Source organism: Phyllostomus hastatus, unplaced genomic scaffold, assembly GCF_019186645.2.
Source record: "Phyllostomus hastatus isolate PE091 unplaced genomic scaffold, TTU_PhHast_1.1 phas_contig_150, whole genome shotgun sequence".
Classification (NCBI taxonomy): Eukaryota; Metazoa; Chordata; class Mammalia; order Chiroptera; family Phyllostomidae; genus Phyllostomus; species Phyllostomus hastatus.
Window position 1 is genome coordinate 30,909,685 of NW_025333611.1, and position 288,358 is coordinate 31,198,042.

General features: G+C 45.2%; 3 protein-coding genes across 4 annotated transcripts; 2 read left to right on the forward strand and 1 right to left on the reverse strand.

The window, feature by feature from the left end:
- Positions 1–51,695: 51,695 nt before the first annotated feature.
- TRPC7 (transient receptor potential cation channel subfamily C member 7) lies at positions 51,696–183,716 on the forward strand. The gene is made up of 14 exons (XM_045829742.1): positions 51,696–51,810; positions 57,591–57,719; positions 63,684–63,828; positions 65,565–66,342; positions 96,723–96,905; positions 127,501–127,665; positions 135,957–136,173; positions 148,244–148,477; positions 151,994–152,258; positions 168,024–168,219; positions 173,691–173,912; positions 174,536–174,616; positions 181,555–181,630; positions 183,547–183,716. Exons 1-14 carry the CDS (start codon positions 51,696–51,698, stop codon positions 183,714–183,716), a joined length of 2,976 nt encoding a protein of 991 aa, XP_045685698.1.
- A 17,577-nt stretch (positions 183,717–201,293) lies between these two features.
- SMIM32 (small integral membrane protein 32) lies at positions 201,294–202,050 on the forward strand. The gene has a single exon (XM_045826355.1). It carries the CDS (start codon positions 201,296–201,298, stop codon positions 201,605–201,607), a length of 312 nt encoding a protein of 103 aa, XP_045682311.1. The 5' UTR covers positions 201,294–201,295; the 3' UTR covers positions 201,608–202,050.
- A 10,103-nt stretch (positions 202,051–212,153) lies between these two features.
- On the reverse strand, positions 212,154–269,788 carry SMAD5 (SMAD family member 5). Of its 2 annotated transcripts, none has more exons than XM_045820628.1 (8): positions 269,674–269,788; positions 242,698–242,865; positions 241,367–241,939; positions 235,365–235,616; positions 233,742–233,861; positions 220,164–220,385; positions 218,588–218,844; positions 212,154–217,163 (listed from the first exon to the last, which is right to left on the reverse strand). In XM_045820628.1, exons 3-8 carry the CDS (start codon positions 241,767–241,769, stop codon positions 217,020–217,022), a joined length of 1,398 nt encoding a protein of 465 aa, XP_045676584.1. In that variant the 5' UTR covers positions 241,770–241,939; positions 242,698–242,865; positions 269,674–269,788; the 3' UTR covers positions 212,154–217,019. The 2 variants fall into 2 exon arrangements, with proteins under 2 accessions (XP_045676584.1, XP_045676575.1); XM_045820619.1 differs by lacking the exon at positions 269,674–269,788 and adding an exon at positions 269,519–269,667.
- Positions 269,789–288,358: the final 18,570 nt, after the last annotated feature.

Genomic DNA, 288,358 nt, shown 5'->3' on the forward strand with positions numbered 1-288,358 from the left:
GATTTTTAGAAACATGGGGTTAAGCGAACTACGACCACAGTGATAGACAGCTGCACACCTGATTGAATGACTACAGTTAAGAAGACTGATAGTACCAAGTGTTGACAATGTGAGGAACAATTAGAATTCTTGTATATTACTGGTGAAAATGTAAACCAAAAAATGAGTTTAAGTAAGTATTTTGGTACTTCTTAGAAAATTAAACATACACTTACCCTATGACTCAGCAATTCTGTTCCTCAGTATGTTACCTACGACATTTGAAAACATACATCCACAAAGAGACTTGTACAACAACATTTGTGGCAGTTTTATTGGTGATAGCTCCAAACTGGAATCACCCCAAATACCTATCAATGGATGAATGATGGACAAACAAACTGTAGTGCATCTGCTGATAGAACAACACCCCGCAGTGAAAAGGAACAAAGTACTGACCGTCGCCCCACAAATGAATCACACGAACACTATGCTGGATGTAAAAACACAGACTCAAAAGAACACATACAGGGTGGTTTCATTTACGTGAAGTTCTAGAACCATCAACATCCTATACTACAGATAAAAAATCAGTATTTGACCAATAATGGGGGAGGCAGGTTGTTTGCAAAGGGAGCTGAGGAAACTTTCAGAAGAATTTAAGTGTTTTACACCACAGTTGGGGTGGTTGTCACACTGATGTATATAATTAACTAAATTCGTACACTAAAGTTATATATATTTTACTGTATGCAATCCAACCTAAAGCATCGATAAATAAATGTTTACAACTCCACATTGGTGGCAGGAGAGGGCTGGTGGTAGTAGACTGGTGAGTGGCAGGATATGGGCACAGACAGCTGGACTCAATGTCCTGCTACATCCCATGTACTCTGCTCCTGGTCTGAGGACCCTGTGATGGGCAGTCACTGTCCCTGCCCTCACTGCCACCACTGGGTAATGAAGGGAACAAATAATCAAACACGAGGAGAAAAACACTCTGGCAGAATTTGTCATGTGTTATGGACACACTGGAGGGGTGACTGTGCCAGCAGGAGGGTTCCACAGGGGAGGTGACAACTGGAGTTTTGAAGGAAAAATCAGATATGCTCAAGGGAGGGTACACGGTGGGACAAAGAGAATTACTTGCAGAGGCAAAGGAGCAAAAAACAATATGGCTTGGCTGGAACACAGAGGGAAAGTCAAGAGAGATGAAGAAAGAGGGAGCGACAGAAGGGGGAGCAGACAAGAGCTGTGGGCCAGGCTCCCCCCAGCAAGGAGTTCTGAGTCTGCTCTCCAGTGATTGGTGACTGGAAGATGGTCACCTGACAGGAACACAGTCTCCTTTGATCTTGGAAAGTCGGGCGTGCGTCAGGAGGAGGAATAAGGAGAGAGACTAGAGGCCGTGGAAGACTGGGATAATGACTGTGGCAAGGGTAATAAATGACCTGGGGTTCGGGTCAGCAGGAGGTGGTTCATGAAGCAGGGGCAGAGACCAGCACCTCCCAAAATGCTGGAGGCTGGTCCCAGCTGCAAGCACACTATGTCTCACAAAATGAAATTACTTCTAACATCTCAACCTTTTTCAGTTATTTAAAAACAAATTAGTGTATCAAGTTATATAGAGCCATAAGTAGCATCAGAGCTCATTCTAATTCCCCTTTCCTCTCAACACACCTGGCAGGACTCTCAGAATAGTAATGGTCCCCATGTTCTACAACACTCTGGATTGGAATCTCTGTTTTTGACTATGCCACTCAGTCTTTCTTCAGTTAACTGCACTTCCTGTGCACTTAATCTTGCCATTCGTCTGTCTCCCACATTCCCAGGACCAGACCACTCTGTATCCTAATGAGATCTAACTGCAGAGCAGGCCACTCTGTTTAGTGTCTGGTGGCAGTTTGGACAGCAGGCTACACACTCATGTCAGGGCATGTTTAACCACTCAGGAAATCAGCTGCGGCAAACTGAGCATACACTGCCTGAACATTTAGTGGGGATGGAAATGTTCCAAACTGCCTCTCCGCTAGGTGACTCATCCTTTACTCATCCAACATACCCATTTTGAGAGGTCTTGTGGGCTACTGGCCCCAATGGGGAACAATCCAGGTACTTGAACCTGGAGGATCTCCAATGAGCCACAGCCATGACAGAAATGAACTCCAGGGGGATGGAGAGGAGTACTAAAAGGAAAAAAGGATAGAGGACACCTGACTAAACCTCAAAGGGCAAGTGGAAGTGAGTCAGGTAAGCAGGGTCCAAAACATTCCTGAAAGAGAGGAAGCAGCATATGCAACCATGTGGGATGTGAATGGTTCATACTGCTAACCACGAGTCACTCTGCTTGGCTACAACAGTGGGGGCTTCAGGAATGCAAGGGACAAAGTGGCCTGATGCTACCTGGTAATCACTATGTTTAACCTACACAAGGAGAAACCAACAACTCACTGTGGAGTCTTTCTGTGTGAGCCTAGGCAAGTTATGTTGCCTGTTTGAGCCCCAATTTCCTCATCTGTAAATGGGGATAACAGCACCCCCAGCTCCAAGAGTTGTGACTGCCATCATCACTACACTTGCAGCCCTACCCTCACTTTACATCCTAGTAAATAACACATTCGACATGACATGCTTGGCCCAGTGACTACCACAGCACACATCAGTCCTCGAAATACTGCTCTTTTTAAAAACCTTGTATCACCATCATCATTATTATTACTCTTTGGCTTTTCTCAAGAGACAATGTTCTTATTATCAAACTGCATTTTGGAAGCACTTAATAACCATGTGTAAAAGCCAATCAGATTATTCTAGCTCTCCTAACACACGGCCCAGTGTGAAGTTATTGCCTTATGTGACTACTCAGTGACCATTAGAAAGCACACATATTTCCCTTTAATTAGTAAATTAAAGATGTCACATGGGAAGAGACATGAACATAGAGAGTAAAAGTATTTGTACAACAAATCCCCTTTATTCAACAGGAAAATTAAATACACTTAGCAATTATAAAAAAATTCCTATGTTCCCTGAGTCTTAAGGAAATAGTCTGTCCATCTGACACTAACCAAAAACATAAATAACATATTAGCAAACTGAATCTAGCACTAAGTTTAAAGAATGAAAACTGATGTCAGGGCCAGAATGGTTCCGTATTAGATAATGTATTAATATACTTAATCACATCCATACACGGAGAGATAAGAGGAAATGACTATTTTGATAGTACGTGAACAGTGTCCACGGAGCAGTTGAGACAGCAGCTCTAACTGCAGTAGGTCTGAGCATAAATTACATGAGGAAGTGGAGATGGCAGTTATTCGAGAATCTTTCAAGGCCTGGTATGACTGGGAAAAGAAGGATGAGGTGGTGCCTTGATACGAGGGCACAAGGACAAAGGAGTGTGTGTGTGCGCGTGTGTGTGTGTGTTTGTGTATGTGGTGTATCTTTTAAGGTGTCCAGTATTAGACAAGTTGATAGCCTACAAGAAAGGAGGTAATGCATGGGAATATGTAAAAATTAGGAAAGGAAGGGAAAACAGATGAACTGTCTAACAATTAATGAGTTGCATGAGTGGTAAGAGTTCAGACTCGAGCCAGACTGATGGATCTGAATCTCGTCTCCATCATTTATGGGCTGCATGATGCTGTGCAAGTTACCTAAGATCTCTCTACCTTATATCCTCCCTCACCTGAGAAATGAAAGTAATAATGATGCCTTCTTCACAGAGTTGCCATAAGGATTATATAAATTAATACTTATAAAATACTTACATGTATTAAATAAGAAATAAAATCAATGTCTCTTAGATATAGAACACTTGGTACTACTAAGTGTAAAATAGATATTCTTTCTTTCTGACGGTACGGACAGAAGCATGGACACAAAGAACTAAGAAGATGTCAGAGAATCAGGGGAAGTGCTGAGATCGAGAGGTGCTGATGTTACCTGCAATTGTCATAAAAAAGGGGGTTCCATGCTGTATGGAAGATATGAGTCAGCCAGGATCCCAAAATTCCATTTTGCCCAAGGATGACCTTGACCATTACAACAAGATTCGGAAGAAGTATAAGGGAGGAAGGAGTAACAATCTAGAGTAGGACTCAGATGAGAAGAGAGGCACAGAGAACAGGATTCAAAAGGGACCATCATGCTTTGTTCTATATATTTCAGAATTATTTGTACCTATGACAATGAAAATGTATCAATGCATGTTTAGGTACTCAGAAAATAATTAAGTGCAAAATGCTACCATCAGAGGAAACTGAGTAAAGGGTACATGGGGTATCCCTGCATTATTTCTTACAACTGCATGTGAATACATATGTACTTCAACAGAAATTTCCATTTAAAGAAAGAATACTAGAGAAGAGTACACCTGAAAGAAAAACCTTCATTGTCATCTTCACTCAGATTCCAGCCACCGCTGCAGAGAAGGGAGACTGAGCCTGTGCTTTACACAGAGAAGTTAAAAGGATGGCAAACGGCACCTTTCCCTCTTGCACACGTGGTGCCGCACGAAGGAGAGGCTGGTGGGCGATTCCTCAAGGGCCTATCACAGTAGCCCTTGCTTTGCCATGGTCCATGGTCTTTCCTCAGTCTCATAGCTCAGAACCTGGTGTTGTCAGGGTTCCAAGAACCAGCCCAGGGCTCAGTGGTGGACACCAAGAAGCCAAGCCCATGACATCTGCAAAAGAACCCATGATCAGGACAGCCAGTAGCTAAGAGCCTGGGTTTTGTTCAAAGCCAGGCTTGGGTTCAAATCTCTCTGCTGTCACTCATTAACTGTGTGGCTCTGGGCAATTTTCTTAACCTCTCTGGGCCTCCATTTCTTCTTCTGTAATAATTAGGTTATAACTGTACCACCTTATTTGGAATATGAAATGTCATGGAGACTTCAAAATAAACATAGTAGACTGAGTAGGTACACTAATGGCTACCTTGACCGAAAACTTTACTAAAATAACACTTAAGGAATGAAAGAAATATGATATACCATGATGCCAAAGAGAATAGAGAGTAAACAAAGGGGGGAGAGAGAGACATCAACAATATTTTTTGTATACAGAATGTTGTGGAAGGAGCACAACAAATCAGATTGGACAAAGGAAGTTAAAACCTACAAGCTTCTAGCAAGCCTTCCTTGTAAAATCAAACTATGAAAGAACTAGAAGAAAGTTTACCAATTTAAAGTTTTCTTTTCAAAATGTGGAACTAAGACCTGAAGAAGGGCAGCAACTTGTCCGAGGAGACATAGCACTCAATGTCAGAGCCGGGACAGGAGCCACTTCCCTATGTAAACCCTAATGCTTTGCCCTCAGGCATTACTTCTTCCTTGTGGTGACGCCTAAGCAGGAGTGTCCAATGTGCTGACCAAGGCCAGGGTGTTCTGTTTTTCTGCGTTTGTGGCTTTAGGAGCCTGAAGGAGGAAGTGGGGGTCACTGAGATGAGAAAGAAGGAAGAAGTCTTAGGAACCAGAAGGAGCACCAAGTACCTCTGTGGCCAAACAGAATTTTACCAGAAAGTATGTGCAAAAGCCGAGAAGCACTGCAGAAGACAGCCACATGAAGGGGGCCACTCTTGACATTCTGAAACGAGTGGAGGTTCAGAATTAGTTTGCTGCTTCTCTGGCCACAGGTGACAGTGCTGCTGGAAGGCTGAATGGAGTTCAGCAAGTTAATCTTGCATATCTTATGGGTGCTGGTGCTGTACACACAGCATTCCTGGTGTTGATTACTGTCTCAGCCAGTGCGGGGGGGTTATGATGATCTCAATTACAGATAACTGCTATGCCCAGAACCTCACACCAGCTGCTTGTAAACCAGAATGTTATATGAACACTGGCTGCCGAAAGCCAAGGGCTGCCTAGAACATGCTTTTAATTTAAAGCTGATGATAAAATAGCTGTATTTCTAGAGAAAGAAGTTCCTCCCATGTTTTGTGAGCTTTCCTGCTTTGGATTTAGAATCCTGCAGATATGACAGCACTTGTTGTTGCATGCACCTTTCTGATTTTCTATTGGGAATAACCATCATTTACATATTGCTATTTGGTATGCAAAGTCAGGCATAGGGAAATGGCCTAGCAATCCTGACACCCTCAAGATGAATTTCTGGCATTATAAAACTGGTTCCTGACTACCTAGAAGTGACTTGGGAGGATGCATAAGTGTGATACCCACAAACACCAGGGGGCACTGTGGGGAGACAAAGGGCCATCAGGTATCCAGGCTGCCTTCTCACTTGGTCACACACAACACCTGAAAGCCAGTCTTCCTCTCCTTAAGCCATTAGTGTGTGTACGGCTGAGGGCAGCACTTGAAGCACCTCAATTTCAGAGAGACCAGGTGTCCAGCAAGTTGTAACTCCACTGTGGAGGCCCAGAGTATCACCACTAGAAAGGAACAGGGGCAAGCTAAGCCTGACCTTCCCATCCAGTGGGGGAAACTGAGGTACAGAGCGGTCCCCTCCTCCGAGTCCCAGAAAACTGGAGTCTCATCCCAGACTAAAATCAGACTCAGCACTCTAACTTCAGTGATTCAGTTTAGAAATCCACTATTTCTATTTTCTTATTGGTTCCTCACATCGAAGTCTCTGAAAAGATAAAATGCTTAGGACCTCGTTCCTACAATCACTCCTCCCAGCTCTTGGACTTCCCACAAAATCCCATTTGAAGAATGCCACACTGAAGGGTTCTCTTTTCTGTTTCAAGAGCCAGGTGGTCAGCACTGCAGCTATCCCACCCTGATCAATGGTCAGTAGGAAAGTGGAGAAACGGAGGGCCAGCACTCCTCCCACCCTCCAGAACGTGGGGGTTTACAGAACGACTCTATTTCCCTCACCTACTTGCACTGGTCTCACCCTGCGCACACTGGTCCCAATGTCTCTCAGCCTTTGCTTTCTGGTCCAGAGTACTCCCTGTGCTCTCCATTGCAGAGCCCTGGCGTGACTCTCATATACTAATTTAATTTTAATTTTGATTTTTATAAAGAAAAATGATGTATTGTTGATATTTGTGGGGATCCCCATAGAAGCCGCCAAGTCCACATTCTTACCAGCCTGTAACTGCAAAACAAAGTTACCATTTTTTAAATATTCAAATTTTTACTGCATAAGCCCCACTTACATGAATCCTTCTAGCAAATCACCAGCAATTTCTCCAGGCTCTTCTGCTAGAACCTGCTGGCCTGGCCTTTTCCTCCTGGCCTGTCCCAGTGGCCACCACACCATCCTGACTTCAGAGATAGGGCACTGTGATCTCTAACTCCCCAGACCACTAAGGCTGTGATGTGAACAGGACAGTGCCAGTTCAGAGAAGCGTGACTGCTTCCTGGAAGGTAACTACATGCTCCTAGAGCTGGCCTTTCTAAAGGTCATGGGCTCCATCTCACTCAGCGTGCCTGTGGCAGCCGGTTCTTGCCTGTCTCCTAGCCTGTCCCAGAGGGCCGGCCCAGCTCATGGCTTTCAGATGGATGTTCCAGGCATCTTTATGCCACCGACCTTCCTAACACCCTCTTCAATCTTGGCTCCAAATTAAAGAATAAATCCTTCCACACCCCCATCCAACACGAGCATCCTTCCTACTCTAGAATTAATTTCTCAGGTGACAATGGAAACCTCAATTTCCTCAGAAGTAAACAAACAACCACATCATGGAAAAGAAGGTCATAATAGTCAACAGGAAATTGAGCAACATCTGGCCTCTCGCTGGATTAATTGACAGCATCGGACATGCCGGTGGTCCATCCACCCTGCCCCAGCCCAATCCCAGTCTTCTACATCACCTTTCTTCACCAGAAAGACTAACTGCCCTCTCTGCTTCAAGCTGCCCTTCTGTGAGCAGAGGCTGGAATGAGAAGACACCTGGGTTTTCTCGGAACAGGCACAGGCAGGCCGGCCAATCCAGAAGTGGGAGCAAAACAAATGGAAGAAAACAGCTTCTGCCTCTGTGGGGACAGGACCCACTCCCTGCGTGACCAGCTGCCTTTTCAAGCTGCGACCCTTCCACTTTATTTTGTGGTACGTGTAGGGCTTCCCAAAGAAAAATGAGGGCATTACTAATTGCTCCACATCTGCGTGACTGAAAGGGCCACAAAGACGGTCCTCCAAGAAATTCAGAAGATTCTCTTCCAAAGACAAATTCTAACATCTATCCAGAAATGTTGAAATAGCCTCCAACTCTGCAAATGGAAGAATTTCTAGTTTCTAAGAAACGTTTAATGCCTCCCAGACTTCCTGCTGCCTTCAGATGACACTCTCGACGCTGCCACATAGAGATCCCAACAGGTATGTTTCTAGGCTCTTCAATCCACATGGGGTTGCTGAAAATGCAGCTATGCGTTAAAAAAAAAAAAAAAGAGGTCAGAAGACAACAGGGACACAGCAGGAGCAGTTACTAAGGTGCAGTTTGGGTAAATGAAGCCGTTAAGGGAAAACAGAACAATAAACACGATGACCCAATTTGGCACTTAAGTTCCTTGAAAATGTTTGATTTTTTCCCCAAATAAAGAAGTAAACTCCCAGAACTAAATTAGTAGGTGATGAGGACCTAGTACTTTACATTTCCATGTGCAATCAAAAAAGAGAAAGACCAGGATTCAATGATGCTACGAATGCTAGGAAGACACTCAGTTTCAAGACCACATAACCCTGTGATTTGGGCCAAGAACCACCTATGAGCTCCACCCCTGCTCCTCCTGGTACCACTGCACCCCCTAGGCAGTGCCACATACTTAAACACAGCTGTGGCCTGCAAGGGCCCCACGGCTGCGCCCAGGCCCTGCTGCCATCTCTAAGTGCACACTGCCCCCTGAGAGGGCCCCGGGCTCAAAATAGCACAGGGACTTTGAAGTCAGCAGGGCTTCCCGTGCTCTCAAGAGGGGACCAGAAACAACACTCCTTGGTCACCTCCAGCTCCTGCTTGCCATAGAACTTAGTCATACATAAAACGGAGGCGAAGAGGTAAACAAGGGAGAAAGTCTTTCACGGTACTACTCCACATATTTCAAGTTTGCCCTGCCTGGCTCCTTCTACCTTTAGGATGAGTTCTCTCCGAGAGGCTCCTTAGCCCCTTAAGAAGAGAGAATCTTGGCTGACTCAGCTACTGATCAGGCAGACATGCCAACACAGGCCGAAAGCCCAGTGGACATTACGTCTCACGCCCCACAGACACATCTTATTTACGGTACACCAGTGTGGAGTGTAAAGCAGCTGTGTTTGCCCTTTGCAGTCACCCAAAATGTGTCCATGCTCGCTGACCTCCCCCTTCTGGCGTTGGTGTCCACCTCTATCCCACAACATGACTGTGTTCACGAAGTGCACTGTTCATTAATCAAGAAATTCAGAACCAGACACCCAGGACCATTGGAAGAGGGATGGCTGGCTACTGGGAAGTCTCTGTGCCCACAGTTCAGATTGCTTTCTTCAGCAGTGGTGGGGGGAGGAAAGACAGATCATTCTTCCCTTCCTCTATTCCACAGACACTCTGTGGGCCACTACTTACACTGAGGGCTGTCTCAGGAGTAGCGGAGTGAGCCCCTACGTACAGTGAACTCAGCACAGTCAGTTTGGCAAGCCCTGCCCCTACCATGCCCACGCTGCACATGTCCATTCACTGACAGATCTCTTGTAGTCCCAGCATCAGGGAAATGAGAATATAAGAAACACCATAGAAGAAACTTCCCAAACGTATACAAACATCAGGAAGATATCTTTAAGAGAGGCAGCCTCCAGTGCAGCCAGAATGTTCTCCTTCACACTAGCGGTGCCCACTGTCCTAGGCATGCAGTTCCCAGCCCAGCTTCACCCATCTCTCTGATGAATGTAACTTGCCCCTTTGGTTTGCGGGTCTAGGTGCCCTTCACTTCCCGCCTGGGTTGACCAGGAAATGAGTTGATGAGGTATATAATCTTCCTGTAATGAAAGTACATATGGGAACACATGTTGGCTCCATAAATCAACAATCTCTAGCACGACCGTTAAGACTTATTTCCGATTTTTCCTCAAATACCCCATGAGGAAGCTGCCAAAAGGAGTGATACCCTGTGTGTGTGGAAGTCAGACCTGAAGCAAAGCAAGCACTCTCTGCCGCTGCCTCTCTTGCCAGTGTCACCAAATTTATTGAGGGGGTAATTGAAAAGTCTGGCTTTGGGCCAAGTGCTGCCTTCTGAATGAGGGACAGGGGACGGAAGAGCCATAAAATGCTAAGTGCTCCACATGCACGCCCAGGGCCACCTGCCCTGTGCTCCCGTGTCACATCAATCTTTACAGCCTCTAGTTCAACCAAGCAAGGAGGGTTCCTTCACAGACTCCCAGGAGAGGCATAATCAGCGTGACTTCCCCTCGGCCCGCAGCACCTGACTGCATAATTAACATTTATAACATGGGCCTAAAGTCATTGCCCAGCCTCTGGAAACTGTTTCCCAGACTGAGAAACCAAGTACAGGATGAAGCAGTGGCCACAACTGCTAAGCCAACAGTCCCACAAGGCCAGAGAGCCCCGTCTGTTGCTGCTGAATCCCTAGACCTCTGCTCAGTCCCTATCAGTCCCCAGCACTGAGCAGAAGCACAATAAATACTTGTGGTCTCTCCCCTTCTACACACACAGACACAAGCAGGGAAACACAGCTACACAGAAAGGCTCAGCCAGGCACTCAATAACACGCATACACACATAAACAGATAGAGATGAACATGCACTTGTCCACACACACACACCTTTACCTTAGTAACAAGGTCTGGAGCTAGAATTACAATTTTTCTTTCACCCACTTGGCACTCCACTTTGCTGGTGAAAACAGACCAATTTACACCTTGGTGGGGTCTTGTTTTGTTTCATTTTCTCAGTTGCAGTGGATGAGTCAGAGTTTTTCTAGGCCAATCTTCCCATTTTAAAGGTGAGAAAACTGAGGCTAAGGTAGGGAAGGGAACTGCTCAAGTGAATGAGCAATGCACAGGAATGAATCTCGTCCTCAATTTCCTAAGTTAGATGGGCCTAAGTTCCTTCCAGTGATGGCTTTCCAGCTATCGCCCACTAAGGTTGAGCTGATAATGAAAGAGGCTGCCATTTACTGAGAGTGTCCCACTTGCCAGGCCTTTAACACACAGAATATCCAATCTCAGAAACATCACTGCAAGGTTCTGCATCTCAGAACTGAAGAAATCAAAATTCAGGGAAGTAAAATATTCCACTGAACCACATGAAATTGACAATATTTGATCATTCTTGTCTGATAAAAAAGGCAAATCAATCATTTCCCTCCCGCCTCAGAGCAGGTAAGTGTCCAAGCCAAGCTGTGTCTCCAGAGCCCCCCTCCCCCACACTGTAGCCTCCCTGCCCCTCACACGTGCCTGTGAGCAGAGCCTGCACCCCCACCCCCACCACCGCACTGTGGATGATCCTGGAGGCCTCCTTCATGCTTACACTAAGCCTGGACATGCTGCCCTCCATGCTATGCACTAACCTCCATCGCAGCTGCCCTTTGTCTTTTCTGATCTCAGCCCTCTCTGCTTTGGAACGTTTCCTCTCCAATCAGACTAACCATCCTTTGACCCTTCTTTACCCATGAGGATGCCCACTGGGGGGCTTGCCTGTCCACACTGGTCCAGACAGCTTGTCTCTTCTCTTGGCCTGTCATTTTCATCATTTGGAGCCTTTTAAGCATTCACTCCTCACATTTTTGCCGTCTACTTTAAGCATAGGCACTGTGTTAATCTTAAGAAAATGTTCACAAATATTTTGATACTCCTGCTTTCAAGAGGTGAAGGTTACCTCCCCTCCTCCTAAGTGCAGGCTGGACTTAGTGACTGGACCCTAAGAGATAAGTGATGGTGTGCCACTTCCAAGATTTGGTTATAAAAAGACTGCAGCTTCCAACTGAACGTTCTATTTCTCATTTGTTCTCCCTCCTGTTCCTCCTCTAATTCCTCCCCCTTCTATCACTGGCTCTGCAGAAGCCATTTCATGCACAGCCAGTCCACATGGTCGATTCTTGCCAAGTGCCACATGAATGAGCTTAGAAACAAAACCTCCAGCCCCAGCTACACCTCAGAGACCACAGCCCTGGCCTACAACTTGACTTGAGAGATCCCAAGTGAGAACTACCCATATAAATTTCTCCTGGGTTTCTTACCCACAAAAGCTATGATATAACCAACATTTGTTGCTTTAAGCTGCTAAATTTGGGATAATTGAGTAATTAATACAGGCAACTTTAGTCTCAAAAGACAGAAAGAGGTTGTCCCCGTATTAACAATATCATATGGCAGATGGGCTTCCTTGTTCATTTCCCTAATTATTGTCCACACTGCCTTCTTAATTGCAAGCTGGCCTACACTTACTCCCTTCCCATCATCTACCTTGCCAGGTGCCCATTGCTTCCAAGACCTAAGCTAATGGGCAATTCCAGACTAACCTTTGTTTTGATTTCATTTAGCCAAAATAAACAAATAAACTAGTAAAGAGTGAAACAACAATAAAATCTCCAAGGATATGATGTGGCTGTCCAACAGGAGTATGTGCTGCTGCAGCACCATGCAAATTAAAATACCCCACTGCCTCGTTCATGGTCTCTGACTTTGAGGTCCCAAGTCAGAGAATTTTCCAGTCCACTGAAATGGATGCTGACATTGAAAACATGTCAGAGCAGTGACAGAGACAACAGACTCGAGTGTCTGAAAATTGAGTCCAACCCTCAGGAGTGTATACCTCGCCCTGTGCGGGCAAGTCATTTGAGACATTTATGCAGGGATAAAATCCAACTACAAACATGAAGGGCCACTCTGGGTTATTTGGTGGCCATGGAATTCTACTAGATAGAAGTTGGTTTCATGTAAGTGGACTCAGAAAGCCTGCTGGGAATTCAGAGGTTCAGACCATGAGAGCGTTAGTGTGCTAAGACAGCGTGTGCTTTCTTTAGACCCCCGGGCCGCACAGGGCTTCCTCCCTCACTCTCTCTGCTTCCTCCCCTTGTCCCATGCTGCCTCACACTCCTGCATCTGCGTGTTAGGCTCTGCAGTCTTCTCGGGAGAGTAGGAACAGGTTTTATTTATTACTTGTGGCAGGTCTGTCACCATGGAACCAAAGCATTATCTTTGTTTATGGTATGCTAACTAGGTCTCTAACTTTAAACAATATCATTTCTAACCTTTGGAAAACAAACAAAAAAAAAAATCAAGTTGAGTTTTCTAGCTAGTTCACACATAGCCCACAGCAACTAGCTTTGTTGTAGGCACCACTACTCCTCATTCCTGCTCCATCTCATTCCCCAGCTCCGCCTGTCCCCAAGTGAATGGTTAATAGTTATACATGCCTTCAGGAATCCAGGACACTGGAAAGGAGCTGACATTAAAGATCTGCCTATCCTCAAAACCACCAGGCCTAAACCTCTCTCATAATGAAGACGTACTAAAAACACCACTGACTCCAAAGTTAAACCTCTCCAATTTGATAGCAACCAGGTCCTTGGCTACCAAGACGGAAAGTTGCCCTATAAAGAGGTGACATCATCTAGGTAAGACGTGGCCAGAGCAGGTCATGTGATGTGGATAAAGGCAAACCTTAATTAGAGATAGAAGTAAGCCTGTGGGATTTGCTTTTGAAATTACAGATAACGGAACTTCAAAATAGAGCCTATATGGGCTTCTTCCACCCACCAATTCCACAGATTAAATGGGTTTCTGAAGCAGCCAACTGGAAATGTAATCAGTATTTCAAGAAAGCAAAATCAGCTCTCATCACTCAAATTTGGTGATTTTGCATTTCTACACATGCTAAAACATGAAAAAGTAAAATAATTTGAGATCAAAACCTGAAAACACACCAGAGGAGAAAAGAAAAAGCAACAGGGTCCATATCAGGGACACTTTCTATTGTCCCAACTGTGCACGCTGAACTCTGAGATCTAGCTGTGGGACTTCATTCTGTTACATAACCTCTCTGTGGCTCAGTTTCATCACCTATAAAATGGCCATTTTAGTAGAATCTTCCTCACTGGATTATTGTAAGAGTTAAATGAAACCCACAGAATAACTGCTGGCACCTAGGAAGTATTCAGTGAATACTAGCTATTGTTGTTGATGTTACTTTTATCATCATCATTCTCCTTCTGTAGGCAGACCCTCGTGGGAAGCCACATCACAAGCACAGTGTTCTTGGTGAGCATGGGGTCTGTCTGCACACCAGATGAATCTAGTATCTAGCAGCATCAGCAGAGAGGCCTGGTGTCCCTGCCCTATTACATTCAGAAGGTTTTATCAGTGGGTTCAGAACAGCCCCAGTGCGTCATTGGAAGCATCTCCATTCTGGTCAGCACTGCTTATGCACCATTTTACAGATCTCCACTGCCTTTCTCTGTCATGTTTTTTTAATTATTTAATTATTAATTAATTGAATTTATTGGAATGAACTTTGGTTGCAAAACCATACAGGTCTCAAGTGTATGACTCAACAAAACATCATCTGCACCCTGTGTTGTATGCCTACACAGTCTCTTTCCATCCCCATCCCTCCCACCCCTGCTTTGTCCTCCTCCACCGAGCCCCCACCCCCTTTCCCTCTAATATCACACTGTTGTCTCTGAGTTATGTATAAAGTTTTGTGGCTAACCCCTTACCCTCTTTCATCTAATCTCCCCACCCCGCCTCCTCTGACAGCTGTCAGTCTGTTCCATGTGTCCATGCCTCTGTTTCTGTTTTATTAGTTTATTTTGTTCATTAGGTTCCATATATAAGTGAGATCATATGGTACTTGTCTTTCTCTGACTGGTCTATTTCACTTTGCATGATGCTCTCCAGGTCCATCCACGCTGTTGCAAAAGGTAAGATTTCCTTCTTTAACGTCAAGCAGCATTCCATTGTGTGAACATACCACAGCTCTTTTATCCACTCATCTATGATGGGCACTGGGCTGTTTCCATATCTTGGCTATTCTAAATAACGCTGCAGTGAACATAGGGGTGCATATATTCTTCCAAATTGGTGTTTCAGGATTCTTAGGCTATATCCCCAGAAGTAGGATTTCTGGGTCAAAAGGCAGTTCTATTTTTAATTTTTTGAGTAAATTTCACCCTGTTTTCCACAGTGGCTGCACCAGCCTGCATTCCCACCAACAGTGCATGAAGCTTCCCTTTTCTCCGCATCCTTTCCAACACTTGCTGTTCGTTGATTTATTGATGGCAGCCATTCTGGCCGGTGTGAGGTGAGATCTCACTGTGGTTTAAATTGCATTTCTCTGATAACTAGTGACATTGAGCATTTTCTCATATGTCTGTTGGCCATCTGTATATATATATATCCTCTTTGGAAAAGTGTCTATTCAGGTTCTTTGGCCCATTTTTTAATTGGGTTGTCTGTCTTCCTAGTGTTGAACTGTATAAATTTTCTACATATTCTGAGGACTAACCTCTTATCAGATGTGTCACTGACAGGGATGTTCTCCCATTCAGCAGACAACCTTTGCGAATGGAGATCACTGCTCCTCCTTCATATGTCTTCATTGCTCTCTGTACGACCAGTCTGCATTAACTGTAACTTCCACCTCTCCAGTGGCCCTCTCTTGCTTCACTTCCTAGTTCCTGTTGGGCACTCTAGCCCCCAAGAATTTACTATCTTTCTTCCTGACAAACCTTTTGTAGGTAAAATATTTTTGGAAATCTGTAGATTATCCAAAGAATTCAGTGTAGAAACTTCATGGTTTCTAGTAGTCTGATAAAATATTCTTTTCTGAGTTTGGTGAAGGAAATTCGACCTGTTTATTTCTACTTAAAATGAAATGAGGAGATCATCAACAGGTCTAAGATGACTGAGATTACAGTCATGATCACATACGATCCTGCTAGAGTTCAGTTTGCCTGGGCTAATCATGGGGCAGGACAGCATGAACTGCCCAAGGGCCACACTTCAGAGGAGCAAATGTAACTAACACCAGTGATAATAGTTTTCATTATTTTTCCTAATGATATTTTCACTAATTTTTTAAATTGTACTTATAAACAAACAGACAATCCTACTTAATTAAGTCCAAGGAATAGATACTCCAAGCCAGGTCAGATCTTCACATCAATGATAAGCAATGATTAGTTCAAAGGTTCCTAGCTAATACTGGAAGAGATCTTTCCATGTGCAAGATGCTTTGTATATACTGCACCATTAGGTTTTCACAACAAACCTTTCAACTAGGTGTTATGCTGATGAGGCGCAGATAGGTCCATTAACTTACTGAAGGAACAGAACAGGTAAGGGACAGAATTGGATCTTTTTTTTAAAATTACAGTCCTACCTAAAAAGCAGAAGCTACTCTAGATATTTCAAGTACAGAGGGATGTAATACTGAGAATTAAGTTTCCTAATGTAGGGAGGGCCAGACTAGGAAAAGGGGTCATGGTGTGACCCAAAGATAAACTGCAGGAATCACTGCCCCACCCCTAGAGCTGGCGCTTTTCTAATCCAGGCCCACAAGCCCTGAGCTGTGGCATCGCTACCGCTGACCCCACTGCCACCAGGGCTAAATAAAGCAGTCTGTTTCCTCCTTCCTGCACGTAAGTGCCCAAGGATTCGCTCATTGGAAGAACCAGAAGGGGGTCCCTCTGAAAAGAAAGATGAATGTAGTTCTCAGACTTTCAGCTCCTATGGAGAGAATTCAGAAGCTCATGAACTTGGATGAGAAAAAATAATTATGTCATAATTTTCAATAATTTATTACTGAAATTTAGCATATCTTTCAACATATGAGCATAGGTAGCTATCCACAGAAGAATTAATAGTACTGTGACATTTTACCAACAGAAGGCACAGGTATCTTCGTATTACATTATAATTGATATTATTTCAGGGACGCATCCCTATCTTAAAATTAGTGGTTATTAGATCCATCACTAGATCTCATTAAAAGCTTTAAGTTTATTATTTTACATATTTTCACAACTAATATAATTGGTTTCTTATGAAGTCTTACACTTTTATTTCAGTCATTTAAAATCACTTTTGTAAAGGGTCTGTGGTCACACACAGACTCCAAAATCTGAACCCCTTCCTATCAGACTCCATCACCTGTACTTCAATCACCACTCGCTGCTGGGCTTGGAGAGGAGGGCAACGCTCTTAAGAATTCTGAGTACCATCAAAAACCCAAGCGCTCCCAGCTTGTTCAGCACTGCTGAAGCCCTGGGAACCCCCCATGAACACTGGAGGAGTTTCTTCATCCAAAAGATCAGTCCCTTTGGGGGTGGGAACAGGGGGTGTCACCTTACACCACCTCTGAAGTATTTCACTGGACCTCCCCACACACTGCCTTTTCATTTGCAAGGTGCCTCTTCCAGTGACTTTATTAGGACATGTCAGACTGCATGGCTGACTCTATTTTCATTGAGTAGAGTGATGACACATGCGAAGATTAAATGTTGGATGTGCTCAGAGGAAGAAATAAAGGTGTTACCATAAGCTTTTTTTCCATGAAACATCCTACTAAAAGGCATGTGTGTGTATTTTCTTTTTGACAGGCTTCTATCTGTGAGTGTGGCTAAAAATATGAATGACCTGTTTGTCCTCATGCATCTGAGAATGACAGAACAAGAAGAGGCCTCATTTAAGAGGTAAAGAGACCAGGAGAAACACAACACCATGATAATGGGCTTAGCCAAAGAAGCAAATGGACTTGGATTTGAACCCCAACTTCTCATACTACTGGTGTGCAATGGGTACAAAACCTGGTTGGGGAGTTACTGAATCACAGGTTCATAATCTATAAAGTGGGGAGAATTACTATTCAAAACATTTTTATACATATATTAATGAAATAAACATGTGAGATGACTAGAACATACAATGAATGTTATTAGCACGAAGAGAGACAAGACTACCCAAGGTCATAAGATGGGATGGTACAGAGACAGTTCTAAGACCCGGGCTTCTGACTTTTCCTGCAGTTTTCTTTCATGCATAGACCTACGTGACAGTCCCTCCTTCCCCCACCACCCAGGACTTGGCTAGGCAGCTTGTAGACTGCCTAACCCCTTTCTAGCTTATGCCTTGAAAAGTATAAAAACAGCATGTTTATATAGCAAGAGACACCAAAAGCAAGACTTCCTTCTTCCAGCACCATAAAAATGAAAGAATGATAGTGGACCAGCTAAAGACAAGATACCAAGGGAGCTTTTAGTCCTGTACCTGCTGGTAATCAGATTTCTGGGGCTCTAAGCTCCCTCTGACAAATCGGCTATTCTCTTTCACATCTCTGTGATCCATTTGCAGCACGTGCTCAGCCAAGGCTTCTGTTCGAATCATAACCATCTTTGGCACACTCATTTCCAGATGACTCAACAGACTTTTCTGAGAGATGACAGGCTCCAAAGTATGTGCTGACACTCACATGGGGCTCCTTTTACTGCCCACTTGGCTGAACAGACTCGTAGCAAAGCCAAGTCCTCGGGGACTCACAGCACAGGGTGAGCACGTGTGGGCAGGCTGTGACCTTTAAACCCAGAATTCTAGGGGAGCACATGGCAGGAGGTGTGGTCTTAATGGAAGAGGCAGTTAAGGAGAGCTGCCTGGAGGGAGTCAGTTAAGCAAAGGAGCAGTTCAGCAGGTGAAGAAAAGGGTAAAGAAATGCCGGGCAAAGGAAACAGTGTATTCCAAGGCCCAGAAGTGACAGCCACGGAGTGGGTTTACAAAGCTTAAAAAAAAAATTCTCTGAAGTTCTGGGAATTGTTGGACATTCAATAAAACCTTTCATGTTAAATTAAGAAAGCTTCTTTTTCCTTAATACCCTGATACCAAAAATAAGTTGTTTGTGCTACTCTGAGATGAATGAGGTTCCCCTCCACCCTGGAATGAGAGGATTATTCTTGGAGACCACTGGCTCATAGTTGAGAAAGCAGTGATGAGCACCCAGCAGCGGCTGGGCTTTGTGTGACACACAGCAAGGGCCTTAAAAGAGACCCATGAGGCTGGGCCAGGCAGCTGGGCTGTACCTTTACACCCAATGTGAATAAGTCATGTGGGAAAAAGACAGCATTCTCCCTGCTGCAGCCACCAAGAGACTCTGGACTGGAGGGTCTGACAAGAGGGGGGCTGGGTTTCCACTGGGCATTCCACTTTGTCAAGTTCTTGATAGCTAAGGGCAAGACAGCAATCAGTCCTAGAGTTCGGTTTTTGTTGATTCCATCTGGGGCATCAACTGCTGCAGTGCACCTGGAATTCAGGGCTTCCAGGAACATGGGACTTTCTGTACTAATTCAGGAAAGTGCAAATGAAACAGGATGAGCTGGTAGCCCTCGCTCAGCTCACTACAAGTGTACCTGCCTGGTGCTGGGCCCCAGGCTGAGTACCAAGAGCATGGAGATGGGTAAGACACAATTCCTGCCCTCAAGTTCACAATGTAATGGAAAAGACAAGCATGTGATGACAATAAAGTCCACGGATCCCCATGAATCCCTTTCCTGATTAAGTGGTTAATTGAAAGAAATCAGTCCAAAAACTAAAAGTAACTGAAATGCAATTCTTATTTCTATTTCTTTTTCTCAAAGAATATCCAAGGAGATCTAGTTCACCACATTGTGTTTTTTTTTAATCTCCTTTTTTTCTTATCTCATTTCCAAATCTCTCTGAACCTCAATGTGCCTGAGCCTCTGGGGCCACCTTCCCACTCAGCTCCCTCCGCAAGGCTTCCCTGCTCCCCACCTACAAGATATCATCTTCCTTCACTCATCCCTGAACAGGTGACACTGTTTCTCCACCGAAAGTGGCTGCTGGAAGGAAGCCTCCTCTGGGGCCAGTTAAGGAAGGCTGGTGGGGGCAGGGTGGGGTGGTCCAGTCCTCCCTAGCCCTGTCTTCCTCTCGGCCCACAGAGGAGCAGAGCAGTTGTTTCCTCATGCGATAGTTTTTTTGCAAGAATTTCTCCACTTCATTTCACTCACATAAGCAGATAATTCCAAACCGCTCTGCTAAGGGCCATGATGAGGATAATGCATGTACAGGGAGGTGTGCAGCCACAGAGATAGGTACTTAGCTCAAGAACAAAGCAGACACTTGGTCACTGGAACCAAAGCAGGGTTTGTCCGGCAAACTGGGGATTTCTCAAGGTTCCAGAACTGGAGGAACTCTAACTGTAGGTAAGGGAGGGGAGCCTCTAAGGCTGCATCCATCCAACCTACCAGCAAATAAGCTTAAAAACAAAGTGAAATGCACAAACCAAGACCATGGTGATCTACTTTCTGAACTACTAAAGAAAAATTAGCTTCTTTGTTCATCTAAAAAGGCTTTTATTTATTTTTACAATTATTGTACAGTAAAACTGACTGCTTGGCTGGGGATGGTAATATTCTACACATTTTAACTCATTTCTCATGTAGCCACCACCACAATCAGAAACATAAATATTCCATCACTCAAAAAGCTCCCTTTATGAAAGAAGGAGCTCCTACCCTTTGTCACAGCATGGATGGAACTGGAGAGCATTACGCTAAGTGAAATAAGCAAGGTGGTAAGGGACAAATACCATATGATCTCACCATTAACAGGAACCTAATCAACAAAACAAACAAGCAAGCAAAGTATAGCCAAAGACACTGAAATTGAGAACAGGCTGACAGTGACCAGAGGGGAAAGGGGAGGGGATAACAGGTGAAAAGGGTAAAGGATTTGCAGGAACAATTATAAAGGACATATGGACAAGGGGGGAGTGTGGAACCAGGGGAGGGAGGCGGGGAGGGCTGGGGTGGTGAGGGATGGGGGGAAAGGCAGAAAACTGCATTTGAACAACAATTTTAAAAAGAAAAGCTCCCTTTATAATTACACTCGCCCCTTAACCTCTTTCAACCACTGATCTGTTCTCCATTCCTATAGTTTCTTTTTAAAACATCAGATAAATGGAATCATATACAGCTTTTCAGTCTGACTCTTTTCAACCAATTTAAAACCTCCCTGTGTTTAATTTTTCATTTTTCAGAAAATTCCCTCTCTCCCATACACCTGAATCAAGCAGTAACACCTTTCAGATGATCATATAATCAGGATAAGCTTCCTACTTTTAGGGAAGTTGGTAAAGTATCTTGAAGGGGTTTTCCCAGGAGTGAAAAAGGCCCCAGGCAAGCTGGCCCTGGTTTAATAGATCTGGGTCCTGCTCCTCCAGGACCTACATACGCATGCTCTGAATGGTGGAGGAGATATGGGAGATGACACACCGCCAAAAAGGAGGCCTCACACCTTCCCTGCAGAATGGCATCACTGAAATCTTACTATCATCAGTTCCTTCACCAGCAGGTTTTTGAGTTCTTCCATTCCTTTCTCCAATTCTGTGCATCTTGATATAACTTTCTGTATTAGCATCATCTGCTTCTTGGTAAACTTGGTAACATCTTCCTGGGACAATGTTTCAGCCTTCCAGCTCTTCGGGGAGCCTGCTAGTCAAGTATTCTCTCCACCTTAGATTCCCCAGTTCCAGAGGTGGTTACAGAAGCTGGCCCATCTTAAACAGGATCGTCCACAGTTGCCTGTCCACCATGGCCCTGTGTCCAAAGCCTGGCAGCCCAGCAGCCCGGCAGCCCAGCAGCCAGTGCAACCATGCAGCTTCACAGCCGGCTGTTGCTGCCTCAACACCTCCAATGGAAAATTTTGCTTCTTAAAGGGAAATCAGGGGAGAGTAGGGGTAGTTAGGTCTGCAAGGGACCACTTTTCTGATTACTAAAAATGTAGGTTAATTCTGTCCCTAAAGGAACACAGAACCTCACTACAGTAAGTGCTAGCAAAATATTGGTTGAGGTGGGACAGGACCATCTGCACTATAGTTCATATTTATACCTTCACAGCCCTTATCACTGTCCTTTAGGGAATATTATCACTATGATGAGGTTGCAGAGACATACAATCCCTGGGATTGAATCCACTGACTAGCAAATCATTTCACCTCTCTGTGCCTCAGTGAGAATCTTCTGCTGGAAAACAAAGACAACAATATTACCTACCTGATAAGGTTGTTCAGAATATTAAACAAGAGAATACCTGCAAAGTACTTAGAATAGTGCCTGGTACACAGTAAGCATCACATAAATACTTGGTAAATTACTGTATCATTGTCACTACCATTTAATTTGTACTTACTTTGTGCCAAATTCTATTCTCACAATACTTCTAGAAGGCAGGAAATTTATGCCCTGGCTGCTGTAGCTCAATGTATTGAGCACTGACCTGCAAACTAGTAGGTCACAGGTTCAATTCCCAGTCAGAGCACATGCATGGGTTGTGGACTAGGTCCCCAGTTTGGTGGCATATGATAGGCAACCAATCAATGTTTCTCTTGCACTTGTTTCTTTTTTTGTTTCCATTAAACTAATTCAAGGGATTTATTGTTTCCTTGTTAAAATATTTTTCTCCTTTTTTTAAAAATTGTTGTTCAAGTATAATTGTCTCCATTTTCTCCCCAATGCTACCTCCAACTCCAGCCATCCCCACCTCCCACCCTCAATCCTACCCCCCTTCAAACTCATGGAGTCTTGCATATGTTTCTCTCCCACTCTTTCTCCTTCCCTTCCCCTTGCTCTAAAAATAAATAAATAAAATCTTTTAAAAAAAGGAAATCAGGCAATTTAAAATTATCACTGGTGTACAGCCAGAGGAATTGAGGCTCAGAAAGATAGTTAACCCACCTGAATCACATGGCCAACAGACAGCAACGTCTGTCTGGTTCCAAAGCCCACGCTCTGCTCTCTCTTGCCATCCTCACTCCCCAAACCAAGTGTTGGATAACTATCCCTCCAAGAGTTTGCCTAAGATCCACCTGCCTACCAAAGTTCCTGGGACATCTGGGGCCAGTCTTGGAAGAACTTCTGGGAGCTGCAGTTTGTTGGGGGAGAGGCATCGCTATGGGGTGGCCAGGCTCAATCTGGTCTGAGAGGTGGGGTCTGGGGCCAGACTCTACTACCTGCTCATCAGCAGAAGCCCCCAGTGCCCACACAGGAGTCAGCCACTGAAATCATCTGCTCCCTTCCAGTCTCCCTACTAATTACTCAGAGAGTGCCTCCCTGGGAAAGCACCCCTATCTTCATTGCCAAATGACCCAAAGAAAACCTTAGGTCCCCAGAACCTGTTTGCCTCTGGCCCATCCTCCTTCCCCAAGGAAGAAGCACTACTGGTGACTCTGGGAACAACTCAGACAAGAGGCTCAGGCAGGAGAAAGGTCAAGGTGATTCTCCAACCTAACAACACAGCCATGTCTGCAGGTCAACAATAAGAATAGCATGTGTGACAATGAATGTGGTAGTTATTACATATGAAAATGGGAACTAACATGAATTAAAGGGGTGACACTGTGCAGGGAGCTACTCTGAGCAATTTCCACACATCTCATATGCTCTCCACAGCAACCCTAAAACATTATTAATAAACCCATCTTACAAATGTGAAACTCAGACCCAAAAATGAGAAGTGACTTGCCCAAGGCCCCTCAGCTAGTGAGTGACAGAGCAGGAGAGAGGGCCCAGGTCTGATTCCAGAGACTCTTTCCCCACTCCATGAGACCTGGACTGAGGTATGCACGAAGCCATTTCCTCCTTAGCTCTGCTGATCCAACTTCTACCGGGAGTATCTAACCTGCAGCCCGCAGACTGCACGCAGCTCAGGATGTCTATGAATGTGTCCCATCACAAAATCATAAATTTACTTAAAACATGGTGAGATTTTTTTGTGATTACATGTTGCAATGTATTTAATGTATGGCCCAGGTAAACTCTTCATCTTCCAGCATGGCTCAGAGATGCCAAAAGGTTGGACACTCCTGGAAGCAACTTATTTTTTCTCTACCGCACCCTGACCCCTGCATAATGTCTTCCTGGCCAAGTTTGAACTGCCCAAGAATTCTTTGGAGAACATTTGACCAAAGCATGGAGTGTCAAATGCAAATAATGTTTTGGAGATAATTTACATAAATAAATGAGTCTGGTCCAAGGTGAGAAACTATATCAAAGCTTCTCCTGGAGAACATTAGCGGCTTTGCAAGCTCAGCAATCAGCTAAGATCCTGCTGCTCTGTAATGAGCCTGCCTTTCTTCCTAAGTGGTTTTGCCTGTCACCTAAATGGCCTCCTCAGGGCACAGGCACTTTGCTGTGGACTTGGGCTGAGAAGTGTGTCCCTGGGACACCTCATACACTCTGCTTTGTAAGGCACACCCCTGGCCTATGCTGTAGCCTTTTCTGCTCTTCTTTAAGCTGCTCCACACTGAGAGTTTCTGCCTAGGGCTTTCCTGGGGCTTTTATGGAGCAAGAAAAACAAAGAATCCCAAAGCCTGACTGGTCTAGTATTTCCTAGACTCTGAGTCTCTTCAAGATAAAGATTTTTGGAACCCAGAATTCCTAAGTTTTTGGAAGCAAAAAATCTTTTCTTTCAAATTATTGCTTGTGTCTTGACATATTTTGAAACTCCAAAACCAAGACCTGACTCCTACTTTGTGTGTTCTGCTGTAAAATCCCTTCCCTGAGGCCAAGAACACCTCAAGGTTTAGTTCGAATAGGGAAAGTGCCACAGAACAAAACAAAACAAAACAAAACAAACAAGTAGTAAATACCTCAAACAGTATCACTACCTCTTAAAACATGTCTGACTCTCCCCCAGACTGAGCTCTATGAAAGCGATTATTGTATTTCTTTTACTCACACCATGTGCATAATGAATTTTAGCTGAATGATCAAATAAGTCATTGATTTCTGTTCATTGTGTTTGGAATTTCAAGAAATAAACAATATACTGGACAATTAAGCAGAGTAGAAATAAGCAACACAAAGGGAGCAGAGCTCCCTGTATTATAATGGCAAAGCCAGCAGAATGGATGATCTTGAATCTTCTGCATGCCTTTTTTCCCAGCACTTACTAAGCAGTTGCTATGAGTCAGACACCGTTAGACATTTTACATACAGTATCTTGCTTAATTTCATCTTAGAAATGAGAATGTGGAATCTTTTAGGGAGCAAGACTCCCAGAGCCTGGAGCTCAATGTTTTTGCTGGAAAATAGGAGGACTCTCTTTCCCCACAGAATATCCAGCAATCTCAAGGGCTTATCAGTCCAGGCATAGAAACATAGGAGGTTAGAGAAAATGAGCATCTTTCCTGACCTCATTAGACCTGCAAGTGAAAAACTGGGAAATATATGATTTCATTTCATGTTTTGTATTATCAACTCTTGTGCTGAGATATATTCATGGAAGTTCATATGGGGAGACTGGTAATAATTTCAGGAAGGCTCTTGGAAATCTCATACTGCATTTTCCCTGAGGCTCATAATTTGACTTTCAATCAACACAGTTAAAATACATGGCATGAAATTTTATAGCAAAAGAAAAATGAGTGCCAGGAGGTAACCTCCTTTATGAGTTAATCATTTACTTTTAAAGGGAAAATATTTGCAACATAAATCACAGGTGCATTGTTCATCAGATTGTGACTCGAGTATAATGTTGACTGTGCTAATATCAAATGTAGTCATTTATTCAGGTTCATCCTAAAGCTACTGCTGTACGTCTGTATTGCCAAATTGGAAACTAGGGAGGTGGCAATTTGGTGCAGGGGAATGACTGCTGGATTTAGACAAAAGCCTTGAACTCAAGCCAGAACTCTCTCCTTCCTTCACCTGCTCTGTCACTTATGACCCTGACCCTGTTTCCTCATCTCTCTCCTGGGAATAATAATATCAACTCTGCCTACCGCACACGGTTGCTCTGAGTACCAAATCAACTGACACCTGTGAAAGGGCTTCGTGCACTGTAAAATGTCATGCACAAAGGAGAATGTCACTTGGATAGGAGGCATCTGCTTCCTGTCCCTCTTGTAGAAGAAAGAAAATAACAGCTAGGACTCCTACAGTGCTCACCAAGTACAAACCCTGTTTACGTGATTACAAATATTAACTCGTGTAATCCTCAAACAATCCATTGCGGTAGGTTCTCTTATTATTCCCATTTGCAGAGAAGGAAATGGAGTTAGGGAGAGGCTAAATCACTTGTTAACACAACAGTAAGCTGCAAAGCTGGGATCCCAACCCAGGCCATCTGGCTCCAGAATCTCTGCTCTTAATGCCTTTGGTAAGAGTGTCTCCCAGCCCCCTCAGACATCTTTATCCTTTGATCCTACTGTAAAGCCATAGTCCTTTGGGCCATAATACAGTTAAAAGGAAGTGCATCTCTCCAAACCACCGTCTACCAGGGAATCTGACCCTCTCTTGCTTCCCCACTTACTGCTCCATTTATGTACCCTCTAGAGATATGACTTCTGCTTGCTGGTCCTCCCCCTGCCCTCTGAGGTCAGGCAGGTCAAGGTGGATCCCTTCCACATGGAAGCAGCTCGAATGCTGAAGATAATCCTCAAATCTACCATGAGCATTTTTTAAAAAACTAAACATTCCAGTCTCTTCAAACCTTTTATACCATAGGACATCCCTGGAAATCTTCCAGAAGCTCACCATCACTTCTGTGTCCTTCTGATTTTGTCCTCCTAGAAATGGGGTTTGAATGAACACACAACCACAACATAGTCTGTCCAGGACAGAAGCTGGGACTGCATACCACACACTAGAGCACAGCTCAAAGCTGTGCTTCATTTTCACACTGCTATATCCATCTGAGCTCAGCCTCCCTCCAGCCTAATGTCTGAAGGCCCTAAGCTATGGAAGCTCTTCCTGGTAGGGACCAACTTTGCTGGCTAAGGAAGCCTCAGCCAACTCCCACCACCTGGAGGCTGATTATTAGATGACTCTACTCCCACCTCCTATAGCCTCTTGGATTCTTCTCATTCCCCTTCCTTTAGGCCCCCTTTGTTCAGCTTCTCTAATTGTTTATTAATTCACTGATTCAACAAGCATTTATGGACACTCTACTAAATAACTGGTACTCCAGAGTTGAGGTCAGAGAACTTTAGAACTGTTTATTAGTTTTGAAGAAGGTAAAGATTCAATATATATTTTTTGAAGTCTTTTGGGAATTTGCATAGATCTGATTTACTAAGACTCTCTGCTTACACAGATATAATTCTACCTTTACTTATAGTAGATGCTCAGTAAGTGCTTGTTGACTGTCAAGGTGATATATGCATGATGCACATATGTGATTATCTAAGATATGTCCAAATGCCTGTGCACAGAAGGCAGTGGAGAGGGGTCTAATACTTATGTTTTCATCCTGAAACTTCATTAAAAGAGTTACAAATCGGGTGATTTTCAAGAATACATGTAAATAAATAAAATCATGTGTATTTTCTCAAGGGCATCTTTTATTCTGGCTTAGCTGTTGACTTTGGGGAGATGTTGGTTTCGAATGTTTTGTTTTAATAATAATTTCCTTAGAAGAAGGGTTTCCTTTGTGCTTATTAAAATTTCTCTGTGTTACACATTATTTAACTCTCAGCCAAGAACAAAGAGGGAAGTTGTTAAGTCAGTCTATATTTATAAGGAGTTATTAACAATTATGAATCACTTTAGGTCTTGCTTCAAACAGAATTTTCCTCTCCTTTTATATACTGTGTCCCTTATCTACCGCTTCATCACACACTGCTCCAAGACTCAGTGGCTTAAAACAGCTGCCACTTTATCACTCACAAAGTGGCTTGGCTGGGCTCAGTGTGGATGGCTTGTGTTTGTTCCATGTGCACAACTCAGCTGGCAACAGAAGTCCAAGACAGCCTCACCCACACATCTGGGAGCTTGGTGCTGGCAGTGGGCGGGGCTGCCTCCATTCTCCTCCAGGGGACCTCCCTCTCCTAGTGGCCTCTTTGGAGCAAAATGGATTGGATTTCTTTACATGGTAGCTGGGTTTTGAAAGCAAAAGCAGAAACTACAAGGCCTCTTAAGGCCTGAGCTAAAAAAATTCCAGAATGCCATTCTCTTAGTCAAAACAAGTCATCAAGTCAGTCCAGATTCAAGGATGGGGAACAGACCCCACACGGCAAAGAGTTATATAGACACAAGGAGGCATAATTCACTGGGTGCCCTTTTAGAGAATTCACAACACGTAGGATCTCCAAATGGATGGAATGATGTGACTCAGACAAGAGTGAGGGGGATCTCTCCACCAAACCCTGGTAAGCAGTGGCAGGAATGTTTTCACTAAGCCCAAGTGTGCCCCCCAGAACCCAGCAGCCCTGTGTACTGTGACTGAAGGTCTTCTCTGAGGCGCACCTTGCATCCAGCAGACAGGGGTTGGCTGAAATGGGAACTATGTTCAAAGCCTATGTGCTTGGCAGCTTGCAAACCTGGGTCCAAATCCCAGTTTTGCCACATGCCAATCCTGGCAAGTTCTCAACCTGTATGAGCCTTTTTTTTTTCTCAAGCACAAAATGGGCATAATACCATTAGGGCCTGACACAGGCTTTGGTGAAAATTAAAGTGTTTCAGGTAAAGTACGCAGTACAGGACCTGGTAAAGAGTGAGTGCTTAATAAACAACAGCTCCCATTTTTCCTGAAATAGAAGTTTTTTCCTCTAATACAAATAATCCTACTTCATCCACGAGACTGGTGTTAGAAGGTAGGCTGGGCCTTCCTTGTCCAGGAAGCAGGAGTGAGATTCGAGGAACTGAACAGCATGTGTGGCCCAGGCAGAACCACAGCCAGTCTGAAAGCCCTCCTGTCCTGAGCATTAATCCTTCAATTCTGGTTGGGGGGGGGGGGCGCTAGGAGATCCCAGGTTACAGGCCAGGGCAAGCAGGGTGGCAAGGGAGCCCACCAAGGGCTGTGTTTATGGGAATTGACCAATAAACACAGAAATATTTCAATGTTGTAATGCCAAGTATGGTCAGACAGGCGTGGACCCCCTAAACAATAGCCTCATCTAGTACAAGAGGTGGCAAGGCCTCTGTTCTGCAGGTGATTTGATTAGTGGAGCCAGCCTGGAAGAGAGGAACCAATCTCATCCCTCCTGTCTCAATGAGCGGAACATAAAAAGCAACCGATAACCAGCAATGATTCAAACCAGGCTACAAAAGCACAGTTCTGCAGTTTTGTCGGAGTCCCATTGATGGCCAGGCAGCCAGCATCGGGAGAAAAACAGCAGCCAAGAAGCAACACACGAAGACAAGCATGAGCAAGAGCAGGTGAGGAGGATCCAAAGGCACTGATACTGATGGACGCGAGTAGAGCAGGAACACAGGGTGCTGCTATGCACACTGGAAGCCAGGTCAGTAAAACTGCTGAGCTCTTTAAACTGAGTGAAGGAAAGCAGAAGGGGGCTTCCTGGGGGAACATCCATACAACTGCTGCTGCTGCATCCGAAGGTCTGTTTAGTGCCGTGGGTGGGGCCGGCACACTGAGCCTACCCTTGCCTTTGAGGAGCTCTTATGCTCAGTGACCAGAGAGGTCCCTGCCTGAAGTGGGTGTGCCAGTGAGACCAGTGACTGTGATGAAGAGATGTGGGGGATTGGAGGGTAGACTCCAGAGACAAGGTGCAGGGTGGAGGGCAGAACATGCTCTCAGAGAAAATATGGTATGTGTGGGAGGGAGCCTGTCCTGGCTAGGTTTTGGTGGCCTAGGCAACTGGGACAGCTTTGCCAGGCATTCACAGAGCATCTAGGATAAAAATCTCCAAATTCTACCAAACAAGGTGAAGCCCCTCCATGATTTCATTCTTTACCAGCATCTTCCCCCGCAAAGTGGAATCACAGAGAATGGGGAGATGAACAGCTCTTATCACGGGGCGGTTACAAGGAATAAGAAAGCTCATGCATGTGTAAAGCACAACATAGAACCCGGTCCATGGCCCACATTTTGTGAGTGCTGTGGCGGGACCACTACGTACAGTTCCAAGTGGCACACCACACAGGCGTCCAGCAGCTCCGGGCCATGTTCCCATAGCTGTGTCTGCCGAGGGGGCACTGCTTTGTTGTTCCCCAGAACTGCTGTACAGGATAGCAGAGGCCTCATTTGCCTCATAAGTTTTGTGAGGATTCACTGACATTATGATTATTATGTGCTTAGCTCAGTGTTTGGCAAAATGATACATTCAATCAATGTTCACTGTCATTGTTCTATTTTTATTGTTGATGATATTTATTTTCCAACCTCCCCCAAATTTTCCTTCCCGCTGCACCTGGTGGGTACACTGCCCTCCGCACATCTCCTTGGCCTGCCAGTGCACAAAGCCCCCCGTGTCCCAGCCCCTCGTCAGCTCCCGTCCTCTGTAACCATCCCCTGACAATTGCTGCCTTCCTCTTCTGAACCCCTGGAGCACCGGCTGTCACCATAACTCACTCAGCAATTAATCATTCGGTGCCTGGTCACAGATCCCCACTGCCATTAAACCAGCCATGCTGAACTGTCTCTGCACCCTCCTCCATGCCTGTGTCCCCACCCCTCCACTCCTGGCTGGCCGGCAGCACCTAGCCCGGTACCCAGCACCTAGGAGGAGCTGGATGTAGTCATTTGGTAATGATGTCAACAGTTAAGAGCAAAATGTCTATGGAAGGTTCTAGAATGATTATGAGGAAACCTACAAAAAAAGAGAATCAGCACATCAATTGATCAACATGTGCCCCTCAGGGTGCCTATGTGGACAGTCTAAGCAGATGGTCCATGCCTATGTGTTTGCTGATCATTTTTCAGACTGCTCACAAAAGTTTCAAAAAGACCGCTTCCTATTATTCATCTGCTAATTAACCCTTAATGTCCTGATGACTCTCAGGCTTGTTGTCTTATATTTTCAATATGCGATGACCATATATTCATTATTAATTGTGGTGGGGGTTTTTAATGTTCTAGAAATTGAGTTTAATTCCACTGTACAAGCAGCAAGGAGCGAAAGCTGGATGCTAGCATTCTGAGAAAGGAGCTCAGGCCCTCCTAGCCTTTCTCCATTTGAGGAACCAGGCCTGCTTACTTCGAGGATGCGCACAGAAGACAGCAGTGGTGTCGGTGTCATTTCCTACACTTCACAGAGAGGACACCCATCTGCTCCACTCCCTGACCCTACCCTAACTCTGATAAAACCAGTAATCCCACAGGGCTGCTGCTGTTTCACCTCCCTGGCTGTGATAGCTTTTCTTCATCAAACCTGTGTTTCAGATTTCATCCTCCTAAGAAGCCAGCAGTATGGTACTGGGTTTGCAGGATCCCATTTGGGGGTTTTTTGGGGCTGTGGGCCTGCCAAGTCCCTCCAGTGGTAGGGATCAAGCACCATGGGCTGTCATGATCTACTGTCAGATAGGTTTCAAATCATTTAACACCAGAACTAATTTAGGTGAGAGTTAAAATACTAAAGGACAATTTAGTACAGATGATAAGCACATTCTGGAATGTGACTTATTTTTATTCCTGGCTTTTCCACTGATTTGCTGCATGACCTTGGAAAGTGACAATCACTTTGAGCTTCAGTTTCCTCATTTTTTTTTCAGAAAGGTAATGTTGATCCTTGCTTCTTAAGCATTTAGAGGGTTAAATAGAACAGTATATGTAAAGTGCTCAGAGAGTGTCTGATACTCAATAAATAAATGCTGGCTATTATTAATTAGTAAAGTTTATAAATTAATTGCTTTTACGAAGTTAAATTAACACGGCCTCACTCTTACTGACCCATATTCTAAAATGCTCTACTGAATGACAGGGGAAGGCTGGAAGTGTTTGAGGCTGTGGGGAATGTCTCACAATCTCAGGTATACCAAATGAGAGTGCCCTGCACACATAGCATCATTCATTGCATACTATGAATGCTATGAGAGTGCCCTGCATACATAGCATCATTCATAGCATGCAATGAGCATACCCTCATTGTGTTGAGGGTATTCAGATGTGCTCCTCTGGGCAAAGCCAGAGGTACTTTTTCAGGAGGGCAAGTCTCAAGGCCTACTGGTGTTTTTTCTTTCTTGTTAAAGTATATGAACTAACAGATCATATCCATCACCCAAACACATCAAGATGCTCAGCAGTAAGGTGGCACATGCTTTGGAAGCAGAGAGACACAAGTCCAGAGTCCAGCTTCACCACAGACTATGTGACCACAGGCAAGTAACTTATATTCCATCCATCTCATTTTTCTCTTTTGTAAAGGAGACAAAGTAAAAGATGTCTGTGTTAACTTTTATAAGGATTAAGCCAAAATACATAAAGCAAATAAGCCAGATTTTTTTCCCTGTGTGACATGAAATACAATAACATCTGAATATCGATTCCCTCACATGGACAATCAGGATGAACATCATCATCTCTCAGGGGTTTCTCTACACATTTACTGACTCATGACTGACATCTGATAAACCATATATATATCAAGTGTACAATTTCATAAATTTTGATGTAAGTATACATCCATGAAACCACCATCATAATCAAGATAATGAATACGTATCCATCACACTCAAATGTTGCCTCGCACATCTTTGTCATCCTTCTCTCCTGCCCCTCCCTGTTATACCCCCTCGTGTGAATTCAGGCAAACAAACACTGATTTGATTTCTATCATTATACACTAGATTTAATTTCCTAAAACTTCAGATAAATGGAATTATACAGTGTGTACTCTATTTTGTGCGACTCTTTTCATTCAGTAGAATTATTCTGGGAGTCATCGTAGTGTATATCCATAGTTCATTATTTTTATTGCTGAGTAATATTCCATTGAATGAATACAGCATAGTATATTTACCCTTTGGCCTGTTGAGAGACACCTGAGTTGTTTCCAGTTTGAGGCTATTCCAAATAAAGCTGCACTGAACATTTGTACACAAGTCTCTGAATGGACATATGATTCATTCCCCTCAGGTATAGAAACCTGAGATTGATAATATTTTTCTTTCAGAACTTTAAAGATACTGTTCCATGCTCTTCTCACTAAGTGTTTTCCCTGATGAGAGATTTTCTTGTATTTCCATCTCCACTTTTCTGTACATGATGCCTCATCCTCTTCTGACTGCTCTTACGTTTGTCTTTTTATTGCTGATCTGGAGAAAATTTATTATGTGCCTTGTTGTAACTTTATTTATATTTCTTTAGCTTATAGTTCATTTAGCTTTATGAATTTGTGAGTATCAGATGAGGAATATCTAATCTGGAGTTTAAAATGAAGTAATAGTTTGCACAACTCAAAAGTATTAAAGATAAGGCAACTTATAACTTGCTAACAGCCAATCTGATAAACTTTCCTTTTTAGCCCTCCTAGACCAAAGGCTGGAACCAGGCAAACAGACCCAAAGGAAAGTGTCTCAAATTTCTGGGTCATGCAAGTACCATAAGAATTTCTACTAATGGGAAACAATTCAAGCAGAGTTTTGTGTTCCGTGAAAAAAGATAGGTTTGAGAAAAAAGAAGAGATAGGGTGTAGGAAAATGAGGGCATTTTGGCAATCTGGCACACCAAATGCAACCTATCCTATCAAAGATGTCACACAAAAAAAAATGCTTCCCCAGACTGGCTAAATGTGTATTATTCTCAGGTAACTGTATTCTATGGTCTAGCCTTTTCTAAGAATGTTAGAGTACACTAAAAATATTAATGCAAAAAGCAGAACAAGAAGGGGGATGGAGGAGGAAGGTGGAAGAGGATGTGGAGAGGCTGTGGGGTGGGATGCGGGAAGGAAAGGGCAGGGCAAGTGTTCAAGCTCATGATGGCACTCTCAGACCTTGGCTTTGCACCTGTGACTTAAGAATACCTCTGTTGTCATGCCTGTTCTCCTCTCACAAGTCTACACTCAGCCCTTTAGAAGAGCTGAAAATGATTCTTTAGATGCCCCAGGTTAGCTGATATAAGAAAAGAATTTTTAAAATGCTTTTATCATGGCAAGTCATCATACAGACTGGTGTGGAAATAACAGAGGTAGATCTGTAAGAGAGAAGAAATAATGTTCTTTCTGAGTAAGAGGAACAAACATAAATAAAAGAGAACTGTAAAAAGATTTCATGAAGAACATATTTCTGTCTCCTAAAGACACAACAGCTGAACTTGGGCAAGGCAACATGGTTTGGGTATGAAGCACTGAATCCCAAAACAAGCAGAATCAATACAGAGGAGAGGCAGTGGCTTCTTGTGACACTGTTGATGCAGAAAGGTCTCTTCTTGCTATATATTCTATCATAAAAATACTTGATAAAACATTCTTCACAAAATGTAAAATCCAAAGCTCAATGTGAAAGAAAGAAAAGGAAATTCCTACATGTCAAGAATAAACAGGCAAGGCAATACAAAGGGGCGTTATTGTCATGGTGGATCAAATAAGTAGGGGACCAGATATAGCCTCTAGGGGGCTGGCAATTGGGGTTTAAGGCACACTCAGGAACACAGGGTCACATGGGACAGAGCCCCATACTACAGGGACACTGTAACCCCTGGGACATACTGGTCCCAGGGATGTAGAATCTCTGTGTTCTGGTACACCACTGTATAATTACACCAAAATGTGTCAGTTCTCCAGTTACAGATATGGGTTATCTCTGGTCTTCATGAATATAGACATTGCTGCTCTGAAAAGTCTACTGCAAGGCTTGGTGCCCCAAAACAAGCATTTCTTCCCAGTTATGCCTAGAAATTGCTGGGTCTTTTAGGTATTGTAAGTTGTTTACAAAATATGTTTTCAGATGTTTTAATTTTTACTGACTGATGGTAATTCATCAGTCAGTAAATAAAATGGTAATTCATCGTGGTGGCTTTTCATTTGCAGCTGTTTGATTACTAATGAGGCTGACCACGTTCACACTCCTAGGCCATTTGTGGTTCCTCTTCTGTGATGTATCAGTTTACCTATTGAGTTTTTACAAAGAATTATTTCTATGTTCTAGATACTAATTATTTGTGAAGAACATGTGTTGCAAATATATCCTCTCATTTTTCTGGTTGTTTTTTTACTTTGTGGCAGTTTTTAATGAACAACAGTTTTTAATTTTGCTGTCAAATGTAATAATCTTTCCTTTGTAGTTAGAATTTTTCCCACCATTTTAAGAAATCATTTCCTACCCTGAAGTGATAATAATATACAGGGGTGAGCACAAGTGGGTTTACATGAAACACAGACTTTATTCCTATATTTTATTTATTTATGTATTTATTTATTATTGTATTGCTTATTTGTATTATTTGTCTTATTATTGTTGTTATTATTTCATATCCTTACTTATGATTTCTCTTTTAGGTAATGATGGCTGGTAATTTAACCTACTTTTGCCTACTCCTGTATTCTCTGATACTGTCTCATAAACATATATGAACTTTTATCTTAACTTTTTGTCATTTTAGAAAAAATCCAATTATATATTTTTAAAATGTTTTATTGATTTGAGAGAGAGAGAGAGAGAGAGAAAAAAGATGAAAGGGAGGGAGGGGGAAGGGAGAGAAAGAGACAGAGAGAGAGAAATCAATTTATTGTTCCACTTACTCATGCCTTTATTAGTTGATTCTTTTTTTTTTTAAAGGTTGTCTTTTTTTTTTTAATATTTTTTATTTATTTATTTTTAGGGAGGGAAGGGAGGGAGTGGGAGAGAGAAAGAGAGAGAGAGAGAGAGATCAATGTGCGGTTGCTGGGGGTTATGGCCTGCAACCCAGGAATGTACCCTGGCTGGGAATCGAACCTGGGACACTTATTAGTTGATTCTTGTATCTGCTGTAACCGGGGATCAAAGCTGCAACCTTGGCATATCAGGATGATGCTCTAACAAACTGAGCTACCTGGCCAGGGGCCAGTTATTTATTTTTAATGTGTAAATGGTCCTAGCATCATTGATAACCCCTTCCTTTCCTCCACTGATTTGCAGTTCCAAGTTTGTCTGAAATCCAGCTTCCACGTATATGAAGTCTATTTATGGGTTTTCGATTCACATCCATTGGCCTAGTTTTCTACCCATATACTAATACTTCACTTAACTACTTCTACAGCTTTAAAATAAACCTTGGTATGTGCTAGGCTACCCTCTCTACCACACTTCTTACTTCCAGGAGTTATGGCTGTCCTTGTCCTGCATAACTTTCAGAATTAATTCACAGAACCAAAACCAAACATGTCCCAACAACACACACACACACAAACCTGTTTTTATACTATTTTTTAAGTTTAGTAAAGAAAGATAAAGCAAGAAAATATTAACAGAAACATGACATAGTAGTATTAATATTAAATTAAACTAGGGCAAAATGCATCTTTAAAAATAAAATAGGGTCTTGCTTAATGATGGAAAGAAAAAATTCACCAGGAAGACATAGCCATCCTGATCCAGAATAAATGCAAGTGCACAGGCCCAAATTGTGTAAGAAAAATACATAGAACTGAGGGGAGAGACTGACCAGTCACCACAGGACATTGTAACACATCTTTCCCAGAAACTAATAGGTCAAGCAGGCAATGAAAGAGTTGAATAAGAAAGTAAACAATACTGATCCAGCAGACATATCCCACAAACAGAATAAACACATTCTTTTTAAGCACAAACGAATAACTCACAAAAATTGACCACATTCTGGACCATTAAAGAAGTTTGAATCAATCCATCGGTCCCAAACACTGAATTCTCTAACTATAAGGCAGTAACAATAGAAATCAATTGTAAAATAACACCCTTCAACGTCTGTATGTACAGCTCTCATGGAGTTTTTCACAGGTTGCCAAGCTCTTGGGAAGAGACCCAGTAAATGGCCTCTCCCATGAGAGTAAAACAAAACAAAACAAAAAAAAACCCTCAGCAATGTAGACTGAGGAGTCAAGCAGACCCAGATGGGGACCCCAGCTCCATTACTTACCAGCCTTGTGACCTAAGGCAAGTGACACAGCCTTTCTGTGCCACTGTTTCCTCCCACCTAGAATGGAAGGGGCTGTGTGAGGATTCAAATGGATAATGTAGTAAACTTGGCATAAAGAAAGACCACAAAGAAGCATCCAATGTTTGGGGTTTTAGTTTTTATTTAATTCTGTTTAGCTGTCATTACTACCGCTGTTACCGGGTCAACATCAGGTTCTCAACATCACAACATGTGTTGCTCTCAGGCCCTCCCTCCTGGCACAAGGCGCCCTTTTCACATCTGAACTCTGGCTCGGATTGAAACCCAGCAGTGCAGTAGAAGAGGCCAAGCAAAGCAACTAGCTTCTGGTTTCTCACACTGGTTTCTCTGGGTGTTAATGGCTCCCAAGGAAAATCCTTTTCCAATTTCCCTATTTAGAACATCCAAAGAGGTCATTCAGATTTGACTGCCTTCTACCAAACATATAACCGAATGATCACTTTTTTCTATTGCCACTGTCATTTCTTCTTTGAACTCCTTTAAGATGAGTGTGGAGCTGTGGATGGCTGAAGTGCAGATGAACCAGCAGCAAAGTGACTTGGATTAGAAATCCAGTCACATCTCAGTCTCCTGTGACTGTAAACAAGTCTGTCTAACAGGGAAAGTGTGTTTTTGCCAGTGAAATGGTGGGCACTGCTGGAGAGCGAACGGAACCTTAAAAGGCCATTTTCCTACACTGGCTGAGGCCATCAGCTCCTACTTTCCCCCTCTGTTTCTCACAGCCACCTGCCCCCAATGGTGTGCACTTGTGGTCTTTTCATATGATGTCATAAAAATGCAAAGGGACAGAGGGAAGGAGGTGCTTGCTTTATTGGAGCAAGGTTCAAGATGTGGAAAGTGTTACATAACATCAAATTGGCAGGAGTCGTGGAAAAGACAGAGGGCCCAGGAACTTGAAAAATGGCACAATCAAGATAATGAACATTTCATCACCCCCAAAAGTTCCCTCCTGGTAACCCTTTACCAGGTCTTGAGATGAGTCTGTGTGCGAGTTTGTCTGGAGTACTCTCGGGAACCACACCTGGGCGGGGCTGAGGGCAGCAGGCCTGGGGAGGGAAGAGCTGGGATTGAACTGTGATGCAGAGAGGATGCAGGCCCCAGTCCCGATGACCCCACTGGGAGCTCTGCAGAATTGCCCTACGCTGAAACAAAGGAGTGCGCCTTCTGTATCCCATCCACCAGTCACTGGATTAGCTGACCAATGGTGGTTCCCCTTGGCCCCAGGCAATTCCTGGAGAGGAACTCAGCTGTCAGCCTAGCCCAGCAGGGGTGGGAATAAGCACCTGAATTCTGAAGGGGAATCTGGGTGGAACACCACAACACACACCTTAAATGGATCAAGTGAAGGGTTGGAGTGTAGATAGACCTGGTCCCTGCCCTCACGGAGTGGAGAAATTAATAGTTTCTACTTTATAAGGGAGAATCCAGTCCAACCAAGTGAAAGCTTCTGCCTACGTACCTTGTGCCACACACGCCCCTAGGCATGGCCCATTTATTGCCTCAGTACTACACAGTCCTATTATTCCCCAGTACAGATGAGACAGATGAGGCAACTGAGGCAGAGAGAGGCAGGTAATCACCCAGCATCACACAACTAGTGAGTTCTGAGCTCATCTAAACTCCAGACAGCGGTCCTATTCTACACTTTGTACCTCCCATAATCCTACTGTCTCTCTGTGCTTGTATTTCTATTCACATTCTTTTATTATAATTTATATTGCATATCTTATCTTTCTAAAGTTACTATTTTTGTGTGTTATGTTTAAAATGTGAAAATTGGCAGTTTGGCACACACTGATTGTATAAATTATTCAATACCTGTATTAGAAATTACCAAAGTAACATTTGCAAAGTTATGTGATATTTTGTCACCACATTAGGAAAGGCTATCATTACAGCTTGTAATCACTGATGGAGTGAAAACACCATCCTAGAATTAGTCTAACTAGAAATAGGAAAAAATTATATATGCTCCACAAGGGAGGAGAATGTGAAGACCAAGACCCAGATCTTCACTTCTCATCCCCCAGGAAAGGGTCATCTCCTACTGAATTATCCCAGGAACTGAGAGATGCCAAGCTTCAGCTATGCAGCTACTCTCATCAAACTCAATACCTGTCGTATATGACAAGGTTCAGTCAAATAAGCAAAACCACCACAAGAGATTCAATGTATTAAAAGGTGAGTCAGAGAAAGCTGACTTACACAATTGGTGGAGCAGGTTAAATCATCTATGTGAAGCTGTTCCACCTGCTCTGGTACTGGAGCCTGAACCCACAGGCAGGCCATCAGAAAGAGAAGACCGGTGTAAAGTGGGGGAAGCAAAGAAAAACAGGAACCTATGAGGGTGGGTAGAAAAGACTAGTACCCACTGCAGACTGTCACTGCCTCCAAGCCCCTTTGACAATGGAGGTGTCCTAGAGGGAAGGCTGGCGCCCCTCGTCACAGAGTTAAGCAGGTGTCTGGCCCAAGAGTCAGAGAAGCTGAAGGCAGAGATGCAGCAGCAGCTGGAGGTAGGCACTGATCGAGCACAGTGCATGACAACCCACCAAGGGCTGCAGCAGTGCCTCAAGCCCTGTGCCGACCTAGGCATCAACAGCATGGCTGCTGCTACACTTCTACCTGTCTCCTCCCCTGCTAAATGTCTCCTGTGGCCCAAGTGACTTAGAATTATGCAGGGAAAGGAACGCTGGGAAGTATAGTTTTTTCACTAACCTACCACACCTGTTTTTGAGGGAAAATCTAGCACAAGATGAAAAGGATCAGAGGCTCTCTACCTGAGAAAAATGTCATCTCAGAACTTCTCAAAGCAGCTCTTGAGTAGGCAAAGATTTAGTTGTGTTTTTATTTTTTCAAAGAAACAGTGATCTCAATACTTGACACTATAAATTTACATCCATTACCTTACTTAATTCTCATCGTTAGTTCTATGTTACTCCTATTGTGTAAACACTGAGAAGTTAACAGGCTTACTCAAAGCTACACAGTAAGTTGCAAATCTGGGACCCAGGTCTCTGATTCCCTGTCTCCCACCCATCACCAGTTCGTTCTGTTACTCCTGTAGCATTAGTTAGAAAAAAGCTTTTCAGTCATCACCTCTGATGAAAACCTGAGAGGAACCAGACTCTTCGATATTACATGGGTGCAGCCCTACTCTTTCCTGGGGGGACACTGGGAGTCAAAGGCCCGTAAAGAATTAGACCTGCAAGGGAACCAAGAGCTGGCCTGCTCCCCCAAACAAGGAGAGAGGCAGACAGATTAACCGTTCAGAAAGAAAGGGAGAGAGGAGAATCACCATGCAGCAGAACTATGGTGGGGAAAAGAGGCACATGAGCACAGGAGAAGAGGGCTCCTTCAAAAGGAAAAGGACTTATCTAGTCACGAGCGGCTCAGGGTCGAGTCAGGAACTTCAGTGTGGGCTAGGGGAGAGACACAAGTCCCACACCTCCCAGTCCAACCTCTGCAAACCCTCATTTTTAGGACCTAAATGGCCTTCACATTCCCCCAGCATGACTGAACTTCAGACAGATCTCCCTTTCTTAGAGCACTTACTAAAACAGAAGAAAAAAAATGACATTGTAAATCCTTTCTCTGCTTGAGATGTGAATCTCTAAAAGGCTTCTTACTAAAGGTATAGGACAAGTACACCTTGGAGGTCGGGGGAGGAAGCTTCTCAGCAGTTGTACAACTGAGTACCATCTTTCTCAAGGACCTGAGTGCCCCTAGTGCCCTTGAAATATAAATATCAAGAACACTAGCACCCCTATTTCCTAGTTTTTATGAGAGGATGGGAGCCTACATTCCCATGGACACCCTAATTCAAGGTATAAAACTACCTCCTGTCCTGAAGAAACACAAGATTTACTTTCCCTTTGGGTAAGGCCAATAAGCAAACACAGGTGACCTATGATCCTCCCACTCAGCATCCTAGCTCTGTAAACATTTCAGCCCTTCAACACTGGGAAAAATAGAAACAGCAGGAAAGGGGAAGAGCAAATATGATATAGATGGATCCATGGTCATGAGTCTCAGGAATGAGCAGGGCTGTTGAGGACACGACACGGCAGAAGGACATCACTCATTCATGGAGTCGCCAAGAGTCTCCAGGAGTCAGAGGCAACTCAGTGGCATGTAACACAGCAGAGCAGGGTTCTGGTGCACGTGTGTCTGTCTCTGTCTGTCTGTCTCTCTCTCTGTCTCTCGGCAGTAACCATGAATAAATTCATTCTTGCCTGTTTAACTTTGTTTGGTACAATTTTGGCTTTGATAATCATAAACCCAATATGGAAGGGGGAGACATTTAACTTTGGTCTGCCTATGGGGAACATCACTTCAGGAAGCAGATAATTGTTAGATTATCCCACTTTCAAATTTGATTACTTGGTTAAGGTGTTGAACAACAGATTTGCCCATAAAAGTACACTTTTCCTTCTATCCCAAATAATCTTTGGGGTGATACTTTGATGCCACATAAATATCCTGTTCCCCAACAATTTTTCATCCAATGGTTTTAGTATTCACTAATCCTCCTAGTTTGCATCAATTATTGTTGGAGTGAAAATGATGATTTTCTAATTGTGTTATTCCATCTACATTTATTATCTAACTTTTTTAAATTTTAGTTATTTATTTTTAGAGAGAGGGGAAGAGAGGGAGAGAAACATCAATGTGCAGTTGCCTCTCATGAGCCCCCCCGACTGGGGACCTGGCCTGCAACCTAAGCATGTGCCCTGACTGGAAATCAAACCTGTGACCCTTTGGTTCACAGGTTGGTGCTCAGTCCACTGAGCAACACCAGCCAGGACTATTATGTAATGTTCTTTTATTAAAAAAAAAAAAACTTTTCTTCTCTCCATATCTCCTTCTCTTCCCCTCCTTCTCATCACTATGAACTTATGAATTCAGTTTCCACTCATCAATTATTCTCATTGTTTATGATTTGTGACTTGTTCCAAGTCAGCTTTTGTATTTTTCTTTTTAATGAACCCATTCACCTTTGTTCACTTAATTGCTTTTTGACACAAGACTGTTCAGGCTTACCTTGTAGATTCCCTGCTCTGGGCTTGGAAATAGCCATTTCTCTAAGAAGCACTTTAGTGGTGAATGGTATTTAGAAATCAAGATCTAGGGGCCAACTGTACTCACTGCTACTGACATGGATTTGCTTAAAGCCTTTCAGTAAAAAGAGCTAGGATGTGTGCATGTGGGTCCGAGTTATCTACCTGGCAACCCACCTATTTATCTGTATGTATATATGTGCATATGTATACACATGTGTATATATCATAACTATGATGAACTCATGTTCATACCTCTCACTGAAATCAACCCTATATTGTTTGACTTCATTTATGAAAAACACCCTGCTTACTCAAACATAAATATAATTTATTTGCTTTTATCTTATTATACACACAAAACAGTTTCAGAATTATGAACCAAGACCACCAACACCACCACCAAGAACAAAGTGGTTAGAAATATTTTGACTTGAGCCCTGGCTGGTGTAGCTCAGTGGATTGAGCGCGGGCTGTGAACCAAAATGTCGCAGGTTCAATTCCCAGTCAGGGTACATGCCTGGGTTGCAGGCCATGACCCCCAGCAACCGCACATTGATGTTTCTCTCTCTCTCTCTCTATCTCCCTCCCTTCCCTCTCTAAAAATAAATAAATAAAATCTTAAAAAAAAAGAAATATTTTGACTTTATATTTTATTTAGGGTGCACAAAGCCCTATATTCAAAAGTTACTCTACAATTCTTTTTCTCTGTGTAATATTTATCGATTTGACATATAGTGGGTAATTTTTCCCTGCTTGTATTCAAATTTAATGTTTACCTTTGTGTTTTTGCCATATTTTTAAACATTTAAAATATTTTTAAAAATTAAACTATATAAAATGGTCTACTAAGAGAATTCTCATATTCATCCCTATACCCTCCAAACCTGCCCTCTATAACCTGTAAATAAATATTTTAACTAATTTCTGGTTGATATATCCTGTTTCATTTTGTAAGAATAGCAATTTCCCCTCTTTCTTACATAATAGGTAGTCTATTGTATGCACTCCATTATAACCAGGATTCACAGACAGCTTCCTTATTCTTCCTCCTTGGTGCCATTGTACTCCAGTGTATGCAGTACTATATTTAATTCAGTCACTCTCCTTTGAGTGATCATGTAGAGCGACTGCAATGTTTTGTTATTACAACTTATTCCTGAACTAAAACCTTGCACATATGCTTTTATACATTTGTGGAGGTATGTCTGTGGGGCCAATTTCTAGAAGTGGAATTTGTGGGTCAAAAGGTAAATACATATGTAATTTTGTTTGCTATCATCAAATCCCTTCCAAGGGCCTGTTATCATATAGCATTTCCACCAGAATGTATGAAAGTATCTGAATTTCCACAGCCTTGACAAATGTGTTATCTAGATTTTGAACTTTCTACTAATCTGAGAGATGAGAAATGTCTTCTGAGTAAAGTTTTAATTTACACTTTATTATAAGTAAAGTTGAATACCTTTTCTTGTACTTAAGGGCCATTTTAAAATTTTATTTTTATAAATTGTGTTTTTGTCCATCTATATCATATTTTGTGGGGGGGTTTTCTTGATTATTAAGAATGATTTATTAAAGAATTTAGCCCTTTGACCATAATGTAAGTCTCTGATTTTTTTTTTTTGGTCTTTTGACTTTGCGTGTGATATTTTGCCATTTAAAAAATAAATATCTTATTTTTTTATGTAGTTGAAATTATCTATCCTTTCTTTGGTTGCTTCTAGATTTTAGATTATAGTTTGAACATTTCTTCATACCCACATCAAGAAATAAATCATCCGTGTTTTCTTCTATTATTACAAGGGTTCATTTTTTTACACTTAGATCTCTGATCCATCTTGAATTTGTTCTGGCAACTGGTATGAGATGTAAAACTATTTTTTTCCAAATGACAATCTAGTTGTTCCATAACCATTTATTTTAAAATCCAAAGACTATATTTTCGAGGATCATTTCCATAGTTTGTTAAAAGTCCATATTTTCCAAACCAGAGGAAATTTGAGGCACAGGATGGATCAGCTAAGAAGCAAAACAGGGCAATGAGACAGCTCAGAGACTGGTAACCACAAGAAACCACCATCAGTCTTAGGCTAAAGCATCAAAGAGAGAAGGGCATGCTCCAGAAGCCCAGGGTTTAAGGCCACCACGCAAGTGCAGAAATCATGGCAGTCTGTACAAAGAGATCAAAAACCCTCCAGCAGCTGCACCTGCTGCCTAGGAATGGAGAGAGGTATAAAAATACCTCCTTTCTCCCTGTCCTCCAATCTTCCACCAGAGGTTCCCATTAGCCAAACTCAGATGAAAGCCAGCTAATGAGGAGCCTAAGAATGCAACCTGCCAAGTTTAGCCCCATCGCAAAATAGAACGAATACAGGAGAGGCGGAAGGATTGTTCAGAGGGCAAAGGGCTGGCACAGCACACAGAAAAAAAATCTAAGAAGAAATCTTTATCTTCTCATTAAAATAAATTCTTAGAGCCCTGGCTGGAGTAGCTCAGTGGATTGAGTGTGGGCTGTAAACCAAAGTGTCGCCAGTTCGATTCCCAGTCAGGGCACATGCCTGGGTTGTGGACCAGGTCCCCAGTGGGGGCCATGTGAGAGGCAACCACACATTGATACTTCTCTCCCTCTCTTTCTCCCTCCCTTCCCCTCTCTAAAACTAAATAAATAAAATCTTTAAAAATAAGTAAAAATAAATTCTTAGACTACATCATTTAATTTATTAACACTCCAGTGGCCAAATTTCTGCAAGTAAATTTAAAAGGTATATATAGATTTAAAGACAGATTTAATACAATCTTATCAGTTTAAACCTGAAAATAATCTGATCAGTGTGATTTTTATTCTGTACATTTTAGATAAAGAACTATTGGTGAAATCAAGAGTGTAGGAATGGCACTAGCAAATTTTAAAAATAAAATTATCCCTGCAGAAGTCAGAAGCACTAAGAGACTTAGAGAGCAAAAGGTAATAACTGAAAACAACTGAATAAAAAAGATTTAAATATCAAGCAATTAAACTGTTTAAAAAAAATTATGATCCATACATAATGAATGCAGGAGTTTAGATACTCAAAGGAAGCAAAACTTGATTTCTTTATCCTTTATAATTTCTCTAGGCACTGCATTTTAGTGTTTTTAAAAATATGAATTTTAATAAATCTAACATTCTGTTTTATATCTTAAGAACTCTGTTACACTAATTATTTACACACCCTACTTTAGCAGAATCTAAACATAACCACAAAATCTAAACAAACAAAGGTTTGTTTCCATAAAACAAGTACTTTGATTTTTGGAAGGAATGTATTATTCTCAGAATAAGTCCAATGAAATAAGATAACTTTCTTAGAAGGAAGCCAATGGCTCAAAATCAGACACTAGCTGACTCGCAATTCAGGAACTCAAGAAAAAATTCTCCCCTTGGGCGGTCCCCTGGGCCCTTCAGCGTTTCGCTTACTTCCCCTCTTCATCCCTCCCTTCTCCCACTTGCCAGTGTCCTCCTCTGCCCTGTGTCGCCTTGACACTTTGGGGAAAGAGAATCAAAAGGGAAAATAAATCAGCTCAAACAAAAACATCATGGTGCACAGAAGGATAAAATAAGTAATAGTGTGCAAGACACCATAAGTCATCGTGGTTCTTTGTACTCCATCTCCAGTAAAACCATCTTAACCAAACACACCACTTGGATAACTGGTTCCAATGACTAATGCATGCCCACCAAACCAGAGCATGAGTGTGACTGACAGGACACCTGTGACTGATGGAAATTCCACTGGTATTAAATGTAACAGCTGATGATGCACTATTCAACCATGCAAAATCTTAATTGTTAAGGTTGTTTGTTTCATTACACAGTGTTCTTTCTCAGAAAGAAAATTTTCTGCTCTTAGGATGAGGAATTGTTGTCCTTCATCTGATTACATGGTTTCTACCGGTTACTTGGCTCAGTTTCCAGAAAACCTAGAGTCTGCCTGTAGCCTGTGGATAGGACTAAAGGAAACATCTGCATGTTAATTTAAATCAAAAAATGTATGTCCCTATCCTTATTATTACCTTATTCTTTTTTATTTATTGAGATAACACTGGTTAATAACAATATCAATTTCAGATTATAACATTGTAATTCAATATAATGTTGCATGCTCACCACCCAAAGTCTTATTTCCTCCCTTTACCATGTATTTGAACTGTTTTACCCAGTTCACCCTCTCCTCACCCCATGTCCTCACTGGTAACCACCATTTTTTGTCTGTATCTATCACTTGTCTGGTTTTATTACTTATTTCATTGGCTACTTTTTTTGTTTTACATTTCACATGAGTGAAATCATAGTTTTGTCCTTTTCCATCTGACTTATTTCACTTAGCATCATACCCTCAATGACAATATTTCATTTTTTATAGCTGAGTAGTATTTCATTATTTGTGTATATACATGACATCTTCTTTATTCACTCAGCCATCAATGGACACTTAATTTGTTTCCACATCTTGGCTATCGTAAATAATGCTACAATTAACACAGAAGTACATATATCTCTTCAAATTAGTGTTTTCATATTCTTTGGATAAACATCCAGAAGAGGAATTGCTAGATCATATGATAATTCTACCCTTAATTTTTTAAGGAACTTCCATGAGTTTCCCTTAGTGGTTGCACCGACTTCAATCCCACCAACAGTACAAGAAGGTTCTCTCCATATCCTGCCCAATACTGGTTATTGCTTGTCATTTTGATAAAAGCCATTCTAACAGGTGTGAGATGATATCTCACTGTGGCTTTTAATTTGCATTTCCCTAATAATTAGTGATGTTAAGCATCTTTTCATATGCCCATTGGCCATCTGCATGTACATTATTGTGATACTAAAACCAGGCAAGGACATCAAGGAAGGAAGGAAGGAAAGAAGGGAGGGAGGAAGGGAAGGAGGGAGGGAGAAAATTACAGGCCAATATCTCTGATGAACGTAGATGCAGAATTCCTAAACAAAATACTAGAAAATTTAATACAACAATATATTAAAAGGATCATATACCACAAAGAAATGGGATTCATTCCAGAGATGCAACAAGGATGATTCAACCTCAGCAAATCAATCAATGTGATATATCACATTAGCAAAATAAAAGATAATGTCATACGATCACCTCGATAGATGTAGAGAAAGCATACAACATCTATTTATGAACAAGACAAAGATGCTCACTCTCATTACTTTTGTTCAACATAATACTGGAAGTCCTAGCCAGAGAAATTAGGCAAGAAAAAGAAATAAAAGGCATGCCAATTGGAAAGGAAGAGGTAAAACTGTTTTGTATTTTATATATCCCAGTAAGCCATCTGTTGCAGGCTAAGTTCTCTAGAAACAGATCAGGGACAGGGTTTGGGGTGCAATATGTTTGTTTGTAATCTACACTGTTGAAGAGAGGCAGAAGGAAATAGGATTGGGCAGAGGGAAAATACAGGCTTGATCAAACCCGTGCCAAACTGGCAAGGTGCTCTGAAGCAAGTACTGTCCTGTGTTTGCTGGTATATCCCCCCTTCCCCCACCCTAAATTAGTCACCAGACACAGGCTCCCCAGCAAGGATGTAAGTTCAGACAAGGCGGGTCTCTAGAGCTGAGGTAGGTTCTGCAGCAGGTGAAATATGGATGTTGTCTGCTGATTCTGATACTCTAAGCTGGGCAGCAAGTTCTCCCTTGAGAGGAAAGCTGGGTGACATTTCTACCTCCTTCTCTACTTTGATCCCCTTCTGCCTAAGATTGGAAGGGAAGCTCTTACAGGTATCTGATATGTCTCCCTTTTTAAAAGAATCTTAGAAGGGAGCTACCGTGCTTAAGGTAGAAGTGGGTCTCAGAGTCCCAACTGATGTCCATTACCTTCTTCTTGTACTGTCCTTTGGAGATTCCATTAACCATCATCAAACACCTCTGCTGGCCCTACTTGTTAGGCCCTACTTGAACCCCAAGCTTCCTACTTGTTAGTCTGACCCAGACCTTCAGTCTTGAGGACCTGAGCCTGTGGTCACCAAGCCATTTGGCTGGGGTCACTGCACCAGCCCATTTATAGTCACAACTGTGCCAGAGAATACTAAGATAGGCCCAAGTAAATCAACTGAGTCCCACCCAAATTCCTCCCTGCCTCCACTATACAATAGCAGCCCTACATCCTCCAAATGACCAGAGTCAACCATCCTGCCAAGACAGTAACGCTTCTTTTTGTTTTTGGTCCCTGAATATAAGGAGGTTGAAGTTTCCAAGTGACAACTGAAGCTCACAATTCAAAGGACTCCTCTATGTCCCCTTGAGAAAGTGTACTCCTTTGGGGAAGCAGGCCCTCTAACTGAGCAGCACACAGAACTATTATGGGGAAGAAAATACAATGAAACACAGTGAACCCCTGAGAGGGATGGTGAGTGGGGTCATTGCTCTTTCCACCCCTTGGTTCCTGTGTCCATGCATTCTCCCACCTAAAGGTCACTGATTCCATGTATACACTGCATTCTAGAAAATGGCACCCTATCTATATAGAGTATTACCTCTGAGTAATACTGATCTATCCACTGATCTATCCGACTAGCAGTTTCTGAGGGCAACAAAATAATATATGACCAGAGAATCTTGTGGTTGTAGACCCACTCATGAACCTCCTTTGCTATAAAGCAGGTCCCTTGGTCTGAAGTAATGTTACTCAGGACCCCATACCAATAAATCAAATACTCCACAAACTCTGCAACATTCATGCTAGCCAAGACCATATGGACAAAAAAGGCAAACCCATACCCAGAATACATGTCCATTTCTGTGAGACATGTGAGAATAAACAACTAACCCTTCCAGCATGAAATGAACCCAATGTAGTCAACCTGCCACCTAGAGGCTAGCTTCTCTTCTTGAGCAATATTATTATATTGGTATTATTCTCTGTTATTGGCATACTATATTTTTAGCAAGAACCACAGTAGACAAGCCTTAGTAACTGGGATTTGAGACTTCTGGGGTGTGTAAATCCTTTCTCTTTGCTACCATCATTTATATGCCCCTTGTGCCAGCACTGAGGAGGCTGATAATAAAGGCTAGCTAATGTCAGCTGGATATGTCACTGTGTCTACTTGATGGTTTAATAACAAGTCCATGGTAGATGCTATATGGTTGACATTGAAATGTGGTACAAAGATCTTTACAATTCATATCCACTCCCCTATGTCCATCTAAATGCCTCTAATCCAGACTTTCTTATCACCCATCTTCCATTCTTTATCCTTCCAAGGCCCTGACCAGCCAGCCAAGCCATTCATTGCTACCCACGAATTTATAAACATGTAACTTCAGGTTAGTCCTCTTCCTTTACAAAAAGGATAACCAAATCCACCAATCTTCTTTTCATTGAGATGATTTCTTGTATCTTTCAAGGCCATCTCATCTGTATGCCACAGTGAGGCTTTTTCCTCCTCCCTCACCAGGTATAGTGACTTCTCCATACATCCACAGCTGTGAGCTCAGGAAGGAATGCTGGTGCCACAGTGGCGGGTGCCATCAGAAGACCTGAGCTACCTGCTCATGCCCATGCAGTTCCCCTGTGCTCTCCGGCCACACTATTACTCAGTCCTAGATACACTGCTTCTGTTTCATGACAAACTGTTCCTGGGCCCATCTGGCCTATGACATAGAGATTTGGTAGACTCCAGCTCATGATGAAAGTCCTGGTAGAGTCACTTAGTTTCTCATGACTGAATGATCCATCTTTTCCCAGGCCCAGTAGCATGCCAGAAGTTGTTTTGCCAAAGGTATATAAATTTCCACTATAAATGGCAAGGCCATGCTCCAGAACCTCAAAGACCCATATTATATACTTCTCTCACTGGGATTTTAACAGAAGCTACACATATCTTTTCCCACTAGTGATCAACTCTAGTACTCTCATATCTGCCAGACTGTATGGTCCAAAAGTGGGACTGCTTACACTAAAACCTGGTCCTGCTGGAAAGTCTTTTCCTGGTCTGGGCTCCACTTAAAAATGGCAACTTGTCATGCTTCCTGGGATACAGGCTGGAGCAGAATCCTTGGGTGCAGAAGTTGCTGCCTCCAGAGCCCAGAGGAGCCTACCAGGCATGATGCTTCTTTCTTTGGGAAGGAGATTGCAAGACACAATAATTTATCTCATACTTTTGAGATGTACCAACATGCTCTTGATTCCTGGACACCTAAAAATTGCATAGATACAAAAAAACTGTAAATCTTTATAGGTTTCATCTTCTGCCTTCTGCAGTACATGTGTCTTACCAGGAACTACAGCACACTGACCATCTCTTGTTCATCCCGCCTGGTCAACATAATATCATCAATGTAATGAATCAATGTGATGTTCTGCAATATATTCAGGCAGTCCTGATCTCTTTGTCCTGTATTATGGCAAAGAGTAGGACTGCTAATGTAAGTCTTTGAGCAAAACTTTAAGTATATACTGCTGTCTATTCGATATGATTGATATCTGATCCTTTTTCTATGCTTTAGGATAGAAAATAAAGTGTTTTCTAAAACAATGGCAATACACCTTAGGCCTATTAATGTACCCTGAAAAAGATACATCTTTTTGTGGCTATAATTGGGGCTAGCAGTTGCTTGAGCTCACACTACTCTACAGTTATCACCCTGGGTCTGTTAAATCCACCAGGTGCTAGACTGACCAATTAAATGGAAGTACCTTGGGAACTATCACCTCTATGTCCTTTAAATCCTGAAGGGTGATATTAATCTCCACTATTTTCCTTCTCTAGGATGCTATATAGCTTTTTATTTTACCATCTTGTCTGTGTGGGGTGTAGGGGATAGTTTCAAGAAACTTCCACTTGGTTTTCCTTGCTGTGATAGTTCTTATCCTACATGACCAGGATCCAATGTAGGGATTGCATCAGCTGCCAAGTATGTCCAACTCATTTAACATCCTGGGACCAGGGAAATGGTCATCAGGTGGATTCATGGAGTCAGTGGAGAGCTCCATTTATTATATTTACACACACACACACACACACACATCACTGTATACCACCTCTCTGACAAGGGGCCCAGGATGAGGTTTTGAGTCTATGTATATTAATGCCAACTCAGATCCTGGAGCAACTTAACCCCAGTTATGGGTCTTGAGGGCAATAGGGAAAGTGGTGTGGGTCCTGGGAAAAGCATATGGTACCTCATGGGTAAGAGGCCTATATAATGCCTTCCAGTGCAAGATGGTGTCATGAGTGAGCCTTGTCTGTAGGTTCAGAGGGTTCAGGTGTGTATTGGTAGTCAAAACCCTCACAGACATTCATGAAGATATCTTCATCCTATCAGAGTCATAGATTTTCCCAATCAAGGTGCTGAACTTGGCATGCCAAACCTATTTTGGTTGGGCATTTAGTCATCTCCAAAATTCCTAAGCCTAGAAATATTAATTCCTAGGCTTAGACTTCAACTTTCTTTATCTACCCACTTGAGTAAATAAGAGCTTCTTTGTATACAAACCAACAGGTTCTCTGGTTTTTACTACTGGATTTCAATGGCCTATTACATATCCTCAGGTACTCTTTACCTTTCTGGCATCAGTGGCATTTAACAATAGCCATCCAATACCATTGTGCTTATCATTATTATTTCTCCTTAAGTTATAAATGCACGATATACACAACCTGATAAAGCATTCTCTTCCATTAGTAAAACCTCCCAATTCAGCACAAGTAAACATTTAGGAATTGGACCTTCACCTTGGTTCAGGAGCTGTTTTTGTTCCACCTATGACCAGTGACGAGGTCCTCGCTGCCAGCTGGATGGTGGTGATCCATCTTCTCTGGAAGCACTCTAAGAGGGGGGTTGATGTGAAAGATACTTATTAGGGGCCAACATTTATGGAAAAAAGACAGATGAAGTAAAACTGGGAAAAGGCAGAAATCAAACTATGAGGATTTGGCCAATATGGCAGTGAGCTCTGGAACAAGTATGGCTCATAAGAGTGTCCCCAAAATGGCCTGTACACTCCCACCTTACTCAGTCACTGGATACAAGCTATCCAAGAAAAGGGTGGCCTCAGGTAAAGTGGATCTCTGCAGCTGAGGCAGACCCTAAAGAACATGGCTGCAGAGCCTATCAGCTGGCTGTTATCCCTGTGCAAGTCCTTCCTTGAAAGGGGATCTCGATGTATAAATAATTATTAATTGCTGTTTGCTTTTTAAAGAAAACTTGAATAGGTTACTAGCCTATTACAGCTGATATAACTCTTATAAAGCTATAATCATTGAAATCCACAAAGCTACAGTCCAAACTGGAAAATCAATGAATTTCCATAAAACAAGAAGAATAGGATTAAATTAGTATCTTATCATCACTTTGAAACACAGTGCCATTTCTAGTCACTTCTCACCTGATAGCGACTGAAGACACAATTTTTCATGACTTGAGAATAGTCTAGAGCACAGGATTTTTACCAGATCTTCGACTTGCTCTGGAGAAGTTTTGCAGTGATAATGCCATCAACCAAAATGAGAGTGATTCTCTACTCTTTTTTAATATGAGTTTAACACAGCAGAGATTCTAGACATTTCAAGCAGTATATTTTTCCTATGGAACAGATTTGCATCACTTTCTTAAATCAAAAATGGAAGGGTGGACTTATGGCCAAGATGAAGGCATAGGCAGACACACTGCACCTCTTTGCACAACCAAAAGAAGGACAATGACAATTCAAAAACAAAAAAAAACAACCAGACCTGACAGAAAATCAAACTGTAAGGAAGTCTGACAACCAAGGAGCTAAAGAAGACACATTCATCCAGACCTGTAGGAGGGGCCAAGACAGGCAGCCGGGAGGAAAGGACTTGCAGAAAGGCAGTGGCTAGAGGACCAGGGTGGGCAAGATCGCAGCTGGGCAGCAAGGTGGTGACTGGTGGAACAGGCAGTCCCACATTCACATGCAGATAAACCAGGAGGAACAACTGGGGAGCAGGACAGTCTATACAACCCAGGGCCCCAGGTCTGGGAAATAAAGCCTCAAACAACTGACTGAAAACACCTGTGGGGGTTGAGGCAGCAGTGGGAGAAACTCCCAGACTCATAGGCAAGTTTTTTGGAGAGACCCACAGGGTTCTAGAACATACACAAACCCACCCAACTGGGAATCAGCACCAGAAGGGCCCAATTTGCTTGTGGGAAGCGGGGGGGAGTGACTAAAATCCGGCAGAGAGCAGAGCAAGCGCCATTGTTCCCTCTGGGACCCCTTCCCCACATACAGTGTCACAACACAGCGATGTGGGTTGCTCCACCCTGGTGAACACCTAAGGCTTCACCCCTCACTAGTAATAGGCTCATCAAGACAAAAAAAAATGGCCTAAAGGAAAGAACAGATCAAAACTCCAGAAAAAATACAACTAAGTGACGAAGAGATAGCCAGCCTATCAGATGCACAGTTCAAAACACTGGTAATAGGGTTGCTCACAGAATTGGTTGAATTTGGTCACAAATTAGATAAAACAATGAAGGCTAAGTGAAATAAAGGAAAATGTACAGGGAACCAATAATGATGGGAAGGAAGCTGGGACTCAAATCAATGGAGTGGAACAGAAAGAAAAAAGAAACATCCAACCAGAAAAAAAATTAAGAAACAAGAATTCAAAAAATAAGGAGAGGCTTAGGAACCTCCAGGACATCTTTAAATGTTCCAACATCCAAATTATAGTGGTACCAGAAGGAGAAAAGGAAGAGCAAGAAATTGAGAACTTATTTGAACAAATAATAAAGGAGAACTTCCCCAATCTGGCAAAGGAAATAGACTTCCAGGAAGTCCAGGAAGCTCAGAGAATCCCAAAGAGGTTGGACCCAAGGAGGAGCACACCAAGGCACATCATAATTACATTACCCAAGATTAAAATGAAGGAGAGAATCCTAGAAGCAGCAAGAGAAAAGGGGACAGTTACCTACAAAGGAGTTCCCATCAGACTGTCAGCTGATTTCTCAAAAGAGACCTTACAGGCAAGAAAGGGCTGGAAAGAAGTATTCCAAGTCATGAAAGGCAAGGTCCTATATCCAAGATTGCTCTATCCAGCAAAGATTTCATTTAGAATGGAAGGGCAGATAAAGTGCTTCTCAGATAAGGTCAAGTTAAAGGATTTCATCATCACCAAGCCTTATTACATGAAATGTTAAAGGGAGTTATCTAAGAACAAGAAGATAAAAATATAAACAGTAAAATGACAGCAAAATCACAATTATTAACAACCACACCTGAAACAAAAACAAAAGCAAACTAAGCAAACAACTAGAACAGGAAAAGAACCACAGAAATGGAGATCACATGGAAGGTTATCAACAGGGGATTGGGAGGGGGAGAGAGGGAGGAAAGGTACAGAGAATAAGTAGCATAGATGGTAGGTAGAAAATAGATGGAGGTGTTAGAATAGTATAGGAAATGTAGAAGCCAAAGAACTTATATGTATGACACACGGACATGAACTAAAGGGGGGGAATGTGGGTGGGAGGGGGTGTTCAGGGTGGAGGGGAGTGAAGGGGGGGGAAATGGGACAACTGTAATAGCATAATCAATAAAATATATTTTTAAAAATGGAAGAAGTCTGCTTAGTATATTGCTGTTTCTATTTAGGAGAAATAGCCAGGCCTGTCCAGTAAGCAAACAAAGTAGCACAGACTATTAAAAAACATTCTGAGTGCGGAAAAAAGAGAATAAGCATCCCAAAGAATTCAGTCGTTTGAAACGGACTTTCATACTCACAGCAGCAGCTTCTAAAACAATAGTCTTCCAATAGACAAGAGCAGTATGTTCCTCAAAGTGTGATTTGTGAATCACCTGCATCAGAATCACCAGAAGTTCTCAGGGGGAGAATGCAAATTCTCTGGGGAGGGAGCACCAGAAATATGTATTTTTATATTTTTAACAGGCTGTTTGGGTGGTGATGGAGCCCACAAAATCTAAGAACCACAGATCAATAGCATGCTCACTGTTCAAGTTACAGAGTAAGCTGTTAAGCAATAATGAAAACTGACATATGCTGAGCTCCGACTATGTGCCAGGCACTGCTGCAAACACTTCATGTGAGCTGTCTCATTTTATCCTCACTATAACTCTACCAGTGAGGGACTATCATTACTTCATTTTACAGGTGAGAGACACACTTGGAGAATGGAATATTTGGAATCAAATCACAAGAAGTTTGACTAGAGGTGGTATACACTCTACTGTGAGCCTATGAGGTAACAAAGCTCAAGACCTTACACATGAACTTTAGACATCTTCTAGTCTAAGAGCTAATGGTCTTCTGGACTTTAACTGTTGATAGTAAGGACATCACTTCTATACCTTATGTATTAAAGATATTTTTTGTGTGTAACATTTTTCGGACTACAAGTATTTACCCAAACATCATGTACGGCATCCTCTAGAAGTGATAACGTTCTCTAACACTGTAGACACTGAATGTGTCTATACCTTCACTAAACATCATGTCATCCCACCATGGCTAAGGAACTGTCTGGCCTGAGTCTGACCTGTCTTCAGGTGATATACCTGTAAAGTAATATGCTCACTTCCTCCACACATTTAACTGTACCATCACTGACACACTTTTTAAAACTAATGATTTGATTTTTTTAATGAGCTTATCATGAGAGGAAATAACGTAGTTCATGTCAGAATTTTATGAAAATATTCTCTTGGTTATTACTAAAAACAGAATATAAGAAGACTTTATTTCCATTGTTATCAACTAAAAGCTACAACACAGTATTTTTAAGACAGCATTTTATAATTAAGAGCACCTTTTCTATACTACTTCACTAGTTATGATGATAAGACTCCTAATCGAAACTATACTATCAGTGTCATAGCTACTCTTCTAACTCTGTGGTTGTGTAAGACACTTTTGTTGACTTCATACACTTTGTTCTACACTTCAGTGTAATACTAAAGAGCTTTAATTAACATTTTTCAAATAAGTTAATGTATTTGTTGCTGATTCTAGTTTTTTAAAATTCCCTTGTCCTTCAATACTGTAAAAAAATTTTCAAGAAAAAGCATTAATTTTAAGAAAATTTATTTCTGAAAAGGCATTTTATCCAATAAAGCATAATCATTAGCCCTGGCTAGTGTGGCTCATTGGATTGAGAGCTAGCTTGCAAAGAGAAAAGTCACCAGTTCAAATCCCAATCAGAGCACATGCCTGGTTGCTAGCCAGATCCCCAGCTGGGGGCATGCAAGAGACAATCGATGTTTCTTTCACTCTCTTTCTCCCTCCCTTCCACTATCTCTAAAAAGTAAATAAATAATTTTTAAAAAACACAATCATTAACGTTGAAAAGCTTGTGTAGAGGTTTAGAGAAATAAAACTAGTCTGCTGTCAAGCTTCCTAAAGAGTTTTAACTAGAGAACCTCTCTTGAGCAAGGATGAGAGGAAGAATACCCAAATTTATTATGCATCTCTTAAATGCTTCTGGGTGCTTTGTATAAGTTATTTCAATTAATTATAACCACAAATTTGGAAAAAGGCATTATTACCTACTTACATAGAAGAATGAGATTCAAAGGTTACACAGTTAAGCAGACCAAAATTCCAGGGTCTTTCCCCACACACCAGACTGTTTCCAGAGAAAATGTTAGTGGCATATTAATGCAATCTGATTTGCATATAAATCTACAATGGAGTTGTGCAATATACATTATAAGCCAATGTTTTCATCCTAAATAGTGCATTTGCATACAGAAACAGCCCTTCTAGACTGTTAGTTGTTAATCCATGAGTTGATTTCAAAGAATAAGCACTGTGATTTACTATTCAGTGACCCAGGTAGATCCTGGGAGTAATCCTGGTTTTTCTCACACAGGCAATACGGGGTAGAGCAAAAGTAGGTTTACAGTTGTTCATGGAATAATACATTAATTAAACAATAAGACATGAATAAACTGTGTTTCACATACTCATAACTGTAAACCTACTTTTACCCCACCTTGTACTTCAATTAATGAGGCTTCTCTCCAATGAGGCCATCACAGTACCTCAGTGTTTAAAAATAGTAGACCATTTGTTAACATGGCAGTTGGTGAGAGTGAGGACTGTAGGGGAAAAGGGAGTTTATATTAGGAATTTCCTTTCAAAAAAATGGAAAGTTACAGAAGAAAACTAATCCTGTTCAAGGTTTTTACTAACATCAGCCTTGAGTTACACCACTGACCTCTTCCTGACCCTAGACAATGCAAAAGGATATGCAACAAAAGGTAAAGTTAGAAGATACATCACTCACAGAAGACAAGATAGAGTGTGACCTTAAAGCTTATTAAAGGGAACTGCTGTTGTCATTCTTTAGGTTCCTCTGGTTTTAGTTTTTTTAACTCCCTCCCTCTGTAAATTTACATACAGATACAACAGTTAAAAAATCTGTTCACTCCTCATTTTTCATTTATTTGAAAAGATAAATACTCTGCCTAAGGTGGCAGAACCCACTGCCTTACATAACTGATGTGTGTGCATGTGTGTGTATTATATGCACTGTTCTGGGGTGAGAGAGGGGGCAGGCAGAAATCCTGAGGAGCTAGGCAGAGTTGCTATCTCCCTTAGAAAGCTACTGTCTGGAAGAAGGGGTGGGGACTATAACCAACCCATCACCACACCGCATGCCATTTTCACACACGGATCCTTCTCCGTCACGTTCCCTGGGAAATTTTCCCCAGATTCGGGGTAGGAGCGGGAGGAGGAAGAAAACAGTAAGGCAGTAAGACGGGTCTGCTTCAGAAGGCAAGTTTTTATCGCTACAGCACAAAGGACAGAAGAGCGCGCTTTCACATCTGCCTAACTCCGCTCACTGGACCAGCTCAACACTTCAGCACCACGGAGAGCGGCACCTCCTCGGCTACCGCCCATGGGGAGTCACATCCCCGCGACTCAACGCCGGATTCCGGTCATCTAGAGGAGGGACAAGCCTGCATATTTCACCCTCAATGTAAGCAGCTATGATGATTATCTCATACTGATTTTTCCAGCAGATGTTGTTTCTCACTGAAATGTGGAATTAAACTTTTATTTATTAGCCCTCTCCCTCTTGCGTATTGCTTAGGTTTTAGATGTAAATCTGAATCTGAAATCTTTATTTGTTGGATTGGTAAAAGAATTTACTTCTCATTGAAAGTCTAAGTTTACAAAGCCATTTAGAACTAGACAACTCATCTTGGTAGCCCCATTCTTTTGTGCTGGAGTGTAGTTAAATGGAGAAGAGAGTATTGCGTTGTCTCTTCTCCTGCTTCACTATAGGCAGCTTCTTAATTTGATTTTTTATTTTGTGGTTGCATTTATCTTAATATAAATTTGAGGGTAGTATAAGGAAGAAGGCTATATTCTAGTAAATAGACACCATTAAATAACAGGTGAGAAGAAAGAGATTGTTCTTTTTCTTTCCTTTGTTGTAAATATGTCCTTTAGACACCCATTTCAATATAACGAATATGCTCTTAATAAAAGATCTAATCTGGGTAGGGTTTTTGACACAGGTTTTCAAACTCTGGAATACAGAATCTCCCTCTTCAAATTTGAATTTGTAAATTCACTTAAGTATGATTGAGTGGGCATAGCCAAAAGGCTCCTGCCATTAATTGTAATTTAAAGACTTAATAGATTCAGGGTAGATTTTAAAGAGGCAATAATGATTGACCCTGTCTGGTGTCACTCCATGAATTTCTGCCTCAGAATGCCACCTGCTGGTGGGTCCTATCTTTGGAGCACTGAACACACATCATATTTATGAATGAATTGACATTAAATTCAGAATATTCACTATACATATGACTCAAACTCAATCTCTAAGATATTTTAAACAAGGATATTGTTCAATTATTTAACAACTTACAAAGGTTCTATGTCACAATTATAATTTCATAAAAATTTCTTTCCAAAAACACTTTCTCCTGAGCTTAGGGGCATGTACACTAGCTAACTCCTTTAGGCAGCAATTAACCCAGAAAAAATCAGAACTATGTGGAGCATCATTGAGACTAACTGTAGATGCATGTGGCATCCTGCAGGAGAGCTGCCAGGATCTCTTGCTTAGGAAAAGCAATCAACGTTTCTCCCCAGATAAATATTCAGCATGTTACTTTTTTCAGTATTGTTCTGTAAGAGCCTCTCTTACACTTTTGGTTAGTAGGTATTCGTTTCAGACTCTTCTGTACCAGACATCAATGAAGGAGTCAAACGGTTACACATATCTATTTTATTACCAGACAACTCCTGGGGGAACAAAACATAACTATTAGAACTCATTTCAGCTCTATCTGGAGCTACACACAATGAGATATAAACATCCAGTTTATATGGAGTTTAACATCCAGTTTATGAGAAACATCCTGCTTCTCATAATTCCCCAGTTCCAAATAGACCTATAAGGATTAACAAAGAAAGAAGAAAGAAAAGAAGCACATAGAATGCACTAGTTATACTTGGATGGCTAACACATAAGGTGTTTTGAAAATACTGAAAAAAACCTCTTCTGTAAATGATTAGAGAAATTATAATTTGGTGAAAAATAAATTGCTGATAAAATCATTTAACATTCACAAACACTCAATAATATTTTCAATCTAAGATGCAATGAAAAAACCCAAAGTAGCAAAATTGTTTGAAAAGTATATCTCAATATGATGCATTGTAATGAGAAGCAGAATACTCTGCTTGTTTCCTACAGGAGCTGACTGGTGAGGTATATGAACTTCTGTATATTTGTGGTGTAAACAGGTGGATGTCTTTTTTCTTTTATTCAAAATACGTGTGTGTACAAGCAAATTACTGTCTCTAGCTTAGATGGCAACTTGAATGCTTTAGATCTACAATTGTTATAATTGTAGTAAACTAGTATACTTAATATTACCTGATGTCACCAGGGCACTTACTGGGCACTGTGACTTATATGCACTATCTTATCTCAACTTCAAAAGAGTAAGAAAGATTATACTTAGAAATAAGTTGAACATTCAGAAATAAGTCTGGAAATACAGAAAACAATTAGGAGTATTATCAGAAGTGGGAATGCCTCAGTTTTCTGCCCCAGTCACCCAAGGGATTTAATACACCCTCTGATATTAGGTGTCTCATCTAGCAACTTATGGGTCATTAGTTATAGTGGAGCTAACTGGAAACTAATTTTGCATTGAAAGTCAGTTACAAATAGGAAAGAGAAATTAAAGGATTATGTCACTCCTGTATTTGTAAGAAGGAAGCCATTTGTTAACATTAACATCTCTATTTTACTGGTATTCTCTAATGACCAATCCAAAGTCAAGTATTTAAGAATTTTTAAGTTATATGACCATGCACCATAGACCAGTATCAGGGGTACTGAGTACCAAGTACAGATACCACATAAGCAAGTTGTATTCTCCTGCCCTTGAGGATCCTACACTCTAGTGGAAAATTTTACAATCTAAAGCACAAAAAATGCAGGAGGAAGATGAATGGTAGTAGTATACCAGCCAAAAGCATGGGCTTTGAAATCAGATAGGTTTGATTCCTAATAGTGCATCTAGCACTCTGTACATCTACCAAGTGGTGTAGCCTGGGCACAGCAGTTTAATTTAGCAGTTAATTTAGCTAAGCCTCATTTCATTATCTATTACATAGGAACAATAGCACCTATGTCATGTAATTTATGATAATTTAAAATGATAATGCATGTAAAGTACTCAGTATGGGGCCTGCAGTGTGGTTTAGTGGGTCATAAATGTTAATTGTCATGATTGGTCACTGAGGAAAATAGCCAAGCTTATCACATGATTTGTATGAATTTAAAATAATAATTTATATAAAGCATTCAGCACAGTGTCTGGCAAATGGCAAATGTGTAATATGTGTTGACAATCACTATTATATAGTTATTTAGAAAAAGAGCCTGAAAACTATCAGTGCAGAGTACAGCCAAGTTATAATCATTTACTTAAGTGTATTGATATGTAAGGTTTTAATCATTGGTGTCACGGACATTTATATAAGGCTTTCTAGTATTCAAGGCATTTGATATACATTATTTCATCCTCACTCTGGTCTTGAAGCACATGGAATATAGATTTTATGATTCTCTTTCCATTAGTAAGAGAGTTGAGGTTTAGGAGAAGATTCCAAATCACCTGACTATTTTGCCACTGTTGCTGTGGGCTAAAATTCAGTCTGCACACTTGCACAGACCAGAGCTGGGTTATCCTGGGAGACTGACCTGACTCATGGATTTTCTTTGCTTCTATATTCACTTGTGGAATGTTACAGACTGAATTGGTTTCAGACTTGAAGAATTTCCACAGAGACCTATGGTGCATATACCAGTTTACCAAAAAGACAACAAATATCTCTAAAAGGACATTTTGATGAAGTGGCCTTTTCTTCATCAGTAATTAACAACAATCCTGTCTCTAAATGGCTTTATGGTCATGCTCCTCTGCAGCTGGACTTAGAGTGCAGAATTCATACTTTTCATGGATCACTGATGTCTGGCTTCCTTCAGACAGGCTGATACCTCTGTAAGAGCATCTTGGTAAAAATAGAAGCCAAGGGATTAAAAGGAAGTTTAAAAATCAGTCTTCCTCTCCAATACAGTTTTGTTTCCACTGGAATCCTTCTCAATGACATCAAATGTCAATGTATGCATTTATAGAAAATAAACAATACTGTATCTTAATTGAAGTGTTTGATGAGTTTGATCACTCATTATCTCAGTAATATATGCAAATAAAGATACATTTACATTCAAAGTTCATTTTTCAGAAAAATATTAATGTATGGGCAATCAAATGCTAATTACACTTTAGGGAGAATCATTTTGCTCCTTACTGCCCCTAAACCTGTGACAAAACTCCCAGAGTCTAGCAAAGAAACACATCTGATTCATGAGTGTGAGTTCTGGACACCAGCCACTGTGGACTAAATAACTTCCTCTTTCTGACATGTTTTTTGTGGATTCTTTCCAATCCATGTGGAACATATGGCTGAAGGCTGACTAAAGTCAAGATTAAATAGCAAGTACATGGAGACCTAATATAGTCATAGGTGTATAAATATTTAAACAGGGAAAATAGGAAGAGGCTGGTAAAAGTGTGCAAACTTTCAGCTGTAAGATGAATAAGGCCTGAAGATCTAATGTAAAACTTGGTGGTTATGGCTGATAACACTGTTTCATAATTGAAATTTGCTGAGAGAGTAAAACTTCAATGTTCTCTCTATATATATACATAAATATACACACATATACATACACACACATAATATATATATACACATACATATTCATTCATACATATGTACATACATGGTCATGAATGTTTATTAACTAGATGGTGGGATTCCTTTCATGATGTAGACATATATTAAATCACCACAATGCATACTTTAAATACTTTATTTACTGTATTTTATTCAATGCCTTTTACTGTATTTTATTCAACAGTTATACCTTAAGAAAGCTGAAAAATGTTTAAAAAACATCATTAGAGGGATATCAGGGTAAAAGGCCTCCATCAATACATGGATCAACTCAGGCAGCCCTGGGGTCTGCTGTGAAGCCCCTCATGCTGGAAGCAACCTCACTGCATAGCATGTCCCATTATATGTCTGTTTGCATACACAACTTGAAGGCCCACAAGGTTTCATCAATACCAAATTCTGCCAGGAAAGGAGTAGAAGGGACAGTTCTATGAGCATCCAAATGTATGTCAAAGCCGAGGTTTTAAAGGCTGGGAAAAAGAGGCTTGTTTACTTACTACACCTGGGTGTCTGCTTTCAAGGTCATTCGAAAAAACACATGTCAACTGGTGAAGGCATTTTAACTTCTCACAAATATAACCATTCATGTTTTTTCTTTGATAAGACATAATTACTACAGAAAGATCAAGATATATATGATGCTCTATTCTTGTGCAGAAATTATTTGCCCTAAGATTTCATCTTTTCATATCACCTACCTCAGATTCTCCACCTAAAAAATGAGAATGCTAATACCTTGCTTTTTATGTTTGTTTGTTTAATGAAAGAAATTAACAAGTAATGCTCTACCATCCTTTAAATTTGTAGGTTGTAGTATCTATGATATATGATATTCATGTGGACTCTGAATTTAGATTGGGTACTTATGTGTTCCTCATGAAACGTTTCTCTACTCTGACTTGGTTCAGTATTTATTATATTTCCTTTGAATTAATCTCCCCATGGCTTGTTGCTGTATAATAGTTGTATACCCTTGACCTTGGAGTCTGACCTATTCTCCCTCTTGGGTAAATTTCTAAAGGAAACGTAATGTTGAATCAGACTCAAGCTCCTCCCAGGACAGCTGCCATTCCATCTCTGACACACTGCTCAGATGCTCTTGGGTAGAAATTGCCTTTTCTTGAGTAGAGTTATGATCTAGGTCCAGGAAGGTGGTCCTGAGTGGGATATAAGCATCATTATAAGAGAGGCTGAGTGATTCTATGACAAGGATTATGAGTTTTTTGTGGGCCCATTCCCACTTGAGTCTATGTATCCAGCTGACAGACCTTAAAACTGAATTCATAACATCCTCTGAAACAAGTCTCCTTGGGAATGAAAACGAGGTGAGTGCTGAACTCAGTTACCTCCTCTCCTTTTGAAAAACCTATAATAATAAATGCCTGCACCCTATTTGTGAGCCCCTCCTCTGTTGGGCTCCCAATCTATGGTCTACTTTGGCCTTCCTCCCTGGAATGATGAAATTGTTGAGAGTAATGGGCTCAGAAGGAGCTCATGAACTTGAATCCTAAGAATCTTTTCTCCTGCAATCTTCTATCCAAATGCACTTTAGGAAAGTGGATGGCAGTTCAGATGCTCTTCCTAAAGGAGCACAGGGCTCTCTATTGGGATTTATCACCCACAACTGCCTTTTATGGAGTTGTCCATAATTATTCTTTGTTTTTTGCAGCTAAAGAAGTTGCTCCACTGAATCATTTCACAGGTTCTCCCATGAAGGGTGACTCAGGCCCAGACAGAATGAGAGTGCGAACTCTGACCTCCCAGTCTTTGCTTCATGCCAGACAGGGCCCCCTAAAGGAGCTAAGACCAAAAGGGTATGAAGCCCCAATTTTTAAAACATCACAAGACTGGGACACACTACTTTTTTTTTTAATCTCAAAACACTAGTATTAATTTAAAAGCCTTTTTCTGTGGTTACCTTATTATTTACAAATGGCTTCAGTGAAATACTGAGAATCCTTAAATGCATAGAAACATGACCAATAATGCAGACAGTTAGGAACATGGAAAACAATTCAAAACGAATCCCCAAGTACATATTCTTTGGAACAGATACACTCTTTTTGAAACGTATGCCATTCTAGAATTACTTGAGTAATATGAGTTGGGGCAGACTACAAAAGAAGAAGAGAAAACACAGGTAGGACCAACTGGAGAACCGAAAAGTTGAAAATGTTCAAGTTCATAGAGAGTTAGGAAACATCTGTTCCACACTCTCTAGTTAAAGCACCTTGAGCTGAGGACCTGCTCAAAATCTGAAGGCTAGCTAGAGAGGAAGTATCTAGTTCAAGCTCAAAATACACTATAACTGTTATTCTCTCTAGTCTGCCACTTTAAAACCTTGGCAAACTAAACATTATATAACTTGTCCAAACTCACAAGGCTGGCAAAAGTGGGGCCAGGATTCTGATTCTAGACGTTCTGACCTCCAAGCCTTTCTCTCAGCCCCACCTGTCTCAGGATCTTCATCTGAGACAAAAGACAGTAATACTATCTACCTCATAGATTGATGCAAGAATTACACAAGCAATACATGTAAGGTATATCAGCATCTTAATATAGCTCCTGACATGCAATAGGTGCTTAATAGCTGTTAACTGCTATTACTATCAGTATTAGTATTAACCTCTACACTGTGCCACAATGGGAAAGAACACATTAGAAATGAACCTAGCATACAACTTGACCTGTCCTCCATCCATGTAAAAACCCAGGTTTGATCCTAAGAAGTCATGGCTAAGTCTTTTCAGGAGGGCTGCTGTGTGGCCATGGGTAAGTAGAATGATCCTCCCTGCCACCAGCTGCCTCCTTTCCCTTCAGAATGTGCTCAGGCTTCATGGGGACCAGAAAACAAGCACAGTCCCCACACAGGACAGCACTGAATGCAGAGACAGTGGGTGTGGCAGGCTCGCACGTTGCTATGGTTTTGTCACTGAGAACAGCACAACTGAACCAAAGGCAGCAGTGTCCATGGCAGCCATGTCCACAGCACAGCCCTTGGAGAGCTCGGTTTACCAACAGGCAGGAGGAGGTAGAATAAACTGGCATTGACTAGTACTTTCTACATGCACACTGCCTCATTTAATGCTCCTATGGGCCCTATGGCACACAAAAATTAATCACATTGTACAGGTAAAAGTGCAGAGAAGCACTGTACTAAAAGCTCAGAGAAGCAAAGTGACGTGGTCAACTTTGCACAAATGGAAATAAAACTGACGGACCTTGGCCTATCAGCAACATCAGTACCCCACACCCACCACCCTCATCTCCCATAACACCCCCCTAAACCCCCACTTCCGTTCTGCCACCCTCCTCCCCACAAGTGGTGTAGATGCTGGCTAACTAGTACTTCCACTTGAATAAGAATAGTTCAAGTTACCCAATTTGTCTTAACCTCAGTGATCAGATAATTTCTAATAAGATTTCATAATTTCTCCTAAGATTCCAATCATGACATTCTTCTTTATCTTAACAATGCTTGTTTGCTCTGCCCCCGGGGAACCCACAGGCCTGTGGGAGAGTAACCGAGCATCTCTGTGTCACCCCACAGGCTGGGAAGCAGCACTTTTAAAAACATGCAGCGCCGGCACACGACACTGAGAGAGAAGGGCCGTCGCCAGGCCATCCGGGGTCCTGCCTACATGTTCAATGAGAAGGGCACCAGCCTGACACCTGAGGAGGAGCGCTTCCTGGACTCGGCTGAGTATGGTAACATCCCGGTGGTCAGAAAAATGCTGGAGGAGTCCAAAACCCTCAACTTCAACTGTGTGGACTACATGGGGCAGAATGCACTGCAGCTGGCTGTGGGCAACGAGCACCTGGAGGTCACAGAGCTGCTGCTCAAGAAGGAGAACCTGGCACGGGTTGGGGACGCACTGCTGCTGGCCATCAGCAAGGGCTATGTGCGCATCGTCGAGGCCATCCTCAACCACCCGGCCTTTGCGCAGGGCCAGCGCCTGACGCTCAGCCCGCTGGAACAGGAGCTCCGGGACGATGACTTCTATGCCTACGACGAGGACGGCACGCGCTTCTCCCATGATATCACACCCATCATCCTCGCAGCCCACTGCCAGGAGTATGAAATCGTGCACATCCTCCTGCTCAAGGGCGCCCGCATTGAGCGGCCCCATGACTACTTCTGCAAGTGCAGCGAGTGCACTGAGAAGCAGCGGAAGGACTCCTTCAGCCACTCACGCTCCCGCATGAATGCCTACAAGGGACTGGCGAGTGCTGCCTACTTGTCCCTGTCCAGCGAAGACCCTGTCCTCACCGCACTGGAGCTAAGCAATGAGTTAGCAAGACTAGCCAACATTGAGACTGAATTCAAGGTAATTCACCACTCACCACCCTGCAGGCAGCTTGCGCAGTGGGCTCTTACAGGTGTGTCCAGTAGCCAATCAGGTTGTCTTCCGGTATAACCCAGTGTGAAGGCCTCAGGTTCTTATCTTTTGGGCTCACAGAGAGGAAGAGCACTTCCTCAACCTGTGTCAGATATAGGTCTGAAAAAGAAAGGCCACACATTAGGTGGAATATTTGAAACCACATAAATGTGGTGTAGAGATGACTCCCACAAATCCATGCAGTAAAAGGCCAGCTGCATGCAGGCAGGATTACATTGTGGTTCTGGTGTAAATGCCTCAGCTCTCCACCCCGAGGGCTCATAGGTGTCTAGAAATCCTGCGGTGGCTTCCTAGTGCAGATCTTGGTCTTGTTGTCTCACTGCATGGCTTTGATTTGTCTGGTTCACACCTCTATCCCATCCTGGACTGTGTTGATCCTAGATTCAGTGTCATATCTAATGCTAAAAAGCCTTGGTGATAGCCTCTCCCAATTTAGCCAGCAACTGCTGTTGTCCTGTCAAATGGGCTGAGAAGGTACATGAAAATGAAAATAAAACTGTCTGCAGAGTTGGGCTTTTCTGCCTATGGTAGATAGGCATGGGGCAAAGCTCTATAATTCAGCCACCCTGATAACACCTGGACCTACCAGTACCAGGTTAGCCCAGGGAATGGAGACCCGTCTCCAGAGTCCATTATTCAATAGTGGGCCTGTGTTTTTCTTGTCAACTGAATCCCCTCTGAAAGAGAACACTGGGACCTAATTATTTTGACAGTGCTCAATAACAATGAAAAGCAAACATTCAATGAATACTTACTGTGTGCTAAAGACTAACTACCTTAATATGATGTTGTTTATCCCCTCAACAACCACTGATATGGATGCCATTATTATCCTCATTCTATAGGAGGACACAGAGGTAGAGAGATACATACAGCCAGCAGTAGTAAAACCATCATCCTAATCTAGGCACTGGGACATCAGAAAGAGCTCTTAGCCATTATGGGAAATTGCAAGTCAGAGGCCTTTTTCATGCACTGGGCTTCTCAGAGTCTCATTTGTCTTTATCTGAATGATAAAGGAATACTCCAATGCAGAAGCTGTGGCTGGAAGAGTAGAAACTACAACTAGGCTTATAATTTCTCATCCTGCCTTTCAATCAGAGCCTATGATACTATGGAGCATATTAAAAAGGGGTCACAGACGGGGCTGACACAGAGCTGGGAAGAAAGTCACCTGTAGGAGAAAAGTTCATTGTCCAAATAAGACATCAGTGCAGGAGCTGCCCCTGCACAGGACACAAGTAGGTGGCTGAAGGATGGGTACCAACCCACAGCAAGGGACCATATCACTAAGGGAGTTCTCAAAGAGGGAAATGGAATTAGGCTGGGCATTGCTAAGCAGGAAGAACTGGATCAGTGAGAGGAGAGGTAGGCATTCAGAAGAGGCAGGTGAAGGTGAGGTCTAGTATGGCCCCCAGCAGGAAGGGGGTTGCTGAGAAGCTTTATGTGACTAGATTCCTGAAGAGGCACACTGGAGAAATGCTGAAGAGATGCGCTGGAGGCAGACATCAGAGGGCCCTGCATGTCACACTGAGTGCCTGGGATGCTCTCCCATAGGAAATGGAGAGCTGTGGAAAGTCTGTGACTAGGGGACTAAGAGGATGACAGCTGGAGTTTAGAGAATGTCCCCAACTGGTAGGTAAGATGGCTTAGAGGATTTAGAGTGTGAGGCACTGCAACAAAAGAGGGGGACAGTTTAGCTGTGCATGCATGCAGCCCCGGAAGCCTCTCTGTAGGAACAGGATCACCCAAGAGCCAGGGTCAGGAAAGCCAGGCCTACAGGAAGCCACAGGGCACCAAACACTGTGACTAGAAAAAGAATACTATTAACTAAGTTTGTTCTGTCTGTGCCCCCATCTTGGGCCCATCTACTGGACTGGAGACACTTCCCTAAATCCTGTCTTGTTCGTAGCCTCTCCTAGAGAAGCTGGTGGGAACAGATGTAGAGATTACCCAAAGAAACTCCCAAGACATGTAGCTACTATTGCCTCTGTGTCCTTGTTCCTATCCACTAAACTCCACCTACCAGCAATAAGGCTGGTGATGTCCCAAGGGAACTCGGTGGAATTTTGCTGTAACTTGGGCTTCAAACTGAATCTGGATATAGGTCATAGAGGAAAAAAATCGCTAAGCCAGTTAATTTAGATATTTCTGGCCGAGGAAAAACAATTCAAGGAAAAAAATGTTTTTTGAATCAGATTATCTGGATAATGACACAATTCTCTACTTGTCTGAAATCTGGGAGCATGCCACCCTTACTGGATGAAATGATGCTAGACTAACATTTGGAATTACATCTAGGCCATTTGTTTCCTTTTACTAAAACCCAAAGTCTGGCATATTTTAGCTTATATAATATCTAAAACTGGAAATTGCTAAAAGCATTTACTATGATATTTTGATTTAAGAATTATGAAAATCATGGGCAATTAAGAACACTACTAACACAATGGCAAACCCTTTCTACAATGCAATAATTTAAGCAGTTAAGAGTTCACACAAATACACATTCACTGACCATTAACATCCCCATAGTTACCTTTGTTCGAAATAATGTCTTTCGGATTGTCAACAAAGGGTGCATTATAAATTAACACAAGCATTCCATCAGAACTTTACTACTTATCCAATTGTGCTTGCATGTGCATTCTTGACGCTATAAACCTTCTCAGAGAATAGAGCACCTTAGCAAGAAGGGAGTCAAATGGTAATAGAAGAATAAAGAGTAAATGTCTGTGTTCTGAAATGCACCCTTTAGGAGTCTGGCCTGCTTTAAAGGAACTACACACTACTGACTATAGCCATGTACTATAGAGATGAGGCAGTGCCATCAACCGTATTAAAAAGCTAGCAGGTTCTCGATGCAGATATCATGTGTCATCCTCCAGATCCTCTAAGACACTCATTCTGGGAGTGACTCTTCCTGATGAGCATTATGCATGAAAACCTGGATTCAGTCACCGAGGCTACTGTTTTTAGAGTCTGTTTAAATTACCATCAGAATAGCGTCTAGTTATTAGCAAGAAGTACAGTTAATGTCAATGTCACCAGTAAATTGTGGCAGGAGTCAGAGGCTGGCTGGAAAACCATTATTTTAGTATGGAAATTATACAGCTCTGTTCAAGAATTTTCTACTCTTCTTTGGTTTAGAGAACTGTTAATGCTCGACTTGTCCACTGAGGACTTTCTAGTATCTTGAATTATGCCCAGGAATCTAGTAAGAATTCCATAAATACTTAATGAAGGAAATGAAGAAAATCCTAAAAGGATAATCATTTCAACAGATGAAGCAAGTGATTACTTTTATTGATGGGTTAAACTCTTCCTGTGTGTATGATTTAATAGAGGTATTTGATGGACTTGGTGAGATAGGAAAACGCTAAAGGTTACAGGGATGAAACAACCCATATTAGCTAAGGACCAGTCGTTTGCTGCACTGTATGGTGCAGTGACCACTGACTCCTAAGAGCAGAGTATGTCTTCTTGATCTTGCCCACAATGCCTACCAGGTGGGGTCTGAGAGCACTGCCCACAGATGACAGCTTGGCTGACTGGTCTATCTCTGCAGTAGGAGACCAAGAAGGGGCTGGACTACTCAGAGGTGTTTCACTGAGGGAACAGGCTCTCCCAGTGTAGTGGCACCTGGAGTAGCATGGTGAAAAATGAGGAATTTGTCTATTTCAGCTGAGTTGCAGCTTCCACCACCAAGAACATAATAAGATCTGTACATTTCTCTTGAGAGAGCCTGCTTAATATTTCTTTTAAACTGGTCATCTTTCTGATAAAATTGCGCAGGGTCCCCTCTATTTTGCCAGTGTCTTCCCATTCAAATGCCTGGCATTCTGCCTATGTGTGTTGTTTATCCGTGTAGCTGTTGTTTCAAATGACCATAGGAATTACAGCCTTCTTCCAATTTAGAATTATGCCAACAGCCATGCCTAGCACGAGTGGGAGGGGATGGGGAAGGAAAGGACTAGAGAATACTGTAGAGTATGGTTTGGGCTTTGAAAGGAAGGACAGAGCAGGATGGAGATTGGAGGTACCCCTCTTGCTCTCTCATTTTTTGCTTAAATTGAGAAGTACCATGTTCCCAAGTCAGGGAACTGTAGAAGCCCTTTACCTTAGTTAAGATTTGGTCACTCTGAATAATGACAAAGCTGCAACTAAGAAAGCATTTCCTGTTGACAAAATATCAGCATGCAGGCTGCTGATTGTGCTCGGTCAGGAGCAGTTTATTCGTATAGAGCACAGAGGGGAAGGGGAGGAGCAAGGAAGCTAGAGCTGCACCTTCATCTTGCTGAAAATGTTGACGAATTTTCTGTTTGTCAATGAGTTGCTAACCACATGTATTATGAAAAATAGATAATGAATTATGTATTGATGTTTGTGTTTCCATTTTAACACCCATTAAAAAACTCTGTGGGCCTAAAATAGCACAAATTAAAAATGCAAATAATCATAAATCAGATCAATTTGCCACCTGCTATGATCTCTAGCAAGATGTCTTTGTGGAAGGTAAAGATGTTGAGATGACAGTTTGTAATCTGCTTGCAAACTTATCAAAATGGGGAAGGGAAGAGGAGGCGAGGCTGAGAAGGAGGGACTCAGCATTGTGGTAGGGAGCTCAGAGGGGACTTGAACTCTGGCCTGCTGGTGCCAGGAGCCAGGAAGCCTGAGGACAGGCCCACCCTGGGCCTGAGACAGTGCCACAGGCTGAATAAGCCCACTGCCTCCAGTGGAATCTGTGTTTGCTCCTGTTCCTCACTTGCTTTGAATATTTTTAGGATTTTTAAAGCTTATTGCCCAGCATCCTGGGAAAACACATTTCATTGAAGTTTGTAAGTTTGGCTGGTAGTATAAACAAATGCCTGCTTAACATGAATGAGATGACTTAAAAATTGTTTCCTTTTCCATTGGGGAAAAAATGTTAAACTGTAAAGGCTGCACATCCTAAAAGCAAGTCATTTTTTAAGAGACTGTGTCAGAAAACCCCTCAAAGTCCTCACTTGTATATCCTCCCCCATACCCTCAGGGCTCTGACTGGGTCACCCATGATCCCTGCACGAGTGCCTGGCAATGCAAATGGGAGCAGAAAAGAGAAAGACCCCAGAGGTCAGGAGAGGGGGATGGTAGGGTGGCCCCCAGTAAGCATGCACAGGGAAGGGATGGTCAGAGCATGCAGCCTGGTCAACAGGTCCACTCAGGGCCAGAGTCATCCACTTCATATCTGACAGTAAGATTGAGGACTGGCTTATCTCAGGAGAAGGGACAGGGTTGACTTCGGCCCATGTTAGCTTTGTCTTTTTGTAGTTTTCTACCTAAGTGTCTGGAGGACTTTTATTAATGAATCATAACAGAAAAAACTAATTAACACGTCCTTTAATGACAATTTATCACTGGGTCACAACTAATGCCTAAAGTTAAATGATTTTCCACTTCTGTGGTTTATGCCAGGAGTATCAGCCTCTAAAACACACGGAAACAGCGTACACTGTGTGACAGGTATTTAGATGGCATAAAGGGGACCACTGTGCCAGGAGAGGACAAGGGCAGTGGACAGGCTCTGATGAACACCCAGGGCAGCCATGCTTCTTTTCCTCAAGGCTTTGAGTAGAGAGCAAAAATCCTGGCTCTGGAATCAGACTGACCTGGATTCCAGTCCCAGAGCCATCTCCTGGCAACCAAATCTTGGGCATCTAGTGGAAATTAGTTTCCTGACCTGAAAAAGGAGTATAATTCTAATATCCCTAGGATTAGAATTATATTAGAATTGTAAGATGTCCAAAACAGAATGCTTGTTTCCCCCACCCAAACTCTGCCCTTGCCCTCATCTCTGTAAATGACATCACTATTCACCCAGTTGTCAAGATTTTCTATGTCTCATCCCATTTGTCCTCAAGGAAAGTCCTGGCACACAGAAGGTACTCACTACCTAATATTAGTTCAGTAAATAAATGAGTTGGTGAGTGAATTAATGAGTAATGACCTCCCAGGGTACTGGTGAGGATTAAATGAGAGGAAGAACATAAAACTCTATGCAGAAAATCTGACCCTCCCCACACCGAGCTCAGTGGAAACCCTTTTTGTTCCCCAAAGTCCATGGGATTTTCAGTACCACAACTCTTCCTCCCTATAAACACAAATTAAGTTTCAGCATTTTCTCTATTCCAAGGGTCTTCCTGATTTTGCTAAGCTTCCCTCCCTTTCAAGAGATCTTGCCAGAAGAAGAGACAGTAGGGGCTGTACGTGTGAGCTCCATGGTTAAAAACAAGCCAAAGGATATTTTCCACCTGGAAAAATGCAGACCACTGACATCGAGGGAGCCTGGGGCACTGCAAAAACACTGCTGTGAAAGGAAGCAGCACAGTCGGGAAAGACTGGGGCGCAGGGGGAAGGAGGAGATGGGCAGGCACAGCTCCTGCTATGTACAGGCAGATTACCTTTTAAAAAAGATCTCCATGGAAAAGATTCATCACTATGCACACAAAAAAATGAGAAAAAATAATTTCCTATTCAAGTGTAACTATCAGGCTGAAATATCAGAGACAGAAAAAACGGAGACAGTTCTTAGAAAATATTAGTCAATGAGTAGTAGCACAAATTAAATCAAATGGAAATTATGAAAATGCAGAATTTTTTGCTGAAGTTACAACACTGTAGAAATTACTCATAATAGGGTGACATTAATCAAGGATGCTGCACACACCATCAACATAGACACATGTGTTTTACTAGCAAATTCACATTCAGATTAAATGTAAAAAATATCAGGAGGGTGGAACGGGAGTAGGTGGTCTGTTGACTCAAAGAATATCAGAACTGGATAGTTCCAGAGTGACCCGAAGATAATCCAGCCTTCAGCTTTATTAAACCAATAGTATGAGCCAGGCTCTGGGTTGGGAGCTGGGATGAAATAATAAAAAAAATCAAGTTCGTACCCTCAGGACCTTCTAGTCTAGTGGAGAAGACAGGCACTCTTCACAGAATCACACAAATGAACATAGCTTTACAAATCGTGCTAAGTGGTAAAAGGGCAATTTTGAAAGAGCTGCCTTAGTGGGACAGCTGAGTGTAGGTGGGTACCCACGTGCACACATGCTCACACACACACACATCCATGTGTTGAGAGATGTCCCGGAGGAGAGAGTGTTTAAAGAAAACCTGGGAGTATGGGAGAGACAGACAGACAGCATGGAATAGGAAAGATGGTTCCAGGCATAGAAACTACACATGAAACAGCTCAGTGCAGAAAGGCAAAGGGAGCCCTATTAGAGAATCCTGAGTTCCTCCCTATGGCAGGGAATAAAAGGGAGAGGTGGCAGGTGACAGAACATCCCAGCCATGAACTTACCATTGGCAGCTATGGTAACAAGCTGGACTTCATTTTAGGGTGAATGGGAGGCAATGGAAGGTTTCAACAGGTGAGGGAATGACTCAACTCTGCAATTAGGCAAGATCCACTCTACCCATTGTAGAAAATGGATTGGGGGGCCAACTGAAAGGAGCTGGATGACTAGCAAAGGGGAGGTCCGCCCAGGAAGGGGATGAGGGCACATGGGTGAGGAGGACCAGCACATCTCAACCAGTGGGTGATCCCTCACCACCACAGTGACAGCACAGTCAGAAAGGTCCCTTAGAGGAGAAGCAGCTCACACCCCAGGTCTGGGTGAACTGTTCATGGCAATGCTCTGCCTGCACAGAGGTACTGCAAAGGGCTTCACAAGTGGTAACTCAGAATAAAAAGGGCTCCATTGGATTCTGATCTTTCTACACTTTCTGAGGACAGATTCTGAGGACATCTTTCTCCCTCTGTTAGCTGCATGAACCAAGTTAAATTTTTCATTAGAGGAAAACAGCTAAATTTCATCTCTAATTTTTGTTCAACTGGAGCTGGTTTTAGCATAAATAAGGGCATGGAGTAGGCCTCTCCCTCTTCCTCCAAAGCTTTGGAATAGAAACATATTCCCTCACAGTTCTGGAGGCCAGAGGTCCGAAACCGAGGTGTTCTCTGGGCCATGCTCTCCCCAAAGGCTCTGGGGAAGGATCCTTCCTGGCCTACATGGTGATCTCTGACTTGTGGACACATCACTCTGATCTCTGCCTCTGCTGTGACACAGTGACTTCCCTGTGTGTTTCTGTGTCCCTTATTCTCCTCTTATAAGGACATTGTTATAAAGACCAGTCACTTTGGATTAAGGCCCACTGTAATCCAGTAGAACTTCGTCTTAACTAATTACACTGGCAATACACTGTTTCCATGTAAGATCCCATACTGAAGTTCCAGGAGAGATGTGAATTCTGAGGATCCACTATTCAACCCAATATAAAGGAACAGCACCAAGTTCAGATGAACTGGGGAAGGATGAGACCAGCAATCCAGGCCGACCTCACAGCAGGGCAGGGCAGAAGGCCAAAAGTCAGGTATTCTGGGAAGCCAAAGGCAGTCCTAAAACTAAGAGTCAGTCCAGGAGAAAACAGGCAGATTGTTGATGGTTTCTACTGACCAAGGCATTAGTGGAGACAGAGGCACTGGAATTTGGTGTGAGCGTGTACACACGGTGGCTGAGAGAGCAGGGCAGTAAGAGGTGGGAGGTAGTTGACAGAAGGAATGGGGGAGACTTGGTATTGGGGAACTGCCCTCCCAAGTATGAGAAAAACATTTTCAAGTGTTAGGTTTGGGGATAATGAAAATAAAACACACTGATTATAGAACCTTTAGAAAATACAACAAAGGAGAGGAGATAGAAAGTTCAGCATTAATCTCACCATCTAAGAACAATTCACACACGCATGTTCCCTCCTACTGCTCCCCCTACTCCAAGGTGCAAAATTTGGAATTAATTCTGTGACCCAGTTGATGGAACATGATCATATTTGTTTCCCTTCATACTTTATCCTCATTTTCATTCTCCCTGCTCCAAAAATACATACACATATAAATAGGTGTGTATATATGTGTGTATGTCTGCATAAATTATTTACTCAAGAAATGTCCTTTGCACCTATGAAAAACTCCAGAGGTTACGAACATGCAGGGACCTCAAAACCCTGTACTTTCTGCCTCATAGAGCTTATATACTAATGGAGACTATGGGAAAGTATATTGTTGGTTTGTGTGTTTATAAATTACATAAAAGGGATATGATAAAATTATTCCCTTTCTTATAGTCTCTCCTCATTGCTGTGTGTAAACCTAGTGCACTGCTCTGCCAGCTGCCTAGTTAGTACTCCATCATTTGGACCCGCAGCCTTTCACTTTTGCATTCCTGCAGCGACAGACAGCTAGGCTGACGCTAGTCTCTTGTCACCACATGCAAAGCTGCGAAGAACGTCCTGTACCCACTCACTATCCTCCTTTAGCACTCTTGTGTGACAGACCTAGAGAGGTCTGCCCACACTCAGCACCCAACTGCTCCCCAGAAGGCCCGCCCTTGAGGCTGTGGTTTGCTTCGTGCTGCCAGCTCTGGGTATTACTCTGCTTTCTAATGTTTGCCAGTATGAGGGATGTGAAATTGGTTTCATTTGCATTGCTTTAGTTGCTAATGAAGCTGAGTGCTTCACACATTGTTCAGCCACATGGGTTTTTCTTTTCTGTGCCTTGCCTCTTCCTATCATCCCTTTAAGGCACTTTTTAACAAGCTTGCTGTTTGGGGGTATTTTTACATTTTCATTCAGGAGTTCCTCTTATACTCTAAATACTAGTTCCTGTCTACTTTAGGTATTGCAGATACCTTCTCCCAATTATGGCTCCTCTGTGAAATTTGCCTGTGTCACCCTTTATTGAACAAAAACCTTTATTTTTTGAAAGATTTGTGAATTAGGTCTTATTAATAAATCCTTCCTCCCACCCAAGGTCACAAAGACATTCTCCCATATTACACCTATTATTTTCTTCCATTGCCTTTACAGATCTATCATGTGCTTTTTTATTTTATTAAATGCATTGGGGTAACATTAATAAGATTATATTAAGTTCCAGGTGTACAGTTCTATGATACATCATCTGCAGACTCTCCTGTGTGCTCTCCATCCAAAGTCAAGTCTCCCATCACCATACACTTGACCCCCTTTCTCTCTTCAGCCTCGCCTTGCCACACTTTCCCTCCATTGTCTGTGCCCATGAGTTCCTTTGTTTTGTTTGCTGCTGTTTTCTGTCCCACATATGAGTGAAATCATATAGTTCTTGTTTCAGTTTGTGTCACATTGTCGCTCTTCTCTGAGACTTGGTTTCCCAGCACTGTTATTAGAGAACCTAACTTTCCCTCACTAATCTGTGATGCCATTTCTATCACGCCAATCCCCAAACACACGTTTCGGCTTCTGGGCTTGTATTCTACCCTGGTGTCCTACATATGGCTGTTCCTCTACCCGTCCCCACAGTTCCACTCCTCAGACTTTGTTGTATGACCTACTACCAGGTACAGAGGTGCACTACTTTTTTTCCTGCGCACAGATTTGTTTGTTCTGTGCAATGGTGACAATGCTGTATGAACAACTTGGAATCCTGGTTTTCTCATTAAATATTGTACCTCTGGCATTCCCCCCATGTGATGTCAACACTTCCTGGAATTTTCAGTGGCACATGCTGGGAGGTGAAAACTGTTCTTCTACCATCTTCAGTTGCAGTGGTTGCAGGTCTGTGATTAACCCAAGAGAAAGAGTTTATTCATATGCATATAGAAGTACCTAAAAGAAGTAGCTACCTGAACAGTAAAGACAGGGGTTTATGTACCAAGAGAGGAGAGGAAGGAGTTGTTAAGGAAAAAGAGGACTTTTAGGAAGCACGCAGGCTTTTAGGGAAACAAATGGAAGGCATGGCGTTTGTGATATTTGTTCTCATCTGGGTGTGAGTGGCCTGTCTCCTGTCTGAACATAATGTCCACCCTTGCCCCCAGCACATTTACAGTGGCTATATTTTTAAGAGGCTCTGCTAAGTTTAAAAAGAAGTAAAAGAAGTTCAGCTGCTGTTTGTTCAGATGTTTTTAGTTTAAAATAATCTAATGTAATCTTTACGCCATTCTGACAAGTCAAGAGACCCTAAACATATAAATAAATCAATAAAACTAAATCTCTGACAATTTGCTGAGTCCCAAACAACCCCTGTGGCCCAGTGGAGAGGGAGGGTGGGCCCCAGGGACTGAGGAGGGCCATGTGAAGAAGGATGTCTGAGCCCTCAGCCAGGGAAATACGGATGGGCTCGTGTGGGGAAGGAAAATGATTTTCCCTCCACCTTTCCAAGTTCATGGCTTTGGATTACTTTAGTGTTTGATTTTTAGGCTGTTACAATGGCAGAAAGTCATGGTTCTTTTTTTCCCTCTATTAGGCTGTAGAGAAGGGAAAAAATCTTTTTCCTTCTATCCTCCTAGGTTCTCTGACTACAGCCCTGTAAACTAGACAGACAAAAGACAGAGTAACAAAAAAAAAGAAAAAAACCCAGAAGTTTATTAACATGTTTATAGCACAACAGATGGGAGAACTCAGAAATGAGTAGCTCAAAGGGGTGGTGAGGACTTGGGCTCATACAGCATCTTAAAAGGACAATCAAATTTTAGAGAAGTGACAAGACAAACGAAAGGGACTTTGAGCTTCTAAGGACATCAAGTTGTGGGGCAGTAAACACATGGAGGAACCAGTGGTGGGTGAGAACCAGTTTCAGTCAGGACTGTTATGCAGATTCCTCTAGTGCCATCTCTGGGACTGTAGGGGTCCAGAGCTGTCTCTGGTGATTAATTTCTGTCCTTGGTAGTGAGGGGAGGAGGACACCCTTACAAATTTATGTCCTGCTTTTAGCCAAATAAGGGGAGGGAAGAGAGCTTTTCCTGTACCTACTCTTCTCAATTGCCTTCATCTCAAAATAATCCTTACACCAAACTAGCACATTTGGGGGTGGCATATTCTGCTACCCTTCGAGGCCATGAATTATAAGGAGCCAGCAAATGCCACTGCAGTTTCTGGATCCAAGGCAGAGTTCCAATCAACTCTACCAATTGATTTAACACCAATCAAGAAAACTGAAAGAACTGTACTTGATTGCCAAGTGAAAAAAATCTCCATCATTCAGAAATCTCACTTGTTATAGTTGAAGTGCCTCTCTCTTTCTTTTCCATTTCTAAAATATGTAATCAGTACACTCAAACACAGTGTAGGGATAAGAAGCTGCAATGAACACTCTGAATATCCTGGCACCTGTATTGCCTGAGCATACACCACCTGAACAACAGGAGGCCATGAACTTATCAACTCTCAATAAAATAGATCCAGTGGTAGAGTACAATCTGCACTCTTTTGTTGGCCCCAAGAGGCCTGGAGGAGTTGGGGAATATAGACTCTGGTCACAGGAGGGGCAGTATGATGTAAGTCTCAGGAAAACTAAAATTGTATACCTAGTCCTAAAATTACAATGACATAAGAATAATCAGGGCTAAATCCTTCTAAATACTATCACTTCTCAAACAGGAAAGAGCTTTCCAACTGCTTGGTAGCATGATTATCTTTCATATTATTATGATCTCTCTGCCTCTCATACCTACAGTGTGAAATTAATAATAATGACTTGTTATTCTGGGCTCCAGAGCAGACTTGCTAATTACTGATGGTTAAATGTTTTGAAAATTAAGAGGGGCCACACTGAAATGCTAAGGACCTCTCTCTCTCTCTCTCTCTCTCTCTCTCTCTCTCTCTCTCTCTCTCTCTCTCTCTCATACACACACACACACATATCCTGGAAATACAACACACTTCACATTTACTAACAATACAGTTGCTTGGAGGCAGGGGGTGCAAGGGTATGGGCAGTGCTCATGTCTCTTCATCCTTGGGAACACAGCCTGCAGTCACTGACCTACCAGGTGATGAAGACCAGGTTGTTGCCTATATAGCTAATAGTTCTCTCCAGTTTCTCCTACATATTCTTTGAAAACAGTGACCCAAGAATCTTTCTGATGACAGTCTCCTGGTGATTATTAATTTTGCTTAAGTTTTTTACTCCAAAGAATTCACCCAATACCTTCCCCATAGCACATTAGAAACTTAATGTTTTATGTACTTAAAACTGATATTTTAACAAAAACATGGAGATGAGCTCCAGGAAATGTGCAGGAAAAGGAAAAAATGTTTTAATTCAGTTGAAAAAATCAGGAGCCAGAGCTTTTTTGCCTAAATGATCTCTCTTCTCAAATTACAAATTTGGACACCAGACTTTTGGATCTTTTCTTCACCTGAAGGAAACAGTTGATGAGTGCTCTGCTGGTAATCAGATTGTAGCGATTACTTGAGGAAACCAAATAGCTTGGAGCCCTATGGTCACCCTCTCTGCAGGAAAGGGCCTATGTCGCAGGTGACATGGCATCACATAGAACCTGTCGGGCAATGCTAGGAAGGGGCCTTGACAGATGAGGCTCCCCCAGCTGAAGGGAGGGCACCAAGTGAGGAGACCAGGCTCTCTCATGAACCACCATGCAACCTTGGCTCAGTCATTCTCTCTCTGCTCTGCAGCTCATCCTCATTCACACAGCCAGCTGACTGGACTAGTAACCCCTTACTGAGTCCCTACTTTTCTAGCCCTTTCTGCTCCTCATTTCTATTAAGTATTCTGATAAACATTTAACATCTAAGCGGTTTATGATAAGCTTATCATTTTCATTTTGCAGATGAGGAAACAGGCTTAGAGCAGTGAACTGATCTATCAGCAAAAGGCAATCTTTCTTCTGCACTCAGGACTTACTAGTGTATGTGACCACTTGGCAATGGAATATCTGAACCAGTTCCTTAGGATACAGGATGAGGCTGGAGGAAAAACCTGGGAATCACCAGCATATAGATAACACTGGAGGCTGCGGAGATAAATGAAATCATATCAAAGCCTCAGTCTTCTTTTCTCATATTTAAAAAATAGGTATATGTCCTACTTCCAAGTGTTATTCAGTCATGCACTGGATAAATCAGTTTAAGGCAAAAAAAAAAAAAAAACCTGGAATCTGATTTTCCTGATTAAACTTATTTAAATGCAATCACTCACTCATCTTTTACTCATGTCTTCTGGGTCTTTTGGAAAGTTACTGCAGTTGTCTGTGCACAATGGAGTGAGCCTCAGAACAGGTGACTGGCAGAGCCAGCTCGAGACAGACATCTCTTAGAGGCAAACATGCCCCACTGCTGTTCCTGACTCGATTCCCTGTAGCCACACACCAGCACTTACTTGCTCCTCAGCTTCCTACAAATAAAATTCTTAAATCATAGTATATGTATGCAAATTTGTTAAGTTCTGTAGTGTGGCAGGTCCGGGGCTGGAATATACAAATGAATGAAGTTGATTAGTTAAGTATGAAAAATGTCAAAAACACAGAGAGCACTTTGACAGGGTTATTGGTCCCTATAAATAAAATGCCATGGGGGTGCAGAGCTTGAAACAGAGGATTTCCCCCGGGATATAAGGAAAGTCCTCCTGGAGTTACCTTCCAGCTGATCTGGAGGAAAGGTAGGGTTTCTTGGAGGAAGCAGAGAAGAGCATCAGTCCAGGCTTGGGAACACATGGACGGGGCACTCAAGTGAAAAGGGAGCATGCTCCTTCGATCCAAGAAATCACAAGTACAGGAGTCCCCCCTAATCCACAGGTTCACTTTCTGCAGTTACCCACAGTCAACCATGGTCCAAAAATATTCCATGGAAATTTCCAGAAATATTTCATAAGTTTTAAATTGAGCACTGTTGAGTAGCATGATGAAATTCTGAACCATCCTCTCTGCCGGGACATGAGTCATCCCGTTGCCCAGTGTATCCACACTGTATACACCACCAGCCCACTGGTCACAGGTGCGTGCTCATGTAACCCTTCTTTCACTTAACAATGGCCCCAAGCACACTAGTGATGCAGCAGTCAGGTTGGCCAAAGAGAAGCTGTGAAGCTCCTCCTGTAAATGAAAAGGTCAATACAAGATATTTTGAGAGAGAAAGAGACCACATTTACATAACTTTTATTATACTATATTGTTATAACTGTTATACTGAATTATTAGTTATTTTTGTTACTCTCTTACTGTGTCTAATTTACAAATTAAACTTTATCACAGGTACGGATATATAGGAAAAACAGTACATACAGGGTTCAGTCCTACCCGGAGTTTCAGGTATTCACTTGGGGTCTTGGAAATCATCCCCCACATAAAGGGGCACAACTGCACTGATTTGCCTAACTCTGGTCTTTGTTTTATAATTAGCAGGGCTCTACATTTTTCTAATTGCTACTCTGCCATCTAGTTATTAGCCTCTTTATCATCAGCATTTTCAGCAATCACAAGCAAATTTGAAAAAATTACTTCTATACATTTGTTGCACTATAATTACTCTTCAAAACTAGTCTCATGAACATTTACTATTCTGAATCCATAATGAGGTGAGTCATGACAGAATCCTCTGGAAGCATATGTTATCCAGTGATGCCAATTCTAAATTACTGTTTCTCTGAAATGTTTTCACAATATACAGTTAGTGCAAATAAGATGCATAGGTCACATTTGCTCTGCACCCTTCTGAATCTTCTTTTAATTTGGTATTTTAAAAAACCTCAAAGCTATCAGATATCAAGCAGAGAAGACTTCAGGCTTGGCCATGGCAGCACGAGGGGCCTCTCCAAAACTCAGACTTAAGAAGAAACAATGAAGAGCAAGGCAGGTTCCACAAACTCGGTCCAAAGGCAAACAGACAGGCTTAAACATCATTACACACTCAAACTGTTTTATGATTACATTGATAATGTCAAAAGTGAATTTATGTATAAGAAAAATCATCTGTAACTTGTGCGATGTTAGCATGTCAGGGAATTTCCTCCCAGTGTTTGACATCCCAAGCACGCCACATACTGAGCTCTCAATTTCTCTGTCCCTGCCTTCCTGTCGGTATTAAAATGAAAATGTTTCCCCAACCCATTCCTATCCTTGCACCCTTAGCACCACTGCACCTGATCAGACGATGATAATGGCCCACACCCTGATCCTACAACACTCAGGCCACTCAGGCCCCTGTCCACCACAGTACAAAGCAGACCATGCCATTCTCCCCCTTTAAAAGGCCTCATAGCTCCCTCTTTCACCAGCTTCAACTCCCTGTCAAAACTCATGTCCTCAGGAAGTCCCTCCCTAACCATCTAAGTATATAAAACAATCTGCAGTCCCCGCACTCAGAGTAAACTGTAAGCTTCACAAAGGCAAGGACTGTTTTGCTTATGCCTGTACCACAAAGATTTAGAACAGTGCCTGGCACAGTGGGCACACAATAACTATTTTTTTGCTGAATGAATGACTAGCTCTACCACATAACATTCGCACAACTGGGTTATATGTTCTTTTCCCCCTTCCATGAGTGGGTAGTGACCACCTCTCACTCCTCCAGGGCTGGGCACAGCTTCTAGAACACAGAAGGTTCAATTGGCTCATGTAGAACTGAGGAGAACATCTATTTAAGGATGGACTACTGGAAAGCACTCAAGCTTTCAAGCTAATAGGCTCATACCAACAGGGCTCACCTGAAAGAAAATGCTTTCCCAGGAATTACTATGAGACTGGATGTAAGGAAACTCAGATCTAATGTGCACAACAAGGAGAGACCCTCATCACACTCTGCCATAGGACCTTCACTGTCTCCCACTGCCACTGGCCTGTCACCTAAAGGAGAGCAGGGACCATGCCTGCCTCGCTCTTCACAGTTTTCCCAGGGCCCTGGCACAGTGCTCCGCATGTGGCAGATCTCTGTTTTTGTGGATTAATGAAGTAATGATTAATGAACACACAAGTTCTTCCATGAGCCAATCCATGGACCAAAGTGGCTTGGGTATGCTTGTGGATGAAAGCTTTGGAAGGATCCAGGAATAAAGCGGTGTCAACTCAGCCCTCCTCCGCAGCTATACTGTGTGCTTCAGCTCCAACAGCACAAACAGACCCCAAGGTGCCTGCTAAAAGCCAGTGTACTGTGAACAGCAGTCACCATGCTGTCCCCCTTGGAATTCCACTGATACAAGCAATGCCACCCCCTCCTGCCACAGTTAGTTTCTATGTGTCTGTGAAATGAGCTGCAAGGTCCCCCAGCCACCTTAGAAAGGAAACTGCAAAACGTGGGGGCTCCCCTCGCACTTCCATAACTTCTTACGTTGAAGAAAGTGATCCTGGACGAAACAGGGGGAGCTGTTCTGCAATAGAGAAGGGTGACCCCTGCCCTGGTGGGAGCCCTAAGACCAAAAAGGATGTGGGAGAGTAGATAGACTGGCATTTTGGAAAGAGGCTGAAGGCCTTGGGAGGAATAGGAATGGCCCATCCTACTAGGGATGGCATCCACTCTGACTGTAACTGCCAACACACCTGCTCGTAACTTAGAGTAGGTCAAACTCAAGTTGTCTGGGCTCAGCCAGCCTCGCCTCCCTGGCCTTGCCCTGGGTGTGCACACACGGCATACTTACTGCCTCACTCAGTGTCAGCACCTCTGCCTCTTACCAACAGGGCCTCCTCTCCCTCTTCCTCTTCGCCAGGAAGGACTCTCAACCTGCCCTTTCAGGGTGGTGCTCAAGGTTTTAGAGCACTTGCGAGGGAAGTTGGTACTTTCATCAGATGAGTACTTGCCAGTGTTAAGATTATAAAATTTGGAGTCAGCCATACCCAAGTTCAAATCCCAGCTGCCCCTGAAGTCTCCAGGCCTCAGTCCCCATCTATACAAAAGGAACGGTGGTGATGTCTCCTTCCTAGTTCTGCCATGAGCACAGTGAGCTAAACATGTAAAGGATCTAGCCAGGGGCCTGGCACACAGTCCACACTCAATAAAAGATAACTAATAGTAATACTGGTAGTCTATTTTTTTAATTTTTCATTGTTATTCTATTATAGTTGTCCTAATTTTTCCCCCTTTGCCCTCCTCTACTTTGCCCATCCCACACTCCTGCAGTCAATCCCCACACTGCTGTCCACGTCCATGGGTCATTCATATATGTTTTTTGACTAGCCCCTTTCCTTTCTTCCCACCATTATCCCCCTCTACCCTCCCCTCTGGTCATTGTCACTCTGTTCCATGTTTCCATGCCTCTGGTTCTATTTTGCTCATCTGTTTTTAGTTCATTAGGTTCTTGTTATAGGTGAGATCATATGGTATTTGTCTTTCACCACCTGACTTATTTCACTTAGTATAATATTCTCCAGTTCCATTCATGCTGTCACAAAGCATAGGAGCTCCTTTCTGCTGAGTAGTATTCCATTGTGTAAGCATACCAGTTTTCTGATCCACTCATTTACTGATGGGCACTTAGGCTGTTTCCAGCACTTGGCTATAGTAAATAATGCTTATGAACATAGGGGCGCATAAATTCTTTTGAATTAGTGATTCAGGATTCTTTGGGTATATTCCCAGTAGAGGAAGTGGTGGGTTAAAAAGCAGTTCCATTTTTAGTTTTTTGAGGAAATTCCATACTGTTTTCCACAGTGGCTACACCAGTCTGCATTCTCACCAACGATGCACTAGGGTTCCCTTTTCTCCACATCCTCGACAGCACATGTTGTTTATTGATTTATTACATGATGGCCATTCTGTCCAGTGTAAGGTGGCATCTCATTGTGGTTTTAATTTGCATCTCTCTGATGGCTAGTGATGTTGGGCATCTTTTCATATGTCTATGGGTCAGCTGTATGTCCTCCTTGGAGAAGTGTCTACTCAGGTCCTTTGTCCATTTTTTAACTGGATTGTTTATTTTCCTGGCGTTGTGTTGGATGAGTTCTTTACATATTTTGGAGCTCAAACCCTTGTCTGATATATCATTAGCAAATATGTTCTCCCATAAAGTTGGTTCCTTTTTCATTTTCATGATGTTTTCTTTAGCTGTGCAGAAGCTTTTTAATTTGATGTAGTTCCATTTGTTTATTTTTTCCTTTATTTCCCTTGCCATAAGAAATATATCAGCAAAAATATTGCTACATGGAATATCTGAAATTTTACTACCTATGTTCTCCTCTAAGACTTTTATGGTGTCATGAGTTATATTTAAGTCTTTTATATCCATTTTGAGTTTATTCTGGTTATGGTATAAGTTTCGTTCTTTTGCCTGTACCAGTCCAGTTCTCCCAACACCATTTATTGAAGAGGCTATTTTTACTCCATTGTATGCTCATGCTCCCCTTTGTTGAATATTAATTGACCATGGAGACATGGGTTTATTCTCCTGGGCACTCTAGTCTGTCCATTAATCTATATATCTGTTCTTATGCCAGTACCAGACTGTTTGGATTTACAGTGCCTTGTAGTACAGTTTGATATCAGGTACTATAATCCCTCCCACTTTGTCCTTCTTTCTCAAGATTGCTAAGGCTATTTGGGGTCTTTTTTGGTTCCATATAAAATTTTTAAATAATTTGTTCTAGATTTGTGAAATATGCCATTGGTATTTTAATAGGGATTGCATTGAATCTATAGATTGGTTAGTATGGACATTTTAATGATGATAATTATTCTGATCCATGAACACAGTGTATGCTTCCACTTATTTGTATTTCCCTGATTTCTTTTTTCAGTGTTATATAGTTTTTCCAAGTACAGGTTGTCTCACATGCTAATGGGTACAGAAACCAACCAACCATGCTTAGACTAACTTCATGTGGGGGCAGGGCAGGAAGGCAAGGGAAGGTGGGCCTGCTTCCATGTAAGTGAACCACGGGGCTGCCTCACACAGCCTGATGGCTTGCAAGAGTCAGGGCCTGAAGCCCTCACCCCACCACGGAGCTGTGGGACCTTCACTGTCCACCATTCCCTCTGGTCTCAGCTCCGGGAGGGCAGTACCAGGCCTGCCTTGTTCTTCATTGACTCTCACTGACCTATGGCTGACAGTGTAGTGTATGTGAAAGAGAGGAGCAGAGGCAGAGACAGATAAACAGAGCGGGTAGAAAGGAAGGACAGCAGAACAGGGAGCACTCCGAGAAAAGGGAGAGAGCCCTGAAGCCTCCCCGGGGGAGGGGGCAAGGCTCACTCGGGCAGACCTGCCTTCCAGTCTTGGCTCCCTCTGTTTCCAGGAGAAAAAGCAAAAAGCTGAGGAGAGGCTCTTTTGGGAGCTCAGCAAGAGAAAACCAAGCAGCATCTTTAATCTGGAAAAGGATGTGCAGAGAGTGTACATGAATTCCTCTCTGGATACAGGAAAACATTCATGTTTATTTAATAGTGAGAATTATGTAAAACACTGGATAATACGCATAACCTATGCATATAACCATGCTGTCATTAAGGTAGTCAGTAACTACATCAGCCCACACACCAGTGACTATTCCCTCCCCACTGGGCCCTTGCATTTGCCAGTTCCTCCTCCTGGAACTTCCATTCCCTGCTACCTCTCCTCCCCACACCTGTCTCACCCCTGCTAGCTTTATTCATCCTCAGGTCTCAATTTACAGGGGGTCTCTGCCTCCTCTTGCAAGTCCCCCATTATCTGTAGCAGTGTGGCATGCTCCAAGGCACTATGTCAACTTATTGGCCTCACCTACTTACTGGTCATTCTGTCTAGAAGGACCCTGAGTTCCCCAAGGACACAAACTGTTTTATTTAGGTTTGTATCCCCGCACAGGGCCTGGAGGCCTGGCACACAGCGGGTGCTCAAATACACTCGCTGAGCTAGTGAATAAAATACTGGAATTGCTCTTCTGTTTCCTTGAAAGACAGCCTCTATCCTCTTTAGCCATGCCTCCAAATCCATGAGAGAGGACGTGTTACAAAATCAACAAGCAGAGCAATGCATTACTTCTGGGCTTCACAATGTCATAGTGATGGATTAAGGAGCCCCTTACGATGTTAGCAGCTGCCAATGAGGTAAACCATAAAGCAGGGTGAAAACGGAAGTATCAGCAGAGCACTGCTGACCCTGCCTGGCCCGGAAAGGTAGAGCAGCCACCTGCAGATGCAGGCTCGGCTCCTGGGATGGGGAGGGGTGGGGGAGGGGGCTGCACCTGCGCTGTGAATGAGCGAGGCCTCTGCACCAGCCCCACACTCCAGCTTCTGCCCTGCTGTGCAGCCTGCACCTTTGAGGACCAACTCAGGCTGAAGCTGTGGAATTGAATCCAACAAGGGCTGAGTCAGCTTTGTTAAAAAGGCACTCAAAGACTCACACCCCAAAACAGGGAAATCCTTCATGTGTACGCCCTCTGCTAACCTATAAGCCATAGGTTTCATAACATTGGTTAACACTTGTCACACTGTGTCAAGTGACTGAAATGGGTTTACTCATTTAGTTTACTCCTTGCAACAACCCTATAAAGTAGTGTTATCATCCTCATTATACAGATGAGAACACACAGAGAGATTAAGCTATACACTCAAAATCACACAGCCAGTGTGAAGCAGAGCTGCGATTTGAACCCAGACACTCAGATTCTAGAGCCCAAGCACCAACTGCCCAGTCATCCTTCCCATGCAAAGCCTGATCAGGCCAGCGCCAAACACTTCTAAGATCACTAATGGCTTGCATACAATCATCCTTCCCAAATCCTGAAACACTTAAGACAGAAACCCCGCTGGGAAATGTAGGAAGTTTAGGAAGAAAAAACAAAGGCCTCCTATAGGGAGCAAGTAACAAACTCAGTGAGGTGGTGGGTGACCGTGGCAGAATTAGAGAGTTGGGCCTTTGAGAGGTTGCTAGAACAGGGAGCCAGCCCTATCCCACCCCACCTTTGGGGCAGAACCCAGGATTCTCAGGAGCTAAGCTGTCTAAACCCCCCAGGAAAGCCAAGGTAGGAAATGCTGGCTATCTGACACATGCACTGAACCCGAATCCCCTTCCTTGGATCTGAGTTCCTAAGTGGAGACTGAATGCTGAGGGATATTAAATGCCCTTTATGATACTTTGGGGTATGAGCTTACTGATATGGTCAAGGTTAATGAAACAACGAAGTGTAGGCATGAAAGTTAAAATGTGGATTGAAGCTTTTCAATTTTCATCTGCAGTAATGAGCACCCAGCTAAGGTTCCTACCCAGCAGCTGACACCCACTAATTATTTCAGTGATTCCAGTTATAATTAATAAGGACTCAGCCATGTGTGTTAAATTTTATCATTCTGTTTTGTCATCCACCAACTGAGTGGGGGACGTGCAGAAGGGAGTGCTGGAAAGCAGGGTGTGGCTTTAAATTCCTTTCTTACCAAAAGGTGCTGAGCATGACCTATGTCCCCAGCACTGTGCTGTGCACTTCACCTGTTTTGCCTGACTCCTCACAATGTAACTCAAGTGTTTTAATCCCTCTTTATGTCATCGCCACCTGTCTCCCAAGTCCCCCTCAGCACCTACAATTGATTCTCCATGAGTCTCCTCATATCCCTGCTCCATCCTCACGCCTCCTTTCTTCATCTCCAGATGACATCACCACTTCACTGACTGTATGTCAGACTTCCTCCTCAACAAAATCCCACGGTTGCCCCTCCTCTTAGGCATGCATCCCCTTCTCACTCTTCATGAAGACTGGCTCCCCACAGGCCACCCTTCCCAGGCAGCCCTCTCAAGGGGGCAGGTTTGCTCCCAAAGTCCTCCCAGCGCTGGGCCCGGAAGTGGGGGCTATACCTCTCCTGCAGTTCTTTACCTTCTCTCTTGGACCTTTCTCTTTCTCACCTCACAAGAGTACTCAGCTCGAATCCTATTTCATCAGGCTATGGTACCCGTTAACCCTCATCATTGCAGTCTGCAACAGTGGTCATTGTCATTTCTCCATGGGTTCGGTCTCTGCTGTTTGAATCCTTGGCACACTAATGTACACACAGGTCATCCTTTGAACACTCTGGCCCCGCTTTAATGAAGCCCTCTCCACTGGTCTTACTTCAGTCACCGCAAGCCCACTTGACCCTAACTGTTGTGCTCAAGGAGAACGCTCCACGACCCCATACCTCATACTACTCCCTGACGACTTGCTGGAGTTTTCCACCTCCCTCTAATATCTGAACTCTCAGTATTTTGCCTCTCCCCAGGGTCTACCCTCCAAATCAATATTTAACCATCTTCTTTTAAAAGTAAACTTTATCTGTAGACTGTTTTAGGTTCACACCAATATTGAGCAGAAGGTACAGAGTTACCATATACCCCCTACCCACACATGTGCATGGCCTCCCCCATGACCAACAGCTCCCACCCCACAGAGTGGCACCTTTGTTACAACTGATGAACCAACACTGACACATCATCATCACCCAAAGTCCATTACTTATATGGACTTATTACTTATATTCAGGTTCACTCTTGGCAGTGTATCTGGGTTTGGACAAACGTATAAACGACACATATCTACCACTATAGTATCACACAGAGCAGTTCCATTGCCCTAGGAATCCCCGGTGCCCCACCTATTCCTTCCTCCCTCCCCACTTAACTCCTGGCAACCTCGGATCTTTTTACTGTCTCCACATAGTTTGTCTTCTCCAGAGTGTCATATATTTGGAATCATACAGCATGTAGCCTTTTCGGTTGGCTTCTTCCACTTAGTAATATGCATGTAAGTCTCCCCCATGTCTTTTCATGGCTCGGTAGCTCGTTTCTTTTTAGCACTGAATAATATTCCACTGTCTGGGTTGACCACAGTTTACATATCCAGTCATCTACCAAAGGACACATTGCTTACCTGGAAATTTTGGCAATTATGAATACAGCTGCTACGAACATCCATGTGCAGGTTTTTGTGTGAACACAGTTTTTTAATCCTTTTGGGTTAATACCAAGGACCATGACTGCTGGATCATATAGTGAGAGTATGTTTAGTTTTGGAAGAAATTGTCAATTTTACATTTAAAGTGGGTTTCTTATAGACAACATATAGTTGGCTCTTGTTTTCCACCCATCTTTCCACTCTCCTTCTCCCCTGGAAGTCCCGTCTCCCTCCATACCAGCTTCAATCCCACGGACTAGCATTACAGTCTCCATCGCATACATCTTAGTTCCTCAGCCCTTCTCTTGATTTGCTGTATTCTTTGGCAAAAACGCAATCTTGGTAAAATCTTGTTCTCTCCCTCCTCCATGCCAGCCCCCAGGAAGGTGAATGTGGTTAGAAAACATCAACCGTATCACCTAGTCCCATTTTAAATTTCTGACTGTGAACCTTAAACAGACCCTTATTGTTTCCAGTGATCATAGCCTGTCTTCCCAATCTATTCACTCTTAAAATTCTCCTAAAAACAATTTTGGACCTTCTTTCCTCAAATTTCTATCACCTCCTCCCCAGTTCTGACTCTCAGCTGATAATTTTTCTTCCTATTTCACTAAAAAAAAATTGAAGCAACAGAAAAAAAATGTCTATAGAGTCCTGCCACCAATGCTAGCATCCTCAGCCACAGAGCTGACCTTCCTGCTATTATGGGTAAACCATATGTTATTCTATCTGTGTTCATTCCTATATGTACAAACTAATCCAACTGTCTGTCACATGCTACTGAACTACTGAGTTAATATAATAATCTACTGACATCATATACAAGGACCAACATATCTACTAAAAAATTCCCATCAACATATAAAATATGGTTTTGACATCAGGAGAAAGAAGGGAGGGCGGGAAGGAAGAAGGATGATAAGGAAAAAAGAAAGCTTTTCCTGACTCTACTCCTCCAATCAGCTTCTGATCCATTTCTCTGCCTTTCTTTGCAATAAAACTCCTCAAAACTGCCATCTATATAACAGGCTCCAATTCTCTCTCTTCCCAAACTCTAATCCTCACCAGCCCTGCCCCTACTCTCCCAAATACATTCCCAACAAGGTGACCAATGGCCTCCAAGTTGCTAAATCCAATGGTCAATTCTCAGTCCCCCTATTATTTAGGAATAACGACACTATGAGCTTTATAGGGTAATTGTGACCATTTAATGAAATACTAAAATGCTTGGAACACTTTTACTGTGAACTGTTGCTGTAATCATTTCTGAAACAAACTCAGCCTAAATGTCAGATGCAGACCACCTCCCAGCTTACAGCATGCATACACGGTAATCTAGCTCCATCCGTACTTCAGTGGGAGCTTTAATCACACACGCCTCCTCCACAACTGGGTCTCTGAAGGGAGGTGAGGGGGTTGGCTCCGAGGCCCACACTCTTTGTGCATCTAATATCTAAGGTGTCCGATGAGGAATGAGTGCTAATTATCCTGTATTGCATGGGTGTCTCCACAGCGTCAGTCTGAGAAATTAACTAAACTTTTGACCAATGAGAGTAATAAGCTTCTTTCTCTTTTCTAAGTTTGACAGTAGCTTTGAAAATGTTTGAGAGTTGGGGTTTTCAACCAAAGTCAAGCAAACTAATAATTCCCTGAAACTAGTGTCAAAACAATAGCTTCAGCACCAAAAATTCAAAAGTATCAATACTAAATGTTAAGTATCAGTGTTAAATGACTTTGGTTTATCCTCTGTGTTGAAGCCAGAGATTCATTTCAATAATAAATGAGTTTGTGAAATTTATGGACCAAAGGGAAAGGGAAGAAATTCTGAACCAGGTGAAAATCAAAGAATCTCTGTTAATATCTGTGGTGAGCAGAGCACAAGAAATAGATGGTAGAAGAGTATCAAAAACTGTTCAATACATTCAAAGTGACATGTGAGCAAAGATCTGAAGGAGCTGAGAGCATTGTTCACGTAGATACCCGGGAAACAGCACTCCAAGCACACAGAATAACCAGTGCACAGACATGGTCCATGCCAAGTGTGTCTGAAGAATCAGAGGGTCAGAGTGGCTGGAGCAGACAGAGAAGAAGAGGACAATCGGAAATAAAATCAGAGACAGAATGGAGAGGCTAGATAATGTGTATCCATAGAGGACAGTACGACTCTGCACTTTGAGTACATGGGGAGCCACGGGAGAGTTGGAGCAGAGCAGTGCCATAATCTAACTACCTCGTAAAGGATCTCTTTAACTGCTGTATGGAGAACACACTATAGAGGATCAGGACAGAATCAGGGAGACCAGTTAGGAGTCTCTGGGGCTAGGCCAAGTACGAGATGACAGTGGTTTGGACCAAGGTAAAAAGTAGAACTGGTGAAAGTATATATATATATATATATATATATATATATATATATATATATATATATATATGTGTGTGTGTGTGTATGTGTGTGTGTGTGTGTGTGTGTGTGTGTGTACACTTCACCATTTTTCTTTTTTATCTCCTGCATTGTCAGATTCATAACCTGACAATGCGGAAGAGAAAAAAGAAGATTGCTGAAGCCACACCCTCAGGTAGGCACAGTGATACCCAGCACATGAGTGGAGGAGCTGACCTTGGACAGAAGCAGAGCCAATTCATCCACAGTGAGAAAGGGGCAGAGAGTCCATGAACACAGATGCATGATGGGAGAATATGTGATGGTGTGAGCATATAGCACTTCTCTTCTGCTGACTTCTATTTTCCAAGTAGAACAAGAAACAAGGTCTTTATCTGAGAGTTAGGAGAGAGAGGAGGTATTAGAAGACTGAGGAAAGGGAGAGATATAACATGTTGTTTAGGAGAAAGGGAGTACATTGCTCAGGGGCACTGAAGCCCACCTGAGGTCGCAGTCAGTGAGTGTGCCATGTGCCTGGGGAGCGCAGTGATGTGTTCTCCTGCCACGTTCCCTGTGCAGAGGCAGGAGCAGAGCAGGGGAAAGTTAGACTCAACCGAGGCCAGGCTTTTACCCAGGAGGAGGATGAAATAAGAGGAGGGAGAGAGAGTCATAATATGTGCAGGGATGACTGTAACGATTCCCCATAAAGCAAAAACTCTGCAAGGAAGAGAGCAGGGGCCTAAGGAATGAAAACCAGAGTAAAGGTAGTATGGCCAATGGCCTGTAGGCCTGGCAGATCAAAGGATTGCTCAAATTCAGATCTCAGAGGCAGTGAGCTGGACATAAAGGAGGTGGTGATCAGAGAGGAAGACTTGAAGTTGGGATCCTGGATCTGTTAGAAATACCTAAGAGAATGAGCGGTAGAGTTGGAGTTGAGGATGGGTCATTAGAAAAGATTTTATCAAGGAAAAGAGGAAGCAGGGCAATGAGAAGGTCATCTTTCTAGATACTGAAAGCACCATAAATAAGAGCAGCAGTAATTCTGGGAGAGTGGCAGTGAGGCGGGAGCTAAACTCTTCAGGGAACGCGAGAGACAAGTGAGTGACTGATGTGGTAGTACCCTCTTACCTGGGATTTCAGTTGCCATGGTTTCAGTTACCCACAATCAACTATGGTTCAAAAATACTAAATGAAAACTCCAGAAATAAACAGTAAGTTTTAAATTGCATGCTGTGCTGAGTAGTGTGTTGAAATCTCCTACTATGCCATGCATTCCCATCTAGAATCTGACTCATCCCTTTGCCCAGCGTATCCACACTGTATATACTACCCACCATTAGTCACTCAGCAGTCATCGCGGTTATCAGATTGACTGTCATAGTATCTCAGGGCTTGTGTTCACGTCACCATTATTGTATTTAATAATGCCACATTCACATATTACAGTATACTGTAATTGATCTATTTCATTATTATTGTTTTTAATCTCTCACTGTGCTTAACTTAAAAAATTTATCATAGGTATGGGTATATAGGAAAAAACACAGTATATATAGGATTTGGTAAGATCCATGGTTTCAGGCATCCCCTGGGCGGCATCCACTTGGAACATATCCCCCATCAATAATGGGGACAGCTGCATAAGGAAAAGTGGATTCAGCCTGTCAGTTTGTCCCTGAGTCTCAGTTTCCTCATTTGTGAACTGGAAATGCTGACAGTCCTTCTTTCGTTAAGGTTTTTACAAGGATTGAGTGAGATGATACAGGTAGAACATCTGTCACCCACTGGGAGTAGATGTAGGTAGATGTTCAACCTGACCAAGTTCAGGTTGCAGAAATATTCTTTTTAAGAGGGCACTTGTAACACCTTGGGTGTATGTCTTAACTAAAGTTGAAGAGTATGGCTTGGAAGGCTCACTGAGCTGAGAGATAACCCACAAATCATAACCATCATAATCCCCCCAGGATGTTCCGATAAGCCTATCAGGTTCTCTCTGTCAATTCCAGCCATAGGCGGACACCAGGCTTGTTGCCTTTCAGCCTGAGTGTCTAATACAGTAGGCAGAAATTTAGCTACTTACTCTGGTGTGTCTCCCCACGCTCTGGCCAACTAGCTGAAAGAGCCCAGGGAAGTGAAAGTCCCTAATGAAATGGAGCCCCAGATTCTAAACTTCGCTAAACCCAGAAATGTGTCGAGGCTCTGGGGCAGTACAGCCTGACTTGCTCCTAGCATAGGGAGCTTGAACCAAGGCCTGGGTCAAGTCCTTTCCACTTCTTTTCTATATCCATCCATGAATTCAGCTGTAGGTAGGAGTTTCCACCAAGAGATGAGGTCTTGTCTAGTTAATAGGGAAATTTGTGTTTTACCAGGAACAGGCAGTAATATTCAGAGACCCCTTGTTATTGAGAAAGCGACAACAAAGTTGATGGGGTTGGGGCTGGATATCCAGAGAAACTGAGTTGCAGCAGCAGGAATGCTAGAGCTGAATGGGTCCATGTGATGAAGCAACCATTCTTGTCCATTTCCTGAGCTTCCCACCTCTGGCTCATCTGCTCTCTCAGACTATCTTAGCTGGGACAAGCTCTGAGCAAGCTTTACTTAGTACTACTCTTGTGTGATCCTGAGAGTGGATCCCTAGACTCCTGTACTACCCAGGTACTACCCCACACTACCCAGTGACTGAATTTGCCTTGTTCATTGTCAATTTTTCATTGCCTAGTACAAACAGGCTGTCAGGGAGGGAGGGAGGAGGAGTGTTAGAAATGAAAGAACACAGAACACAGAACATAGCTCTTCATGTCACCAGCCAGCTCTCTGGACTATGTGCCAAAACCCAGAACACTCCAAGTATCTTCCCTGAATTTTTCTCCATGACAAACAATCTGCCTGAGCTGAGCAGTCATCTTTCTATCCAGTATTCCCCTTCCTCTCCCTATGGTATGTATATATATTTACACACACACACACACACACACACACACACGGAGAGAGTGCCACTCTTGTCTGAAAACAATTTCTTGATCCTTTTCCTTCCCCTAGCTAACAAACCTTTCTCTAATGTAAAGTGACATTTTAATGCAGCAGTGCTAGAAGGAGACAAGAGTCGTTAACTCAGAAAATGGCTGAGCTTCTGCCGTTTGCCCAGTTCCCTCTTATTTACTGAGGAATCCAGGTTCTGGAAAAACAAAACTGCACTCCTGTTGATCAGCTATCATTTACCAGTCGAGGGCTGCTGACATTGATTAGCACTGAAAGTGACTTTTGTCTGTTGAGTCCTTTCTGAATAGACTCTGAATAGACTCGTTTCAATTAAGAAACCAACAAGGAAGCCTCTAGGGAAAATATGTGGGGGGAATGGTGGTATGAGGGTGACATGAAACATTCTTTTGTCCATCGTATTGTACATCATTATCTGGAACTGAAGCAGTCTACCTGGGGGAGAGAGAAGTTGGCATGTCACTAGGAAAGGAAGTCAGCCTCTCAAAGACAATTTCAAAATGTCTAGGGAAGAGAAGAGAGCATGCTAGAGGCAACTTATTAAAGAAACAAAACAAAATAAGCTCAAGGTCTAAAAATGTTTACCCAACAGGCAAGTAATTTAAGGAGCCATGACTTGCCCTACAAAAGCCTACAAAAGGATTTGTGGTAAAAAAGAATCCTGATAGGTTTAAATTACATTTGGTTTTTAAATTCATAATTTACAAGCAGACTTTCCAGCATATGAAAAGAAAGCACACCTGTGTGCTTCCAACTTAGCATATTAGCCATATCATTTCAGTAAACTTCCTGTGAACAGCAGCTACCGATATAGACTGATGGTGAATGAGGGAAGTCTTGGTTCCAGTGGCCTTAGAAGTTCACTTCCTTGTTATTCCTCTCTGAGTTGGGCACGGAAAGCTGCTGCTTTGAAAGAGCCCAGAATGGGCCTTGGCAGGCATCCAAATTGCTCACAGAACAAGGTTAAAAGACAGATCCCTGGGCCTCATTGCCAGGAATTCTGACTTGGTAAGTCTGCAACAGGGCCTGGTGGCTGCAGTTTTAGCAGGCCTAGGGTGACTCTGATGCCGGTGGCCCAATGGAGCACACCTTGACAAATCCTGACCTAGAAAAGATGCCCTCTAGGCTGTTGTGTCAAGAGAAACTGCCCTGCCTTCTGGATCCAGCACATTCCCTGATTCTAATGCTCCCCATCAGCTCACCCGTGGTGCACAGCTGCTGATTGACACTGCTGTGCTGGGCAAGCTGATCTGTGGGGCTCAGTGTGACACACCCCTGATTTCTCTTTATTCTGTTAGAACGATTACAGGAAGTTATCTATGCAATGCAAGGATTTTGTGGTGGGCGTGCTGGACCTATGCCGAGACACAGAAGAGGTGGAAGCGATTTTAAATGGTGATGTGAACTTCCAAGTCTGGTCCGACCACCACCGTCCAAGTCTGAGCCGGATCAAACTCGCCATTAAATACGAAGTCAAGAAGGTAAGCTTCCCCACCTCTTCTGGGCTTCTCACCTTGCAGGGCTGCTGGCTTAGCTTTTTGCTCCTGCATATTTGATGTTCCCACAAGGTAACAGTAACAATACCAACTTAACTGCTCAGAGCCCTCTCACTAACCCCCTTGCCTGGACCCCCCAGCCAACCAGGAGAGATATCATGACAGTCCTTCCATGAATAGGCTTTGAGCCTCGAGAACCAAAGAGGGGATTTCAGCCTCCAAATCACTGACAGGGCCAATGTCATAGTTAGTGTTCCCATCAGTGAATAGGTCAGTTTGCAAGTTTGCATGAGAATCACATATTACTCAGGATTTTCAATAGCATGTATTGTGCTTCCTCCATGTGCCTGGGGACTCACTGTGCAGAAAATGTTTCAGTGTACTAGAGGCTTTGTGGATTATGGTTCCTGGAGGCTTAGAGGAATTTCACTCCCCAGGTTATGAGGGTCTATAGGAGAAAGCTCCAGTTGACTCTCACAAGAGCAAGCTCGTCTCACCACCTTAATCAACTTCAAAATGTGTTAATGGCCACTGGCACCCAGTAGCCCTCAGGCCCACAGAAGCTAGTCAGACTGAAGTCCTAAGAAGCAAAACTCAGTTATAGTTCCAATTCAGATGTACTGAGGAGTCGTTAGAATCTGCCCTCAGATTAGGTGACATCATTCATCCGGATGAAAACTGCAGAGTTCCAAAGACATGCTTAAATATCAATGTGCTTTCCACACGAGCAAGATGACCCATCAGTCATTCAGCGTTCCCCTGCTCAGCTATCCCACAGGGCCAGTAATGGGGATATTTCCAATGCCCCAAAACAACCTCTGGGTATTTCCCTCTTGTCCAACTGTCCTAATTGGTGTGGAGCGAACCGTATGTGGGTTGTTGAACGGTTGAGCAAACCATTCAATAACCCATATACATCTGTACAGCTCATCTAGAGATAGCTTCTAAGTTTGATAAAATCTTCCTGCCCTGATTTTTAATAATAATCAAAAAGTCTAAGAAAAACAGCTTTTTAAAGACTCTGAGTCCCAGATATAAAATTGATAAAGCATTGGAAAAGCAGCCTTGGATAAACACTCAGAAGTATACGGTGACAAGAGAGGAAGAGTCAGGCTCCAGTCTGAAGTACAGGAACTCATTTTTTAGCCAATCCCAAGAGCTTAGCAAGGCTTTTCATCAAAGCACCACAACCCCTTCCTGAAGCTGCTGACATATTCATGGCCTTGAAATTCAAACCCAGCTACTGGGATAAGGATGGGGACAGGCAATGGTAAAGATGAGCTTGAGCTTCCAGAACCACAAGCATGTCCTCCCTCCACCAAGCCAGAGCATGCCCCTGCCTCCCAGCACAGGGTAAAAGGCGAAATGTCTTTGAAAACCCAAAGAGTAGGAGATGCGCAGAACCTGCAGACTCACGTCCACAGTGCTGGCTATTCAGGAGCAATCCAACGGACCCTGACATGCAAACATTCACCGTTTTTCTGAAACATGAATCCAAATCTCTCAGCAAAACCATCCCTGAAGGGAGATCAGTCAGCTGGTCCAGAAGTCTGGCCACCACCTCACAGCTGCACACTCCCTCTCACTGTCAACTACCAAGTACAAGATGGCCACGGTGATGAACGAGAAGAGAAAGCAAAACATTCCATGATTGTGACGGTTCCGGTCAGAATTAAAAGATTTTATGAGGGAAATCATTTACTCTAGTGGAATTTGCCAATTAGGGGAGTCATAAAGGTCTCCGGAAGTATCCATCATGAATGTCAAGTGTCTGCTGCAACCCAGGAGTAGTACGATAATAAACGACCTGCACAAAATGTCACCCCCACTCACTCCCAGGCCTCTGGTGGGTCCCTCCTCCCAAGCCATGTGTGTGATCAGGTGACACTGGACAGACTCACAGTCTTCCTTGACATTTATTCTACTATGATTTACCAGTGAAAACACCCAATATTAAAAAGACATTAATATTATAATGAGATTTCAGTTTTAATTTATGAACTTTAGCACGCTTGCCTTGACACAATCTTATCCTAGGTCTCTGAGTTATGAAGTGACTAGCACCAGAGCCTATTTACAAAGACACTGCCTCTTACACCTGCTATGTGAAACTTCAGGCTGAAATATAAAACCACAAAAAACTCCTAATGACCTGCCCACATGGTATCAAAGCAAACCATTAATTTAGTGATTAAAGCAAACGAGTTGTTCCTGGCAGTTTCATGGGCTGCTAATAAGCGTGACTCTTAAGAAAAGGTTTTGTGTTCAAATAAGTCAAATATATCTCTTTGTTTAAAGACATTCTAGAGTCTTTAATATGCCTTGCTACTCTAAAAGAAGGGGACAGTATGTATTACTTAACCACAGAACTCTGTTTCTCATGGAGCATCTGGCAAAGCTAGCTGCCCATGCTAACAACCTGGGAAACTCGGTCGGAGAATTGGCCTACGTACCTGTGCAGTGCGCAGGTCTGAACAACGTGGGTGCAGCCCCAGGGCTGGCACTGCACTCTGCATCCTGTCCCTCACTTGCATGTTTGCCTCTCTTCAGGCGCCACCCTCACATCTGGTCCCCTGGCTGGCTCAGTCACAGCATCAACCTCCGTCAGGTGAAACATAGTCATTCCACCATGGCACAGGGACCACCTGGGAAACAGGAAGGAATCATGAAGGGTGTGTCAGGAGACTTCCAGCTGATTCTGACACTTCCTAGCCAGGAGTCTTCAGCAAGTCTTTGAAGCTCTCTGGGCCTCATTCCCCATCTGCAGGATGGGCATATAAGATTTTGCCTCACAGTCTTCTGTGAACTTTCAAATTAATTAATACAAAAGGAAATGCTCTGGAAACTGTTGAGTGCCCTGCGGCTCCACAGGAAAGCATCACTGCAGTCATTCAGTGAGGTCCCCCTTCCTTGGGACTACAGGGGTCCTTCTACTCCAGAGGCATTCCCCAGCTTATCCTTGGGTATCTCCCCAGAGAATGCTAGAAATGTCCCCCTGTGTAAGGACATCACTTTTATAGCCTAAAATTCCTCCAGAAAAGACCATAGGCCTTAAGAGGATACGGTTGTTGCCCATGACTTCTATTTTAAGAGGGTACCTCAGCCTCCTCAATAACCCCAGTGGGGGTGTCATCTGTGTTTGGAAGACAATGTTGGAGAAGTGGCTAACAGGGTGTTCTTGAGATCACTACTTATTAACAGGGTAACTTAAGCAAGTCACTAGCCTTTACTCATCTATAAAATTTGGTTAATAATGCTTGCTTCATCGGGTTATAAGAATCAAGTGGGATAAAGTATGTGTGCCTCAAACAGAAGCAGGCCTCACCAGCCTGTGGGTGTAAATGAGGAATGTTCGTAAACACTGCACTGGCTTAGGGTGAATTCTGTTACTCATTTCAGTCCACCCCAGCCTTCAAAGGCACAGCCCCTTCAGAACCCAAACTTGCCTCATAAAGAAGCAAGGATGCTCCTCTCCCCATACTGGGTCAAACTTAAGGTCAGAAGTGACACCACTTATGTCTCAGGGATAAAGGAAACAATTTCTCCAGCTGTGGCCTGTAGCCTACACACACACATACACACATACACATATACCCACACAGGCATGTACACAGACCTTAGTCTTCTCCTCCAGGGCCAATGTGAGTAACAGACTTCTTGCTATCTTCTCCATTTCTATCCATCTCTGTCCTCAGGGAACCATGCCCAAATATCCTTCTTAAAGGTCCTCCTCTCACCCTGCAAATCAGCTCCGAATAAATGCTGAGGGGACTTCCAGCCTCACCAAGTGGGAAGGCCCAAGAGTCTCTGAATCTATTCAGGTTCAGCTGGGTCCAGGCTACACCTGTAAAGGGGGCCCAGTGTCTGGCACGTGACCACTGCTGAGTGAGCAGTCACAGAGACCCAGACATAATCCTTGGTGCCCTCTTCAACTTGTCTAACTGAGGACACGCATCTGGTCCTTCACGTTCATCCCTCGTGCTCTCTCCTCTTTATTGCTTCTTTGCCTCCAGGCTTACAGGGTCCCCCCCACCCCTGCATCATTTCTCCCTTCTTCCAAACTCCAAGTCTGTCTTAATGAGGATCAGGTGAATCTCCTATTCACTGAAAGAACTCTGTAGACATGGGTCCTTCAGGGTCAACTGCCAAAGGAGAGTAGGACAAAGACCCAGAAGGTCCTATTTTGCACAATAAAGGCCTTAACTCCACCTTTAAAGGAGATGCAGTACCCTTTGGACATAACTAAGCAAAGGTCTGACACAAAAACAAAAAGAAAACATAAATATCTTGTCCAAAATTATATTATTCCCACTGTAGAAAGCACATCTCTTATCAGGCAATAGTATCACCAGTAAGGGTGGTTAGCTCAACCTGTCAGGTTCTTTTAGCCACTACCTTCTGAGCTCTGCAGACACTGATCATCCCACTGAGGACCCTGGGCAGAGTAAGATGCAGTCTTGCCCTCCAAGTTCCATAAGTGCAGGTGAGGTGAAGGCAGGTGTGCTATGACTGCAGCGACAGTCACCTCTGCACTTCACTAACCAAGTACAGCCAAGTTCATAGTTCACAACAGTTAGCGCTTTCAGACTCCCAGGCAGCCACAGTTCTAGCACCTTGGCATATGGCTTGATTTGGGGAATCTTATCATGGTGCCAGCCACCTTTCCTTCCAAATGATGAGACTCCCCACTTCCCTCAAGAAGTAGCTCCACTCTGCCCAGCCTTCCAGTCTCTAGAATTTCAGAGGTGCCCTGTCCTGACTCTGCCAAGCTCCTGGTGATTCCTGGCTCCGAAAGCTTGTCTCATATGAAATAAAAGACTGGGGACAGGACCAGGAGAGGGGAGAGGCTTGCAGGGAGAACCCCCTCACTAGCCCTACTCAGTAACACAGTTCCCTTTCTTCACACTGTTGTGCTAGGAAAGAAACACTTGTGAGTTTCATTCATCTACTCATCATTTAACAAACCTTCATTATGTCCACAACACCACCAGCTCTGTGCGGTGCACTGGGGAGACTGAGCAGACCAGGACCCAGGCCTTGACCTTGACGGGGGCACACAGCAACGGAGAGGGATGTCTGAGCAGACGGCTGCAGTACCATCTGAGCGAGGTAGACAGGAATGGAAAGGAGGCAGCTTGGAGGCCAGAGGAAGAAGCACTGACCAGCTCAGTCTAGACTCAGCAAATGTTTCCCAAAAGGGGACATCCTTGGAGTGGGGCTTAAGGAATGACAGGTGCTGGGTGGTATGGCAATTCAGGCACAGAGAGGTGAGGGAGGACAACTCAGGCAGAGAGAGGTGGAGGCTGAAAAGTCGCAGACCCCTGACGAAGAGTGGCATATGCACAGACCATGTTTAGAGGGGTGTCTGCCTGTGGCTGCATCACTGAGGATATGAAGAGACTGGAAAGCCTGACAGAACAAGATCCCAGGGGGCACTGCAGGCTGCGCAGAGACAGACTTCATCCTGCCAGTAGGATCCCACAGTTTTCTGTCATGATGGAAATCTTCTGGTTTCTACTTTCTAATATGGCATCCACTAACCTCATACAGCTAATTAGCACTTGAGATAGGCTAGTGTAATTATGGAACTGAATTCTTAGTATTTTTAAATTAATTTCAATTTTAATAGTCACACGTGGCCAGTGGTTACCAAAGTGGACAGCATGGCTACATACATTCACTCCTGCACTCAGCGAGCTTTCACTGAGTGACTGCTGCAGAGTGTGCTGCGCCAACCACTGGGGGCATGGTGGTGAATAAAAATGACATGTCATCAGCCGTAATAGAAATCAAAACATCACACCAATAAATTATAATGCTGCAATTGAAGTAAGCACTATAAAATGGGAAAACACGGTATTATAACTTCTAAAGGCGCTTGTGACATAATCAGGGAGGTCGATGAAGCTGTCTCTGAGGAATTCATACTAGCTCTAAGAAAAGTCAACCAGAGGTGAGGACATTTCTGGCCGGAAAAAAAGAGTTCAAAGCATGTTCAAAGGCCATGTGGTGAGAGGAAACACCACATATAAGAGGAAGTGAGAGGTTAATGTGGCTGAATTAGAAGACCTGAGGAAGATCGGAGTGTGGGATGAGTCTTAAGAGGCAGATAGGGACCAGACCCTGTGGAGGCTTGTAGACCATGACAAAGGATTTTGTTTTGTTCTTCCTTTAAGATTCAGAAGCCACTGGAGGACTTTAATCAGAAGTAGTTGTAAAGATTAGGAGAAATGGAGAGATAGCTTTTCCTCTGATAAAGGCTGGAAGGCAAAGGGTGGGTGTGGCTGCAGCCTATCTGTTAGGCACGGGGACAGGATATTAATCCAGTTACATCTTGTTGACAAGCAAAACCAAAGCTGCAGTGGCTTTTAACAAAAGGAGGTTTGTGTGCAGCTCATCCTGTCTCCACCTAGGAACAGAGTTCAGCTCTGGGGAGACTCATACCAGTAATTCAATGTCACCCGGAAGTGATACACATTTTTTCTGCTTACAACTCATTGTCGACAATTAGTCATAGCATTCACCCCACCAAAAGAAGGGCCAGAACGTATAAGCCTGCCATACATTTGAAGGGAGAAAAAAATGGAGCCATTTGGCAAATAGCACTAATGGCTATCAAAAGGAGAAAACTTGAGGGAATTCATACTAATAGCCTTAACTTCTCTGCAAATCCAAAGCAGAATCACGCTCTGAGACAGGAGGCAGGACTGAGAAGTTCAAGAAAAATTTTGTGGGAAATGAGAGGAGAGAGAGCTGAACAGACCCAACAGCCCAGCTGAGACTATAAATTCTTTGGCAATAGCCTGTGTACTTAATAAAAATGGAAAATCTCTACCAAACAAAATCGCTAACACACCAAGTCAATGTCCTCCAAGAACCTCAATTCTCAGCTGTCAACATCAAGATTCTTTTATAGACATTAGACCCAGAAGTGCGCAAAATGTGCCCATGGGGCCCAGCATCCGGAAGATTCCCCTCAGAGAAGCAAGCCAGGGAGGGAAGGTCAAGCTTAGAGGGGAGGAGGTGGGGGCCAAGGCCACTCACACCACCACTCTGTCTAAAGTTGGGCCAGGACCTCTGATCCCAGCATTATATTCCCTTGGCTTCTTTCTTCCAAAAATCACCATCTTGTGCACATTTTATATTCACGCTGTAAATGGATCCATTTTTCTAACCCAGGAGAAGATGTTGGGTAGTAATGTAGCATCATAGCCGGGAACCTGCCATACTAAAATGTGGCTTTAGATTAAGTTATGTAATCGGCTGGCCTGCAGAGGCCTCCCAGATAAGGCACTGCTCCAACCCCAGAATGCCTCCTGGCCTAAGTCAGAGACAGTGAGGCCCAGCAGTAGACACACAACTGGCTGAAAGCCCTCACCCCAGTGCAGAGACACTAGAGAGAGTGCAGATGACCTCTGCTGAGGATCTCTTTCATTTCCTCCATCTGCACAGGGCCAGTGAGCAAGGAGACGTGGGGACACCAGGGCCTTCTAGAGGACATCTGAGAGGTCAATCAGAAGCTCACATGCCCTAAGCAGACATTCTCCCACTGAGTTTTCCTGCTGAGGTATCGTTGTAACAGATGCTCAGAGTTAAGATCAGAGTTGTCAGAAACACAGCCGGCCAGTCAGGCACTCCCCCAAACCGCAACACAAGATGTCTGCCAGCTGCCAAGTGCTGTGGGAATCCATTGGCGTCGAAAGCACCCATCAGCGTCATCTTTGGGATTCCTCTCAGCACTTCCATGACCCTAGCCTGGCCACATGGCACAAAAATGACCAAAGTCCATTAATCTCCCGGCTCAGAGGGGCTATCTTTTGCAGAGCAAAAGAAGTTTTGCTTTTTCAAGCAACAAATCTTCAGAAGGACTAATCTAAGTATGTACATATCCTTTTTCTGCTTGGAAACTCTCGGAGAAGAAAAATAGAGCCTGTTGGGCAAGAGTACAGAGTACAATATTGTGGCCCGAAGTCTGACTCATGCGTTCAAATCCCAAGTCCTTCACTTGCTCTACTAGGTACATAGCTATAGATAAGTTATTTCTCTCTGAGCCTCAATTTTCTTATTTGTCTAATGGGAACAAACAACAGTACCTAATAAATAATAATCAACATTTGGTAACATATACAATGGAACTAGAACATGGTTAAGTGCATGACGAATGTTACCTAATGGAAGCTGTTTGCCATGTTGGCTTTATAATCAGAACCACCCTTAAGACAACACCAGGGTTTCTCAACCTCAGCACAAGTGACATCAGGGGTCAGCTAGTTTTTTGGATGTGGGCACTGTCCTGTGCATTATAGGGTATTTAGCAACATCCTTGGCCTCTACCCACTAGATATCAGTAGCACCCTCCCCACAAGTGTGTCAATCAAAAATGCCTCCATTCACCTCTCCAATGCCCTTGGGGGGAGGGGGAGGGACAGTATTATCCCCACTGTGAATCTCTAGGGTGGTTCTCAGGATCTGGGCCATAACCCCTTAACTGTAAACCCCTGAGAACAAAGACTGTAGTTCTCCAAGGATGCTCTGCATCTCTCTAGACCAAATGAAAGGTCAGATCAAACTCAAACTCAAACTCATTTTTATCTCTAGAACAAATTAAATTCTCAAACTTGGCTACAAACAGTACCACCTGGGAACTTTCTCAAAATCACCAATGTCAGTGGCCCACCTATACAGCTTCTAATCCAGTTCTGGGTGGGAGCCTGGAACTGTGGTTTGTAAAGGCTCTCTGGTGAATCTAATTTTTGTAAAGATTAAGCTCCTAGAAGGTGGGATCTCTCCTCATTCATCTTGGTCTTTGAAGACAGAGTGGGGTGGGTAGTCAGTAAATTAATAGATGGGTGTAAAGTGTGAAGCCACAGGCTTTAATGCTCCTCCAAATATCTGTAATTTCCCTGTGATTAAAAATCCATATAACAGAATTCAGATGATGTTCTGGGCTGGCTTCAGAGCGTGGTGCCAGCAGCTCCATTCCCTCCATTGCTAAGCCATGTCCCTTTTGGATTTGTAACTCTGAAAAAAGAGCTCTTACTACCCAGAGAAGCACTCACACTGGTTGTGACCCAAAAGTCTTAGGGACGAAGCAGAGAGGTGAGTGGCTCTGAGGGTGGCCCTGCACTATCAGAGCACAACTGTGGGGCCTTTGTCCTCCAGCAAGGAGCTCAGATCCCTGAGTGCTCCACAGTCGACCTCAGGAGCCTCCCTCCACTCACCAGCCTGAGTTGCCGGCCCACCCCCACACCCTGCCTGGCTCAGCTTTAAGAGAAAAAAGCAGAGCAGGGCACCTAATGCCTCCTCTCTGCCTCTCCTCAGGCCTGCTGCTGTGAACTATCTGACACAGTTCCTGCAAAGAGCAGATACTACTGCACATTTACAAAAACGATTTCACATCCTTAATGTATGGGCTGTCACAACAGAGCAGAAAACGATCACCTTTTTGGTTATTGTACTACCTTTGTTCAGCTCTTTCAATAGATAAATATTTGCATGAGTGGATAATGCTTTAAAACATTTTTCTTCCTCTTGGTTATCATGTTCCCTAAGCCCTGTCGCCTTAGCTTGTGTGACTATCATTATATTTATCATGTGCTGCATTTGTTAAAGCAGTCGGAGCCAGATTGTTATTACATCCTGATTTGAGAGTTAACAAGAAGAGAGAAATCTGAAGAGCATTCAAGGAAGGAACATAAATCCCCAATGCCCCCAAGAAATAGATACAAATCAGATGTATTTAATAGCCAAAAGTGGAAAGCACAAGAGCCATTTTTAAATTGTCACTTTCATCCCAGAGTCAAACAGATCTTAGAAATTACAGTTCCCCCACCCCAAGGACCTGTGCCTAGCTCCAGTAATTAAGCTAAAGACCAACCACCCATTTCTGTCTCACTATTTCTGTACAGAATGCTTTATATGGATTGAGTCTTAATGCGCATTTGCTCTTTTACATATTTCTCCCATTATAAATATAGTGCATTATTCTTTTATCAACATCCATATGCCCAAGGTCACTTGCTAATTTTTTGATGGCAGGGGAGTTTTGTAAGTATAATTGTGGTGAAAAATCTTTGCCTAGTAGAGATGCTTTCATTTATATGATCCAGCCATGGTCATATCTTGCCTGGATGGCTGCAGTAGCCCCAAGCAGTCCACCTCTCTCTGTCCCACTGCCCAGCCACCACACACACACAAACACACACTACACAAGCAAGAATCAGAGAAATTTTTAAGTAATCGAATCATGTAATACCCCTGCTTAAATCTTTCACCTAAAAGTGAACAAGACAGGCACAGTCCCTGCCCTCAGGGAGCATCACAGTCTGATCATCTTCACTGCTACAAGCAGAGCCTGAAACAAGGGGCCTTGTGCAAGCAAGTGATTTCGGGGAAAACCTGCTGTGAAGGGGCAGAAGCAGGATGGGGCAGGAGAAGCAGCTAAGCCAAGATGCGGTTTTAGGGAAGCCTAGTAACTCCAGTCTGATCTCGTGGGGCATCTCTGGAGCGGTAAGCAGGGGGACTGGTTGGCCTTTTGTATTCCTATATGACTCAGTCATTAGTTGTAGGCTGTCCCCAAGGAAAGGGCAAAATAGCTCCCAGTGTCTGAGGGGGTTTTCTGGGTAACAGTATACCTGCAAGCCTGCCTCTCTGTTCCTTAAACACTCAGCACTAGCTCCCATTCCAGAGAAGTTACTGATCCCTTTCCTTCTGCGGGCTGGAGCCTTCTCATGATTCACAGCTCAGACCCTCTGTCTCCTTCGCAGAGAGACCCTCCTGACCACCTTATCTGAGCGTGGCCACCATGTTGCTGCGCCCCCGCCCCCCCATCAGCCACTCTCTACCTAGTGTCCTCTTGTGTGTAAATACCATTTGTTTCATTTGTTTACTTATTTATTGTCTATTCCCCCTGACACAGTACACTTTGGGGCAGCAGTTCACCACTGTGTCCCTGGCCTGGAGCAGACCCAGGCAAGTAGAAGATTCTTAAAAATATTTACTAAATTTGATAACTGAATGAATGAATGCACCATACTTGAGTTTTCTCCAGTTGTTATTTTTCTGAAATAAACAAAATCCCATATTCGAGGTGAGATGATTCCTAAAAGCTATTGAGGAAACTCTCAGGGTTCTCTTGGGAATCAAAATGAGATACACAGTCCAACAGCCCATGACAAGGTACTAGATATTAGGCATTATTTGTCTCATTCTTGAACTCCTACAACTATTGGCATCAAGTTCATGGAAACGCAGATAATGACTGATGGGCTTATTTTGTTTAAAAGAAAAAAGGCAGGGAGGGAGAAAGGAAAAGTCATTTAAATATGAAATACCACTGTTTGATCAATAAAATTAATATCAATTTGATCACAAATTGCACCCTGAAAAAATCACAAATAGAGTGAGTAGTCTGCACACTAATCACTCTATGATAAACCATCGGACGTGTGATCCTCTGACCACTCTGCTTCCCCCCACTGAACAGGCAGACGTGCAAACTCTAAGGAGGGAACACTCACATGAGACCAATTAGCAGCTAAATCTGTGGAAAACAGCTAAACCTTAGAAAGATAAGTGGGACCCAGCCCTTGTGATCAGCAGCTTACATCCCAAGTGCTGCACAGACTGAATCCAGCCTTTTATCCAACAAGGAAAGGACTAAGTCATTCGGGCAAAATGATATGGGAAACCTTCAAGGAGGAAGAAAAGGTAGCTACTGAATTAGTCTAAAGGTGGGTCAGACTCAGAAGAACAATGGAATATAGACTTTCCAGATGGAGAAAATAGTGGGGAAAGCACAAAGGCGTGATAATGTTCGGAAAATTACAAATGGTGGGGTGAGCGTGCTCAGGAAGTCAGGAGGCTGGGGAGAAGCAGACAAAGTGAGGTGGGGACCAGGAGCCTACTGGGGAAGGAGGAGGCAGCGAGGGCTGCGGTGGGCTGTGAAGACATGCTGAAGCTGGGCCTTCCTTCCGGAACTTCCCTAACACAGAGAGCGCCCTCGAGGTTGTCTTTACATTGGCCTTATAAATTTATTTACTGTATTACACAAACAACATTGTAACAAGAAAAATATTTAAAAGGCAAAGAATCATCTACAATCATATGCCCCATGTCAGTTTTCATTTGTTTACATTCTTGCAAGTCTTACTCATATGCAGACACGTACTTACACACTTACAAATATGGATTACACAAGTTTGTGATTTGGTTCACCTAGCAACAGAAGATAAACATTTTCTATTTTTTTCCTATAACTATTATTTTTCTGCCAGCATAAGGTTGATGTACCATTGTTTATACATCTTCTCTATTGGCGAACATTTACTTTTATATATATTTATATTTTATTATTATCACCACACAGAACTTTCTTAACTTCTGTTTGCTAACTGAATTTCTGTGAGGCCACTAAGTCAAAGAACACAAACATTTGTGAAACACACTGCAAAATTATTTTCTCAAATGTCTCCACTATTTTTTTAAATCAACAGTTTATTATATACAACTGAACTGGTTTCATCAGTTCTTTGCGAGCATCAGGTATTATTAGGAATTTTCCCTCTAATTCAGTAGATGTAAAATAGAATCTCATGCATATTTTTAAATGCACTCCTGTGGTCACAAGGGAGAGAAGCATTTCCTGTGAACTCAGCCTGCCCAGCGCCACTCACTACACCACACCCCCAACGTCCTTGGCATTTCCCACCTGGAGCCTTGACCTTTTCCATGTTGATTTGCACAGCACTTGTGCAATGCAGAACTTTCTACCCATTAGCGTCCAGGTCAGCACTATGTCATAACTGTAGGCAGCCTGGCTCCCATAAGACAGTTCCAGCAGCAAGATCTGATGGTGTATATGAGAGCAGGGACCAGCTAAGGCGCTATTTGGAAAAGTCCAGTGGGAAGTGATGAGGGCATAAAGTGAGGCAGTGGCTGTGCTCATAAAAGGAATCTCTAATGGTCATTCTGGAGCTGAAAACAGGACTTTGCAATCTAAGGCAAAAGTTCAACCTAGAAGCTCCCGTGAGGGTCTGGCCTACCAATACAGGATAACTGGCTTTACTCATATCCCTAAATTGTCCTCACAGAGATTTCACTCAGATGAGGAAAGGAACTGCAGGCCACCTAGGAGCCTGGAGGACTCTGTGGTAGGATAGGGCAGTGCAGAGCCCTGGGCCCACATGGATGAGGACAGGGGTTGGGGGGGCGGGTGCGGGGGACAAGAAGAGAAGAACCAGGACTTGAGAGAGATGCTCAGAAAGGAGCTGTGTAGAGTAACCCTCTCCCACTGAGTGACAGCCTGCCCCTACTCTTCTCCTACAGGCCACACCCTTATAGCAGACTCAGGCATTTCATTGACAAAGGAGGGAGAGCAAACCACAGAAAGTTAAGCAGCTGGTAAGAAGCAGGGCAGAGAATTCAACTGACACCCCTCATCCCAAAGCCTCTGTTCTTAACTACTGCATTGTGCTGGGACCAGAGGGCCAAGACCAGCTCTCCCTGCCTAGCAGGCTGCAGAGGAATTCCCAAAGTGGGGAGGTAGAGAGGACAGAGGAGGGGGCTCATGCTCAAGTCCACAGGTCTTGTGCATAAAGGAAGAACAGTGTCAGAAACTTGGGATTGGGTGGGGAGGTGCTGGCTGTACAAACTAATGCAGTGCAGATCCTCAGAGATACTCAACATCTCACCAGATCCTCCACTATCTGTTCTTACCCAGTTTCCCCAGATTATTTTTAGTGGGTGCAAAACAACACTTGACTTTCTAATGAGGACCCTCACTCAATGGACAAAAAGGAGAAGCTGCTTTCAGTAACCATTAGGCTGAAGTTTAATGAAATTAAGACCCATTAGGGAGGATTTATAAAGACAAAGTTCCAGCAACCAAATCCATTAGCACCAGTTACAGATCCTTTGCAGGTAGCAGACCATTTCCCAGAGAAAACTGACAGTGTACTATGAGGGTGGGGGACATATAGATGTATATGATGTTCTTTTACAATTGATTGTAATTGGTTGTATTTATAAACAGGGCACACTAATCCTGAAGGTTCTTTACATGGTTCTTAGAGACTTCTTCCTGAAATAACTGACTCCTTTCCAGATAATCAAACAATGCACATTTCTGATGAAATACAGAACTTTCAACATGTAGAAAAAGCTGTGTGTGGATTAGAGGTTAGAATCACGCACTCTGGAGGGACATAGCCTGGAGTCACCTTAGGCAAATCACTTCCCCTCGCTCTCCTTCATCTCTAAAGTGGGGGTAATACTACTTGCCTCACAAAGCTCTGGTACATAGTAAGTACTGAATGAGTGGGGGCTACTGGTAAATTACAAACATTATCCTTCCCTCAGGAATTACTGTATTCTGCAGTGTATAACAAGCACCTTTTTGCCCAAATTTCTGAAGGAAAGGTACAGATGTGCATTACACATGGGTAAAATGATCACATGCCATGGGTGGAATAATCCCACATATACTGCACACAGAAACATGAGTGCACACCAGACACGGCAAAGACGGTGTTCTGATCCACGGCAGGTACTGGTTAGGACACGGGCTGCGTTTGACCTATATCACAGGCAAGACACAGCCCGCCCCGAGTGGTTATACTCTGTTACTAGACAAAAGATTCTCTACTTCTCACCTTAATCTTTCTGTGGGAATTATTTTATATTAAATTTTTACATAAAATATTACACATTCTGTTCATATATTAAAAACATAACTAGCGAAGAACGGGTATAACCAGTATGACTTTACTTCATGACTCCAGGGGTAAGAAATGTTACATCTTAACTGCTCCCTGGAACAGACAACACTCTACAGTGATGGGCCTGCAGTTCACAGCCTGATTGTATGAGCTTACACAGGTATTAGCCTCTCCAGACGAAATACTTTCGTCATTTGTTTAAAATACTGAGAGGATTAAATTAATACAGAAAAATCACAGAACAATATGACACCCAGCGCATCATAAATGCTCTTCTCATTTTTTAATTTTTCTACATCATGTGGAACCTGGCCCAGTTTTTCCAGGAAAGTCTGTCTCAGTCATTCTGGGGTATCCTCCTTCATGCCACACCAAGTCCTGAGGCTCGTGGCCTGTGCCCTTCCCCCTGTGAGCATGTGATGCCCACAATGTGCCCTAATCAGCACCATCTGTCCCAAGCTATGGCTCCATCTTATTCATTCAACAGTTGGGTTTTATTTTGAGCATCACTATGACCTAGATACTATGGTAGGTGCTGAGAATACAATTAATAAAAATAAAACAGACAAGACTCCCTTCCCTCATGGAACTTCCAATGAAGCAAGATCTCTGTGCCAAATTGATGCTGGAACCCTCCCCTTCCACAAAGCAGCCACATGGGATTGGTCCGTACCCCCAGCACTCTGGAATGACCCCATTTGGGGGTCCTTATACCTCCTGGGCAAAGAGTTCAAGTGGAATCTGATGTCTGCACCCCACTGGGAACTTCCCAAAGCCCATTCCCCTCTTCCAATCTCAGAAAGTCTCTCTCCAACAGCAGGATCCCTTCTCCAACCTCTCCCCTTCACTGGACCAGCTCCCCCAAAAAGGCCAGCATGCGGTCTTCAGAAGCATCCCTAAAACCCCAGAAACTGCAGACTTCCTCCTGGACCAGGACCACTTGGTTCACAGAGCCGTCCTGGCCATCTCCTGAGGAGGTAGAAGGCAAAATGCTGCTCATTCTCCCACGATGAGATGTCAGCCAAGAAAACAAGACAGACTCATCTCCCCGGCAGATTATTCAGATGCCCAGTGATGCACAGGGGTCAAAGCCAGAGGCATTGATGGCTCAGCAGGCGGCAGGAGGCCTCTGGGCTTCACAACTGCCAGAGGGAAGGAAGACCCAGAGCCAAGTGTGGGTTTGACAACCAGAGGAAACTGACATGATGTTGGGTGCCACTGCAGCAGAGCTCAGGAGCCTGATTTCAGAGGGTCTGAAGGCCACAGGGAAGATCAAGAACACAAATGAGCGCCGTGATCAGAAGGAATTCTTCCGCTGGGAAAGGGGAGGAGCAGAGGCAAGGACTGCGGAGGGAGCTCCTGCCCAACAGCCCCACAGAGAAAAAATGAGATGGAGTGCTGCGGACTGGAAACTGAAGAGAGGTGTTCGACTTACCTTTTGGTGCATAAAACTTAGCGGCTTTAAAAAACAATCATTTGGTTACAATTCTGTGGGTCAGGAAATCAGGCAGGACTCAAGTATGAAGTTCTTTTGTGCTACATTGTCTGGAGTCATTAGTTCAGCTGGTGGTTCATTTGGTGGTGGGACTGGAATGGAACATGCCAGGGTTCACTTACATGTCTGGCACCTTGATGTTCCTTCATATGGTCTCTCTCTCCACTTGGCTATGCTGGGCTTCCTAACAGCACAGTGATCTCCAGGAGCTGCTCTCTCACACAGCGGTTGCCTTCTAAGAGGGCAACTTCGCCAAGAATGAAGGTAGATACTAAATATCGCTAAGGCCCACACTTGGAAAGTCTTGCATCACCTCTTCCACTTTCCATCATTAATATAGCTCACTGCGAGCCAGCCCAGCTTCAAAGGCAGCAGGAATGGGCCCCATGACTGGATGGGCAAGAGACACAGTCACACTCTGGAGCACATGAAATGGGAGATACCATTGCCACCCTCTACCCTGGGAGGAAAGAAGGGCTAGAGCTCCCATTTGGGGGGGTGCATTGTAGAGTTAAGGAGATGAGCTGCAAGATTCATTCATTCCACATCTATTTATTAAGAGTCTACCATGGACACTGTCCTGGATGCTAAGAAATAAAAATAGTCCTTACCCTTATGGAGCTTACATTCTAGTACAGTGACAGACAATAAATGCATAACATGAAGCCTGGTGGTTGCTACGTGATATAAGGATACACAAAGCAGGTAGGCAGAAGGGAGACTTCTATTTTGGTCAAGTGGTTGAGGAAGTCCTTGGTGTATTTCAGGAACAGTGAGGAGGTCAGCAGGGCTGATTCATAGTCAGTAGAGAGGAGAGTAGAAGGATGTGAAGTAGGCAAGAACCAGATTACCCAAAGTCTTACAGACACAGGAAGAAATGTGATTTTTTTTCTAAACATAGTAGGCAGCCATTGGTCTGGCCTCTTGTTCAGCTGAAGGAGGCCTAGTTCTTAGCAGAAACCCACCCTCACTACCCTGCTCCTGGGCAGGTAAGGGAGGGGCGATCACAGAACCCACCGTGACCCTTGAGCCCTCAGGCTTCCCTCTGGATTCTAAGAGCTGGAGAGTAGTATCTTTGTTATATGTTTGACATTATAGTGACTAGAAGCTATACAAATTTGGTCTGGAAAAAAAATGTAAAAAAATTCTGCAAAGCTCCAGATGGCTTTGTAAATTAAGTTAAACTGACAACTGGCCCAGGAACTTTCCCCATCATAATTACACTATTGATCATTAACATTTAAAAAGACTGCAAACAGAATCCTGGGCATTGCCATAAATTATCATTGTCCACTGGGCAGGTACCATAAATCAGGTGCCCCTGGGGCCTTTTGAGACTGTCTGATGCTGCTATTTAAATAATGTTGTTCTGCCCTTTGCTAAGTGGGAGAATACTGAGAGCAGAAGTGGGGGCAAGAGTGTGTGCACATATAGTCTACACTATGACCCACACACCTAAAACTGAAAGTCTGTTACAACTCCCTCCAGCTCCCACGGCACCTGCCTTTCGAAGTCATGTTTAGTCTCCATCACAGCACGATGCAAGACTCCTGAAGGGCTCCCATCTCCCATCATTCCCCAATGGGCCATCCGCCCTGAGCTACCTGCACCTCTCCTAACAGACCAGGCACTCAAGCATCACTAACAACAATTTATAAAGTGCTTAATCAATGTGCCCTTCACTGTGCCAAGTTCTGTGAATGTACCATCACCCAGTGCACCATCAATACTGTCAACCCCACTTTACAGATGAAATAGGCCTGGCTCAGAGGCAGAGTTGGGATTTACATCCAGACCTAGCTGACTCTCCAGCCCAAGCTCTCTGCAGGTCCTTCTTATCAGCATGCCCTTCCTGGCTGTCTCAGTGGCCTGATTACAGCCTTTATAACTCAACTCAAGAATCCATTCTCTAGGAAGCCTTTCGTCCCTGTCCTTCCACATCCCCTCTTGGGCTGGATGCTATTCCATGGCATTCTGAGCCAAGCCCTGTTATGGCACTGACTGAGCTTCACTGAATTTGCCTGTTTACCTATCTGTCTCTCTGACAAGATTTGAGGACCACAAGAGCCAAGACATTATTTTCAATCTTTGTGTTCCTAATGTTTGGCTCAGTGGGTATTTTCTGGATGGATGGATGGATATAAATTTATGAATACATAGATGTAAACTTAATATGTCACCATAACATATGGGACTCAGTTTCTACTGAAGAATATGATCATGCTGAGAGAAAGAGAGAGATTTTATTTGCCAGTGGTGGGTAAATACTTTTGGTAAATACTTTTGGTGTTGGGAAATGCTGGGTAAAAACCAGCATTCAAAGTATGGAGCAAAATTAACTCAACCCATTAAGAAATATTCTATTTTTAAAAAAGAGACATTTTCCATGTGCATGATAGCTTGGGGTTGGCCCCCTGAATAACAAAAGGACCTACTGCCTCTTCAAATACCAAACACAAGCATTGATGGATCTTCACCCTGGTTGCTGAATATCCACTCTCCTCATACAACATCTAAGAACAGGGAGCCCGCAGTCGGCTGCATGACCAGAATCAGCCTTCACCAGGAATAAATGTTGCATGTTTCTCAATGTTTGGGGGGTGATGAACTTCCGTATTTCCAAGAGAAGTGAAAAGAGCAACGGAGGGTGTCCAGGCTGGAAGCCATGGGTCACAGAGCAGGCACAGCTACCACCAAGAGAAAAGTAGCCGACATGTATGAAGTATCTGGCTACGGTACGAGGCGAGTTCTTTGTCTAAGCAGCAGTGTCTCTAAAGTTCCAGAGGGTAGAAACGGACAGTCTCTGTGTGCTCTAGATGTGAAGAATTGTGGTGGTTGTTGGGGAGAGGGGCTATTTACCTTAGACACTCCATACTGTGTACATAGGGTACAGACCACACGAAAAGTATTTGAACACTGTCTACACTGGGTTTAACCATGTTGGTCAGGTGCTGGCAAGTGAAAGAACGAGAAATAAGGTAAATTTTCAGATGGGCAAGTCTCAGAGAAAAATTCCCAGAAGTGAGAAGTCTGGCCAAGACCTGAGTGTACAGGATGAGCAAGGATTCTGAATTCAGTCTAAGCTGGTCTTCAGATCCCCCTACAAGTCAAGATGAGCTGTATGTGAGAAGCTAAGAGTACTGGTTCAGGATTTAACACCTCTCTCCACCTAGCTTTTAGGAAGCTAACTCATGTAGTTGAATGGAGGTAAAATGGAGTAAAGCAAGCAATCCTCCACTTGGCATCATTAAAAGCAAAACCATGCAGGCCTGAACCCTTAGCAGAAGAAACTGGGAAACAGTGACAGGCATTATTTCACCCTGGGCATCACTTCCAGAGACCCTTTGGGTACTGCCCTCTAGAAAAGATGGACATGAGAAGAGACAGGCATTTCTGGGGAAAACAGATGGAGATCTGAAGATAGGCATGATGGAGAGCAGATGAGTATCTCTAAGACAGTAGATGCCCTACATGCCAAGGACACATTCAAGACCCTGAGGAAGTCAGCACCTATTACCACATGGAAACCCACCAGCCAAGCAGCAGAACTGAAGAAGAACAGCCCCTGAAAGCAGAACAGAGGGCAGAGAGCTAGACACAACTCACCAAAGCATGGACCGGTCCAGGAGGCTCCAATTCAGGCAGACAATAGGCCAGAGAGTTGGTGGTGGGCAGCCAGTGCAGGGCCACAGAGACACAATAGCAATTGTGTCTGTGAAGCAGGCCTGAGAAAGCTGAGAACACTTAGTGACAGGTAAGGTGAATTACAAAGGGTACCTGATCAAGTAGAAATGCATAGGCCATCACACACACACACACACACACACACACACACACACACAAAATCCTTGTCATCCAGCCTGAACTGGCTCTGAACCACCAAGATGTGGGAATTAATAAGGTTCCCAAAAGCAGAGGCCTTAACCATCTTACTCACTGCTGTGTCCTCCATGAATAAAGGTGCTCAGTGCATTCTATCAATCAGCATTTACTCTGTGTCCAGTGGATGCATGGATGCATGTCTACCAATGGGGTTAGGTTTACACTCAGCAGCTACCAAGATGTGGGGCATGTATGTCACATATATGCTATTACTAATCCTTAAACCAATGGCTATGCCATTATTTCAACATTTATGTCTCATATTATCAAAATGCTGGTAATAGTAACATTTTATAAGTGTTGAAAATTCAGAACTTTAAATTTTAAAAAGTGACACTAAATCTTCCGTATGCTTTAAATATAAAACTGTATATACAGCCCTGGCTGGTGCAGTTCAGTGGATTGAGTGTCAGCCTGCAATCCAAGGAGTCACCAGTTCCATTCCCAGTCAGGGCACATGCCTGGGTTGCAACCCAAGCCCTCAGTTGGGGGCTTGAAACAGGCAACCACACATTGATGTTTCTCTCCCACTCTTTCTCTCTTTTCCCCTCTCTCTAAAAATAAGTAAATAAAATCTTGTTTTAAAAAATTTTATATGCAAATAAACCATCAAATGAAAATAAAATGTTACACATACATAATAAAATTGCATTATAATATAAATTTGTAGAAGAGAAAATCAATTTTAAAATTATTTTTAAAAATTACATAAAAGTAAAATGTAAAGCATCATTTTAAATAGTAAAGTGTATCAAATACATTATTGTTGAGTTACTATATGCACATTTTTCTCTGCAGAAAAACTTGGAGAATTTGGAATCAGAAAGAGAAAGTTATATATAAACTCCAAATATTTCCCTCTGATTCCTTCATCTGCCACTGACCTAATATTTTATTCAATAATTAGAGAAATCTCTTTGAAAAATGTATGACCCCCCCTACCCTATTGCTTACCACTAGCTCCATCAACCTAGGACTACAATTGTTGTGCTGGTTGGAAGCTGTGTTTTATGTTTCAAAGAAGCATTCCCAGCCTCTCTTTGCCTTCTTTTGTTCAATTAAACGTAGATGCAGGCTTCCACTATCAACATCAATACCTCTGGATCCACATTCTCCCAGGCAATAAAGTCTTTGACCTAGAGTAAAAGCTAGTCTTGCAAGAAAAACTTTGCTCTTATTGATAAATTTCTTTCTCTACTTAAGAATCATGAAAAATATAGATGACTACTCTAAGTGAGCACACCTCTGATTGATTAAAAATTTTAATATACAACTCCTTGGACAGGGCTTAAGATATAAATGATTTATAAATCTAACTTTTATTACAGATATAAAATATTATATCAAAAAAAAACAGCATTTTGGCACTTAAAAATTGAACCACAAGCCCCAAACTGGAACTGCATTTTCTGAACCCCTGAAACCTTAAGTGACCATGAATCACTTAGTCATGATTAAGATCATTTCATAGATGGAGAAACTGAGGCCTGAGAAGCTAAGTGCTACTCTGCCCCTCGCTAGTCAGTGGTAGAGCCAAGGCTGGCATCTAGGCAGGCTGACCCTGGAGCCTGTGCATGAATCTTTGCATCCAAACAACAGTACCACCCCATGGCAAAGTCTGCAGAGGGTTATGGATCCAACTTGGGAACATTATCGAATCAGACCTCGGGCTCGGATAATTACCTGAAACTACAGCTCTCCCTAGTAAGATGTCTGTCAGGAGGAAGCTGGCAAGAGGCCTGGGATCCTAATAGGTTCTTCAGTAGAGCATTCTTCTGGCTGGAGCCTGTACTTTTCGAAGCCGTAAATCTGGGTGTAATTGACCTCCACATTAACCAGGTTCCTGGCAAAGTGGTGACCAGGAAGTTGAGCCATTGCTGAGTCAGTGGCTGCTATTCCTGTCTTTATGCAGGAGGGAGAGCCCAGGTTTCACCTTTAGAGTGATGACTCACTCCTTCAGGAAGACGAAGTGGTCGAGGAAACTGGCTTTGAGCCCTTCCCCTTGTGTATTCCTGATTTTCATCTCCACCGGAACTTGGCTGGCCCACCAGCATTTCTTACGGCATTTTAAAATGCGAGGTGTTCTGGCCTCTGTGGGCTTGGAGAAGTCACTGTGGTCTCTAATCCTTTGGTATGTCTGCCTGATTTTAAACCTGCTTTGTGGAAATACAGAATAACAGTTCAAAACATTGTCCTTAAAGTCAGACTGGCCTGGATTTCAGCCCAGACTTTGTCACAATCACCTCTGCGATTGTAGGCAAGTTATTTAATTTCTCTCTCATGCTTCCATATTTAAAATAGGGATATAACAATCCCATCCGATAAACTGATGTGAGGGTTAAACAACACAGTGACTATTAAGCATGAAGCCCAGCACAGAAGAGATACTCAATAAACATTAGCTATTCATTGTAATGATGATAATAATAATTATAACGATAAAAATATTTTCTGGAATTATGTCAGTTTGCAGTGGTAATTATATACATAGATATTAAACAATCTTCATTAATCTAAAAGATAACCCTCAAAGCCTATTGTAACCTCACATTTTTCTTCTCCATAAGAAGACAAGAGCCTGGTATAGTTTCATTGCTTCTCTGTCTTCCCTCTAGTAAAGATACGAAGACCCTGAATAATAGAGGATTTGTTTTATTTAAAAATTATTCTGGCGAAATGAGTCACAGAGAAAATCATGAAGCAAATCTTAGGGGCTTTAGAAGAGCATGCAATTTATCACTCAACAGGTGTTTCCTGAGCACCTGTTATGTGCAAAACATAAGGCTGCAGACTCTTGGGGATGCAAAGACAGTTGAAACTTAAAAATAGCAAAAGAGATCAAATGTAAACACAGTAGTACAGCTATTTACAACTTGACCATGAGCCATGGTTGCCAAGTAAGTGGGCCACAGAATAGGACCCAAAGGAGTCCAAGACCTTTTGGGGCACTAAGGGACACAGTAGGACTTGATGACAGAGAGGAAGTTAAGTCTTAAAGTCTGTCCATGATTGAGCCAGAAAGAAGCAGGATGAGTCAGCCTTGAACACAAGCCGGGCTGGGGCCACATTGGCCTTGTTTGGGAACAGCACATGGAACAGTTTGGCTGGAGGGGAAGGCTCAGAAATGTGAGTGGTTGAAGATAATCCAAAAAGGTCTACTAGAAGCCACTTCCACTTCCTCTTCAGTTTCAAGCTAGGGCAGAGCCCCACACGGGGCACTGAGAGTCACTGCCTGGGTGCCAGAGCAGAGGCAACATCTGGAGCCAGCTAGCAGCTCACTCTGAGCCCACAGTGGGACTGTGGTCATACTAACATAGCCAGACTGGAAAATTAGCCACCTGGTCAGTACCTGCTGGGTTCAGTATGCTACAGCAGAGCTCCTGGTAGGCACTGGAAAACCACACACTTAGCACTGGCCTCCAGGAGGGCCAACCAAGGCCCCTGCCATTCCACCTGCTTTCTGGAAATGGCTCACCCACAGCTCTAGAAGTCCAGCACCATTTGTTTGGATACCTGCACTCTAAAGACTGAAGCGTATGTTGGTTCACGAACAACTGTCTTCATCATAAAATCACTCTCTCTCTGGCAAGAGAGAAGCTGCTGAGTCCTCAAAGCAACTTACCAATTGGAGGTTTGCTTAATTTGAGGTGGGACAGAGTTTTCATGTCCTGCTGTCCCTGAGAAACAGGAAGAGAGCTGTCTTTGAGAATGGAACGAGCAACTCAACTGAATACATGCCATCAAGTCTCTGTGGGAGTGGAGAACCTTCTGAAGTGCCCACCTCCTTTGCTGCCCAGTAGATGTCCAGAATGGCTCTGTGAGCAGCTGCCTGGTGGGTCCTCCAGCTGTGGCAATGACTAAGAAGCACACCAGGGTTGGTCAGGCTTCTGGGTGCACAAAGGGAAGAGAAGGTAGGAAAGGCTGGAATCAACTGAGAAACATCTGCACAGGCATCCAAATGGAATCTCCTAGCAAGAAAGGGAGAGTCTGAAAGACATTCGGGTGGTCAGAAAATGAAGAACTTTGAAGGTGTGCTGCGAGTAGGTGAGGAAAGGGAAGCAGTGTGCCAAGGCAATGTATATAAAACAAAGAAGCCAAAATCCCCTCGAGCTGAGCACCGATGCCTGTCCCCTCCTTGGCCCAGTTTTTAAGCAGCCCCTTCAGATAATGGTGTGATTTTTCTTCTGATAAGATCCTTCAACTCCTAGGTTAATTGTCTGTGGGAATGAAGTTGTTATTGTTTTCCAATCCAGCACTGCTATAGTAAAAATAAATTCAGTGCAGACAGGAACTTAGCCATTTACATATTTATCATGTCTCCAAGAAAGCAAGCAACTTTCAGCCTCTTGTACCTATGTGCCTCTTCCAGATGTGGTGGCATGGCCAGAGTGTGGCCACACCATGGGATGATGAGTAAGGAGCCACTCTGGTCCTACAGATGGCCCCAGGTTTGCAGTCAGAACACACAGAACTTCTAGATGCACCACCTCCTCATTCAGACAGTACTGCCTGAGAACCCACTAACTGCACACCGTAGGAGGGCTACAGAGACCTCCAGGAGTTTTCCCTCTGGTAGAGGATCATACAGGCATGTAACTTGAAAAAAGGGAGACACTAAGAATTGCATGAGATGAGAGAGGGTAGAGTAAGCTTTCATGGAAGGGATAGTTATTGAGCTGGACAAAACTTGGATATATGGAGATAAGAAAGGAAGCATCACAGGTAGCAAGAGATACCTTGAGCAGAGGCTCAGAGACAGTCAGGCTCCAGGCAGGTTCTGAGAACAGCTTTAGTGGAGTTTGGCCAGAGATTAGGGATGGGAAGGAAAAGAGCAGGAGTCAAGCTGGAGTAGCAACTGGAAGTCAGGTTTGAAACTCTATCGCCTTTGCTCTCTTCTTCTTTCACTTTCCTTCATTCCCTTTCACTTGCTTCCTTTCTCCCCAACTGAAATCCCCTGCTCCATCCACCCCAAACAGTGCAAAGGGAGTGAACATGGGGTTAGCACAGAACTTGCACTGCTGTGGAGAAGGAAGGCAGAGATCAACTGTCCTCCCCAATAGCACACTGCCCACTGCCACCGAGTGAAAGGAGACACCCAGAACTCTGGCCAGAAACCGTAGTAGGAGCGCCCCTGTGGCACATCTAAAATCTGCAGGCTCACAGAGATGCCCTCCTGCTTGGCAAAGAGAATGAGATGGAGATGACACGGAAAAGATGCAGGAAACTTCAGCTGGAAGAGGCAGTATAAGGACGGGGTGAAAATGTCCACTCTGGAGACAGATCTGAACAGTCGCAGCACCACCAGCTTCAAAACAGACATAATCATTCCCACCTTACTGTGTAATGTGGGTTAAATGAGAAATAATGTGCTCAGCACAGGGCCTGATCCGTATGAGTGCTCAATAAATGTTTGTTTTTTATTGTTTGCTTTACAACAAAGAACTAAGACCAGGAAGGGCTGAAGTCCAAGCCAACAAAATCAAGAGAATTCCAGAGGGAGCTCACCGGAATGGGAAGCACCACTGAACCCAATCTTACAAGGTGCTCCGAAGAGGAAATTCGCACAGACCATCCACACTAAGTAAAGCCACTTGATGATTGGCACAGTGCTTGTTTCCCTAAAACATAAATGTACACATTTCCATAAGCAAGTGCTAGTGATGAGCCAAGTGGACAATTTTAACCACAGTCACATCAGAGATCAGGCCTTTGATGGTTTATCTGTATAAAAGAAAGTCATTTTCCCTATCAGCACTGGATTTTATAAATTTTACTCTGGCTAAGTTCAACTTACCAAATCATGCACTGCCATGTTACTCTGTAAAAGAGGCCAGGAGTGTCAGAAAAATCTGTACTTAAGGACTGTGAAAATCATACAGCCTCAAAGCCTCTCAGCTCAAATGTAGCCCTGCCCCACCCCCCAAAAAAATGGCAAAATGAAGGGGGGAGGGGCATCCAAGAGGGAGGAGAAGTGCCTTGGCAGGTCCAGTAACCTGAGCTGCTCTCACTGATGGAGGATTCCATAACCAGGGGACAGCTAACAGACTTCGCAGCAGCCAGGACAGCCCCAGCTGAGACCAGCCCACTCTGGGCTGACTGCCTGGGAAAATCAAGCTGCACCTTCGGTGGAGGATAAAGAAGGAGCTATTGGCTAGAGTGGCCTAACCCACCTGGTTAAGCTACACGAACCTTTACAAAGGCACTAACACTTCAAGAAACTGTGTGCTAAAGCCACATGGAGGTCAGAACAAAGAATACAGCTGTAGGGAGTGAAAAGAAGAAAAAAGAGGAAGAGAGGAAAAAATGGGAAAGGAAAGTTATGGGCTCATTTTTATTCATCATATACTAATACAGTGCGTTCTATTTGCCAGGTTCTAGTCTAAGCACTTTACAAATACTCAGTTAATCCCCATTTTTTACCTCATTTTACAGAAGAGGGGAGCTCAGAACAGAAGAGTCAATGACCTAAGAGCACATGGCCAGCACGTGGCAGGGCCGGGACTGGAACCTAGGCAGCCTTGCACCAATCCGTGCACTTAATGAACCCCTATCAGGAAAGTCTTAGACCCTGTTGTAATGTGAGTATTTGGCCCCAGGATGTTAACACCCCATCAAACAGCCCTAAAAATACTCAACAGTTACTCATGGAATGTTTATAGCTCTTCCACAATGATCTATTCTTAAAATATCACATATTTCCTTGTGAATAAATATAAAGCAGAGAAAGAGTGAAGGAAATGGTTTTCCTTTGGCCCATCAATAAATTAAAAACAAAGTTAACAGCCAATATTTGGCCAGTATGCCCAAGAGTTCCCATAGGCCAGCACAAGAGTCTCACTATGTCACCAGGGGCTGGCTGGAACAAGAAATTTAGGTAAGATGTTACCAAAAAACTAGCTTTGGGTAGAAATGTTGTCATAGTAACCATGAAGGCTGGTCAAACATACCACCAGGATAACGGGCTTGGGATGGATTCAAGAACTAGCAGCCACATAAATTCTGGCCCCTCTGACTCCCAGGACATGTTTTCTGGTCTGGCTCTCCCACCAGAGTCCTTTTCCATTGTGGGCACTTCTGCCTCTGAGCTCCCTCCTGTCTCTCTTTGCAATTTAACCTCTCTTGGCTCTGCCCTACCCTCTGCCCCCTGCCCCTGCCCACTGTCCAGTTCTCTGGACAGTCCATCCCAGTGATGGATGTGGCTGGATTTATATTCCCTTAAGACAGGTGGCAAACACAAAGCCCGCAGGCCCAATCCAACCCTCCACCTTGTTTTTTCCGGCCCAGCACCATTTCTACCCAGCAGTAGCCCTGAGCTCCTTGCCCCTAGTTAAGGAGTAGTTACATTTAGGCTGTCCTAAAATTACATTCAGCCCTTTGAAGGCAACCGCGAGGCGGATGTGGCCCCTGGTGAAAATGAGTTTGACACCTGTGCCCTAAAAGGCTGCTCAGCACTGTGTAAGCCACCCATCTTAACAGGCTCTCAGCTCCAGGCCACCACACACACCCTGCTATAAAGAACATGAATCATGTCATTGGGAAAACTGAGGGGGTTACATCAGTTCTTCCCTAGAATAACTTTCATGAAAGTGTATCATTACCTCAGTCCAGGTGTTTCAGGGGCAGGAATGGCCTGGGCAAGGCTCTTCATGTCACCCAGCCTTTGATCATCCCATCCTTTTGTGAGCTAGCAGGCCCAAGACAATCACAATTTTCTGAGTTCCCATTTTATGCTAGCTGTGTGCTTTTCTTCCATCAGAGCCTCTCTGACCCTGCTTTTGAAGATCCTCCCGCTATCCCTGCCCCCAAGAGTCCTTCCTGCCTCTGTTCCCTGGCTGAGTGCCCTTTGGTTAGGGTGTTCTTTGTGTCCTGATGGTGTGTCTCCTGTTGCTGTCACTTCCCCGGTTCAGGGATGATATTTCTCTGTGCTTCGGAAGCACAGTAGAAAAAAACCCTTTGATATACACTGAACCATATGTCACGAAACAGTCTTCGAAGGCCTGCCACAGATACAGAAAAGTGCCCATATGAAAATAAACAATAATTGAGCCTCAGCTATTAGAAAAGCTGCTGCCAGCTTTCTGGGAGCATTATGTTATAAAGTCTGGCTACAAATAAATAACCTGCTTGGGGCTAGGCTGTTCTGTTATGGAGGGAAAAATGCAGCTATGGAAATTAACAAAGATCTGACCGGGGGAGGGCAGAGCCCTAGAGGTCCCTTGTGTTAGTGGGGACCACTGTCTTCCTCCAAGGCAAGTAAGGGCGAGTGGGAATGGTTCCCACATATTGTCTCAGAACCCCCTCCTTTCCAGCTCCACTGCCTAGTCAATTGTGCTGCCGAGTCTGCAGGAGGCGGCAGAAGCAGCACGGATGGACTCTCCCAGATGCACGGAGGCCAATGGAGGGAATGAGGACTGGAGTCCTGCCATAGTGCCTACAGTGCAGGGAGCCCCAGGGTGAGCCAAGTGGCCAGCCACATGGTCTTTTGCCATTTCGTGGGCATATGTCCCACCTTCTAGTTGGACTGTGATTTCTCCACAGCAAGGCCACTGCAGCACCCAGCAAAGACTGACTATTGAAAAGCAAAACTGACTGCTTCCCACACCCACCCGCCACCGGTCTATGGGTCCTGTCTTGTGACCAGGCTCTCAGAATTACAGAAACATCCACATGCCTGTCTTGCATGCTCCTCCTTGCTATGAGCCAGGAAGGATCCAGGACACAGGAAAGCATATTGCCTGCTGGTCCAGAGTCCCTATCTGGTCCAGGAGAATCCATTGCTCTCATCCTTAGAGGTTGCTATGAATTATGCTAGCCAAAAAGCCTCATTTGCAGCTGATATTTGAATTATAGAGTTATTGGGTGCTACTGCAGGGCCAAATAAACCTTTGAAAGTGACCTTATATGTCACTTGGCTGCTGCCATGAGTTCCCCAAAACTGGAAACAAGAATGTGCTGCCATCTGCACTGAGAGTTTTTTAAATAGCTTCAGTTAAACAGTTCTTAAAATTAAGAAGGGATGTTTCACATTTCCCAGGAACCATTGTTCATGCAAACGAGATGAAAACTAGCATGCTATGCTCCAGAGTGGTCAGATGGAAAGTCAGTCCCTTTGAAGAAGGCCAGTCTATCTGCTCTCACCCATGTGTCCCAGCTCCTATGGCATGTGGCTATCCTGAGCAGGGCCAAAAAGCAGGGTGACCAAAGCAAATAATGGCTTTCTCCTGTCCCAGGGAGAAAATAAGCAAATCAGTGTGATTTTCTCAAAAGTAAACTGTATTCCCATAATTCTTACTTAAATATTTGCCTATTACCAGTTTGTACTGGCCAGGACTCGGAATCAACTAACAATTGGTCAAGTAGCACCAAATATTTGCAGAAAAAAAGAATGTGTGCTTGCAACTCAATTTGCTGGATCCAGGAGAAACAGGTGAATCCAGGGGTGTCTCATGGACCATGTGGGCAGAATGGAGCTGGGCTCCAGAGAGGGTCAGACACCAGCTGAGCCTTTTCTATACAACTGCGTTCTTCTTTTTCTCCTTTTAACTGGTGTGTTTTGCTACTTAGTGCACATAGTGGATGATGTCTGCCCAGATCTCCCAAGGTTACATGTTAACACCCTGGAGAGAAAACCTGATGGGCCAGTGTAAGTCAGGGCTCCACCCCTACCTAGTCCAATAAGCTTTATCCAGAGAGCTGAGGTCAACGATACAAAGTGGCCGCCACATAACCTGGGCATCAGGGCAGGGCAGTCCCAAGTGTGGGAGGAGGTGGTGAGAAGGTACTGCATGAGGAACACAATATGTCAGTGCTCCAGCATGCCTCAGAGGGCCCCCCAGACCCAAGGCCAACACCACCGAAATCCAGTGGGGAAACACTGAGCAGTTTTAACGTGTCCTCCAGAAACACCGCGAGCACTTTTTCTTGCACTACATAGGAATAGAGAGAGGACACCTTCTACAACATCTCATGTAATCCTGTGGGACAATGTGATAGACTGTTCTGCAGATGACAACACTGAGGCTCACAGAGGTGAAGCAGCTGGCCCAAGGTCACGTGATTAGTACATGGTAAAACAAAATTCAAATCGATGTGGGACTCCAAAGCCCCACTTGTGCTCCATTCATTCTTCCACAGTGACCCCCAAATGAACTCTTTCAGGGATAAGTCTCCTTCATTGGAAACGAGCACTCACCTAGAAGCTGGCTGTCATTTTCCATGGCTGAGAGTTCTCCAAGACCCTCAGTTTGCCAAGCACTGATGCAGCCAGTTCTGTGAGGACTCTGGCCACAGCACAGAAACCGCCAGCATCCCCAAGTCAGAAGGGCCCAGCAGGTATCTGACCCAGGTGCTCCTTTTCTGACACAAGACCATGCCCCCAGGTGGAACATTTCAGCCCCAAGCTACTCATAAGTCATATACTGTTCAAGTGCTACTGATGCCACTTCCTGTTCGCATTTTGTGTTTTGTTTTTGTTTTGTTTTTACAGTTCGTTGCTCATCCTAACTGTCAGCAGCAATTGCTTACCATGTGGTATGAAAATCTCTCAGGCTTACGTCAACAGTCTATCGCTGTGAAATTCCTGGCTGTCTTTGGAGTCTCCCTAGGCCTCCCTTTTCTCGCCATAGCCTATTGGATTGCTCCATGCAGCAAGGTACAGACTGCTTAAGGTGCATGTCTTTGTGGTTCTTTTCTCTTACTTAGCATGATCAAAGTCCATTTTGTTCAAATAAGCAGTAATCATTTCCCACATTTAAAGAAAAGAGCTCTGAGATATATAGCACAAGTAGAAAACCACATTAGAGAGAAAAATGATAAGATCTACTTTCTTTTAACCATCATTTCTAGAAAAGCGAGAGAGAAAGAGGAATGATAAAATGGGAAGTTTTAAACATGGGAGACAATCTGATCAATAACAGATCAGAGAGGGGATAAAGGCACTTTTCCTCTTCTAATTATGCAATATTTCACACATGTCCTCCAAACCCACAGCAATAGTAATCATAATAATAGTAAGAGGAATGCCCAACACTCATTAAGTACTTCCCTTTTGCCAAGGAATGCATTCCTCATTCCACTCCCTCAATTACTCAATGCCACACACCCTTACTGAGGCAGGTTCAGAAAGAAGGGAAAAACAGCAGACTGAGAGGGAGACACAGCTCATATGGGGGCACTGCAGACACAAGTCAGCATCTTCCCAGTGTCCTCGGCTTTCCTCATTGGGGTCTGGCCCACAGACAGCTAATTAGGTCACAAAAAGGAAAAAGACAAAGGACAGAGAAGAGCTTAAAAGTTACGAAGCTGGGTTCTTTTCTCACGAGAAAGGGAAAGTATCTGGTATCCACTGGTAACAAAAGCAGTGGAACCAGCAGGTCCCAAGCTGCCACACCCATGCTGCCATCCCTACTGCCCAGCCACCTGATCCAAAGTCACAAAAAGCACCAGCAGGCATTCTATCTGTAGGCAAGCATTAGCGCCTATAAGATCAAACCATGCAAAAATGTTGAAATATGTTTCATGAATTAAGAAGGTCACTAAAGGTTCCAAAGCTGCATTTACCTAGCGATATATTTAAAAAGGAATTTAGCTTAAGTAATCAACATTCAGTAGAGGAAATATGACTACAGGGAGATTAGTTCCACAAAAATGTGATCAGCTAATGCAGTTAATAAAAGTTTCATCAGTGAATGTATCCTCTTGTCAACTGTGCCAAGAGAGAACTCGTGCCAGGCTGGTGAGCGCTGGATTTCAGGGCTGCTGCTGAGGTCACCTAACCAGGCAGGCAATTAACTGACTGCCTTGGAGTAGGACAGGTGTCACAGGGGAGTGTTAGGACTCGAACGCCTTCTTCTGCAGAATGCTATTAAAAGTAAAAGTCCTCACACTGAGTGTCTGTGGTGCTCAACCTTATCGATACTGAGGATTTTGTTTCTGTGTCAGTCTACCATGACATGGATTTCCCAAACGATATGTGTGTAGACAAGGTGATTCTTCCTGTCCCTCACTATGAGGTGAAAAAAAGTAGAGGGAGTGAAAACAAAACTAACAAGATTTAAAGCTGGATTAGAGCTGGTCATTGGTTTTAGGCACAAGCTGTCACACTGGAATTACCTAGACTGTGCTATAAATTAGGCCACTGCCTTCACCCAAAGCCTACACGGATGGGGGCACTTGCCTCTATACTCTCTGAGCCCCAAACTAATTCTACATGCAATCATTAAAATAACCACCAGTTGGTGGAGAAAACACTGCCAATCCTCACTTCTGTAAAACTAAATGTGACAGCTTCCAGGAAATGGGGACTAGCCAGCACCAGCAAACTGGTTTGCCTCTGCCTGCCTGAGGAAATATTCACAAAGAAGTGATATTCCAGGGCCAACTTTTTAGTAGGTCTGAAAAAAAGAATCTTAGCCAAAATCATGTAGATGTGATGGGGGGAAAGTATGTGTATAAGGGGGAGGGGATTTTGGACTTTCTTGGGGCTAAGGAAATCCAGGAGACTGACGCCACTGTGGAAATAGGGGTCAGAGGTATAGCAGTTTTCTGGAACATTCTAGAAGAAATGTCTGCAGGAAAGTTTAGCCCCGTGGTTGGGACTTCCTCTCCTCTGTTCAGGTGTATGTCTGATTGATATTTGTTGCTCCTTGAACCTCCAGTAAGACTAAAAAACAGAGCACCCAAGATAAACTACCTGGTCCTTAAGCCAGTTGTGGTTTCTGTGCCTTCTGGGCTCCAGGTCTGAGCTCAGTGCAGTGGAGGATATGTCCAGAGCTGAGTGGCGAGTCTTGGTCTATGGCATGAGATAATTTTTGGAAACAATGCTCAATCTGAGGAAAGATTCTCTTATTAAAAAGCTTGTCAAGCCCTGGCTCGTGTGGCTCCATGGACTGAGTGCCAGCCTGTGAACCAAAACGTCACTAGTTCAATTCTGGGTCACAGCATACACCTAGGTTGCAGGCCAGGTCTCCCAACTGGGGGCATGAGAGAGGCAAATGATCAATGTTTCTCTCATACATCCATGCTTCTCTCCCTCTTTCTCCTTCCCTTCCCCTCTCTCTGAAAAAATAAATAAAATCTGTAAAAGTTTGTCAAACTTGCTCTGAGGTAACCAAAAGACAGATAAAATTATAAAGATATGTTTAGTCTTGCCCTTCACCATTTAAAAAGACATCTTTTCAAGTTTAGCAGAGATTATATTCCTAGAGATTACAAAGGGGTCACACTTTCCATGTGAAGGAACCAGCCCTCTCCAGAGGCCCCTGGTGCCCGAACACAATGTCCCCCCCCCAACAAGGAGCAGCGCTGTGGGGAGCTCTGCTAGTGCACCAGCAACCCTCCTCCCAGGGGGTCACTGCCTCTGTATCTGTCTCATAATTCTATGGAAAGGACAATGTCATTCCAGGAAGTCCATGTTCTAATGACCTTACCCCACTTTCCTCAAAGAAATTAGGCCCTGACATTCTGTGATAAATGCATTCACAAAATCTCACTGCTGAACCTCATCAGCCAGCCACTGTCTGTCAATGTCTAACAAATGCTGAGATCTCTGCTTCCGACCTAATGGTGCATTCACTGCTCACAGTTGCTGTCACCACCAAGGGATACCAAAATAACCTGATCAGCCTGACAAAACTGCCTCATCGTTTATTTCCTGTTGAGTTTCCCAGGCTGTCGATCCTACTTTTACACAAGTTTTGGAGGGTCTCCAGGAAAGACAAATAAGAGTATAAGGTTAAGGGTGTCCACACAAGTTCGGCTCACTAACACAGTGGTTGAAGAGGACAGACAAGTCACAGACGTGTACGTGTGGTGCTACTGCCAGTTGCCAGCATAGACAGGTTTGCCAGCATCTGTAAACAGAACAGCCAATTTTTAAAATCACTTCCATTGTAAATACTAACATGGGTGGGGTCAGGCAGGCCCTGAGGGGCCAGTGGGCTCTTAACCACATGGACGCCCTCAGATAGGTATTTTCCTAGACAGCTCTCAACAAGGGCCCCATTGCCAAATGACTTTGTGATGGGTTAGGCTGCTTTCCATCCTCTGCTGCTCCACTCTGATTCACAGTTCAGGCTGTTCGCCTGTTCGGATCTGACAGCTGAAAGGATAGCAGTCATCTTCAAGGGCTCAGTGTCTCTACAGCAGGTAGACTGGGACAGAAGTCAGCATCATGAGCATGCTGAGGAACCACCCAAGTCCTAATTATAAAAGTACGAGAGGGGAAGCCGACTTCCTTTATTACCTGTTACCCTGCGCTGTTCCATTGTCCTTATAAATTAATCCCAGGACTCAGGAAGGGAGAACTGTCAACAACTTTAGATGCCTATCTGATGTCTTTGTAACATGCAGTCTATCAGTTCTTACCACCACCTAACTCTCGCTTGCAGAAATATCAGTGTTAGTCACTGCCCCAACCCTCAGCCCCATCCCAAATAGAAACATCTAGTCAGGAGGGCAAGGGTGATTCTACAGTTTTTGAAGAGCTCTGCTTTGCCTTTCCAAAGCTAAAATAGTTTGACGCACGCAGTCCAGGGCCAGCTGGGAGAGAAAAGAGCCTCCAAAGGCCTCTGTGTCTCCCTCATTTGTCTCTACCAGAGAGCTACACTGGGTTTAAAGAAAATCATGATGCAATTTTTGAAGCATTGCCATAGAGGGGAAATTTGTGCCAGGAAATAGAGCATTTTTACTTTTTTGTTACAAAAGCTCCCGCCTCAAATCCAAACGGAGAGTCCATCCCGTTACCCTCCTAGCACAGGATTTAAGAGTGCCAGGAGGCTGATCACTTTCACACCTAGCCCAGCCTGAGACCAGCAACACTCTCCCCATCTCTGCATCTATTTCCTACCACAAGGTTCAGCCTGTCTCTCCCCACTGGAAAACTAACTGTGAGGGGAAGGACTCATACAGCCTGTTTCATCTCCATCACCTCCAGCACCCAGAATCATGTTGCACACAGACAGTGCCCTAAGAGGGCATGTGACATAAATACTAAGGACTCTGTGCGGGTCTCCCTCTGTGACCATTGCATATGAGCTTTTCAAGAGTGAGCCAAACTCCTTTTAAGTTTCCCCTTAGAGGAACTGCCTGAGGCCCTTCAGTGCGGCACACCGGCACACCGAGTGCTTCCTCTGTGCCAGGCACTGCTCTGCTTTGCGCATATTAAATAAGTCATTCCTTATGTCAACTCTGTGCGCTAAGTGCTATTTTACCCCCATTTTTACAGGTGAAGAAACTGAGACACAAAGGGATTAAGTAACCTGCCAAAAACTATGGTGCTGTGATTTAAACCAAGACTCTCTGGCTTCAGAGACCTGACTTTAACCACTTCACACATGTACACACACATGCACACACCCACACCCGCCTTCCCACCCAGGTACATCAGCGGAGGCGTTACAACCTGAATGTAAACATCTTAGCTGCTGACTAATTGACTTTCAAATGAACCTGATTAAGATCTTTAGAATCCACAAGACTTTCTAGAGGGAAGAATAAAATCACCATATGACAAATACCACTCCTTTTCTTTCCCTGCTGCCCCCAGATGACAGGTGGATTCACATGGTAATGTAAGGAGACCCTGATGAGAAACTCCTAGAAGACACGCCCCACCTGTAAAGAAAGGAAGATTCCCATGCCCTAGGTTAGATATTTTTAATAACATTTTTGGAGAGCATTCTGAGGCAACTACCACTAATTTCACTAGATTGCTCTAAAATTTGATAACTACTCCAGCCTTGAAGATGTTTCTTGTTGGAATACTTGATCCAAAGTTTGTCCCATTCAGCTTTCCAATTTGCACACCTAGCCCTTGCTTGAGGCCACTGGCACCTGGCAACGAGTAAGGGCGGCATTTGGAGAGAGGGACTCTGGTGTCACAGACTGGGGAGAAACTCGGGAGGGGCTGCCTGTGGGCTCCACTGCAGCCCCAGCCTATTGTGCGGGCACCGGATCATTAGGCACTCATACCTAGGATCAGGGCAAAGAGCCCGGTACCATGGAACATGGAGGTGTGCCAACCATAAAGCAGGCGCCCCACCCTGTGGGTTCAGAAATGCAGCTCATCTGGAGCTAATTCGGGAGTGCTACTCAGTTATTCTCATATATTGCCCAAAGTAAAAGAACAATGCCTAGCAAAGTTTGGGATGAGGCAGACTTAGCTACTACAAGCTTGGATTTCCTGGTATGTTCTTAGCTCGGATGGCCCAAGTAATGACAGAGCTGCTGACTGATGATGGTTCTGCACCCCAGGCAGAGCAGGCCACTACACCTCCCCAAGTTCTGCCTTCTCTCTTTACACCTACGCCGTTACCTGACACAGCTCTAATGAGTCCCCAACTCAGAGCTGCTGGCAAACATTGGTTGACTTTTGTCCTTTCTTTTGGCTCACCTGGTGGCCTTGTGAAAGGACGTTTTCCCAAGTGTAATTTGCTTCAAAAATTACCTTTGTGAAACGAATAAGGAACATCACAGAAAAGGAAAAGTAAAGAAACCATTGAAATAATTTGATCTCATCTGACCTGGATCACAATTTTACCAGTTAAAAAGATGCATCCAAGCCCAAAAGAAAAATAGGAAAGAGCATCAATTCCTAACCTCACTTTTCCTCCCTATGGCCTAGATCAAGTCAGAACTCAGCCCAAGATAAACTTCCAAACCATAACAGGGCTTTATCAGCCTTTTTTCTTATGGGTTGCTGTAAATACAGTAATTATAACAGATGCATCTTCTGCCAGAAAATCACAACTTGAAAGAATGAATGCAGAGAACATTAAATTCTTCAAACCAGCTTTTCCAGGGAATTCCCAAGGCCAGTTTGGGTACAGGTGCATGCAGATTCCTACAATCAGCTGCCACACCCAGGTGAGAAGATGGAGAGGTATCCCCACATCCTTATCCAGGTAATTACTGGAAGATGCAATGCTCCAGTGCTACATAGAAACCACTGATAAAGGATGGCGGAGACTTAGCCATCATCCCTTAAGAGCTATGTCTATCACTGTGTTCCCCATCTTTGTTGTGATATTTCTGTGGCCCTGCTGGGACATACCAGAGCTAGTATTCCTTTCCCTCTCCTCAACTTAGCCTCTCCCTGTGACCCACTTCCCACTCTGCAGTCACTCTCCCTCTTCCCTCAGCTCTTACCACTACCCCAGCAGGCACACTGTGATGACAAACAATGTGACAACTACTCAAGGGTACCTCCTGGATACACCAAAGTATCCCAGCATCCTGAATGGAACACAGGGCACCAAGATACCAGCACAGTAACTAAAATATGGAAAAATTCAAACTTGCTACTTGAAAGCATATAAATCCAAATGAGACATAATTTAATTCCATTTTTGCTGAATTTATGTGAAATATTTTATTTGCCCTTACATTAATCTCTGCATTCTGAATTTAGCTAATCTACTTATGGCCAAAAAAAATCGAACATCCCTATTTTGTAAATAATAAAGTTAAACATTACAAAGGAAAGTCATTTCTAAAATGTCTGTGGGCCCCACAGTTTCCAGTAAACATCTTTTTCCATTCCTGAAGTTACTCTAATGCTGTATGACAGTCTGATAATGCAAATGAATCCCAACAAGTGTTTTCCAGCACAAGCAGGATTCCCAATGTTTGGACTTGAAATGCGGTTTTTCAAAAAGATAAAAACTATCTTTTAAAAATTTTCAGTAGGTGGGTTCTATGACATGAGCATCATAATAAATCATGTTACACTAATAACTGGGATAATTAATGTAGATGATTACCATACAGAAGCACATTATCAAGCATCTGACTGACAGCTGCTGGGAGGTCAGTTCCACCTGGAGAAGCCCCACAGCAGCAGTGCCCTACTTCCCAGGCGGTGTTTCACAGCAGGGCTCCGGAACGAGGCCGGATGCAGACAGCAATTAACCAGTCCCCGGCTATGGTGAACATCTGCCCTGGAGAAGGAACTGAGCTGCAGAAAACGCTGCCTTCTTTGCCCTTGTCTTCTCAGGGCATCTGGGGGAGGGGTGCGACTTGGTGCTTAGACAAGGGTAACGGCAGCAACCTGGAGGAGTCAAGTGAGTTCACTAGTAGGGCTCAGCAAAGACTCGATGTGTGGCCCCCCTTTAGTCCTCAAAGATCTGAGTGGCGTCGGGATGGCACGCCAGGGATAGAGAAGAGGTGGCCAATAGGTGTCCCCACCCAGGGCATCTCCTGGGTCATCTCGGGCTCACACAGAACAACCACACAGGGAAAGCCTAGGCGTGTTCTGTGTGTTACCACAGCAGCTACAGTCTGCACACATGCTGCCATGAGATTAGAATTTTTAGAAGAAAAAAGTCCTTATGTCTTACAACTAAATAACCTCAGAATTAAAAATGAAATAAAAAGCAAAATTATAAAATATTTAATAACTAAACATCAATGAAAAATACATGTCAAAATTTATGGAAACACAGGTGTAAAGCAGTACCTAGCAGGAAATGTACATTTACCCAATGTAAGAAACACTGAAAACAAATCATGTAGGCATAAAACTCAAGAAAATGAACAAAAGAGCAAAAGGGTATACACTGGAGGGACCAAGTTTTTTTCCCTAAATCCTGAGTGCTGTTGAGACACACTACTTTCCCCCCATATTTGAAGGGCATGAAGTTCACATCCACATGGTAGGGGGAACTTGTGCCATCAAAGTACACAATGATGGTACGTCAGTGTGTTCTACTGCTTCCTACTTCCACACTCTCTCCTGTACACAGGAAAAAGTGAAGTCCCCAGGAAACAGGCTTGGTCAAGTGGCACCTCACATAAAAATGCAAGAGAAAATGTTACCTGGGTTCAGTCAGCAGCTCCTGTCCAAAACATGACAGGACTTTTGGCAAAAGCAATGTTTAGAGAGAGAGAGATGTGTGCCCACCTAAGTATCCAGTTTAACATGTCTGGTACATATTTTGTCTCCAGCTAGGACGCACCCTGAGGAGCCCTTTCATGAAATTTGTAGCCCATGCAGTTTCTTTTACGATCTTCTTGGGATTATTAGTTGTAAACGCATCAGACCGCTTCGAAGGCATCAAAACCCTGCCCAATGAAACTTTCACAGACTACCCAAAGCAAATCTTCAGAGTGAAAACCACGCAGTTCTCCTGGACAGAAATGCTCATCATGAAGTGGGTATTGGGTAAGTAAGTTCTCTATCTTTTATTCTCTCCTTCCCTCTTTATAAAAGGACACTGCTAAATTCTGACCTCTGAACTCCTCCCTGTCCTCTCAAGGGCACTCTTAACAGACAAAACAGCGAGTGGGTGGCAAACAGGGGAGTTGAAGCCAGCTTCTGCAAGAGCTGGTGGGTGGGACACAGACCTGTAGAAATCCTGACTCTGAAAGGAAGCATTGGGAGAAATTCGTTACGTACTTGTCATTACACATGTACTGAAAGTGACTGTAAAGTGACTTTGCATGGGAGAACATACTCTTTTGCTCATTTAAATATAGCCTCCTGGAAGCTCAGGAAACCAAGCTGTGCTTCTGAAAGGGTATAAAATTGCACAGCTCAAAGATACCGTACTTTGGTTATCACTGAATACTGTTATGTGTAGAATCTTGATCATTAATGTGAATCTGAAAAGTCAGAACATTTTCATACCGTCTGTGTAATGAATGTACTGGGGCAGTCAAACCCGTGTCTGTGGTGACATTCTGTGCTGCCAGGTCGTCCCTGGAATTGCCAAGGAAACTGTCCCCATTCCCTGCTGACTAGCTAAGAGAGGCCGCCTCATTTCTGCCCAACTCAAAAAACTATTACTAGTAGAATATAAGCAAGACAAAATATAACTGGCAATGGCTAAAACTGTGCATGACAAAGTGTGTTCTGGATTTTTCTAACATTGAAAACTTCAAAATTAGTTCAAAAAACCAGACCTGGTAGGAAAAAAATGAAAATTTGCAAAAGCTATAGCGATGTTGTACACAATCAACACCTGACCAATAAATAATAAGATTTAGCTGTCATCAAAAAGACAACAAAAAACAAGTGCTGGCAAGGATGTGGAGAAAAGGCAACCTTTACACACTGTTGGTGGGACTGTACATTGGTGCAGTCACTGTGGAAAATAGTACAGAGGTTCTTCAAAAAAAAAAAAACTAAAAAGAGAACTACCATATGACCCAGCAATCCCACTTCTGGGTATTCATATAAAGAAATCCAAAACACCCCTAATTTCAAAAGATATATGTACCCCTATATTCATGGTAGCATTTTTTAAAGTAACCAAGATAGGAAAACAATATAAGTTTCCATGAAAAGACAGATGGATAAAGATGATGTGGCATGTTTGTGTGTATACAGTGAAATGTCACTCAGCCACTAAAAAAAGAATGAAATCTTGCATCTTGACAACATGGATAGATATAAAGGGTATTATGCTAAGTGAAAGAAGACAGAGAAAGACAAATACCATGACTTTACTCATATGTGCAATCTAAAAAAAATAAAACTAAACAGAAACAGACTCACAGATACAAGGAACAAACTGATGGTTGTCCGATGGGAGGAGGGTGGGGAATGATGGGCAATAAGGGTGAGGGACTAAGAAGTACAAACTGCCAGTTATAAAGCAGTCATGGGATGTGATGCACAGCCCAGAGAACACAGCCAGTAACATCATAATAACTATGTATGGTGCCAGGCGGCCATTAGAATCAATCATGGAGATCACTTCACAAGGTACATAAATACCTAATCATGATGTTGTACACCTGAAACTAACACAGTATTATGTGTTAATTATAATTAAAAATAAATTTTAAAATAAGTGAAGGGTTATATCAGAAAGATCTGAATTTTATGAGAATGTTTTAAGCAAAACAAAATTAAAGGTAGAAAAGACTGGAAAAATTTCACCTTGCAGTAAATTTGATCAATTGATGAAACTACACTTCTGGTACTGACCCCAGCCCATTTTGCTGACAAAACTTCAATATTGTTATAACTTTCATTACATTTATATTCACAAACATTGAGTCGAAATGTATTCAGGGTCAGTGTGCCATCAACTACAAAATCACAAAAGAACAAACACATGAAAGAGTCTAACACCTGGCCTGTGCTAATTAAGTGACATGGCCTGAGAGAGCCGCAAGAGCTGAACCACTGGAGTACCCTACAGAACAGGGGCCCTTACCCTCCAGGCTGCAGACAGGCCCCAGGCCACCCTCCTGTCTCCTCCAGCCCCAGCCACAGCGGGCTAGCGAGTGAAGCTTGCCTGAACTCAGCCTCCTGTCCCCCTACACCACCCTGTCTTCCACGAAACTTTCCCAGGTTTGTAATCACTGGCAAGTCCGTAACCAGAGGCTCATTTAGTGGAGTCACTGGCATTCAAGTTGGAAAGGGACATTAAAGCCTGTTGCAGATTGAGTTCAGTGTCCTCATTTTCACAGTCCTGTCTATCCCAATTCTCACTTGGCACTTTGCATGGACTGAATGGTTATGTCCCTAAAAATTCATATTAAAATTCTAATCCCAGGGTGATGGTATCAGAAGGTAGTAGGGCCTCTGGGTCACAAGAGTGGAGCCCTTGTGAATGGGGTGAGTACCCTTCCAAAAGAGACCCCAGAGAGCTCTCACCCTTGCTTTGCTGTATGAGGGAACAAGCTGTATGCCACTGGACAGAGGGTCCTCGTCAGAACCCAAAGATGATGGCACCCTGATTTTGGACTTCTAACCTCCAGAACTGAAACAAATAAACTCCGCTGTTTATAAGCCACTCAGTCTGAGTTATCTCTTGCAGCAACCAAAACTAAGGCACAGCCTTAGCAAAAAACAAAACCTCACATGTTGCATTTATGGATAAAACCTAAAGTAATGATGGCACCGATCAGTCACCCACCCATTTCCCAATGCTCCCAGAGGTCAATGACTCCTGCTGAACTTTGGCATCCTCCTAACCTGCACAGGTCTCTTCCTGCGTGGTAGAGCATCACCCCAATAAAAGGGATGCATCTGCAGTGGCAGGAGTTCGCACTTTTATAGCTTGGTCCCAGCTTCTTCCCATCAAAGCACAGCTGAGTTTTTAAGACTATTACGTAAGAAGTATTGTGAAACAGAGGACTTACTTCTCATTACCTACTTCCTATTAATGTTTCAGACAGGAGAAAGAGTTTAACTACTTTTTCTTACACAGATAATTTTTTCAAACTTTTAATTATAAATAATTTAAGGATATCAAGAGGAGAGAACAATGAGTCCCATGGATGGTCTCTCTTCTTCAACAACGAGCCAGTCCCAGCCGACTTTTGTTCCACTGAAACCACCCCCACTCCCTTCTCCCAACCCTGCAGTTTTTGAAGCAAATCCCAGGTATCATAAAATTTTACCTATAAACATTTACTGTGTATCACTAAAAGAAAAGGTCTCTTTCTTTTTTTTTTTCAATCTTTCTGTTTCCAGTTCACTGACATTTTTTCTGCATTATCCATAATTTTAATCTCCAATCAGTAATTTTTTCTCTTCAAATATATTTTTCAATCCTGTAATTCTATCTTGTTCTCTTTTATAACTTTCATTTCCTTCCTCGTGATATTTTCATTTTCCTTTAGTCCTTGAAAATATTGTGCACATTTACAGTAACAGTTATAAAGTCCTTGCCTCCTAATTCCATCATCTCTGTTATTTCTTAGCTTATTTCTACTAACTAATCTTTCTCCTGATGAGGATCACACTGTCCTGTGTCGGTAGTTTTCGATTGAATAATGGGCACTTCCCATGTTATGGTACTAAGCATCTAGATTTTACTGTCTTCCTGTAAAGAGTGTTTGGCTTTATTCTGACAGGCTGTTGAATTACTTGCAGATGAGCTGGGTCTTTTTTGAGCTTTCTTAGAGCAGATCGGAGAAGCTTTCCCATAAGAGTTGCTTGTCCTTACACTGCAGAGATGTGCGCCTGGGGCGGTCGGAGTGCTAACACCTCCCCATGCCGGGTCAGCTCTGCAAACCCTCCAGCTCTCGGCACCCTGGCTGTGTTAGAACTCTACTCTGTGTATTCATGACCTAGTGGTCAGGAAACATTCAAAAGGATGCTTTGTAAACTTCTGGACTTTTTTTGTGGGGGGTTTTTTGGGGGGGAGTTATGTTTTGTTATTTTGCATAGTAGCCTTCTCTCTGGAACTCTACCATAAAACATCTAGTCGCCTCAGCCCTCCTGAACTCTAATCTCTCTCTTCAACTCACTGGGACCCCTTCTATGCTTCTGCAGTCCCTCTGCACGTGCTGCAGACTAGAATGTGCCTCCAAAAAGAAAAACGGGGGGAACGTGTGGCTTACCTCATTTGCTTCCCTTTACTCAAGGATCACAGGGCTGTGGTGTTTCCAATGTCTTAAAACAGCTTCTTGTTTCAGTTTGTGACTCCACAGTGGCTGGTAATAGAAATCAGGACTTTTTCTAAAACAGAAACACAACATAAAAGAAAATGAATAAGAATTTCTATGCATCTTCAACACCCATCGAGTCAGCATTCCAATTTTTCTGACTGAAGAGACAAGGTGAATTAATACCTGCACAGCTTGCTTTCTCTCTTCCTTCAGAGCAGCTGGGCAGTAAGAGCACGCCCATCTCCCTACTGTGTAGGTGAAATGTGAACAGACAGAAACCTGAAGGAAGAGAGGAGGCAAACTTTGCAGATGCCAGGCTGAAAGCACTCCAGGGTCAGTATGTGTTAAAGGCCTGGATTCCGGAGCGAGCTGCGCACACTTGAAGAACAGCAAAGAAACTAGTATGGGAAGAGCACAGTGAGGTGAGGGGCAGAGAGCAGAGACGAGGCTGAGAGATGGGCAGGGTCAGAGCACACAGGCATTGTAGGTGATGGCAAGGAGTTTAGATTTCATTCTAAGCCACTGGCAAAGTCCAGGCACAGAAGTGACATCATCTGACTTAAGTTTCCAATGGACCACTGGCTGCTCTGTAAAGCAGAGATAATTCTAGGACAAAAACAGAAACAGGGAGACAGATACAAGGCCACTGCATTAATTCAAACACAAAATGGTTGGTTTTGATGATTGGTGGTGGAATGGTTGGTGGTTTGAATGGTTGGTGGAAGATGATTACATTTTGTAGTTAAAATTGGTAATTTTTACTATTGAATTATCTGTAGGGTATGAGAGAAAAAAAGCAGTCCAGGAAAATTCCAAGTGTTTTACCTCAAGTAATGGTATAATAGAGTCACTTACTGAGACAGAAAAACCAGGAAAGGGAGTAGAGATGGAAATCAAGAGTTCAGTGTGATATATCTATTGGACATTTGAGTGCAAATGTCAATTAGCAATTGAATCTACATGCCTAAAGTTCAGAGGAGAGGCTGGGGCTGGAGACATAAATTTGGGGATGTCGGTGTCCTTAGAGGAAATTATACAAGGTTGCCTCAACTGTGAATGTGGGCAGATGAACTGAGGACCAGGCCCTCGGGCACAACAATATTTCAAGTCTGGGAAGATGAGAAGTGCCCAGCAAGAGAGACTGAGCCAAGAGAGTGATGTCCCAGACGCCAATCAAAGAACCGTATCAGGAACCAGGAAGTACTTATGCCCACTGATGCTGGCAGGTCAAGGAACATTAGGCCTGATACCTGACCACTGACCTTGGAAGCAAAGCTCCTGAGCAGCAGAAGGGGATGGGACCCTGCATGCACCTGGAGGGCCTGGCCTTACAGCACCGTGGACTTCTCACCCACTAGATCAAGAGGGAAGGCAGGGGCACAGGGCAGGTGGCCTGGCAGACATAGCAGTGGGAACAATGTGAAAGTTTGTTGACACGGTTTCTATTTTCTCAATTTTTTCAGTAAATATTCTCTAGTTATTAACTCTTATATATCGGGCACTGTGGGGAAGCAGCTATAAAGACTAACATTAATGTATCGCTGGAGTATTGTAGCTGTTACAAAAAATAAATAATAATAACCTTTGAAAGCAAGATTTTGAACACTGTGTTCTTTGTGCCAGCACACCCTAAGGTCCACAATAATGGGATCCTCTCTCTGCTCAGACATGGACAGGCTTGAAATGGCTCAGCCTGCCGCTGATGGAACCCTTGCCTTCTACTCAGTCACTGCCAGGAACAGCTTGGACCAGCTAGAAACACAGCAGCACAGCTCATTTCTCCCATGATGGATCCCACTCATAAATACAGTATCTTGGACAGACCACTTACAAAAACACCCAAACCATTACTCCCCTCTCTACCAGAAGCAGCGCTGGAGCTAAAGAGAACCTTAGGATCCTAACAAGTCCGACCTGCTCCTTTAAGGGATAGCCAGGGTGACCACAAAGAAGTGATATTCTCAGCACAGAAGCCAGAGTGATCCATCGTAAATGCAATCACGTCTGTCACTTTTTGCCTCAAAACTCTTCAGTGGTTTCCTATCTTATCTTCCTAAAATCAACAATGTCATTATAATGGCCTGCCTACTAAACCCTCCACCTCTTCGCCCCACCTCTATGATCTCGTCTCTCACCACTTTCCACCACACTCACCATTTATTTCTGCCTCAGAACCTCTGCTCGGGCGGTCCCCTCTGCCTAAGACTCTCTCCCACGGGCAGCTGCCTGGCTCACTCCCTCACCTCCATAGGTCTTTGCTCAAAAACCTCCTTCTCAAAGTGAGGCCTTTGTAAACCAACCCATGTAAAATAGAAGTCCTCTACCCCCAGTGTCTTCCTGGTCACCCTGCTCTTTGTCATCCTAGCAGTTCACAGCTCTGACAATACTGCAGGTTTTCCTTTGTTTCCTGCCTGTCTCAAATTAGTATTTCTGTAATCATACACGTTTGCAGTGGACTCTTCTCATCTTCTGCCAGCCCTCCCTGTACATGGCCACGTGGTTTCCCAGTGACCTTTCAGTGGCCACACAGCGTAAGGACCTCTTACTTCCATGGGACACATAGGCTGTTCCTCTCCTGCTGCACAGCTCTGCAGAAGGCTCAAACCCAATCAGAAATATGTTCTTCCTTCACTCCAGATGCTTACTTGATTACCAGCAGAACTTGGATACAATTCTAGACTGTCAATCCAGGAGAGTCAAGGCATGTGCAGAGGAGGGGAGACCCCAGGGAAACTAAGATGACATCACAGAGCTGGGAGAAAAACCGGAACTCAGTATCGAGGGAGCCAATAGTGGAGCCTGCCTGAGGAGAGAGCGGTGAAGTTGCTGGTACACGTATGTTCTGAGGAGCTGTCCCGTGAGCTGCTTTGGGGCACACTAAGTGAACCGGAGGCCGTCACTGCTGTAGCCTGCAGGATCTCCAACATGAGGCCATGCCACAAGAACCCCTCTCTCCTGCCTGTACCATAGGCAGCTATGCTGGGGTCGCTGAATGAGCTTATAATACAGCTTTTCGACTGGAGACTGGCTCAGTGACATTCTTCAGAGGACTAAATGACAGAAGCTCCCAGAGCGCCATTGGATGTGAAGGGCAGGAAGCCTCTCCACAGTGCATGCCATTTCCCCACCTAGGAGTCGAGTCACACTGTGAAGACTCTTTCCACACCACTCCAATGTAAAGAGAACTGCTCCAGTGTTTTCTTAAACATATGCTTCAGTACCGAAAGTTCACCTGATAGAACGAGATGGATATGCCAGCATAGAGGGAAAATGCACTTAGAGGCCTGGGGAAGAGGGGAGAGCTTGGGACTGAGTGCAAGGCAACCCAGTCCAGCTGTGTCCCTTCCTCCTTAGTGGCTGTCTCTCTAGATTTGTTTTCACACGTGTACAACTCAAGGATGAAGCTGCTCCCTCACCCACTCATCCAGGATTACAACTGTTTGAGAGCAGTGCCGACTTACCTCCAAAATCACACATCTAGGCTGGCCCAAGAGTAAAACTGTAAAATCACGTGGACTGGGTTCCTCACCTCATTCATTCTTTTGATGGTTTCAGTTATTTAGATAGGATTTCCAAGCAGGCCATTCGAACAATTTGCCACATTTCCTCCCAGCAAGTCAGACCACGTTTCTGCCCTGTCTCTCACCTACAGGGGCTATCTAGCTGCCTAGGGTGAAAACCAGTCTCCTCCTCAGGGCATGAAGAAATGCCTTCACAGTCTCCTGGGCCTGCACTAACCTTTCCAATCTCCAGTCCCATGCCCTGACCCTTGGCCACACTGAGCCTCTTGTGTGGTTGCCTCACTTCCATGGCCATGACCTGGAACACCTTGCCAGCTGCTCCCCCTACACCTAGCTAACACCTGGTTCCTTATACCACGTGTCACCTCCTCCATGAATCCACTTCTTCATCTAGTCAACAGATACATACTGTACCACTCTACTGAGTCAAATCACTATAATGCAGGTGGCTCTTACACTTGTGTCTCCACAGACAGTCCCCTGGACACTTTTCTTACATCATCTGTCTCCTGTGGCACTAGTGTTTACAGAAACATCTATCCTTAGCCCTGAACTTGCTAGGGCAGGGATGTCACCTTCCTGGTGGCTGTAGCCCCAGAATGGTGTCTGGCACTGAGGCAGTGCTCGGCAATGCCTAGCAAGTGGGTGAACAAGTTCCTGACCGTAGAGTAAGCTGTGCCTGGTCGAGGGCATGGTAGGTGACAGAACAGTGGATAGCAAGGGTCCTCGGCTGCCGGTGTAACTTTGGATGACATACTCACCATCTTTGTACATGAGTTCTTTCATCTGCAACTTGGAGATAATTACAGTAGCTACCTATCGGGCTATTAGGGATATGTGGTGTTAGCAAGGTACTTGGCACGGGGCCTGGCACCTAGCAGGTGCTCAATAATTATTAGCTACTAAAATCAGAGAAGGTGGAGGAGCTGTGTTAAGAAATTTTTGAGTCTATTAATACCATCTTCCTGCCAGGAAAACGAATGAATCCTGAATGTGTCTGAGGCTGAGATCTGTTGCAAAGGACCTGCCGCTGAGACGTTGTTGGCTATTAGGGCTGAGGGCTGAAAGCTTCTAGGCACATTCTCCCTCCTGAGTTCATAGAACACCCACATCCTGGCCCAAGGGTGAGAAGCTGACCTGAAAGAACAGACAGGCCTTCCCAAAGGTGGTAGGGAAGAAGTGTGCTCTCCTGGGGCCCTGGGACAGTGCAGAGGGAGTCCTGGGACTGTGCCATTCAGGGAATGGCATATTTCAGTCTCACCCACCCAGAATTTGGAAGGGCAGATTCCTTCTGAGCAGCATCTGAGGCAGGGATGGGAGTGAATACCTTCTGCACTGTGATGCTCCATCTCAGCAGCCTGCAGCCGCTGCTCCAAGCCTGTCCAAGTTACTGATGAGTTTCTGAAGTTACTCATTGCCCAGAAGGCTTCCCAGCATTTCCCAGCCTGTTTCCCTGCCAGCCACCCCCATTAATTATCAGTGACCTTGATCTCTGGGCTCCCCTGAGTGAAGGGGATTTTGCCTGAAGGAGGCTCCAGTATCCTTACACCCAGAGCCCTGGGCTCTAAACACTCCTCTGATTGACATGCTGGAGGCAAAAGACCATAAGGCTCAGCTTGGATATAAAATGCTGAACTACCCTCAGCACCTTGGAAGCAGAGGGCCTAATTTCACTCACTAAAGTACTTAATTTCACACATTTCTTTTTTCATTAAGAATTCCTGCTGCTCAAACCCTTGGGTCCATGCTACTTTTACTCAAGGCCTTGGAATAATTTAAATTAGTCTGGGTGAGTTAATATGCAAATCTAGGAAAACTGATGTGGAAGCTTGAGCATGGAGGAAGTGATTTGCAATGCCCAATGAGGAGCTCTGCATTGGTCAAAGTGAGTTTTCTGCAAACAATTTGCATTTCTGATTCACAGGGCTTTTAACACTTGAACCACAAAACTCTAAGAGAATCAAGGAACTTATCTGAGGTCACACAGTCTGTACGTGGCCAAGTTAGACCTTGAACCCAGGGCTTCCTGAGTTTAAGCTGTGAAGTCCCAAGTGATAGCCTGTGCCCAGTTTAAGCAGTTCCACTAAGACATGAGAAATTTTAATTTGAAGGGAAAGGAAAGCAACAAACATTTTTTTCCAGCCTGAAATTATTTTTCTAATATTTAAAAATATTTACTTAGACAGGCACAGATGACGGCAAATCTCAGTGTTAAAGAAAACATCACTGCACTGTATCAGCACACAAATTTTGAAAGGGTAAACTTGTAAAGTGTGGCTTAGTTAAGGTGGGGGATGCAATGGCAGGAGGGGGATGTCTTGTAAACAGACTTGCAATGTTTGGGGAATTTTCCTGTTGTGGGGATTCCAATTTCATACAAACACATAGACCTTAGAATCGATTACATCAAACAAATCCACAATTTCTCTAAACAGCTGCTCTTAAATTACTTTCCTCCTCAAAAAAACGATTTTCAAACCCTTGTAGTTCATGGACCATTTTCACCAGAAAATGAAAAATTCTGATTGAAAAAGACCCTGGGCAGAGTCCCAGAGGAGTAGAGGTGATCGGCTCCTCACTCCAACCCGCCCATGCATGGACCTGTGGCCAAGCCCAGCGGTCCTCGGCCCCATGACCCTTTGTCTGCTCCCAGCAGCACCTTAGCTCCGGGCTCTCTAGGCAACTGCGTCCTCAAAGGCCACTCATACAGTAAGTGGTCATCCGCCAGAGTGCTTAGACTTGAGGTCAGGAGGAAGACATCCGCCTGGGGTCATTCACAAGGAAATGAAGGACAAGGCTGCAGGAGCAGATGAACTTACACAGGACGGAGAGAAAATGAGAACGGCAGATGAACTTACACAGGACGAAGGGAAAATGAGAACCTCGGAAAGCAGCGCCCATAAGGGATGGGAGGAGGGCCCTTAAGGGATGGGAGGAGGACACGGAACCATAAGGGACACGGAGAGGCAGCAGGAGAGACAGGAGGCGCCTGGGAAGGCAGGCCGCGATCGGGCCTGGTGCACAGGAGCAAGGACGGCGCCGAGAGAAGCTGGCGGTGTTGACCTTCTGGGAACGTGGGGTCCGTGAACTGGAATTGTTGCTCTAACCAACCAGTCAGTGATTCTTCTACCACATTAACCTCCCGAGTGTGCCTCCTCGCTGTGCACATTATAACTCTCTGTGCCTAATGAGATATTAGCTGTAAAACTGAGATAATAACAGAACCTACTTCTTAAGACTACTGCAAAGATTGAAGGGAATTAATAAATACGAATATATCAAACAGCGCCTGGCACATGTTAAGTGCTCAAAATGTCATTTAGTAATTAACTTTTAATAACCTAAATCAATTTTGTTTTAATAATCAGTGAAGATAAAGGTAAAACAGTACTGCTCAATAAAAATATAATGCAAGACACACCATAAGCCACATATTTAATTTTAAGTTTTCTAGTAGGCACATTATAAAAACCTATGGGTAAAACTAACAAAGAATATATTTAATCCAGTACATGTAAATTAACAGTATCACAACGTGATTGATATGAAAAATTGTTACGCTAATTTACATTTTTTGAACTAAGTCTGAAATCTGGTGTGTGTTTTACACTTACACAGCACCTCTCGATTCCACAGGCCACCTCTCCAGTGGCCGGTAAGCACACGTGACTAGCAGGCACCAGGCTGGACCGCGCAGGCACGGAAGGACACGCACCGAACTGTTGGTCTAGGCTACCGCGCAAGGCTGTCTTCGAGGCGGGGCGGAGGAACCAGCACCACGTTGTTTACGTACCTCTTTAGAGTTAGTATGTAACAATGAGAACACACGTCTTAAATCCAATAAGTTATAAAACCATGAACAAGTTATGAAAGGAAAAAATCTAGTAACGCAAAATCAACGCTCAACAACAGTCAGAATACAGAGAAGAAGTGGGTTCCAGGTCCCACGTGGGACCTTCGGCAAACCCACCTGTGTCTGTCTCCTTACACTCACTTCAGAAATGGATGCTTCCTTAAGCCCTCCCGTTCTTAAAATGTATAAAAGTCCGCCGCTACATCTCTCTTACTGCCTCCAAGAACCTACTGGCGGACGAGAAGTCTCACCTCACTTCTGGAGACAGGGCAATAACAACAGGCACAGGTGAAGCCTATTTCGCAGTCTGAGGGCTCGCTGTCTCCGTCTGCCTTTCAAGAGGCATCTCTGTTCGCTAGTAGCTAGCAACCTCCCCAACAGCAGCGTGTTTTTATTTACGTCTGTACCCCGGTTCCCTCCCTGCCCACCCCCACCCCCACCCCCACCCCCATAGTCCCAACTGCCAAGGAAAGCGAAAACAGAAGCCTGACTTTCTCATGTTCCCACAGGGATGATTTGGTCCGAATGCAAGGAAATCTGGGAGGAAGGGCCGCGGGAGTACATGCTGCACCTGTGGAACCTTCTGGATTTCGGGATGCTGTCCATCTTCGTGGCTTCCTTCACCGCAAGGTTCATGGCTTTCCTCAAGGCCAGCGAAGCCCAACTGTACGTTGACCAGCACGTGCCGGACGACACGCTACACAACGTCTCTCTGCCGCCGGAAGTGGCATACTTCACCTACGGTGAGTCTCCGTACTCCCGCGCGCCCACACAGCACTTCCGGGTGTGGTCACAGCTTTAGCGCAGCAGTTCACAGCCATGCGATAATAACCCTCCGCCCCAAAAGAAAGTCCTAGTCGCTACAATACGACAAGATAAATTACCAACCCTTCTGTGTTAGGAATGATGGATTTGTTTGGAAGAAGGTTCCTGTATTGCTGCTTTCTGTACTAAAAGGGAAAGAGGAGTGGGGAGAACAAGCAGTAGATATCTGTTGTTACCATTAAATGAACTGGGCATTTAATAGGCACTCCCTAATGGCAGCTGCGACATCATGAAGGGTTTGAACATCAAATGTCCCTGTTAGATTAAGCCATAGAGATTCCGTGACTCAGAATCTTCATGATCGGGTTCGACAATGATCTGCAGAGGGTTTGTCACTTAGTGCTACAGTTGAGTTGCTCCCCACATTCAATGTAGATTGTGTTATGCAGATTATGTGACCTTTAAATGTGGTAAGGAAATCCCCCCATTGAGAAACGGAGAGTCTTATAATATTACAAATCATCCACTCTTCATTTATCGGTTTGCAGATTCATACTTTAAAAAAAAAAGAAAAGTCTTGTATATTTTCACCTCTGTGCTGCTCAGAGTTCATCAAGGGTGGTAAAATAATCTTAATGCTGCATTGGATACATCTCTTAATGCCATGATTCAGGCTTCAGTATTGCCCACTTGTGAGTTCTATTCCTTTTATGGGTCATATTAAGGTCTCAACGAGCCCAAAGCATTACACATTATTGCCCTCGCTATTACAGTTTACTCCGTGCCCTTGGAAATCCTTTGGATCTCTCAGTAGTCACTTGTGCTGTAGCTGTGGAGGAAGCACGCCCTCTTGTGGCCAGCCAGACGGTGGTCCCTTCCGATCTCTACAGCACCGAGCAGGCAGATATTCTTCGGATCGCCAGGACAATTTTTTTCACGGAAAACACCTTCAAGAAGAAAACCCTTTTGTCTAAATTATCCCAGTGCTGTTCACTTTTACACCCATCACAACTCTTACAAGCCAGTCCAAGGAGAATATTTTTCACTAAAAAGTCCTGACCTGCTCACTAGGGTCCAATGACAGCTAAATCTATCTTAATATTGAGTTGGGCAGAAAGGCCGTTTAGGTTTTTCTATAAAAGACACATTTTTCGTTTTCACCAATAACTTCATTGATTTGATTATTTGAGTATGTCACTATCTCCCACTGTTGGCTTCTAGTCCGTAGAGGCCAGGGGTGCTGCTAAATATCCAAAGCATAAGATAGCCCCACAGCAAAGAATTATTTGGCCAAAAAGTCAATAGTACCAAGAAACTTTGCAAACTACTTTTGACAGATTCAGTCAGTCCGAGTACTTTCTTCATACACTGCACAAATCTTTTTTTGTGTTTCAGTTTTGTTTTTACTTTTCTTGAAAATGATAAAACATAATAAGCTGAAAATATTTTCTTCCATCTTCATTATTAAAATGTCTGCATAAAAATTGACCAATTTTGATAAGTTTCTTTAAATGCACACTGATATGACAGCTGTCAAAATACAATCTAACAAAATTGTTTTGAACGAAGTTAAAGACAACTAAGCACTACTAGAACCATTGTATGGAAAAAACTAAATGAACTTTTTGGCCAACCCAATAGATTATAGGAGTGCCTTTTATTATTTAAGCTGAGGTTTAAGATGGCAAATTATAGGGGGCAGAAAAAAGAATTCTTTTTGCAGTCTGAAGAAGCTAAGTCCTATTTCATGTTATCCAAATGTTATTTACCCACAGAGGGTAATAGATGTATTGGAAAAACATAATTTAGTCTCCTTACTTGTCTTCTGTAGACTTCTGAGTTATGACCTCGATGAGAACATAGACTCCATAATTTTATTATGTTTCCAAATGTAATTTAGAATGTACTACATGAAACTTTGTGGCAAAAGGAGGCCTGGCTTCCCTTGCTTAAGATTTCTTACTGCTCTCTATTATTATAATTGTTTAATAGAGTCTAGCTTTGAAAATAAAGAACAAAATTCTTCCTCTTTCATCTTCCCTAGGGCACCAAGAATTGCAATGTAATATCCTTGCTCTCTGCATTTCTTGGCTCTGGAAAGGACCCTATACCCCAAGTCCAATCTAGAAAATGGCAATAATAATATCTACTCTGCAGGGTTGTTGTGAAAATTGCAGCTAATGTAAGTGTAAATGCTAAGTGAGGTTTCTCAGTGTTTCTCAATGCAAGTTTCACTTAGCATTTCTCAAGGACACTGCTGGCTTCTTCAGCAGGGCAATGGTTATGGTGCGGCTCGATCTAGAGTGTTGCAAGATATTAGCATTAATAGCAATAATACTCCTATCCAGTCATTGTGACAACCAGACACCCCACACACACACATCCCCAGGAGGAAGGTGCTGCCCACATTTGGGAATCACTGTGTCTTCATGCATAGAAGGCAGCTCGCTGGAGAGAGATGCTGCTCCTTGTACCGGTATAACCGCCGCAGGAACTGTGGAGGTTTGCCCTGCTGTGGGAACACACAAGGGCAACTCAGCCCCTACCAGTGATCACAAGCAGCCTCTCCCCAGCTGGGACAGGTCCTGGGACTCTTGCCACCTAGGACAGGGCTGGCATAGCAAATTTGGATGACTAGTCCCCACTCTGGGGGCCTCGATTCAATCAAGGAGCAACTCTCCCAGACACACACTAAGGAACAGAACCCAGGAGCATTTCCTCAGGCAGGACCCTTCAGATTCCTGGCTCCTAGGTGAGCTCACTTCCTCTGATTCCTGGCCAGTCTCAGTTGTGGCTAGGATTTCATTCAGTCACTTAACAAACATCTATCAGCACCTGCTGTGTGCTAGCCTCTTATCCCCCGGACCCCCTGAGTGGCCTGGAAGTTACCAGCTAAGCACTTTACCTATGTGACTTCATTTCATCCTTACCACAGCTCCACCAGGTTTATATTTCCCAGTTTACAAGCGAGGAAATTGAGGCTCAGAAAGTCAATTGACTTGCTCAGAATCATACATCCCCTCTGTAGGAAAGCCTCTCTCAACCTCAGGTCTGCTCTAAGCCCATGCTCCTCCCCTGTACCTGCTGGGACCCGGAACAGCCCCTGCTGGTGGAGCTCACACACAATGCAGGCAGCTCAGTGAGTGCATGGCAGAGGGCAGACACAAGACCGTGGAGCACAGAGGGGAACAGGGAGGCTGCTCCGGCCCACGGTGGGTCACAGAAGGCTCCTAAAATCCATGACAGCCAAGCAGAGTCTTGAAGAATGACTGGGAATGAAGTGAACCTTGAGGTGAGGGAACGATGTTCCAGGCAGATGGTCCAGCACATTCCAGGGAGGAGGGTGGCACCTTCAGCGTATTGGGATTAATTTAAAGACAAGAGCAGGGACAGCACGGGATGAGGTCAGAGGCCTCTGAAGATGGCTAACTGGTTTCTCTTCTAGAGCATACTGATCCTGTCCCCTGTGAGTAACCCGGATTGTTTTCTTTTAGCCAGGGACAAGTGGTGGCCTTCAGACCCTCAGATCATATCAGAAGGGCTGTATGCAATAGCTGTCGTGCTGAGCTTCTCTCGAATCGCGTACATCCTGCCAGCCAACGAGAGCTTCGGGCCCTTGCAGATCTCCCTGGGGAGAACCGTGAAAGATATCTTCAAATTCATGGTCATTTTCATCATGGTATTTGTGGCCTTCATGATTGGGATGTTCAATCTGTACTCCTACTACCGAGGTGCAAAGTACAACCCAGCGTTTACAACGTGAGTATCCCAGGGCTCCTGTGGGGGCCTCTGTGGGCTTCCCAGGGGTCTCTGAGAGTCTCTTACAGGTGGCTCTTTGCAGAACTCAGATTTCCTTGGTATTTCTAAAGGTGAAAGACAACTTTATTCAAGGGTGGTTTAGAGTTCATTTTCTGGGGTTGGAAGAACGAAAGACCTGAGTTCCATTCTCACTGCCATTTACATGCTGTGTGGCCATAAGCACGTGCGTTCCTTAACTTCTCTAATCCTTACTTTCCTCATCTTAAAAATAAGGGTAATAACGACAATGATAGTACAATACCTACTTAACAGGGATAGTGTAAAGATTCGATGAACCACTACAGCTGCCACACACTAAACTCCCCCAAAAAATGGAAGGAATCACTACGGTTACTGTTGGCTTAGCCTGCATTACCTAGAGCACAAAGCTCCAGGCAGACCTGGCGTGCTAACATGCACTTGGAGCAAGGGAGTTTTAGCCAAATGAGATAAGACTGCAGAAGAAAGGAACAAGCAGGTGGGAGGAGGGAAAGTACATCCAGGTGGCTGACCTGGCCACCATCTTCCAGAGCACAACCTTGGCCATGACAGACTTCCCTGGAAGACTAATGGAAGCACCACATCTCAGAATAGCGCATCAGTTGAAAAATCAAGAATTTATCAGCCAGATTTTTTCCATCTCTCTTTCATGAGTCAAGTTCACTCTCCATGACATTAACTCGCCTGCATTTCTAGGGCAGCCCCCGGGGAAGCCATATCCACACAGCAGGGGAGGCAGGTCTGCTGGTGGGCACAGGTCTGCAGCTCTCCGTGCCTGACTGGGCAGGCAGCACCGGGCCAGTCCTGCAGCATCACGTGCCTCAGCAGCAGCAGGGAGACACAGACAAGGGAAGCAAGAGACATATGGCACAAGCATGAGGCTTGGTAAACTGTCAGGCCACCTGACACCGGGATCCAGAAGTAGTTGCTGCAGACAGAGAAGGACCATGGCGCAGCTCCCCCCACCCCAGAGCGCATGTCAGATCTCACTGAGTCTGTGTCCCCTGAGACCGCTGCTCCGGGTCCCCTCTGTGGGAGATGCCGGGTAGTCTCCTGGAGAGCCATCAGCAACACTGAGCAGTGGCCTAGCAAATGAATCTGGCAGAGCTGAGTTTCATTCCAGTAAAGGATGACCCTACTAATGACCAAGTCACTGGGTTTATCCGGCCTCTGTGCCCTTGCAAACAGAACACAGGTGAGACTTCCCACCTTGCTCATGAACGCCTTCATGACAATGAGGCCATTCTATACTGTGCTGGAAGCACAGATGTGTCCCCATCCAGGTCCCACCCCAGGCCACCTGGGCCTGGAACTTCCCCCGCCTTCATCCCTCCTGCCCAGAATCTCGAGGAAAGGACAGTCAGGCCTCCAGCCACAGACATGCAGCTGGGACCAGCAGGGTTGAGCACTTCTGACACTTGATCCCAGGAGCCCCCGAGCAGCCTGGATTTCGTTTCCCAGCCAGTACAAAGGACTGAGCCTCGGCCATGCTGGCTCCCTGAGCAGCTCCCCCCTTGCAGCGGGGCCTCACGACCCTTCTTCTGGAGAGACCACCCAGCAAAGGGAGACACTTTTCTCTAAAACCCAGACCAAGTGCAATGACCCCTGTGCCCCACCCAAATGGAACCATCTAGAAGGGCGGGGTCCAGTGCTGCTGAACCACAGAAGCTGTTCCAGTGCAGGTTCACACAGAGCAGATGCCCAGCCCAGTGCCGAGAAACGCACCTGAAGATGTCTGGCTCTGCCCCCCAGCCCACGCACCCCACGGCTCAGGCAGACTGGGCTTCATCTAAGCTCTCCTCCTACTGGCTGTGGCCTTTGGGCCTCAGTTTGCCCGGCTCTGAAATGAGAACACTGAGCTGGTTGGCATCACAGGACTGGTGTAAGGATCCAGGAAGAAGGCACAGGCCCAAATTGGTGCCTGGCGTGCCGTGAGCCTGCAGCGAATGGTGGCGCCATCACAGAGGTGGTGAGGGAGGAAGAGGGGAGTGTGCGCTGCGAGAAGAGATACCTGTAGACAGACCTGGCTCCACAGAACCCCTGCCGGACAGACAGGGGCCTGGCTTACAAACTGTCCACCAGATGGGGCCAGTGTGAGTGAATCAACTGGACTCCAAAACCCAGTGAGGAACTGCAAGAGGAATGAAATCACCCAGCAGCACATGTGCTCTGGACCAGCTAGTGGCAAAGGTAAAAGTGTTCACTGAGTATGGGACGCATTGTTACTGAGCGACAGTCAGGTGACAGTCGATAAGCCCAAGCCCTTACCCTGGGTGGTCGGGTCCTGATGTCCCTCCTGTGTCTCCAGTCTAGCCCAATGCTTGCACACTGCATTGCTCATGAAATGTTTCATACACAAGAATGAGGGACCAAACAGGAGACACACAGCCAGATTCAAGGCAATAGGTAAGCAAGCTACTGGGAATCTGAGCATGTGGACTTCTATCCCATTCCTGCTGCCAGGGGTGCTCTGTGCAGTCCTCTGGTACTGCCGGCCCATGGAGCCTCGGAAGGTCAGTGCCTTGACCCACGGGAACGTGGAAATGGTCATGGCTTCAGGCAGGGCTGACGTGGCCACAGCTCCCAGCTAGATGCAGCACAGCTAATCTAGAGGGGAAAGGGAAAGAAGGAGGAGGGGACAAAACAATAGGCTTCTTCTACGTGCTGGGAACCACACGGAGACCCCTAGGCAGGAGGGACCAGCCAGAGAGGACCCAGGCCCCCAGGATTGGGAATCGGGGGGAGGCGGCGACAGCAAGTGCTGTGAAGAATGGACAGGCTATTTGTCTCCATGGCAGCCCCTAACAGGGGTGTGCGGCATAAACAGCATCCGACTGAGCAAGAAAACAGGGACAGAGCGGAGACTCAGGGAGAACAGAACGGGCTTCTGTGAGCCTCATCTGGAGCCTTTGGACTGCTCTCCAAAGGCTGCACATCTGCCCTAGAGACCTGCTCTGATCAACAAAAAGCCACGTGGGGACGAGCAGTCTCAGGCTTTAGGGGACTCAGCCACTCTGAGTGCAGACTGTGTTGACAACAGAGACCAATGACCCCTCTCAAGCAAACGTTTGCTTCACAGTGGCCATGCCCAGACCTTTCCTCCCAGCTCAGGTCCCTCCCTTTGGCCCACCCATGGGGGCCTTTATTGAGCTCAAAGGGAAAGACAGTTATATCCTGTCTGAAGACTCGGTGCTACAGAAAGGAAATTTGGCCCGGGGCACAGGGCAAGCATCCTTGCCCCATCACTGACCAACCTCACCCCTGCCATGCTCAGGCACAGCTTAGGCTCCTACAGACTGTCCAGGGGCCCACTTTGAACTTCATCCATTAGGAGCTAACTGAGAGTGTCTCACAGGAGTCCTGCTCACCCTATGGTGCAGTACCAGGGGTCTCCCAAAAGCCAGTCCCACCTGAGCCCTGCCTGGTACAGTGCTGTCCCAAATGGGAGAAGCAGGGATATCCTGGGACCAAAGGAAAGGTCTCTCTACTAACTACACACCCCCGACCCTCAGCCAAGCCCTGCCCCAACCCCCATTGTGTTCTAGCTCCGGAATCACATGCCTCCTTCCCCCCCACCAAACTCCCATCCCTCCTGGGGCAGACCGCAGTGAGGGGTTAGAAGAACCCAGACAGATTGAACTAGATCTGCCCAAGGCATGAATAAACAAACAGAATGGACAGTCTTAAATGAGATCGGTGGTTCATATCAGAATCCTCTGGGGAGATGGCTAAACTGGGGACTTCCCAGGCTCCACCCCTTTGAGAATCTAATTATGGTAGTTCCATACCTGGCCTAGAAGTCTGCATGAACAAGGCCCTGGGGGGTTCAGATTCAGGTGGTCAGAGGTCCACACAGTAAGAAATGCTGACCTGGTCCACCTCATCTTACTCAGATAGGAAGGCGGAGTCCAGCCTGGGCTCTATGCACTGAAAACAGAGGGTCTAATTGTGGAATTCTAGGCCCTGCACTGTCAGGCCAGGCAGCCAGGCAGCCAGGGAGCCAGACCCAGTGGGGAACGAGCCCTGGAGCCAGATCCTACGAGCTGCTCCCAACTTCTCAGCCTCCAGTCACTTCGGAACCAAGGGTCCTCTCCAAGGTCCAGGTCCGTTTTTCACATGTGAGGGCTCACCTGAAGGGAGGAGCAGGGACAGTGTGCACGGGCCATCGGGGGCTGAGTGGGCTGCCTGGCTGTGACAGACAGCACCCCTGCTCACAGCTCATTATCTCCAAGCCACTTCCCTCAGAAACCACAATTGACCATGAGGAAGGAAGAGACGGTGTTCATCAGACACGTTTTATGCTCTCAGAGCAAAAAAATCACAGCATCCTAAGGCCTCGAGGGAGGAAGTGGAGAGAAAATGACCTGAGAATGTTCTTTCTTTTGCAGTCTTTAAGAAAAGCTCTCAGATCTGTTAGGAACTGAGTTCTAAATGGGACCATATCTTTGATTTTATCGTGGAAACCAGCAGACAAATAGGCTTTGCTTTTCAGGGGTCTATTTTGTAGTCAGCATTGCTGAAATGCACATATTCCCTAAAGCAAAGATGTTTCCTCTGCTTGGAGACTGTCTGGGAACCTCGGGGTCCCCGCACTCTGCTGCAGCATCAGAGAGACACACACAGCAGCTCCTCGGCCCACTAATGACTTGCAGCTGGGTGAGAATGCACAGGAAAAGGTGGCCTTCCCTAACCCCATCCAATGGGTGACCACAGCCAAACAGGTGCATGGAGGTGACCCAGAATGGGGGGACAAGGTAGGGAGACTCAGGTGGGGCTCCTGGCCTTCCCATTGGGTGAACCTAACCTCCCCCACTCAACTCTGATTGGAGATTACATGTGGGCCCTGACCCTCCAGAACAACCACCGCCAACCTTTTGACAGGCTCTTATGGAGGCAGCGTCACAGCATGGCCAGCTTGAGACTTTTCTAATCAAAAATAAAACCTCTCCTAAGTTATTCTGTCTCCCCAGGAGCTATTAATGGCAGGAGCTTCAACAGTGGTGGACAAAATTAGAAGCTTCTGTTTTCCATGACAGTTATGGAAAATCCCACGCTCTGCAAACAGGTCCACACACACCCCAGGGAACCTGAGGGGCTGAGGGAGACTCTGCCCATGCCTGCCCCACCCAGGACTGCTACACCGTCCTGTCGTTGAACAGCTTATGACAAACACAGGACCTGCCGTCTCCTCTGATCCACACAACAGTGGAACGGTTCAGATACTACCACCTGGAACCTGAGGCTCGGAGAGAAGCTGGACTCATCCGAGATCACAGAAGCAAGAACATTTGAACCCAGGTCTGCGTGACTCCAAGCCCATCCTCCACCTCTTTGATCTGAAATTCCCCAGAGTGGGTCCCCCACTTCCCACACCAGGGCGAGAGCTCTGGGGTAGACACTGAGTGTGTTTACAAGTCAGGTCACTTTCCTGTGGCTATTCTAAAAAAAAAAAACGCACTAAATTCAGATTTCTGATTATCACTGAGAGCCTGATGATTCAACACCTCTCCGCTCTGCCTACCCAACCAGCTGCTGTCCTCTTGGTGAAGCAGCTTTCTCTTCCAAGATGTGGCCCCTCACTTGACAAACACGGAGGAGCTCCCCATGCCACACTCTGTGTTGGGTTCTGTGGTCACAGAGGTTAATAAAACAACCTTCCCACCCCAGAGAAACTCATGAACAAGTGGGGAAGTCAGACAGAACAAAGCAAGCACCGGCGATGACACCATGCGACCATCGCTGCCCCCATGGCCAAAGGGCAGCACAGCGAGGAGGAGGCCCTGGCCTCTGTCTGGCAGGTTCGGGAAGGCTTCATGGAGGAGGCAGCCCTAAACAGGTCCTCAAAGATGACTAGGAGAGCATTTCAGCCTGTGCAAGGTGTAAAAGAGGACGGGTCTTTTTTTTTAAGTGAAGGAGAAAGCAGCTGCCTTAATACCCAGGTATTAACACGTTCAGATGTTTCAATGCCTCATGATACAATAAAACCACAAACATTTTCTTAAAAAAAAAAAGCTGCTTCTAGTGGCAGGGTTTGTAGAAAAGATATCAAGCACCCTGTCTGGCTACAAAGGTGGCAAGAAGAAGGCCCAGAAGCAGCCCAAGAAGCAGGCCAGGGAGACAGATGAGCTAAGGCACTGGAGCAGAAACAAAAAGGGGAGAGGAAATACGAGGAGCTCAGAGTGGAGGCCGCAGGGAAAGCCCCCTGGCCACAAGTGGAGCTGAGAAATCTGCCCGAAAGTTAGCTGTTCCTTGTGCCTGAGGTGATGGTTATCCTAAATTCCATTCCTGTCTAAACATCTGGATTCCCTGCCATAACACCTGTTGCCACCTATTGCTAGAGTGAGGTGTTATCTTGGAGCTTGTTTACATTTAAGAATTAGTTTTTGTAACAGGTTGATTGGAGCAGGGGGAGTAGGCAAGTAGGCTAGAGTATGAAGAAACAGCAGAAGGTCAGATCAGCTAGTCCCGCAGAGCCAGACTTCAAAGTTCTCGGTAAGCCCTGACAGGGCACTGGTATGCCCCTAAGGCTTTTTTTTTTTAACCAGGGTAACTTTTATTTTGATTTTTTTATGTTTTTCCCATTTTTTAAATTTTATTATTGTTCAAGTACAGTTGTCTGCCTATTCCCTCCACCCCTTGCCCCCACCCCAGCCATCCCCGCCTCCTTCCCCTGATTCCAACCCCCCCTTGGTTTTGCCCATGTGTCCTTTGTACTTGTTCTTGAAAACCCTTCACCCTTTTCCCTCCATTATCCCCTCCCATGTCCCCTCTGGATATTGTCTGTTCTTAAAATCACTGTCTCTCGTTATATTTTGCTTGCTTGTTTGTTTTGCTAATTAGGTTCCACTTAAAGGTGAGGTCATATGGTATTTGTCTTTCACCGCCTAGCTTATTTCACTTAGCATAATGCTCTCCAGTTTCATCTTTTGCTGTCACAAAGGGTAGGAGCTCCTTCTTTCTTTCTGCTGCGTAGTATTCCATTGTGTAAATGTACCATAGTTTTTTGATCCACTCATTTACTGATGGGCACTTAGGTTGCTTCCAGCACTTGGCTATTGTAAATTGTGCTGCTATGAACATTGGGGTGCATAGGTTCTTTTGGATTGGTGTTTCAGGGTCCTTAGGGTATAATCCCAGCAGTGGAATTGCCGGTTCAAAAGGCAGTTCCATTTTTAGTTTTCTGAGGAAATTCCATACTGTTTTCCACAGTGGCTGCACCAGTCTGCATTCCCACCAACAGCGCACTAGAGTTCCCTTTTCTGCCCAACCTCTCTAACACTTGTTGCTTCTTGCTTTGTTTATGATGGCCATTCTGACCAATGTGAAGTGGTATCTCAGAAAGGAAAGAATAAACAAATGGGATCTCATCAAAATAAAAAGCTTCTGCACAGCTAAAGAAAACAGTATTAAAATGAAAAGAGAACCAACCGTATGGGAAAACGTATTTGCCAATGATACCTCGGACAAGGGTTTGATCTCCAAAATACATAAAGAACTCACACAACTCCACTCTAAGAAGACAAAAAACTCAATTAAAAAATGGGCAAAGGACTTGAACAGACACTTCTCCAAGGAGGACATACAGAGGGTCCAGAGACATATGAAGATGCTCAGCATCAATAGCCACAACAGCCATCAGAGAGATGCAAATTAAAACCACAGTGAGATACCCCTAAGGCTTTTTGAAAAGGTGGAAGTGTGATCAGATCCGCCTTCAGAGACTGTGCTGTGTGGCCACTGGGCTGGATGGCAGGGGAGGGGAAGGGGAAGCCCCGGCTTGGCCAGCGCTTGGTGCTGGAGATTTTATGGTGAGCAAGAATGGTCCCGGCTCTTCCCCTCAAGGAACTTACAGACCAGCTGGGAAGGCAGATGTTAAATAGTTACAGGAGTGAGGGCACATTACTAATTGAGAAAATGTTCTAAAAGAAAGGCACACAAAGGATGCTGAGCTAGATCATTAAGAGGCTGTGACAGGAGGCCGGGTGAGAGGGGACTCGAGCATGAACGGAGGGAGTGGTGGTGGAGAAGGGGCGTTGGGAGGCTAGGTGGCTAGGACATGGGGACGCCCTGAATGTGGGGTCTGAGAGAAGGAGAATGTTCTCGGGGCTTTGACACTGGGAAGGCCCTACACAGGTTTGGGAGTTGAAGACAGTATGAGGGGGAGGGACACAGTCCCCAGTGATTCAGGAAAGGGACAGGGGCTTTGGCCTTCTCCAGGCCCCAGACCAGCAGAACAGAAGGCAAATGCTCCGACCCACTTCCCAGAAGCTTAGGTGGAGTCCATGTTAAAGGTCTGGAGGGATAGCAGGGCCTCCAGGAGGAGGGCCCCATGCTCAGCACCAGGGCCAAGCAGAGACTTGCTGAAGGGACAAATGGGCTCTTTCACCAAAAGAGACATATTGTGTTTTGTAAACAGAAAACAGGAGCCTGAGGCTGCCCCAGCCCAAGGAAGGAAAAAGGGGAGACAGGCAGGTGAACCATATAGGCCCAGAGACATCCAGAAAGAAGTGGCGAGTCAAAGGGGCCTCCAGACAGCAAGTAGCCCCACCCCCACGAAGGACCTGTCTCCAGAAGGTCCTGCTCAGGCGGTGAGGCTAGACTGCATTGTCTGCCCTTGTAAGACTCACTACAACCAATGGCCGATTAAGAGACACCAGGAAGAGGTCACCATGAGGCATCTTGGACTGTGGCCTCCTGCACGTTCTTTGTGTGGAGCAGTCTGCACGTGTCTGCCTTGGGAGCATGGGCTGGAGTCTCCTCCTGGGCTTTACAGAGGACGCGCTTTCCCAAGACCCTGGGGCAGCACTGCAACAAGGACCCCTCCGACACAGAAGTGTTGTCAGACTGTATTAGGTTTAGAGAGTTATTACCTCCTCACCTTTCATCTTATAAATTCAAGTGAGGCGTAAGCATCTGGGGGGATGAGGGTCCCCCCAGAGACTTACACCCATTTTCACATGGACAAAGCAGCACAGAGAGGCCTAAGACCTGGCAGACAAGACAGCAGGGGGCAGGGGAGGGGCCGAGGTCAGACCCAGAGGGGCTGAGCAGCTGGGAATGACCTTAGGTAGGTTCTTATCTTAGCATAACTCTCCAATAAGTGACCAAAATACAGACCTTTTCCTGAGCTACTTTGGAAGAGGGACTATGCCCGATACCGCAGGCATTCTACTGCCCTGCAGTGTTTACTCACCACACGAGTTGTAAAAGCCCGGTCGCTCTGGGCTTCTGGAGCAGGCGGCCAGCCCACTGAGCTCTGCAGGAGAGGACCTGGTGCTCACTGAAAGTGCGCTCTCTCAGAAGGAAGATGTCTGTACAGCGCATTTTCAGCACCCCCCAGCCCTCATCCTGAATTCAGACCGCCGGACCATCCTGAAGGGAAGAAACCCCGATGATTTTGTTCACTAAAATTCAGTTGTAGGATGAAAATAAAGTTGGAACTGTCATTCCCCAGAGTGGCGGAATAAGAAGAAACTGGATTGTGCAGGGTTAGCTCTGGCCATCTGTCAGAAGGAACAGTTCTCACAGGGCGAGTCTAAAGCGAGCCAACTAAGACCGAGTGGCTCTGTGCCTCAGTTTCCCAGAATTCAGTCGTTCATTGACAAAAAGAACAAAAACAGGTTCTGAGCCCCTAGGTGAGCTGGGCACTGTTCCAGGTGCTGGCAGCAGAGCAGGGAGCGAGTCAGCAGGCCCTGTCTCCTGGAGGTCACATTCCTCTGTGAATGTAATGAGGAAAAAGAGGCCAAAATTTTTTTTAAATAAACAAATAGACAAATAAGATCATTTTAGGATAAGTGCTGAGAGCTAGGAAAGAAATAAGAATGCAATACATAAGAGTAATTAGGAGAGGGCCTCCTTCAGACACAGCAGCCAGAGCAGGCCCAGCTGAGCAGGGGACAATTAATTGAAGCCTACAGGATGAGGAGGATGAGGGGTGGCCGTGTGTCCAGAAAGGGGAAAGGCATCCTGGGCAGAGGGGAGGGGCGGGGAGGCCCGGAGGTGGGAGCATTTGGGTCAGCAAGGGCCTGGAGGCCTGGGCTGGGCGACTGGAGTGGGTTGTTAGCCTGTGAAAGCCACCAGAGGAGAGGCAAGGATCTGACTCACATTTTTAAAGGGTTATTCTGAGAATCAACTGTAGGGTAGAAGAGCCTTTGGCCCTGACGCTGAAGCCAATGGCCATTAGGAAAGAAAAAAAAAGAATACCAGTCATAAAATTAGTAACATTTACCACAGATTTGTGGTGTGCCAGGCGGTATTTCATGCACTTCACAAGCCTTCTAGTAACTCATGTAATCCTCTTGGCAACACTATGAAGTACAGATCAGATCATTGTTTTCCCATTTTACAGCTAGAAAAAAAAAAAGAGGCACAGAGATGCTAAGTTATTTGGCCAAAAGCTCCCAGCTGAACAAACCCAGGTTTGCCTGACTTTAGAGCCCCACCTGGGCCAGGTGACACTGGCATCGGGGATCAGGGAGCCGAAACACACAGTCAGGATTCATTCGTTCCTTCAGCGGACACTGAACCGACCCAGCCCATTCAATGAGCCCAATTCTGTCCCAAGCTTGGGGCTGCAAGCGAGGGGAAGCACAGCTCTGCCCGCAAAGAGCGACCGGGCTGCCAGACAAGAGTTTGGTCCTCGGCTTTAACATACCTGGGCTGCACGGGCTTTGTGCGTCTGAGCTCCCTGGCACCGAATCTGGGGCCAGACTCCTCTACTGCTGGACTGTCTAAATCAAACTCTTCATGTAGGGCCCTAGATAAGCCAGGAAGTGACTCAGGAGGACATGAGCTTGCAAGACACAGCAGGGGTGAGGTTCGGCAGTTCTCAGACACCTGACCCTCCTGCCCAACTTTCCTCAAGCCTGGCCCTGCGGCTCTCGGGTCCAGTCTGGGCTGTTGGGAAACACAGCACTCTCAGAGGACCTTTCTACAGTCCATGCATCTTCTGTCTCCCCGCTCAGTGGCAGGCAAGCCTTGCTCCTGCTTCAGCAGAACTCGAGCACAGTGCCTGCTTTGTCTCCTGAACTCGAGGAACAGTCATTTAGGAGCAGATCCTCCTGCTTAATTTCACCCTGCCATGTGCACATTTAGGCAGGTAACTGAACTTCATGTTGGGGGCGGCTGGGTGCCATGACACAGAGGGAGGGGTGCCGTGGCATTCTGAAGCAGCAGCAATTTTCCTAACGACCACCCCGAACCCTCGCCTTATTGATCAGTTTGTTCTCTGAACCTCGTGCACAACTGCCTCCTCAAGCAACCTGTTATTAAAGCCCCATTATGCAGGCGAGACGGCCCTGGTAGAGAGCTGATTACCACGTCCCTGCCTTCTGCCTGACAAACCAGCCCCGAACTTCCCCCACACACCCCCACCAGTAGGAGGAGGGTGAATCACCGCCTATTCAACACCACTCACAAGCACTTCTCCCCTGCTATTCAGTAGGCGCGCTTCTTAGCTAGGGTGGCCTATTGACTACAGGTGGAATATTGAAAGACAGCAAGGGCTGAAGAAAGCAGAAAGGGGATTTGCATGAAATCAAGGGTTGGTGATGATCTTTGCAGATAGGAAGGCAGATGGGGCTTGTTCAGAAAGGTCAACAGGCAGCCGAGTTATTAAGTGCACCCCATCCTGGGTTCCCAGGTAAGGCGAGGTGAATGGAGCCCCTGCCTTGCCCTCACAGCACGCACTCACCCTTGCAGGCTTGCTTTACACTGGGGCCCCCACAAGGGCAGAATGTCTTCGTCACCTGGCCAGTGCCTAGCAATGTGGGAGGTCGGTGACTATTAAACAAATGAATAAAAATTATAGCTACCATGTATTAGGATCTTACTGTATACTTTAAATAGGCTGCTCATTTAACCTTTGCAGCAACTTCATAACATATCATTATCCCATTTCATAGATGAGTAAACTGGGACTCAAACAGGCTTTGTAACATGCCCCAGCTCACAGAGCCAGTACATGGTAGAGCTGAGATGTGAACCCAGGCATGCGCCTCTGCTGCTCTCCCTCATCCAGCTATCTCTGTGAAGATTCCACTGATGGGCACCATTGAAGGGATCTGGCAAACTTTGTGGATAGACAGAGTAGATGGGAACACGGTGTGGAACCAATGGCTGACTTTCCTATCGGTAAATAACCTTAGACTTAGCCTTGAGACCAGCTAGTTGACAGTGGGGGCCTTCTGCGAGACAAGTGGCTTCATGGCAAATATCAAGGAAGCCAAGTGCAAGATATTTTCTTCTCAAAAGACAGCACCAGACCTCCACTATGACTGGTCTTCTGCCCCGTGCTCTGGGTCCCATAACCCCTGAAAACTGTTGGCGAAGATTAATGACTCAGAGAGCTTCGTAACCTCACAAGACATCAGGGTTAGCTCCAGTGTGCAAACTCTTGAGATTAGTAATGTACTACTGCCTTCTATCCAAGACCAGCCTGCTGAGAATATAGTGTGGCAGGTTTCCAAGGTCAAAGTAACACAAGTCTCTTCCCTCTCAGGGCAGTGAGGAGAAGTTTTCATTGGTTTCCTGTTTTGTATTAAACCAAAGGTGCCATGAGCCTGGCATAGCAAGTTAATTATTGGTGCTCTTGTCACGATAAGAAATATCAAGTTTTCATGGACTTTTCCCCTTTTTCTTTCTGCCAGGGTGGCTATCATTGTCAAATTGATTTATAATAACCCTTTAGGTAAGAAAGACACAATCCATTGTCATAGTCATATGTGTTGCAAGTACAAATTCTTTCCTCCCTTAATCTTTTATCTTGTATTTTCATGTATGTTTCTGATATATACAAGTTTGACGTGGGCAATTCTTTCCCTTCGCAGTTTTCGAAACATCTCCCAGACCAAGATTATATAAGTACCAATGTTTCATTTTGTTCCTGTAATTTCTAAACACTGAACTCTTTAATTCTGTTCAGAGTGTATTCAGTTATATGGTTTGATCTATGGATAAAATATTTAATTGCTCACCACTTAGCCCAGCTAACTGGGTATAACTCGGCCAATCAGGTGCCGTCTGAGAACCAACAACAGCAGAACCAGTTGCTCCTGAGCTCACTGAATGCTCATGTGAGGAGGTGTGGGTGCAAGCAAAAGACCCAAGAGACCCAGCGGATCCAGCCATATTGGACGATTCAAACTGACCGACCGAGTTTTTACTAAAGGCCTTTCTTACTGCAACTCGTTTTGCCCCACAGTATGAGGAAGCCAGGGCCATGGATAACCCCTAAAGATTTAGAGAGACTGTTAAAAACACATGTGACCTGCGCAGTCAGGGGCCAAGGGACATTGCTCTGGAGGGAGTCCCTCCGGCTCTGGCAATCCTGGTTTGCCTGGGCCCCTTAGAATGAGATTCTCCTGGAGGTCATGGACAAATTCGAGTCCAGAGGTATCAATCAGCTACAGAACAGAAATTAAACAAGTGTGAAGGTTAAGTGGAAGCCAGACAAAGAGCTGAACAGCTCGTGGATCCCAGCCTGGGGGGATGAGGAACTGGGCGGGGCGGTGGGCACTGGGACCAGGCGTGCAGGTGCAAGTGCGGGGACCTGTGATTGCTCCCTTTCTGGAGCACATGCCGCTGGAGGGGCAGCTCTGCCTCTTTCGGATTGTTGATGCAGAACGCCTCAGTGCCTCAGTGAGGGCGCCAGCGATAAGTCTGAGCTTCACGGCAAAATCCATAGCAAGAAGCAAATGGGGAAAAAAAATGCCTGCTGAGTCTAGGCCATTTTCCCTAATCAAAATTCAGCCAGCTTTCCCTGTGTTGCATAATTGCTTGCTTCATTGTGTCAGCCAAAGGTCTGAGGGGTCTTCGAGGTAAGAAAGAGAAGATGAATTTCTGTGAAATGTCTTTCAGCCACACCTTTTACCCATTTCTTAGGCCGCTCGTGCTAGGTGCATAGTTGTGGACCAGTGCCTGTTCACCCAGCCCCTCCTTCCAGCAGAGCATCCTCCAGTTCCCACCTGATGCCACTAGGAAGGGACAGCTGTCCGAGAAAGCACACAGTGTCCCTGCCACTGTCCCCTCCCACTAGGGTGGTAACCAGAAGGTTGCATCTTGGCGAGGCCCATACCTGCCATGGACCATGCCTCCCAGGGAGTGGCACCTTTTTACACAAATGGAAGCTGCCTCGTGCATGGGGAAACAGTTCTCCCTCCTTCTCGAAACAGCACCAGTGACTGGAGCTCTACATGTAATGGCTCGTTACCCCGTGGTTACTTCTAAACCCCCAACAGCATCCTTTCTTGCAAAAACTGGAATGAATTAAATCATAGTTTTATGAGTTCCAAAACTATGAGTTCCAAACTCATAGTTTTAAAAGAAATCGAAAACAAACAATGATCACAAAAACCCACTCCAATTTTTAGTTTCCAGACACTGGGATGCACGGAGCCAAACAGCTGGCTAGGCATGCACACTCACACGCCCACCCACACTCACACACCACAGAGCTGAAAAGTCATGCCAGTCCCAGTGAAATTTTTAGCCAAGAGTGCTAGTGTTTTTGTACATCTTGTCAAATAAATACCAAACCTTAAGAAATGCCGATTTTTTTTTTGAGATCTAGTTAATCCTGGCCATTTGTGGGTGAGTGTTGCAAATCTGAAATGTTAAGGAGAAACAAAGAAAATGCTTTCTGATCAATGGTACCAGAAGTCTGGATTTGAACTAAAAGGCTGCTTAGCCATTCGGATGAAATCAGATACACCTGTGTGTTCTCAACCCCCCCAACCCAAATGCAGCTTTCTGACTAGATTCTATGTCACGAACCTGATGCAGGGGCAGAGCCACAAAGCATGTAGTGTGAAATGTGCTTGGATCTTTCTCCTAAAACCAGTGTACTCTGGCAACTCCAAAGTCTGACAAGCATCAAAGAACACTGTTCCAAAAGCCAGGTGTTTGCCAAACTTCCCTCAAAGCACATGCAGTGTCTCCCTGAGTGAGCAGCAGGGTGAGGTTTGGGCAGTGACCTCGTGAACGGCACCAGCTGGACACACTGAAGGCACCACTCTTGTTCCTGATTGTTCTACTCCACTTTAGAGGACTTGATGTAGGTGGCTGGCCTCACTCCCCAGAGCCAGGGGTGGGCAGGGTAGTGGTTACAAGTGCCCACTCCTGAAAACATCAGCCATGCCTGGGCTTGCCCCCCACTTTCCAGCCCAATGCTCTGGGGAAAGGCATGTGAGGCTCTGAGGGTCAGTGGCTCCATCTGTAAAATGGAGCTAATAAGTGAGCTCACCCGAGAGGTGGCCATAAGGCTTAAGTAAGCCGACCTGTGTCGAGTGCCCAGCAAGTCCCTGTCACCAGTGTTGCCCACCCCATCATGGGCCCCGTCCTCTTCCCTTTCTCGTGGGACTGGGCAGTCTGAAAAGAGACTCCAGCTCCTGAAGGGAGAGGGTGCTTTTGAGAAGCCCGATGATATATAAGAACAAGCATTTGCCTTGGTGTTTAATTTTAAATGTTTAATTAATTACAGGATAAAAAATAATGCCACAGCCAGCAGTCCCAATAAATGGACTGAGTGGAAAAGAAAGAGCCGGCCCTTTACTTGGAATAGTTTTTCCAAGTCTTCTTAGCAGGTGAACGTGTCTTTATTTCAGAATGCCAGCACCACCAGCCAGCCCCAGCCCCACCGGGGTGCCCACTGAAGTCTGGGTAATGGCAGTGTTCATGTGGAAGTGTTAGCTGCCGGATGTGTCTGAAATGGCTGCTTTTTCCCTGCAGGGTTGAAGAAAGTTTTAAAACCTTATTCTGGTCCATCTTCGGCTTGTCTGAAGTGATCTCGGTGGTGCTGAAATACGACCACAAATTCATTGAGAACATCGGCTACGTTCTCTACGGCGTTTACAATGTCACGATGGTGGTAGTGCTGCTCAACATGCTCATAGCCATGATCAACAACTCATATCAGGAGATCGAGGTAAGGCCGGTTGATCGAAAACCCTCCCCTCCGGGTGTCATTAACACTGCTGTTTTCAGCAACGACGGTAATGACTTCAAAGCCTGGCGATTATTAAATGTGACGCCAGAGCCCCCAGCAACAGGTGACCTTCCTACAGGCACCACACATAGGATGGCCCGACAAGGCACCAGGACTCGGGATCACGGCTCTGTCCTCTCTCACGTGTCCCCTCGGGAGACACACAGCAAATTGGGTGACTATTTCTTTCAGCCCCCATTCCCTTCTGCCTCTCTCATGTATTCATTAAGTACCTCCTGTATGCCAAGCCTGTGGTGGGCATGACAAGACAAAAATGGCTAAGATACAGTCCCTGCCCTCAAAGAACTGGGTCCAGCAAGAAAAACAGACATGTCAATCAACAATCGCAGCACCCTGGGGCCACGCGCTCAGAGAAGTCCGCCAGGTGCAGAAGGTGCAAAGCAGAGACTGTGAGTGGCTATGTGGGGAGGGAACTTGCAGGGGTGATGTTCGAAGGCCAGTCAAAGACTCATACAAGTCTGCCGAACAGAGAAGGGAGTTGAGAGAGGGAACCGGCAGGCATTTATCACAATCTACGATGCACAAAGCATAAGCCATTGACTGAAGCCTTGTTTGGGACAGCAAGAAATTAAAAATAAACCAAATGAGCATTAACAGGAAGCTCATTGAATGGATTATCACACACTGACCAGTGAGGAACTGTGCAGCTTTAAAAGAGGGTGAACATGTTCTCTACACACTGATTTGGAAAAACCTTCAAGTTAGAGTGTTAAGTGAAAAACAGTCAGGTTGGAGAACAATGTACATATGCAGTGCACTCTGTCTTGGAGAAGGAAGGGAGAAAGGGGATACCTGTTCATTTTGGGTTGTCTGAGCATCTGAGGAAGGAATAACTCTGAAAGGGTCACAAGCAGCACAAGGCAGGGCGCCCCCGGCGAGGTGGGCCTCGGGGACGTGGCAGCTGGGATGCCTTTCCATGCACACCTTTTTGTGCTCCAGATAGTATGCTATTGCTTTACTTATTAAGAAGTTAAATAAATAAGCTAAAAATTAAAACAAAATAAAATGTACTAACCCTTTCACTCAACAATTCCAATTCTAGGAATAGATCCATGCAGAAATATGATTTTACAGTTATTCATTAAAGGAGAAACATGGAAATAGTTCATCAATATTAGAATCTTTAAAAAAATGTGATATAGTACAGACTTTAGAATTCTGAATATATAATACTGTACATACAGTGAGGAAAACCTTTTTTGGCAAAATCCCTATGATAATATTAAGTGAAAAAATGCAAGTTGTAGAAAAAGATAAGCTAACCTTGTTTACACAATGCAAATGTAAAAAACTCCTATGATAATGTTGAGTGAACAAAATGTAAATTGCATAGGAATATTAGCAAACCTCATTTACATGCAAATGTGAATATGCAAAAAGAAAAAGGAGAGAAAGACAGAGAAAAGGTACCGCACCCCTGACCTGGGGCGTCCTCTGGGGAAGGGAGAAGGAAAGAGGGGATTGAAAGGGGACGTCCACATGGGCTTGGCCTACCTCTGCGCTTCAGTCTTCCAGAAGAAACAGTCATTTGTGTCTTTCCCACATGGGGAAAAAAGTACAGACCCCCATGCACTAGTTAGCTAGGTCTTCCATAACGGCGAACTGGGTGACTCGAACACCAGAAACGACACTCACAATTCTGGGGGGTGGTTCCCTCCCCGCCCCCGCAGCCTCTCGTCGTCTTGGAGCCAGCTGCCTCCTCTCTGCAGCGCCCTCACCTGGCCTCGAGTCCCCGAGTGCGTGCATCCCTGGTGCAGCCTTTATCCTCATGCAGAAACCAGGCACATTGGACAGACTAGGGCTCCATCCTTGTAATTCTTTTGACCTTAATTACCTTTCTGAAGGCCTCATTTCCAAGTACAGTCACATTCTACAGTGCTGAGGGTTACAGCTTCAACATGCACATTTCAGGAGGCACATTTGTTCTCTGAAGAGAAAAGTATGCTAAATAGTAGGAACCTCACATGCAGAGGCAGAGAGGGAAGGAACGGTGTGGTGTCTTCGGCACTGCAAGAGCGTAGTTTGTGCAAGGAAAAGAGGCCAGAGGTGAAAGGCAGAGGTGAGCTGGGCCATGAAGTTCTCATCCCCCCGCCCCACCCCTTGAAAATGCAGTATGTGTCGATAAACATATCTATTTAAAGTGCTACATCCATTCAGTCACCTTCTGGATGAGCTATTGCTTACTAGCACTCCCTGCCCTCCTGGACCTCAGCTTCCCCACATGTAAGGGAAACCAGGCGGGGCCTAGATAGTCTGTGGGTACCACTCACCTGGGACGGTCAGCCCCATCCTAACAGGCATAGCATGCCTTGCTCCAGATGAACGTGAAATACAAAGTGGCCTTATGGATGCCCGCGTGCCTGGGGCAAGAGTGGGCAAGCCCATGGCTTGTGATGTTGAGTCGTCCCAACAGCGTGGTGACAGGAGGTGGGCAAAGCTCCCTGCAGCCCACACTCCCCTCCAGGCTCCAGGCCTCTCTCTCCTCACCCCACCCGGTAAGAGCAGCCAGTGAGAGCGCTCGACCCCACCCCGCTCACAGGTGGCACATGTGCAGGCATGGGAGGTGTGCCGGCTGTTCCTGGGCACACAGAATTGTGGTAAGTGCGTACTTATAAAACCTACAATCTTGAGCACCACTGTCCAAATCCACGTTCCCGCCAGCCTCTGTGCCTGCCACACCCCACCTGCCCTCCTTCTCCATGCAAGCAGCGACCGTGCGTCCTGGCACCCTGACCCCTCACCTCCTCTGGGGTCACCATTATCCCGACTCCACCTGCACTGCCGCCCTCCCCCTTTCTACCTAGTCCTTCCTGCCAGCATTTAAGTAAGTCTCTGGATCTTAACATGCAACTACAGAAACTCCGCCCTCAACCTCACTTTCCAGTTCTGGACCTTCCCTCCCACTTTTCACTGTTGTCTTTCTCAGAAGAGAAAGGCATTTATCACAATCTATGATGCACAAAGCATAAGCCATTGACCAAAGCCTTGTTTGGAACAGCAAGAAATTAAAAATAAACCCAATGAGCATTAACAGGAAGCTCACTGAATAGATTATCACACACTTACATCTCTCACCTCCTCTCCCACTAACCAACTCCTACTCTTCCCTACCCGCCAGCCCGCCCACCTTGGCTTGGCTGGGAACTACTCATCCCTTGGGTCTCAGCTCAAACGCCAGCCACCAGGGCAGTCTTCCCCGATCCCCAGGCCCAGACCACCAGCCTGAACACCCAGAGCCAGGCATGGCTCTTTGCACAGCCCTAGTAAAAGGCCAGCTGATGTGTTTATGTGCTCATGTTGTGTATCTCGCAAGGGCCAGGGCTGTCATCCCCAGTGCCTACCTAGCACCTACCCAGCACATAGTAGGTGCTCAACAAATGTTTGCTGAATGAGTCAAGGGTGAACACCAGGCACCGTGTTAAGCTATGGACATAAAAATACAACATGCTGAGGATTGACCACGCATCTGACACTAAGTGTACTCCAGGCATTAACCCCTTAATTCTCACGACCACCTATGAGGTGGGTATTTTCACCCCCACTTTACAGATGAGGAATGGAGGCCCAGAGCAGCTGAGTCGCCTGCCATGGGGACCCAGTTAGTAAGGAACAGAGCCAGGCAGGCTCCAGAGCCACTGTGTCAACACACCCCCAGGCTGGGCATCCCTGTCACACCTTTCTGCTGCACAAGGAGTGAGCCCCGCCCTCACAAAGCTTCCAGTCTAAAAGACCCATGTAGGATGTCCCATAGGCCAGGCCAGGTGGGGATGGGGTCCCAGCAAAGGCCAACAGAATGGCCAAGCCTGCTGGTGAGACCTTGTATCTCGTGGCTCAGCCCCGCAGCCTCACCCTGTTCATAGCCCCTCACGTGCAGCCAACACTTGTGGGGGGAGCGGGGACCGCCACTCACAGAGCAGACTCAGTGCCAATCTCAGGGCTACGTGAGGGAGGCAGCATTGTCTCCTTGCACAGGTGAGGGAGCCCAAGGCCCTGGCCAAAAGTCACATGGTCAGTAAGGGGTGTGAGCCCAGCCCCACCTGATCCCAAATCCCAGGCCTCTGTCCCAGCCTCAAGCCGCCCTCTGGGGACAGAGGCCTGAGGAGCCTGCCCACAGAACACACACAGCCGCTCCCTCTCACAGGGCCCAATCAGCATCCTGGCAGCGACGCCAAGTCAAAAGTAACAGGTCTGGGCTTCCCTCTACCACCACCGCCAGGGGTGGGAGCAAATACAGTTACTACAGAAACTTTGACTTAGTAACAATCACTCCAGCCACAGTGAACGAACTACAGCTGGACTAACAACAGTCAGGCTTGTTCCCCTGGAATCACACATGCGGAATCTCGAGGCAGCTTCCCTGGCAGCACTCCAACCAACAGGAAACACACTTTCTAATAAACAATACACCGTGCTGTCCATCCAGTATTGTAGCCCCTTACCACAGTACCTACTGGGCCCCTGAAATGTGGCTGGTCCTAACTGATATGCACCCTAAACATAAACTACACACTGATTTCTAAAGCTCAGTATAAAAAAAAGTGAGCTACCTCATTAAGAAGTTTAAAGATTTTTTATAATGATTACATGTTGAAATAACATTTTGGGTCTGGAGGAGTAACTAAAATACAGCACTGAAATTAATTTCACCTGCTCCATTTCACTTTCTGTATTGTGGCTACTAGAAATTTACATATTGAGGTTTACCTATGTGGCCCACCTGTGTGGCCTGTGGCTCACCTTGTATTTCCGTGGGGCAGCACTGCCCTGAAAGAGTCACATGTTGACGGTGTAGGGGTTGGCAAGAGAGTGAGCAGAGATGTAAATGTTAATGGCTAACAAGATTAAATGATGTTGAGAGATGCTCTTTGGTTAGGGGCACGTGGAGAATGTTGGTAACACTACCCAGTGGAGAATGAGAAGATGAACTGGCTGATGGGTCTAGGATGTTAGGTGGAGATCCTTCAGAAGGACTAAAAGCATATGGTTTTAGCGAGAGCACACCCTCCACTGCACCCTGTAGTGAAGGCCCACAAATGTGTCAGGGTCCTGTTTAGAAACCTGCTTTCAGGCCCTAGCTGGTGTAGCTCAGTGGACTGAGTGCAGACTGTGAACCAAAGGGTCAATAGTTTGGTTCCCAGTCAGGGCACATGCCTGGGTTGCGGGTCAAGTCCCCAGGGGGGCCATGTGAGAGGCAACCACATATTGATGTTTCTCTCCCTCTCTTTCTCCCTCACTTCCCCTCTCTCTAAAAATAAATCAATACAATCTTTAAAAAAAAAGAAATCTGCTTTCAGAACGTGGAGAGGCGCCCCCCCGCCACACACACCCAGACTGAGCTCGGTTGATGAGCGGCGGCCTCTGGTGCTGACATGCTGTTTCCTCGTCCACAGGAGGATGCGGACGTGGAGTGGAAATTCGCCCGAGCGAAGCTCTGGCTGTCTTATTTTGATGAAGGAAGAACTCTACCTGCTCCTTTTAATCTAGTGCCAAGTCCTAAATCATTTTATTATCTCATAATGAGAATCAAGATGTGCCTCATCAAACTCTGCAAATCTAAGGCCAAAAGCTGTGAAAATGACCTTGAAATGGGCATGCTAAATTCCAAGTTCAGGGTAGGTACCACAGAGTCTATGGGGCAAGAAGGCAGCGGGCTCGGGGGAGGAAAGAGTTGTGTGTGTTTGATTCAGACGGGGGTGGGGGTCCCTGAATCAAGGGGAGGCAGGCGTCCAGAGGGGCCGATGCTTTTCAAAGTCCCGGACGCCTCAGCAGAGCTGCAGCTCCAGCGGAGGGTGTGGTGGCCGTCCGCTCCCTGCAGCACCTCGGACAGGTGCGTTGCTGGGGACTGATTGGGGTAACTCCTTTGTGGACCTGGCACTGGAACAGCTCTTTCCAGAGTGTAACTGAGGCATGAGCTCTGGGAAGAAAGGTCCCTGCCCATCACCTCCTCCTCCCGGAGATGCTCAACACTTACTAGCATGTTAAAGCCTCTGAGGAGTCCTGGGCACCAACACCTGAACAATTTCAACCCAAAGCTCTCCTGAGTTGACCAAACAATATTCTGTAGCCTGCTGACATCCTAGAGGACTCCAGTCCCCAGGAACAGTGTCCTTGGAAGCCAGGCAGTGTGGGCACATCAACCTCCCAAGGGTCCTCTTTTTAGGGAGCACTCCATGTGTGTGTACTATTCAAGTTTTTTCGGGTATGTACATATTATGATTGTATACTTTTTTTCCAGAAGACTCGCTACCATGCTGGCATGAGGAATTCTGAGAACCTGACTGCAAATAACACTTTCAGCAAACCCACCAGATACCAGGTAACTGCCCTTCCTCAGGCTCGGGCAGAAGGGGGCACCATTGGGCATGGATTCAGTCACACGGCTGTGCCATCCCCTCAGAACACAGCTTCATTCCTTCCTTCAACCAGAGAGTATTTTCTTTAAACCCGCATCTGAAGATATATGTCTTGATTCTAGAGAGAGGGGATGAGAGAGGGAGGGAGGGCGTGGGGAGAGAAACACCATGGTTGCCTCCGGCATGTGCCCCAACCAGGGATCAAACCCACAACTTACTTTATAGTGTGTGGAACGACACTCCAACCAACCAAGCCCCTGGCCAGGACCACTCAGCACTACTTGTTGAGCGCCCCTCTCCACCCGTGCTGTGCCCATCACTGGGCACAAAGACTCAGCTCCTGCCTCAGTGCACCTCAGTGCAGGGAGGGAGACGGTGAATGAGTAAACACGCAGATGAACGTGCACATTCGAATCGATAGAAGTGCCAGGAAGAAAACGACAGGGTGCAGGAACAGAGAGAAATGGGGAGCCCCTGCTTAGATATGGTTCTCACAGGGGGCCCTTCAAGGAGAGGACGGTTAGCTGCGACCTCAGGGAGGAGAGGAGGCAGCGTGTGGGGCTTCCCACGCAGAGGGAAAGCATCAGCAAGAGCCAGGGGGAGAAACCGGGCCGGTCCCCCGCCGCAGAGCCCAGCCCACACGGGACACGGGAGGGCAGTGAAGTCCGAGGGGGATCAGGCGGCCAGACCAAGGTCAGGATGTGGATCTCACTCTACATGGCCGAGGAAGGCAGTTGGAGGAATTTACCTTTGGGCAGGGAGAAGATAAAATTCTCCTTAGGCTCTAAGAAGACCACCTAGCTGCTATGATGAGAGGAGATTGGTGGGGGTCCGAGAGGAAGCGGGGAGACCGGAGAACGACGTGACAGTTGCCTGGGTACAGAGGAGGGTGGCTCAGGTTGCGGTGTGAATCAGGTGACGAAGAAAAGCAGACAGATTCTGAATATGGAGCCAGTGGGACCGGAGGTGGAGCCAGTGGGACTGGAGGCGGAGCCAGTGGGAGTAGAGGTGGACCAATAGGCATGCGGTGTGGAGAGGCGGTGACTCCCAGGCATTTGTCTTATGCCACCAGGTGGCTACTGCTGTCTTCAGTGAGCACCTGACTTCCTGCTGCCAACCTGCAAAGCCCATTACCAAAACCAGAGGATGACCTTCTGTGCTTGCAGTCCCTGCGTGGCTCTTGGGAATTAATGCCAAATCTCTGTCAGTTTGAATAGCTCGTGAGCCAGGGATAAATGGTAACTACAGGTTATTGATCACAAAAGTGCAGGTCATTCTTTTCCTCACTCTTCCCTCCCAACGCCCAGCAGTTTGATCCATGCCGACCATCTTATCAGATGTCAATTTGAAGCTGTTCAGAGTCGTCCTCTGGGCCAAGGTGACACGTCCCTAGTGCCACCATCCCAGAGGGAGCAATTACAGCCGTAGCATCTTCCAGGCACACGCCTCTGACTGAATCTCCATCTGCATTTCAGAAGCCAGCTGTGCGGTTAGGAGGATTTAAGTGTCCAATTAAGAAACGGCTTGTCCCTCAAAGTCCTTCCAGCATTATCAGAGGATGCAGGCTAGATGGGCAGATCTTGTGTTTAATCAGGCCCAAAATCGGGCCTCACCAGTGTGATCTGCTTTGAGTTATTTTACAGGGCAAAGCCTTTGGTCAGTGGAAGGATTCTTCTTTCTCAGCTTCTCAAAGAGAAGTTTTGATTATCTGTGTCACCAAGAAGACAGACAACCCTAGCAGATTAGGGCCCAATCTGTCCTGGGTTTCGAGCAGAAGCAGCTGCAGAGACAGAGGCAGACTCCTTGTGTGGTGAACGTCCTGTACTTGGGGTGAACCCTCCACAAGTGAGGCCAGTTCAAAACCAGTGTCAGGGTGATACCATGTGTGTCCTCCATCGCCAGGGCCGCATCCTGGCTGCCGTCCATCCCCTGGGTCACTTCCTGCTGTGATTACAGAGGCTGGCTGGCTTGTAGCTTCAGGCTACTGATAACCTCAAAAAGCTTGCCCTCCCCCCATATCCTGTGCCTCCACCAGGACAAGCCCAGGGCTCCTTAGTCAAACAGCTGTCACAGAAAAGAAGGAAGGAAAACTGGGCCACAGGAGTGAGAGGTCAGCAGACAGGAGCAGAGGGCACTGTGCCTTCTGCGCACTGGCCCTTCGCTTAGCCCTGCCCAGTGAGGTCTGGCCACCCTCCCGAGCCATCGTCTGCTTAGACAAGCAGGCCTTGAGAAGACAGGAAAGGCCAGCTGGGAGCAGACGGGACCCGAGCATTCATGTCATCTCAGCACATCCCTGTGAGAGAGGCAGTGCCTGTAACCCCACGTAACAGAGGCGGCACTGAGGCTCCGTGGGGAAGGTCACACAGCTGGTCAAACCGAGACCTGTCTGACTCAGAAGGGCACCGTCTTCCGCCACCATGCATCTTCACAGTGTCGCACCAGAGCCTCCTCAGGGCCGGCCCGGCCAGTACCTGACAGTCCCTGGGGGGAGTTCTCGAGTGGAGCAACAGTAACCAGGAAGGAGGAGGATTCGGGCAAGGACCTACGGTGGCTCATCTCTCTTCCTGGGCCCGCTGGTGGCCCTCCCAGCTGCACGGTTTTCTTCCCAAAGCAACGGCCAAGTGTGCAGAGGTCAGGTGGAGCCCCAGCCGCCCCATCTCCCTACCATCCGGGCTGTACCTGTCGCTGCCCCACACAGAGCACAGACCATCAGCCTCTGACACCCTCGCGGCTCTGAGAAGCCCTGTAACACTCCCTCCCAGGAAGACCAGAGCCCTGACGCTCAATGCGCATCATTTTTAAGCTTTTTCCATTGTGTCCTTTTGGTGGATTCGCTTGATTGTTCGACCCCTTTGCTTTGGGTGTTTCCTTTACACTCATCACTGCTTCCTTCTGGGGTGCTCTCCCTTGCAAAGGAAGGCACTTCCTTAGACTTCAGAGACTTCTGCGCTTTGCTATCTTAGGCCTCCAGGGGTCCAAAATGTTACTTTTCACAAAACTGGTTCCTTGCTTTAAAATGCTTTTTCCGATCTGGGTTCTGTGGATGTGAGACTAAACAATGGAACAAAACAATGGCACTGGCGAGGTGGCCGTGGTGCATTCCTGTCAAAGCCACCCACCACCCTGTGACCTGTTCCCAGAGCCGGTGTCAGTTTCTTGGGGAGTGTGCTGACCTCATGCACGCACCCTCCGAGAGGTACCTTTCCTTCGGGGGCACAGCAAAGGAGCCACATCCCAAACGCACCCCAGCATCCAGGCACAGCGCTTCGTTCCAACAAGCCCCAGCCCTGGGCATACACTCCCTCCCCCACCACCCAGGGGCTGTCCGTCTGTCACATTCCCGACGGCCTTTTCTGCAGAGATCAAAGCAAGCGGAGTGGACAGCTCGCCAGGGCTGATCTCTTCTCTTCCGGCACCTGGTACACCTGGTGTAAGGCACGGCTTGTCCCAGGATCCAGGGCCCCTTTGGTCCACTCCCCCCAGATGGTCCTCAGCGTCTGTTTCCCCGTGAAAACACTGCTTCCCCCTGGACTCTACCTCATTTGCCATCTGCAACACACTCCGTGCATCCTCTTGCTCATCCACATCTTCAGCTGCCCTGGCTGCACAGAGAGGGTTTCTCTTCCACAGAAAGACCTTCTATTTCCCCTTCACTGCAGCAGCCAGAGGCCGTCAGCCCCTTGGAGTTGGGGCAAGAGGAGCTGGGTGCCTTCTTCCCTGGACTCAGGTCTCAGGGCCACACCCATTCTTACCCATCGTGCCCCTCGGTGCTAGTTCCTCTGCCTGAGTCTTGTCACTAAACGAACTCATCTGCAGCACTTGCTAAATGCATGGGGGTGGGTGGGCCCAGTTGCCACCAATGGAGCCATGTAAACTTGGGGGAAGTTCAGCATCCCTTTGAAGTGAGGGACCTCTGTGGAAGCCAGCAAGGAGGTATCACAAACTCGTCACAAAGGATCACGCTTTTCCCCACGCAGCGAGAGAGGAGGCTTTTGATGTCCATCTTTTCTAGAAGTAGCAATCAACTGTAGCATCCGTTTCAATAGGGCTTTGGGCATTTTCTCACCATTTCAGACCTCCTGGAGGCAAGCCTGGCATCTCGCTCCTGCAGATCCCAAGTCACTTAACATGCACGTGCCAGAGGGGAAGCCAGGTCCCCATCAGGACATGAAGTTTCTTGGCAACTGACAGGCAGTCACACTGTTCTCCTTTAAGGTATCTGTCCACTCCCTCAGGTGCCTGTCGCCCCTGGGAGTGAAAGGGGGTAGGCAGGGAGGTTAAGGGGCCCCTGCCTCCACAGGCAGGCTCTGCAACCCCACTGCGTGCTGAGACCGACGAGCGAGCCCTCGCCTCTCTGCACACTGAGCCGCAGGTCTGCAGAAGCGCCGGCTCCCGTCGGGCACGCACGTCTTCACAGCGGCCATGGGCACGCGTGACCATCACATGCCAGTGACACTCTTCTCCAAGGGCAACCCCTGGACGAAGCCGGGCGTCCTTGGAAATCCAGCAAAGACCTCCCCTGTGTCTTTTAGAGGACAAACTGGTCCCCAGAAATGGTCTGAGTCCCCTTTGACCAGCAGGAGCCAGTCTCCTGCATCTCACCCCTCACCAGTCTGCACATACCCTCTTCCTGCAGCTTAGATGAAGCTCCAGCTTCTGCTGATCTCGGGGTTAATCTGGGACCTGCCCCTCCCCACTGTGGGACCTTGGAGAAGTCACCTCACTCTCTGAGCCTCAGTGTCATCATCTGTGAATGGAGGTGACGACCTCCATCCCACAGAGGTTCTAGGAGGGCTCAGCGAGGTCACTTGGCCCAGGAGGTCAACAGGACTCCTGTCTGCAGAGAGGACTCAGTGCACTTGCTCCTCTGCTTCTTCTCCCTGCCTCCCCACCTCCGAGGGGGCTGCTCTGCATTGAAGGAGGCTGGCGAGTGGGGTCTCCAAACAAATGGAGCCTGAGGGGCATATTCCATGTTAACAGTACAACACTGCGGCCTCTTTTAAGATACCCGGTCGGTCACGTTGCTCGAGAACCTGGCGTGCCCATGGAGCCAGGGGCACCAGGGCGGCTGCCGCAGTCTGAAAGGGCCCTGCCCAGGACCACCACAAAAGAGGAAGCACCTGGCTTCCAACCTTTGGCTTACCATTCTACCTCGCCCGTATAAGCTCTTTAATTGGTGGATCCAGAAACTGGAAAGCCCTTCATTCCGTCATTTTTCTTGAAAGGCAACAAACTAGCCAGATCCTCTGACATTGCATCTGCCTGCGAGTCTGTGGTGAAACAAACTTCCGAATTCCTTTCTCAGTAAGAATGCCAGATATGTGGGTGTCTGGGTTGTCTGTTGTCTTTCCCACAAGACTGGTTTTGGACAAAGTTTTGTTGATTTCTACTTTGTTTCTTCAATGAAATGGAAAGAGCACAGTGAGCCGCACGGAAAGGTGTGTCAGATTCCTGTAACACAAGGAACCTGCCTTCGTACCCAGAATACCAAGAAGTTTATCAGCACTGACCACTAACATGGCCAGACTCGGCCTTTCTGAGAAGGGGCAGCAGGAAGGGAACTTGCTCATTTACTGCTTGGCCTGAAATGAGACCACCATTCAAACCGTGGGGCCAAGGGGTCCACCAGCCCACTAAGGGCCGAGGACGGGCAGCGCTGGTCCGCATGGACGGGCTCAGAGCGCACCAGGGAGAGCCTTGCCAGGGTCGGCGTCTGGGAACACAGGCCCGGGAGGCCCCTCCTCAGCAAGGTCCTCCCCATCACAGGCCCCCACCATCCCTGGCATGTCCCCTGATGGCGATGATGGTCATGACGATGAGTTAAATCCTCCACCTCTTTCCATCGTGGCAGCTGATGTCTCTCACCTGCCAGAAGCGTTTCCTGAGTCCACGTAGTCAGAAAGTAACCTGCCCAACAGGCCACAGCTAGGCGAGGGACAGAGCTCGGGCCCCTCCCATCCCCCCTCGGTCCTCAGGTGTTCGCAGGTGAGGAGGTCACAGGAAGGGATGACCATGGGGCAAGGAGTCCCTCCCTCTCTGCCTGGCTGCCCATCTCTTACAAGATGCAAATTCTCAGCAACCAGAATATTTTTAAATCCTGTGATTTCTCAGGAACCCTGAACCACCAGCTGGCAAAATCCAAAGTTCACCCCTGCAGTCTTTCTTAGCTTGTCTCTATTCCTGGTGGCTGCTGTCTGCTCATCCTCATCTGCATATTAAATGAATCTGCAGGCCAAACCCTTCCCCTCCAGCCAGACTAAGAATGGGAGCCAGGCCAGTGGGGTTTCAGGGGAGCTAGCTATCTTGGCCAAACTTCCCCATGCCCAGCTATATCTGTTCCCGCCTCTGGCAGGAAGTTCAGCCTCTGGCAGGAATTTCCACAGGTACCACAGGCTTGTCCTCCATCCCGGTCCTGACGCTGTGTTGAGTGCACCTCTGCTCAGGCATGCACCTCAGTGGGGTGCAGCTCCACCGGGCTGGCCTGCCAAGACTTCAGTGCTCCCCCAACCGCCTCCGCTGTTGAACTAGAAGGAAGTTGAAGCCTAAGAAGGGAACACAACAGGCTGAAGTCACAAAAAGGACAGGGTTGGGTCGGTCCCTGGAGCCTAGAGCAGCATCCATGGACCTCAGATGATTCTCCCTCTCTCCTGGGCTCACCCTCCTGCCACCAACAGTGTCCTGCTCTTACCTCCCAGGCTCAGGGTCAGGGTCAGGTGGTACTGAATCCCGGGGGTGCGGGGGCTAAACACAGGAACAGGCCCAGGCTCCCCTGAGAGGCAGGGCAGCAGGTGCGGGCACTGCTGCCGACAGGCCCCGCAGGAGGGAGGGGTCGCGCACACACAGTGCAGGCTGCCTGCCAGGGCCGAGCCTGTCTGAAGCCTTCCTTGTGTTCACATTTCAGAAAATCATGAAACGGCTCATAAAGAGATACGTCCTGAAGGCCCAGGTGGACAGAGAGAATGACGAAGTCAACGAAGGTGAGAGACCGGATGGGTTCCCGGTGGGGCGGGGGGGGGAGTCGGCGCGGCCTCACCAGGGTGTGGTGGGCAGGGCTGCGCTCCTGTCCGGAGGCCCCGGGAGGCCTGTGTCCGTGCTTGCTGGGTGTCGGCAGGTGCGGTCCCACACAGCTGTGAGACTGGGGTCTCTGGTCTCTTGCCGGCTGTCAGCTGGGGTGGCCCTCAGCTCCAACCTGGAGGCCACCCTCTGGTCCCCCTGTGGCGGGAGCCTCTCCATCTCAGAACCAGCACCAGGTGCCCCCGTGCCGCCGCCTCTCGTGCCGCCTCTTCATCACATCTCCCTGACCCTCCTCTGCCCTCCTCCTCCACCCTGAAAGACTCGTGCTTAGACTGGATAAACCCAAATCATCTCCCTGTTTAAGGCCAGCTACTTGGCCACCCTAATTCCATTTACAAGCATAGTTCTCCTTCGCTGCGTAACCAACATACCCATAGATGGGACAAAGAGATTGGGACCTGGTTTCTTTGGGGTAATTTTTCTGCCTGTCACAGTGGTGGCTGCCGTGAGTCGGCCTCAGGGCCGTCGAGGTCAGGATGGCCCAGAATTCCTCACTCCGTGGGTGCATGTGCACCTCCTTCTGACTTTGCCACAACCCCGGGTCCAGTTGCCCCGCCCTGTCTGAACCCCAGGCTCTCAGAATCGGGCAAGCCCAGTGCTTCTCCACCCGCCTGACACCCACTTGTTAGAGATGCACATCCAGACCTCATGAACCAGGCCCCTCCATGAATGAAGGCACTAGGACTCCCCCTCGACTGAGCCAGGGGGGCCAACAGGAAAAGCCTGGCCATTGTTAGTGACCCTCTGCTTCCTCCTGGGGCACCTCCGGGGCCGACACCGTCTGGGGTCAGAGCAGCAGCCCTTCGACCCAACCCCACTTTGGGTCTCGACTAGAAAACTGCCAGGTGTCAGGCCGGCCAGCCTCGAGCAGTGTGTCACTGTGAGTGGCAGGAAGGTCCCTGACCACAGATGGAGGGGCTGCCCAGGTTTCGTGCCGCTAGAACCACACCATGGGAGTGGCGCTCAGTGGTGCACCCAGTGAGCTTTGCAGGGTGCCCAAACCAACCAGGCTGTACCTTTAAAATCTCAGCGTGTGTGTACGTGAGGCGCCCCTAGAAAACAGACATGAATGGTGTGTCCCGAGGAGGCAGACTCCCTGTGAGCCAAGCCCAGGATCCACGATGTCAGGCAAGAACCTCTGACTCCCCTTTGTGGTTAAAAAAAAGATTCCCACAGCCCAGGCCCATTTGGCCTTGAGACCACATGGTTCACTGTGGAAGTAAGTGAAGTCCCCACCTGGCAGAACCCTGCTGAGGAAGGACGCTGCGGCAGGCCTGCTGCAGGGCCCTGTGCCGCGCGCTGCCTGCATGGTCTGGGTGGGCCCTGCTCCCGCGAGGCTGCCAGTTCCTCGGCCAAGCCGACCACCGTGCCGTGCTGCTCCCTCCACACTTGGGGTTTCTCCCCTCTGCAAGTAAAGACAGGACAGTACAGGGGGCATCAGGAAAACCAGGTGTTACTCAGAGCACTGGCCCTAAGAGCAGTGCTCTAACTGCCATGGTATTAAACAGGTGCTGGTGACTCACAGCCCTGGCCTTGTCTCCTCCTGCTACCTCAAACCCTCACCAGAGCGTTTGACCAGGAGTGGCAGAAGGGTCTCAAATGGATGGCTGTGTCCTTCAGTGGACACAGCTGGGTGGCTCCGTTTTGACCTAAGCTGGGTGGCACTTAGGTCAAAACGGAGCTCCCGTCCCCTCGCCTCCGCCCCTGGTGGGATGGACTGGCAACCTGGCACTCTGCCGGAAAGACGCATGCCCAAATGCATGTGGCACGTGCCTCTGCTGACCACTCACACTCACCAAAACCCCATCTGTCCTTACAGGCGAGCTGAAGGAAATCAAGCAAGACATCTCCAGCCTGCGCTACGAGCTCCTCGAAGAGAAATCTCAAGCGACCGGCGAGCTGGCCGACCTGATCCAGCAGCTCAGTGAGAAATTTGGAAAGAACTTAAACAAAGACCACCTGAGGGTGAACAAGGGTAAAGACATTTAGCAGCCCACACGGGTGTCTGTGACTTCTACCAGCATTCCAAGGCCAGGTCGAATGTCCTGGCCACCAGCCCTGGTGGGCAGGGGTCCCAGGCCCACTCCTCTGGGACCCAACGGGGCCCACTGGCTCTGTCCTGAGCAGTCTTGCTGGTGTCTGCAGCCCAGGGGCTGCCTGGACGCAGGACTGCTGTGAATCTAGGCTGTTGGGTGAGAAACACGACCACAGGAGGGGAGGAAGTGCCCCCCCGCACACACACAGGCATGTGTGAGACCTTCGGTCCAGCCGCAGTGACCTGTGTCCGGTGGCCAGTGCAGGAAAGGCCTTCTGGGATGCACTCACTCCCTCCCCTGCACACGGAACGCAGCCCTGTGTCCTGGGAAGACGAACCACCTCATCCCATGCGCCCTTCTCACCCTCCCTGCCCCCCACACACATCCAAACAGAACCGGGAGGTGACCTGTGACCTACTCTTAAGTGCCAGATGAGAACACAGCCTACTAGCAACATAGCTCTATTTGTTTATAAAAGAAAAAAGTTTAAAAATCCTAAATCAAAAATTGTACTGTAGGTAGCACTGTTCAAAATCCAAATGATGTATTTTTACCTTTACTAAGATTATCTTGTATTCACTATTTTTACCTGAAATGAAAAGGAATAAAATTACCTCACAATAGCCCAGGGAGCCTCTGTGGCGTGTGGCCTCCTGCCGCCCTGTGCCCGTGGGGAGAAGGGCTCAGGAGCCATGGACCTTGACTCTCTGGGAAGAGAATGGGGCCAGTGGGAGGGGAGAAGACACCAACTACCCCCACCCCCCACCGCCCCTGTCAAGAGTCCTGCATCCAGGACTCCCACCTCCAAGCCCTTCCTCCTATTTCCAGACCTAATGACCCCAACCTCAGCAAGGTCAGGAAGGAGGAAAAGGAAATGGCGAGGCACCCAGAGAGGTTTCCCCTGCACGACCTGTCTCCCTCTCCCCACTGTGTGGGAGGGGCCAGGTGCCAGGGAGAAAGAAAGTCAAAAATCAGTCTGAAAAAGGAGCCTAGGTGTGAGTGGGGAGAATGGCCACCAGAGGGCGCCCCACTCCCAAACAACACCCATTTGAGCAGGTTGGCGAGGGCACTGGATTTTGGGAAAGCCTGCTGGTCCCTAGGAAGGCCAGGCACGTGCTGAGGGCTCTGCATGCCTTAGTCCACTACTGCCTCACAGCAGCCCTGATCAGGGTCACAAACTCAGGTGACTTGTGGACACCCTGAGAGAATAAAATAGGGGTTTACGTATGCATGCTTGGGGGCGGGCTTGTGTTTCCTGATGTACAGTATGTCTTCAGAGATGAAAGCTTCCTACTCAGCTCTGCTCTAAGAGCAAATCCAATGGGGAGATGAACAGCACTGCAGGCGGTCCCAGCAGTCGCGGTGGGGCGGAGCAGGGGGGGCGCTCAGGGCCATGACCAAGGAGCTACAGGCATGCCCAGCAATAACGCAGGCCAGCCACACTCAGCCCAGCCAGTTGAGCCAAGAGGAACACAGGCCTGGCTTTGCCAAATCTTCCCAATTTCTGGTGTGCATTAGGGGATGCCACAGTTGTTGGGGCCCCGGTGACTGGAGAAGATCCCCTGGACCGTGGCCCCACCACCCCAAGCTCAAATGAGAAACAGAGAGGCATCTGCAGGGCAGGGGGCGTGGTGTATGAAGGGGGGTGCGGGGGGGGGGGCCTTACAGATGTAGTTCTGCTCCGGGGGTCCCCGGGTGGGTCCACGGATGGACTTTAGCCACCTGGGAGACCAGAATGCCCGTCGGACGGCATGCTTGTCCCCCGTGGTGCGTTGTCCTGGAGCTTTGCTCAGGCCGTGGCCCCTCCAACGAGGGCCCGTGCCTTCAGAGGTATTGACTGAGCCCCTCAGCCATCCTGGGGATGAGACCCAGGCTTCCAGAGCGGCTCCTTTGGAAGCCTGGACGCAGAGTCCGAAGGCCAACATGCTCTGTGGGAAGAGAAACCGATTTATCCAGGGCACAAGTTACCCGTGTTTCTGGGAGGTTCCCTTTCCAATCCCTCACTGGTCTCCATCAAAATGCTAATAAACACTCCTAAGACGCATTATTCAGTCTCCCTATCTGCCTTCCACCAGAGGCAACCGGCAGCCCCATTTTTAAATCCCGGGTGGCCTTTCTCTATCACACCCACGTCTCCAGGCCGCCCTGTAAGGAGATAAAGGAAAATAGGTCCCACGAAGTAATTAAAAACTGGGAAGGGAAACTGGCACCATCCATTAGCTGTGGATGGCACGCCTGGGAGGCGAGGTAGTCCAGGGACGATTCCTGGCTGCCGGGAGAGCGTGGGGGAGGGGAGGAACCCCTCGTTTGTCACAAGCTGTTGGAGAGCCCTGGAACTGAGGGCGGGCAGAGCCTTCAGCCCAGAGCCAGGGCAAGAGCTCAGTGATTTTCCAGGAACTGACAACCTCCCACACTCCCCACTTCTCCTCGGCTCCTGCCAAGTTAGCAGTTCCCCGAGACAACAGGAGAGTGAGGCCTGGAGTCTGGGCAGGGGGTAGGGGAGAGTGGTGTGGGGTGGGGTTGTGGCCTCAAGGGCAGACAACAGGAGAAAGGGCCCAAACGCTCCCTGAAAAGTCCACAGACACCCCCAAAACTTGCACCGTTGCCGAAGCCCCAGACTCAGCCCCTCGCATCACTCTGCACACTGTCCTCACTGGGTCTGTAGCTGAAGCACTCCCTGACGCCTGTGTCCCGTGCCCATGGGAAGTTCTGTGCTGGGCCAGGTCAGTTCCCCACCCCCCAACCCTCACTGTGCACTGGCCCAGAGCCCAGGAGTGGCCGCTCACTGCAGCCCTGCTGGACCCCCATTGTCTGAAATTGCTCCAAACGGCACCGTCTCTCAAACCCTGGTGACTTTGAAGGAAATAGAAACCACCCCTGCGGCAGCTCAGTGCCGGGCCAGCCTTCACAGTGTGGGAAAGCCCGGCCTCAGACTCTGCCCCTCCCACCCTCCCACCCCCAGCCTGAGCCAGGCAGCCCCAGGGCAGAGCTGGCTGAGGCTGAGCTGAGGGGCTTGGGAGTGACAGCTGCATGGCTCTGTCCAGGTTGCCAGGTAACAGAGGTTAAGCAGCAAGCTCCCCAGCAACTTGTCACCTTCTGATGGCTCATAATAAGGCTCCACAAATCCTAGTGTCACTTCCTGGGCAAAACCCCCAATCAGTCCCCAGGGCTGTCTCACAGGATGCGCCTCTCACCCTGGAGAAAGCACAGCGTCTCCTCTGCCCATTGTCACCAGTCACCTCCCCCCACATGAGGCCCAGAAGACAAAAAAAAATGGCCAGCATGGCCCCAGCTGTGGTCCCTAATGTAGGTGCCACTCTGTGCAGGCCCTTCCAAGCACCACAGGCCTGGGGAGGCCACTGACAGAGGCCTTCAAGTCTGATGCCCTCCCCACCCAGAGGCGGGGGTGAGACGCTCCGCCCAGCACAGAGCACAGAGTCTGGTTAAAAATCAGAGGCCTCACCACCTGTCACCCTTCCGCGTGCTCATCAGGTTCCTGTGCAGTGCAAGTTGGAGGCCCCTGGAGCTGACAGAAATTGGGGGTCTGATCTGCTGGGGCAGGGAGGCACCACCCCTCTGTAATCCAGCTCTGCCCCAGTGCCTGGGGTGGCGGGGGGCGGTGGTGGTGCCGGAGGGCAGGGACTCCGGGGGGAGACACGGGCTGTAAGTCACCGCAGGTGTGAACCAGGCAGCCTAGGCCCTTCGCCCGCCTGCGGACTCAGTGAGCTCCCGCCTGCACAGACTCCCTGCCCAGGGTCTCCCCTCCCTTTGCTTCACCCCAGCAGAGCAGCTAGGCTGTCCTGTGCCCTTTGCCTCAGGGAAGGAATGACACAAACAGGAAGAAACAAAGGGGACCCGGGCTTGGGTTCCCAAAGGCCTGAGCCTTTGAAGGCAGACAATTGAGGGAAGAACCCCAATGTTTCCGAGAAAACTTACCTGAGGAGCACTGGACTCCCCTCAGACTGAGCGGAAGAGGAGCGGGGGTGACAGGGGACGGCAGCCTGGCCCTTTCTGTGCGGGAAACGGGACCGCAGCTGTGCGGCCACCAGCGCTCCCACTGGCCCCCAGGGAGGCCTGGGGCGGAGGGAGGGGGGGCGCCCCCAGCCCGGGCCAGGGCCAGGCTGCCCTTTCATTGCAGGACATTTGAAAAGCATGGGCCTCCTCAGAGTGTCTGAGACTGAGATAACTGGGTCAAACAGAGCCTGGCATGTGCTGACAAGGATGACGCAGCGCCAGCTGACAGAGAGGCGTGCCCCCAAGTCCAGTGGCACTGACCACATTCACACTCGGGCCGACGACCCACCTGTGTGCTGGGAAAGAGAAGGCAAAAGAAGGCAGTGGACATCCAAACACAAGTTCACGGGACGCTGTCAGGTGTCCAAGTGCAGCTGCAGACACTCCCGGGAGACGACGGTTGTAGCTGCCGCTCCCACCCACCTCCTGCAGATGCGTGAACACAGGGAAGCAGGGGAAGGTGGGCAGAGGGGGGCAGGCAGACAACCAGCTTGTATCGGCTGTGACCCCTCCTTGGCTGGAAACTGATCTTGCTACCCCCCACCACAGGCTGTCACCTGACCCCACCCCACTGACCAGAGTATCCAGTGCCCCTGAAATTGATGTGACCCCAAGCAGAGCAAGTACCTTCCTGCCTTGAGATTTGAATATATTATGGGGACACCAGGAAAGAGATGTCCCTTCTCCAGTCGGGTCCCTAGACGGGAGCCTGTGACACTGGGACACGGGTAGATCCCTCCCTGCCACACGGACAGGGACTGTCTGCCAATAAAGTCACAGCAGAGAGACAGGGGAGAAGGGAGAAGTGAAGGGGAGGAGAGGAAAGGGGAGGGGAGAAAAGAAAGGGCGAGTAAAGAGGGGAGAGTGAGGGAGGGGAGCTGAGTGATGCTCACCCCTGACAACCCCTGTCTGGGGACCCAGTCCAGAAGCATTCTCAGCCTCGCCACCACATAAACCCCATTTCTGTAGAGGCTACATCTGTACTAGGTTTCTGGGTCACCAGAGTCCTGACAAACACAGAAAGGACGCTGGCCTTCCCTGCCCCATCCTTGCCCTGGGGTTGACTGCACTGCTTCTGTGGTTCATGGCGCCTGAGGGCCCGGAGCTGCCCCAGCTGTTTCTCTTGAGACTCGGGGAGTCCTGGACAACAGGGCGGCCCGGGGCTGGTGAGACAGTGCCAGAGCGTGTCCACAGCAGCTGGACACGGGCCGCTCTGGGCCCCAGGGGCGCGTGCACAGCAGGCCTGGTGGGAGGGCCCTCTCCCGGCTCTGCCCAGGCTCCAGCTCTGGAAGGATCCAGAATGGGCACCCAGGACACCCATGGGCCCCATGAGGCACCTCTTCACAGCTGTCCCAGCAGCAAGCCACAGGGTGGCGAAGCAGAGAAAGAGCCAAGGCAGTCCAGAATGGCAACTACAGTTATCACCGTTTTTTGCGGGGTCACCACTCAGAGACTCCAGAAACAACCAGGAGACCCTATGGGGGTGACCAGTTCTGACCAGCGAGGCTCCTGCTATAAATAAGAAACACACAGCCTCATTTTGCAGGCACAAGGTAGGGAACTATTTGCGTTACATACATGAAACTTGGCATTGGATTAAGGAGACTTTTGCCGCTTTCCATGAGCAGAGATCACTGGTGTCACATGAACACCAGCATCTTTACCACCGACTCACAGTTCCCAGACTAGTGGTGGCCGGGGGAGTACTGACTGCCCCCACCTGAGCTGGATCAGTCTGGAGACAGAGGAAGTAGCACTTGGATTGTGTCAATGACAGGACAGAAGAGAGCCTGGTTTCATGCTCAGCCCAATCACTCGCAGAGGGACATCCCATCGAGAGAGCCACTGGTGTCTCCCCACACGCAGAGCCGAATCAGAAGCTCCCGAAGCCCGGGGGGCCTGGCTGAAGGTGACTGTTCCATCTGAGCGCCAATCTGTTCTTTTAGACACGTCCTCAAGCAAAGAAGCTCAGGGCTTCATCACTGTCTGTCACCCACAGCAGGGACAGAGTGTGGCTTCTGCATTTCAGCTAAGGCCACAGGGCGGGGGAGGGTGGCGTGGGGAGGGAGGAGGCCCTTCCCCTCCGAAGATACACAACCGTGTTCGCTTTGTCCTGGACCATCTAAACCTGTGTGTCCCCGAGGGCCAGCTCGGAGGAGAATGGTTTCCACGGCGCCAAGGTGGCGGGAGAGGTCTGCACAGGTACATCAGCACTGCAGTCACTCTGGACAGATTTTCAGTTTTCCTCCCAGCTGGCAGAAATACCACTTTTCCGGCTCCGAAAGCCCTTCCAGTCTCTCCACCTGCTGCACACGCAAGACATGACAGATGTCACCGGAGGTGAAACAAAAGGGACCTCTTCCGGAAAACGGAGCCCGCAGGCTGAGACGAGAGGACAGCTGCGTGAGGAAGCCACGAGGACTGTCACTCCCCACAGGACCTAGGTGACGCCACCGCGGTCACAGGCCGCTGCCTGGGTAGCTCTGAGGACAGCCAAGGTGTGCCAAGCCCACAGGGTGCGGTGGCCGCTCCAGCGCCCACCACACGGTCAGGACAAGGAGGGTCCACAGGTGAGCAAGCATGGGGCCTGGGCTCACGTGCCCAGCACTCTGAGCAACGGGAAGAGGAGATGCAGCCCACACACGCTCTCGCGGGGCTCTGCCCCGCAGCAGAGGCCTACAGGCGGCCCCACGGACGCGGGCGCGGGCGGCTCAGCGGTCCATCTCCAGGGTGCCTGGGAGCCACGTGCCAGAACCAACGCGGAAGGGGTGGCGGCGGCGCGGCACCCAGAGTAAAAACAGCCGACGAAGTGCTTACCTGCCAGGCCTCTGAGTCTCCTCCGGACCGCAGCGGCGGCCCGGGGCGGGTGACCGCCCCCAGAGCACAGGAGCCCGGCCCTGCGCTGCCTCTCCAAGTCGCGCCGCAGCGCCCAAGGCCAGGGGATGGCAGAGCCTCAGCCCCGCGTGCCTGTGGACGGAGCGCAGGGGACACAAGCCCCCGCGCGGCAGCTGTCCTGGCCCACGGAGTGTTCGAGCGCATCCCAGGAAAGGAAAACATGGTAACCCACGACCTCAGCAGCCCAGCAAAGCAGGCCTCCAGGCCTCGCCCCCACCCGCGTGGACGCTGGGTGTGGCCACATGACTTCCGTGAGCCAATGGGATGCCAGTGAGCACAGCGTGGGCAAAGGCCCCAGGGGCACGTGCCTCAGGAGCACGTGCCAGCCCGGGCTCTAGCCACCCCCCCCGCAGACAAGCCCTGCTGTGCTGCAGAGAAGCCGGGGTACTGACTGCGGGACCGGGAGCGGGGCAGCGCGGGAGCAGGGGAGGCCTCCGTCCTTTCCGTCCAGCCAGGCTCCCCACTGAGCGCAGCCACAGGCGTGAGTCTGCGCCACGGAACAGAAAACTGTCGGCCACGGGACCAAAAGAAATAAAGTGTTTTAAGCCACTCAGTTGCGAAGCACTGTGTTACCCACACAGCAGATAACTCAAAGGGACCAGGGGATGGGTCGGGAACTTTCCACACCATCTTCAGACCAACCATAGCAGAGCAGTCGCACCCACTCACCCCAAAAGAATGACTTACTCCGAGCGCAGCCATCAGCTGCGGGCTGCTGGTGTTAGGGGCCCCAAATGCCCGGGTCGGCTTTGCTCCACCTAGAAAGAAATCCTGCATCTTTCCACCAACAGCTGCCCCCCACCCCCCGCAAAAAGCTCTGGCCATCTTGCAGAAGGACGCACCCGTTGTTGAACCAGCGAATATGCAGCCCATCAAGACCGCCATCCGCTCAGCTCACGCACCGCCGCATGCGCAGCACTGACGGTGCCGTGGACTCCCGGCGCAGGGGAGCCCGCAGGCTCCCTGGAGGGAGGGGAAGGAGCCTGGGAACAGCGAGGCAGGCTTGTGCGGTTTTTAATGAGTGGCAGACAGTACGGAGGGGCTGTCATGAGGCAGTCAGTGCGTCACTCCCAATGGGCAATGATAACACTGCCTTCGATTTCACATCCCTTACCTCATTTAATTGGAACCACCACACCGTGCGGTGGGCAGGGCAGGGTGAATTATCTCCTTTGCACTGAGGGAGCTCGGGTGGTGCAGGGGTCTCACTGAGTAGGACCTCCATGAACCAGAAGTTCAACCCCTGGGCCCCCCGAGCCCCATGAACTGGACTGGGTGCGGAGTGGGTGCCAGTGAAGGCCACCGAATGGGAGGGATGCCCTTAGGCTGGACAAGTGTGGAAGCACTGCCCGTGCGCGGCGGAGGGATGGTCCTTGCCGAGTGCTTCTCCCTGCGGCCCCCAGACCTCCTGCCTGCGCACCCCGAGACACTCCTTAGCGATGTGGACCTACAGACCAGGAGCAGGGCCTAGGAATCTGCATTTTATGAAGCTCTTCGGTAACTGCAATGGTCAACCATATTTGAACGCTACTGCCCCAGAAGTCAACTTGCCAGATGGCGCAGTTTTCAAGTCGCCTGCCTAGTGGGTGGTGGAAATGGGACTGGGGACTCGGTCCAGCACTCTAGCTCGCTCGCTCCGCCGGGAAGTGGGACTACTTCCATTTCAGAAGGATGTGTGAGACGTGGACACACGGACAAGATGGGGGATAGAGCATCGGAGGCGGCGAGAAAGAAGTGGGGGTGAGGAGCGCACTCCGGCTCCACCTGCGCGGCGCATCCCTCACTAAACAGCATCATTTCGAAGCGAAAACTCAGAAATGGTCAGGAAACACCAACAAGGGTTTGGGTAATAACACTCTCCAGGCCGAGTTTGGACTTGGCCTCCTGTTTCTTGGAGGTGGGAAAATGTCGCTCTGGAGCACGGGCAGGGTCCCCCCACTCTGTCCTGGGATCTCGCGGCTCACTTGGATGGAGTCAGAGAGCAGACCCCGAGGCAGACAACCGTCCCAAAGAGGACAGCAAAGTGTCCTGGTGTTGATCCCAAAGGGGAGAGGGACCCCTCCCACCCCGTGAGGAGGGCATCTGCCCTGAGATGCAGGGAGAAAGCTGGCAGAAAGGGGAAAGGAAGACGCAGGGCTGGCTTCTCACGTTCGAGATCCGCCCGTTCGTTTTCTAACCACCCCTTCCTACTCTTCGTGACAGACCCGGAGCCACTTCCGATCTGTATCAGAGGAAATGTGCTTCGTGAGTGTGCTCATAAGCAGACCCAGGTAATTCACTGTTTAATAATCGGCGTGTTTCTCCCTCCAGCTCACTTAGCCTCCCCCTCCTTCCTCCCGTTCTATTTTCATCGGTCGCTCCCAGGTGGGATTCTTTAAAGGAGCCCAGCAGGTTTGTCATCCTTTCCCTTTCCTTCCAAACAGCCCCATCAGCCGAGGGTGGGCCTTTTCATCCTTGTGATTCAGAGGGAGGCTCCGAGCCGGGCTCTAGGGGCCAGAGGAGCAGATTCCGAGCAAGGGCGCTGCCTCGGCAGCCCGGGCAGTGGAAAGGCCAGACTCTGGCTCAGCAGATGCCAGCGCCGACCCTCCTGCCTGGGGCAGAGCAGAGACCATCTATCTCCACGAAGCCAGAAATGATGAGCCTATCCCTTCCACCCTGGCTGTCCTCTCAAGTGAATGTGGAGAGGATTAAAGTGTCCTGATGATGCTGCTGTCTTGTCAGCAGCATCACCACCGTCATCATCGTGAATCAGGGCCTGTCAGGCCTGCAGGGCAGGTCGGGGCGCCAGGGTCTGAAGGAAGCGTGATGGAGGAAGCACTTAAAGACCAAGGACCCCAGGGAGGGAAGAGAAATAAAAAAGAAAATTACTTCTGTGGTTTTTTAATAATGTTTTTTAAAACATGATTATTCTCATTACAAAAGTAAACCATGGTTACTGGAGAAATTTTCACAAACCTCAGCACTCAGAAAGAAAATTAAAATCTCCCTTAATCCCATCACACAGATCATTATTTACTTGTGGTTTCGGTACATATTTGTATCAGTCTTAATCTACAAATCCAAGTGGGTACGAAATGTTGCACAGTTTTTCCCCTAGTCTCTGTGAGGCACTCCCCACCTCCCCTCCCCGCCCCACCCCTCAACTGTTCCCCAGAAATGGTTCCAGTCTCAGCTCCTGGTCCGCACCCCTCCTCGCCCCGAGCTGTGCTAGTACGATGTGAAGATGAGTGGGGGCCATCCCATCCATAGTCCTCTGTGTGGGCGTCCACCCGGTGCCTGCTGTTCTTTGCTTCCTAAAGGTCAGTCCTGCAGCCCACTGCCACAGGGAGCCTCGTTCCCATTTGATTGATTTGAGAGAGAGAAACATTGACTCATTGTTTCACTTACTGATGCATTTAGTGGCTGCTTCTTGTATGTGCCCTGACTGGAGATAGAACCTACAACCTTGGCATCTAGGGACGATGCTCCAACCAGCTGAGATGCCCAGCCAGGGCTCATACCCTTCTTGAAACACTTTGGGGTCTTGGGAGCCAGAGAAAGCCAGCTGTGTCCTCTTGGGCACGTCCAAGCACACTTAGATGAGCTTGTGGGAATTATTCTTCCACTTCACACCGCTGGGGCTGGGGAAGCCATCCACACTCTGAGGGCTTCTGCTTCAAGAATGACACCAAGGAAGGTGTTTATTATTTCTCTCTCTTCACCTTCATCCTGGAAACTATCCAGGTTCTATTATCCTTCCCAAGACAGACAGAGCCCCTCTCGGGGATGCACCAACATCCAAGGTCTCCTTGTCTCCCCACCAATGCCCGTCTCCTCACCTTCCACCCTACCCTGCCCCAGGACAGGGGATACCTCCTCTCATGCAGAGATGGGAACACGGGCCCCTCCCCGCGGCTGCCCTGTGTGGCGGAGCAGTACCTGCACTGCACAGGTGTGCCCTGCTGCGGGGTGGGGTTAGGACGGGAGATTCACATCTGCCCACACCCTGACAAGGAGAAGGCACCTTTCTACAATTCACCCAAGGTGTCATATGTGCCAGCCACAGCCCCACCCCGACTCACATCCTGTTCCAAACCTTCTACCCAGGCCTAGACTTTTGAAACTGAAAAAAAAGTCACTTGATTCCTTTGTTAGACTTGTGGTTCCTTCCTGGAGACAATCCAACTGTACTGTCATCTGCCTCAAGGAAGGGTCTCAGGTGCCGAGAAGCATAGGGAGAGATCTTGGTCAATGTTCACACATACCCATGCACACACAGGCACATACTCACACATGTACACTCCCAGCTCCTAATCCTTGGCTGGAATCTTTGAGGTTGGGGCCAGAACCTGGATTTGAAGCACTCCGCATGTGAATCTGAAGGAGCTAGGGAGAGGAGGGACCATGAGCAGGAACCGAGGCCCCGTTCCTGCAGAAGCTGCCCCACTGTCCTCGGCCCCCTGGAGGGCGGGACCCACGCTGCCTTTCTCGCCTGGGTGGGGGAACCCAGGCTCGGCCTCGCTAGACGGCGGGCTGTCCGACCTCAAGATGCCCTTCACACCCCCAAGCTTCTCATTTTCCCTATCTGGTTCCAGTTGAGATGCTGAGAAAATCCACTCAGTGCCATTTCTGGGGGAGTGTCATTTCAAAGTCCTCCTCAGGGAAGGGTCTGATGACTCTGAGTCACCCAGCCTACTTCGCCCACCTCGCAGAGAACTCATGGGCAGCCACCTTGAGGGGAGTGGGGAGGCCCCTCCCTAGCAGTACTGGGGTGCAGGGACCACCTGTCTCCCCAGGAAACCATCCAGGGTGGAGACACCCCGGCCTCGGACCTGGGAGCGGAGCCCCAGGGTGGGGAGCACATGGGGTTTCCATTGCCTCAGCATGAAATGGCAATGCTGATGGAGTTTCCAATTTAGGTTTTAAAATGCCACTGAAAGGCCAGCTTCATTTCTCTCACTGAACACTTTTTAAAAATAATCTCATTTCCTCAAAAATCAGGCCCTGGACCTCTCTCCCTGTCAAGAAGTGACAGAGAGAAAAGGACATTCTCAGAAGTTTTTCATAACCAACGTGCTGCTGCTTCGGCATAGGGGCCTTTCTCTGCCCCTGCTGCGCATGTGCAGGCCCCTCTGCCCAGGACGCCCCACCCCCAAAGACGTCACCACCATGCGTAGAGTTGCAGGAAGGCCTGGGGTGGACAGGAGAGCTGCCCCCAGACACTGGCCGAGGGACGGTTTGCAGCCGGGGTGACTGGCTCTGGGGTGGGACTTACCCTAGCTGAAAACTACTGAGATCCCCAGGAGCTTTATGGGAGAGAAACCGAGTTGCTTTGTTGCTGCTGTTGTTGGTTTTATTGTGTTTAAACTTTGGGAGAAAAGGAAAACAATTTTCTTTTATGGATTAGGAACAATGTTTTAGGAATAATTTTCTAATTATTCCTAACAGAACATGCTCCCAACTTTTGTAAACTTAAATTTCCCTCCTCTTTCTGGTCAAAGATGGAAATCCACCTCTCTATTTTTTATTTAATTATATTTTATTGATTACGCTATTGCAATTGTCCTAATTTTCCCCCACTGCCTCCCTCCACCCAGCACCCCCCACGCCCTCAGGCAGTCCCCCACCATTGTTCATGTCTATGGGTGGTGCAGGCAAGTTCTGTGGCAACTCCAAGGAAAGCCACCTGCACACTCTAAGTGAAGGAGGGGAGGGGTGTGAGGGGTGGGTGTTGTCAGAAGCACACTGCTCCTCTCTGACCCCTGTTATCACCGAAAGTGACTTGGGTTCTGCAGGAGGCCCAGACCAGCTGCCAGGGGCCCCGCCCAGAAGGCAGAGACTTCTCTGAAGGACCTGTTTGCAGGCTGGACCTGGTCTTTGTGGGGCAGGGGGTTCACTGGGGAGGCATGCCAGTCCATGCAGGCCCAGAACCACTTCGCTGCAATTCTGGGAAGTCAGGCCCCCGCCTGCCCATCAGGAGCCCAGCGCAGGGCAGAGTCTGGAGACAAGCCTGCGCCTGCTGCAGGTCCCCAGCCAGGCCCCTCGCTCCCGGGGCTGGCCAGAGAGCTCACTCTGGAGGCAGCCAAGACAGGAGCTGATGACAGGAGCTGGTGACACCCTGTCCTGCAAGTTCCCAGCCCCAGAGCTTCTAGGTCTTTCTGGCTGGTGCTGCCCTCGGACACGGGTGGCCTGGACCACCCTCTAGGCCTCTCTTCCTGAGACTCCCAGCCCCAGCCCCAGGCAGCCTTGCAAACCACATTGCTGCCTCTCCATCCTGCCGCCTGATCCTGTGAGACACCACAGGCCTCCGGATCAGGGGTCAGAGGGCGAGGCACTGTTTCTAGGAGGGGAGCCCTGGTGTAAGAGCTCCCCTTGCAGAACCGCCTCCCCCTCCCACCCGCCCTTTCTCATCGACCCCACTCCGAGAACCTAGTACCAACTGCAGCCTCCGAGTGCTCTGGCTGCCCCTTCTCCGAGCCTACACCCGCCCATCACCACTTGGAAAATCTCTTCATTTCAGAGCCCGGGGCTGGCTTCCTGGCTGTTGAGTTCAAAAATGGTCATTCCAACATTCAACCTTAAATCTCCAACCACTACGGCTGCCAAAGCCATCTGTAAAAACAAAAACTAAAACTAAAACAAGGAAGAACGTGGCCAGGGGTGGCAGTTGAAAGAAAGGCCTGCAAGCCTGGGCTCCCTCGGTGTTCTCGGGGGCAGAGGCAGCCGCTCCACAGCCCCCCACCCCGCCCGGCAACCTCCCCCAACACACGGGGGGTAGGGTGGGGGGACCGAGCGGCAGCAACACACTCCAGCCTTCACACAGCAGCATTTCGCTGCGGGTCTCCGCCCCAGCTTCTGGGTGATGCTGACTGGCTTAATAATAACTCCCCTGGAGTGCAGAATAAACAGAAATAGCTTCACGAACTGCCATAGGCCAGTGCAGCAGTCTATGAAATCGAGAGGCGCTGATGCTCCCGGTCTCCCAAGTTTCCATTAGACAGAAGCCAAATGGCCCCTCGGTGGCAGAGAAGGCACCCCTGCCTCCCTCTCCCGGTCTCTCCGCAGACGGCTGGAGCGGGAGGCACAGGGGTCACTCAGCGACCGCGTGATGGGGAAGAGGTCGCTCCGGGGCCCCTGCCTGTGACCTCTGCCTGTCAAAGCCAACCTCTGAGCCCCTTTATAATCTTTTCCAAGATGTAAATGTGCAGGCACACAAAGCGCCCTTCATGGAAGGTCGCTCTGGCTTGTGTAAAAAGCTGTGTAAACTCCGTCTCTGCATTTACTCAGTCCGGCCTTGTTTCATTTCCTGCCCAGGGACATTCAGGGAACATGACCGCCCTCTTGGGGCTCTGAACATCTTTCGGAAAAGAAACAGTGCCTTCCCCACTTCGGAACCAAGCAACTCCCCCAGAAAAGAGCAAGATACCCGCTCTGACTTGACCAAATGCAAGGCGGTTTAATCCCATGCTCTTTGCCAAGTTTCCCTTTAAAAGAAGCAACTTAAGACCAGTGGACAAGCACAGGTGACAGAATCGGAGGCTCCCCTGCACCACGGCCTGGCTGTGTGACCTCGAGAGTGCCTCCACTTCTCAGGGCCCCAGCTTCCTCCGTGGCCTCCGTGGGAACAAGCCGGGGACAGCAGTGCCCCTCTCAGGCAGCTGCGAGGGGAGCGGTCATGGCAAACCACCTGCCTGAGTGGGTCTGCCCAGGTTCAAGTCCCAGCTCTACCATTCACAGGCTGCAAGACCTGGCCTGTGTTATGTCAGCAAAATTCAATGTGATGCTGGAGCAGCAGCTGCAAGGGAGAAACGGGCCACACCAGTCACTCCAGGTTCAGAGAGTCCCCCCGTCCCCAAACCCCAGCATGAGATACAGGGCAGGCCTCCCGCACCCCACCCTCTGCAGAGGACTCCTGAGGACCGCTGAGGCTCCAGACCCACTCCCTCCTGAGCGCTCACAGCATGTTTCCCAAGCAGGGCCTGACACCGCGCACCCGAACCCCATTTCACAGTCCCAGATTCCACTTCAGACCTCCCTGCTGAGCTGCCCCGCTTCCTGCCACTGCCTAGCGCCTCACCTGACCTCATGGGTGGAGTGCAGCGACAGTGGGGACAGCAGGGCCATGTGACTCCCTAGGCAGACACATGGGAGGTCCCCAGGAGGGAATTCCAGGCCAGACCCTCCCCCCACACAAGCCCCACAGTCAAGCCCTACTGGAACACAGGGGGTTAGGGGCAGCAGGGGCCTCACCTGGACACATCCCCTCCACCCACCCCCCATGCAGACCCTCCCATGGCTGACAGTGTTGGTCAGGAGGCCTGTTCTGGTTTCATGTCATGTCTCCTGGATTCCGTTGGCTGTGACGGGATCTAAAGGTTGGACCTAAAATAGGTCCAACCTTAAGAGAAGGGGACACAGGCCAGTCATCCAGGTGGCCCACTTCCAGGGCTGCTGTATCACCGCTCCATGGTGGCTGTCGTGGGCTACCAGGGATAAGCCTCGCCCACCTCGGAGCCAGCTTTCCCATCTGGGGAAGGAGGGGCTGGCCTGAGCAGCAGCCAGGCCTCGGGGCTCGAGGTCCGATGCCAGTGGAGCACCCTGGGCAGTCACTGGACCAAGGTGGGCAGAGCAGCCTTGCTGTGTCCTGCCAGGTCCTGCCGTTTCCCTACCCCATTCCCCACCTGCACACACAACACACAGCCCCTCCCAGTCCAGGGAGGTACCCGGGAGCCTGTCCACCAGACTATGAGGAAACCACCGGAGACGGCCTCTGGAGCTTGAGGGTACTTCACTCCGCCAACAGTCAGACACCCAGCAGGGTCAGGACACAGAACCACGACGCCAGTGCCAACGAAGAGCTCTCGGAGGTGTCTGTTCTGGGCCGAGCTGGGATTTGTGGGCATGAGCTGTGGCCAAAACTGGCCCTGCAGAGCTCGGCTGTTCACATCACGGTCACCGGGTGACCAAGGACAAGGTGGAGGGAGGGAGAGGGGAGTGACTGACTCATCTGTCCACCGCCTCCTCCAGCCAGGGCTCCCGAGCTCTCCCGTGCACGGCACCCCTGGATGGGGAAGGAAGACAGTTGTGAACTTGGCTGACCCTGCAGGCAGCAGGGCTGGGACAGGGTGGGGGTGAGGGTGGTGCCCAGGGTGCCACATGGAGGTGGCACACTTGCTCCCCACTGCACTTGCAGGACCTGGAAGGCAAGCACCTCCTTCTGTGTCATGCCCTCGGCTTCTCACCTGCCTCCCCTGAGTCCAGCCCTGCCAGACAGGGGCAGTCCAGGGCGGCCATATTTCTAGGGAAGTGCGGGCGCTGCCGTGGCCAGGGCACTGGTTCCTAATCTACCATTCTAGTTTGCCGGGACTGGAAGGTTTCTCAGAGGAAGTGAGGAGTTTGGACTCCTAGGAAAAGAGACCGCCCTTCTTTCTTCCTCTCTCAGTCCTGCTAACTGCTCCCCTCTGTGCTGCCCACCAAGCCCTTGCCAGGGCTGCTGAGGCAGGTGGGGCACTGCCAGCCTCCCTGTTCCTCTTACCCCTGTGCCAGAACTGGTCAGGCCAGGGGTCTGAGTGAGTGAGCTCATGATGGGGGAGGAGAGCACATGTACCCTCAAGCCACAGCTAGAGAGCCGTGGGGGCCCGCCAACCAGTCCCAGCTTGCCTGCGAGTGCCCCGGGGCTTCCCTCCAGGCCACACGCCCTCCTGAGACCCAGCAGCCAGTGGGGCTCCGGGCAGACCAGGCTTGGCCGGGACGCGAATGTCTCGAAGAACGAAAGCAGGTGCCCATGCCTGGCTGAACCTTGTCTCCGAGTCGGTTGGCTGCCCACAACTGTCTCTGGCGTCTCTGCTAAGTCTGTCCGCATTTCTGTCCGTCAGTCTGTGACCCTGAGTTTTTCCTTCCTCCTTCCCTCTGTGGGTCCCTCTGTCTGTGAGTGCTGTGAAGTTGGGCTGGGCGGTCACAGCCCTGTCCTCGCTCGCGCTCATTGGTTCCCAGCCGCTCCCAGGGGACAGCCCCTGCCAGTTCCACCCCCCACCCCCCAACCAGGGTTTGCTCCAAGCCGCTTCTGCGCTCAGTCTCCTGCTCAAGACGGCAGCTCAGCGCCCGCGGGAGCGGGCGGGCTTGCCACACACCGGGCGTCTGGGCAGGAGCGCTAGTCTGCAGCACCGCTCCGAGACGCGGTGGCGCCAAAGACGCGGACTCCTTGCCTTCACCACGGTGCCCTGGGCATCCCGAGGGTGCCGAGCAGCGACCGGAGCTGCGGTCCTGCTCACCAGGCACCTCTCGCCGCTGCTGCAGCCCACAGGAGCCCCGGAATGCGGAGCTCATCGGAGCTGGAGGTCTGAGTCCAGAGGGAGGCTGTAAAACCTCGAGACCGGGAGATTCGGTACTGCGGGTGGAGACGGAGAGACCCTGGGAAAGCCCGAGGGACGAGGGCACGGAGCCGTCCAGCTGGGGTGAGCCCCTGCCCTTAGTCCGCCGGGAGGCGAGCTCAGCAGGGGCGCCACGGCCCCGGCTCTGCGGCCCCAACGGCCCCAAAGGCACCGACTGCTGGTCAGTAGCGCGCAGCAGGGCAGGAAGGCGCGCCATGGAGGCGCCCGGTCCGCGCGAGGCGCAGTGAGCGGGTCACCCGGGGTCCCTTAAGCCATGTACGGCGACGTTTTCAACGCCACTGGTGGCCCCGAGGCGGCGGTAGGCGGCGCGCTGGCCTTGGCAGCTACGGTCAAGGCGGAGGGCGCTCTGCCGCTGGAGCTGGCCACCGCGCACGGTATGCGGGACGGAGCGGCCGCAAAGCCCGACCTGCCTACCTACCTGCTGCTCTTCTTCCTGCTGCTGCTCTCCGTGGCGCTCGTCATCCTCTTCATCGGCTGCCAGCTGCGCCACTCGGCCTTCGCTGCGCCGCCCCACGACCGCTCGCTGCGCGACACCCGCGCGCCCTGGAAGACGCGGCCGGTGTAACCTCCCAGAAAGCCAGGGCCGGCGGGCGTGGTGTCCCGGTTTCACCACGAACAGTAGGTGTGAGCCGGACGGGGAGGGCCTGACCTCAGAGGATTGCCAGCCCTTGGGCACCCTGCGCCCTGACCCAAAGGCCCTCCCCGACTTTGAGTGGCACCTGGGCGTAAAAGGAGTCAGAAGCGTCAGGGCTGCCCAGGGTCCCACTCCCAGTAGCCGCGGGGTACCAAGGTTCTAATCCCCTGTCACAGTCTTTCTTCCCCGGGACAGCGGGTCCAGCTGGACCTTCCTGAAAACAGAGCGCCGCGGAGACATAGGAGCCTTCCTCGCTGCCTGCTGATTTCCTCACTTTGTGCACGGAACAGGCCGGCACGGCGAGCGCGCGACTAGCCGGGATCTGCCTGTCAGACTCGTTGGCCCTGTGGCTGTATTCCCGCGGCTACCCCGCCTCCCCCACTCTTTGGCACCGAGGACCCCCTAGGACCCGAGCCTGAACTTAGCCACTTTCTGTAGAATGATAGCGCTAGGGGACAGCTTGCCCCAAGGGAAGTGAGGGGACGCGGAGTTTCACTGGGCCCCACCCCGGTCCAAGGACCCAGTTTTCTCTGCAGGCACAGGCGGAGGGGAGGCCTGTGTGGAGGCACGGGGGCCCACCGGCAGCACCCTATGGTGGGCATCCACGTCCCACATCTCCAGGAGCCGCATTTCAGCAATAAAACCTCACCGAATTAGACCCAGTGCTGACGTCGCTCTGCTCATTGGTTGCGCCACTTTGGAAAGTGGGATGAGGGCTTGGCATCGGAGCTGCCTGAGGGCCAGCCCAGTCCGCCTCCTGCCTCTCTGTGGCCCAGGGCAGTTTTCATGACACTCCCTCTTCTCCAGCTCTTCCCGCCGGTCAGACCGGTGCTTGCTCTGGAAAGTGTTTTTAGAGTCCATCTCAAAGAGGACTTGCTGCCTCCTCTGCTGAAAAAAATTCCCTGAATCGGGGTTCCATGGAGACCTTCCCTTCTCTTCCCTGCCCTTTCCCTCACTCTCAGCCTCCCTGGGCCTGAACCTTCCAAGAGCCATTTCTGGGCCAGAACCAGCTGGTGAAGGGTGGGCCCTCGGGTCAGAGGATGGGGGCAGCTGCTCCCCACTTCTCCCACACTAGGCAGGAGGTCAGCGCAGGAGAACACAGCCCAAAGCGACAGATGAGTAAACCTCGCCAGGAGGAGACTGCCTTAAAGAATGCGAGCGGGGAAAGAAATGCTTGCAATAACCCTGACCATTTTCAAAGTGAACCTAATTCTGGGGACACTTCTTTATAGACGTTTCAGATAGTTTCAGGAGTTACCGGGCTCAGGGGGGCACTAGAGTGAAAAGAATGTTTGGCTATAAAAATGACTTGGGAGATTACTGAATCCAGTGTTCTGAACCATTTGGGGGTCACTGGGGTGCTGAGAATCTGAAGAATGCTAGGGGCACCTGCCTCTGGCAGAATGCGCGGGCACACGATTCTGCAGACCTTTGGTGAGGGGCTGTCTGGCACGGTACCAGTCTAAGGACCCAGGCCGAGGCTGGGGAAAACGCGTGCTCGGGCTGGAGTCTCAGCCACGGCTCCTCACCACCACTTCCAGCCGGTGCCCAAGACCCTCCGGGCTCCTGTCCCAACAAACAGCAGAGAGGGGCAGAAGCATTTCCCCTGGGCTTAATTATCCATGTGCTGGAGAGCTGGCACCAGCCGAGCCGTAATGGTGCTCATTCTGTGATGACCTGACAGGACATGTTAGTTTTGTCTTTGGAAAGGTAGCCAGACCTCTCCAGCCTATAGTAAGGATTACCCTGCTAATGTGTGTGACCCTCGATTGCAGAGGCACTGAATGGAACAAATGTGAGGAGGCAGGAGGACCCTGGCTGGGAGAATGAGGTTGCACAGTGCTGATGTGGGGGGCGGTGAGGGGTAGGGGCAGAGTATTCCTCTTCCACGTCTCCCCATGGCCAGGCCTGCAGGCAGTGTGCAGAGTGCTCAGAAGCGCACGCTCTGGAGTCTCACTGTCTGACTTGGAACCCCAGCTTCGCTGCTCTTGGGCAGTATGACCCCCTACAAATTACTGAATCTGCCTTAACCTGTTTCCTCATCTGTGAAAGGAATATTATATCACCTAGTTCTACAACATAGTATTAAACAACACAGCCAATGTAACATGCTAGTACCCCACATGCTAAAGAGAGAAGCTGGTCCCCACATAGGATGTGGCCTCCCTGCCCACTGTGCCCACAAACAAATGCAAGGGGAAGAGAGGAGTGGGCGACAGGCTCAGAGGTCCCCTGGTGTTCCTGGGCCAGAACCTGTTAGTCAGAGTGACCCAGCAGGTGCCAGGGCCCCATAACACTGCGCTGGCCTCGAGCACGGAGGCCACAGCTCAAACATGCGGAGACAGAGACAGCCTGGAGAGCACTCCTCTGATGTCTCTGCAGGGTTGCTGTGGCCTCAGCCACCGAAACCAAAGGCTTGACCACTTCAGGCGAAGAGATGTTTCTGGAAGAAACTCCTAGGTAACTGGGCCTGCAGAATCGGAATCTAGAAACCAAGGGGGTCAGTGAGAGGAACTAGTCATCTGAGGTTCCACTTTCTGTCAGCACTGAGTGACCCTGAATAACCTCACTCCCTTTTCTGGGCCAGTCTTGGACTAGTGGGCGGAAGGGGGCCCTCTCTCATGTTGGGCCGAGCCCCAGATTCTCCCCTGGCAAGCAGGGATGTGGCTGCACTTGCGTCTGCCCCCTCCTGCTGAGTGGACCGCAACAGGCTAATCAGACACTAGATGGGTGTCAGGGAGGTGGGTCTCTACACACCTCCTCCTGCTGTCCCGTGATGCCTTGGAACCACCTTTGGAGAGCTGGGCATGGAGAGCTCACCTTTGGAGAGGGGGGAAGGCTGAAAACAGGAGAGGGCCCACGACATTGGGTCTGGGCTGTGATGCCCCTGGGAGCAGGGCAGAAGGGTGAGAGTCTATTTCTGATGGGCGGGGAGGGTCGGTGTGGAAGCGAGGGAAGGTGGTTGCAGATGCCAGGAAGCAGAGGAGGCAGCGTATTGTAGTGACCAAGAGCCTCAGTCCTGCAGTGAGGTAACCTGACCTTGGCCATCACTCTATGCCTCGATCATGTGGCTGCATGTGTGAGAGCCCCAGTCTCCTCATGTGTAAAATGGAGATAACAGAATACGCTTCATGGGATTTTCGGCATTGCATGAGGCGTTGCAGGTAGTGTTTAGCTCACGTTGGACAAGTGGCTAGTGCTCTGAATGTGAGCTACCATTCGTACTACCAGGGCGACCACTCCAGAAGTGTCCTCAGGGACACACACAGCAACTGCTGTCCCCACTGCAAGTGACTTGCAGACCTTTACAAAAGCCACACACTGTCACAGAACAGCCAGAAGGGCTGCTGCTTTGCGGCGGGTGTGCATGGAACAGAGTAGGCCAGCTGCCGTCCTGGGGCCTTTCTCACCACACTTTCCCTGAAACTAGCTTATCCCCTCACGTGGCTTCCAGAGCTTTTCGAAGGACTCTCCACACCTTGTCCAAGCCCATCCGACACCTCCATTTGGGCATCTCACAGGGAACCCCTGACTCAACACCTCTGGAACTCACCTTTCCTGGTAAATTAGGTCTCCCTCCCGTCTTCTCCATCTCAGCACACTGCATCCAGTCGTCCAAATAAACAACACATGGTGGTCATCCTTGACCCTAAACTCTCCCTCACCCTTCCCACATGCAATCCATCACCCCCAGACACCACTCTTCTCCACCCACGCCCTTCCATCTCCACCAGCACCACCCGGATTCAAAGCCCAGCGTCTACTTTGCCTGTCCCGGTATCTGCCTCCAGCCCTCATTTACATTCCAACGGCTCCTCCTTGCTCTCAGGAATTAAAACCAAGCCCTAATCTCGGCCTGCAAGCCGCAGCCTCCCCTGACCCCCAGCAACCTCTCCAGCCTCACACTCCCCTTGTAGTCGCAGCGGCCTCCCTCCCTCAGGTGTCTGTGCCTCAGCCATCAGTCTTCCGCCCTCCATCTGGCTAACGCCTTCTTACCCTTCCGTCTGACTTGGGTATCTCTTCCTCAAACAGGACTTGCCCCAGTTCTCAGATCAGTAGTCACTCAGAGCCCCCAACCAGCTCCCTTATTCTGGCTATTAAATAACTCTATCAAGTATAGCCTAATGTCCCCCGCCACCCACACTAACACCTAAGCTGCACAAGGGCAGGGGCAGCAACCATCTCATTCACCACTGCTTTCCCAATGTCTAGTGTCACATTAAACACAAAACAGGCAACATAGAAGCATGTGCTGAATGGAATCCAGTGGAAAGACAGAGCTAGAGGTCAAGGTGAATGTGCCGGTGGGTTCTTCCTCTGCACACTGCACCTGTTTTCTGCCTGAAGCGCAACTTGCATCAGATGAAACACAGAGCTGAGCCCCTGACTGACCGGTCCTCCAGGTGGCCAGTTTCCTGCAGGCGGGAACCCGCAGTTGTCAGCAACCGACACGTCTTGTCCCCATCTACGTGACACCTCAGTTATTGTCTTATCTCCCGCAGAGACGGAAAGAACACACAATTTAAAAGTTTGTCCCTTTAGCTGTTTCTGCTTGAATTACCCCTTTTCCTGCAGGGATGCTGGGATCTTAATAGTGTCTGCCATTCACATGCCTTTGGAATTGCCTTGGCGAAGAATCAGCCAGGTCGCTGCTTCACACGCAGACTTCCTTGCCCCTTCCTGGACTGAGATCAAAGGCTTCCTCCTCAGCCAGCCCTTCCCCGGCTTTTGATCTGAAACTTCAACTGCCTCCCCCCACACCCCGATACTTAAATCTTCCTTTCCTGTTTTTTCTCCTTAGAACACACCACTGCCCTAAACCGTATTTCACGTGGCTTGTTTTATGCCTCTATAACCAGAACGAAGCTCCTTGAGGGACAGAATTTTCGTTTTTTTCAGTGTATCCTCCACCCGACATCTAACAGGCTTCCACGTATTAACTGCACAAGTGAGCAAACAGCCCGAAACTGCTCAGGACCAGAGAAAGCAGACGTCTGGGGAAACGGCAGCAGAGCCTATCTCTGGTCTCCTTGACCCTCTGGTCCTGCTTCCTCTCCACACGCCAACCCTGACTGGGTGCTCCTGACTAGACAGGGACCAAAAACACTCAATGGTGTCATGGCTTCACTTTCCCCGAGGCCAGGAGGTGACTCTCTGCTGCGGCTCTGCTGCCCAGCATGCAGTTTGACTTGTAGAAACACTCAGTGAATGTTTGGTGAGATTATAAAGCAGCGAGTATCAGGTTACAGTCTGAACTGTTAAAACAAAGAACACTCCTCATCTCCAAGTTTCTTGCTCACGTAATCTTCCAAGAGTAACATGGCTCCGTCATCCTCCCCTCTGGCTTCCACATCTCCTTCAAGGTGGCTGCTCTAGTACCTGCCATCACATCTGTATTCCAGCCATTGGTAAGAGAAAAGGAGCAAGAACATCATCCTTCTGTGCACTAGGCCAAAACAGCATGTAGCACTCCTGTTCAAATCCTCGTGGTCAGAACTTAGTCACATGACCATACTAAGCTGAGAGAGAGGCTGGACATGTGGTAGGCAGCTGCACGGCGGGGTTCTATAATCAAGAAAGGGGAGAATGGGTGTCAGTAGATTTCCAGCAGCTCATTAGTCAGGATAAAGGGAAAGCACCGTTCTTTCAGACGGCCACCTTCGCAGCCTCACTACGGAGAAGCACCCTGTACCTGCAGTCGTCTTCCCCTTCCCCGCTGTCATGACCGGGTCTACACAAATCCAGGTCACGGAAGTTTATGTAAAGACAGGCAACCGAGGATGTTTATTATTTTTTTAAGTTTTATTTTTTAAAGTGTATTTTATTGATTATGCTATTACAGTTGTCCCATTTTTTTTTCTTCCCTTTATTCCACTCCACTCTTCACTCCCCTCTCCCACCAGCATCCACCCCTCCTTAGTTCATGTCCAAGGGTCATACATGCAAGTTCTTCGGCTTCTCCATTTCCTATACTATTCATAACCCCCCGTCTAGTTTGCACCTACCATTTATGCTTCTTAATCCCTGTATCTCCCTATTTCCCCCTCCCCCTCTGCTGATAACCCTCCATGTGATCTCCATTTCTGTGACTCTGTTCCTGTTCTAGTTGTTTGCTTAGTTTGCTGTTTTTTGGTCCAGTTGTTGATAGTTGTGAGCTTGTTGTTATTCTACTGTTCATAGTGTTTTCTCTTATTTTCCTTAGAAAAGCCCTTTTAACATTTCATATAATAAGGGCTTGGTAATGATGAACTACTTTAACATGACCTTATCTGGGAAGCACTTTATCTGCCCTTCCATTCTAAATAAGTTTTCAATTTCTTGCTCTTCCTCTTCTCCTTCTGGCACCCCATATGATTCGGATATTGGAATGTTTAAAAGTTGTTCCAGAGGTTCCTCAGCCTCTCCTCATTTCTTTGAACTCATTTCTTCATTCTGTTCTGGTTGGATGTTTATTTCTTCCTTTTGTTCCAAATCATTAGATCTGAGTACGGGTTTCATTCCCTTCACTGTTGGTTCCCTGTTTATTTTCCTTTATTTCACTTTGTGTAGCTTTCATTTCTTCCTTCATTTTGTGATCATACTCAACCATTTCTGTGAGCATCCTGATTACTAGTGTTTTGAACTCTGCATCTGATAGGTTGGCTATCTCATCACTTAGTTCTTTTTCTGGAGCTTTGATCTGTTCTCTCATTTGGACCATATTTGTCTTGGCACACCTACTATATAGTGAGAGGCAAAGCCTTAGGTATTCGCCAGGGTGGAGCAACCCACTTCACTGCCTTCTGGTGCTGTATGTGGGGGAGGAGTTCGAGAGGGAACAATGCCACTTGGTCGGCTCTTGCCTCACTTTCCATCACTTCTCTCACTCCCCACAAGCAGACTCTGCCCTTTTAGGTGCTGTTTCCGAGGTGGGTGGGCTTGCGTACATTCTAGGACCCCATGGGTCTCCCCAGTAGACTCTGCTGTGAGGCTGGGAATTTCTCCTGCCACAACCCCCAAAGGCTTTTACAGCCAGAGGTTTTGAGGCTTAAGGTTCCTGAGCTGGAATCCCGGGTTGCATGGTTTGTCCCACTCCCCAGCTGACCCTCCCCACTTACCTGAACACGAATGTGGGACGGCCTGGTCTGCCAGCCACTGCCTCACTGCGCATCCTCTCCACCCTGGCTTCCCACCTCCGCCCCTCCTACCAGGCTGAATGAATGTTTCTCCTTTAACTCCTTGGTTGAAAGACCTCCATACAGGTCAGTTTTCTGGCAATTCTGGTTGTGTTTTGTTTTTAAATTTGTTGTTATCTTTCTTTTGCTTGTGGGAGGAAGTGAAGTGTTATCTACCTCTGCCTCCATCTTGGCCAGAACCAAGATGTTATTATTAATTGATCTTAACTAATGGTGGGATAGCCCAAACCCCCGTGCTTTTCAGCAGAACTCGTCTTCTAGGCTGAAGCACAAACACAGATCACTATGTTGCACCTCAAAGGCACTGCGTGTGGGGCCCTGCCCCCGAACGCCTGTCCTTCACTCCCAGCAGTCGGGGAGGACAGCGCGGGACCTAGACCAGGGCGCTGAAATCAGACACCAAGCTCTTTAACACTGCCATCCCTGTAAACGAGATAATAAAAAGTACACTTTTTTAGTTATTTTCTTTTGTCAAATACATCACAGAAACTGTGTCCTTTTTCTGGCAAAATGCTAGTCACTTATTTTGTTCGGGTCTCTAAGCAATGATTCCAGGAACCTGGTAACTTTGGGGCAAAGGTCCAAAAGTTCAACGAGAAAGTGATATGAATGTTCTAATTTGAATTTTGCCCTGTCTTCTCTTGTGAGGAGTGTAACAGAGATCTAATGGTTAAAGTGCTGAGCTCGAATCCATTCAACAAAGAATTCTCATTCCTCCAACAAATACTGGAGTGCTTACAAAGTATCAAGAGCTGCTCTAGCACCAGGAACACATGTCTGGTCTCATAAAGCTCAAATTCCCCTGAGACAGGACAGTCTATATATAAAGAGTAAAGAAACACAATACATATAAGGTTAGACGACACTAAATGTTTTAAAGAATGAAAAACATTTTTTTCTTTCTCCTTAATGTCCAAGGTTTCTCCTCCTCTCTTTTTGAAAGCCCTCCTAGACTGATCCCAATTGGCTTTTGTTGGTCACTTCAATAATCTCATTAAAAGATCTGGATTGATAGGCTTGATGTTATACATTTTAGAAAGATCTGCCATTCAACCAAATAGAGAGCAAAGAGAGGACGATGCTTTTGGGGGTATATATTGTAGAAGTTAAGAAACACTTTAGAACCAAACAAATTTCTCTGAGAACCCTTTCAAAAGAGGAGCTATACCTCCACATATCATCAGCTACACCTTTGTCAAAGAAAGGGAAGGGTCCGTGTAGAATGGTTCCCAGAACAGGCGAGAAGGGTACACACATACAAGTGCGGAGGTTAGCTAGTTTGTAGTCTTCTGTACTGAAAGTGTCTGTGTGTACCTCAGGCGAGAGTATTTAGAATGAAGTAACAGATGAGGTTTTTATTGGGTGGGGGAAGAGGTAGAGAGTAAGACAAAGCATAAGGAAGCGTTCGAAGCCATCCTCAAACTCCAGAAAACTGCCTAGGAAATGCCTCTCAGGACCTACACACACCCACCCGACAGAGTACAGACGGTAAGAGTGCTGACCACTGGCCTGAGTCCCTCTCCCACTCCCCACCCAACACTTTAAGGTGGAGACAGCCAAGCAGGCTGCCACCACCTCTCCTTTGTATTTTCCCTAGAGCACAGGTGGCAAACATAAGGCCCGTGCCACCTTGTTTATCTGGCCCAGCACCTTGTTTCTGCCCAGCGGCATGGCCAACCTCCTTGCCCCTAGTTAAGGAGTAGTTACATCTATACAGTCCTAAAGTTACATCCACCTCAAAGTTATCTTTGAAGGTAACCTCAAGGCTGATGTGGCCCCCAGTGAAAATGAGTTTGACACCCCTGCCCTATAGCTTCATTCCCTTCTTTAACGTACAACCACAAAAAGTGATTTAGATCAAAAGAACACCGGATTTTCCCCCCACAAAAGTCAGTTTATTAAAGATAGGCTTACACATTCAGCAACAACCATGAAAACACAGTACAATGTTAAATAGGGGGAATTTAAAAATCCTTCCTTCTTTGAACCATATGTACTCCAGAGGTCTGAAGAAGTACTTCTGTAAGCTTGCCCTGGCCTGCTGACGCCGCTGTCTATACGGCGTGAGCTGCACCAAAACTGCTGTCATGGAAGCGCTTCGCCCATCCAGCCTCGTGTGTAAAACTGGAGCAGAGGTCACAGCTGATCCCCTCCTCACCCAGTGATTTGGCTACAGCAATTTGAAAATTACTTTAAGTCTGAGAGAAACCCAACACCTCCCACTGTTCACTAAAACCTGTTGCCAGGAGAAATGTTTTTAATATGCTTCTAAAACAGCAAGTGAAGTTGGTACTAAGCACCTCACTAAATAAATGCCTTATTCTTGAAATAAAAGGGCATAGGAAGGAATGGACCTGAAGAAATGGATTCCTTTGATGAAGTTTTTCTCTAAGAAGAAGAATAAGAGCTTTTATATTTATTATTTTGATTTAAAATATTTGGTTTGGGTTCTCCTACTTTTGGGGGATGGGGGGCATGGATCTTCACCATCCCTTCCTAAGTAGGGTGAGTCTGCATCTCTAGTATACACTACATAGACGTGGTAAAAATGTGCACTTGGGGGGGATGGTAAAGCTAATTCAAAAATTTTAAAGGAAAAAATAAAAACGAAGCTAATTCACAACGTGAATAATCAAGGGTTGATCCTCTAAAGTCAAGCAGCATCAGAAATTCCCCTGAATCAAAGAAGTAAAATAATAATAAGAGTAAGAGTTCTAATATGCCAGGCACTGATCTTAATACTTTTCTGTATTGCTTGATTTAATCTTCCCCAAATCCTGCAAAGTAGGCAAACATTTACCTTACACATCAGGAAACTGAGGCACAGAGCGGTGAAGCACACAGCTAAGGGCACAGAGCTCAGAAAGCCATGAAGCCCAGGATTCAAATGCAGACAGGCAGCCTCCAGGGCCAGCTCTGCTGAGAGCTGTTCTGTCTCCCAACCACAGTCAAGGCCTCTCACTTACAGATGGATCTAGAGAAGGGAAATTAGTGGGGAAACTAAAAAAAAAAAAAAAAACAGACTCTAGATCCCAATCATTTTTCAAAACAAAACAAAGCTAGCAAAGAAAAACACATCAACTCTCTTACAAACAGAAGGGGAAAATATTGATCATTCTGAACAAACCTCATGCTGAGTGGAAAGGCGCGATGCTTCCGTTTGCTGTCGCCAGTGCACAAACACGGGCACCGCAGCCGGTCGGAGCGCCGGTCCCTTCTCCTTCTGTAACTACCCTCAGTGAGGCAAGTCAAGTCAAAACAAAGCAAAAAAGGAAAAAAGAAAAAAGAAACCTACACACACATTAAGCAGGTTTTGAGGTTTATTAAAATGAAGTATTAGCAAACAATATGCAAAAACGAAGTTCTTAAGAGTTATGGCTTCGAAAAGCACAATATAGTAAAACCTAATACATTTTTATAAGTATCAAAAAGATAACAGAATGGAAGCATGTTGCTAGAATTTTACTTTCTACAACATAAACAGAAGCAGAACAAGTACAAATAAGAAGCAGGCCTACAGTGCAGCCGTTGGTTTGGTCTTTATCATCTGCACATGACATCTCTCCTCCAACAGGACACGGGTAGGTACACATAAACCAGTTTTCATTACAATCTCATCCAATTTTAAAATAAGTGGTTTTCAAAATGCAACTTCACAAGGTCAAGAAGAAAACCACTTGCCCAACTATTATCTTTGAGAGTCCCTGCAGTTTGTGAATGAATGAAAGCCACATCACCTGTGACTGAAAAGCTGCCTCTCAAAGATTTCTTCTTTCATAAAGAACGTGAGCTGCTGGGCCTCAATGGAATCTGGTTACCACTAACACCAGCCAGTATTAAGAAGGCACTACCTAATAATGGGGGAAAAAAATCCACCTGTACACAAACTTCTGAACTTTTAAAAACAGTATCTTCAAATAAAACCTTACAGGGCAATAGTATGATGATTTTAAGAACTTGAAGAACAGAATGATTTAGACAAGTGCCATGCACACCTTCTCCATTCTGCCATGAACAACAGAAAAATCCTTCCCTGACGGGGTCTTCTCAACAAAACGACCCATCACTGGTGTTACAGTCATTGCAATCAGCAAGTATGATAAGCTCTTACCTTTAAAAAATTTAGTATATAAAATCCCTCTCGTGGGTTTTTGTGAACCATCCAATTTTCAGGTAACACTTCAATTGTAACATAGTTGTATCTTAGAAAATAAGTTTCTATTATGAATAATCCAATAGAACAAAGGCTTGATAAATACTGTTACCTCTTGTCATCAGGACATGCTGAACCTCAACTGCAATCTAGTGAATTCCAAAGAACTGTCCAAGTTTCTGTGCAGCAGGTAAGATTGTTTATGTAGAAGTAATGCCTTAACACTCACTTTCCAGAAAACCTCCCCCAAATCCTACCTGCATCAAGGAGGAAAATGCTGCCGTTCTGGGGAAAAACAGGCATCAAACCTGAGATTACCCCCCAAAAGCTACCCTAGTTCGTATCTGAGGAGACCACCCACAAACCAGTGCTTAGGAAAAGTCGCTCCCTTAAAAATCACCAAACACTTCTACACCACCGGACTCTCTACTGCTTTGAAAGACCCGTGCTTATCTGGCTGACAAGCACAAGGAGGAAACCCATTCTATTCTCACCCAGCAGGTGAATGAGGCTTTGACTAAGAAGACAAAGACGGGCTCTGACTCTCAGTTTAACAGGTACGAACTGTGCCATCGATAATTATTGAAAGATTCTTCCTTCTTCAGGGAACGCAGAAGGTATTAATATATTTTAGGTGGGAAAGTGATAATGATTCAAAGTAATATTAAGCACACAACTAGAAAAAGTATGAAGAAGTGGATCTAAACTGGTATAGGAGATGCTCTACAACAGAAGCACAGCACTCACACAGGTTCTACTCAACTGTTCAGGGCCTCTCTGCTACTGAGAGGATTTGATTCCTTCTATAAGCTTTCTCCTTCAGCAGAACACTCTTACAGGGGAACCATTTCCCACAGGTACCCTCAGATACAGAGGGTTTTATACAATGTGAGCCCCAGTTCTTGTCTTGACAAAATTCATTTCAGATCTGAATACCAGTCATTTTACACCTGAAAAGGATGCCTTACACTCAGATGTGCGGAAAGCACTCGGCCACGCCCTCTTTCTGCGCTGCTGGGTGTAGCGCAGTGAACCACCCAGTGATCCCACGGTGGGTTTCACCGGGGAGACCAGCCAACTCTGTTATCATAGGCTTCTTACACAACAATGATGAAATGGGAAAGATTATTCACATTCTGATGTATACATTTGACATTTTGGTTGGTGTCTTCCTTAAATTTTCTCTAAAGAAGAAATGTTGGCCTCAGCAGACCAATAGCATATCTACTAGTTTTCATTTCACAACTTAAGTCAGGCAATACCAACCACACCATAATACCTATTATGTAGCAACGTGAGTCAAAGGCACCTCTTACATTGTATTCTCCCCCCAATTAACATATTTTGTTGCATTAATTCACTACTGAGATTAATTTTGATTCTATTCTTCCTTTTGCAGCTACCAAACTGGTGGTAGCTTTAGTATTCCCACACCATCCTTTCAACAGGCATATGTTAATATGTTGTACATGCTGTAAAATGTGATCATTTCAATGGTATCGATGTTTAATAAACATTCTAGAGAGTAAATAAAAACCTGAAACTGTAATTTGCTGAAGTGGTTTCTTTCAGAGGCATTTCCTTTTCATTGGTCAGAATTTTACTTAGTTTTTAAAAACCCTCCTGGCAATTTTGACGCCCTACCCATGGCTATCGGACATCCTCGGGAATCAGAGGAGCAGCCAGATAAAGCCTCCATTTAAAACCCAGGGGTGTGGAATTGAGAACTTCTGGGAAATGCAATAGGCTTACACCTCTCCGTGAAATTCTGAACAGTCAGAGGCATAAGTGCTGTCACTCACAAGACACAGCACCCTAGGAAAAACGAAGAAAAGGCCGATCACATAAAGCCCTCCGAATTCCAAAAGCTATGAAATGAATAAAAACAATTTTGAATGAACTCAACTGACAGTATCAATGAAACACTAGTTTCCCTCTCTTCAAACCCACTGAAGTTGACTACATACACCTGCTATTCAGCCTGGGTGGTTTTGTGCTACAAACTGTTCCGAAGTCGTGCCATGAGTCAGGTAAGTTAAAAAAAAAAAGGAAGCAGAAACTGTTCTGCCACTGAGCAAACATACTCTTCCGCATGGCCGACACAGCTCTGGAAGACTGAGGAAGTGTGGCGTGTGAAACTGTGGCTAAGGCTCAGATGACTGCCATAAAGAACTGTCACCAGGCAAAGGACAGTGAGCGGAGGCCCACGTGGCAGGCACTTCATCTTAAAGAATAAAATCACCTCCTGGCTGCACTTTGTAAAAGCAATAAATAATGTCACAGAGAGAGAAAAAAAGAAACACATTCTCCTTTCCTCAAAAAATGTACTTACTTCCTCATAAAAGCAGAAAGGGCAAGGCAGAAAGTCAAACCAAACCAACATTTTACACACAAGACTGCCATGGCCCTCAATACTTATGAAAGGCACCGGAAAGTAAGCTTCTTCTGATAGGTAAGTTAGGTCACTTTTCTCAAAATAATGCCTTTGTTCTCATGCTGTAACTAAGAGTTTAACTGACAGCTCCCTGGAAGAAGGGGTTAAGAGTCTTTGACCCAAAGCCTTTAAGCACGATTGATGAAATGGCCATTTTAGAGTTTCCAAGTCTTTCCTTTCTGAGGATAGTGTTCTGGGTGACTCGCACTCACATAGGAACTTAAAAAAAAAGAAAGAAAGGGAAAAGAATAAAGAGCACTCAAGAGCATGCAAGGTAACTGTCAGAACAGTCTGTATTCTTTGATACATGAATATTTTGAAACCAGCTCTGTTGGCGACCACTCCCAATTCCTTTAAGTATGAGACCAGGAGCCTCGTCCTCGAGGCCGGATGGGAAAGGCTCCTCCTATGGCTTACAGTACACAGGTCCCTGCATGGGTAGACTGATGCAGTAAGAGCAATGAATTCAGTACATGATTTTCCAACATTAATAACGTCCATAAAACTGGAATTAAAAAGGCACCTTAAGTTGGAGCTAAAGATTAACAGTATTATAATCTAGGCTGAAAATACAACAAAAGCTAGAAAAAGCGTAAATTCCTACAACTGTCACCTATAAATTGCAGTGTTTGTCCATATAAAAGGGGAACCAGGGAAGTAAGGATGAGCATCTAAGTACAAATCACTTAAGTGTGTTTCACAGAAGGTTACACTAAAAACTGTCGCCCATCAAAGTGCAAATAAAAGGTTAATGCATGTCAAAATTAGAGTTCTCGCAACGCGAGCCGAGAGCCGCAAACACAGCTGAACACGGCCATGCACGCGCTGCCATTAGCTATAAAGTAGTGCTTCAGACAGGTTCTGAGTAAATGACACATACCGGAGATCTGTTGCTGGCAATCATTTTTTAAAAAGGAAAATGTTATACAAAAGATATATTGAGTGAAGTCACAATACACGGATGAACATTTAGCTGTACTAAATGTAAATTTTACGATGTCATCTAGAAAACTATCACTTTGCTTTTACCGAACACTACTTGTTAGAGCAGTGCATAGTGTTCCTCACACAGAAGATTTTTTATAGTTTCTTTAAGTCCCCACCATATGCTTCTACAGAACAATGAACTAGGCTTTTTAGAAGCTGGTAGGACAAAGAAACTGGAAAATGTACAACTGCTTGAGTATCAAGAGTCGAAGGGAAGACTTTTCACTGCATACCCTCTTACACTACCATCATTTTTCATCATGTGTTGTTCTACATTTTTTAAAAAAGTTGAACAAATTAAAAAAAATTGTTGGGACAATAAGGCAAATGCATGTTCCAGTTTAAGATTAATGCCAAACCTCGGAACTGGGGCACAAGAATTTCTCTGCATCTTTCACAACACTTTTTGAGAGTTAATCACATGAACACTAATACAAACAAATGTAGATTCGTCACAAAATACAAATGTATTGGTCACAATTATATAAAAAAAATAAGATGTTTTCCATGTAAGCTCACAGTATCTGCATTGAAAGTTTCCCTAAAATTAAAACAAGTCCACTAGTGATACCATTGAAAAGAATACTTTCCGCACTATGAAACAGAAGAGATGGGATTCAGAGGGGAGCCCATCTGAGTGAGGACCTTATCCAGCCACTGAAGAGGCCCGTGAAGGTGAATCTCAATCCAGCACGGGGTGCTGGTAACGTCCTGCCGGTGGTACTCTGCTCCCCAGCCCTGGGAAATGAACAGACATCACAGTGAGCACCTCTTTAAAAGTGTCAACCAGCTGAAACCAACTTTCACACATTGACAAAAAGATACGTTACAGCAGACATATGCAGAATGTACTTAAACAGAGATCACAAAACCAACCTTAGCATTCGCCATGGAGTTAAAAGTAACACAATAGCTGCATCATTGAAAGATGATTTTTTAATAACGTAAAATTCCCTTAATAGAAACTGTTGGAGCAAGATGTTTCAGATTTTTCTTTTTAAATTTTATAAAGTTAGTAAGTTCTAAATCTCATAATTTAAAAATTAATATTTCTGCAGTGAAATACATTCTTACTTAATTGGATAAATAAAACCTATAAATAGCATCATGGTAAGTTCATACCAGATTTTTTTGCCAACTTCTTTTTGTTTCCAGGTTTTTGGTATCTTTTTTTAAATAAAAGATTAGGCACTGCATATCTGATCAATGCATGTAAGTGCAATTTAAGTGGCAATCACATATCAATTATCCTTTAAAACAGGAGATTACAGGGTTGAATTGAGCTAGAACACTTTATCCTAAAACTCCAGAAAAAAAGTCAAAGCTTTTTTCATTCTTATTTGCCTGGAGTTATCAACTCTCTGTTTTACTGCTTCCAGTAGTCCTGGGCCAGAAAAATTAGGCTGGGGAGCTGGAAGGGGAGGGGGGAGCGGGGGAGGGGAGGGAGAAAAGATTAAATACACAAAAGTCATGTTTCTACAGGAGACTACCGAGACAAACCGATGTTGGTGATCAGTCTACGCTACGCCAGGCAGCACGGAGGCACTGGGCTGCGGGACTGGACGCCAAAGGAGACACCGAGCAGAGCATCTGACAGCTGCTCTTCCTGGGCTAAATCCCTAAGGGCCCAGTGGGTCCAGTCCAGGTTGCTTAAATGTATCACTAAAATTCCTTCCACATTTTGCTCATGAACCATCATCTTTGGAACACCAATAAAATCTGGCCAACAGTAAATGATAATTCTGAAAAGTTCTTTAAACTTTGCAAACAATTTCAGTGTCCTAAAGGACCCTTCAAGCCACTCTAACAACGGAGTCCGATGGTGAGTAATACCGCTGAAGCTAAGGGACTAGAGGGGGTTTAACAGTGAACACTCTCTAGCAATTTAGTCTTCGCCTTAAATTCTCTGTAAGCCCAGCCCCTGTTCAGCATCAACACCAGTGTTGTACCTTTAATAATGTCTGCTTTACAAAATAAAACCTCAGACCTACCATGCAGTTAAAGTTACAGAGTCAAGAATTTCATTTAAAAACCTATTAAATCAGGTTAAAAGTAATCACCACCTTTCATTTAATAATGGCTTTATAAAATTATATCCTACAGGCATATAATATACACATTTATGGTGACTCAAATTAAGCTACAGGTCTCAACCTACTGACCTTAACAAAACTCATTCGGATGGTACACATTTTGGTGAGCTCGTACACTGCCTCAAACCCATGGTTGACAGACTGAGCCAGGAGCTGCGCAAATTCTTGATTGTTGAAAATTTTGAGGCTGCAGCTGCTGGGAATCTTACAGACAGTGGTAGGATGAAAGCCGTGATGGAAGTTGCAGTTCCTGCTCTGCACGAATATGCTGCTGTCACTGAGACACTCCGCATACACCTCGCCGCCAACGTAGTACAGGTGAACCCCTGAGAAAGACAGGCATCACCGGAGTCAACAACGCATCACAATAAAGCCACAGGGGCTGCATGAGGTACAACCGAGAACAGCCATGAACCTACAGCCAATGCCCCACAGGCCTTCAACAGAAGGTACCACTAGGTGGCCTTACGCTGCCAAAGACAATAAAGGATTAATGTCCACCTAAATCCAAAACTGTCCTCAAGTAACCAGGACTTAAGACTCAAGTTGGTAGCTTATTAGGCTACAAGTTCTTGGGGTTTTCCCCTTTTTCAACAACCATCATTTATCACCTCTATGAGAGAAACAATGGCAAAAAAGCAACTGCCTTATGATGAGCCCTCTCAAAGGAATGCTTGGTTACCAACCAACCACATAGTCATTTGGCACCAAGTTTTGTGCTTCTTTTGCGAATGGAGGGAAGAGCAACATTAAAAACATCCTAAGGAACATGTGTAAAGTTAGGTCACAAAAGGAGCCTTTAAATGGCAGGTTTACTTTCCTTTCCTTTAAAAAAAGTGTTTTTGGTATTTAAAATATACATATATATAAATATGAATATAGTTAAATAGTAAAAATTCAAATTACATATCTGAAGCTGAGTTGCTCCTGACTTTCTACTACTGCAAAGAGTGCTAAAAGACTGTCCTCGTCCACACACACCTCTGCGCACGTGTGAGTCACAGACATGTATGCGGCTGTGACATTAACATCTTTTTTGTTTCTGAGCAAATAAAAATGGCCCATGGAAGAAAGGGTCCTAACACTACACACACTGATTCTACAAGTCAAGAATTCACCAAGGAAATTCCTTCTGAAATATTCTACTGGAGTAAGAAAATCAATGCATAGAAGTGAGGCACTCCACTCAAAGTGGATTTCCTACCTGTAAACCTTCAACATCATGGAAATTCCTACATATCATCTTACCCCAAAACACTCCATAAATATCATAACTATAAAATGCTAATCCTTCCAACAGCATTCAAATATTCCACAAGTATTTGTTGTGTATTTACTATGAATCAGGCAGTTGTAGCTGCTGAAGATGTTCTAAATACAGCAAATTTCTGTAAAGTTCATATTCCAATCAGAAAGATACTAAAACAATACATATAGGTAATTTGCTTTCAGGTCCTAAGTACCATGAAAAATAAGGAAGCAGGTAAGGGAAAGAGAGCTGAGTATGTCTTTACTTCACACTGGAGCTTGAGGGCAGAGACTACACCCCAGGCTTTGTACGCTCCAGCACCTCACACAGTGGATGGTCCACGGCAAGCACAGCAAAGACAGAATTCAAGTGAAGGTAGAGAAATGACAAAATTACCTTTTCCAATATGTCGCCTAGTGTTTTCAATTGTCGAATTACGGTTAACATTTGACAACAACCCCAAGCAGAATCTACTCTTGTTATTTGAAGGGTCTGTGAATCCATCTACTAACACACTGGTAGAAGACGCATGGAAAGCTTCCCCAACACGATTGTTTAATTCATAGTAAACAATTGAACACCAGTGTTTGGGCTCTTCGTAGGCAACAGGCTGAACATCTGTGAACAAACCAAACAGAAAAAAAGTTTAAAACATAATTATCAGAAACTCCAGATTCTCTATGTGTTTCCCTTGAACCCAACTATATGAAAAAGAAAATATGCAGATATTTCACTTAGTCTCATTGTCCTTCCTAGCTGTGAGTCTGTATCCGAAATACATACTCCAAAATGCTGTGAATCTGATGATTTTTAAAAGTATACAAGTACAAAGATAGGCAACATCACATTCTAAATTGTTTTTCCAGCAGAATCTAATCCAGGTTTAATGTTTGAGATGACAAACCTGTTTCAGCATCCTAAAAGACTTAACTATACCAAGTACCTATAAAATTATACTAAACAAAACTATGAACTAAAAACTCAGTGAGATTCTCGGCAACAGACCCTCCAGAATAGAGGGGAACTTTTTCAACTTGATACAAGAACATTTACAAAAAAGCCTATAGCTAATATCACTTAATAGTGAAAAACTAGATTCCCTGCTAAGACACCAGTAGTAACAAGGTAAGAATGTTCTTACTACTCCATTTCAACACTGTACTGAAGTTCTAGCTAATGCACTAAGGCCAAAAAAAAAAAAAGGAAGTAAAAAGTACACAGATTGGAAAAGAAGAAATAAAACTGTCTTTTTTTCCCCCCACAAATGACATGACTGTCTACATAGAAAATCTGAAAAAAACTGACAAAAACAAACAAACAAACCCTCCTGGAATTAACAAGCAATTATAGCAAGGTTAATATACAAAAGTCAAATCACTTTCCTATATACCAGCAATGAACAAGTGAAATTTGACATTGAAAACTCATTACCATTTACACTGGCATTCAAAAATGAAATACTTAGGGAAAAATCAAACAAAAATAGATAAAAGATCTTTGAGAAAGCTATAATACTCTAATGAAAGAAATCAAAGAACGATAAATAGCTATTCCATATTCTTGAAGCTTCAATATTATTGAAGATGTCAGTTCTTCTCAACATGATCTATTGATTCAATGCAATCCCAACCAAAACCCCAGCAAATCATTTTGTGAATATCAAGAAAGTGATCCTCAAGTTTATACGGAGAGGCAAAAGACCCAGAATTGCAAACACAATCCTGAATAACACAATCAGAAAACTGACACTACCCAATTTTAAGACTACTATAAAGCTACAGCAATTGAGACTGAGTGGTACTGACAAAAGAATAAACAAACCGATCAAAAAACAGAAGAGAAAATCCAGAAACAAACCTACATAAATATAATTAACTGATCTCTGATGAAAGAGTGTTACAGGGTGCAGCCAAGAGGGGGGACCCCAAATAGGCATTTGAAATGGGGTCCAGAACTCAAGGTGTCCAGGAGATTTTAAGGTGTCTCCACCCCTTCCCCCACAGGTGTGAGTTGGGGGAAGGGGCACACAGAGCAAGAACATGCAGGGCAGCTTTGCACCTAATCCATGGCATGGTCATTTAACATACCTATAGCCTTTGGCTGGTCACATATGCTAAATAGCTATGGCCATGCTCTAGGCCAGGGGGATGGAAAGGGACCTCTCCCCAAGATGTGACTGGGGGGGCAGGTCCCCCGAGTTACAGCGCCTGCATGGGAGCTCGGAGAAGATTGGCTCCATTACATGGGGTCACACCTGCCCAGACCCACGATGGCAACCAGAAAAGCTGGAGAAGACAGCAGATTGAGGGCAAGTGTGGCCGAGTGTAGGAGGAGTCGGAAATGGGGCTGCAGAGGAAGATTGGCGCGGGGATTTAAATCCAGACACGGCAGCCATTGAGAGAGAACCACGTGGCCTTGACAGAGTGGAGACTCCCGCAGCCCCGAGAGAGAGAACCATGCGGTTTTGGCTGAGTGGGGACTCCTGTGGCCCTGGGAGAGAGGACCACGGTGCCTTTGCCAGAGTGGGGACCACCCCCCGCAGCTTTAGAAGGGGGAACCACCACCTAGTTTTAGCAGAGATCCTGGCGACTCAGCTGAGGGTGCCGGGAACCCAGGGAGGTCTCCCAGTCGAGATGGAGTACTAACTGGGAAGAACCAGAGGACTGCCTGAGCCATGGACTTCTATTTCCTTTCCTGAGGTACGGTACTCTGGACTGGGCAAAGGGGGAAGGAAGGAAGGACTGTGTCTGTTTATGGGTGTTTTAAGGGACTTTAGGATTTTTGATAAAGACATTAGGTCAATACTTGAGGTTTGTATAGCATTAAATAAACATTTCCTTTCTTTATCACGAATCTCTGGCATTGAGAGACGTCTTTCCTCGGGCGGCGGACATAACGGACCTGGGGGCTTCTTTCAATAATAGTATATCGTCCCAGGCACCCCCCCCCTTATTTGTTCTGTAACAAGAGCAAGGGCAATAATGGAGAAAAGATAGTCTTTTAATCAAATAATTTAAGAACTGACATTTACATGCAAAAAAAGTACTCAAGGCACAGACCTTACACCCATCACCAAAATTACCTCAAAATTGTTCACAGACCTAAATGTAAAAAGCGAACTGTAAGACTTCTAGAAGATAGCATAGGAGAAAATCTAGATGACCTTGAACAAGGTGATGAATTTTTAGATAACACCAAGACATGATCTATGACAGAAATAATCAGTAAGCTGGACTTCATTGAAGCTAAAAACCTCTGCTATGCAAAAGACACTGTCAAGGGAATAAAACAAGTCACGGACTGGGAGAAAATATTTGCAAAAGACCTATCTGATAAAGAACTGTTATTCAAAATATACAAAGAACTCTTAAAACTCAACAATAAAATGATCACCCCAATTAAAAAATAGGTCAAAGACACAAATAGACACCTCACCAAAGAAGTTATATACATGGCAAATAAACATATCAAAAGATGCTCCAGGACTTCCGCTCAAGATGGCAGCACAGGTAAACACAGCTCACCAAGCACAACCACATCAAAATGACAACTAAAATATACAACCACCATCACTCAGAACCGTCAGAAATTGAGTTCAATGGAAGTCTCACAACTACGGAACTAAAGAAACCACATCCATCCAGACTGGTAGTAGGGGCCCAAACACAGAATAGGCTGGTCCCACATCCATGTGTGGTGGATAAAAATTTGGGAGGGGTATCTCAGGATCGAGGAGTCCCAGGCCCACATCAGGCCCCCCAGAGCAGGGTCCCCGTGCCAGGAAGATAAGCCCCCGTAACTCCTGGCTGCAAAAACCAGTGGAGATTAAGTGGGTAGAAGAAACTTCTAGAGTCTCAAGCAGTTCCCCTTACGGAATGCACACACGGGACTTAATCAGACTCAGTCCCTCTGAGCTCCAGGACCAGGAGAGCAGCTTGAAAGGCACCAGAAGCATACAGGGAGAAAGTGAAGTGTCTGACATCAAAGTGAGAACTCAGGGACAGTTTTCTCTCAGACAAAAAGGCAGGTCATTGTCCCTTTTCTGAACCCTCCCCCTACAAAGCCAGGAGCCTGGTGTCATATCCAAGAGTCAATCACCTGACTAACATTGTTTGCGTCCCCCCAGATCCCATGAGACTCCATTTCACCCAACTTACAGGCCACCCAAATTGTTTTTCCATATGAATGGCTGGTGTTGGCCCATGCTCCACAACTTAAATCCTCTCAAACAACCAACAGCTGACTTCAGTAAGTCCCCAACCCCCATACCTCTTGCTAAGGGGCCCCAGGCTTGGCACTAGCAGCAGCCAGCCTAGATTCACAGCTTGGTTTCACCTGGGAATCTTGAAGCCCAGCACAAGTAGCAGCCATATCAGATTACTTTATAGCTCATGTAGGATGGCCCGGGCATAACACAGTGAAGGGCTGACCTTGGCTTAAACCACCTGGGAAACCCCAGAGCCTGACCACCCAGTGAACAACTACTAACCATGTTGGAGTACCACCACCCTGCCTTTGCATAGGTGATCCTCCACAGAAGGTGGAGATTGGTGGTCAGTGGTCACAGCCAGTCCTTGCAGCTGACTGGCCTAGGTAAATCCCTCCCATTGACCTGCCAAGAATAATCAAGCCTCAACTATAAGAAGAGGTTGTACTCAGCTCACACGAAGGGCACACCTCAGGTGACAGGGGAGGCTATGCCACTGGACCCTACAGGACACCTACTACATTAGGCCACAATACGAAGACAGGAAGTCATAGTAGCTCTACCTAATATATAGACACAAACACAGGGAGGCTGCCAAAATGAGGAGACAAGTAAATATACCCCAAATTAAAGAACAGATCAAAACTCCAGAAAAAGAACTAAACAAAATGGAGATAAGCAGTCTACCATATGCAGAGCTCAAAATACTAGATTATAAGGCTGCTCAAGGAACTTAGTGAAGACCTCAACAGCATAGAAAAAATCCAGGCAGAAATGAAGGAGGTACTAATTAAAATGAAGAACAATTTACAGGGCAACAAGAATGCCCTGATGAAGCCAAGAATCAAATCAATGATTTGGAATGTAAGGAAGCAAAAACAATCAATTAGAACAAGAAGAGAAAAGAATTCAAAAAAATGAGGATACTGTAAGCAACCTCTGGGACTTCAAGTGACCCAACATTTGCATAACAGGGATGCCAGAAGAAGAGAAAGAGCAAGAAATTGGAAATGTATTAGGAAAAAAATACTGTATTTTCCTGTGTATAATGCACACTGCTTGTCCAAATTTTTGAGCAAAAATAAAGATGCACATCATACATGGATATAATGACTACATATAATGGGTATAATAAAAGGTATAACAATCCCATTATGATACGTGCAAAAATGTGGGTGAAAATTATACACAGGAGCACATTATACACAGCAAAATATGGTAATGAAAGAAACCTTCCCTAATTTGATGAAAGAAATAAACATGCAAGTCCAGGAAGCACAGAGTCCCAAACAAGATGGATGCAAAGAGGTCTACTCCAAGACACATCATAATTAAAATCCTAAAGGTTAAAAAGAGAATCTTAAAAGCAGCAAGAGAAAAGCAGTTAGTTATCTACAGGGGAGTTCCCATAAGACTGTCAGCTGACTTCTCAAATGAAACTTTGCAGGCTAGAAGTGATTGGCAAGAAATATTCAAAGTCATGAAAAGCAAGGACCTACATCCAACATTCCTCTACCCAACAAAGATATCTTTTAGAATTGAGGGGCAGATAAAGTGCTTCTGGGACAAGAAAAAAATAAAGGAGTTCAGCATCACCAAACCATTATTATATGAAGTATTAAAGGGACTTATTTAAGAAAAAGAAGATCAAAACTAAGAACAATAAAATATCAACAATTGAATCTAAAAGACAAACCAAGCAAACAAGAAGAATAGAGATAGAATCACGGATACAGCGAGCGTTCTGATGGTTGCCGATGGAAGGGAGACATGGGGGAATGGGTGAAGAGGTGAGGGGATTATGAAGTACAAACAGGTAGTTACAGAATAGCCATGAGATGTAAAGTACAGTATAGGAGATGGAGTAGCCAAAAAACCTACACATGACCCATGGACATGAAGAGTGGTGTGGGGACTGCCTGAGGGAGTCGGGGGTGCTGGGTGGAGGGAGCGAAGGGGAAAAAATTAGGACAACTTTAATAGCATAATCAATATAATATAATTTATAAAAAAAGATGCTCCTCATTATATGTCATCAAGAAAACACAACTTAAAATAACAAGAGATACCACTGCCTGTCATTGGAATGGCCCAAATCCAAAGAACTGAAAATACCAAATGCTAGTGAGGATGTACACTTATTCACCGTTGGTGGGAATGTACAATTGTATAGCCACTTTGGAAGACAGTTAGAAGGTTTCTCATGAAACTAAACATACTTTTATCTTACAATGCAGCAAATGTGCTCCTTGGTGTTTTGTGCGAAAACTGTGTTCACACAAAAATCTGCACAATGTTTAGAGCGGCTTTATTTATTATCACCAAAACTTGGAAACAACGAACATATCCTTCAGTAGATGAATGAATAAATAAACTATGATACATCCAGAAACTGGAATATGATTCAGGACTAAAAAGAAATGAGCTACCAAGTCATGAAAAGACATGGAGAAAATTTAAATGCAAATTACTAACTGAAAGAAGCCAATCAGAAAAGGCTACACAGTGTATGATTCCAATGGTATAATGTTCTGGAAAAGGAAAAACTATGGAAACAATAAAAAGATCAATGGTTGCCAGAGTGTAGTGGGGTGGGAAGGACGGATAGGCAGAGCACAGGGGAGGTTTAGGGCAGAGAAACTATTCTGTCTGCCGCTATTGAATAATGGTAGATACATGTCATTATTCGTTTGTTACAACCCACAGAATGTACAACAGCAAGAGTGAACTCTAATGTAAATTACGGATTGCGGGTGATAATGAAGTGTCAGATAGTACGGGTTCACTGGCTGTTAGTAAATGTTCCTCTCTGGTGCAGGCTACTGGTTGTAGGGGAGGCTGCGTATATGTGGAGGCAGGAGGTATGTGGGAATTCTGTTCTGCTCAAATTTGCTGGGAACCTAAAACTGACCTAAAAATTAAAGTCTGTTAAAAAGAAACTAAGTGAGCATTATCTTGGGTAAAAGGTGGTACAAATTTAAAATGTTAAGTGACAGAACTGACTATGGAAAAAGATTTATATATAGTAAAAAATACAGATGGTCCCTGGCTTATGATGGTTCAACTTAAGATTTCTCAACTTTACAATAGTGTGAAACCATATCCATTCAGTAGAAACTGTACTTTGAATTTTGATCTCCTTACGGCCTAGCAATACATGGTAAGATACTGCCTCATGATCCTGGGCAGTGGAGGCACACCATCAATCCTGGTCAGCCACATGATCACGAGGGTCAACAACTGATCATCTACTGTGTGTTCATTGTGTGAGATGATTTTGTCCAACTGTAAGTATTCTGGGTATGTTCAAGGACAGTTAGGCTAAGCTATGATGTTTAGTAGGTGAGGTATACTAAATGCTTTTTTGACTTAAGCTATTTTCAATTTCCAATGGGTTTATTGGGATGTAGGCCCATTGTAAGTCAAGGAGCATCTGTACTGACCAAGTTCTTATTTGTGTAAAAGTCAACAATTCATAATGGACACAGTGGGTGGGAGGGACACGGAAGCCCTTCATCCAGTCCTCACAGGAGCTGTACTCAGGCAGAATCATGACCCTTAATTTTCTTTTTTAAAAAGTAGGGATAAACATGTGAGGAAAAACTTAAGAGTGGTTGCATGGCCTATGTACTCAGTGTAAAAGAATTGGTTGACTTCTAAAATTTACTTCTGATTTTTCAATTATAAAGAATTCAGAAGAGGAGAAACAGAGATCAATAAATCAATGTGGACCCACAGGGAAAATTCCCAACCGCTCAGATTTTAAAGACATTTATACAGAAATGGAACAAGGAGGGGCCCAAAACCAAAGACACATACAAATGAATAGCAGGAAGTTGTAAGAATAGTGTCAGGAAAGCTAGAGATAAGAATGGGCCGAAGGTTGTAAGGGAAAAATTGCTAAGGACAACTAAAAAGACAATTTTGGTTAAGGTGAAAAGAAGAAAAAGGACAGCTTTGTTTAAGCTCAAGGCCAAGGATATATTGTTAACTGGTGATTCGAGGCATTGCAGTTTACCTTGATTTTCCTCTTGTATCTCTCTGTCAAAGAAAGAAAAAGAAAAAAACAAAATATGACTGACATGAGAAGAAATTTTGGTGAAAAAAGACATCTTTGAGGGCAAGAAGACTTGAGTGCCAAGTTGCTCTGGGGGCTCCACTGTTTAGTTGAGACAAACTACATTCTGAGGAACACCTAACATTCTTCACTGCTAAACTGCACTGTCTGATCTCTAGAAAACTGGAAGGAGAAAAGAAAAGTGATTGCTGGGGTGAATACAGTCCTTATTTTCAGGAGGAAGATGATAATACCATTTATTGGGTATTACCCAATGTTGTATGCTAAGATCATTACATATACTGTCTAATTCAATCAATATATTAATAATCCCTGTGTAAATATTCTATTTATTTTAACAAATGGAGAAACTTAGGCTTAGAGATCTCAAAAAGCTATCCTAAGTTGCAAAGCAAATAAGTAGAGATACAGGAATTCAAATCCAGAAATTCATGTTGTGAGACATTCTGCTCTAAATGAAGGTAGATTCTATGGCTTACAAGCAAATCAGTACAACAAAACCCCTAGGTGAATTCTAAATCTTGAAAAGCAAAGACATTAACAAGACTATTGGGGAGCCTGAAATTTAACTGTTTTTACAAACATGGAGCTCCTGGAAAAACAATGTGACAGACATACAGTCTTCAGGTATTATCACAAATAAGTATAACACACACACAAATACCATTCTTTTAAGAAATATATACAATGGCAGTATCTTCTTCTAAACTTGTGACAAACTAAAGAATTTAGGGTCTCAAAATAAACTGGCTTTTAAATCACAGAAAGGTACCACTTTATACCCATTAGGATGACTATTATTTTTTAAAAAGTGTTCACAAGAATGTGAAAAAATTGGAACCCTAATGTGGGCTGGTGGAAACGTAAATGGTGCAGCCCCTATGGAAAACAGGTTGACAGTTCCTCAGTAAGTTAAACAGAATTACCGTAACTTCAGCAACTCTACTCCCAGGTATGTAACACCAAATGAGTTACGAAGCAGAGACTCACACAGGCACCTGTATACCAATGTTCACAGCAGCATTATTCAGAATAGCAAAAAGGTGGAAACAATCTAAATGCCCATCAACTGATACATAAATAAACAAAATGTGGTATGTCCATACAATGGAATTGAATATTATTCAGCCTTAAAAAAGAATGGAATTCTGATATAGGCTACAACATGAATAAACCTTGAAAACACAGCTAGGTGAAATAAGCCAGACATAAAAGGACAAATATATATTACATGATTACACTTAGGGGACCAGAATAGGCAAATTCACAAAGACAGAAAGTAAAATGGTAGTTACTGAGGGGCACAGAGAGGGAGAATGGAGAGTTGTTGTTTAATGGTACAGAGTTCTGTTTGGTATCAAGGAAGTTCTAGAAATGGATAATAGTGATGGTTGCAAAACACTGTGGATATACTCAATATTATGTATACTTTAACAAGAGTCCCCAAAGTACCTGAAGCAAAAACCAACAGAACTCAAAAGTAAAAATAAGTCATTCAATAGCAATAGTTGGGAACTTCAATCTCCCACTCTCAAAAATTGATAGAACAATTAGAAAGAAATTTAGACAACAGACTTGAATAACACTATCAAACAACTTGGTCTAACTGAAATCCATAGATCCTATGATCCCCTATGACAATGAAATATATAATGTTTTCACATGCACGTGGAATATTCTCTACAGTACGCTATATGCTCTGCCAGGTGCTGGTGAATGTTTTCTGCTCACCAAATCCAGCAATATATAAAAAGGATTATATACCACGACCAAGTGGAATACAAGCATTTTAGGTTTTGCAGGCCACATACTCTCTCTGCCACACAGTCTTGTTTAATGATCCTTTAATAACCTGAAAACCATTCTTAGGTCACAGGCTGTACAAAAACATGCATATAACAAGTTGCAATAACTTTTAAAAAACAGAAATCATACAAAGTATGTTAAGTGCCCACAGTGATATTGAATTAGGAATTAAGAACTAAAAGAAATTTGGGGCATTCTGAAATATTTGGAAACTGATTAACGTGCTACTAAATAATCCAAGAGTCAAACAAGAAATCACAGGGAAATTTTTTAATATTTTAAACTGAATAAAAATGAAAACAAAACATATCCAAACTTATGAGGTACAACTAAAGGAGTGGTTAAAGGGAAATTAATAGTTTTGAACAGCTATGTTAAAAAAGAGGAAACAAATCAATAACCTAAGATTCTACCTTAAGAAATTATAAAAGAAGAAAACTACACCCAAAGTAAGCAGAATAAAGGAAATAGTAGTGGTTAGAGTAGAAATCAATGAAAAAGAGAAAAGCTGATCCTTTCAAAAGATCAACAAAATTGGCAATCCTTTAATTAAAGGTACCAAGAAAAAAACAAATAAGGAACAAATTTCCAAAATTAGGAATGAAGACATAACTACTAACACCCCCGCCAGAAATTAGAAATTAAAACTTTGTGCTAACAAATTAGATGATGTGGATGAAGTAAACAAACTTCTAGAAAGACAGAAATTACCAAAACGGACTCAAGAAAAAAACAATGACCCTGAACAGACCCATGTAACAACTAAAAAAACTGAATCAGTTTTTAAAATCTTCCCACAAGGAAAAGTCCAAGCACAAATGACTTCACTGGTAAATTCTATCAACTATTTAAAGAAGTAATACTTATAATTTACAAACTCTACTAAAACTAGAAGGAACAATTCCCACCACCTCCCATAAGCCATTATTTCCCTGACCCCAATGGCAAACAGAGGCATCACTAGAAACTGCAGACTAGTATCACATATGAATGCACAAACAGAAACATTCACCCAAACGTCAGTAAACGTAACATGGCAATACATGAAAAAGGCCTATACACCTTGACCACATTGGAATTTATCCCTGGAATACAGGGCTGGTTTAACATCAGAAAACCGGCTCATGTAATAAACCTATTACTAGAAAAAAAGAACAGAAAACTCCATATAGATGTAGAAAAGCCTTTTGACAAAAGTCAACAGCTCAATGAATAAAATTTAGAGTTCATTCATGATAAAACTTCTCAACAAACTAGAAATAAGAGAGAACTAGAAATAAGAGAGAACTAGTAATTTACTGGCTAGACCCTCCAGAACAGTGATGAATAGAAATAGGAGTAGATAGGCATTCTTGTGCTATTTCTAATTCTAGGGGAAAGCAATTTAGTCTTTTATCATTAAGTATGAGTATGGCTGTTTTCATATGCACCCTTTAAAAATAATGAGAGAGAGAAAAAGGCATCCAGGTTAGACAGGAAAAAGTACTGCTTTTTATTCATAAACAATATGCTCCTGTACTTAGATGACTCCAAGGAATCCACATATCACACATAAAAAACCTACTACTAGAACTAATCATTGCATTCAGCAAGCTTGCAAATCACAAGATTAATAAATAAAAATCAAGTGTATTCCTATATACTAATCAAGAATAATCCAAACATGAAATTAAACAAATTCCAATCACATAGGAATAAATTTAAAAAGAGAAGCAAACATAAAAGGCTTTTATACTGAAAACTGAGAAGATACAAATGAATAGAGAGAGATTCCACATTCATGAACTGGGAAATGATGGTATATCACCCTAAATTTATTTAGAGATTCAATGTGAACTCTATCAAAATTCAAAGAGGGTTTTTTGGAGGAGTGAAATTGAGAAACTGATACTAAAGTGATATGGAAATGCAAAGAACATAGAATAGCCAAATAATGTTAAAAACTAACAAAAGTTGGCCCTGGCCAGGTGGTTCAGTGGGTTGGAGCATCATCTCATATGCCAAAAGGCTGTAGGTTCAATTCCCAGTCAGGGCATATACCTAAGTTATGGGTTTGATCCCCAGTTAGGGCACACACAGGAAACAACAAACTGACGTTTCTTTCTCCCTCTCTCTAAACAACAAACAGCTCTGGCTGGTGTTGCTTAGTGGATTGGGTGCTAGCCTGCAAACCAAAAGGTTTGCTGGTTCAATTTCCACTCAGGGCACATGCCTAGGTTGTGGGCTAGGTCCTCGGTTGGGGGTGTGCGAGAGGCAACTGATCGATGTATCTCTTGCACATTGATGTTTCTCTACCTCTCTTTCCCCCTCCCTCCCCCCTCTTGAAAAATAAATAAATAAAATCTTTAAAAATACATAAATAGGTAAAAATTTAAAACCAAAAAATAATAAACATATCCTTGGGTGATGATTAAAAGAAAACAACGAAGCTGGAGAACTCATGCTTCTTGTTTTCAAAACTCAATACAGCTTTAATAATCAAGACCATGAGGTACAGATACACAGATCAATGAATAAAATTGAGAGTCCTGAAATAAATACTAACTCATATAGTTAACTGGTTTCTGAAAAAGATGCCAAAGCAACTCAATGGAGAAACAATACTGTTTTCAACGAACACTGAGTGCTAGGACCAACTGGACAGTCACGTGCACGAAGATGAATTCAGACCTCACCACGCGAAAAGCTGAGCTCAATAGGAATCATACACCTAAATTTAAGAGCTAAAGCTATAGATAGAACTTCTAGAAGAAAATGCATTAAGAAAATTTTCATGACCTTGGGATAGACAAAAATTTCTCAGATGCAAAAGAAAAAGAGAATAATCACTAAACTAGACTTCATCAAAATTAAAAACTTTTGTGCTTCATAAGATACTATTAAGAAAATGAAAAGACAATTCATAGATTGAGAAAATATTTGCAAATCATGTATCTGATAAAGGACTTCTATCCAGAATATATAAAAAACAAGTACAACTCAATAAGACAGACAATGCAATTTAAAAATGGGCAGAAAATTTGAATAAACATTTCACCAAAGAAGATACATGAATGGCTAATAAGTACATAAATATGTTCATCATCTTTATTCACTAGGGAAATGCACGTTAAACCCACAATAATATAGCACTTTATGCACAGTAGAATGGCTATAATGATAACAACAACAAAAAAAAGAAAATAACAAGTGTTAGGAGTAAGAATGGAAAAAGGTACTGCCACTTTGGAGAAATTTGGTTGTTTTTCTTAAATAGTTATTATAATACCTATCATATGACTCAGAAATTCCACTCTTAGGTTATCTACCCAAGAAAAACAGTGTCCACATAAAGATTTGTATGCAAATGTTCATTAACACCACTGTTTATACTAACCCAAAAGTGGAAACAATTAAAATGTCCATCAACTGATGAATGGATAAACAAAATGCGGTACATCCGTACAATGGAATACTTATTCAACAATAAAAAGGAACTACTGATACATGCAACAACAGGGATGAACCATGAAAACATGACACCAAGTGAAAAAAGCCAGATGCAGAAGAGTATACGATTTGTGATTCTATTTATATGAAATGTTCGAAAAGGCAAATCTATAGATACAGAAAACAGAGTTGAGGGTCTCTGAAGATGGGTTTGGGATGAGGACAGACTACAAAATAGTCACAAGAGATATTTTTAAAGGATTATGGAAATATTCTAAAACTCCATTATGGTGATGGTGTAAAACTTTGTACATTTATAAAAATCAATAAATCATACACTTAAAATGGATAAATGTTATAGCTATAAATTATACCTCAATAAAGCTGTTTTTAAAGAGCCAAGCAAAGAAAGGAGCAAGAACAAAAAAATTAATATGGTGAGTATTTCTCTTACCTCTGCTGGATATACTGGGCATAATCTGAGGAATCATATTATTGCTTGTGTCCATGGGCTGGGAACCATCTTGACCCATCTGATCATCTGGTGGCATATAGGCAGGAGGTGGAGTATCAGCTGAGAGAAGAAAATCAGACAAGTTAAAGACTCAAAAGACTCAAGTCTCCATCCTGCCTGAAGTTACTGTAAAAGAATTTAAAAATTCTTAAGATTACCAGCAGGGCTCATTACTGAGTATCATGGACACACAAAAAAGCAGGATGCTATCTTAGGGCAAGAGAAAAGGAAAAAAGACAGCACAACCACTTGCTACTGAAAATCTCCTGTAAGCCCACATATATTTGGACAATCCAGTAAGAGCAGTGATGAAACTCACTAAAGCAGAATTCAAAGTCAAGAATTTTCCCTTTATTTGCCTAGAATCACCAACTCGGAAAAACTGAGAATACTGGAAATGACTCTGCAGGACACGATTATCCTCATATGCTTATGTATCTACAGAGACACTTTTAAATGACCAAACTCATCACATATTGTACATTGTTATTTAAAACTGGAAAATAAAGGTATGTTCTTTCAAAAACTGCCATCAACACTAAGAGCAGCAGTTTGACTAATTTGTCTGATTTTTTTTGCAACAACCTAAAATGGCTAGATAATTCTCTCAGGAAACTGAATGTTAACCAAAAAGTCTCTTGAGTTCCAACACTCATGGCTGAAATTCTTTGCACAATCTACAGCTATACTTCTTTGTCTCAGTAACTATAAATACTGAATATACTTTTTCTTTTACCCCAAGGTTTGTACAAGATACATTTAGAGACAGAATTATAATCAGAACTGAATCTAGGACAAAGTATAAAAACTAGCTTTTGAACAAACACCCAAAAGCAAGTTAAACAGTTGGTACTTAATTCCTCTTTAAAAAACAGCCCTCTGCATCAATTGATATTTTGCAGCAGAGAAGCCACAAAGAATATAATGACTCTGCCTGCAACAGGCATTCAAGTATTTGACAGTGACATAGGATGTGTTGGTACACTACATTAATGAAAATTAAAAACTTGATAAATTATAATCTACTTGTCTTTCTCCAGGTAAATCAGTTCATCAGTTTTTTCATTAAAGAAAACTGGAATTCATTTTAACCTTCCAAAGTCTAAAATGATTTGACAAGCAATGTAGTAAAGCTAAAAAAGCAGAGAGTTTAAAGTCAAAGAAAGTTGGGCCCCTATTTATTAGCTGTGTGACTTTAGGCAAGGTACCTAAACTCTTAGAGTCAGGATCAATTTATTTTTCCACCTGGGAACAGGAATAATATCTACCTCACGTGCTGTTCTGAAGATTAAATTTAATGCAATGTTTTTCATCACAGTATCAGTTATATAAAAGTTAATCAATAAATGGCATTTAGTATTATAAATTATATAAAAATATTTAAACAGATGGTATCTGCCAAAATGAAATCCCAAACTCTCCTGTAAATCAAACAGTGACCAAAGAACACAGAATCAAAAGTAGTTAGCTCTTGGCATATAACAGTTCACCTAAAGGGCCAGCAGTATAACAACTGCTGATTCTCAGGGAGTCACACTTCGTATCAATAAAATGAAGTCTTACCTGGCAGCTGAAACGGACTTCCTGGTCCAGAGCTTGCTGGGGAGTTGGGGTAGGTGCTGCTGGCAGGCGAAGGAGGATAGGGGCTATTCGGAGATAAGGGGAAAGGAGTGTTGTTGGGCTGGTGGAAAGAATCAGGAAAAGTTGCGTTTTGTGGCATGTGCGGTTCATTGTGGCTCAGGTTTCTAAACTGAACCAGAAGGCTGTGTTGCGGATTGAATTCATTGTGACGAGGCACTAATACTGGAGGTAAGACTGAAAGACAAAAATCAGAAGTCATCTGTCAGCAATGACTAAAGCAAATATTCCATGCATATTAAAGGTACATAGAGAAGATTCAGGTAAGACCATAACCCTCCCTATTAATTCACTTTTAGGAAGGCCTGCTTTGTAGAACCTTGAATCTATTTGTATAATAACGAACCTAAAATTCTCTAAGCATTTAGCATTTATAAAGTGAGAGAAAACCCAGAGAAGATACCACTCCTGGTTCTGTAAGAGATAAGGCATATTTTAAAACAACAGTAATACAGAAAATTTAATGCAATGCGAGTTCAACAAAGGTGAGTACTTCTAACTGGCAATGACCACACAAAAGGTTGTGGAAAAGACAGTATCTGGGCGGACCTCAAAGAACCAGGAAGATTTCACAGGGGAGTGCCAATGGTGGGGAGAATCAAGGAGGAAGTGGGGAGACTCCAGGAGGGAGGTCAGAAAGAATAAACAGCTGGTCTAGCCACTGAACCAGGAAACAAGAGGGAGAGACTAAAGTTAAGGTCAGCTATACAGATGTCTTGAAAGCCTCCGTGTTTCCAACTTTGAACATTTCATGTTTCTCAGTTTGAGAGATCTCACATTTTATGTTCTTCAGTAAAGTTTTCCCCACTCAAAAGTTTTCCCATGTAGAATCTTTTATTCAAAGTCAGTTTTCTAACCAGGACCATAATGAAAATATATACAACAAAGCCCAAACATTTTAAGAGATGTATTTTTTAAAAGATAAACTTTTTGAATAAAGCCAAACATTCACTTTCTTTAAAGACCCAAGAGCTAAATCACACACAAGTATTTGATTACCTTTCCCCATAGAAAACAGAAAAAGACCTATTTCTTTAAACTCTCACTGGACCCAATCACGTTTTACAACTTTCTTATATTTGTCAATGTTATTTCGTTTCTGAAAATCTCTTTGGCTCTGACACTGTTAGCGTCAACAAAATCAAGGTTTTTCAGTTAACTAGGTCACACTCCCCTCCCAGAAGCAGGATGAACCTGAGGAATCGAGAGGCTCTTTAACTTGTATTGGTTTTTGTCTGTTTTTATTCTACTGAACTAGTGTTGTAATTATGTGGTTACCATCTGTTTACAATGCTTTTATTCTACTGTGTATTACCAACGGCTGCCCTCCTTGAAGAACGAGGGACAGCTGCCACCGGAGAACAGGGAGGGCGCTGGACAGCAAGAGTGTCCGTGTTTAGCTAGCAGCAATCTGAAAGACTTAGTAAAATAACTCCTTAGGAATTCAATCTAGTAAGGATTTCTTTACTTTTTTTTTAAGACAGAGCTAAAAATCACTGACTTCTCCCTTACTTGTATATCTATACATATTTTTTATTAAATATTTTATTTTTAACCCCTAAAAATACATGGGTAGTTTAAAAAGATATATGAGATTATAACAAAAACAGCAACTTCCAAGCCTCATCCATACTGCTTCCAGAGACAAAAAATATAAACTCTTAACCATTTTTTCTAATACTTTATGTACCACTAAATAATGTTTATATTACTATTATTGAGTTTATGATATTATTTGTAGACTTGCTATGACAGTAAATGAAGTGGCTATCTTATATCATTCTATCCCCTCCCCCTCCCCCACAATAAAGTTACATTAAAATTTTTTGGTTAAATTAATATCTAGTGTTAATATTGTATATTAAGATTATTCCTTTTGAGCTAAGTATGTACCATGATTATATTTTTTCCTGAACAGTGCTTTTACTACAGTTAATTATTGCCTTGTTCCTTTTCTAGAAGTCCAACAGACCTGTCAAATTCCTATGAACATTATCTTCTAGATACCACAAACACACTCAAAACTCATGTTTCCCCTGGATCCTCCATCCTTCTGCTAAAATCTAGACTGGCTGCTACTGAAGTCTCCTACAAATCTGAAGTCCTTGGACTTCGCTTCCCTTCTCCTTTCTCCTGCTCGATCTCATTTCCTAAGCCTGATCTCCTTCAATTATCTTCCTAAGAAGTGGGGTATAAGGAAGATAAATTTTGAGTCCTTGCACATACAATATACCTTGCCTTTTGTTGGTCTGCAGACAGATTCCAGAATACATAACTTTTTGTCTCTGAATTTAGGGGGCAATACTTTATTTTCTTTTAGAATCCAAAGTTCCATTGGAAATACAATATTCCCATCTCAATCCTTTCTACATGTTTTGTATTTTCTCTCTAGGAGCTTTCCGAATATTTTTTTAATCCATGATATACTAAATTTTCACATTTGGGTATTTTTTTATCCCTTCATCTGGTTATTCAGTCACTGGGCCTTTTCAATTTTCAGTTCTGGAACTTATCCTAGTAGTATTTCTTTAATAACTTTTCGCTGCCATTTTCCCCATGCTCTATTTCCAGGATTATTATTTTATTAGAATGATATTTAACTTGAAGCTCATTCTGAACCAGTTAATGTTTGAATCTAAGCACTTTTCATACGTTAACTCATCTAATCCTCATAATAAAACCAGAGGGTAGATATTATTATTCCTGTTTTACAGATGAGGAAACTAAGCCACAGAATGGTTATATAACTTGCCCATAGTCACCTTCATATACTGATAAAATTAGGATTCAAACCCAGAAAGTCTGGTTCCAGAACCGTCTTAATCCCCAGACAACTTTGCCTATTAGATTAAACACTGGGCCACCTTGGTTGGCCCTCTGTTTCTCTTTTTCAACTACCTTCCATCTTCGTAGTACTTTCTCACTCTACTATATATTAGCAATGTGATCTTGTATCAGTTACTTCCCTTGGTTTTCCTTATCTGTAAACCTACTAGGTTTTAATTTTGTTGTTTAAAGATTTTACTTATTTATTTTTAGAGAAAGGGGAAGGGAGGGAGAAAGAGATGGAGAGAAACCTCAGTGTGTGGTTGCCTCTCCAGCACCCCCCACTGGGGACCTGTCCCATAACTCAGGCATGTGCCCTGACTGGAAATTGAACCAGCGATGCTTTGGTTCACAGGCCCATGCTCAATCCACTAAGCTACACCAGCCAAGGCTGTAAACTTACTAGGTTTTACAATGTTAGTACTATTTTCTAACCCTATGAAGAAATAACCTCATAATATTAAAAAAGTGCCTGGTCCACAATGCTCAATAAATATTCATTACTATTACAGTTACTACTACCTCCACTTTATTAATACTGGAACCATAAAGTGATCCATCTTATATAATAAATGCTTCACTTGCTTAAGCATACCAGGGCTATGCCCTAAGTTTTTTCTATAGAGTGAATCATGGCTGAGAAAATGGATTATTTAAAAAAATACGACATTTCTATTGGGAGATTGTTGATCACACAGTGGCTATTATAATACACTAAATTCCTAGACCAGCCTCCTGGATATATCAAGCTAGGGGATTTTTCAGACTATACTTCTCTATTAACTCCTCACATCTTCCTTTCTTCATCAATTCCTAAAGGCTACAGATCTCCTTGGATTCAGTAAGGAGATCTGTACTCACCTCAAATACCAGTTGGCAGCTCTAAAGCCCTTAAACTGAACTTCCCCTGGCAGCACCTCACTGCTATTCATTCTGCCAGTATCCACATCCAATGTCTGTTTCACAGCCTTGTTACCATCCTGGGCTTATGTTATCCCCACGTGAAACCCAGTGTGGCACATAGACTGCAAGGTGACCGCCGTGTTCCCACCTCTGTGTACCATTCTTGCAAAATCCTCTTTGAGTGTATTACCTGTGACTTGCTTCTAACCAACAGAATATGGCAAAAGTGACAGGGTGCATGTGGTAACATTCCATAAGAATGTAATACCCTTCCAGCAAGAAGACCCTATTTTTCTTGCTGGCTTTGAAGAAGTACACTGACAAGTATGTGAGCTACCTATGAAGAGGTCACGTGGCAAACAAATAAAGGCAGCCTCCATGTGACAACCAGCAGGAATCCAACAGGTGGCAAGGAACCGAATCCTCTGAACAATCACCTGAGCTGGCAAGCAGATCCTTTCCCAGCTGAGCTCAGGAGACCCAAGCCCTGACCAACAACACTCTGACTACAGCATTACAAAGGACCCAGTTCGGCTCAGCCTGGACTCCTGACCCACAGAAACTGTGAGATAATAAATGTGTGTTAAGCCATTTTTTGTTATGGAGCAATAGATAACTAATGCACCCAACCAGTATCTCACCATATACAGTTCATTCATAACAAGATATTATTTACAGAGCATCATCTATGAAGTGCCAGGTAATACTACTATTCTAGCACTGGGGATGCAGCACAGAATGAGACTGAAGAAGGTCCTACTCACTTCAGCCAATAAACAAATATCTAACATGACATCAAGTAATGATGGGGGTATTTGAGCAAAGACTGAATGGAGTAAGAAAATGTGCTGTGGAAAGATCTGGAAGAATAGTACTCAAGCAGAGAGAACAGCAAGAAAAAAACCTAGGTACAGGAGTATGGCAAGTCCAAAGAACAGAGGAAGTCTGGTAGGTCATGTAGGGTCTTGTAGAAATCTGTTCTAATTGTGATTGAGAGCCTTTAAAGTATTTTGGGCAAGAACTGACATGATTCAATATATACTTTTAAATGTCACTCTGGCTGCTATGTAGAAAACAGAACGGGCTGGAGAGGGAGGAAAAGTGGCAGAGAGACCAATAAGAAGACGACTGGAGGTGGACCACGACGACATGCTGCACCGAAGCAGCGGTGTTCCGGGTGGCGAGCGCTGACATTACCGAGATATGTTCTAAAGGCACAGCAAACGGCGTCTGCTTGCAGCCCAAACACAGGCGTTAAGGGAGAGAAATAGAAGATGACTTCTAGGTAGCAATTACATAAATATTGGTGCCATTTACTTCAATAAGGAAAACTAGAGGAAAAAAATGGCTTGGTGGGAAAGAATCAGAAGTCCTACTTTGACATTAAATATGGTATGTTTATTGGGCACACTCAAGTGGAAGTATCGAGTAGGCAACTGGACACAAAAGTCTACATCTCAAAAGAAAAGTTGACTGTGGTTCTAAATGTTAGCCTGAGCCTACAGATAATATATGTCTCATGTTAGGCATGAGACAGCATGAGAGCACATAGAAGATAGATACAGATGGAGAAACTGTCCAGGGACTGAGTCCTATGAAAACAGGAAAAATAAACCAGCGAAGAGCCTAAGCAACAACAGCCAGGAAGGCAGGAGAACCAGGAAACTGCAAGGTTTCAGAAGCCAATACGGAAAAGCCTTGAGGCCGGGGGAGGAGAACAACTGTATCAAATGATGCTGGGAGGGCAAACAAGAGGATGGAGAATGCCCCCTCTCTCCTGGATCATTAGTGATGCACAAATGGCAGCAAAGACTAACTGGAGGGGTGTCAACAAAGAATGGAAGGAAAGTAATGTGAAGATAATAAAAGTGGAGACTTCTCTAAAAGAACTAGAGGAAACAGAGAAGAAGATTGGGTGTAAGAAGGTATAAATGAGGGCAAGACAGGAATCCTTCAACTTTTACTTTAGGATGGGCAGCATTATGACATGCTTATATGCTGTCACAAAGAGTCTAGAAGCAATGAAAACTGTATCATCTATATATAAAAAGCTGAATTCAAAATCCAGTATTCCTTCCAAGATTAAAATGTTTAGGAAGGAAAACACAACAATGTAACCTTTTAATTACTAAATCCAGTTAAATGCAAATCAGGAAAAGATAAGTTTTCTAAATTCTTCCCAAGGGAGTAAAACCTACCTGGACTCTCCACTCTCTTATAGTGGTATGGGTTGATACAAACTTCTTTTTGCTTAGATCCAAAAGGAAATTCACAAATATCCAATGGTTTTAGCTCATGATGACTCTGCAAATCAGGCCAGCGCCAAACACGACAATATATAACATGGGGTAAGCCTTTTCGGTGAGACACCTGCAGGCGTCCATCTAAAGACCTGGGAATAGTGACACATTTGCTCGGCTGTCCTGGACTACTCAAGGCTTTCTCCAGCTCCTCCATGGCACCCTTCTTCTTTTTCAACTTTTTCACCAAAGCATCGACTGCCTTTTCTGCCCATTTCTCCTCTTCATCACCTTGCTTCCAGCCCAACAATCGCTTTACTGCTGGACTAGTAAAAGAAAACAAGCTGGCCATTGACGTCATTTGATATAAATCTTCAGAGACCTTCCTGCAACTCAAAGTCCGTGGCTACTGAAAGAAGAGATCACAGATGTAAAGTCACATAAAGGTCCTAAGCAGAAGTTCCAATTTAAAAGGCAAGAGTGACATTTATCTTCGTAAGTGCCATACGCTTCTTTAGATTGGTTCAGGTCCTGAAAGAGGGGGAAAAGGATAAGAGCCCTAATTTAAAAGAATGCAATTAACATACATTAAAATCAATATAGTTAAAAAGTATTTTATTTTTAAATAAGAGAGAAAAGTATTATAAACTAAAAAAAAACGCCAAAGTCTAGAAAAAAATTTTTCTCGAACATCATGTGATCACTCAATTCCATCTTCTTAATATGAGCAAATAAGTCACAGGCAATGCCAAATAATAACCAAAACCAAAAACAGGTTGCTCTACTTTCTATGTATTATTTTAAAACGAACAAAAAACAGCCTCTAAACTTTTTAATTCATTTGGTCAGACCAGTAAGCCCCCAGATGGCCTTCTAAGGTTTGATTCCGAGCACTTTTCTTCAGTGAAACCCATGTTACATGCTATATCAATTTTGAGCATTATACGGCCTGATCTGAACAAGTGTATTAAAAGAAATCTAGCTCTTCTGTAAGGTCATTGTTCTCCTTAAAATGTTTCACAAACTTATAAGGTTTGGACAAAAGCCACGGTCCTATTCAAGTCATATTATTAATGCAAATTTTATTAAAGCTTGTCATAAGATAAAATGTACCAAACCCTCGAAAAAATCATAATACACATAACTGCCGGAAAAATGAAAAGTATTTCTATTTTTAAAACTAAGAATGGTGAATAGATTTTGAAAGTTTAACCCCCAAAAAGGACAGTTTATAATCTGTCAACTCCTATTGCCTTCTGGGATATTTTAAACACATTCAGTTGACAAACCTGCTCCAGGCAGATGACGACTCTGCACCATGAAGAAGCCCAAGCAGCTGATGACAAGAGGAGGGGATGTGCAGCAGGGCTCCACTGATGAGAGTGAGCACAGTCCCCTGTGGTGACTGCACCTCGGGCTACAGACAATGAGCAGCCAGTGAGCAGCAGGAGCAGTACCTGGGAAAAAAGATGTCAGTAGTAAGAGATGTTCCTTTCTCGTGCCTAAAATGGCCAAGTACTGCGGCAGCTCCGCCCGTGACAAACTCTACCATCAGGACTATTCTGTAATGGGGGGGCATCTTCCCAGAAAAGAACGTGTGTGCTCAGTTAAAACCCAGGTAAACGTGAACTAAAATAAAACTGAGTTAAATTCAACAAATAATTATTCATCACTATGTGCTACATATTATGAACAGCCATGATGGTGCTTTAAAAAAAAAATCACACCAGACTTCAGGCCAAGATGGAGGAATAGGTGGACACACTGTGCCTCCTCCCACAACCAAAATTAAGGACAACAAAAATTTAGAAACAAAACAACCAGAGCAGACAGAAAATTGAACTGTACAGAAGTCCCGACAACTATTCATCCAGACCAGTAAGAAGAGTGCAGTCGGTGGCCGGCAGAGAGGGGTTGCAGCAGGAAAAAGCGGTGGCTGGCAGACCCAGGCCTCAGGGTGCAAGTGTTGATTAGCAGACTCCAGTGGCAGACCCCTGGCATGGATGTGGGCAGGCAATGAGCAGATCCAGTGAGGCACACAAGGCAGCAGGCTGTCCACAGTCACACATTCATGCAGATAAACCAGGTGAAAACAGGCAGTAAGACAGATCACACAACCCAGGGTCCCAGCGCCAGGAAATAAAGCCTAAAAGCACTGATTGAGAACACTTGTGGAGATTGAGGTGCCAGGAGACTCTCCCAGCCTCACAGGAGAGTTTGTTGGAGAGACCCACAGAGTCCTAGAACATGCACAAGCCCACCCAAACGGGAACCAGCACCAGAAGGGCCCAATTTGCTTGTGGGAAGTGGCAGAGGGGACTGAAATCCGACAGAGAGTGGAGCAAGTGCCATTGCTCCCTCCCTGACCCCGCCCCCACATACAGCGTCACAACCCAGTGAGGTGGGTTGCCCTGCCCTGGTGAACACCTAAGGCTCCTCCCCTCATACGTAACAGGCACGGCAAGACCCACCCCCCCAAATGGCTCAAAAGAAAGAACAAATCAAAGTTCCAGAGCCAATACTTTTAAGCAACCCAGAGATAGCCAACCTATCAGATGCACAGTTCAAAGCACTGGTGATCAGGATGCTCACAGAATTGGTTGATTTTGGTCGCAAATTAGATGAACAAATGAAGACTACACCAAGTGAAGTGAAGAAAAATGCACAGGGAACCAATAGTGATGGAAAGAAAACTGGGTCTCAAATCAATGGAGTGCACCAGAAGGAAGAAAAAAACATACAATCAGAAAAGAAGGAAGAAACAAGAATTTAAAAAAATGAGGAGAGGCTTAGGAACCTCCAGGACATCTTTAAACGTTCCAACATCTGAATTATAGGGGTACCAGAAGGAGAAGAGGAAGAGCACAAGTAGAAAACTCATTTGACCAAATAATAAAGGAGAACTTCCCCAATGTGGCAAAAGAAATAGACTTCCAGGAAGTCCAGGAAGCTCAGAGTCCCAAAGAAGTTGGACCCAAGGAGGAACATACCAAGGCACGTCATAATTACATTAGCCAAGATGAAAGATAAGGAGAGAATCTTAAAAGCATCAAGAGAAAAGGAGACAGTGACCCACAAAGGAGTTCCCATAAGACTATCAGCTGATTTCTCAAAAGAGACCTTACAGGCAAGAAGGGGCTGGAAAGAAGTATTCCAAGTCATGAAGGGTAAGGACCTATATCCAAGATTGTTCTATCCAGCAAAGGTTTCATTTAGAATGGAAGGGCAGATAAAGTGCTTCTCAGATTAAGGTCAAGTTAAAGGAGTTCATCATCACCAAGCCCTTATTATATGAAATGTTAAAGGGACTTATTTAAGAAAAAGAAGATAAAAAATATGAACAGTGAAAAGACAGCAAACTCACAGTTATTAACAACCACACCTAAAACAAAAACAATCTAAGCAAACAACTAGAACAGGAACAGAACCACAAAAATGGAAATCACAAGGAGGGATAGCAACCGGGGGAGTGGGAGGAGGAGAGAGGGGGAAAAGGTATAGAAAATAAGTAGCATAGATGGTAGGAAGAAAACAGATAGGAGGAGGGCAAGAATAGTATGGGAAATGTAGAAGCTAAAGAACTTACGACACATGGACATGAACTAAAGGAGGGATGTGGGTGGGAGGGTATGTGCAGGGTGGAGGGGAGTGAAGGGTGGAAATGGGACAACTGTAATAGCATAATCAATAAAATATATTAAATATATATAAATAAATATATAACCTAATGATAATAAAAAAGAAAAAAAATCACACCAAATAGGTTTCATCTTCAGTGTTGATTCACTCATTCAGCATATACTTACTGAGAGCCTAGGAGATGCAGGGCACTGTTCCTGGTACTGACCAACTACTAGTGGCTCTCTAGACTGCATGTTAGAACCATGGGGAGAAGGGTGCAGGGAAATGGAGATATACTCCTTATGTATGAATAACTATGCCCAACCCTACATAGGAAAATTTTTGCCAGGTATGTAAAGCTGGCTACATTAAACTGAAGATACATAACAAGAGAATGAAAGCACATTTTTAGTAACAAATATCAGATAATAAAGTGTTATATGCCAAAAAAATACTTTTAAAAAGGGCTGACCTCAGTTGCAGCTACATCAAGGACATAGGATACACGCCATCTGGGTCAGAAACTAAAGGCATGGTTTGGCTGTATGTGACAAGCAGGGAAACTTCAAAGACAAAAGGATATAAACAAAAAAATATATGAACAGACCTGAATAGAGCACTCCCTAGGACAAAACAAAGACTAGAAGGCTAAGCTATTCAGTGCAGTTACCTCTGGGGAGAGTCATGGAATGGGGAGGAGGGATAGAGAGGGGACCTGTGTGATGTGTTTTATATACTTCTGCATTGTTTTAACCCTTTAACAAAGGTAATCAATAATTGATGTGTCACTTGCACAATGCTGAAATATAAACTGAAATCTAAAATAAATTATGCTGAATAGAACAGAGTTAAGAGCACTGGTAAAAAAGCAGGAGAAACCAATGCATGTGAGCAGAAGCCAGGAAGGTGATTACCCTCTGAAGGGAAGGGTGGGGGTACTGCCAAGAAGGGAACCTGAGGGTTTCTGCCATCCTGGTAAAGCTCTGCTTCTGGCTCTGGGTGATTAAGTAGGAGAGTTCAGTTTGTGAAAATTCAGGTCACTGGACAGCTAAGGTGTGTACACTTAAAATTATTTTCTTGATTTATTAGAAAGTGTACAGCAGTCAGTTTCCCTTCCATTTTAGTTCCCCTTCTGACAAGCAATCTTTTATTTCTTTTATGTCCTTCCAGAAAACCTTTACACAAATACAAATACACACACACACACAGATACATATATATTTTTTTACATAATTAGCAGTATACTAAAAAGAAAAACAGCCAGGTATAGAAAAATGTATAAACAATGTATCTTCAAGATCTTTCCATATCAGTATAGAAAGAGCTTCCATATTACTCATAGAATTACAGTGTAAAAGTACATCAAACCATATTATTCCTCTGCTCCAAAATCATCCAGTAACTTCCCATTACACTCAATATCCAAATTCCCTAATGTTACTTTCTAGGACCTATCTGATCTAGCCTTTGGCTTCTTCAAACTCATTTCTAACCATTCTCTCCCTAACTTTGCACTTAACCATGCTTGACTTTTCCATTTCTCAAGTGCTCCAAGGTCATTTCTGTCTCAAGGCCTTTGCACTTGATGTTCCTTCCTCTGGCATTTTCTTTTCCCACATCGTAACATGACTTACGCTCTTAATAAATTCAGCTGCACAAATGTCACCTCCTAAAAAAGGACTTCCCTGAACACTTTATTTAAAATATCTCTCACTCCCACATTGCTATCTATCCTTTGATTCTCCTTAATTTTCTTTCATGGCATTTATCCTAACCTGATATTACATTATCGATTTTATTTATTATGTCTTCCCCCCGAAATGTTAATAGGTAGGAAGCCTCATCCTCCTTATATTCTGTACCTAGAACTATTTATTAAATGAGAAAAAAAATAATTTGCAAAAATACACATGCCTTTAAAAGAACTGTATAAAATTTAAAACAAACAAAAAAAGTTACTCATGGATAAACACAGCTACAGGAACAGAATAAAAGGAAACCTGGAATGATACACACTGACCTCAGGACACTGAACACTAACCAGGTTGCTTCTGGTTAGAAAAATGAAAAAAGAAAAATGAAGAAAGCATGGAAAAGATTTACCAGTGTTTCTTTTCAAACTAGATTTGAAGAAACCATGGCAAATCATAAGATGTTATTTTCTCTACTTTTCTGCATGTTTAAATGTTTTATAACTCAAAAAATTATGATTTTTAATTTTTAAAAGTAGTGTTATGAAAATGGAAGATCGGATGCTGTTCTTTACTAGGTATATGACCCTACCAGGTTTCCCTCTTTCTAAGCTTATGAACTTGTCTTCAAAGCACATGTAATGGTTCCTAAGCCACTGAAATGTTAGAGTAATAAAAGGGCGTGTATGTGTATACATGAAAAAAACACACAGGCACATAATAGACACTTTATAAACTGGAAAGTGCTACTCAAATATGAATCATGATCATTAGTATTTAAAGGAAGAAGCTCAAGACTTCAAAGACTACCTGGATCTAGTTCCAACCTAACATACCCATCACTGTACCACCACATACACTTTCTGGTCCAGCCCAAACCCTGCACCTCTGCCCATCTGTTTTCTCCAAGAGAGATCTCAGTCATCCTTAATGATAAGCTCAAAACCATCCCCTTTTGTGAAGAATCCCCTACTAACCCACCCTAAAGATTCTATGGCCATTTACTATATTTATTATAATTAATATCTTAACTTCCCAAATAGAGAACAAAATGCTCCCAGGCAGAAGTCTTCAGCACCTGGCACTATGCCATGTCCCATGCCACATACTAAGGGAGCATAAAAGGTCTGTCCAGAAGGTATCCAACCATGTAACATGAAAAATACAGACATTTACTGAAGATAGGAGATACAAGAATATTGTACATAGAACAATGACACCTCAGTCCCCTTCAAAGTAGACACCATGGGACCTCACACAGTTCTCCCAACTGCCATCAACTGCTCCGTCATATTTTCCTGAATCTCATCAATGGTCTGAAATCTCTTCCCTTACAAAGGTGATTTTAGTTTTGGGAAAAGCCAAAAGTCACAGGGTGCCAAATCTGGGCAGTAGCGGGGCTAGTCACCTGAATGATTTGATGTTTTGCCAAAAAAACTCTGCATGAGATGTGATACATGAAGCTGCCAATCACCACTTGCCCACAGCTGCAGCCTTCTGAACCACCCAAATAGTTTCCGTGGAGGAATGTTCAAGCTTAATGCAAAATTTGATACAGATTCCTAGCTCTACTCACTCAGTCATTTTGAATGTGTAGGCCACACAGTACACATACTCATTCATTATCTACTGCCTCCGCTGACTAGTACAGTGAAGTTGTCATTATTCACACATGCCCATTCCAGTCCACTCCCCTTGGCTGCCAGGTTACAATGATGTTATGCCAACTATTCTTGTTATATTAACAATGGCTGGACTTTTTTCAAACAGACGTCATTGAATGAATTATCATTGATTTTTCTATCAAATGTACCTTGCAATTAAAGGTAACTTCAGCCCTATCTGGTATGGCTTAGTGGATTGAGTGTTGGCCTGTGAATACACAAAGGGTTGCCAGTTTGATTCCCAGTCTAGGGCACATGCCTGGGTTGTGGGCCAGGTCCTCAATAGGGAACATGCAAGAGGCAACCATACATTGATGGTTTTCTCCCCCACCTTCCCCTCTCTAAAATAAATTTAAAAATAAATAGATAGATAGATAAATCTTTAAAGATAACTTCAAATTTTAAACCCAGGAGACTAAGATAATTACAATTCCATTAATACAATTAAGGACACTAAAAAAGTGGCTTAGTGGGCAGATAGATGGTTAACTCTACTGAAAAGGGAGCATGACTGGAGATAATAGATTTAGCAAAGAAAAGATGAAAAACAGATCTAAGATTTTACAGTAAGAGCTGAAACAGTAGGAAAGTGTAGGTTTTCAACGGAATAAAAAGAGCAGCAAGTAAACATGTGATATTAGGGAACATTCACTAGTAGGAAAAAGCACAAAAGAGTTACTGATAATGTATCACTAAACTGAAGATCTTAAAACTAGATACAATGGCATTGTAGAAGATTAAGCACAAGGGAGAGTTTTAAAAGAATGTGAACAAAGAAAAGGCCGATGACTTTGGTGAATGTCGATGTTATTAGTTAGACTTCAAGAGATTGGCTTCAGAATGAATAAGGAGTGTCAGATTTCAAAAGGCTCAGTTTGTGTTTTCTTAAACTTAGGAATAGGAAAAGAGTAGGGACAAATCTTACACTCAACTCTTTAAATACAGAATGGTTAAAACTTTTAAACACGTTTAATGGAATTCTTCCTAAAAATGTGTTAGAACTTTCCAAACTATGTCGTAAGTGGTACCTGCAAAGTAATCCAAGTACTCATTATCTAAGTCTCACCTTCCAGAGTTAAAAAAGGGAACAGAATTCATCACAAAAATTCACTCGTGAATAAGCCACAGACTCGATCAGGCACAAGAGAAGATAAACTGGGCTTGACATCATGAGTTATCAACAGAGATTTTTAAAAAGAATAACAGTAAAATATCACTCCATACCTACCAAAATAACTAGACTCTAAAAAGAAAATAAAAGAGTAAGTGTTCATGACAATACAGAACAAATGAAACTCTTATATATGCTAGTAAGAATATAAATCAGCCCAAGCACTTTGGAAAACTGTTTGACAGTAACTACTAATGCTAAACATAGATTTCTATAACCAAGCAATGCCATTCCTAAAACACACGATGAATTTCACAGATATAATACTGAAGTCAGACACAAAAGATTAAACATTATATAATTCCATCTGTATGACATTCAAAAAGAGGAAACACTAACCTATGTCAGCAGAGGCAAGAATGTTACTAGGATGGGACAAGACAGACTCTTCTGGAGAGCCAGAAATTTCCTGTATCTTGATTTGGGTGACAACACAGATGTACACATACATAAAAGTTCACTGAATTATACACATAAGATGTACATACTTTAAGATACACTTCAATATAAAAAAAAAACTTTAAAAAAATTCCTAGTGAATTGATCACCTGTAATAAAATTAGTTCCCATTCACTACCATCTCCCTCATCATAAACCAAGAGTGAAACTGCAAATTTGCAAAAACTGTAAGATTTCACAGTTTATTAAACAATGTAGGCAAACAATGTAGGGTCTGGAATTTAATTTTATTCTACTACTCTACAAGCAAGCAAGTTAGTGTTTCACAGACACTGACAAAGGACAGGAGAGACTCCTGAGTCAGGATGAAGAACTTTACTACTCAGGGCACAGCAGGCAGCATCGGCATCAGCTCTGGGGCTCTCTTTGCCTCCGAGACCTGTGGAAGTGAGGCACCACGGCCTGGATGGATGGCACTCCTGCAGTGAGTTTGCAATAATGAGAACACTGAGCTTCGGGAACTCACCCCTTTTGTGGTAATCAGTAAGCAGACCTATTGCTTGGACAGAAAGAACAATTTGACTGACTACCAAAGGGAAAAGCAATAAGTATTTGTAATGGATTAGCACCACAAATGTCAAACAGGAAGGATGCTACATAGCATGCCACTAAATTATTTAGTGAAAAAAATTAAACCTATTCATTCACACTTGATTCATTCTTTGTTCATTATAAGAATTAATGCATGTTTACAATTATAACCTGTTTTTCCTAAATTTAATTTTTCAAGATAAAGTCCCAATATCAGACCTTTTCATCACAATTTAGTATGAAATTCTGATCTGCACTTTAAGTGATTTGATTTTACACGGACTTTTTCCTAAACCATTTATCATCACTTCAAGAAGACCTGACTGACTGTTACATGAGCTTTTCTTGATGACTCAGTCGTCACCATCATGACCCTCTTACTGTGCTGCGCTGGAAGTGTTCCGCAGAGAGCATGGCACATGGACACACTGTACAGAACGGAGAAAAGTGCATGAGTGATTTTGAAAAGTTACTTATATAGGTAACTTGTTTTGGACACAAGTTTCTTAAAAGAATATAGCTATTTCAAGGATTTCAAGAGCATCCTCTCTACAAAATCAATTGCTAAAGCAAAGACAGTACTATTCCTTTGATGAGGAGGAAGAGGAAGAGGGGGAGGGAGAGGAGAGCAGAGGGGAGGAGGATATGACTGACATACACTGAAAACTCACTATGCCAACCACTGTTAAGGACCTTATATGCATAGTCCAAAAATCATTAAAACCTCAGGACAGCCAGATGAGGTAAGTTCCATTATTCTCATTTTATAGGTGAGAAAACAGATGAAAGGATATTAACTGTAACTTGCTTATTTACATAGACAGGAAGAAATAAAGCCAGGAGCTGCCAGGAGCCCCTGGCAGCCCAGTTCCAGAACCTACTCTATTCCTAGACACTAGACATACCAACTCCTAAAAAGAAAGCCTCCTGCCAAGATATTTTCTTCCCTTAAAGACCTTCTCTACTGTTCTCTTTGACTTCTCCAAAACATTCAAATTACGTTGTCATGAAATAAGATTATACAGTTCTAGACACCAAGAATAATTAAGTTCAATGTGCTCATCTTCAAGCTGATTTTTTATACCACTTAACATAGTCTCATCAACTTCTTTCTCTCTGTCAGCCCACTCTTCTCTCCGTTTAGCTAAGTCAGTCAGTTAGTATGAAAGACTATCCAATGTTTAACTATTATTATATAAAAAATCACATTTAGTCTTGGCGGCCTTTTCTCTTGGACTTACAAAACTCCAATTATCAAAGCACATTTTCCCTACATTTATCACTAGAACACAGTTACCTGAAAATGATGAGACAACACTTGACTTCATTTTCAATGTTTTTTCTAAATATAAACATAAAATTTCTAGTTATAAAATATGCCTAACCATAATTACTTCATTAACATTTGGTACACTTACTTCCTTATATTTTTCCTCTGTGTGTGTATATATACATATACACATATGTGTGTGTGTGTGTGCGCACGTATGTATATATAGCTCACCTCCCCCACCTCTGGCCATTGACTGAGGGTATGCCATGATACTGCTTGGTATTCTACATTTTCCACTTAATACAAAAAGAAGTTGCCACATATATGCTTTTAACGGTCCAACTATATTTCTCTCATTTTCTTTCTTAATATTTAACATTCAGGTTTTAAAATGAAATTGTTATGTTAGGATTAAAACTTTTTTTAGTACCCACATTACAGATAAACTTTTGTTCTGTAATTTTTTCTGTAGACTATATCATATTCAAAATAACACCTTGGTCCACAAGCTGAAATAAAAGTACTTGGAATACAACAATAGATTTATTTCACTATTGTCACAAAAGTTCTTGGTTATAAATTTCTCATTGTGTATACAAAAAAAGACAGTAAGATACTATGCTTTTCTTATTTGCATATATTAGCATATACAATATAAGCCCCAAGTGAGCTTGCAATACATTTGAAAATAAGAGTATGGGACTTCCGGCCAAGATGGAGGCATAGGTGAACACACCATACCTCCACACACAACCAAGATTGGATCAACAATTTAGAGGCAGAATAACATCCAGAATTGACAGAAAATTTATCTGAATGGAAGTCAGACAGCCAAGAAGTTGAAATAGACCCGTTCATCCAGACTGGTAGGAGGGGTGGAGACAAGCAGCCAGGTGCGGGTAGGGCGCCGAGAGCAGAGAGTGCATAAGGCATCTGGGGTGTGCAAGAGAGTTGGGCGCATAAGGCATCCGGGGGTGCATAAGGCATCTGGGGTGCGCAAGATCGCAGCAGGTGGACCCTGAGTACGCAAGCGGCAGCTGGCAGACCCAGTGAGGCGGAAATTGTGGAGCAGGGAAGAGCGCACAACCCAGGATCCCAGAGAAGGGACTGAGATCCCACGGAGAACGGAGCTACCACCATTGTTCCCTCTCAACCCCACTCCCACATACAACATCATAATCTAGCTACTGGGGTGCCCAGCCCTGGTGAACACCTAAGGCTCTGCCCCTCACCATAACAGGAGCGACCAGACCAAAAAAAAAAAAGAGAGAGAGAGAGATGGCTCAAACAGAAGAACAAATCAATGCCCCAGAACTCATCCTTTTAAGCGACCAAGAGATAGCCAACCTATCAGATGCACAGTTCAAAACACTGGTGATTGGGAAGCTCACAGAAGTGGTTGATTTTGGTCACATATTAGATGAACAAATGCAGGTTACCATAAAAGAAATGAAGGAAAATGCACAGGGAACCAATAGTGCTGGGAAGGAAACTGGGACTCAAAACAATAGAGTAGACCAGAAGGAAGAAAGAAACAATCAACAGGAAAGAATGGAGAAACAAGAATTTAAAAAAATGAGAAGCTTAGGAACCTCCAGGACATCTTTAAACGTTCCAACATCCAAATTATAAGGGTACCAGAAGGGGAAGAGGAAAAGCAACAGACTGAACATGTATTTGAACAAATAATAAAGGAGAACTTCCACATTCTGGCAAAGGAAATAGACTTCCAGGAAGTCCAGGAAGCTCAGAGAGCCCCAAAGAAGTTGGATCCAAGAAGAAACACACCAAGGCACGTCATCATTACATTAGCCAAGGTAAAAATGAAGGAGAGAATCCTAGAAGTAGCAAGAGATAAGGGGACAGTCACCTACAAAGGAGTTCCCATCAGATTGTAAGCTGATTTCTCAAAAGAGACCTTACAGGCAAAAAGGGGCTGGAAAGAAGTATTCCAAGTCATGAAAGACAAGGACCTATATCCCATATTACTCTATCCAGCAAAGCTTTCATTTAGAACGGAAGGGCAGATAAATTGCTTCTCAGATAAGGTCAAGTTCAAGGAGTTCATCATCACCAAGCCCTTATTTTATGAAATGTTAAAGGAACTTATTTAAGAAAAGATAAAAAAAAAAACATGTATAGTAAAAGGACAGCAAATTCACAATTATTAACAACCACACCTAAAGCAAAACCAAAAGAAACTAAGCAAACAACTAGAATAGGAACAGAACCACAGAAATGGAGACCACATGGACGGTTAGCAACAAGGGAGTGGGAGGAGGAGAGAGGGGGAAAAGGTACAGAGAATAAGTAGCATAGATTGTAGGTTGAAAATAGATAGGGGAGGTAAGAATAGTATGAGAAATGTAGAAGCTAAAGAACTTATAAGTATGACACAAGGACATGAACTAAAGGGGGGGATGCGGGTGGGAGAGGGTATACAGGGTGGAGGGGAGTGAAGGGGGGAAATGGGACAACTGTAATAGCATAATCAATAAAATATATTAAAAAAAATAAAAAATAAGTGTATAATTAGGTTTTCTAGTAACCAAAAGGTTTAATTTTGAATCCCTCATTGAAAAGTTGGTTCATCCCAGCCAGGTTACATGCCTGGGTTGCAGGCCATAACCCCCAGCAACTGCACATTGATGTCTATCTCTCTCTCTCTCTCTCTCTCTCTCTCTCTCTCTCTCTCTCTCTCTCTCTCCCTCCCTCCCTCCCTTCCCTCTCTAAAAATAAATAAATAAAATCTTTAAAAAAAAAAAAAAGAAAAGTTGGTTCAATTTGTCATGCTCCTTTTGTCTTTCAGGAGGTAAAATGAATTTAGAAACACTGAGAACAGCCACCCGCAATTTAATTAGCTGATTGTGTACATAATCATCCATTATACTTTTATACATTCTCTCAACTTATCCTATTAATAAAGAAAATCCGCCCTGGCTGGCGTAGCTCAGTGGATTGAGCGCAGGCTGTGAACCAAAGTGTCACAGGTTCAATTCCCAGTCAGGGTACATGCCTGGGTTATAGGCCACAGCCCCCAGCAACCCCGCATTGATGTTTCTCTCTCTCTCTCTTTCTCCCTCCCTTCCCTCTCTAAAAATAAATAAATAAAATCTTAAAAAAAAAAAAAAAGAAAAGCCTCAAAAGGCTATCTCTGTAATTTCAGTCTTTAAAGGTTACAGAATGCTGGACAATTAAATTTGGTCCTCTGTACTCCCCTTCTACAATGCTTTCAGGGCCTACAGAGGCATTTTATTAACAATTATACATATTAACATGTATACAACTATACATACACATAACCAGTACTAAGCTTAATCTCAAACTAACATTCTTATTTATACAAAACACATTTACTTGAGTATACCTAAAAATGGCAAACCACCAAGCTAGATGCCATAAGGATTAAAGATGATTTAAATTATTTAAAGATAAATTATTTAAATTATTTAAAGATAAAGATGATTTAAAGTTAAGGTTCAGACCTTAACTTTAAATAATTACAAATAAAGAAACAACTACGACATGCCCACACCAATCTACAATGCAGGGCACTAGAAGAAATTCAGGGGCTAGACCTTTGAGGAAGAGAGAAGAGGAGGACAAGCAGCATGAGGCAGCTATATCTTAGGCATAAAAGCTATTGTTGGTAAAACAGAAAATCAGAGTTTTCATCTACCAGAACGAGGAAATGCTACAGTTTAGTTTGCTGAAACACAGGTGGTAGAACAAGAGAACTGGCTAGAAATCTATGATAAGGCTAATCTATAACAAGGACATTAATATATATATTGTAAAACATAACACTAGATTTGCATTCTAATGAACGTGCGTTCAAATTCTGGATTTGAACACACCTAACACACCTAAATTCTAACACACCTAAATTTCCACTTTTTTCCTATTTTATACAGTGAATACCAGTTGAGAATTAAATGAATAAACACTTAACTCACAGATGTTGTGAGGTGAAGAAAACTGCAGCTTTCACTTCCCCCTCTCCCAAAGACCTCTCCAACGACCCCATCACCTCCCACCACCATCTACTGCTCTTCTTTCTCTTCTGTTCTCATTCCTTCAACTCTCATTTCTCGCCTCGCCTTTCTCCACTCCTCATAGCTTCTTCGACATTCCTCAGTGCTGGTGTTGGAGAAGCTTGGCTACTACCTAATAATGGCATATGAACTAACCAATAAAAATGCACTTTTCTTCTATTTTCAAAAGGACCCAATGAGCACAGACTGCACAATTTGTACCTTTAGTACTTCCAGGTGCTTCACTTGGGGCTTTCTTTCCTCCAAGTTCTCTGCAAGTGTACTTAGGAAGACTTAGGTGAGAGCCCGGATATGTGAAACAATGCTCTCCAGGAAAACCTGGCTTCTGGGCAAATTCCTATTTTTTTGTGTCCCCGTGTCCTCATCCTGGGTCACTAACACATTAAAGCTATCCCAAAGTGGGCCACTGAGAATAATATATGATAGAGGTGATATATTTAGTTCCTGAGAAAACCAAAAAATCAGTAGATTTCAAGAAACTTAAAACATAGAATTATTTTCTTTTGCAATAAAATCATAGAATTATTTTTTTGCAGCTTTCATAAGAAGCAACTGCGAAAGTTACTACTTACAAATATTAAAGCCTTATTTTGATAGCACAATTAGGGATAAAAAACAAATTCTATTTCCTTTTTGCTTTTACTAAGGCTGTAATTAACTGACCTTTGAGAATGTAAACAAAACTGAATGTCAAATTAAGCCTTTTCCTTAAAAGCCAAGTCTTGTTTCAACAATTCATACACAGCTGGCTAACCAAGAAGTTAATACAACAAAGACACAAATGATACTGAACAGTTTCCAAGATATCTTTCATTGAATTTCTATTTCTAGCTTAAAAAACAGAGAACCCCCCCCCCCCCCGCAAAATCTGAAATCCTATTAGGAAATACACAAGACAATCTGTGTAAGGTGAGTCCCTCAATTATGAATATTATAGTTTGAATGAATATAATGAAATCTAGTGATCAAACACTATCACATTTAGATCTATTTAGGGGGACCACAAATAGAACAGAAAGGAAGAATTACCCAATATAAGTGGAAAACAGGGTGGGGGGAGGAAAAGGTAAAAAGATTATGTACTTGTGAATAAGATTGCTTAAGGAGGATTAACTGTGTCGCAAATGACTAGTGACAGACAAAACGTGGAGGGCTTAACAAGTACACAAAAACAAAAAGGAAAACAAGTTCTGACAGGCTCCCACACTCCCCCACCCCCACACACTGCACCAAAGTGAATAAAAGGATGAGGCGTGGATAACTGTGCATCATATTAGTACAAACTTTGGGAGCGACTATCACAAGATCCCAACAGGAATGTGGCAGTCTACAATTCACAGTCCAGCTGGTAAAAAGGACAAGAACAAGAAAAACCAAGAATCGTTTAAGCCAAATGAGGCAAGGGAGACTGGGAGGAGACAATTAACCAGTTTGTGAAGCAAAAGTATAAGCACCACCACAGAATAAATGCCAAACGGGAAAAGGCTGAATTAAAGGCTGCAGAGTCAGGCTGCTGGAAGTAATCCTACGTGAATGCAGAGTTCAGTCTAAGCAGAAAGATATATTCAAAGAAGCATTAAAAAAAAGAGGCATTGGAGAAGACAAGAATGGCAACAGCACATGATCAAGTAAGAAACTTGAGGAGTGGGGGTTGGGGGTGGGCAGAGAGGGAAAATGAAAGACACGAGAGTAATCCCATCTGTGAAAGGAAGACATACAAGGGTGGTAGTATACAGACAGAGATGGTGATATATAAGAAAGAAGATATCTGGGACATTATAGATAAACAATCAATGGGACTTGGTGACCACCTAGAACAGAAACGGGGGCAAGCAAAAGAAGGTAATGTGGGTTTTTTTTAAGATTTTATTTATTTATTTTTAGAGAGGGAAGGGAGTGAGAAAGAGAGGGAGAAACATCAATGTGCGGTTGCTGGGGGCCGTGGCCTGCAACCCAGGCATGTGCCCTGACTGGGAATCGAACCTGTGATGCTTTGGTTCGCAGCCCGCGCTCAATCCACTGAGCTACGCCAGCCAGGGCTAGAAGGCAATGGTTTAAAAGCTGAAAGAATAAAGACACCACTCACCTAGAAAGGGGAATTCTAGTTAAAGCCAAGATGAGGCCAGAAGGTGATGGTGGACGGGTGTAAGAAAGCAAACACTGGTGCAGCTCCAAGTAGACGTAAAATTAAAGCTCAACAGAAAAGAAATGAATATGCAGATTTGGGTGATCATATCAATGGAAGTAAAAGTTGAACCTATGAGAGTAGATACTTGTTTGATTCAAAACTGACTGGGTACCTAATAAGCAGGGAATACTCTGTGCCTAGGAACTCAGGCTTACAGGGCACTATCTGTAATCTCCGAGATCTTAAAGAGTAACAGGGGAAAAGGGAAGGTGCGATGAAGAGGCTGGTATAATTGACTTCCATGTGATAGTCAACAGAGACAGAGCACTAGCCTAGAGTAAAACTATGTCCAGCAAGCCCAGAAGGCCAGCAATTGAACATGTAAGAGAATGTGCCACTTCTTACATCAGAGTTTGGAGGGATTTAAGAAAATAACTATGAACCCATTCTGTGCTCCTACCTTGTGTCCTTCACCTCTGGTTTACCAAGACCTGACGAATGACCCTCTCACTGACATGTTTTGTCGTTTTGAGAGAAATGACTTTGGCTATACAGAAAGCTGGAATCATGTAAGATTTAGAAACCACTTTGTGTATTAGGTTCCCTGACTTCTGAAAATCTGTAACTACTGAATGAACAATAACACAGACCAGTGCCTCAGAAATTCAAACTAATGCAGTGGTACCTCTGCCAAAAGTGGAAACCTTACAAAATTATGAGATAACATGCATTACAAAAGAATACATTACAAAACACATACACTCTCACATACATCTCCTTTTCAGCTCAAACATCCCTCCTTCAGAAAAGCCTTCCCAGATCACCCTGCCCAGGTGAAATTCCTCCATTATACACTCTTACTGCATCACATACCTCTATTTTGTAGCACTGAACATACCTACATTTATCTGTTCACCCCTGCAAGAATGTAAATGAGGAGTCAAATCTGTTTTCACTCATCACTATAAACCTAGTGATAGATGTGCTCAGTAACTGTTCAGTCAATCAGAGAATCTGTATAAAGAGCTTTTGAAAGGGTATTAGTGGTGGGGCAGGGCAGGGTAAGGGATACTTTTCACTTTCTGCTTCATACAATTCTGTACTTCTTAAAATAAACATGTACTTTTTTTTTGCATAGTCAGTGGGAAAAACAGATTTTAAAATCAAAGTGTAGCTGTACCTCAGCCATATTAAAATACCTACTAAAGAAGATTTAACATTCAAGAGTGATTCATACTTCAAAAGAATTTTCTCTATTACATTTAGGGTTATACAAGTTTAGAAACTGAAATTTAAGAAAAATCAATTAGAAACTAGGGGCAAACACCTTCTGCTCCAAATAAATACTAGTAAGAATTCACTTTTCCAAAGCATTTCTTCTCCTGCATGGAGATGTCTTTTGTACCTCAGAGATGTTACAAATGCCATTCTCTGCCCAGACCACTTTCCTCAAAGCTCCAACCACTAATTTCTAGTGCTCTTGTTATTCTGGCTTCAACTTTAGCTACCTTCCCAGAGACCTCCCCTGACCACCCCAAAACCCTACATAAACACTGTGTTCATCTCCTTCACTGTATTAACCAATCTGTAATTATTTGTTGGTTTTTGCCTCCCCTACTAGGATGTAACTATTTGTTTGTTTGTTTGTTTTTAGAGAGGTGGGGGAGGGAGGAGAAGGAGAGGGAGAGAAACACTGATGCAGTCAGTCAGTAGCCTCTCACACACACGCAATGGTGGACCTGGCCCGCAACCCAGGCATGTGCCCCAACTGGGAATCAAGCCAACAACCCTTCAGTTCACAGACAAGCACTCAATCCACTGGGTCACGCCAGTCAGGGCTAGAATGTAATCTTTAACAAGCAGTATTAACCATATTCGGAGAATTTGTTAAATAAATTTGAATGAATAACTTGAATGAATTTACTTTTTTGAGATATTTATTGAGGTAGCATTCTAGGAGCTGGGAATACAGGAGTAAATAAAGAAGACCTAACTCCTTGTCTTCATGTAGCTTACATTCCAGTAGAGGGAAACAGACAAAATGCAATAAATAAGTGATATAGTTTGTTAGGTAAAAAACATTATGAAGAAAAATGAGGCATAGGAAGATAAATGAGGAGTGCTATGGGAGAGGCATGATTTTCAAAAGGGTGGTTGGACTTGGCCTCACAGAGGAGGCGTCAACTGAGTCAAAACTTTAAGGCAGTAAGAGTGAGTGGGCAGATATCTGAGGGTAAACCACTACAGGCAAAGGCAACAGGCAACACAAAGGTCCAAAGTGGGCGCATGCCTGGCATACTCAGTTACTCCAAGACCAGTGGAGCCTGAGAATAAAGTGAACAAGGAAGGGAAAATAAGGAAGGGGGTCAAATAGGTCAAATGCACAGACTGGGCCTGCTGGACAGGATAAGGGCTTTGGCTTTCACTGTAAGCGAAATTCAGACCCCACTTGAGAGCTCTGAGCAGAGACATGACATTGTCTGACTTACATTATTAAATAATTACCCTGGCTGATGTGCACAAAATAAACTGGGTGGCCGAGGGGGCGGGAGGGGGGCGTGGTTCATTGCAACAATCTAGGTGAGATGATGGTGGCTTACACCAGGGTGATAACAGTGGCATGGTGAGAAGTAGACAATTTCACATATATTTTGGGAGACATTCTATCAGGTTTCCTGATAGAACAGATATGAGGGATGTAAGAACAGAGGACTCAACAACGATTCTAGGGTGTCAGCCTAGGCTGCTGAAAGAATGGGATGTGTCATCAATGCATTTGGGGAAGGTGAACAGGGAACTGAAGGAAGAAGATTAGGAGTTACATTTTACTTACATTAAATGTATGAATAAAATGTTAAGCTTCCCCATGCTTCCAATCCAAATGAAGTCCCATTAATATCAAGAACCCAAAGCTCCCATCTTACCTCGAGGGACCTGAGCACCAGCACCTGACCAACTCCCACGAACACACCCTCAACTCTCCCGCAGGCAGGCAGACAAATAATGCTCATGCCCAAACTTCAGAGGCAGACTCACAGCAACAGCGATTTCACTCTCTGCTCCAACAGCTCTGCAGCTGTCTCAATCCAAAAATCTCACCCAACACTGTAAGCCAAAACATCATCTCCTGAGCACATCAAATAAACTCCATGCAAATAAACACCCACACGGGTCACAACCCACCATCATCACAGCCAAACTTGTTCAAAAGAACTACAGAATGGGGTCTTAAAAAAGCAAATTTCTCATAACCACAAAAATTCATATCCATCAGGTTTGAAAGCAGGGTCCTATCTCCCACATTTTAACAAGAGTCCCAGGTTATGCAGCAGGTCTGAGAACCAACGGCCTCAGGGTCACTTGCAATGGAAGAAAGTCACTTGCCTATATTCCAAACCCAAGGGTAAGTTTTCTGTGGTTGATGAGGGTAAAATTTAAAAATATCTTACCCTTGTGGATCTAACATCAACAGCAGTCGCTGAGTATCAGCAGGAGAAGACCCCCACCCCCATCCCACTGTCACACCAATTCCAGACCCAGGTCTACAATTTCTACAAAACATGTAAACCACAACCATACTGCAAACAGAGAAGATACAGAAATCAAGAGCAAGTTCCCCCACAAGCTCTTCTAGATTCAGAAATTCAATTCTTTATGGGAACATTTATAAGGAAGAAAGGATACAATCACATGAGCATCAAAACCACTTTCTTAGAGAAATATTTCAATCACTACTTTTCCCAGTGGTGACTCCAATTTCCAAAGACATTAAAACTTATAGTGAGCCCTGGCGAGGTAGCCCAATTGGTTAGTGTCGTCCCTGATGCTCTAAGACTGCTGGTTCCATCCCCAAGCAGGACACATGCAGGAGTCAACCGGTAAATGCATGAATGTGTGGAGCAAAGGTCCATGTTTCTTCGCCCCCCACCCCGTCCTCTCTCAATTTAATAAACAAAATCTCTTTTTAAAAAAAGTCCTCATAGTGAATGAGAACCATTCAAAGCCAGGAGCTGAACTCAAGATCCCTGATGCTTTTTACAGCATAATCTTCTTGCCTAGCCTCTCTTTGTGCCCACACAAGTCTATACTTTTTTTATCTCCCACATCCAGACTTTTGTTCCCCCGTTTTTAATCACTCTTTAAACTTCACCTGCTCCTCTAAGTCCTCTAATTAAGCAGAGCCTGATCTAGATGTACCACTCACCCCCACAGAGCCTGCAAGATTCCACATTACTACCAGATGTGTTTGAGTATACTTGTACAGGCCTGTAGGTGCAGGAATAGACACAGAGCTGGTCAATCTTCATAGTGATTTCCTTTAAATTATCAAATTGTCAAGGGCAAATACCAAAGATTACATTACATGCCTCTGGAGCACAAAGTGCTAACTTGTGTATACAACATATATTCATTCCAATGCTTGATGAAGACAGTCCCCAGATACCTCACATGCACCCCAGAGTTCAAGTCGCCTACTTAGAAGAACAGGGAGCAAATACGGCTCTGGGTACCTTTGCAGCTCAAGGCAGCATCCACGTAATTTACACTTTCAACTCCAAGAGTGGGAATGGCCAGTGAATTAAGCAGGCACTCACTTTAGGGGGCAGAAAGATGTGAATAAAGGGAAAAAAAATGAAAGGCCAGCTTTGAAATATTTCTGCAGTGCCCCCTTTTCCTGGGAACATGCAAACTAGAATAACTAGATCTCAAGTTATTCAGTCTACCAGATAGATGCTAGGCAGATCCTAACACATCATGGAAACAAAACCAAACAAAACCAAACAAAACTTGCCTTGAAAGCACCAGCCACATTCTGAGATCACAGTTAAATCTGAAACGTGCAAGACTTTCCAGGACTCCAGTTGCTATGCTCAGAGAAAGGTGGGAAGGTGACACCAGTGTTTCCTCACTGTTATTTTTATACTAACAAAATAATACATATGGAAATCAAAAGGAAAAATCCAGTTAAAATCTAACCAGAGATCAAACCATTTCCAAATTTCTATAGAATATACCAGTCTGTAAATTATATATTCATTATAGGCAGAGACTGGTGTACCAAAGGATTCAAGAAAAAGCTTGTTTACAAAATGTACTTTAACAACTAGCTTCCAAAAGTGAATTAAATTGTAGTAGTGCACACACAGAACTGTCTAATAAAAAATGTATTAAGATCAGCACAGAAATAAACAAGAAAAGATTAAGATGTACAAACCTTTAACTAGACTCATCAACACATAAAGAAGACCCACATAAATAAAATCAGAAATGAAAGAGAAGTAACAACTGATACTGTAGAAATGCAAGAGATTGTAAAAAATATTATGAACAACTATATGCCAACAAATTGGACAATCTGGAATAAATGGATAAAGTCCTAGAAACAATCTTCCAAAACTGAATCAGGAAGTATCAGAAAATTTCAATGGACCAATTACAACTAATGAAATTGAAGCAGTTATTAAAAAAAAACAAAAGACAAAAACCCCCCGACAAACAAAAGTCATGGACTGGATAGCTCCAAAGGAAAATTTTACCAAACATTCAAAGAAGAACTAACACCTATCCTTCTCAAACTATTCCAAAAAATTCAAGGGAAAGGAAGACTCCCAAGCTCATTTTACAAGGTCAGCATTATCTTAATTCCAAAACTAGATATGACACTACAAAAAAAGAAAATTATAGACCAATACCCTTGATGAGCATAGATGCTAAAATCCTCAACAAAATATTAGCAACTGGATCCAGCAATATATTAAAAAGATCATACACTATGATAAAGTGGTATTTATTCCTTGGATGTAAAGTTGGAACAAAAGTCAACAAATGTGATTCACCACATAAACAAAAAGAAGAATAAAAATCACCTGATCATATCAACAGATGCAGAAAAACCATTTGATAAAATCCAGCACCTATTTATAATAAAAACTCTCAGCAAACTAAGAATAGAGGGAACACACCTCAACATAATAAAGGCCAGATACTACAAACCCACAGCCAGCATCAACTTAATGGACAAAAACTACAGGTGTTTCCCTTGAGAATTTCACCACTCTTATTCAACATAGTACTGGAAGTCCTAGACACAGCAATCAGACAAAAAGAAGAAATAAAAGACATCCAGTTTGGAAAGGAAGAAGTAAAACTGTCATTATTTGCAGATGACATGGTACTGTATATAGAGAACCCTAAAGATTCCACCAAAAAGCTACTACAACTGATAAATGAATTCAGTAAAGTAGCAGAATACAAAACAAATATCCAGAAATCAGTTTCATTTTTATACACCAATAACAAACCAGCAGAAAGATAAACTAAGAAAACACTCCCATTTACAATGGCATCAAAAATAAAAGTAAAATACCTCGGAATAAATTTAACCAAGAAAGTAAAAGACCTGTACTCAGAAAATTACAAGACACTGAAGAACGCAACTGAAGAAGATACAAATACGTGGAAGCACATGCCGTGTTTACGGACAGGAAGCATCAACATCATTCAAGTGTCCGTACTCCCCAAAGCAATCTAGAGATTCAACACAATTCTCATCAAGACACCAAGGATGTATTTCACTGAACTAGAATAAATATTTCAAAAATTTATGTGGAACCACAAAAGGTCCCACATAGCAACAGCAATATTGAGAAAGAAGGGCAAAATTGGAAGAATCACGCTACCTGATATCAAACTATACAAGGCCATAGCAATCAAAACAGCACGGTACTGGCATGAAAACAGAGACAGGGATCAATAGAACAGAATAGAGAGCCCAGAAATAAACCCTATACCTTTATAGTCAATTAATATTTGACAAAGAAGACAAGAACATACAATGGGGTAAAAACAGTCTACTCAGTAAGTAGTGCTTGGAAAACTGGACAAATACATGCAAAAAAATGAAACTAGGTCACTATCTTACACCATACCCAAGACTCGAAACCATAAAAATCCTAGAAGTAAAATCTCATAGGCAGTTAAAATCTCAGACATTTCTCATAGCAATATTTTTTCTGATGTATCTCCTTAGGAAAGGAAACAAAAGAAAAAAATAAATGGGACTACATCAAACTAAAAAGTTCTGCACAGCAAAGAAAACCATAACAAAATGAAAGACAACCCACTGAATGGGAGAAATATTTGCAAATGATAACAAGTGATAAAGGGTTAATATCCAAAATTTATAAAGAACTTAAAGAACTCAGTATCAAAAAAACAAAAACAACCCCCCCCAAAAAAAATCCAATTAAAAAATGGGCAAAGGACTTGAATAGACACTTCTCCAAAGAGGACATACAGATGACAATAGACATATGAAAAGATGCTCAAAGTCTCTAATCATCAGAAATTAAAACCACAATGAGGTATCAGTTCATACTTGTTAGAATGGCTCTCATCAATAAAAGCAACAAACAGCAAGCGCTGGAGAGGATGTGGAGAAAAGGGAGCCCTAGTGCACTGCAGGTGGGAATGCGGACTGGTGAAGTGATGGTAGAAAGCAGTACGGAATTACCTCAAAAAATTAAAAATGGAACTAGCTTATATTACCTAGTGATTTTTCTTCTTGCAATATATCCAAAAAAACCCAAAACACTAGTTCGAAAGAATATATGCAACCCTATGTTCTTTGCAGCAGCCGAGATTTGGAAGCAGCTCTAATGCCCATTAGTAGATTTTTAAAAAGTTGTGAATATTTACATAATGAAATACTATTTGGCTGTAAAAAAGGAAATCTTACTTTTTGCAACAGCATGGATAGACCCAGATAGAAAGTATTATGCTAAGTGAAATCTAATGAACAAAATAAACTAATAACAAACAAGATAGAAATAGAGTCATAGACACAGAGAACAGACTCACAACTGTCAGAGGGGAAGGAACTGGGTGAAAAAGGTGAAGGGATTAAGTGTAAGAAAAAAATCATAGACAACAGTATGGTGATTACCAGAGGGAAAAGGAGTAGGGGGTAGGTAGGAGAAGGTAAAGAGGGAATAAATGGTGATGGAAGGAGACTTGACTTAGGGTGGTGAACATACAATAAATATACAGATAATACATTATAGAATTGTACACCTGAAACTTATATTGTGTTATTAACCAATGTCACCCCAATAAATTCAGTAAAAATAAAAAATAAAAATATTTTATTTGTTCTTCTAAAATATTATCACAACCAAACTAGAAATACAGTAAAACCAAAAGAAAAATCACTGAAACCACCTCTCTTCTACAATAGGCCAAAAATCTTCCCCCTTCGCTGACAAAGGCAAAAATATTTCAAAACTAAATAGCCCAGAACTAACTGATTATTTATGGAAAACCTAACGGCTCTGTAATTATCCCATTTTTTTCAAAGTTGCCAAATGATAAAAGCTATTAGAATATGAGGTGACCTGTGACATTGTGATATTAACTGGTCCCAACAATCTAGTTTTTAGCAGTTCTTCAAGAAATTTTTCTATGTTAACCCTCCAACTAAGTAAACCTCTCAGATTTAGAGTTCTAGACAATGGCAATTCTATTAATGCTGCAAGTGGAAAAACAAGGTGTAAAAAGACATGAAGAGGCTCCCTGGGGCCATGCATCATCTTCCTCGGTGGGAAAGCACCCCTCTCTGTGCCGGCTTCTTGAGTCCTAACCTCCCAGATACTCTCTTCTCCATAATATTCAGGCTGGTGGGGATAAGATTCATCCCTCAGCTTCTACTATCTCTTATCAAAGGGCATTTGAATAAATAACTATTTGGCTTGTTCTTTGTGCTTAGCATGGGGGGGAGACAGACAGACAGACAGACAGACACACCCTCTAGGAGAGAACAGGGAAGACGGATAAACCAGGGGAAGAAAGGCAGCTATATCCTAAAGTGTACTCAAGTCAGCTCTGAAATTCACTCAAGTGTGTGGCTCACTGCCTAAACCAACATGTACATCTGGTAATAATAAACACTGATAAGTCGTAAACAAAAAGGGCTTTCTTAATTCAAAGACCCTACAAACTATTGGTAACATTAAAATTTACATAAAACACAATCAACTTGTGTGAAATAAGATTTTTTAAAATAGTATTTTCAATTTCAGATAGTAAGAAATGAAAACCTGTTGGTATTTTACTGCCTACTCTTGAAAAGACTAAGCCAGTATCTTTGAATTAACCAAGTTACAAATCTGTTTTCAGTAGAGAGAAAAAACATATTGCCTGTTTAATGCAAAGGACAAAAAAGATCATCACTGCAAATCATAATGTTTGGGTTCATGATGAAAACAGGAAACAGACAGGCTGCCCAGGTATAATTATGGTTATACTCTAATGTGCCTTCAGGTTCAGCCAAGAATTAAAACCCAGTGGAGAGGGTAAGCAGAATCTTACGCACCTCTACCTTGCAAAAGAAGGCAACTTTTAATAATACTCCCAGCAACATGTTACATAACCAACAGTAAACAACAATCTGATTCAAACCTCATTAGTAACAACATTCTGCCACTGTCTCCCACTGAAATTAATAGCTGACTTTGCCAGGGGGAAAAGAAACGCAACACATATCAATCTACCCATTTCTGTGGCGCCTACCACGGCAACCCAGACAAGCAGATAATACCACCAAACCTACACGGGTTCTACAAAAATATTTTTTCTTTTCCAGTTCCCTGCTCTTCCTCTTTCTAACCAGATCATATCATATGGATGCATTTAAATTCTAAGAGGAAAGTCAGTTGAGAAGGTTCATCTAACTTTTACTGCCTATTTCAGCTATGCTCTGAAAGAAACAGAAGCATAAATGATAAATGGATTTTTATAGCAAAGATAAACCCTAACAGCAGCTGTGTGAAAAGGCAAGGCACACGGAGGGAGCAGCAATGGAGAGAGGTGGGAAGGAAAGGATGCTACAGACAACCATGAAACAATCATAAACAAAAATTAAATTAAAAATTGAAACAAAATATATACAAACTTTTTATGAGAAAGTTAACTTCTCTCTTATGAGTGTTTTGTATTCTTGTAATCTCCAAGTTCCCCTTAGATGAAAAAAAGTTAGCCAGGGAGTAAAAAAAAAAAGTATATAAAGTAATTTGTTCAGATCTAAAAACAACTCCTCACTTAATCTGGAACCCACTTATTTCACACCAACATTCGAACCAATAACTGAAACGATCACAGGTGTCTAGGTATTGTTTACTTCACAACAGACACTAGCACTGGTATCTAGCAGAAATTTTAAATTACTTGGATGTTACTGTAACTACTGGGAGTAAAGTTTTCAACCTTTCAGCTTTCAAAGTAACATTAAAAACTAATTCACTCTAGGCAATCTGGGTACTCTAAGGAAATTCACTCTTCTAGTATTAAAACAGTAACTCAAGGATCCTTTCCTCTCAGCCTTTCTGAGGCCAAGCCTCGGCCTCCACTCCGCAGTCTTTGTTGCTAGATAAGAACACGTTCGGTAGTGCTAGGCAACAGGCAAGAGTGACAAACTCAACCCGGCTGGAAAACTTTTTCCATAGAAAGATAAGGTAAACAAGATATACTTAGCACCACACCCATTTCAAGGCACAAGCAGCCAGGAATGCTTTTTTCCCTCCTCTCTAGATCTCCAGCTGGTCAGGAAACAAAGCCTCCGCAATCAAGATAGAGATCTGGCCCAGGGTGTTCGGGCATTCCTCACCTCCGGGCTGGCCTACAGCTCCACTCTCCAATGCCATCCAAACCAGAATTGGGACATTTTGTCAGGAAGTGGGCAAACATCCAAATACCCGACTATCCTCGTCCCACTTTTTTGCAACCAAAATCTGTTTTGGCTACCGAGCATGCTCCAACTAAAGAAGGCCGCCACATGGGAGTTTTCAAAGCTTAGGCTCCAAACTCCACGTAGTAAGAGCAGCAGCTGAAAGGGGAAGAGAGGAAAAGGGGAGGGCGAGGGGGAGAAACTGGAATATGAATCTTGAGTACTGAGACCAAGGGAAGGACCCGGGCAGGGGCTGAATACGATGAGGACGAACACACTGCTTGGCATTCTCCCTGCAGCTATGCAGAAGTTTTTCATGAAGTGGAAGAAATCTCTGCAGCGGTGAAAACTGGCACGGCAAGTGGCAGAAACCAGGTCTCACACCCAGCTGAGTGCAGTAGCAGGTCGCGACTGCCCAGAGCGTAATTCCCACCGATAAGCCTGGATCCTTATCTTTAAAACACAAAGCGACGGCGGCACGGATTCCTGGAGCCGCTGGACAGCTTTGCAGTGCAGTTGACCAGGCTGCTCGCCCGAGCCCGGCAACGCACCGAGGGTGTACACAAGCGGTGCTCAGATGAGCACAAACAAACCGGTCCTCTGGACAGAAGCGGGCCCTGGGACGCCCCCCGCCCCGCCCCGTGGGCGTCCGAACGCCCCGTCCACAGCAGCGCTGGGACCCAGACCAGCCTCCGCCCCGCCCCCGGCCGCCCCCGCCCGCAAGCTAGGCCTCCGCGACCCGACGGGCGGCCCCATCCCCGCCCGCCCGGACCCCAGCAGGCCGGGACTCGGCCTACCTCCCGCCCCGCAGGCCCGGGTGGTTTCCGCTCTGTCCGCGGCAGAACGCCCCCGCGTCGACCCGAGTCCGGCCACTGGGGCTGGAGGGCGAGCCGCGTCCGGGCAGAGTCTGCAACCCCTGCTCCCGCTGGCCCGCCACGGGCCCCACACTCACTCTCCGGCCGGCTGGGCGCACTCCCCGGCGCCGTCGCTGCGCTTCCCCTCAGTGCAACTTTATTAGCAGCTCGGCGGCGGGACACGCGCACGGCGCCCGCTCGCCCAGAACCCGGATGAGGGAGGGAAGGAGCCGAGGACTTCCCCCCCGCCCCCCGCCCCGGGGCTGGCGCGTGCGCAGAAGCCACGGAGTGACCGCCGCGGGCGGGCGGGTGGGCAGGGCTGCCTAGTCCCGGCGGCCGAAGGGATCTCCACGCTGGGCTCGGCTCCGGCCAACCCTGGTTTCCGATCAGCCTGAGGCTTATTGCCACAGTGGCCAGGCTCAGCGATGGGGGTTCGGCTATCTCCCACCACCACAGTAGCCACGAGTGGTCCCCATTAACCAAATCAGCCAACTTTATAGTAAAATAATTGTCCTGGACACGGACAGTTGGAGATTTTCTCAGTGGCCTATAAAGTGTGAATAAAGACATCATCGTCGGGTGCAGCTTTGCTGCTTTTACTGACTTGTAATATAAATCTGAGTGAAGAGCATCCTCTTGTGAAAAAATAGCTCCAAAACATTTCTGAAAAACGTTTAAATAATGGTTTTTATTTTAAAAGTTCAGTACCGATTTTCCAATATTCTACTATAGGTTTCCTTTTTAAATAAAGTAAAAAAAATGGAGTCATTTTTAATCCTCTCACACCTTAACCCAATCCACCACGAGCTCCTATTAACACTACCTTCAAAATATATCCCCAATCTGACCATTTGTGCCACCTTCACTGTGGGGGCAGGGGCAGGGTCATCTCACCTGACACACACAGCGGACAGTTGCTACTTTGCTCCAAGCTCCTTCAGCCCTTCCCTTCCCCCCCTCCCCCCCGCTGTGAAGAGACAAACGAAATGTTGCAGAAGTCCGCATTAGGGTGGCCCTGTGGAATGGGGACAGGGGAAGTCCTGGGAAGGAGGGGCGTCGGCCAGGGTGGACACCGGAGCCGGTGCTTGCTCTGATCAAAGGGGCAGCTGCTTTTCACTCCCCTTAACTGTCACCACGGGGAAATGCAGGAATAAGGACCTGATGTTAGCAGGTCTTCTGATTTTTCAAAAACAGCTGGAAATCTGCATTTTAATGAAAAACTTTGTTTTATATGTTTAGCAACTCCTTTCATTCTTTCTCTCTGTTACACTCTCTCAGACATTCAGGAGGCCAACCCTGAACAAGCCAAGCAAAACAAATCCATGGTCCCAACTTAGCCTGCTGGCCATCAGTTTGCAATCTCAGGCCTGCATCTTAAACTTTACTACATCATAAACTTCGTGAAAGTAAAGTCTGTGTACTTTAACTCTTTGTCACACTCTCTGATTATTTGTTGTTAATTCAGAATTTTCCAGTCCTTAGAAGGCACATATTTCTGGAGCCTGCATGGGTTTACAACTCCCAGAAGTGCCTATAACCCTGCCTTGAAGGATGCTTTTTTTCCCCCAGAAGTGATGTTTGCAGAGTGCTTTGTTGAGTATTACAAGACATAACAAGTTGGTTTAAATGTTTTGTACACTAGAGTCACTTCTTATTTCAAACAGATAGTAATGTCCTTCCCAAAACAAATTGCTTGCTGTCTTACAGTCCCTGCACAAATGAGAGGAACAATGTGTGATTATAGGATGCCTTTCAACAAACACATTTATAATGTCAAAGCCGACAGTTTTGCTTCCTGAACCGTGTGTCCACATACTGATCAAATCAACCAGAGACTCCAACCTCTCCAAGTTGCTATGTGGGCTCCCCTTAGGTCATACGTTGGAGAAGATGATGACCTAGAAGGAAGGAATGGGAACTTTAGCAGCACACCAGCTACAGCCCTCCCCAACCCCCACCCCCAGGACTGAGCAATTATGCGGACCTCCCAGGATATAGAACATTAGACAGATCACTAAATACCTACACAGTCAAAAATATATCACACAGCACATGAACAGGCCTGCCAGCACGAGAGAACTAGAATAAGGAAGTCCCCATTTTGGGCAATCAACTGAGACCTAAAAACAAATGAAGAACAAGATGATCTGAACAGATAGATAATCTGTAGGGTATCAAAAGACACATCTCTTTTCAGTTTAGCATTCATATGATAAAGATCAGATAAGATACATACTCAGTTTTACTCTGCCTGTAGAGAAACCAACCTGTGTCTGGATAACTGAGGCCTGCGCTCCTCAGCCCAGGCACCTGCGCACGTAGGTGATAATGTTGGAGGACAGTCTCCGCTGTGGCACCGAGGAGGGTGGTGCTACCGGCGCCTACTGAGTAGACCCCATGGGTGCTGCTAACTTTCTACGAGACACAGGACAACCTCCTTCTAGCAAGAATAATCCAGCTCCAAGTGTCAACAGTGCTGAGGTTGAGAAACCCCAATTTAAGCCCCAAATTGTTTTTCTTTAATTGGGTTAATGTTTAGGGGGGAAATGGGCCTTTTCTTTGAATTTTTCCAGTAATTGCTTAATTACTCATTTGGTGGACACAACCAGCCTAAATGTTTAGTCCATGACCTGCCCCCACCTTGAATTTTCCAGATCCAGAAAGGAGGTAATTGTCAGGAAATATGAGACATGAATAACTCGAAGAATTAACTCAGTTTTTCCATATTTTAGGTTTTTATTTTAAAATGTAGGGTAATTGAGGCAAATTGTTTTTGGTTTTAATATCCTTAATAAATATCTCAATTCTACTCTTCGCTGAAGCTCAGAAGACTTCCTAAATGACCAGTCCACACCCAGTAGAACTGGAAGCATGTGATCACATTGGGAGGGGTCACGCAGCACAGAAAAATCAGTGAATGCAAGCCATCAGGGAGACTCAGCCGGTAGCCACTTCCTCAGACAGTCACGGCAAGCGGACATCAGAGCAAGAAATAGATCTAAGTTTGTGCCACTCCTCCAGACAGTGCCCTGGAAACAATAAAGCTGTCTTTCCAAGTTCTGAAAATTCTATATATTCTTCAACTGCCAGACCAACCCACCCCCAGCCCTTAATATGGGAAACGGTGCAGGAGCCAGAGCTAAACTGGGAAACGCTGCGAGAAGAGAGAGCCCCCCAAGAAACACAGTGCAAAGACATAACCCACGACCCAATCTGAGAGAGGAAAACATCAGGTCACAATTTCAAAAGAACCTCGAGTTAGTTCTTAACAGGAGCAAGGTCTTGGGCCAGCCAGAGGATACACTAACATGATTTCATCCAGTATTTGAATGGATTTTTTCCAGTGAAATTTGAGTGTTCTGATGTGAAATGTTTCTTTAATAACCCACAGACCCTTATTTTCACAACTCGAAGTTGAGAATCTGACCGGGTTGAAAAAAGGAAAAGGAAAGTAAAAGAATGACAGCTGTCTCCACCAGAAGCGCGGGAATCTCATGGCCACAGAGCCCTTGAAGCTTCAGGGATGGACAGGAGAGACTCTATGAGCCCCTGGAATGAATATGCAACATTTTTGTGTATATACCTATGTACAAGTTTTCTGCAAGTTTATAGCTTTAGTCGGAGCCTCCAAGGGTTTCCTGACCTCCAAATGTTTGCAGATGCTTAAAGCAGTGGTTACTTTATGTGTGGTGCAAATTTAATGTGTCCATTTTGAGTTATCTTCTCTTTTTCGGAGCAACATAATTGGGAGAGTCCTCTCTTGGGAAGGCTGCTTGATGGAGAGGGTAGGGACCCAGCTTGCCTATCTCTAGCCATCTGCTACATGAAAGAGGGCCTCCCATGGCTGGAATCCAAAACACAAAATTAAAAGGGTTGCTTGCACCCAGGGTCGTAAAACAAAGAGGCTTTCTAAAGCAGGGCTTGGAGTGAACACTCATTTCTTCTTGACTTAAGCAGCATCTGTTCTTCCTGATGGCAAACACTCTCCAAGTTAACTCAGCTGACCTCCACAGTTCTGCATTCTCAGTTTTCATCCTCAGAGACGTAGTCTCAGAAGAGCCAAACCACATGTGCGCTCCGCCACAAATCCAGAGCAGCAGGTGAAAATCGGGGAGTGCTGTGGAACTGGGGAGGGATGAAGGAAGCAGAAACCTCACGTTCTCTAGGATGCCTTTCAGCTGCATAAATCTTAGTTAGGAGAACTCTGAAGCCAGACTTCCTGGTGTGAACACAGACTGTCTTGCTACCTGTGTGAACTTGCAGAAGCTTTTAACCAGTCTGTGCTTCAGTCTCCTCATCTGTGAAATGGAGATAGCAATAGTATCAATTGAATAGAATTATTTTAGGAGGATTAAATGAATATAGACTTGTTAGGTGCTCAGAATAGCACCTGGCATGCAATAAGTGCCATGCAAATGTTGGTTTTAAAAACATGTATTTTCATTGACATGCCAGCAGCTTCTAAAAAATTCTTTGCAAATTCACTTGTTACATAAAATGTGTATTCATTGTATCTGAGAGTAGACCCTCTTCCCTTCCTACTTTAATAAATGATCTTACTCATTCTCAGGCCTGTGGTTCGATCTATCACAGATAATCCCCAAATTTCTGTTTCCATTTTGGACTTGAACTTCAAGCCCTTAAACTACCCTCTTAATGTCTCTACTGGACTCCAGATTTGGGATTTTGTCTGGCTGCGATGCTCTCTAGTCCCCTTTCTCCTGCCCCCTGTATGGTACCATCACCCTCCTATATCAACCACGGCACCAGACATGCCACCGCGGAGGTGGGCACGTGGCCCAGCAGGGCTATCGTAGTTCTCCACCAGCCAGGCCACTGTGATTGGTTCGTAGATGGGCATATTGGCCAAGCAAGGTGACACATATCATTCCTTAGACTGACGTATGGATGTTGAAAGAAAGAAGTCTTTCTTCTTGTCATTGCTAAGGTGAGGGTGACTCCCAGGCTGCCAGGGACCATCTGCCACCACGTAGGGGGACTTTGCTTGGATGTGAAGCCAAAGATACACAGAGAAGCCCTCAATCCTGCTGTGCCCAGAGGGCTGCAGATCCGCCTTGCACTTCCCCATTATGTCAGCCTATGCAGTCTGATTTTGTTCGCTAGTTTTGCTTCCATCTCTGATAACATCTGCACTTGGCAGTCTCGCTGGATTTATCAGGTCCAGATCTGAGCTCCTGGTGGTTGTCATTCTTCCTCCCCAACCTGGCCCTGCTCCAATCTCCGCCATGTTGGTAAACGGCAGGTCCATCACATAGCAGCTCATACCCGGCAGTCATCTGTGGTATATTGGACTATTGTCCTAAATCTTTACTCCTGCCATGTGGTGGAATCACACAGTTATACCCTTTGCCAAGTGACCTTGCAGTACCTTTTCCTAGAGAAGGTGGCATGTTCTTCCTGACCCCTTTGATGTTGACTTTGGCCATTTTGGTTTGGCCAGTGGACATGACATGAACCTAGTCTTTAACTGCACTTGATGGATGGCTTGGGCGATCATGCCTTTGTCATCTACCCTTAGAAGAATGGACCAGGTAGCCATTGGTCCAGAGAGGATAAAAATACACGTAGAGCAGAGCTGATCCCAACCCAGACTCTGGAGCCTAACTTGACAGACCTGCAGCCTGAAACTCCACTACACAAGCTGACTCACAGACCCTTAAGTGGGGAAAAATTAATGTTTGTTGCAGTTCACTGCTGAGGTAGGTTCTGGGGCTGGGAGTTTTGCAGCAATAGCCAACGAAAGCACTCTTCACTTATCCCTGTCTCTCGTCATGTATTTATTCATGTATTAACTCTCTCTTCTGATAATGTAACAGATATTTAGGGAATGCCTACTATACATCAAGCATGGTTAAAAAAATATTTTTTTTATTTATTTTTGACAGAGGAGAAGGGAGGGAGAGAGGGAGAGAAACATTAATGTGTGGCTGCCTCTTGTGCCTCCCCCGCCCCCACACTAGCAACCCGACCCACAACCCAGGCAAGTGCCCTGACTGGAAATCGAACAGGCGACTCATTGGTTGGCAGGCTGGCACTCAATCTACTGAGGCACACCAGCCAGTCGGGGCGCATCAAGCATGTTTTGGGCACCAGAAACATGACACTAAGCAAAACAGACCAAAACTCCCAGCTCTCATAGAGTATGCAGGCAATTTTTTAAAATATGAAAACAAGTACAGTTTAGTATGGTGTATGGTAATCAGTACTTGGTAGAAAAAGAAACCCATGAATGGGGGTGGGGGGGGCAGCATGGACATGAGGAAGAGCCATGGCTGGGGTTCCATGCAGTAGGCAAGGTTCCGTCAGTTGCCCTCTCATTTCCAACCCAGCAACATGTCTCATCGGTTCTACCTTCAAACCATATTTTACATCTACCCACTCTGTCCATGTCTGTTCTCCACGGACAGCCAGGTCCAAGTCCTAGTCTCCAGGTCACACACTCTCTTTGCTCACCTGTACTATCTTCTCCTTCCACTCAGCCTCGCTCCAAGTCTTTGATCACATGACAACCATTACATGTTGAAAATGAAAATAAGGTTATGGTCTTAAGGTTCAAGGTCTTCCCATCTGATAAAGTCAAACTCGCTACCGTGGCCCTGCCCTGAGTGACACGGACCCTGCCCTTGCCAATATCCTCACCTGTGCCTTGCCAACGCTGGCCTTCTTTCTGTCCCACACGTGCCACCAGCTCTTCCCCAACTTGGGTGCACGCTGCTTTGTACAGCTCCCCACTGCTTTGCACATGTGCTTCCCTCTGCTTGCTCTCACTCTCCACCTTGGTAACTTCTGAAATGCTCTGCTTACCACTCGTCACCTATCTCACTCCTCATCAGGCTGGGTCTCAGCTTAATTGTCCCTCTTTTACAAAAGCCTTCCATGGACACCTCTGCTCCACCTGCCCTCCCACCCCATCTGGGTTGGGCCCCCAGTATACTCTTCCAAAGCATCCAGCTCCTTCCCTCTTAGGACTCGCTTCTCACATGTCATGACTTGATCGAAGTCTGTATTCCCCATTGGAATTAAGCTCCTCATCCCAACTGAGTCCTTGACACTTAGATCAGGTTCTGAAGGGCTGTATGCCCTCAGTAAAGAGTCGATCAACTTCCTGCTTCAATTTTCATTTTATGTCTGCTTCTAACAAAATCACTTCATTTCCATTTCATTTTTTAAAATTTCCTAATTAAATTGTAGTATGTGATAGGGTGTCCCTCGCTCTACCTCCCACGCAGAAACTCAGCCCTCATAATTAACATTCATTCATTCACTCATTCAGTCAACTTAAAATGTTGATATAGTACCTAATGTGTGCCTGACACTGTGTCAAGTACTGGTAACACAAAGGAGAGAGGTGCTTGCTCTGCCCTGGGGAAACTTGCAGTCTCCTAGGGAGTGTTTGCTTGTGTTCTGTCTTCAAGGTCCTTGACCATTTAAATGTGGAGGAGTCAGAGACTTGAGTATCAGGATCTGTCACTGCAGAACTGCAAGCCCAGGTATTTGCAGTGGAGGAGCCCCTGGTTTTGTAAAAAGCTTCCACAGATAATAGGCCATTCAGCCATGAAAACATAACACAAAGACCCTTTTCTGAAATGCGGAAGGGTTAAACTATTCAGTACCAACATTGGAAAGGTTGGTACAGGCAGAGCTGCCTCCATCTAGACTATATTTCCTGAAACGTTTCATTGCTAAGTGTGGATTTAAAAAAAACAGCTTCATAGTCTTTACAAAAATGTTGCATGTTTATTGAAAAAATCCAAACTATAGAGAATATGCAAAAAAGAATAAAAATTATTTGAAATTGCACAAACAGAAATAAACAGTAAGTTAACATAACATCTTGCCAGACATCTACGAGCATAACAGCTAATATTGACCAAACAGGTGCTTTATGCTAAGTACAGAGCAATGTGCTTTACCTATTAAGCACCACAGTAAACTTACAATGTAGTTATCATCGCCAACATTATCACCTTCCTTTCTATAAATGAAGAAACCAAGGCACTAGCCACTGAGGAGCTGGCTGGTGTGAATGTGCGTATTTCTACAACCTACTTGGGCTGACGGCTCCCAGAAATGTTTCTAACTCTCTGCCCTGGACGGCGTTTACTGTTATTTTTGTTTGTTTGTTTTTTTAGTTAGTTTGTTTGTTTAACAATCGATGTTTTCCAACATGTTTTGCTGATCATTAAAAAATATAACAGAATTTGGGTGGAATATTCTGTACCCTAGGCCCCATTCCTTGCTACGTGCACTCTGGAAAGTCTTACATTCTCTGCTTCCCACCAGCCAGTCCTTTCTAACTCCTCCCACCTCCCCCTCTACCGCCCTCCTTTCCCCTGGCAGGAGACTGGTTTCTTTGCTGTCCCCAGGGCTCCCAACTTGCTGTCCATCACATCCCCGTCAACACACCTTTGCTTTCACAGCAACCTCTGGAGGAAACGTTCCCTCCCCTCAGCCTGTCCTCTCGGCCCTTCCCAGGTCAACTTGAATTCCTCCCTCACAAGGCCTCCTGCTGCTCCAGGGGCTTTTCTTGAGGTGAGGCGTATGGAAGCTGCAGAAGAAGGAAGACCCACGCACACAACATAGGGTGGTGCGATGTGAGGGATTTCACAGCCACTTTACAGATAAGAAAACAAAGTCAACTCCTGTGTGTATGGATCGCCAGAGATAGACTGGAACTCAAATCCTGTTGAGTCTGACACCCTGGCTCCTGCACTGACCACTGTGCATGATGCCTGTTCCCCCGCCTCAGTCTCCCCAAAACACTCTAATCTTTTGTACCCTAACAAAATGGTGCTGCCGAATCCTATGATAACAGCTAGGGAAACACAATACTCTGTGAACTGAACCGGGAAAAAACAATAGGTTACTAAGTAAGAGAGTGAATGAATGCACAGATAAATAAATAAATATGTCAATGGACATGATTGTGATTTTTTAACTGAATATGTGGCATTTGATGATGGTGAAGTCACACAGAGCGAGGAAGCCATAAAACTTTGTATTTATTCTAACAGTCAGGTAAGGGCCCTGAGCAAGCTCAAAAGGCCCTGAGTGAATGGAGTTACTGTTCCAACATGTTTATCTTAAAGTGTAGTGAAACCTATTAATTCTATTTGTGTAATGACTAATGCCTCTGTGGATGTATCACTTACAATATGGTGGCATTACTAATGTGCCACATTAAAGGTGATTTGAACTGATGAATCAAATCAGTTAAGCTCCTCTAAGTCAACTCTGGCCGCCCGAGTCACGCGGTGCACTGTGTCCATTGTGGAGCACAGGCGCGTGTTGATCTCATCGGTGTAGCTTCCGCAAACCTGCTTTTGTAAGAGTACTATCGCTCTCTGTACTGAAAACCAGGGTGCAGAAGCTTTACCCGTGAGGTAAGAAGGCTACGAAGTCTCCTGCCCTGGATGTGTCGCAGCTGGAACAGTGGGAGCCACTGTCAGGTCGTTCTGCCAGAAACGAGATGTCTCAGCTTCAATGTGGTCCTGGCTGTGGTGTCTCTGGGGTCTGAGCAAAAGCCATCTGGGAACTGCTTCTGGTTTCAGGACCACAGGAAAGAAACCTGCTTTCGTTATAGGTTACATATTTATCTTACTTGCTTATGATTGCCGGATGCGTTTCTGCTACATGCACTATAATGGTAAGAAAATGGCTCCATACAGTCCTCTACTTGTTCATGAAAATAAGGTTATTCGGAGATAAAGCTATCAGTGGAAAAGAACATCTACTTCTCTCCTTGACTCTCCCCTTATCTCTTCCTTCAGTCAGTCCCCTGTTCCTACCCCTGGTTTCATGAGTGAAACCTCCCTTCTGGTTCATGTATTCATTCAAAAAAAATGATTCTGGGCTGCTTGCTATGTGCCAGGCTTTCGGCTAGACACTGGGAATGCTTAGAATGAAAATGCAGGCAGAGTCCCTGCTCCCATGGAGTGCGGTCGGCCAGGAAGACAGCCACCCATGGCTCTGTCTCAGGTCTGCCCCAATAAGATGATCTCCAAACGCCCTCTTGATTCTTGGGACCTGCACTGGCCGAGCTGAGCTTCTTACACTGCACGTTTCCCCTCCCTCTACTCGTCTCGTCATCACGTGTCTGGAATTCATTTTGGAGGTCAAAAACCACTCTCGGGGAGATAGATATATGCACGCCCTGCTTGATTTTATTGTCTTCACAACACTGACAGAGCCACAGACAGATTGGAGTAACCAGAGGCACCCAGACAACCCGAGCACCCACATCGCATGGACTCCTGGAGGATCTTCCGCCTCGGGTGCTGGCGCTCACCACGAAGGCACACACTGGCCGGGCCTTCGAGCAGCTGCCGTCCTTCCCTGTAAGACCCCAGTGGTCCTGGAACCGCTAGGATACCACAGACCGCCTCAGCAGCAGCTCACACCCCTCCGCTACATGAGCGGATCAGGGTAACAGGCACTAGACATAGGTTTGTTTCGCTGAGTAGTTTCTAATTGCCACTTTTAGAGGCTCTTGGCAGCCTTAAGGAGACACCAAAGAGGTCCTTTTTATTTCTCCACACAGCACACAATAAGGACAAACACACTGAGAAAAACTTATTCCTCTTTGGGTGCAGGGTGGCAGGGAGTGTGGTTTCCCTGGCCACGAAGTTACTCTGGTCCCAGGGCTACTGGAACAATAGCTCAGGATGTGACTGGGGACTTAGCCAACCCTAAAATGACCTCCTTCTCGTTTTGCACTTTTCCAGAATTCCTGGTAGACAGACTTCCCAAGAGAAACTCCCAAACCTGCCACCGCCCAGAATGAATTCTACTGGGCAGAACTTCATGCCAAGCCTCCTCACAGAGCGTTGGCTTCTCTCCCACGCAGCCCACTGGCGCCTTGGCAGGGGCACCACTCCTCAGATAGGCCACAGTGGGCAGAGCCACGAGGCTGCTTCTACTCGCACCACGTGGCGCAAGTCAAAACCACACTTGCAGGACTGCAGTGGTTCAGGTGGCATTCCAGACAAGGTTGCCGTGAACACGGCAGACACCCGAGCTTCCCGGACTCCACTTCTGCCAGCCCAGCACATGAAGCGAGGGCCAGGGAGCCTGCTTGGTGTGGACAGCTTCCCCCACGGGAGGCATCCGTGGATTTATTCATTCATGCGCGCATTCATCATACTTTTACTGATAGCTTGCAACATGACAGGCTTTGTGGCAGATGCCAGACACAGTGGTGAGCAAAAACAGACCCGGGTCCTGCCCACACAGACCGTATAACCTAGTAGGAGAGACAGGCGTTAATCAAATAACCACGAGGTATGGAAAGGAACAGGAGCCAATGAGCGCACAGAACCGGGGGCAGGGAAGACCACTCAGCCGAAAAGGGGCTGGAGCTCAGATCTGAAGGACAAACAGGAGTTCATTGAGGGTGAAGTCTAGGTGGGGAGGAGGATGGGGGAGCCTTCTAGGCAGAGGAAGGGATAGTGTGTGTGAAGACCTCAGGTACAGGAGGGCGTGGCAGTGACAATGAGAAAATGAGGGAAGACTGTTGTTCCACAGGGAGCGCAAGTGGGTGTGGCCTGGAGAGGTGGGTGGGACAACCCAGGGCTGCTGCTTCAGACTTCCCCTAACTGTGCATCACAAGACACAGCTGGGCCTCCCGCAGGTGCCTGCCCAGTGAGGATCAAGGTTGGTGGCATCAGAGATGCACAGGTGTGAAGGAGAAGGAGACAGGAAGATGGATTACTCATAGGACAAGCTCTCCACCAGCATTTCAGGAGCACATCACTGTCTCACCTGTGGCTTCTAACCAAGCCCAGGCTGCAACCACCCAGCCACCCCAGGCCCACCCCCTGCAGTGCTCCCAAGGCTTGTATCACTTTCTCATTTTGCTGTGACCCTGTAACTGTAGGGACCAGGGCCCCACTCACGTGCACAGCAACTGATGGGAAGGGCAGGGGTGAGATGGAATGTCAGAGGGGCTGGGAAGGTACGTCTGGGACAAACAGGCCCCAAGGAGGACCGGAAAATGCTGCTCTTTCCCTTCCAGGTGTTAAATGTCGCTTCCTTCTGGGATGGAGTATAGGGGGCCTAGATGACTAGACACCACGGAGCACCATGGGAAGAGCTATTGCACCCGGACTTATTTCTGTGATGCAGAGAAGTGGTAAGAACATGTCTGTGTGATTCTTTGCTGCACTGCTTGGTACATCACGGTGCACGGTAGACCACAGCATTTGTTAATTGAATTCTAATGCAAAACATACAAAAAGCAATTTTATTTTTCTCTCACTACCCTGAGGGGTAAGTCTAGGAGGAATGCCCCAACTTAACAGGGAAAACAATCCCGTTTGTCCTCCAAGTTGGGGCAGGATTATGCATTAAGTGGGCAGAGAGGACTTGGACCACCTGGGGCTCCACTTTGCTCCCATTCTCTTAAAAGACATTGACTTTGTTTGCTTGTTTGTTTGTTTGAATTGTGGAGACTTCACTTATTTTGACCGGGTCAGTGTTCCAGCAAAGGCTGGTGCCCAGACAAATTTTCAGTGGAGAGGTAGGTCTCCAGGCCCTTCGGGTGTGTGTGTGTGTGTGTGTGTGTGTGTGTGTAAGGCCCCTGGGTCTGGCTGGCCAGTCAGGGGTCAGCATATTGGTTCAAGACCACAGAGTGAATTCTGTAAACATTTCCCTTATGAAAGAACTGGAAATAGCATTTCACTCTCCTCTGGACCTAGAGGACAATTTGTTGCCTGGGAGCCCCAACAGTAGAGAGGAAGGGCCCCTATTTAATGGGGTTGCCCCCCAAAAGGAAAAGAAGGTGTTTGTTCAGTAGCTCATTCTCTGCAGCCAGGACCTGGGAACAGGCCCCAGGATGAGGCCAGGTCCCCTTGCTCTACCTGGTGTGGAGAGAGGGACTCAGCAGCCCCACCTGCCGACTACCTTCCAGCTTACCTGGGAGCTCCAAGGCCCCCCGCCCCCCCGGCCCTTTGTAGCTGGGACCTGCTGCACAAGCAGAGCTTTGTGCGCTTTTGCACAGGGGGTCTGTCTGGTGGAAGCACTCCTGATCTCCAAGAACCTAAGAACCTCTCGTAGTAAAGGGAATTCTTCACATCTTATCTCATCATCCAGAAACCCAGAGGAGCAAGGCCTCCTTCCTGTTGGATCATCCCAGCACCCCCACAAGGAGAACCGCACACACTGGGCCCCTGACCCATGAACGAAGATGACAGACTAGGAATCTCACTGTGAGGCTGGAAGGTGGCTCTCCGTGGGCGATACGTGCTCCCTTCGAAGCAGAACTCACAGTGAGTGGGGTTCTCTACCAGGTCAGGCCTTGTGCCCTGTGCCCTGTGCCACTGCTCAGGCCAAAACAGCCCTGAGATCCTGGATCCAAGAGGGCACCTTCGGATGCTCACAGCGCCCTCCCCGGCCCCCAGGCAGCCCCTCAGATCTTGGCTCTAGTGGGAGCTCGGCCCCTGAGGAAGAAAGGCAGCAGGGGTGGGTAGGTGGCGAGAGCCCAGGAACCTCGGCTTCCTATTCTCCCATGACTTCCAGCCTCCAGCCGGGGGAGTCAGGGCAGAGGGTCCTTCTGGGACACAGAAAATTAAATGGAAGGACAGTGGGATGGGACGGGAGACCTGCAGCTCATGAAAGGACTGTGAGGAGGACTCCGAGTGTCTGGGAGGAGGCTGGAGGTGGGGTGCGGGTGGCACGGGAAGGGGGCATTCAGAGTCAACCGGAGGAAAGGGCCTGAGAGTCTGAACCCGTGGGCAACAGCTGCATTTCCTGAGGAAGGAAGAAGGCCCGAGAGTCCGGACAAGGAGTACACGGCATTGAACCAGACGGTCTGGCCTGTCAGGTTCCTGTCCAGTCAAAAAGGACAAAGGTTGAAATGAGACAGTCAAGCACACATTTTTATCATGTTCACTTCAGATCCTCTTCATCTTAATTTGTCATTGCTTCTTAATCAGCAGACACTTCAGTCCCTTCAACCCTGAGTTTCTCTCTTAGTAAAGGATTGAATCGTTAGTAAAGAGAGGGATCCGGTCCCGTGAGAAATGTTTTAGTCTTGACAAGTTCACCCTCCATCTGTTTCCAGGTGACTTATTCAGAGACTGGGGGGGGGGGGGCAGGGGGCTGGGGACAGGTAGTGGTGGCAGCGCTCACATGTGTCTCCATGGAAATCATTTCTTTTGTCTTCCTCACTGCCCTGCCCCCATCCACTTCTCTCCATCCTCCCTGCTGGCCCCCTAGCCCACAGCAGCCCCCTCTCTTGTCTGGAGGGTCTGCAAGGGTGTTCATTCCCACCCACCTTGCAGATCTCTGCATTGCTTCCTTAAGAAAGCCCTTCCGCACTCCACCCCCCAGGCCCCCAGTCTAGAGCGGTTCCTTTGTGGTCGGTCCTCTGGGACTCGTTCATCTTTCCGAGCACCTATGTCCACTCGTTCTTCTGTATTCAGAACCGTGACTATGTGATTAAAGGGTGTCTCCCTCATTAGACTACAAGCTCCACAGAGTCAGAGAAGCCTGTTGTTCACCAGTGTACCCCTGGAAGCTAGCACTGGGCTCGGTCTGCAGCGGGCGCCCCCTTTCCCTATAACTCACACCCCTTATTGATAGGGAAGTAAAGGCTCTGGAAATCCACAGAATGGGTCTAATTCCATTCATCCGTGAGGCGACTGTTTAAATATTCTAGGGTAGCTCACATGACACCCCTCCCTGCCCCCTCAACTTCCTGCCATGAATCTTCTCAGTGTCAAAAGCCTCAGATGAGCGTTCTGGCTTTTTCCTCAGAAATAACATTAAAATAGTGCAAGCTCTCCGAAGAGGCAGAATTAAGGGGACTGAAGACTTCCCACCCCACGCCACCTATTTCACAGGTCCAGCTGACTTTGTCGAGGCAACAGAGGTGTGTGCTCTCCCCCTCAGCCCAGGGAGCGGCTAATGATGCCTTGTTGGGGGGAGGTCCCTCCGTGGTGAGAATCGGCAGCTCATGAGAAGCCACAGGCAGAGTCTGCTCCACCTTCTGGTCCCTAGAACTGACGGTCCCCAGTGGGCTCAGATATTTCTTGTCCAGCATGGAACCCAAACCTTAAGAAATATAGGGCCACAAGGGGAAACACGAGAGTTTTCCTGGGGCTTCCGGGAGGAAGGGAAGAAGAAGAGGCCTGCCACGTGAGCACCCACCTGTGAGATGGACTGGGGCCTAGGGCAGCCCTGCCTCCCCGGCTGGCTCGGACCCAGATCTACTCCCAAGGGGAAGCTGACTCTGAGCACAGCCTCTCTGGGCCCCCAGCTCCATGGGAGAGGAAAGAAGGGGTTGTCTCTATACCCAGGCATCTGTGGCAACTGGTCCTCTGCCCTGCGGCTCAGAGTACCCCTCCAGGGGCAGCTCAGACTGCACCAGTCAGCAGGCATCTGCCGCCCTCATGAGGAACAAACCCAGTGCTGCCCACACTCCAGGCTCTGGCAGAACTTGGCCACAGCTGACCAAAGACTCTACAAAAGAGCCCAAATTCAACCACCTCTCTGGATCCTTGTCACGGCACTCCGACCTAGTGAATGCCCCCAAGAGCAAGCCGGTGGCCTCAGACCCTTAGATTTATTACCCTAGCAAGCATGTCTGACCTGTGGCCCACAGGCCGCATTCGGCTCAGAATGGCTGTGAGTGCGGCCCAACACAGTCATAAATTTACTTAACACATCATGAGGTTTTTTTGTCACTATGTGTCACAATGCATTTAATGTGTGGCCCAAGACAACTCTTGACAACTCTTCTTCCAGTGTGGCCCAGGGATGCCAAAACCTTGGGTGCCCCTTCTTATGAGTGTTTGTTTATGTACGTCTCCTTAATCATCTTTACTAGGTTTTAAAAATTTAACTTAGTATATCTTTATTGTGAACAAGTTAAGTATTATAAAAATAAACTTTGTAGCCCTGGCTGGTGTGGCTCAGTGTATTGAGCATGGGCCTGTGAACCAAAGGGTCGTTAGTTCGACTCCCAGTCAGGGCTCGTGCTAGGTTGCGGGCCAGGTCCCCACTAGGGGGTGTGCAAAAGGCAACCACTCACTGATGTTTCTCTCCCTCTCTCTCTTTCTTTCCCTCTCCAAAAATAAATAAATAAAATCTTAATTTAAAAAACAACAAGAAATAAACTTCATAGAAAGTGTGAGTCTCGCCTATTCTCCCCTCTTCCCCATCAAGGTAACAATTGTTAACAGTTCTATGTCTATTCATTCAGATCTTGTTTCTGTGCATGTGCTAATAGACAGGATTCCTATTTCTTATTTAATATATATTTGAAACCTTTCCATGCCACTATAATCCATATACTAAACCATCCCAGTATTTAAACAGCTCTGATACATAACATTTTCATTTTCTGTCTTGTCTCTTTTCTGTGATTACGAACCCCGTGCAGCAGCATCCTTGCAACTCTGCGCATTTGGATGGGCACAAGGGTTGTTTCCAATTCTTTTCTATCACTGGCATGCCGCGCCAATCAAGCTGGGGCCTCTGTGAGTGCGCATGCATGCTTCTGTGGGACAGATTTCTCTGAGTACAAGCTGGGTTAAAGCGTGGGCACATCTCTCGTTTTGAGACATACTGCCAGACTGAGCTCTGAAAGGTTGTGCCAATTTCACTCCCACTGGCAGTGTGTGAATCACTCGGTTGTGCTTTAATGTTGTCTTTGGCTTTATGGAAGGACGTGCTGAGACACAGCACAGGGACTCCGCTCCCACACTTGCTGTGGGATTTGTGCTCAGTGTGGGCCACCTCACTCAGCACCTGCTGTCAAGTCCCACCTGAGGCTGCAAGGGAACAATGAGATGGTCCAAGGAAACTTTTGAGATGGGCTTTATGAGAAATCCTGAAAAACAGACAGAGGTGGGCAGATTGCTAGCTGGTGAGACCCTGTGTCCTCTCTCTTACCCAAGGAGCATATCATTTTCTTAGTGGCTGTGTTGTATACCCCTCTATAACACACACACACACACACACACACACACACACACACACACTGACATTTCCTGTGCCCTGGGCTCCATCGGTTGTCCGGATAAATGGTCCCAGGCTCACTGAAGGTTCCGTTACATCCCTGCCTGGCCCTGCGGGTGGACAAGCATGCAGCGAGCTCACAGCATGGCGTCACTGGTTAGATCTCAGCTGTGTTGTGAATCCTTTTGTCTTTAAAACCCTCCATTGCTCTGTCTACTCAGAGCACCTCTTTGTGTGAGGCAGGACTACTGTGGGGAGATGGGGCATTTGATCCGCATGACCCAAAATGATCAGAAAAAGAAGCAAAGTCCAAGCCCACGCTGGGCCTCTAGAAATAAGTTTGGATTAGTCACTACAAGGCAAGAAAGCCCTGAATATAACACACCACAGACAATAGTTAACACTTGGTCAGTGCTCACCATGTACCAGCTGCTGTTCCAAATATGTTTTGCATATATTTTGTTTCATATATAATTTTACTTAATTCTATCATCACTCTTATGAGGTATGAATGATTGCCTTAGTCTAGCCCAAGGTAACCGAGTTAACCAAGCAGGCTGATCCCTCAGCTCACCCCACTGAGCTCTCCGCTGATAACACGTCTCACTGCGGAGGGTATTCCAATTACATCATCTTGCTGGCTGTTCAAATGAAGTGATGCTTGGAGCCTGGGAGGACAGGTACTAACGTACTCATTTGACAGGCGGGGAAACTGAGGCCTGGAGACGTGCCTTGTCTCAAGCCCCATCCCCACGGGAATGGTGGGGCTGGAACCTGAAGTCAGCCCCTTGACTTTGGGGTTTTTCACATGACACCCCAGTTGAGTGTCTATTCTTAGGTTTCTGGCATTTCCTCCAAGCACAGGGCTCAAAGCCCTGGGCCCTGAGCCATCACAGGTGGCTCCCAGCCAGGTGACAGGATCTGTAGACAAGCTTGGTCCCGGCCTGAGGCCTGGTATTCCTCAGGCAATTATTTTCAGAAGACATTGACGTCTTGGTTGGCTGGAAAGCCTGGCTCTCACCCACTGCCCAGGAACTGAGCTGCTCATTGGTCCATGGCTTTATGAGTGTCAGCTGCTTTTTCTCATTACCACTTTCAATTAACTCATTGTTCTGAGCCCCAGCTAGCAGGCCCCCTTGGGAGTCATTCACATTAACGTGGGGGCCCTGGTTTCTTTCCCTTTTTTTTTGGAAGAAAAATTCAGGTTTTGTGAAGTGAACAATCAGAAACATCAGGGACAGGGCCCCTGACTGTGGGTCCAGGACAGGCGGGCACACATTTCCCACAGCGACTCTGCTGGGCTCAGGTGCCCTGGCGACTAGACACACGAAACCCATCCTTCAAGGCCCAGATCCACCCTTCTTCTTGGAGGCAGCCGAGGCTGCAGAACAAAGGTGCCAGTGGGAGAGGAAGCACAGTGCCCATGGAACTTGCTGAAGGAGGCGCCTCCTGCCCTGTTGGGACCCACTCCCAAAGGAATGGGTTTATAGTCTTCCTCACAGAAGAGAACTGGAAGACAACTGAAGCTTATTAAACACCCACTACACGCCTAGTGCGATGCCCTCTAGGCATCATTTGCCCTCATTGATACCCTCATTATATAGTCCCCATGGCAGCTAGATTAAGTAAGAACTATTATCTGCAATTTATAGGTAAGGAAACTGAGGCACTGAAGGGGACAGCGACTGGACCGAAGTCACGCATCTAGTAACGGTGGAATGGAGATTTGTGCCAGTAAACAGAGGTGTATGTGCAGAAAGCAGGGGGTGGGGAAGATGGAGGCACAGGACTTTCTGTAATTGA

What these genes read in the sequence shown, in the direction of transcription:
- TRPC7 (XM_045829742.1), top strand. Translation starts at nt 51,696, where the DNA reads ATGGCAGTGAGCTCTGGAACAAGTATGGCTCATAAGAGTGTCCCCAAA. An exon ending in GGATTGCTCCATGCAGCAAG is followed by an intron (nt 127,666 to 135,956) that starts GTACAGACTGCT and finishes TTTTGTCTCCAG; the next exon opens with CTAGGACGCACCCTGAGGAG. An exon ending in AGTGGCATACTTCACCTACG is followed by an intron (nt 148,478 to 151,993) that starts GTGAGTCTCCGT and finishes GTTTTCTTTTAG; the next exon opens with CCAGGGACAAGTGGTGGCCT.
- SMIM32 (XM_045826355.1), top strand. Translation starts at nt 201,296, where the DNA reads ATGTACGGCGACGTTTTCAACGCCACTGGTGGCCCCGAGGCGGCGGTA.
- SMAD5 (XM_045820628.1), bottom strand. Translation starts at nt 241,769, where the DNA reads ATGACGTCAATGGCCAGCTTGTTTTCTTTTACTAGTCCAGCAGTAAAG. An exon ending in TAGGCGACATATTGGAAAAG is followed by an intron (nt 218,845 to 220,163) that starts GTAATTTTGTCA and finishes TGTCTTTCTCAG; the next exon opens with GGGTTCACCTGTACTACGTT. An exon ending in TCCGAATGAGTTTTGTTAAG is followed by an intron (nt 217,164 to 218,587) that starts GTCAGTAGGTTG and finishes TTCATTTCCCAG; the next exon opens with GGCTGGGGAGCAGAGTACCA.